The 288,358-nt window shown below is 36.4% G+C and overlaps 2 protein-coding genes across 6 annotated transcripts; one reads left to right on the top strand and one right to left on the bottom strand.

Annotated features, from left to right (window-relative positions):
* Positions 1–8,351: 8,351 nt before the first annotated feature.
* PHF14 (PHD finger protein 14) lies at positions 8,352–176,892 on the bottom strand. Of its 5 annotated transcripts, XM_049799246.1 has the most exons (19): positions 176,760–176,892; positions 176,064–176,174; positions 165,061–165,710; positions 160,169–160,313; positions 148,764–148,923; positions 140,787–140,898; positions 138,545–138,682; positions 136,497–136,643; positions 132,619–132,889; positions 131,943–132,049; positions 130,340–130,435; positions 128,662–128,765; positions 127,072–127,203; positions 119,408–119,576; positions 106,417–106,467; positions 106,147–106,268; positions 65,190–65,307; positions 43,323–43,436; positions 8,352–9,050 (listed from the first exon to the last, which is right to left on the bottom strand). In XM_049799246.1, coding segments are annotated over exons 1-19 (2,823 nt in total). In that variant the 5' UTR covers positions 176,761–176,892; the 3' UTR covers positions 8,352–8,975. The 5 variants fall into 5 exon arrangements, with proteins under 5 accessions (XP_049655203.1, XP_049655205.1, XP_049655207.1 ...); XM_049799248.1 differs by lacking the exon at positions 43,323–43,436 and having other exon boundaries at positions 8,353–9,050; XM_049799250.1 differs by lacking the exons at positions 8,352–9,050; positions 43,323–43,436 and adding an exon at positions 59,141–59,196.
* Positions 176,893–200,177: 23,285 nt separating this feature from the next.
* Positions 200,178–203,751, top strand: NDUFA4 (NDUFA4 mitochondrial complex associated). The gene is made up of 4 exons (XM_049799254.1): positions 200,178–200,347; positions 201,013–201,101; positions 201,437–201,497; positions 203,532–203,751. Exons 1-4 carry the CDS (start codon positions 200,306–200,308, stop codon positions 203,586–203,588), a joined length of 249 nt encoding a protein of 82 aa, XP_049655211.1. The 5' UTR covers positions 200,178–200,305; the 3' UTR covers positions 203,589–203,751.
* The last annotated feature ends 84,607 nt before the right edge of the window (positions 203,752–288,358 follow it).

Here is a 288,358-nt window from a genome sequence, read left to right on the forward strand (position 1 = left end):
TTGGTGTTTTTTTTTTCCTTCCACATTTTAGCTATGTTTTAAGATTATTAGACATCAAAATTTTAAATAACATGTCAAACATTGACATGGTTAATGGTAAACCTTGGTATTAGAATTTGATATGCCACTTGATCTTGTGCTAACAGTTAAAATACTAAAAATAAGATACTAAAACTAAAAATTACATGTCTTAGCTTGATCAGTTCTCTAAGGTAAATGGTCACTGTTGTCACTGTTTTATTAAAATCCTGTAGGGTTTGTGCAATCCTCGCAGGTTTGTAATTGCCTTTGCACAACCCTTTTAGAGCTAATTATGAACGTTTCTAATGCTTTGAAAGGTACTTCCACCAAACAATGAAATCTAACCATACCACCAGAAAAAAACCCATAGTCTAGAGCCAAACCCTTGCTAGGTGCATTTAAGTTTTAACTCAGCATAGAATGGAGACTGATTTATTCTCATTCATTTTTACTGTTCCTAAAAATTTGGGCTCCAGGTCAATGATGAGGTGTTACCATAATTAATTAAAAACCCCACAATAAACACAAATAGGTATAATTAATAGGTCTCACTCGTGAATGAAGCAGTAAAGAGAATAGGCTATGAACTTGCATGCAAGTCAGCAACTAGGCACTTTGTTTGTGTGTAATAAATATTTAGTTTAAAAATAATTTTAAAACTTCTACCCAAGACTAACTGCTCAAACAAGAATACAAGGTGATCGATTACACTGGAAAAATTACTTAGTAATTAATCATTCCAATAAACTAGTTCTTTTCATTGTTTTAAGGGTTATATCTTCAGCCTTCTCTCAAAGCTTAATGAAAATGCATTTTGCCCTATTGCAAAACTCTGCTGCTCTCTGAAGGTTAACAAGCATTGAACAGTAAGAAGGTGGGAAATTAATTCAGCCTTGGTGTCCTCTCAGAAAACACCTGGAACTGCTGTCTTTTGTGGTAAAGGATCCTAAATCAAGGAAGCCTGCATGACTTCAGTGTTGACAGCATGCCCAGGCAAGAGGAAATCTGAAAAAAGGACAGTCCCAGGCTACAGGGCAGAAGCAGGGTAGTCGGTCATAAATTTGTATTTAAATTGACACCAGAGACCAACAAGTAGGCCAAGGATCAGAGCTTTGTGTATTTTTCCTTCTTTAGTGAGACACTACCTTTACTTGAGACTCCAACCAGTTTTGTGGACTAATGTTACACAGAATTCCAGCCTTGAGGAAAAGCGGAAAGCCAACAATGGGCCTGATGTCTATGTCAACCAAGCTGTAACTTACTAACCAGGTGTGGATGGCAAAATTTGACCAGATTGAGAATGGAATGATGAGATGACTAGAAAATGTGGGTCTGAAGACCCAGTTGTCAGTTATAGCTATTAATGGAAAAACTTATTGTTCAGTCTAAAAGACTACTTTACTTATGCTAACGACTCAGCTGATGACCCCAAACTTTCATCATCATCTAAGTCTTGTCTCGGTATAGCCAATTCACTCTTGTTCATGCTGTGACCTTGGCCAAACTCTGGCTGAAGGACTAAGCTAATATGCTGATCAGCAGGCTGCATTACAGCTGCCCCATAGCAACCATTCTGCCCCCCCTATACTCACTATTTTGGGAGAACAAAGTTGCAGACCCGACAGTCACATCATGGCGTGCTGCTCTTGGCAGATCCTTAGGAAGAGGAGTTACTGCCCACAACAAGTCAGTGAGATGCTCCTGGGGCTGCGAGCAGTAAAGTGACTGAAGACCAGCCTCCTCCACTCCTCGGAAACCACTTGCAAGACAACAGTGCCTGCATATAAGTGCGTGCTGCATATAAGTGGTGCTGAAGTTACTTAATAGGCCTGGTTTGCCTCTGAAAGTCTCTGCATTCTGAATAACTGGGTGGGGACAACCTATGAAAAACTACAGGAGTGTTCTAAGAATCCTTTCTTCACATCTACATGGCTTTTTAAAAGGCAATAAGTGTGCATCAATTACTGTGTGTAGTGACAAGCAGAGCAATGTCTGCAAGCTTTCTCCTGGGGGATGAGCTGGTAAGAAGAAATTGTGTAACTGTTTGGACCCACGGATGATATTCGCTGAAATTAGGTCTGCCATTTTTGCTCCAGCGTGGCCTACTCTGGGCCAGAAAATACAGCAGACTATGTAGGGATGTGCTAAAAAATGTGATCCAAGCTATACCTCTTCTTCAGTCTGGGTTTCCAGGCTGTTGGCATCTGTAATGGAAATGAAGCTTTAGGGAATGGGAGTCTTTTCTCTGTCCTCCCGTCCCTCTGCTGGCAGCTGCCTCACCCTCCTGGGTCCCATTGCGCTGACATCTCTGAAAGGTGACAATTCTCTTGGCTGGTCTAAAAAGGTTTTATCCACAAGGAAGAAAGGGTAGTCTTGGTTTTGTTTCAACTCCAAATCCTAAAAATGTGAATCAACAGTGTGACTTCACAGCAAAAGAAAATTCTTAAAATACATACCAAGATTTAGATAAGCAAGCTGGTTAGCAATTAAAGACAATTCCATAATATGAACAATGCAGGTTAAAGGGTGGGTTTAGCAAGGTCATGTATTATCACTATGCTTTAAATATGCCATCACTATGTATTATCACATGTATTATGCACTATGCTTGGATTTGAAATGGGGCAGGAAACTTTTAGGGAACAAGTAAGGGCCAAAAGAGGCATTATCCGCCTAAGCGCTTGGCTTGACATTTGTGATTAAGAATGAACATTGCATTTCTTTTCAGGGACAAAACATCTCATAATAGTGCAGCTGATGCAATATTTGAAAGAGAAGTTGATGTCTGAAGATATAAAGACATAAAAAATTAAGCTGATTATTAAAATATTTAAGAAAAAAGGTTATTTCATAACACATCTTTCATAGCAAGATGTTAAAAATAAAATGCCCAGTGTTGAGTCAAAAAAATTTCAGATATTGGTGATTGAAACAATGATCCTTAAATTAAATACTAAGCAATTGTATTTCAACAATTAAATCAAAAACATCCTGAAGTCTTTCTTCTGGGTAACACTACTGTTATGTTCTTCTATAAATCCCATCTCCTAGCTGCTAATTAGTGTTTCTTATTCACAAGGGGTTTAAGCACTTGCTGAATATTGTCTCACATAGCCTTTAAAACCTTCACAGCTTACTGCTGATTAAAGATTGAAGTTGTCTCTGTATTTTTTTTTGTTTCCATATCACTGGAATTGGCTGGGTTTGACTCAATTTATGTCACAGCCCCGACCTGCAGACTATCTCTAGCCAGAACTCCTACAGGTATCACCTACCATCTATAGAAATGAAAGCTCTGATATTGATCTGGGAAAAACTTTTCAGATCACAGTAATAAGTAATTTGCCTATAAGCCATGAGTTACTAGACTTGCTTATACTGGTGCTTCTCCCACCTTTTTCTTTCCATTATGAGAATGAGGATGTTTCTCCCAAACTCTATCCACCTGTTCAGTCACATGGCAGAATAAAAACTGTTTTCTTTTAGTATCTCTCTCTGCAAATTTCATTTGGTACAATGGTAAGATATCCACTGTAAAATCTGACTCTATGCTGTAAAGGGATGTACTTTTTTTCCCAACAGAAACTAGCAGAAGTACGTAGCAGTGACACGAATTGCTTTCAGCTGTAATTCCTTCTTTGCTTGACTTCTAATTGCTGGTGCCTTGCTAGAATGCTACAGGCTGCCCGGCTTTACCTGAAAGACTATAGGCAATGAGGTGCTATGGGCTTGTTCTGATACGCTTCTCCTCTACCATAAGATGGCAGACAGAGTACATAAACTTTCAATAATACACTAAAAATTACAATTATTAGATCAATATGTATATAATGTTCACTACTGTCCTTACTGCATGATCCAGAAAAAAATGGTCTCCCTGTACCATTATCTGCATTCATGGTATGCTATTAGTTCATCATTGCAGCTCTTTCAAAACAACATGACTTGGCAAGAAAAAAATTAATAAAAATTTGATCAGGCATAAAATGACTGTATTTTTGGGTAAAGTGCAGAACAATAGCACAATATAGGTATGGTATAGCTTTTGTTTTTATTCAGCTGTTTAGTATGCTGTAGGTATAAATGAGACACTTAAACCAAGCATCAAAACCGAACCTTTCAGACGTTAATGTGATGATAGCTGTGTTATTATGAGCCTAATGATATCTAGTGCACACAAGAATACATAGGTGTCATGCTGGGAAACCAATGATCTGGCTCTCATTCTGACTGCAGGCAAAGAATATCTCATCAAAGCTATAAATTTCATGAGTCTGTTCCCAAATTTAAAACCCTTAAGGAAATGGCTTTCATGGTTCAACAGTTTTAAAGGGTTGCTCTTACTTGGCTTTGTAACAAGGAAATTAATAGTTCTTCCAAAACAAATCAGAATTATGCCATAGCTGCATGCATTTGCATGCTGTTGCCTTCAGCATTTTACTTCCTTCTCCAGATAACATCGCTGTAGAATCCACATTGAATTCACTGTGGGGAAACCTTTATTACCTGCTACGATTTTGCACTATAGCCTTAGATAGGTGATAGAAGTCGTTTACTCATTGCTATGTAAAAATTGTTTTCTTTAGGTCATGTGAAATAGACCCAGTTTCTAATCAACCTTCACTTTTCACAGAGCAAAACCTATCCAGCCTAATGCCAGGGAGAGTTAGTTTCTGTAGCATAATGCAGAGCAACCAACCAAGAGGTAGACAGCTTATGGGAGTGCAATAATAAAGCACTGAAGGGATATGCTTCTCTGTCAGTATGTTTTTTTCCCTTTAAAAATTCTGACTGTGCAAATATTGAAGCTCCTGAGAAGGAATAATCATGTTTAAATAATTTTCTTAATTTCAAAGTATACAAATGCTTTCTAATGAGCAGAAAATGAATATTGTGTTAGGATTAGCTGTTGTATGTCACATTTCATGCATATAATGCACTACAACTAGTGCTGTTCAGGAGAAAAACCATAAATGAGTACCAAATATCCAGTGTAGTAATACATTTCAATATATCATTAACAAAATAACAAAATACTATGGATTCTCATTTAACCAGTAAGACTTTACCATTATACTGGGATTAAAATACCGAGATATATTGCTTTTGTGCAGAATCCTTATGACTGCACAACATTTTAGATCTAACTGTTTCAGTGCCTGTGGAGCTACAAAAAGGAGATTAACAGCATCTGTGTCAAAAGTAGCTTTGCTTTTTTAGCTCATGCCAATCATTTGGAGTCCTATCTCTAATGCAAGAATGTAGCATTCAGAATAAGAATCCTTGCATGACAACAACAATTAGGTAATATACTAAGGAAATTCATCTAATAGCAAACTACTGCACATATATCTATGATATATCTATGATACAACAGAAACCATACTCTCATGAATCAGAAAAGTTACTCTGTGGGTGATTGACGAGAACTTCCACACCTTAAATTGCTGACCCCCGTATGAGGGAGTGGAAAGGTTAGACATTGTTTTCTAAGAACAAAAATTATAGTAATAGACAAATTTGCTCTTCTCTGAGGGTGAAGTGATTGTCTGTAATAGAAAACACAGTGTTGGAGTCCACAAAATTCTCAACAGCCCACTGTTCCACAGGGGAAAAGAGCAAACATGAAGGACTGAACAAAACCCAACAGTAATCCATCATAAACTGCACAAAAAGCAGTAAATTTGGTTTAATATGAGGAAAATGACAGTTTCTCCACAAGCATGGAAAACATTATTGTCCCCTAAGCCACCCTAAAATAGAGCTATCACTGGTGCAAACCAGAAAACTGCAATTCCCAACTGGGGAGCACCACGACTGCCATGAGTGAAAGGGATGGGGTGGGAAACAAATAGTTCTCCATCTAGACTTTCAGAGCAGCATGTGACTCTTGCTATCAAATAGCTGCATAGAGGGAGAAAGAATAAAATAAAACAGACATTATAACTGGCTGCTCAGGCACACGTACATAGAGGTGTCTGTTTATATTTACATACAAGGAATATACTGCTCTGTAAAAATGTCTGTAATTAGATGAATTAAAGCTGTCTAAACTTTTGCTCATCCCATCTCTAAGTTAGCCTTTGAGCATCTTCAGATATGGTTTGAGCTTCACCCTACAGGAGCTAGGCTGCTTTCAGTATCCAAGCTGGCTTGTGTTTGACTGCAGCATGGACGTACCTTTAATAAAAGCCACAGTATTCTGCATCACGTTTTCAACTTAGTTCTGACAAAGAGTAACATTCAGAAGCGTCATGTCATAGTCATGTAGGACTGTTGCAGCCATCTGCTTTAACCAGTGTGTTGTACCCAAAAAACCTCCAGACACTGAGAAAAAAAAAAAATGATGAAAATGAAATTCATAATAGTAGTCTGAAAACTCAAGAATATATAAAAAATCAATCAAATTGTAATTAGATCAATATCAAGAGAAAGGAAATAAAGTCACCTATTTTGTATCATCTTTATTTGATCTTTATCAGTTAAAAATCTTTCTATTTAGTAAAAATGTCTACATACAAGTCATTAAATAGGTCTCCTCAATTTTTCTGGAAGGAATGAAGTTAGGACTGCATTTTGATTCAGTCACATTTGTCAGACTTCATCTAAACCCCAGCTGATTATGATACAGTGCTGATTATTATTATTATTTTGCAGTGAAAATCTCTAAATTCCATTGTTTGAATTTTGAATTAAATAAGTTAACCAGGGGACTTGTTTCTATTTATCAACCCTGACTGTAGACTTCTGATGACATATGTTGGATTCCTGAAAAAGGAGTTACCTAAAAGTATGATTTATGTAATTGTACTTTCACATTAAATTTTTAAGAATTTAGGAAACATACAGAAATACTCCTTTTAAGCTCATCAGCATGATGTATCAAGTGGAAGCTTCTGTGTCTTTCAACATCGGTACCATTTTTCTCACTCAGGAGTTTGAGAGCCAAGTAATATGTTTTCATACAAAACCTGAACACCGAATAATCACCTTTCTCATCTTACGCACCCGTACAGTCCTTGGCTGTCACAGAGCTGAGACTCACATCAAAAGGACAAACCTGCTGCCATGGACTGAATGGAAATAGATTATTTTGCACAAACGAGAGCCTATCTGCTAATTTCAGACAGGATACTTTGGGTGGATAAACCCAAACATCAAGTGCACTGGGGGTGTGGGCGGGCAGAGAGGCCAAGACATAGCCATAATCCATCCCAGCCAGTAACTCCCTCTGCCACTACCCTACCTTTGTGTAAGCCCTGTGTAAAAACTCATTCTCTCACCCTTGCTTAGAAGTTACTTGTTCTGTCCTTCAAAATTCAGAGGCTTTTCAGCCCTTTCCAGTGGCAACCCTGCCCCTTCTTCAGATCCTGGTAAGTACCAAGCTTTGAGAACTGACCATGGCTTTCTGGGTTAGCCTGAAAAAGAGGAAAAATATTCACTTCATTCTCGTCTACCCTGTGATCCTACACACCACTGCACAGAGAATGGTCCACAAGGTCTTGTGTGGTAAATCTGTGCTTCTGGCTTTCCTAAATCTGTCTCTTCCACTGCAGTGAAGTAAAAATCATATTCCCCTTTTTTTCTGAGATGGCTACAGTGGTTGATCTGCACCAAACAGACCAATACTGAATTTATTTTATATGCTCATTTACATGATAGCTGCATTCGTTAAAATGAGATCTAGTGTTATTAAACTCCTGTAGAGTAATTGTGATTGAAATTTGTCCACGAGCTACATGCATTTGAACCTCATGAACCAGAAAAGAATTTATAAAACATATTGCTTAAGCACAGGCATGTTGTTTTTAAAATATCTAAACTATAATTTATACAGACAGGATAAAATTGAGGATGAATACTATTTACAATCTGATGTAACACTCAATATACAGAATAACAGTAAAAATATAGAAAAGTGGGAAAAGAGGTGAACTTTTTCAATTGAAGACGATTCATTTCTCCTAGAGCAAGACGAACTTCACTCAAGGGACTTCAGTGAGTGTTGCTCTAATCCTAAAACATAGTCCGTAAGATTTTTGGTTTCTTCATTGCAATCTGTGAAACTATGTGGCTATAAATCTACACCTGAGTTTCTTGTATTAACCTTCCCATTCACTGACCTGCATAGGCTAAAAAGCACAGGTAATTTGATTTCCAATTTACATTGGAAATCAAAATGTTGACTATAGGAAGGAAAGTTTTTTATTTTAGATTTTCACTACTCACTTAAAGGTCTAATGACACAGCAAGGAGTTATTTTATTCTGTTAGAATGGAAAGACTGGTATGAAGGAATTAGACCTGGGTAAAGATGGCTTAATCAAGACAAAAGCTTGATATTTATTAAAAGACAATGATCACGTGAACATGGAAAAGATTTACATGGAAGAAAATGATAATGCAACATGAAACCAATTAAAAATCACATTATATACAAACATGTAAAACTAATTACTTATGAAAACATACTGTACATACCAAAAAATCCTTGCCTCTACCCAGTCCTCAGCAACATTCCTGTTAATCACTGATCAGAAGAAATTTCAGAACTCATTTAGTAGAACATATTTATCTAACTTTTAAGAATCAAAGCTCTTGCTCATAAATACCAAAATATGACTGAGTTACAACTATTCTTTAATATTGCTTTGCAGAGTAAAAAAAAAAAAATCACCTGTTTGCTTAAGTAAATGCTATTAGTGATGAATAACCCATCAGCTTTCTATACCGTGTTCAAAAAGCTTTTAGAATTTTATTGGTATAGTGCTCAGTTCTGATAATTCAGCTTTTAATGCAATCAAGACTATCACCAGGAGCTACTTAATTAATTCCCCAGTGCAGCATGAATTTAATTTTCAATGACTTTATTGAGAACTTTTTTTTAATTTTACAATGAGAAACTATAATCACTGTTACACAACTTGCAAATATTTCAAACAAGACAGCAATCTCCTATTTTTTTGATTTTTTCTGTTCCAAATTCAGATCCTGAGATGGATTTTCTGCCTCAGCTTCATTTTCATCTTCCTGTAAAAGAAAATGAAAACCTGAACATTAATCAACTTACTGAAGAAGTACACTTTTTGTACTTGTTTGCACTTTTTGTACACTTATGCATATGTATAGAATTCTGCACAGACTTTTGCCATCTTTTGCCTGACCAATAAGCATAAAAATAAGCCAAAAATGTCATTTATTCAAGCATTTGATTTTGCTCGAGTAGAAATAAAAATGATAAGAAATTTAAACAAGTCTAATCACCTGCATTTATAGTAAAAGAATAATTTAATGAGTTAATATTTCACTAACCAATTTACTGGATGGTTACATAAAGAAATTACTAAACCATACACGGATGACAAGATATTCAAATGTCTGCAGCAGACAGCATTACACACCTTTCCTTTGTTCTTGACCAGAGGTTTCCACTAAATTACTTTTGAATGCAAGAACTTTCATCATTGTTCTAAAAATTACTTTTGAAAAGCATCTGCCATTGAAAAATATTTCATTTTTTTGAGACCAGATACGTTTACTTCACCATTTGATAAAAGACAATAAATTTAACTTCAGAGACACTTTATGTGCTGCAGCATCATATTTTTGTCCCATCTAGCATATTTTCTTGACAGGTCTGCCAATTTTCCAATTACTTGTACCACCATATGTTATCTGAAGATCAGTCAGGTCTAAAATAGGAAACATGAGCATGTCAGGCAGCAGCATGCTTACAATATTCTACAGCTTCAGCTCCAAGAGTAGGGATCATAATTCACTACGGGTTCCTCTGGATCTTACTGAAAAAATGAAGTGACATCATAATGCCCGTTTCCATAGGAATGGATACTATTTTATGTCCAGTACAAAATCGTGACCTCCAAAGTATAAATTATGGAAGACTGAGAAAACTGTTTTATGAGGCAACTTGCAACCCATCGCATCTTGAATGGTCCTTATCACACATTCAAAGTATGGCCAGTTTTCCTGCCTGCATTTTAATTCAATATACAGCAAATCCTCCTCATTCCAAAAACACTAAGGAGAAGAAATGAATAGACGTTGGGGAATGAAGAAGTGTCCTGGCTGCTGTAACACCACTCATCACAAGTCAAGAGTTGAGAGAAAGGAAATGTCAGGGACGTTAGGTGGGACCCAGGAACCCGGGTGCAGTTTCCTGCTTTAAAATAGCACCTTCATTCTTCTAGGAAAATATCTCTTTGCATCCTAGTCCTCCTTTCAGCACCAAAGGGTGTTTTGTAAGAATAATTATAATAATGATTTAGAGGTACAAAATATATAGGAAGATCACATGGGCAGCACAAAATAGAACAGCAATGGAAAATCTCATTTAAAAAATGTGGTCTTGTATTACATTACACAACACTAAAATAAAATTGAAAAGCTAGTTGTTCTATTAAAGAAACATAGACTCCGAACCATTCTGCTTCTAAATCCTCCCCCCTTCTGGGGATAGGCTAGGCACTGAGAAATATTTACATGACTGACCACCAAAGCCTAAAAGCTTTTTTTTCTTATCTTTCTGGACTGTCATCTCTCCAATTACCTTTAAAACACACAGTGAGCCCTGTGGCTCTTCTCGTTCAGGTGAGGAAATATGTCTGCATGCGTGTGAAATCAAAGATTGTTGATTCTTTGAAATTACAAATGTAGCATATATTCAAGAGAGTGTAATGTATAGTACACATACAAAGGTCAAACTTCTAAAGAAAATAAAGGCAAGGCAGAATGGGAAACAAAGTCGCAGTGCGTAACTAAGCTTAGATGTACTGCTTACAGGTGACAAAGAATATTGCTGAATAAAAAAGACACCCACAGGCTGCTGTAGAAAAAAAGCCAGGTTCTTTAATGAAGGACTTGTTAATAAAAGAACAGCAAATCTGCATGTTTCTGAAGGTCCTGACCTACCGAAGTTGTATCCCTACTGACCTCAGTGCCAACTAATCCACCTCCCTAGCACAGAACCTGCCATTATTCCAACACCCTGACTTGTACTCCCTCATATGGGGAATATAAACCCTACACAATCATTCTCTTCCCAGCACACTTGACATATTGCTTAGAGATTCCTATCCTAATAGAGGGAGCATGCAGAAATTTCAGAGACGACAGGGCCATACCTTCACTGAGGACTACAAGAAGGTGAAGGGATATTAGGCTCAATAGGGAACATCAGCTTCCTGAGTCTTTTTTTGTGGATGAAAAGATTTTATTCAGTGAAAGAGGTTTTGTAACAGAATCTTCTGGCTTTGTGTAGACATGAAATGTTTTAATTCTGTGCTTATAAGGTCATGTTTGCTCTCCGGCAGATTTCCGAGGTTACAGCAGCAGCTGCAGTGATCAGTGCTTTCCGAGATGAAGAAATGATGGCTCAGTGGCTATGACAAGTCCAGGATTTGCTCTGTGTGCATACTCAAGATGGAAGCATCTGCTTTGGGATATTTTGCAGTACCCTTACTCTTTCCTTTATTCATCTCCTGTTGCTTCAACTAGGTAAAACATATTCAAACAGGTAAAATCTACCAGCAGAGTATAAATTGGACTTACGCAGGCAGATTCCCACATACAAGTCATCCGGGCCCCTGACTGATATTTGGTTATTTTGATATTTTTAGGCACAAAAGGTTTTTGAATAGTATTGTATTAAACCATGCTCCACAGAGGACATCTTAATTTTGTAGAGGTGCTTTTACTCCATCTGTTTTCCAACAACAGAAACTCACATGTCATTTTGAAACAGAAATCTAAGTTTAGTATCTCTGAACATGGGTGACCGCTGTGCAAAACGCAGAGTAATGATGGCTGATCTTTCTCATAGTATGAATTATCAAGGGAAGAAAACTTTTTGTCAGCTATGTCTTCAGCCAGATCAGTTCCCAGACCTGTGCACTGCCACATGAACAACAGTGCCAGCACAAAAGAGATGGCAGAAATGGTTGGTGGGAAACACTGGAAAGTATGAACCACTAGTTCTGGTACTCATGCAGCTTTCTGTCAGAAAAGAAGTGACAGCAGTGGCCTGAGAATGGCAAACTTACTAATGACTGAAAATTATGAGAAAATTTTGAGATGTGAACTCTTACAAGAAGTGCAATATCACTGCCAGTACACTTGGGAAAGATTTGAACTGGCAATTTAGAGCACACATATCAATGATACTCCAAGATGTGAAGACTCACTATTCTTTCAGTTTGCTGGCAATGCAAAATTTCTATGAAAAGTTTTATCTTTGTTTTTTTTTAATAGCCCAAGAGGCATCCTGATCATGGCACGTAGAATACTGAACTGGTTGGAGATTCTAATGTCATTAATGTTTGAATTTTCAGCTAAATAGACCATATAGCCTAATTATCAAGAAATTATGCCAAACACTGTAGATTAAACATATTTATTTGTTTTACTAATTACCACCTATCATTATCATCTTTATAATCCTTTTAGTTCTGATGATAGCAAAGGAAAAACCTTTTATTTTTGTGTCTGTGGTAGCAGTGTGTAAAGTTGCTATTACCAGTGGCTACTCAGCAGATGAAATACTGAATTCCAGTTTCTGTTTCACAGAAATTCAGTTCACATTATTCCTATTAATGAGTCACATCTCTACTTTCTGTTATTATTTATTTTGCTTCCAGCCACCTATGACTCTACTGTCTAGTGCTTTGTGTCCTAAAAATCCTGAAACAGAGAACAGGCATTTTGGTGTTAAGTTGTTCAACGATCAAAGTAGTTTTTCCTAGCAGATGTCACAAATCAAACTTCTCTCAGTATCTTTTCTGACTACAGACAACCACAGACTTGAATATCATACAGTGAATTTGAACACACTCACGTAAAGGTTGCCTCAGCTCTGATCTGGTGACTTGTAAGAGTAGCAAAGGGAAGTGAATCCCTCAAGACTATATTACTACTCTTACTGAAAAAGTGCATTTAACAGCCCAAAGATTATTTTCACATTGAAATGAATGAATTGTCATTCTTTCAGATTTACAAACCCAGCAGTGATAAGGAAAGGCACAAAGGGCTTTATGAAGTGCTGTTAAAGCCAACAGCCTGAATAGAAATGTCAGCTCAGGAGCTCCTTAAGCCGCTGATGACTGGACACCTCATCACTGTCCTGATGATGCTGATGGACTGATGGACCTTTCACATCAGCTTTTTTCCTACATCCTTTCCCCAGGCAACCCTCCTTTTCCCTGATGGAAACAAGGTATTGGGTTAAAGGGTCCTTTGGATGCTCTACAGATGTCTTCAAATGTCCTATGGACATTTCTTCCTTCCAACTACTTAGTCTACACTTCATAGATGAGCATTTATGGGTCACAGCAACAGAACAGGGCCAAGAATTTAAAACTGAGACCCTACAATCTCCCACCTAAATAAGTGTTGTGAATAATTATTAAACTATTGAGCATTCAATAGCTTTCCTGAAGTTAATGGGAATACTTCAATATCTAGATGTCTTTAGGTGCCTTAAGGTCAGAAGCTAACTTTTAAGATCCTGTTTCTGAAAATTTTGATCTGACAGTTGAGAGACACTGTCATACAACTTCATCCCCTTTGAAAGAATGTTTAAGGTCAACTACAAATGGTGCTCCAAGCAGAGAATAACAGGTCTGATGTAGAAAGTTAATTTTGTAGAAATTATTCCACAATATTCCCCTGTAGACAAATTCTGGCATGGGGGAAAAAAGAAAAAAAAAGCCACCTAGAAATAGGGTTTTGGGTGTCCCTTTCTCCCCCCCCCCCCCCCCCCCCCCCCAATCCAACTTCATTCAAAATGTCTGAGAATTTCTTTTTATTCCATTAGTTAATGAAATGAAATCTGAAAGATGACAGTGAATTAGAAAAGTCTTAACTCTACAGGGAATTTGACACTAGTCTGTATGTAGAACAGATTACACCTCAATTAACTGTGCTAGGAAATGCACCCATTCACAGATTTGTGCATTAGACCACACCTGTAATTTCTAAAGGTGCATTACAAAGGTATACTTAATAAAATAAACTTGCTGTTGTGTGCTTTGCAAACTGTAACCCATATTCTAAACTTAATAAACAGCTATATATTACAGTATGATGTAAATGAACATCTGAATAATAAGAAATTATGCAAAACATAAAAATATCTTAGTGTAATAGGGAATGACAAAAGGGTTCTCTATACTATCACATAATCTAGAAATACCATCTCAAAACCACTCAGGACCAAATTCAGATACTATTACTTTTCATAGTAACTTAACCCAAAAGAGCTGTAATATAACTAATATACTAAGCTCCAGTGAGGGTGTCCAGATGGTATTTCATCTCCTGCCTCACAGATTCTAGCCAGCAAAACACCAGTTGGAAGGAGGTAGAAATACTTCTAATACTTTTCAAAAATATATCAGGAAAAAGGGACTTTAGAAACTACGAGAGCTTTTGTTTGTGTATGTTAAAGTCTAGCTTTCCAATGTCATAGGCCAAATTTGGAGGAAAATGAGTTTCAGGCAAAAATTGGGAGTTAAATCAGTATGTTAAATTGGCAAAAGGTGAGCAACCAGCACTAAAACTCAGATGTTATTTTTCTTCCAAAGTCTATGCTACCTTCTTCAGATGCATTACTGACAACCATTATAATGAAGAGTGGTGCAAAAAGACAGAGTACAACTGGAACAGTTCTTTACCAGTGGATATTAGAAGCAAATATAAATTTCTTGTGATAGATGACAGTTTTCTGTCACTGTAGCTCTGCAGTGATAAGGCAGCTGTTTGTTTCCCAAGAAAAGGAGACCCTTGCTACATGGATCATTTTCACCATGACAGCCTTGACAAGTTTGACATTTGCTTCATGAAGTATTCTGAAGCAGCCATCAAGAAAATGTCCCCTCTGGGACCACTGGCAAGCTGACAGTTATACCTTTTAATGCGTGTCTCCATTAATTCTTACTGTCAAAGCCCACCAAATTCCTGCAATGAAATCTCTGCTGATCTGGTACATTAAAAAATGGAGGCTATGAATGAACTAACCATTATAATGTAAGTAAACATGACATCAATTAACTGGAAGCAGCTCTCCACCCCATTTTGTTCAGTAAAAAGCAACGTTTAAGTGTTGGGTTTCCTTCACCGATGCAGTACATGGCATCGTGCTCTAGGTGGCAATGCAAGACTAGGAGAACTAATTTTATACTAAAGCACCTCTTAAGAAGCTACAAGCAGCTGCATGTTTATCACAAACTCTTTCGTTTAACTCGCACTGGTACAAGAACTTTAAGTCTTTTTGAAATGTTTGTCAGTGTTCTGTATTTTCTATTTCCTTGTTTCTAATTCTGATTATACAGATAAATGTACCATCGCAAGAGCCCTTACAGTCAAATTTCATTTAACGCTTAGTACAAAAGTGGAACTTCATGCCAGATTTCAAATCTTCCATCTGTTTCTCTCCTTTTTAGGAGGCAACCATTCCACTGAGTGGCCCTTTTGGCTGACTGCCACTACAGTTGGGATGCTCTTCAGGGCAGGTGGTGCTTGAAACCCAACCATTGTTTCAGAAGTTCAGCTGGTTCTCCTTGAAGAAAGTAGAGGAAAATGTTTCCTCTTTAACAATTTGAGCCTTTAAAGGCTTAGGTTTATGAACTTTAGTCTCTATCTATAAATGCTCAGATATCACTAACCTGAAACATCAACTAAGAAACAGATGAAAAGCAACTTTAATGGGATTGCACTGTGCCTGTCTGGGACGGGCCTCCTTAATTTCCACCCTGGTCGCAGCGTGCACACTTGCATTAGTTTTCAAGACTTCAAGTCTGACACTGTCCTGATTAAGATCCTTTCTAAGGTAAATTTATCACTCAATTATAATACTCACAACTGTGTATATATAAACATATATATGGAAACCACAATAGCATTTTCTACTTATGTGGCAATATAATAATTATTTTTATGAATTATAAATTACAACAGAAAGTTCCACTTTATATATAATTATAATACTACTACAGAATAATATTCCATAGCCTAGAAATGCATATTCTAATCAAATCAAGATGATTTTGAATATTCATGGTTATATTCCTACCATATTTACACTATACATTTACTAAATTATAAGAAGCAAAACTTCATGTTTGTATGCTTGATACTAAGAAATAAAATGGCTTCTTCTTACAATAGCTACATGAGAACAAAAGGTGCTCGGGCCAACAATAAGGAATTAATAGCTCCTTTAAACAATTTTATTTCTAAGCGCTCTTTAATAAACAGAAACAATTAAGAGGCTAATTTTTAACCACTCAATTGTCAGGCTGTACACGTATCTTGGTAGCTTACTAAATGATAGCTCAAGATTTTTTTTCATGCTTTGACTGTTTTCACAAATAAGTTTGGCTATAGACAGCCTTTTATCAAGAGGTCTGAACATTCTTTGTTTCCAAAATGATTAACAACATTAAATAGAAAAGTAGGCACAACTGAGTTAAAGAAAAATGCTTCTGTAAGCTACAATCAAGACATGCTGCCTACAGTTGAAGGCAGCTGAAAGACATCACTCTAAACATCACTGAAGTACACATTTTTAACAGAAAAAGATAGCACTACCATATGAAAGGAATAAATTTATCTCAATAACAGAACATCTATACCCTAATGAAAATGTTTTAGGAAAAATGAGTGCATTGCATGCTTCTGACCAAAATTAATTAGAGTTTTAATGTTTTACATTTCCACCATAATTCTTTAAATGGTGCATTTATTTCATAGTAATAAACACTCGGTTCATTAAGTAAAGTTCAAAATCTGTGTTACTCGCTACATTTAACAACCTTTGGCCCTGTTCTTCGGTATTTCTTGATTCAGGTTTCCAAAGCATTGAATAAGCAATTGAGGAGCACAATTAAATTTCATGACTCTGCATATTTAGGATTCTCTTTTCATCTAAGACAAAGGGCAATTAATCTACCATTCTATACTGAATTCCAACTTTAGTGAGCCATGATAGATACTGAAATGAACTTACAGGAAATGCTTAATTAAATTACTGTAAAAAGCATAACCAAAGTTTTTTCTTTCCTTATGACAAAAGAAAATGCACATTTAATTAGAAAAAGTCTACTGCAGTATATTATAAATGTAATAACTTGGGAATTCATGAAAATATTGCTACAATGTGACAGCTAACAATTCAGAAGGCTTTTTCTCCTTTCTTTTATATTCCATCGGAACATTTCACCTGAGTACAGCCATGAAATTCTGCTCAGGCTTGAGGCATAAAAGATGGATCTTTCATTGTAGTTAATATGATAACATAAGTCTGAACAACACAGCAAAGGCCTTTATCTTAGTCACCTATTTTCCAAAATGTGATACAAGTAAATGCTGTAAAAATGGCTTTATATTTGTTATAATACTGAATGCCCATATTTAGTCACAATCCATGAATTTGCAAACAAAACTGATAGAAACGAAGGAAGCTCTAGAAGTAGATGGAGGATAGACTATGACAGCAAATAGAACCTGTGCTACTGATGAAGAAATCAGAGATGGAAGAGACTTTTGCTTTTTTTAAAAAACCACAATTCCTTTCAGTAGGCCCCCCAAAACACATACTGACATTTAAATTCAGAATCCAACAACTATAACTAGACAGATGGTTCAATGATTTCAACATAGATTAAATAAAATCCCTAAAAGAGCATTCTAGGCTAGGACGAGATCCACATCTTCATGCTAACAAACCCCGTACAATCTCTCATGGAAGACCTACACCTTCCCTACTGTTATCATTCATTTAATCTAAATTAACACTAGCACTGCAGACCTACCCAGAAGTCAAAATCATTCCTTTACAAGCTGTATAAATGTACTTTTAATTTGACAATATAACCAAAACATTTGGCTATGGACCTGAAATGAAACAAGACAAGAAACCTATGGCTTTAGAAGTTCGAATTCTGTTGGTTTGATGGCAAAGGAAGGCTTGTAGATTTGTTTTTATATTTTTACTTTATTTCTGTATTTGAAGATAGCACTTACTGTTCTGATCCTGTCACGATGCCTGAACAGTCCGAACAGTCCTGTTTCATATAATAGATCAGCTCAGCTGTATTTGAAGGATCAAGGGCATATTGGTAATAAACACATAGTCAATTTTGAGTCAAAATTCTAACTTTTAACATACCAAGATTTCATTAGTTTCAAGCTGATCAGCTTGTAAATTAAAAAATAAACGTATTAGGTTTAACAGTAGAATGAATTCTCTTCAACCTCCACTCATCTGCATTTCCAAGTGAGGTTCTAAAGCCAAATGTTATTTAATTCAGTGGATATACTGAGGGATGTTTTGGTAATTTGTCATGATACTGATGTTGCTTCACTGTAATTTTTTGAAGTCAGAATCTGATGAAACCCTTTCAACTGGAAATAATGCAATGTCCAACCATTTAAGGTAATACTATCATCAAAAGGAACTTTACAAAAACCTGCCCTGTAAAGCAGCATCTACCTCCAAACACACTCTGATATCCTCCCAAAACTTCTTCTCTAACAATATTTATACAGTTTGTAAAAAAAAAAAAAAAAAAAGATTAGTCACCTTTCAGAAACTTGGAATCAAATTAACTGACAGACCTCACCTCCGTGCAGGCAGTCACCACAAACAGGGTTCCTTACAGGTTCATGATGCATTTCCTTCTAGTAAATTTAGAAGTTAGTTTCACTGTACTACATCTACATCAAAGTCATCTTCTGGTTTGTCAACAGCTTGCTTCCCATCTCTGCCCGCCCTCCAACAAATCACACATAACTTTGTTAGAAGAGTGGGAGAAAAAATACTTTGATGTGATTTGATTACTGAAAAGCTATATTCTGAAAGATTCCCAAAGCTAGGGAAATTTGGCTATAACTAATTAGTGTTTTGCATATTTGTGGTAGAAGAGCTCATTACAGACCTCACATTATAAATCATTATTTATCTACTTTTTCCTTAAAACACTGAAGCCACTTAGTATCATTCTTTGAAACTCCTTTTGAAGCTCACTAAACTCCATTCCTCAGAAGACTACTCACTCAGAAGGCTTTTTGTCTCCCATTACATTATATCACAGTGCTTCCAAGACATAATGTTTTTCAAAACCATTAAGGGCCACAACTTGCAAACACCTATATGTACATTGTTACATTCGACTCATCTGATCACTGCAGTGAAAAGTACTATTTACTGGGATTATGTATGAAATAAATACACTGTAGAGCAAGGCTTCTCTGGAATGGAATACTGAATTTAAGCAGCCCCTGGATCAAGCATGGCATTTAAATTATGGGTATTTAAGAGGAAGTTGAGGCTATTTTCAGAGGGCTATTTTTTCCTGAAATCCTAGTGCTGCCAGTCAGCTGCTTCTAAAGAGTTTCTGCCCAGCACCTTATGTAGGGTCAGCAATGGCTTCACAGCGACGTTTGGTAGTTGCTGCTCTCTGCTCTTGTACAACAGCTGCTCTCATCACTATGTTACCTAACAATATCAAGCAAAAAGCTTACATATTCATTCATTTTACTTAGTTGCAATCTATTTGCCTGTTTTTATTCATTGGCTTTTCTCTTTCTGCACATACAGGAGCTCCAGGAATTGGATGTCACGATTCTAAGAGTTAACAGCCAGTAACTATTCCATTATTTTCTGTTTACTAACGATTTAAGATAATCACTGCATGTCTCCTTTACTCACAAACCAGAACAGGTAGTAAAAAAAGGAAAAAAAAAGGTTAGGTATTAACAACATGCTCATGTTCTCCTGTGGAAAATACTACTTAGTGTTTGATACAACTCTTTTTGCCTGCTTCCTCTCATCTAGTGTACCTTAGACAATGCAACACATTAAGAACTACAGAAGCCTGTAGCACTGCCATTTAAATCAGCTTTTAAATTTAGAAACAAAGATCTAACTATACTATTTCATCTGCCAATGTATGATTATTAAGAATACAAAGACTATGAAGAAAATACAACAAATGCTGTCTATTTTGATAGACAAGAAATCAAGGATCTTACTCTTCCTATATTAATTAATACCTCCCTTCGTCTGTCAGTAGTCTCCTTAACATCAGTGACAGTTACTGGCATTAATCATTTGTGACTTGGACTGAAGTATTTTCAGTTTATTTAAATTCAAGGAAACCTTTCAGGACGTGAGTTCTCAAAAAAGCAAAACCTGACAATTTTCTTAGCTGTTGCTTCCCCTGTCCATTCAAAACCCCCAAAATGATGCCTTTTAAGACCTAGATACAGAAAAGTCTCTAGGTCCTTTAAAGATTTTGCTGTTCGATTTGATAAATGGTAATATATCGATATAATATTTATTTAACTATAATACTAATTAATAATCTGAATCTTGGCCAAGTCATATCATGCCACATACTGTACAGACACATCTGGAGAGTCTGATCTGGTAAAGTCTAAAACCAGTCACAAAAAAAAAAGGAAGAGAAGGACAAGTAGTAAACCATCATAAAAGCTAAGTGGGTCAGGATAATGGGCATGTATCTCAATCACATTTTTGTGCCAAGTATGGCTAATTAATGAAGAATGATTAAAAAGTGATTATCATCAAAAGGTATATAAAACTATTTCATATAGAAATAGTTTCTATTTCTTTATAAAATAAATAGACTGACTATATGGGACAGACATAAAAAAATCAGACAGTTATTGCGGATATTTTATCAAAACAGTACTGGGCCTTGAGGAGTCAGTCTGTTGAGGTGCGCTTGTGTGGGGGAAACAGAGTTGAGGTCAAGGTGAGAACTCCCCATATGAAGCATGGTGTGTGGAGAAAGCTGAGAAAACCTCTGGATAGTGAGCTGGAAAATGTCACTGGAAAAGAGGAAGAAATAGAGGAGTGGTACGTAATAGGATTTATAATCTAGAGGAGGGTCACTAACAGAAACCAGGATAAAGCTAATGCATGTGTCCATAGTAATGCAGGGTCTGAGACTCAGATGAGGAACTTCTCAGCTAAAACCTCTTACATTTGTCACCCTACTATAATATGTATTTGGCCTGAAGGGGGTGGACATTGAACTTGCTGATACATTAAAGAACCTATCCATAAAATGTGAATATTTTCAGTGTCAGGATGGAGCTCTATGCATGTAAAGATTTATATAAGAGCTAAGTGCTATCATGGTTATTATATTCAGAAAGTACAAAAGGCTTTAAAATCATTAACTTTTCTAGTGCAGGACATCACCTGTTCTTTCTGAAATCAGCAAAGAAGACATAAAATGAGTGCAGTTATTGCAAGAAATTGTCTGGTTTTAACTTCTGATGCATATTTTTTGTCTCTAGGAAAAGTAAACAACCATTAATAGGAGGAATTTTATGATACATGATATGGTATAATATGCAGCAAGCTATAAAGCATATGAAAAACAGTTCTACTTCATATAAACTTGTTTCTCATCAGGAAATTATTTAATTGGAAAGATGCTTTGAGAACAATCAGAAGGCAATGCATAAAAAGGTGTCTGGTTTCAAATGATGAAAAGAGAATGGAGTCAATTTTTAAAACATAATGAAATAAGGAAGTAACTACCAAGTCAGCGCAAGTACATCAGCCAGCAGAATCAAATGAAATTGATGTGTCTATTCCTCTTTTTCAGAAGGACAAGTAGCTGCTCTCCAAGGAAGACCACATCCTAATAGCATTTAAGTGGTAGTAAATATCCTCTCTGTGAAAGCTACAGTGGTCAGCTTGAGTTAGATCAGTTTTTTCGATGTGAATATACTTTCATATTTAGGCTGTCTTGCATCGTGTGATGGTAATTGTTAAGGTTGTGGACCAGAATTACACCTTTGGGGGCACAAACTTACAGATATTTAGTTTCTGATTTTGGATTTTTAAAATGTATTGTTTATGTCCTGTCTTTTGCTTACAATTCAAACTTTGCTGTTTACTCAATGGACAGTGGAATTTCACATAAAACATTTCCTTCATCCAAGAACAGTAATAATTCATTTGTCCTAGTAACGCAACATTGTCAGATACAGTGAGCATTGCCTTTATGTATAACCAATTTTTCCACTTGAAAATCTTTATTTCATTGAGAAAAATAAAAGGCAGGATTTTCTTTCATATATTTAAAACTTTAATTAAAAGGAGGACAGCTATTGGTACTGCCCGACAGGTTAAAATACTTGCTCTGAACAGAGCTGTCACTAACACAGTATTTACTTACGAAGTGACTTCTGCATGAATGGGATTGTTCCAGGCTGAAAACAACATCTCTAATACCATAAACAAACAAGAGATCAATGCACAAAATGAACTGTTTAACAGGGGTTTATGTACCCCCTGTTCATTGTATTTGGAAATGAAGTCCTTACACTCAGAGGCAGAGGGATTCTCCATGGATTAGAAGAGAGACCCGCAGTCCTTTCAGCAGCATCCTTTTATACAAAATTTGGCACTAACGCTCTGTTTGCTTCGGCAAATGACTTCACGCTTTGTCCTTTTAATCCAATTTCCACCTTAATATAGACTAAAGTGTAGTGAAAATACTGAAAGAGAATGCCTGGAAATTAATTGCGTTAGAAATCTAATCCAGGCAGTAATCCAATCCCACACAGTCAGCTCCTCATTAACTGAGAAGTTTAACCCACAGATAACTTCATACAAACCAGCATTCAGCACCAGCTGTGACCAGATATAATTATCACACATCAAGATATGACTCAACAAGGCAGATAAGACTCTGACAAAAAGAAGAGGAACAGGCACTCTACTGAAAGCCACAATAATTGATTGTAACACTTATCCCAATTTAAATAGCTCAGATTTGTAGGTTATTACAGCATTAGGTACTTTGCTGGTGCAGCCCAATAAGTGTATAAGCTACCCTATTCAGCAAGAGCTTCCTCATTAGCAGGTATTATCTCCTCTTTTCCATAGGCCAAAGTACCCGTGCATACCTTACACAGCTGCCCCACAGGAGATAGGCCCCCTTACTCATATTTTACTGCCACAGAAAAGAATAATTTCACAGTCAATGAACATTGCTAATTTTTTTTTTCTTTCTTGGCCTAGTTAAGCAGAGGAAGCAACTTGGACAACATCCTGAAAATAACAGACACTTGTGGATGCCAGTGGCTTGCCATCTATGTGTCCTGGCAAAGAAGGGCCAGAAAACCAGAAAACCAGCATCGCTGTGTCTCCCTTGCAGAAGCTCTGGCTCCATCGATGACTCGAAGGCAACACAACATTGCTGCTCATTGCTTGTGGATATGATGTCAGACTTTCTGGCAGCACAGTGAGATTCACCAGGTATTTAAATAAAAAACAAAACCCCAACAATCTTTAAGCATCTTGAACATGATGAAAGCATACCACTAAGGTATTCCCATCAAAATATTCAGTGCCACATACCTTTTTATCCTAGCCAAAGTAGTATCTATTCATAGAAGTCTCTGTCTTTAACTCATGCCCTGAGCAGGAGAAAGAAAACAATACCTACCCAAATTAAAAGCAGATTTCAGTAAGCTAATGGATTACAATCCTACAACTCGGAATCTGCAGAAAGCACAAAGCAAGTTAATCAAGTGCCAGAGCTCACTGGCAGCTCACTCTAACAACCTTCAGTACCTAACCATAGCTCTCCTACTTTCCTTCACAGTGGGAAAACATGACAAATATAAGCCAAGGGTAGGTAACTCAAGTTAATTCTGTAGTCTGGGGACCCATGCTAAATTCTCGATTGGCTACTGCTGGAAAAAAGGAAATGGTATTTTCTACCATTTGTGAAGCAAACGTTTTCTTAATGTAGTTTCTTTTACATAGCCAAACTTGTCAGTTTTACACACTTCTCCACAGAAAGGTAAATTGTTCCTTAATACTTTCTACAATTTCTCACAAGATATAAGGATTTTGTTTATACAGGAGATTTCAAAGTTAAGCTGATAGAAGCTCAAAAGTGTGCAGGAAGGAGAAAGAAGACCCAAGAAAATGGAAAATAAATTTCCTGGCAATATTCTTTCTAAGGTGATCTGAACTGCACTTTGCCTGCACTGGCTCGCAGCAATAAGCTAGTATTCCTGCTTAATGAAAAGGATTTGCATTCCTGACCTATGTAAAAATACAGGCTGTATCTGTGATTCTCTTCCTCCTGTTGGTTCTCTGAGTGACTGAGGTGAGAGCTAAGATTTTTACGTTGTCTGAACAGTTTCATTAAATGCAAAAGACCCCTCCCCTACTCCTTGGGTAAAGTCCCAGATGTATTTTTTCATTTTCAAGGTCTTATCCATGCCCATTTGGTTGTTTTCAGTTGATAGCTTTAGACAAAAGCAGGTGAAAATAACATGTCTCAAGGCCGTATCATCTTCCTCATACAACCTATTTCCTTTTGCTGCCTTCTCAGCATGTGTGGAACTTCACCCTTTTGTGGATGTTTCACCATCTTCAGGCTTATTTTCTTCTAGCTTTCACAGTCTACATTACAAAATTCTCATCTTTTTAATCAGGAAAGTTCCTGAAGATCCTTGGGATAACTCTTAAAATCTTCTTGGTATCCCTTCCTTTTGACACAAGCTTTTCTTTCTTTGTTGCTGTTCTCTGTCTACTTCCTTAAAAGAACATCTTCTCTTGGTTCAAGGGTAAGGTAGAAATAACAGCTTATCACTTATAATATGTTCAAGGTGCGGGGACTGAGGAGATTTTCCTAGAAAGGAAATATCTGGCAGTTGGTTTGCTTTTTTTAAATTCTGAATCATAATTTTTCCTCTAATCTGACTTTAAGGGAATCCAAAGGAAAAACTGAAACAGGCCCCAGTCTCTATATCTAAAATATTAGAAACACATTTGGGGACTACAGCAATGTGTTACAGCCAGAAAACCACCACCTATGGTGTCCATTTTTTCATGGTTGACATAGGCACTGAATATTTTGCCAATAAATGTAATTTTCAACTCATTCATCTGTCATAAAGACCTATTGAGGCAGGAGTCCTCTTTTCTGATAGGGAATATATCAAGCGATATTTAACCTCAGGTTTATTCTGTTGAGCAATATATTTTATCCACCTCATCAGGAATGACTGGGAGTCTAAAACCTAAACATTTCAGAGGAAAGGATAAAACATAGAAATCAATTTTCCAACTGACTGTGTGTTCAGCTTGTTTGTTTGTTTGTTTGTTTGAAATGACAGTCTACCTGTCTATTCCATAGCCAATAACAGCAGTTGCCAGACTTCAGTCCTTACTCTCTCCTTTGGGAAGAGAACTAGTACATGACTAAATCACTAATCCTTGCTTAGCAGCATCCAGTCACTACTCATTCCAGTATTTTTATTTTCTTTTTCTCCTGCACCTGGAAAATCAAGCTTCCGGTCCTTTCATGCAAAAGGAACTGTCAAAAACTGAAAAATTTTAGTTTGGTTCGGATGGAGTGGAGCAGAGAACTTAAGTCACGTTGTACTGGTCTGTTTGCTGGTAAGCTGTTACATCAGCCGTTGCCCCTAAATCCTTTGTGGACACAGCGACAGATTTCTATCATCACCTTCATAACCCAAACTTTCTAGTATTGTAGAACTCCCATCACATTAATGATTCATTACTCTGAAAAAAGACTTAGATTCTAACAGTGATAATAGCAGCCTTTGTCTCAGGTGTTACAGATTTTCTGAGGAATACAGCAGGTTGTGATCATATTTATATGAACTGAGATAATTTTTGTAACTATTATAGATAAAACCATCCTGCTTTCACCGCACCAGATGCATATTCCCCACTAATCCAAAAATATTAAATGCATAATTGAATTTCCTTTCCTCAGGGCATATGATTTCATAACCCACAGCAGGAAAGGATAAGAAGAGTCAACTGACAAAAACGTATCATGCCTGTCCAAACATATGAAAGGCCAGATCTCCTCAATAGCTTGTGTATACTTCTGCTTTCTACATTAACGTTTATGAACCAGTGATCTATCAAGCCCTGCAAAATCAAGCAGTAGATACTCTGCAGTTAACAATTTTTTTCATACTCTCCAAGACTCACGCTCAAGCATATGTGGTCTAAGAAATCAGCACTTCAGAAAGCCCTAGGTATATTCCTCCTGAATGTCTCCACTGAAATAACCACTTTCAAACGCAAGATCAGCTGATCAGCTGAAATTTCTAAGCCACGCACTTACAGCTAGCTGGAACGCAATTACGAAAAAAGCGATATGACTTTACTTCTGACCAACGGTAGGCTTCCTTAATGAAGTTTTTTGATGCTGGAGGATGTGAAGCAAGCTCCTCACAGAGCATTGTGAAGATGTGAATTCTCATGCTGAAATTCATAAGCCACCACCAGTCAATCGAAGCCTACCAGACTATATGATCCTGGAGTTTGCTTGCCTCAGAAGTATTGCTGTATATCTGAAAGTATGAAAGTATGAAGGAAGCAGCAGTCAGTGTGCCTGCTCAATCTGCCATGAAGGCATCATACTTGTTCTGCCATGCAGGCAGGCTCCCGTGGTTCAGCAAGGGATGGAGACAACCGAGTGTTTCTCAGTACTCCCATTTCAAAGCAGAAAAAGCTGACTTGTAATGAAGTCAATTCATCTAATGTATCCACTTTCTTGGAACAGAAGATACCGAGGCTTTTCGAGAGCAAGAAAAGCCTCTGCTATATGCAACTGTAAGTATTTGTAGTCTAATACAGTTTTTGTCTGTTGAGCTTGTCCCACAGTATATCAGAAGCCAATTCTTTGAAAGACGCTGTGAATGCTAAGTTGCTAGCATGCCTCTTCATAGCCAAAAGCCAAACGCATATGCCAACCTAACGTAAGTGCCTGACTTCCAACAGGTATGACCTCATATACACATATCCTCATGTAGTATCTCTCCTATACTGAAACAGCAATAGATATTTTAAAGGAAAGAACAATGGGCTGTTGTGAACTCTTAAGTTCTTATCATGCATTTGATTGTATGCAAGCAACTGAAAGCTCTAGACAGATAGTTCTGCAGAAGCAGACCCATACAGATGCAGATAGATTGATTTGTTGGAATGAAATGCTGAGTTTTACTGATTCTGAATTGCGTGTTGTCCACCTAATCAAGGTTTAGTTTCAACACCAAATTTTGAGTAAGATAACACTGAGAGAAAAGCTTTTAGCCTGAAAAAGTTTACAATCTCATTTAGAGTAGTTGGTGGAAAACAGCACGGTTCAGTTGACTTCCTGCCTTTATTACTATTAATTTACTCTGATTCTTCATAAGGTAAGAGGACGCAGTGAATCTGCAGGACAAGACCAAATCTAAATGGTTGTCTACTGTCTAGAAAATAACAATCTTTCCAATATGATGCTGCTTATAAATTGAGTGTGTAGAATTTATAGATACAAATGCAATTGATGCCATTGCTTCTCCCTAATAAGCAGCGGAACCTATCAATTAAAGGAGGTTCTCATCCCGCGTGCAGGCAGCTGTTTGGGTTGAAGTACTGTATTATTTTGAGGCCTCTTGAGGTGGCTGACCAAAATTCAGCATAAACAGCATGATCTTAAAAGAGATGCCTAAGAACCTGAATGAAATATGATCAAAGCTAATCAAATAATTTCTATGTGGTTTGATACAGAACTGCTGTTAATTTCAACGACCATGACTCAGATTCATCTTTCCTGTGTTTGAGCTCACTGAAAGTTAGATAATTTGCTTACACAAGATGCACTCAGTGGACAGTAGAAAGAATGCCCAGAACATAACTCATCACCCTTATCTTCCACATTGATTTTAGGATGGGATAGTGCAACAGTTCCCTAATACATTTGCTAAAAACATTCTGGCAAGGACAGATGGCAAGCAAATGGAGACACCCTTAACACTTTGTTCCTACAGAGTGCCCCTGCAAGAGTAAATTCCACTCTGTCTGTAAATAATCACAAAAGGTAAAGATTCAGAGTCTGTAGGAACTGGAAATATTTACAGAAGGAATTAAAATTGAAATTGCAAGTTTCTTTCAACCTACTGATCATGCAGTATTAAATAAGTTTTATTGCCTTATCATAGTAATTAATTTTTGTTTCACATTAATGACATTCTTATCATGCCTAAGATTCTAATGCAATTTGACAACAGCAAATACCACTTGCAAAGATCACTTGGCTTATTCATGTCACTAGCAGGGACAAATGCATAGCTTTACATTAATGACCTTCCTAACATACTAATTGCTTCCAAAATGAAGGACCACTTCTGTGTTTTTGTCATGGAAAGGAAGGATTCATTCTCACATTGTCTTTTAATATGTGTTTAAGAAAACAATTATCAAGTTTCTAGGCAGCAGTTCTAAACCAAAACGTTGGGTATACCGCATAAAATTATGTTTTCACACAGTTCCAATTAAATACATGACCTTACTAAGTCTTCCAACTTGCTTCAACATCGTTGTGAGGTGATACTAATGAGTGATTAAAGTTAAATTTATTGCAGCAAAAGAACACTTGGAGTTCAAAGTAAAATGCTCATATACGTCAGAAACACTTTGCTTCAGCTTTCGACTTATTTGCAAAAAGCTGTTGCAGCCTGTGATGGATGCTTTGGGTCTTCTGTGGATGGGACTGGCTGCAGAAAAGAAATGTCTCTTCTGACCTAGTGTCTTGGAGAGCGCCTCTCTCAGAAGATGTGCAGCTGCAGCTGGAATTATGGAGCAAGTGGCTGTAAATGTGGGAGGTGCTGCTGCAGCCTAGGGCTTGGGGAAGGAGCACTCGCAAAGAAAGCACAAAACTTAACCACTCACCCTTGAATGTGAAGCAGGTACATTTCTCCCCTGGTTAGATAAAGACAGTATATGACCCTTTAAAGTACTCCAAATCAAACGATTTTAAAAAATAATAGAGGGACAGCTACCAATTCTGCAAAACAGGTGCAGGGTTTCATCACATACAACTTTTCCCTTGTGCTATTACTTCATTACAAATAGCACCAACATTTTCCTGCATTTTCTTGTTAAAGAAACTGGAAGCATAGCTGAAAATGTGTTAAGATGCTGAACCAGAGTATTTGTGTATAAAATGCTTCATTACAAACATATTTTGAATTCTTATTATATTCTTATTAACCCAATTACTTTGGTATGTATACATTTAAACATAATTAGATAATGTGATATGCACCTCTTCTCTATTATGTTTACCGCTAAGGCTAATTTTAACTAAATTAAGAGTTCATTCAAATACACTAAGTACACACATAGTTTGTGGGGTTTTTTGCAAACTATATTACTATTGTACAAAATAGCAAAGTAAGCTTTCTGTAACAATAAATTTTGTGCCTTTAGATTGATAATAAATACGCGTTATAATTTGTTCTGAAAAAATATTTGCAGAATTAGTATGAAGTTTAACACAAGCATGTTTTAACTTTCACTTGACCTTCACCTTTTTTTTTAGAAAAAAGGTTTTTGTATTCATACATACATTCCTGTTGAAGATGGGGTTAAACTTGTCAGAAGCATTTTAATAAAATACTGAAGACCTCCTTTAATTTATGGCAGATATATTTTCAAGAAGGAAAATGTTGATATTATCTTGGTTATAAGCTCGCTGCTGAAATGATTTAGATATTCTTTTCCTTTCACACAGTATCAGTATAAAGCTTTTCTTTGCAGGCAATGAATTATAGTTGACACTTCAAACCTATTCTATCAGTATCTTCTAGTTCAGAAAAATGAGAAAACATAAATATTTATTCTATATATACAGAAGAGACACAGGACTCTGATAAAAATGATCCATTATGAGATGATGAATAATTGTTACATGTGTCACGCTTAGAACAGCAAAGGGCAAAAAAATTTGCCACTTTTTAATATGAGGATTTGAGGTTATTGTGTAAATAAAAAGGCAGTCATTTTATCATATTGAGCTGATAAGTGTTTAAGCCCAGTGATTTCTGATGACATTCACTTCATGACTACATGGATGATGAAGCTGCTTGATACAGATCCTTGGTCTGATTTGATAAAGTCTATTAATGATGTGCTTTAACAGTGGAAAAATATTTGTGCAAACAGCCTTCCATTTTCCCAGTTTATATGTGCAATACTTCTCTAGCCTAAGTTTACCAATTAATAAGACCAGGAATCCATTTGTTTCATTATGTGATCTGTTCACTGTCTTTAATCTTGTTTCTATTACTACATTATTATTTCTATTTCTACATTATGCAGAGAAGTAGAGGCTATTATAAACCTGCTGAATAATAAACTCTGTAGGAAAAAACCAGTGGAATTTCCAAATACTTGAAACAATATTATCAGTCTTATTATCAGTCTTTCCTTTTAAAAAAAGAAAACCTCTCCTATTAAGTGCAAACGCTAGCCAAAATGTAGTAAACAGAACTAATACAACTTGATTTTGTAAAAATGTTTTATCTACAATGTCTGGTTTTATACTAGAAATGGAAGCTCTTTGAGGTAAGGATCATTTTTTTTTTGATTCAGTGCTTTTAACCAAATAGCTCTGACTGCAAAATTGAAATGTATTCACAATACAAATTATGGAGTTAAAAATAAATACTCAAAATGACAAGCTCTTGGGGTAAGATTGCCATGAGAAAAGTATAATATATAATTGCACAGAATTATTGGCTCATTTGTGTTATGAGAGCTTCACAGACTGTAACATAAAGACCCCTTGCTTACTAAATTCAAATTAAAATGCATATTGATTTAAATGAAAAAAAAACCCCTAGCATTAATTCAGTAAATAAAAATTGGGAAGTTGTAAAGTTATAATACTCTGGAAAAACTGGCTAAGCCATCTTCTCATTGTGCTCCATTTGTATTAAACAGTGAACTATAAAACAGAATTCATAGATGCTAACTTAGCAGGAAAAAAACCCCAACTGTAACCACACCACGTATGTAATACTGCCTCTGAAAAGTTTTAGTTTTTGACACTATTTGTGGGCTTCATCACTCCACCTGGCCACTGGCAGATTACCTTTTGGCATAAAGAAATAAGGAGCTGCATTGGGTAACAACAAATGTTTACCCAGCCCAGTTTCTTGTCGCCTTCAATGGCCACAGGCAGATGCCCAGGGAAGACTGCAAGAGGAGGGAAAGAACAAATCAAATTTATCCCTAACAGTTTCTCAAATTAAATGTTATTACTAAATACAACAACCTTTGAGATAAAGAAATTTCACCTGAAATACTTAGTATCATTGGAGGAATTGAGAAAATGTAGACTTTAGGGACAGTAAGATTATTTTAAAGAACACTATAAATTTTTCCACATGTTGATCTCAGATAAAATAATGCAAATATAAGTTTATTTTCAAATTTTCTCTAAGTGTTCAGTGTTTCTACATGAGATCTTGAGGTAGGGATGGAGGGATCAAATGTATTTCCCTCCATGGTGAAGATGGAGAGATCTTGCACAGGGTCACACTTGTGGTGAAGAAGGAAGTTTCCTCTACTCAATCTTTCTTACAGGAAGAGGGGTTGGGTTTGGTTTTTTTTGTAAGTTTTTAATGTGCTTCCCCTTTTTTGCATAACTTGGTGCCTCTGCAGACAGCATGACTTCAAAACTGGGTTATTTTTACTCTGCTGCTTATCAGGGTAAAATACGAAAAATTGTGACTTTTGGATTATCTACAAGCTCTGAATGACACCACACCATTTTTGCCTCTATCCCCATTTCAAATACCACCCTTGAAACTATAAAGAGGATGTTAAAACAAGCAACATTTTGCAGAAACAAACATCTAAAATTGTGCACAGCATGCACACACATACTCAAATTATATTCGATGGGTGACTCCATTTTTAAATGCTGACTTACCAAGATCTTTTTACCAGAGCTAACTATATAAAAAAAGACTGACAGAAAATGAGAATAAAAATAAGCATCTAAAATGCAAAAAAAAAAAAAAAAAAAAAAAAAAAAAATCTCTGCTCCTTTCTTTATGTTCTCTTTCTTCATGCTTCCTACTTTTTCATGTCTTGTCTTCCATTTTGAGTGTCATACCTCCCAGACTCAGAGCTACATTAGAAGAAATATGCCCTTATTCTTGACTTTGTGTTTAATTTTCTACAGTTCTCTAAGAAGCTATTTTCTAAACGTATGCCTTTATCCTCCTAAACTATGAATATTTATCTTCGTAATAGCCATCCTGTGTGACCAATATTGGATTAACTGAGTTTACCTATAGTGAATGCCTACATGCAAAAGGTCTGTTGAAAATTTGGGGAAAAATGGGGTCAAGTACAATCAAAAGTTCGGAGAACATATGTTAAAGTGGAAGACTAGTAGTTCACAGGCCACAAAGGCTTATACAGGCAAAAGAAAATGCAAAACAAATGAGCCCCTGATCTAGCTGACAAAGACAGAAGCTGAACTAAGACAAATCCAGACTAGAAATCAAACTAATATTTAATGCCAGAGGTCATTAGCACATGAAGCAAATTATTATTCACGGGCTTGGGTTCACTCCATATCATTCGAAATGTTTTTCATGAAGATGGATACCTTTTTCGCAAAAGTATGCTTTTATCGACATGAAATTTAGAAGAGAAATACTATGGCATATACTACATAATAAATTAGACTATCTGATAATAACGTCTTCTGGCCTTCTAATCTATGAATCATAGAGAACAAAACCTGGCTACTGATGAATAAAACTGAAGTTATCACTAATATTTAACACAATAAAGAACCACAACAACTAACCAAGGATACAGGGAACACTTCTATTGTCGTTCACTTGCACAGATTTAAGGCAAGTTCCTACACCGACTACTCATTTTGGAATTTCGGTTGTAAAACTATTCCAAATTAGAACCTACTACTTAAACTTACTCTACTTTTGGAGATAGGATGCTCAGATTAGAGTCCTAGATTTAAACATGGTTCCCTATACCCTGTTGAATCCAAACCAACAGTGACAGGTTTCCAACAAGCAAGGTGTGGGTATGCCTCTGTGCACTAATACTCTGAAAATATTTCTTCTGATAAAGATCACAAAGAAAAAGTCACAAGGATACAAGCACACATATACCACTTTCTGTGCATTCCAATGCCTGAGGTTCTTGATTCCAAATCACAGTCTAAATTTTGTGTAACGAATCACCTGTCTGAAAATCTTACAAGTAGTAATTGATCCTAATTTGCAGAAAGAAGAGCAGGATTTTCATTAGTTACAACATTAAGCAGTATCTCTTAATTTTAGTCAATCTCCTGAACAACCCAAATACGCCAAGCCTACTCTACTGGGCTAAACTGAGAGGAGACCTGTAAAATGAGGGAAAAGTGCTCCTTTTGAACGGATAAATACAGAAGAACTGGCCAGTACACTAAAGCCAGAAGCGCTAATGGGTATTTTGAGGGTTATTTTAATTTAATTTCTCTAGAGCACCAAAATCAAAATGCAGTCTCAACTGTCAGTTCTGGAGCATTTAACTGCAGGCTGCCGCTGAAGAGGGAGGTCACGGTCCACAGCTATGCATCCCCTCCGCCCCCGTGGATGTCACCCCATGGTCTGTCCGATCAGCCCACCGACCCAGCTTGCTCATCTTCTGGTCCAACAAGAGCAGCAGGCGGGCTGAGGGAACAGACGGCTCTTTCAGCAGCAGTGTGGGCTTGGGCTGCTGTAAACCGGCTGAGGACTTGCTCTACTGGCCACTGAATTGCAGAGCATCTCCAGACCCCTGTCTTAGCCAGCGGTGAAACACATTCCCCTAGGTTAAACCCTACCCTGGGTGCCCTGAAAAGCCCTCCGCAAGCATCTTTTTCACTGAACACCGGCACAATCTGTGGAGGTTTAGACCAGTACGTTTAGCCAGCTAAATTGTGCAGTAGGCTTATCTGCACCTCTTTTGTGTTTATCAAGAATACAAAATAATACCAATGCAGTCCTTATGAGAGGACGCAAAAGTATCTTTATTGACAGAAGGTGTGTGCTAATTTCCTGTGCTGACTTCAATCAATTTAAACAAGAATCTTACCGGAGTAAACCACACCAGGGCCAGATAATAGAGAAACAACTTCCCAAAGATACCACTCCTCATCACAGCCTAAGTCTCTCCAAATTTAATTGTATTTTCAGTAACATTTTCACAGTTTCTAAATAAAACAAAGCCCATAACTATAGCATAAAATATGTAGTTCTGAGTATTCCAGGTAATCTAGAGGGTTTGGAAGACTAAGATGGCTGAGCAGCCACTTTTAAAAAATACAAAATTAATTACAGGAGAACTGTTCACTTAAGAAAGAAGGATTTAGCAGGTCAATGAGGGCTATGAAAGAGAATGGTGTGTGTTAATCTACTTCAGAGATTTCAGAAAATACATACTTGGCATTAACATAAATTTAGTTTTAATTTACTGTTAATTAGGGTAGATTAATCTATATATGACTATCACAAAAATACACATTAATAGCAAAAAGAGCTATTCTAATAAAAAACCAAATCACTGATCCTACTGTTCTAAAAAATTTAGGTATTGCGAACACTTCAACATCTAAATATTCTGCTTAACCATGAAAGAAATTTACAGAAACAATACTTTGATGAAGCAGGATTGCGACACTATTGGGATAGCACTGCAGTTCAGAGATAACCCTGAAACAACTGGGTAAGGAAAAATCTATATAACCTACGTTATTAATGACTACTGACCGACCTCTGCTTATCTTCACTACCTTAAAGATGACATTGAAATTTTCAACTCTGCTCAAGTTTCATTATCTGAAATCTAGACCATAATAACTTAAAAGGGTTCTGATGATATTTTCAACCTGTCATATTAAAATAAAACAGAAAATTTCTGACGTTATATATCACCTAGAAAAAGGGTCACTGCTTTGTTCACGTAGTGCAATGTGAAGTCTAATATTTACACTGCATACAATGACCAGAGAATGTATTTGCTTAATTTTTCATTCTAGTATTACAGATAAGAGAGAAGATAACAAATCCCTCAGAAAAGAAAGAAAAAAGAACACTAAGAGTGTGTACATAACATATTGAGGAAAGGAGTTACGTTTACTTTCCTCCAGGAAAGAATTTCCATTGTGTATCATACGTGCCACACAGCAAAAGATGACAGTAGCTTACATGACATCATACCATGCCACGGCATGAATACCTCAGAACAATCCAGTCATAGCTGACCAGATAGTGCAGACAGGTAGGCTGAAGTCCACTGACATAAGTACAGCTATCAAAATATACAGCAGGTGGGAAACAGTCTTCAACTTGTAAAACTTGCTGCTATTTTCCTACCCAAATCTTGCTTAATTCTAATTTTTCATTCCATTTTCCTCAAGCCAAGGGAAAAAAAAAAAAGTTATGATCTAAAGCAAGTCGTTTAAGCTAAAATCAAAGCTCTTCTTTCTTCTTAGAATATATCCAGTTGTTTAACGCTATCTAACACCTTAAAGTGACCAAATATAACAACGTGTTAATTTCAAATTGAATTTACAAAAGTTAAAACTGATTATTTTTTTTGTGGGCAAGGTGTTAAAGAAAAACAATATGTCTTTTTAAATATACAGTAGCTGTAATCTAACTGTTTCTTCTGAGTCTATCCATTTTAAAGAATGTTTCAGATTTTTTTTTTCAAAGAAAAAAGAACCTAATATCATTCAAGGAAAGGTACTGTTTTTTCTCTTTGAAGGAACGAAATTCCAACTTATCTGTATTCAGAATATGAATACAAATTTGTACACAAGTGATTCGAAATGCCACTGGCTTCTCGTTTTCAACGCTGCTATTTTTCCAGAGAATGTATCCACAGATCAATGACCCTTTCATGTGATTTGGAAATGCCAAAGAACAATACCTCAGGGAAAATACTGTTCTCACTTGAGTTAAAATACTCATTTTTACAACAGAAGCATAGCATGAAATCCTAAAATCACTGAGGATGCTATCCAGAAAATCTCTATATCTGGGGGGAAAAAAAAAAAAAAAAAAAGTAGAGAGCTAATAATTGTTCAGACAAATTCATTTCAAACTAAAGCCATGGTAAAATTAATGAATCTCACAGATTACTAAACTGCTCATTTGGCAGCATTTACTGTGGCACATTTGTGCATGTTTCACCATTTTTCTCTTTTTATTAATTATGGCTACTTGGAATTGATGATCTCCAGGGTACACATCAGTGCATATGAAGATTGATGACCGTGCCCCAGATGTTGGAGTCACGCAGAGGGTCCGTCCCTGCACAGGATCTGTGCTGTAACCCTGAATGTTTTCCTGCAGTGAACTTGCAGGCACTCCTGACAGAAGAAATGCAGCTGATGGAGGAAATTCCAGAAGCGTCTCTCCTTTCCCCTCCATCACTGCATGAGAAAGACATTCCTACACTGATGTGCGAGTATGTGCTTTTCATGGGGTACTGCTTGCTGCCCCGTGCTGTCTTTCAATCCTTTCCCCTTTTCTCTCCCCCAAAGGAGAGTGTGATGTCAGATTATAACACTCAGCTAACTTTTATAGTCTGCTTTTCTCTGTAGTCCATGTGTAGCCAGTGGTGTCAATTTCTGAATGAAGTTATTTGGGTATTGGGAAAAACACCCACAACAGTTATTTTCTGAATTTCTAGCATGTGTTTTTATTGCTTTTAGAAATATGGCTGAATGTCTGGCAATAAGAGAGAATACTGCAGGGATTCTTAGCTTTTGACATTTTTAATTGCCTCTGCTTTGGTTATTACACAATAGATATTTGTGTCATCTAAATATAATGTATCTTTGTAAAATCCTTTAAAATATGATTTCAAACCAATGAATGCCATTTTCTATTTGCCTTTAATTTCCTCTCAATAGTAAGTTCATCAGAGTGTAACAATTAATTAACTTAATTAAGCTAACTTGATTATGTTCTTTCATAGGTCAATATGTAGAGCTACTCAGATTAATAGCAGAGCTTGTAAAGTTAATCTTCTTGTATAATGCAAATGATGCCAAGTCATGTATTAAATACCTTCCTGAGTAACAGATGATACAGGACTGAATGTACTTTAAAGAAGGGCAGAGACTGTGAAAAGGTTAAATAAAGAAAAATGTCTTGGATTTGTGGAAATTTTCAACAGACCGAATTCATTTTTTAAATTAATAATGTTCTTCTAACAGGAGCCCTCATTCCATAAGGCCATTTACAGCTTAAATATACAGAAATAAATTTTGACTTCAAAAGCAGAACTGCATGACAGCATTTTCCAGCAATTTTACAACCTTTATGTTTTGTTATTAAGAAGATTACATAAAACAGTCATGTGAAGAGATTAGATGGAAAATACAGATTCCTAACTCCAGAGCATTTCCATGTTTACTGTATTTCCCAGTTTATTTTACAGAGGAATCACTTCAGTAGTCATAGGTATTATGTTCTCTTCTCTGTTAATTATTCATTCACTTTTAACACAGACTCTAAGGCTTTTTAGGCATGTGGTTTAGCACTTTTGTTACAAAATATTAATGGGAACTACAGTAATCATAATTACTTGTAGAAGCATAAAAAGTAAATCAAACAAATCTCCTGAGTGCCAGATGATTTGAATAGGTAACTCAACTACTCTGCTTTAAAGAATGAGTCTGATGGTTGGAACCCACAGTCTGACACGAGGAGTTGGATTATGGGCCAAATCACCAAATTTCAGCCAAGTAGCCAAATTTCAGTCTTCTCCACAATGAACCTGACTTAGGTCCAGAAAATATTCTAAATGCATAGCAGTTCCAGATCTGTAATCTGTTGAAACTCTTCGTTGCCACTCAAAGAAAACAAAGAGGAGGGGTGCAATAAATATTCTGTCAGGTGCTTTGAACAGGAGTGTAAAGGAAAAGGCTTTAAACATGTGAAAACCGTCATTGCTCAGAAGATTTAAATCAGAATAAAGTACTAACAAATACAGCAGAGGGATCAATCCTATGTCTGTTAAGGGATGGATGACACAGATGACCTCTCTTTGTTAAAGTATGCCATGTAGTGTTTGTGGTGTTGCACGAAATTAACATCCTGAACTCAGCGTAGCAGCAGGCTCAGAGTACAAACCAACCTCTGTTCCAAAGTCACAGTCCTACCTCCCCTGATACTAAGGGGGTTTATTTATCTATGATATAGAATAACTAGTAATTATCACTTATGATTTTTCATCAGAAAACAGTCTGCCAGGTCCATACAACATGGAAATTTCCAATGACTTTTCTGAGCAGGAAAGTTCTTCAGAAGTTATAAAAAAATTGTAGTGTTCAAGAGTAAATATGGAGTCCAACCCACTCTATGTGGGTAACTGTATTTTTTTTCCAATTAACAGTGTGTCAGGACGAATAACATATTGATAGCAACAACAGTCTGACACAATTCTTCTGTTAAATGAGTTCAAGCCAGCAGCTACACAGAACAGAGGAAAAATATTGTTATGCCTATGAAGTTTAGAAAAGAACACACAGCCTTTACACAAGCACAAGTATAAAAGCTTTGCATTTATACATATAGATAGATATACAAATGTATATTTTCTCCAACATTTTCTTGTGTTCTCTAAGAGTGCAAATGAACTTTCTGTTTCTTGCCAATGCTTATTCTACATGATGATTGAGTTATATTCTCAAATGAATGATGTCGGTGATGGAAATCCAGCTATTTATCAGTCTTCTAATAATAGCAGATGGAGAAAATATCACATGAGCATTATTACAAGCTTTGCCATGGAATTACCTTTTATTCCATTTTTTCAGAACATGTAACATCATCCTTTGTTTAAAAAGCAAACACCTCTGTAATAAAATAGCATAAGAATGGATTGGATGCTCTGCTGATGAAGTTTATAGCTTCGTTTTTTTTAAAAAAACTCTTTTCCTACTAACTTGAAGAGGCAATGGGACTTGCTGCGAAAGGTTTTATCCAGAGATCAAGGAAGTCAAGAAACAAAAAATAGCATGAGCTGCCAATTATGTTCATAAAAATTAAGAATGCAGATGGCTCCCCCAGATTTTCCAAGAATAAAGCAATGATTTTAACACTGAATTCTATAATCCTTTTAAGCTGCTTGTACCATACTTATGACTAATAGCAGATGACTTAAGTGTGGGACACATCTTTTCCTATAAAAGAAAACACTATACCTCAGCTGTGCATTACTAATGGAAAAAAGTCTGTGCTCTATCCAGATAAACTGCGAGCAGTGAACGTCTAGTACAGAAACAGATTAATGGCCACTATCTTAATCTTTCTTTAGTTGAGAATCACAATGCTTTGCACAGCTTTTTAGTTTTAATACAGCACTCAGAAAGCACCACACATATATAAGCTACTCATGTTCATATGCTACCGTCACGTGATTCATATTTTACCCTAAAATGCTCCAGAACATATATACATGCTTTTTTGCATTGGAAAGTAGGGGGTTGGTTGGTTGTTTAACTCATTGTTTTATCCCAGAGAGAGAATGGCACAGCATTTCATCGGTATCTGTGCTGCTCTGGCAACACAGCCATTCAGACAGAACAGCTCTGTTAGCCTCTAGGCTTGCACTATTACAACATGACTAATTGATTTGCCACAGGATCGGCAAAGGAAATTAATACACAGAACTCATGTATTTCTATTTTACTCCTAATTAAAGAAGAGGATATGCCTCTTATGAGACTCACGTTTAAGGGAACTGTCAAAACTAGTCTCTTCTTAACTCAGACAACCAACCACCGCCACCATCACTCCCTGTGGATTTAAGTGCTGCTTACGAGAAAAGGTATCAAGGTACAGCCCACCTGTCTGGCTCTTCAGCTGCTACATGAAAAAGGGAAAGCAAAACTACTTTAACAACAAACCTTCACTTTCTTCAATGTCACTGTATATTCATCTAAAAATCTACATCAGTATATTTACTAAATATACCGCAACTGCCAGATGCATAATGAAAGTGACCACAGAAAAGAGTAAAGGTCGTGAAATCTAACTCATCAGCCTTTCAATTTTATTGAATGACTACAGTGTTATTCAAACAAGTATATTTGTACATTTAAAACATTTTAAAAGCTCTGAATCTTAAGTAATCAACATGTCCAGAGAATTTTCTTTCATCATTTCTTGGTAAAGAATGTGCGATATCAGAGATAAAATGTAACGTATTGACTCAGGGCATACCAACAATAGTGCAGTTCTGAATTTTGAAAGGGTTGTGGGAACAAAATTCATGTTTTAAGCATTACTATTAGAGGGAAACTGTCAAAACTATATGACTTAGCATAACATCCTACGAAAAGCAGTGTTATCCTACAGTTTCCTAAGAAACTGCAAAGAAGGTCTAAAGAAATGACACTGAAATTAGGATGGCACAGATCTGTCCTGTCCCCTTTCACATGCATTGAATTTTTCTTTCAAATCCACTGTTCAGTTCCAATTCTTAAAAAAAGACAATAAATATATATAATATTAGCTCATCAATCACACAGGTAACTCTCTCAATTTAGTATGGATACTAATTAAAATCATTCAAGCATTCAAATCTATACAACTTAAATGTTATTGAGGTTTGCACAGCTTTTGAAAACACAGAATAAAGTTAGAATCTTTCTAACTTTAAACACAGTTTGGTTATTTTACAACCCAAAGTGTTTCGGCATCTGAAATACACTGATGAACACACACACTTTCCTGAATCCCTCACAGGTACAAAAATTTCACAGGTATCTAAATTTCAACACCCAACACGCTAATTATTTCTGCAGTGGCTTTTGTCATATGCCACATAGCTGGACACTGTCCCTATCCTACACAGAGTTAAATCTGATTTTAGAGCATGAAAAAAGGCTGTGAAGAAGGGAGGCAGTAAGAGGAGTGGATGCCATCCTGCCCTCCTGTTGAGTAGAACTCAAAACTGAATCATCCTTTCTACTAGGAGGAACAACTGGACAAGCAAAACAAAGCCTCATCTGAGTGATCAAATTACCCACAAAGTTAAAACTGATGACACAAGTAACTAGGTGTTAGATTCAGACTGGCCTAAGAGGAAAACAAATTGTAGGCAGGAAAAAAACTATGCTTTGTACAAATTAATCTGACAAATCATGGGATTTTCCTTACTTTCTCCTACTAGAAGTTGTTTCTCCTCACATTTGCAAGTCCGAGACTTTTTTTGAACATCACTTTCCACATCCTCCTCAATTCTCCTCCACCTTCCTGAAATCTTCAGTCTGTTACACATTTTGCCTTCTTTAAACTTTTCTCCTATTTCTCTTTTTCATGGCTGCATTTGAGCTTCTTCTCCACAACTGCCTTTGCACGGATACCAATGGTTGAATTCAGAGACAAATTATTATACAAATAATGCACCAGTTCGCAGCTGTACTTAATTCCAAATATTAACTCATTAAGCAGATGTTGAAAGAATTTAAGGGAGTGATGTACCAGGAGACTTCAAATAAAATGAGAAATAAAAAAGGCATTAGTTGAAGTAAAGCTCTGCAAACGCTTTTTTTGACCTGTTTTTTTAGGGTGTAATTCACAAATGTTTGGTTACCATGCTGACTTACCCATGTGTAACTTAGATGGGTTGTTTCATGGTGGGTTCTGAATTTGGAAATTCAGTGTACTGGTGCTCCCCTCTCAAGGTTCCCTGCAAATTGAACCACAAAACTCTTTCTGACTCACCTCTCTCTTTTTTTATATAAACTGTAGTAAATATGATTGGAGAACGTCTCATTCCCTTACAAAACACAGATAATGCTTTATGACCCCACATTCAGTAAAACAGTTTCAACATAAACTATTACTGAGATATTTAGTAAAATTCAAAAGGTATATCTTCGTCTTTCAATTCTCTGAAGTTTCCTCTCCTCTCCCCCCCAGTTTAGCTGTTTTTTATTTCACAGAGGCAAAAACTGTATACTCATCTTCCTCTCGGTTGCCTTTTACTAACTAACCATATTTTGTTCCCCTTCCTGCAGCACTTTTCCTCTGTATTTATTTTTAAAGATCATCTGTGCTCTCAATTTTAATTCCTCCAGTGGAGTGAGATAAGCTGACAAAGCTGAGACTTAAGAGGGAGAACCCATGGCCCTCCGTAGACTAGAAGTCCCTTTGCTACTCAAGAATATAAACAAAAATATTACTAAAAGCTTATATTACTCTATACTCAGGACTGCTTAGATGTGATAACCTGACTTTCTATCTTACAATATGTGGTCATACTCCAAATTAAGTGAAGTACCTATTTGGTCTTAATCCAGAAGACACTCTTAAGAATTCTCCTGGCCCTGTACTGCAGACTTCCCTCTTCTCCAGACAAAGTGACAAGACTATTGGGAAAGGAGAAATTCAAGAAGGTATTTGATAATTAACTAAAGGCTGCACTAAAGAACTAATAAATGCCACTGTATTTCCTATGGCTAGTATTTCATACTCGACTGGGAAGTTTATAGTCAAAAGAAATCTGAGAAAAAAGCAGGAAAGACTAGTCTTTATATTACTGGGTACTTGGAATATCTTTATAATAATAACTAAACTGTTTGAGGAAGCCAAGATTAATAATGATAAGGCTACTCCACATGAAGGACTTCCTTCTCACAGCAAGGGTTAAGTTAAGGGTAATAATGGTTCTCTGAAAGGATGATTGCCACCGTAAAATGAAGTTGTGAATTTGAATTCTGCAGATAACCTCTTCTCCAGCTATGGTGTACTGTGACAAGTATGCATTGCAGGGACAGAAAAAAACCCAAGTCGTTGGCTATTTTATGGAACTACCTTACAAGCCGGCACCTTTTCTTATAACAACAGGGAGGATGGACTTATGATCATGCTACATCATTAGCATCTTGTATCATTTTTTGGAAAACAAGGGCACAAAAAGAGGCACATACTAGTGAGGGTCTTTCCTTTGCACAACACATCAGTTAGCTGTATTTAAATTTAGAGAAGGATGGCAAAAGCTTTACATCTACCTATACACCTAGATACAGATATTACTTCTGACTCTTTAGTGTCATAAAGTTTAATTTGCCAGAATCTAACAAGAATCCTGTTACTGTCATGGAGTGACAGACAGGAACAAGCAAAAATATTTTCCCAATCACTGAAAATAAGGAACAGTATTAAAAATATAGCAGATGGAATATACTTGGCTTACAGGTACCATTAATCATGGTCCTGAGATTTACCTTGGTCTTGCATGTTGTTGGTATGGGAGGATAAGATTGAGCATTAGCTTTAAAAAGTCTCTGCTATGAGTAAAACAACACTAAGCATGAAAACCAGAGGCAAACGTGTATCCCCCAACAGTCAATCGTGGAAAAGAATAGACACAGAATGTCCTACCTCTTCTGGAAGTTTCTGTGCCACCGATACCAGCTCTTCAGAGCTACTTCTTGAGGTAGAGGGTACCACATTACCTGGGGCCTCTGAGACCACCTCATTTGACGGCTCGGAGTCCTGAGGGCAACAGAGACAAATAGACCCCTCAGCAGCGTGTTGACGTGGCACGCCAAGAAAATGAGACTTTTCAGAGGAACTGTGCTCTAAGCACAGAGAAATGAAAAATATTTGAGGTCTAAAACTCTATTCTTTTTACTCTGGGCAACTTCTTTTACCCCAGAGGCAAAAACATCTGTCTTACATTTTCTCTTAAAATGGTAGTATCTTCTGCACAAGATCATTGTTAAGACTTACTAAATAGCTATATAGCATTTCAGAATTGCAAAGTTCTGAATAAGCATGCTTGTTTTGCCCATATCTACCCCTGCTCCTGAACTGCAAGGAAGGGACTATTACATTTCATCCCCTTATTTAAGATAGAGGTTTCTGCAAAAAAGCTGGGACCATGCTAGAACAACCCCTCCCAAATGTATTTTATCAATCACCGCAAATCGATATAGCACACAACCCCGTGAAGTTAGCAAAGTTAGTAGAGTTGGCTGTCTATTAGCAAGTTTAACAGCACAGTAAAATAAACAAAATAAAAATTCTTAATTAGTTTACATTCTACTTTCCAAATTACCTTGACTTTGCAATGCAACGTGACTAGATCAGTCAAAACAAAAACCACTTTAATACCTTCACTGCTTTACACAGTGGTTTTGATAACTGCGTAGATTAAGATATTTTACTACAGAGAAAAAAATCCATTAATCAGTACTATCTTTACTGTGCTTATTGTAATGCTCATTACAGAAGATACTTCAGATGTCATTGTTTAGAAAGCAGAATATGTGCTTTTGATATATCACTTTCTCTCTACAGTCGTTAACTGCAAGGGAATCAAGATTATACTTTTGGAAACTGCAAGCTGCAAAGCTCATTATTCAGTTTTTCAACATAACAACCTCTAAAGAGTAAATTAAACTTTTGTAATGATAATATTCAGCATTTGCAGCTTAGCCCAATGTATGTTTGGACTGTTGGAAGGTAAAAAGTGAACACTGTGGTCAAACACCTGTCACTGAATCACATGGACAATGACAGGTAAGACCAGATATTGTAAAAGAATTAATACATGGAGGGGGTTTCTGGAGGCTAGAAAGTTGGAAAAATCTCTTTGGGCCCGGAGGGGGAATACTCTAGTATCTCTACTTCATGTGCCTTTTCAAGTGAATCCCTTTAAAATAGTTTCTGAGCTTAAAAATTTCAAATACAGCTTTTTATGCCTTTCTCATTGCACCACCTCTCCGTGACTTAGAAAAAGGATATTCTGGCCCATTCTTTGGCTTATCACCTTAAGTTTAAGGTTCAGTATGAGGAAGACATTTTAGGAAAAATCAGCTTTCAGCAAAGACTAAAGAATGCTACCGATTAAAATGTTAACAATGAAGTCCAAATGCCATTGCACTATACTGTTTTATATGTGTAAGCACTGGATCTGTGGAACAAAAGGAAAACCGAGATACCTTGATAGAGCTACCATCCCAAATAAGTCTATGATAGGAATAATAAAACACTGTTTCTCAGCTTTCTCAGCTCCTCAAAAGAATATCAACACCATGGCTAAACACAGTGAACTACAAGGAGAAACATCTCTAGCATTCTGGTAATAAAAGTCTGATTTTCCTCTACAGACTGTACAAAAGTCCCATGCTCGATGTCATAAAAATAAACTTTGCATCATGTTCATCCTGACAGCTCGCTCGTTCCCTAGCAGATCTGGACTTGCACAAGCAAACGTCCTCTCTCTCAAAGGTCTCCTCAGTTTGGTTCCTAGTAAACTATGACGATGAGACTATCTCTTCTTGTTGACCCAACTGGCATGAACTGAGTCTGAGTACTGAACAGTACTGTTTTGGTTTCTCCTTGAGAACTGGAACATTAAATCATCGCCATGCAATTTATCAGCTCAATATGTTTCCAGAAGATCTTTTGTGCTACTTACAAAACCAAAAGTAACAACCACATCTGCTGGAAGAAAATGATGTATATGTCTGACTTCTTTGGTTCAGTGATTTCTCTCCTTGAATTCTACCTGTCTTTTGTGTCTGAACAAACTTGTATTATGTTGCTATTACCCGTGGCCGGATAATGGTAGCAACATTTTTTTCTTGCTTATGATCTTTGAAAGTAATAAATGACGGTTTTCAAAAATGGTTGGAACAACTGCAATGTAGTAAACATATATTCCTGTTCCATTCCTCTTGCCTCAACAGGACCAGCACGTCACAGATTCTCTTCCCCCATCAAGTCTCAAATATCTTCTTTCCAAGCAGCTTGGCCATCCTTCTCTATAGTTGTCTTAAGAATGAGCTAGCTAATATAATACTTCCATTTTTTAAGGAGATGGACGGAAAACAAATTTACTTTACTATTCAGAAAACAAGCTGAAAAAATGCATCTCCCTTTCCAATTACACTGGTTTTATTATATCTGTCCTGGTTTCAGCTGGGATAGACTTAATTGTCTTCCTAGTAGCTGGTACGGTGCTATGTTTTGAGTTCAGTATGAGAAGAATGTTGCTAACACACTGATGTTTTCAGTTGTTGCCAAATAGCGTTTAGACTAAGTCAAGGATTTTTCAGCTTTTCATGCCCAGCCAGCGAGAAGGCTGGAGGGGCACAAGAAGCTGGGAGGGGACACAGCCAGGGCAGCTGACCCAAACTGGCCAAAGGGATATTCCATACCATAGGATGTCAAATCTAATATATAAACTGGAGGGAGTTGGCCTCGTGGGGGGGAATCACTGCTCGGGGACTGACTGGGTGTCAGTCAGTGGGTGGTGAGCAATTGCACTGTGCACCACTTGTATATTCTAAACCTTTTATTATTATTATTAATGTCATTTTATTATTGTTATTATTATGATTATTAGTTTATTATTTTCTGTTCTATTAAACTGTTCTTATCTCAACCCACAGGTTTTACTTTTTTTCCAATTCTCTCCTCCATCCCACTGGATGCGGGGGGAGCGAGTGAGTGGCTGCGTGGTGCTTAGTTGCTGGCTGAGGTTAAACCACGACAATATCTTTTCACACTGCTGTCACTTCTTAGGGAAACTGTATAGAGCCTGGACATATGTAAGAAAGGTAATCTATTTTACTCTGAATGAGTTTGGCAACATGTGAAGTACAGCTTTCAGAAATAAACATATTCAGTAAGTGGAATGAGATCCTTTCATGTAAGGTACAACGATAAAAATGCTGTGAGGTGCAAGTGAGAACTTTCATAAAGCTTTTTCTCAGTCTGTTCTGAGTACGTGGCAAAGTGAGCAACAGTTCTGGTAACAAATCCTGTTACCTTGACTTGTACTTAGCAAATAAAACAACCTGAAAAAGTATTAACATTGTTTACTTCTGTAAAGAAAAGCAAAAAATCTGTATCTGTGACTTGAAACAACATTTTTACTGAGAAGTGTTAAAAGATGTATTTAAAAAAGAATTAAAATTAGTTTCTTGTCCTTCCTAATTTTTATTTTTATCATACTGGAGTGACTTTGCAAAAAGTCACTTCTTGCTTTTTTCACGGCCTTGTATGATGAAAAACATGTCAATGGCACTTCTCTCTGATCTGTGAGCCCCAACTGTAGCAGTGATGCACACGACTGTACATAGACATGTAACCTACACAATAAGTAATTTGGTACACATCTTTGCTAGTGCTTAAGCCCTTCTCATTTCATTAAAATATTATTATATTTTCCAACCTACTTATAAAAGCTCAGATATCTGCATTTTCAAGTTGGACAGATCAAGACATGGCTTTCTAATGGATCACAAAATTTAATTATATTAATTAATAAATTATGGGGAAACCCCACTACTAAGTGGTACTGCCAGTTTCCTGAAAATAGAGAAATTCTTTATCAAAATATAAGTGCATCATAAACAAATACATTCAGAATGCTCAGGAATCACATTTTTCCTGCAAAATGCTGATTTTGATCAAAGCTCCTCAGAACATGATTCTTCTTGGACTTACAAAATCTTGAAGAGGAAACATGACATGTGTAGACATTCTGCTATGTTTATGCAAGAAAGACAGCCCTGCTTTGAACTACATGTCTTTTCATATGACCTAAATGTTCACATGGTTTAAGGCACCACAACAACATTGGCTTGAATCAATCAATCACAGTTGTGCAAAAAAAGTAGTATTTGAATTAAATGTTGACACAAACACATAACAAATTAGATATTCTAGTCCTGGGACAGAACTTGCTTGCTAGTCTTGACACCAGTTAGAACCTTCTTGGCAGCAGACACAAAAGTGTAGCTGGCTGGTTAAATTCTGAGTCTTGGACCTTCAGCATTTTCTTTTTTTTTTTTTTAATTCAGGTCAGCAGAGATCAAAGGTGACAATGACTGGCAGGAAGTGAGAAATCAAAGGTGTATCCAACTGTAGCACCTCCCTCAAAACATTCAGTTCTTTTCTCTCCTTCATCCCATTTGTCATACTTGCTATTTGCATCTACTGTAATAGAAGCAAACAATGTGCTTTTAGTTTTGTCCTTTTCTGCACAGAAGTATCATTGATACAGTACGCTGAAAAATCAATAGTGCATACAGAACAGATGAGGATTTCATTTGTGAGGTACATAAAAGTGATAGATTTCAGAGGAAAATATTTACATTTCATGCTACGCTGATGTTGTGGCTTAATTTGAGGACTTGACTATTTTTACTTTTTGTTTGTTAAAACCCTGACCATTAAATACAAGATCAGTACGCATAGAAAGATAGGTACTGTATGTAATTGTAAATATGAGACAAATACGTATATACAGACATGCATCTTGATAGGGAATGTTCACAGTGAACATCATGGTAAGAAAATACTCTAATTATTTACCAATCACAGAACCATAGAATCCATGTTACTGTCAGCACAGATGGTGAGTCATACGAAATAGAAACTCTACACAGCTTCTGATTTTGAAGGAAATGGAGAACTGATATATATATATATATAAAAGTATGCATAAAATAATTTGCTAGAAAGCATAAAAAGTTTCATTTGAAACAAGATGATGGAAAAATAGTGTCTTATAGTGGTATTTATACCAGCAAAGCATCTGCTATTTCTTCTGCCATTGCTACTTTAAAACAAAAGAAAGCTAAAAAAGAATTGAAACAAATCAGCCCCCCAAAATCAGCCCACATACCCACACGCCCTTTACAGATTATTTCAACATGACAAGTTTGAATACATTACGTTAACTCTGCATCCGTTTTCATGTATCATCCTTTACCTTAGACCAGTTGAAAATTACACAGTAATAAATTAGCTTTAAACAAGTTTTGAATCAGCCTGGAACTAGTTTTCAAATTAAAGAGCCGTCAGTATATTACATGGTACTGTCATTTTATTACCCCAATCAATTCCGTGTGGCCTGAGGTAGAAAGAAAATGGATGCTGTCTTCATTTGCAAAGGGTTTATCTCTCACACCAGGCTCTGAAAACATGACTGCAGTAATGAATTAGAAGCCAAAGTTACTAACAAAGACTTTTAACAGTAGCGAAGTAGAAATATTTGTCCCCCTTTAGACTTACAAAAGCAAAAAAAAAAAAAACCAAAAAAAACCCCACAACCCCAGTGCCCTTTCTGAAACATGAAGCCAACTTCTGAAGGCTGAACAACTGTGGGCAGAAATTAGCACATTTCTATTGAAGTGCTAAAGTGCTTGTAGCCTCACGGAGTATCATTTGCAGTGCTGCACATGGAAAGCCTTCCTGGGTCAGACCAAAGGTGCCTCGCCAGCCCCGACCGCAGAGCGTCCCTCCATCAGTGAACCGGCCGCTCCCACCCCTCCTTGTTCCCTCTTATACCCCAGGGGCATACTTGGAAAGTATTCACATCATCTTAGCTGGAATTTGTTAAAATCTAGTGAAGACCAGATATCTGTAGTTCTCCACAGTTCACAAGTGGCCAAAGTAAATCCCCAGGAGAAGTGCAGAGTTCATCTCAAGCTACTTACACATGAGATTAATCACTTGCCATTCCTAGGATTTTACCCTGCATTAGTTAGTGAGGTAAGAACATGGGCTTTAAACTTTTAAGCCACGCTCCACAGCTGTAAAACTTCCCTTCCTCTTTCTATTCTGCCTTTGTCACTCTCCTCATGCTGATTTTATTTAACATCTGCCAATCTCGTCTCTTCCTCTGCCCTCTCCAAAGACAGGAAATTACAAACGCAACCTTTAACGCACATGTGCTAACCTCCTACGCTGCCAGTCACAGAGGCAATGCCGTTGTTCTGTCCTTGGCTATTTTTTCTCTCTCTCGAGAAGGGGACAATGACTTCTATGTTTATACACTGTTAACGCAAGAGGGTCTCATTCTCAGCTGACTCTGAAACTACCTCAGTTCAGGCAATAAACCTAAACCTAGCTTTAAAATCTCTGCCACCTTTTAAAGACAGAAACAAAAGAAACACCTGTTATAATTCTGTTTTCCAGATATAAAAACTTAATTACATTCTTTAGCCTTACGCTATTTTTTTTTCTTCAAGCACACTGTGCAATATGTAGGAACTAATAAAGTTTCAAGAAGTTTCCAATAAATACCCATCTGTTTCAATTTATTATCCCTCTATCTTTCAATAAACTACAGCACTGACAAAGCAAGCTTGCATCTTTGAAATATGCCTACATTTCCAAGTGTCAAACTGTGAATTCCCACTTTTATGGTTGTTTTAAAATAAGTATGCTACTATTGCTAATATTTTACTAGAAGCGTTTGAACAAAGTATGAAAGGAAACGGGGTCATGCGTTTTCTCTGGATGGCTTCTTCAAATGAAAAAAAAAAAAAATTTACATATATTTAAAGCTAGAAGGAGCACTCTCAAAATAATATTTTTCACATTTATTCTTCCAGCTTTATCACATGCAAATAGAAACAGCAAACAGGAGAACATTTTACCATTTGAAGGTATTATCATTCACTGACCTCTGGAACCTGAATTAGTTTCCCCTTCTTAATTCACATATTTTCTACATTTCCATTACTCTGTGTACTAATCCTACCTCTCTTTGGACTGAAATCTCCACCTTTCAAATCAAACTCTCCTAGATTATTGTACTTCCCTTTTACTTTCTCATCACCCATTATTTTCCAATGTTCAAAAGCTGTTCTTTTAGCTACCCTTTCAATAGCTGCTTTTTCTGACCCCGGAATTCTCTGAACTGTATTCAGAATCAACTCTTAAAACACCGTAATTAGTGAAACCACATTAGAATACAAAAACTGGAATTAAACTTCAAAATACAGATTCACCACACTAATCTCATCTCATATATATAATGAAAAGGAATACAAGTTTCCTGTTACTGTCATGGATTAAAGCCATTGATCACAGGTACAATATGGCTCAAAGTATTGGCAAAAATTTCTGTACAAACTTGAACATCATTACCAGAAATTTTTAGAACTTCTTCAATAAAGGGCAAAAGCCAGTATCTATCCTTTTTGTGCTAAATCTCCTATGTCTTGCATAATTTGGTAATTATCTGGTGCACCAGAGCAACAGATTTTATATTAATATCCTTTTGCAGGATGCTAATATACTGGCAAGACTGCTGTACAATGCCATTATCACTGCATATAAGAGTAACTCAATATTTTTACCTTTTTTTTGCCCACACCACTTTCTTCCTATATATTGTCCTGCTATTTTTTCTTATTATGAATTAGGTTACAGGCATATATCATAGCCTAGAAAGTTATTTTTTGTCTTCATTTTGTATTTTGCAAAGTTTTATAAGTTATTTTATGGAGTTCTAAAAGCTTTTTAAGACAATACACACATAATTTACTATTGCTGGATCAGGAAATTTCATCTTCCCTGTGCCTGTTTTGTACAGCTCTGATCTCTCCAATCCCTTTCCCTGCCCTGTCTAAAAAAAAAAAATACAAACCCAAAGTTGCAAAACAAATTCTCAAACATATCAAAAGCATCTATGGCCACAGTAAGTGTGGCACTTACTGTGTAGCTGTATGTCTGTTGCATATAACTGCAATTGTTGACTTCAATGTATTTACAGAATGATATGGGCACCTCACACCTAACATTTAAAACAAGGTTTTCTAAACAACAAATGTACAAGGACATCTGCTATTACTTGTGGAATGCAGTGCTGCAGCTACAAAGGCTCCATTAGTGAGGTAACATTTGCGTTTGCCGTTGTCTGCTTCCTTAGGCAACTTCTTTTTTTCTTCAGAAATGATCAGGGGCAGACCACAGCAATCCATTCATACAGTCTCTCTAAAACATAGTTTTACTCATCCATACTTCTTTTCAAATCACGTTTAAATTGCCCCAAACTTTCCATGCTCTTGGATTGCTTGAGGCAGTGACAACTTGGGAGTAAGGTACAGCGGCAAACTTACTTCCACCTCTCAGGGTCAAGCTGCACATTTGCACAATTTATGGTTGAAGTAGTTTGCTTTACTTCACTTCAGCAGCTTGGTAGAGAGCATACACAAGATTCGCTCACAATACTTGGCTAATACTTAACTTGAACTAGAAGACTGAGCACTTTAGAAGATCTCTGCTCCAAAAGGCAGCTGCTTTATTCTAACAAAAATAGAATGTAGCTCAGAAAAGGCTTTCTTTCAAGCACACAATCTTCAGATATTATGCATCAGCATGCAGACTGTGGCTGTCAGATGTTGGAACAAAGCTTTAAATTGTACCATCTAACTTAATTCTCGAGACAGGGTCAGCACATTCATAGGGTTGGGGTTTTTTTCCCCTTTGAGAAGTCCTTTAAGTAATATTTATTTAGCTCCTTACATCTTCATCAGCAGTGATTCTTGCTCTTCAACTCCTTGAAGTTCAGATTTTTCCAATGTAATGCAAAACAGAGTGATATTAAAATGCGTGATCACCAAAAGCATCACAAAATCATCAAAGGCTATTTACTAAATCAAGATTGGTTTTCATCTCTCCCCACTTCCAGAATTTTTTTTCCAGTAACAAGATGAAATAAAGGGATTGCACAGTACATAATTTTTTTGCAGTCTAAGGTTATTATGCAAGTTTCATAGCTCCCTAAACTTTCCTTAGATGGCACCCACTTATCTGCCTGGGCTTCAAACTTTTTCTATTAACACTCTACCCTGCTCTGAGGGAAGGCTGTCTGCGTGCCCTCCATATCCTTCTTTCCACTCTGCCATGGCCCTATTTCTTAATTCACCCCATTCTCCCCGTAAGGGTTTCTGTGTATTTCTTCAAGTGGAGTTTTCCAATTCTTACAAATGCGTGTGTGCTCACATTTCACCACCTATGCCAAGGGCACTTTTTGCAGTCCCGCTATTTTTTCCTGTCCTGCTTTTCTCTCTCTCCCTCTCTTCGTCTCCCTCTCTCTCTTAAAAACTACCATCATTTCTTTTCAACTGATAAAACAGAAAAAGAAAACATTAAAAATATTTTTATGGCCTTGAATTAAAGAATCAATCTATCTGTAGAAAAGCTTTCTATAAAAATGTTTCTTATATCCTCCTTTTCAGATCTCTCTAACACATCTGAATGTGCCAAATTAAAAAATCTCTTGGACATCCTTTAAGAAGCTTCAAACAAAAGTTGGGACACTATTTTGTGGTGCCCCTGACTTACCATTCGTGCTAGTCACTAGAGTAATTAAAGAAAATTTCCATATAACTTCATACTACTAAATAGAGCTACATACTCTTATTAAAGTAGCCAGCTAAAACACAATGATATTTTATGCTGTCAAACTGAGCTACGTTGACAACAGGCTGTTTACTAAAAAGGGAATGAAGAGCCCAGTTGACACAGTTTAAGATGTGACATTAATCAGCCGCCTTTTGCTGAGCCCACAGGAACGGAAAGGTCACAACTAGTGCTGTTTTAAAGCATCCTCAGAAAGGCCTGGAAATTCCTCATTCTTCCCTAATTAAGAACACTGTAAATGATACATGGAATGAGGCGGCTAAATTCACTTGAAATGTCAACTTTACTGCCTTGTTGTAAGAGGCATGAATATTATCCCTATGTGCTTTGGGGTTTTTTTAAGATTACATCTACCAGACAAAAATTCCTTGTGTTTCTGATCTGTAGTAGAAAACACCCACCAAGTCCCTTACTCTTAGATACAGTTGCTTAATAACATTGCAGACCAAATCTTTTTTTTTCAGTTAAAAGCATATGCATACAGTGCTTATAAAAAGAGACAAATGATAAAATTTAATACCCTAGCAGTATACATCAATGTATTAATTTTTAGGCTTTTGACATTGAGACTACCGATATGTGAATTCCACAAATTCTCTTATCAAAACAGGAATGAAATAACTTTTGTAGTCAATGAAACGAAAACACAAATATACCTTTGATACAGAAAATATAGGAGTGCTTTTAATAGTCACTTCATACCAGCAACTACTGTGGTGTGGCAGGAACAGCTCTGTAGAGCAAAGCAGTTGGCGTTGAGGATCAGCCAGATGTGCTATACACGTTTCAAAGGTACGACTGGTTTGGACACAGAGATGGCATGCCCATTAGCAGTCAGAATACATCCTCAGCTTTAGTGTCCCTTGACAGGAATCCTGTTTGCACACTCTTGAGACCACTCCTTAACGTGAACCAAAGCGTAGCAACTGGTGGCAACTGGGTGATTCCTTTCAAAAACGCATTGCTGATCTTAATCAAAATGCTAAGATAAATACACTAAGATACCTCAGATCAAGATCCATGCAAATGAGCACACTGGAATGTAGAACCATTTAAGCTAATCAATAGGAAATGTTCAAAATAACAGGGTATTTTAGATACCAGCTTTATTCAGAATTCAGTAGGTTACCCTAGATTATCAACAGTTCCCTTCCTCCTCAGATTCCTTACACTGAAAGCTCTCTGGGGTCTAACAGTCTCCCCCCGCCACCTTTTTTTTCTTCAAATTAAAAAAAAAAAAAAAAAAAAAGAAAAGAGAAACAGACACACTTAATGCCTTACTTTTAGATGATGGTTTGATTGCTGCACTAAATTAACTGGAGAACACATTCAATCATCATAGGATAGATCCTGGTTCACTTCCCTCTTCTTAAGAGGGTTCAAAATTGTATTTCCCAAGGGCTTGCTTAAGCTGTCTTACTATTCTTTAGCTGAAGCAGGTCTCTTTGCATGGAAGAATGAGTGAGTGGGTAAAATGATTCATTTTATGTTAACCAAGGTACCTGAGAAAGGGTACAAATTATCTTCTGAATATTGCACTATTTTACATCTTGGTCTATGCTGAACCGAGAAAGCAAATAAACAACAGGTCTGTAGGTCATTGCAGTGAGACAATTAATAAGAGATTAATAAATCACAGCTCCCAAATCTCAAAAGTTGTGTATATTCTCATAATTACCTTTTAAATGTAAGATTCTTGAAGCTATCCTTATATGAATACAGACATCTTGTAATTACCTTCAAAAAGTTCCTTACCACCAGCAATCAAAAAAAAAAAATTATCATTTTGCTCTGAAGTTCCTCTGCCTTCTGCAATACTTTCAACCTAAACAAGCAGTGAAGATATTATGCACTAAAAGAAAATGGTAGGACAAATTGCATATTCATTTAATACACAATATACTTGCAAATATTAGTAGCTGGTATGTATCCTTACTTATTGCACAAGACTGGTTACACATTTAATATTCATTATGTCAATGACTGTATCAATCTGCTGACACCTTTCTATTGCCAAAAATAAATATGTGATGTGATTAACCCACTCTAAGTACACTTCTGTGTACCTTCCATAAATACCGAGTTATCTTGCTATTTCCTTTTTGATACTTCTTTTCTTTGGCTATTTATACCATATCTGAAAGGATACCATCTGCCCTTCAGTCTTCATGAGATTAGTACCTGGAAGAAATCTTGATATCTACAGATTCCAAGGTTTTCCACATATTGAATCTTTTTGTACTGTTTGATGCAGCTGAAATATACTTAAGACTTTTCAAACGTGCCCAAAGGTGTTTCAAACCACTGAACCAGATAATAATTTAACTGTTACCAGAGACACATTTACTAAAAAAAACTAAGATAAACTTAATTGCTACCAGAATTTAACAATGCACTATACATTTTAAAGGTTTTGTGAAAATCTTTTCAAAAGCCATCTTAAAATTCCACATAATATTTGTGCTTTTTATTGGTAGACCTGATTGTAATGCTTTTACAGTTATATTCCCACACAAGCTATTTGCTGAACCCATTTTAAGAAGAGGGAACTTTTCTGCTACAGAATGCTAAAATCCAAGCAATGAGACACTCCTTTGCGCAGAAAGTGGCTGACACAGCACAAATTGGCAATGCCCAGCTGTCTTCTGCAAAATGTGATTAAATGTGGCCTGGCACTAAGAGAATCTCTATTTGAGAATGGCAACTAAACCTCACTACCGCTATCTAACACGACAACAAAAAACAAGTCTTGACTCTGCTAAAATTCATTATTTGCTTAGCATTTCATAAAATGGCACTTTTTTGCTCCCCCCACCCCACCCCTACCCCCCTTTCTCTCTCCTGGTTCAATATGATTAGATTTTGCCCAGGCAGCATTAGTAATTTATACTGATGAGTGACACATTACTTAAAGTGACATATATGGCTGCATTTCTTTGAAAGACTTTAAAATAAGATCAACCTTGAGAGTAAGCATGAGCAGGTGATCAGGCAACTATGATAATGTGTTCAGATCTTATCCAGAGAATAACAATTAAAGATCATATTCTTCTTCCATCATATAGAATATAATTACAGGTGATGTGCTAAGTTAATTTGCAGGGTAATAAAGTCAGACTAGTGAGGAATTAAGAGAAATAATTCATCTTTAATTACATACCTTCTAGTTCTATACAAAACATACGGCAAGAAATAGATTTCTAGGTAAAGAAATTTATCTCAGGAATTTGGTAGGAACAGAACACTACTTTGCAAAATTAGAGTGAACCAGGATGCCATCAGACTCCAGATATACCTTTGCACCTCTCAGGATTCCCTTTGTTTATGTCACTGCAAAGCACACACCTTTTGCTATTTTCTGTTGAGTCTTCAATTCTTCATGAATATTCAAATTAGAAAATATTACACACAATGGAAATGTTTTTTAATACTGACCTCCTGGCAGATTATATCATCTAAACCAAGAATTTAATCAAGGCTCGAAAGGTTAAAAAATTCAAACTCAGTTACAAGCTTTTCATTCACACTTTTTTCAGATGCCTTCAAAATCAACATGTGTTCTACTAATTAAGTAAATAAGAATCAAAATTGCCACTAGGGTTGTTAATAGAAAGTAGTAAATGGTCAATTACAATTTATTGGTAAATTTGCTTACGGCTCCACTGTCAGCATGAAGCCCCTAATTATCAATACTCAAAAGGCTCATTATTTCAGGAACTCGAGAAGCAGGAAGACAACTGGATTGATGAAGTAGATCTGAATGTATATCAGTGGTGTAAGCTATGATGCTTTGGCAGCTACAATTGGTGACTTTCACACACTTACATCTTCCTTTTGCAACTTCACTTAAAAAGGAATGTAAACCTGAGAAAACCTGGGTTAAAACTACTATCTCCATGTCGTTTACATTTTAATAGAGCATCTTCAATATGTGAAATTCACTGTCACAATACTGCTCAATATTGTAAATATCTAGAAATTGATTTTCTAAAAGCAAGAAAGAGGAAGCCTCCAGTTCTTTAAGGAGCAAGCATTCCCCCGTCCTTCCTAGACACTACTCCTCTATCAGCCTTCTCACATCCTTTGAGAGTACATGTACAATCTTCCTGTTGCAGGGTGCTGCTCAGGGCTGAAAAAGTGCTCTCGTTTTTTATTCTCTCACACCGTGTTAGCACAAAACCAGGTTTAGTGGCTTTACTTCAAACACAATGCTAGCCACTTTTTGGATTTTTCCCAATTGCAGATAGGTCCCAGCAGAGATTCCTTGCCGCTCAGCCCTACAGTAGCGGGTAACGTAGGCTGTAAGTTAATTTTGTCGTGGCTTAGGAAGTGTAAGTCGTAATTCAGTAAAGAGCTATATCCCAGATAAACCGTAATTGTAAGCAGACGTTGTTAGAAACATAACCTAAAGAAGGTAAGGAGTAGCAGCGGTGTTTCTAACAGCTGCGCACAAAGACATTTTGCTTCCTTGACCACTACCTTAGAGTAGGTAATGGTTATTCTATCTAAACCAAACCACATCTAAACTAGAGGTTTAGATATTTAAATACTAGATTGTGAATACTCAGATTAGATGCATTAAAAATGCATAATCACTGTGCTGTGTTTGTGATTTAAATTTTTAAGTCTAGTACTTTACTAATCAGATACCTCTTAAATGTTCCAATGGAAATTAGACATGGGTGTGTATTTTAACCAAAGTGATAATTAATGACCAAGCTTGTTTCTAATTTCAGCCATCCTTTTTGTTTTAACTTCAGTAACATATTTTTAGTCACAAAGACAAAACTGTCAAGACAACTTATGAAAAGCAGGACTACCTCAGTAATAATCTGATTCATGAGACACTCACAAAACCTCTTGAAAAAAATAATTTGCTTCATTTTAAAGGTAGTATAAGGTGTGTGTGCGCGTAAAATGACATCAGAATGAATCACGGTTTTCAGCAGTGTTCGAAACATTTTTTTCCACCTGCTTTTTTCACAGAATATTCAGCATTATGGAAGGCATTAAATGATACTACTGCTCTCCTATTAAGACAAAGAACTTATAACAGTGTGCAAAGTTTCAGCTTTGGAAAAAATTCTGCATTGTTGGGTTGATTATGAAAAAGAGTGAATGAAGTTAAGCAGCAAGTGATTTCTTCAGTCTCCTGGATAAGAAAAACTACAGGGAAGAAGAAAATGCATCTTGGCAACCAAACAATTTTTGGACCAAATACCATTAAATTGGGCTTTTTTTGACAAAAATACTCACTTAAAACTGCTGTGCCTATTTTAAATCTTAATTTTCTAAGAATATACCGCTGTTTTTTGACAAAGTTTAATGCAAGAAAAAATTATGTATTTCACTGTGCACCCCTATCTGGTACTTTACTTTTAAAACATTTTAATTAATACTCTTTCATATATCTCAGTGTTATCCTTCAAAATCAGAAAACTGGTTTTGCATTTGGAACAACAATATCTCATTAAGAAAAAGATCCCTGTATTCTAATTTCTTTAAACTTCTGGCTGGTATTTGATGTACTATCATCTGTCTAACCAGTCAAAAAGAGACTCGTTCAGACAACATTATGGGAAAGACAATGTTGTCCGGTATTGTCCATTTTTTACTATACTTTTTTGATACAGTTAAGCTGTACCTACAAAGAAGTACAAGCACTAGAAGTCCACGATGAGGATCTGGCAGCCAGTAACACGGGGTATTGGAACTCATAGCATTAATTTTGATGTGGAGAAAAATTAAAATATTTAAAATAAACATTCTGTTCCAGAAATACTTTACAGTGCTTAACCTTATTTTTCATTAAAACCTAAGGTTCCCACCTACACTATGGGAATCTTTTTCTGCCAACTAAGTGTATCTGATTATTTGGATTAATTTGAGGATTTAATACCAACCAACTTTATGCTGAGTTTATCCGCTATTCATAAATCAAGTCCCATCTTAAGTTAATTTCAAGGCTGATTATTTTTGGAACATTTTATCATATAAATTATTCATTACATAGATGTATTATACCTGTGTGCCAGAAAATAACAGAGGCTATGCCAACTCATTTTTTTCAATATGGTACCTGGGGAGTAAATATTAAAACAAAGTTGGCAATATTTCAGGCAACTGAGAAGAATTACTGTACACTGCAATTTCACACTTTTTTTTTTACCATCTTGATAGTGAAATTTTTTTCTGTGCCAAGGTTTGGCATTATTGAAGTTCTTAGAACAGGGCATAAGCGGTGTAAGGACTTGTGTTAAATCTTCACACAGCCTTACAGATTCGGATAATTTTCTCGTGTTTAATTTTAAAGAAATCATTCCAGTGCCGATGTTTGACTGCTCATCACAAACCTAGGAAGACAACAATGATTTCAAAATAACCACGTATTTTCCATTTGCTATATAAAATACATCTTTTGTTCCATGACAGGCAAGAAACCAAAGTCCTAATCTGATTTACATAGCATAAATCAACTCTCCTTAACCAGCTTTAAAATATATGAATATACACAAAAATGTTTAACTTTATCATTCTTGATGACGATATAATAAAATAGATCATACCATCCACACCTAGTAGAAGTGAAAACAGGTTCTACGTTTACAAATGCGTTCACTGAATTACACTATACACTATACCATGTTATTCTGTAAACCACTTTGAAATACTCCTAAGTTCTGGCTGAAAAATGTTGCATAAAAAAATGAACTTTTTTGCATTATATTATGTTTTGCTTGTATCGGCAAGCAGATTTATTAGCAGTATTCTTTTACCATTTTTCAGTTGCAATGCTGTTTGCCATGGTGGCAGTACATTTGCTTGTACGTTGTGTCCTCAAAAGAGGGTTCTCTGATGCAAGTCTCTGATGTAAGCTGACTTAATTAGGGTCACAGTTTCTTTACAATTGCAGTCACCCTTTGTCAGAATATGCAGCTGAAACAACTTTGAATTAATATAAAAGACCTTGAAGGATTTTTTTTATTTTCTGAAAGACGTATTTTAAATATAACTACTTAAAATCACATTGTATGGAATGATAAGAAAATACCATATATAAAGCATATTTAAGACATGATTAAGCATGCATATATACTACCACTATATTATATTCAAATAGGGTTTTCTTGTATATATTAAATGTTAAAGATTTTGGCTATATTGAAAATGTTTTGTTCTGAACGTTTAGTAAATGCTCAGATAAAGTCTGTCCATGCAACGCTGCTTCAATCATCTTCTGTGTGTACTCAAGCAAGGAGAATCCCACCTAAACTATAATCCTCGCTAATCTAAACTAGCTGTCTCGGCTCCCTCCTATAGTCAGTGGACAGGAAAAGGCAGCTCCAGAGAACAAAATGTCTAAAATACAGGAGCAGTATGGATGTTTTGCAAAATGGAAGCCAAGACACAGAGAGTAAGAATTAAAATTTCTATTAAATTAGTTACTCAATTTGCAATAGCCCAGACCACATCATCATGGAGACTCAGTACTTTCAAAACACAGCTTACATTATCACCCACTGCAGCTCAGAGAATTCAGCATTTTTGCATGTTGGGCCAAGGGATCCAAGCTGGGCAACAGCAAACAAGGAGAAAAAAATTACTAAAAGTTTGAAAATTTTAATTTGTCTAGATTTCACACAACCTCTGGGGTAAGACAAAGGTAAAATTCAATTTTCTGGTCACAACTCAACTACTTCAAAAGTAAGGTCAAGCTTCCTTTTTTTTTTTTTTTTTTTTTCTGTTCCTGAAATCGTAGCTTCAGTTTTCATGCCTTGTAAAACCTAAAGACAGGATCTTCTCCTAATACTCAATCCAAATTAATCCCTTTTAGTCACCCCCAACAGCTACATCAGGGAAGGCAGGGGTCCTATAGAAAAAAACACAGTATCACAGCATGAAGTGATTAAAGGCTGCAAACTCAGGCATAGCCACAAAAGGACTTAAAGTACTGCATGCCACCTTAATTTTGATATTTCCTAAATTTTGAGAGCTTGATGTCAGGGTTTTTTTTTGGTTTCATTCTTTATTTTTTTAAAGGCACTTGTGTGAAAATGCTCCCTGAGTTTGAAGAAAAGGCATAATGAAAAAGATTAAATTCCATAAACCATAATGAGATCGTCACCTGCACAACTCATAAGTAGATCAGAAACTTCTACACTCCTCACGGGCCTTCTTAAGGACCAACATTATTTCTTACTGGAATAAAATTCCATGGACTACAGGAATTAAATTGAATTCCTCACTTTTTTTATCTGACCAAATTAAGAGGTTTGAAATAAATTTTACATTTTAAAAATTATTTTTAATTTAAAATATTATTTCAAACATTATACTCCATGTTTTAATATTACAGTGTCCAATTACATTTGCTTATTCACTATGTGAAAGCGAGATACACCCAAAGAAATGCTTCTACTTGGCTAATAAGCAGTCATCCATGACGGCTTTCCAACACAAAAGGTGTACAAAAATATATTACTTGCTAGGGTTAGTGTGTCATGTATTTGTAGTTCCAGAAAATATTTCCTGAGGGGTTTAGATGAGAATTCTATGCATATATACTGACAATTTATTTCCACTGAAAAAAACGCAATACAGTAAAAAGCTGAAATAAAAGCAAACTAAACAGAAGTCTAGAGACAAGGCAGCTGATCTTGCAGCATGCAAATAATGACCTGACATGTACACTCTACAGCATTTTGCAAAATAGATTGTACGCAAAGATGAGCAGATAGAAACCTAACTAGCACGGTCATTGTAACCACCATGATATATGTTTAAACTCTTTGCTGACTTGGTCTTTTGCACAATTTTAAAATAGGAGGAGATACTTTAAACGGTACTTTTTAAATGGAAGGCAATAGAAAGAAATCCATATCTAATAACAGTGAGACCTTATAATGAGACCCTTATCACCTGTAATGAAAAAGTGGTCAGGCCACATGTATTCCTACTAAGTATTACCACATTGTAATATTGAATAATTTGGTTTATATTTTATTTATTTTATTTTTATTAAAGTCAGCTAAAACAAGATTCTATATTCATTCTGAGTATCATTATTTCAAACTACCAGGAAATTTATGATTTAGAGTGCTGTTTGGCAATCCTGAAAGTGCACCGTAATCCTTCCACAGGGTAGATGGATAATGTTATAGAAATGGAGAGCTTATAGGTTTACTTCAGCTTTCATGTGATGTAACAAAATCTACAATGTTTTTGAGATGAGAGAGCTTGTCAGACCTTAGTAGTGAGCATCACCCATTCCATAAAAGTGACAGTGAGTATTACCAGCAGAGAAGCTGTTGCCCTCATGCCCTACAGCAAAGTCCCTGTCTGTCTGTTACTTGACAGGCAGGGTAATATGGGGATATGTTACACTGGTGGAAAAACTGACACAATTGCTGAAGAGTCCTGTGACTAGTACGAGCAAAATGGAAGCAGCATGTCCAACATTTGTGATAGATAACAATTTAAAGCCTATGTTTATTACCGCTAAATTACATCCCTTGTACTGCTGACACCTGCAAGTGCTTAGCAAGATCTGAAAATAAAACCACATTATTCGTGTCAGCAGTATGCAACTTTGCCTGAACATCTAAAATTGAATTTCATAATTAGAAATAAAAACTAACTGAACCACTATATGCTACGCGTTATAATCTCTGTCATCACTGCAACAATGTAATCTACCTACCGATTTTTTTGAAGGTCCAATACTGCTACAGAAGATACTGTTGGGGAATTTTAAAATGTATACCATAACAGTGATTTCAATTGGATCAAAACAGATTTACAAAGTTGAAGGAATGAAAACAAAACAATAGTCTCCTTGGCCAAAGCTGGAAATTCAATCCCATTTTGCTGCAATAATCCGTACAAGAAACTTCACTGTGACACTCCAAAAATTGGATTTAGTGAGTGACTGAGAGATTGAAATTGCTGGTAGCTCCGGCTTGTAATTCATCCACAGGTCAGGCAGAGTGCAGCAAACAACACAACTTTCTCTACGGTTTTCCTCTTCTGATCTCCAAGTACACATTGGAGAGACTACTCCCTCTAGTGAGGGGTAGAAAAAGCCTTTATTGTACCAGTTCCTCCCGGCTGTGAAAAGCTGTGCAAAATCGCAGATATATAATACACAATCCTAAAGCCATACAAAATACTGAATTTGAAAATGAGTAAGTACATAAACAAAGCCCTAATCCTTTAAAAAACACATTCACATTGAGGCTGCAGGGAGTTTAACTCAACACCACGTTGTTTGAATTTGTTATGCAGTATAGAATAAAGCAAACAAAAAAAGCTACAAAAAAGACTTTTTAAAACACAGAGAGCAATGTAGCTTTTTCAGAGAAACTCCTCTGCACAGCTCTGTGGAAAAGCTACAGGAAAGTGACTAAACAAAACCACAAGGAGTCCCCATAAGACAATTTTTCAGTATCTGTCATATTCATTACATATTCACTCAAATACAAATCAAATTGCCTGTGCTTGAAAGTGCAAAATACTTTATTTAAATTTACTCATTGAAAATCTTTATGAATGAAAATTAGACACAATAGCAAGGATTTTTTAAATTTGTAATAATCACTAAGATAACAAAATATATCATCATTCTAACAATAAACTTGTTTACTCTTCTGAACATTGTATTTTTCAACACGCACCTTAAAACTAATTCACGCCCTCCACTAAGTGAAGTCACTCATACTTAATTTACATGATAAAGTATTTTTAAAATTTTATCTGGTACATACTGTGCTAATCTCCTGGAAAATGCATTTAGAAATTACATACCCTGGGTTTTTTTGTTTACTCAGAAGAAGCCAATAAAACAGGAGACGGAAGATTTTAACTAACGTTATCTCAAGAACCCCTTTTAGTTTAAGCGGGTGACAGGAATTCAATAACAATTTTAATTCACTCTTGGGACGTCCATTGCATCTAAGTAGTATTCGAGAAAGATTGCTTGATGTCCAAACTATAGTGGACAGCTAATTTCCGATGTCTGTCTTCATATCTCCTTACAGAAGAACAATTTGATTAACCCCCTGGGGTGAAACTGAATACCATGTTTGTCCAGTTGGAAAGAGACACTAGAAAGCCAAAAAATTATACCTCTCTCTGAACATTTTTCATCTTCCATTCTTAAGAGTAACATCACGAAAGAGTTTTAAGTATCCAAGTATGCTAACAGGTAACTTCTGACACCATCTCTGCATAGCTGTGTCCCTGTGTGTCCAAATATTGAGTTGCTTCCTTACTAGTTAAAAAAATTCTGCGAAATACAAAGAAAGTGGCAAAATAGCTTGTAAAATTTTAAAGACTTTTAGAATGCTCTTTTATTTTAACATTGAGGTATCAGATGCATTTTATAGATCCAATTTTGAAAATGAATTGGAAAGTGTCTCTTCAGAGGTTATGGTGATGATAGAAAAGAATGCCAGTATTAAAGACGCTTCTGTGCAGACAAACAAAGAATCAAAATCTTTATTTTTTGACAACTTGGTTCTACAGAAGCATACTATTACTGTCAATATTATTAAAGAGAGTCAATCCACATCAAAAATTTAGTTCTAGTTTTACAATGTTATATTTGATCAAGGCATACCAATCAATATAAAGTGTTAACAACCTTCATATGATTTTCCAGTGAAAAAAACAGGTTTAGTAATTCAAATCATCTTCATTTATTTAGAAAAACATGCATTTTCTATCTCTGTCCTTAGAGGTTTGTTTTCTCTACTACTCCTGAAATACTTTCAGTTCTCAATAATATTACCAGTCCTGATAGAGCATCCATACTCATTCCTTTCTCAGAGAGAACATAATGTGAAAAGAGAGCATTTAACTGGAATAATAAAATTCTCTTTATTGATTAAGAATATTTCCATTTTGCATACATTCTGGTTTTTTACCTGTTTTACAGAGAATCTGAAATCATTATTTTACTCTACTGTTTTTCAGAGCAGACCTATGTATAGCATTTCAACAAAAATTTCAGACGCCAAGTAAGACTGCTAAAACCAGAATACTTCAACTATTTCACAGGATGAATTAACTTACTTTGGAGGATGTAGAGTCACATTCCTGACAAATCCATCCATAGCCAGTCTGTTTAGGAGACTTTTTCAAGGGAGGGTCTAGACAGCCAAAATGGTAGCAAAGCCTGCATTCATCACACCTGCAACAGAAAAACAAAATATACACTTATATAAAAATGGTAGTCCTATACTATTTTAGATTCAGCTTCCCCGCAATTGTCAGCACAAGATTTCCTGATCCATTATCATGATACAGAAACCCCATTTTCTATAAGGGGTATTTTCAAACACAATCACTTCAATTAGGTTCTGCCGAATTTGGAATATTCTGATGCAGATAACTCATCACCTTTGTCATGATCTTATATAAATGACATTATTTCAGAGACTTGCAAATTAAAGAAAAAAAAAATGTATAACCAGCTCAATTTTTTAGATACTTCAGTGTCATTCATTGCCATTTATTTTCAGAAATTTGTGATTTTTTTTTTAGACAGCGACAATATTGATTTTTCGTAGTTTTAAGACACCATTTTACACATCTACTTTCTCAAGGTAAACTCTGAAATGTCTTGTCACATAACCAACAAATCAAGTATAATTTACAGCTATTAATTATATTTTTTACACCAGGACTATGTGATTGATAAATGAATGCACAAAATAGTTTCTGATTTGCTTTGAATTTCCTGGAAAGGGGCATTAATTTAAAAGGATTTCACTGTGATCTTTCACTTGTAAAACTGCCCTGTGTACACACAACAATTTTATGTTCTTTTTAAATAAACCTCTTACTAGTGTTTTGCAGTGTGCATGGTCCACACAATAAGCTCAAAACACATAGCATAGCTATTGTTCACCTATTCTTAATGTATCAGCACTGAATAAACACTACAGTATAACAAGTGCTTCATGAAAGGATTTTTAAATCAGTACAATAATATGCTCAAAATGAGAAAGAGATTTTTAAAAACAAGTAATAGAGATTTTCACATATCCTACTGACCTTCAGTTTATTTGCATATCCCCCTATATTTTTTTGTATGAAAAAGAAAGCTTTTTTCTGATTTACTTTGCAATATTCTCCTCATTAAAAGCCCTTAAACTCTGATTTAAAGCCAATATAAATGATCTAAAAATAGGAAATAGAGTAAATGTTTTAAAATAAAAATTTTCTAAGAAACCTACACTTTCTTTCTCTGCTTCCCTGGCCACTCATTTTCTTCTCTACAAAACATGCCAACACAAAAATCTCCAAAAATTGCAATAACAGCATGGAACAGGCATCATCAAAGACAGAGGGATATAATTTGTCAGCAGAACACAGGGTGCATCACAGAAAGAGGATTCAACCAACAGAACATGCTGCTGTATTAACAGAAGAAAAAGTTAGTGTGACTTTTCTCCAAGGATTAGTCTCCAAATAAAAAGAAGTAACCATTTTCTGATTATGATTCTTTAACTTAAGTAAATACTTTTGTCCTTGCTGCCAAGGCTGTGCTTGCCAGGGAAGCCTTCTTGTTTTAGCAGTTATATGTCAGATGTAAGCACTGCTACGAGTATTGCATGTACTATCTTCCACTAAGCAGACATTAAAAGCAATAATCTACCTATCCACAGTATGCAACACTGGACTGACATGGTTTTGGTATTTTAAAAAAATGGGATATACCATATTACACTCAATATCCTTAGGATCGTTTAGTAAGAACTCAATGTAATTTCAGGATAAAGAAAACATTTAAAAAAGGAAACCTTCTCAGTTTTTAAAGAAAAAAGAGTTCTAATATAGAAATATATTACTTACATCAGGAATATATGCAGTTTTATTTCTTGTGATAGGCATATTAAAATAATAAAAAGGTTAGGGGTGGGAGATGAGATAGGTTACAGTCCTACATCCCAACAGCGTATGTGACCTTCAGCAAAAGATTAAGCCTCCTTCGAGCCTCAATGTTCTCATCTGTAAAGGAATACATTTTTACTAACCTATTTCTGTATCTAGAATCATATTCACATAAGTGCTTGCATTTGAGCACTGCTTATCAGAACCCCCTTCTTGTAAACTGTTTGGGATCCTCTAAGTAACACAAATAAAGCATCACACTATTTCTGACTGATTTAGTGTCTTTTCAGAGCTTAATCCTAAAATCTACATCTGACTTCAAACAGTAGTAATTTAGATTTTTTTCTGAAGTGATGGTCTATAAACACAAGTGCTTATACATGCAAAAGAAAATGTTTCCCCTTTAAAATTACACTTTGCCATCTCTTACATCTTTTCCATTCTGAATCTAGAATGTGGTATTTCCTGACTGCACCTTCAGCCACATTGCAGAAGTACGCTGAGGGAGTTAGCAAGGCTGGGTTGAAATAACCAGAACATTATGAAATTAAATACAGATCTGGAGGCACCATTCTAAAGCTAAACTTTTTTAATATTTATTGTCATTAATTTTTATCACTTCAAAGCTGTTTAGTTTGGCAGAAGAAAAATTGCATTTTCCTGGAATGAGTTAAAAATATCTATATGAAAGTTTTCAGATATTAATGGCTTTTATCTGCATCTGCACAGCTGAGAAAATGCAAATAACAAAAGTGTATTTTTATGTACCAGAACATAAAAAGCTGCATGGTGATAAAAATGTAACTATACCAAGTATTTTCAAACACTTCCTTCATACTGCTTTTTATTGGAATACAAGTTCTGTATTGTGGAACACAAATTCACCGATTCTGAAGTTCCCAGAGCACGCTGCTGGGAAAATGGATGAATACACACTGTACCTTGGTTAAAGATGATGCCCTAGCTGTCTGGCAGGTCTCTTGTCTGCTGAGACTGACTTGGGACAAAACGTGAAGCTTACGTGTATCACAGTACAGAAAACAAAATTGGCAGTCTTAGTTCCTAATTCTGAAAGAAAACCTCATACCTAGGTTAAAATAGCACTAGTAAAATGAAATAAAGCCCTCAAGTGTATACTATTTTGTGTTCTTCTGTCTAGCAACATAAAATGACAAAAAATCCACTGTCAGATTCAGAAAATAAGAAAGCGATAGAAAACAAGGAATACTTTCAACTTAATTAAAGAAAGAAATTGTTGGGTCACAAAAGGTGTCATGCTGACAATCTCGCAGCCTTTCAGCAAATGCACTCAGATCAATCACAGTACAGACATTTACAGAGCAAGGAGCCACACGACACTGTCATTTACAAATATCATCCACTTCCATCCTGAAGATGGCTTAACAGCACAAGTTAAACTGTTGGGCTAGAGGGGAAAAGAGGGAAAGAAACCACTTCCTCCATTTTAAAGGTGCAGTTAAAATTTTTACCCTTGTGGCTTCAAGGTCACGCCTTCAAAACAGTCCTTAAATTAGCAAATATTTTATCTTCCTATCACTTGTGGATAAATTTTTTTGTGGTTAAGTACATAACTTACAAATGAAACTAAGTGCACAGCCATCTTCAGTGGCCTGGCTAGCAGTTCCACTGTAAACTTTGTGAAAATAAAAACAAAGCTCCACACAAAGACAAGCTAACCTAACCTCCTAATTTACCTCTAACTGACAGGTAATTGCTTACTATCAGTGTTTTTAACAAGCCTGAAATTACTTTATGCATCAAAATCAGAAATCACTGTGTTCCTTATTCCAGCAATTAATGAGAATAGATATATGCCCATTATATACCGAGAAAATGGGATGTGAAGAAGAAAGGTGAATTCTGAAGGAGTTAAGTTAATAAATTAAAAAAATAATAAACCAAAACATTTGCACTTATGAAAGTATAGAATGCAGGTCAGCTACATCTTCACAGCAAGAAAGCTTAATTAGGCATTTCCATACCTGATCTATGTCTGCTTTGCTCTTTAATAAAGTGATCTCCATCTGCTCATGCCCTTGGATTGTTTTTATTAGGTTTCTTAGCAGTACAGCTGGCTGTGCTCAAGCCCTACATAACTCTGCATTCTCCTGTTCATAATTAACTAATTATGCTCTAATCAATAGTGTAGATACTGATTTTACAATGTAAATGAGATAAATGAGATAATGGCTGGGGTCAATCTCATTTTATTTACAAAGCCCAGCACACACATCCAATTTCATTACATTGCATCTACCTGCACAGGAGGGAGTCTTATCAGTTGGCCTGCAGAAGTCTTCCTGCAAGCACCAGGGAAAAAGACATGTGCTTTTACAGAGGAACAGTGAATGCAAAACCTGCCCGTCACTGGCGCATTTGTAAGTCACTGGTTAATATCATCGAAAACCACAAAGAGCTGATTCAGCCGGAGTGAAGAAACTTATTTTGCATTCACAAGACAGCATCACCCATCTATAGCTGTAAAAGTAATTACCTACATGTCCCTGAAACACAACATTAATAAGCTAAGCTTTAAATACAACTTTCCAAATATGCTTCAGAGACTACAGAAAATCTCTCACTTATGTACACATCATTGCACATCGTCTGCAGCGTCATGCCAAAAGGTACCCCACTGAAGAAAATACAAAATTACAAAACATATATACTACTCCCTATTCAACACAACAGCTTAGAAAGATTTACTTTAATGGAAAAAAGATATAAAGCTTTGATACATATTGACAGACCATCATCACCATTAAAATTAGAGAACCTGTCATATAAGCTTTACTCTGGCAAACTTAGAATTAATTAGAATAAAATTAGAAGTAATCTAATCCAGGATTTTTAAACTCTCAGACAACTGTAGTGGGATGGGCGTACATGCACTCACCCATTAGCTGGAGGGATGCAACACAATGGCTGTTCCAGCACCTGGGCGGATTAAACTATTCATACGCATCTTTCCTTGTTGGCTTGTTCTGGACCCCATTTCTGACTAAAGGCTTTTAACACCTGAGGAACAGTTGTTTCTTCTCAGGCACTGATCTCTCTCTCCCCTTTAATCCACCAGTGTCCAAATGCTGGGCCACTCTGAAACTGCAAACAGCTGGAGACATACACAGGGGTTCATTTTAAGTGGCGGCACTTTCTTGGGTTCAGATGAACAACTTAAAACCAGCTATGACAGTTTAAGGTGCAGTCGTCATTTTGTTTCTTGTTAGTGGCTGTACAACAGATCCAATGTAAAGGAGCATGTAAGCATTCCTAAAAAACCCAGAATAAACTGATATAGCTCACGTGAATTCAAACCATAGAACCAAGATGACTGACTTTGGACTGGAGCAGGTGAAGAGTGCTCCTATGAAACCTTAATTGCAACCAGACCACGGAGGTGATAAATTCTGGGCGATAGGAATGAATACTACAGATGGGTTATATCAGCAACTCCTACATGTAATGTCAAAGGTGGCACTTTCCTGTGCCCTTATTTAAAGAATAAAATTAATTAAAGATCTAATGGTGAAATAACTGCATAATTGTATGCTGTCCAAAAAGTACATTTATTCTACTTACTGAAGGAGGAGCCCAAAACAGTAGTACTTTTTAATTACAGAATATGTGGAAAACATTCCTCTTTTTAGCTTTCTCTTCTGACATCTCTTGAAACAAAGTGAAGATATGTCTTTGTATCTTACCCTGCCACTCTACACCAAAACTCTTCAATTCAGCCCCACAGATTCCAACAGAAATTGCTTTCATTTGTTGTGACGTCATAGGCCAAGCACAAACCAGAAGTGATGCAGTGCTGTATTTAGACTCTTATTTAAAATGTAAGCTCCAGATCCTTAGGAACTCTTTTTAGGCAGAATATTGTCAAAAGAGAAAAACATATTAAGTATAAAATGGAAAAGCTGGTTTTCCTCTTCCCGATTTCTACACTTTTTTCCCTTGTCTGTAAGTGGCACAACTACTAAAAATGGATGGTCAAGTCATCTTGCAGATTCTGTTCTACAGAACAGTTTGAAGAAACTATTAGGACCAGGATAATTTAAAAGTATTTTCACATAGGCCAGACAAGCTTTAGGTGACTTCACCATCAGAAGTGTGACAGATTCCAGCACTAAAATTCTTACATGACTGCACATGCATACAATATTGAATATAAATGAGCATATTGCCCAATTATATAGCCTCTTCAAACACAGGTACTGGTTATCCTGAAAGGCTCTCTATCTCCAAAGATGCTCAAAATTCAACCACATATAACTCTATGGAACCTGATCTAATTTCAAGGTTAGATCTAACTTTGCAGTCAGTCCTGCTTTGAGTGGGTGGCTGGAACAGATGTCCTCCAGAGACTCCTTCTAACCTACATCTTTCTGGATTCTAATATTTTCATAACTTTAAGTAAATGAAATACTCTTTCTGGGAAGGATAACGCTTATAGTATTACACAAAGTAATTAAAAGCTACATTCAAATTTCTATTATGCTAGGTACAACGCAAGCATACAAAAGGAAGTCCCTGACTTCCATAGTTTATAATGTTAGACGAGACAATACACCATTATTCTTTTCTGTTATGCCTGGAAGAGAGAGGGGCATGGCTATTGCTGAAAGGTGAGAGAATATACCAGATGCAGGATGATTATTACACTCTGGTTTTGTATCTACCTACTACTGATGAAGATGGTGTATTGGCAAGATGGACATATGGCCTGACAGAGCAGGGTAAGCTTACTGATCTTCAGCTAACAGTAGTTTCAAGATAAAGTACCTATATGGTTTTGGATGTGGGAAACTGTATAATCTCTAACTTACTCAAATTTCTGTCAAAACTCAAGGGTGTTAATAAAATGACTATTTTTTCTCTTTAGTGTACAATAATCCCATGGAAAAGCCTTCATTCACCCAGAGGATGGATCTACGCTACACTTTTCAGCATCTGCTACATGAAGTAAGTTTTTAAAAAATCCTGTATTTAGCACTAGTTATACTACATAGCAGCATGAATTTCTTATGGCTTTGACCTCTAGGAAGTTCTACTTTAAAGCAAAAAAGGTAAACAAAACATTCTACCTATAAATTCAAAAGGAAAAACCCCAACATTTTATGTAGCTCCTACTCCCCACTGCCCCCACTCATCATCACATAACCCAGACACTGAATACTTCATTTTAACAGAACTGACAAATAGTGCCGATCAATTATATTACAAATGAGCAAAAGAAAATAAGCATTAATCTGGCAGACATTTAATCTGGCAGACATTTGTGTAGCTAAATTTATTATGGTAAACCCAAAACTGCCACCTCTCCTACTTGATTTAATTCATGCTTTTAAATACGAGAGAGAGAGAGAGAGAGAGAGAGAGAGAGAGAGTGCACACGCTAAACTAATACCTGATGTTAAAAGGAAGTGTCAAGGAAGGAACAAACAAAATCCTACAAAGCAGCTGTACTGGGGAACAAACAAACAAAATGCAGCAGTATATCAAGCATGGCCAGGGGAGACTCAACAATGCTCAAAACAGTTTTAACACACATTAGTCTGTCCCTAAAATCTTCCAATTGCAGAGATTACTCAACTTTCCTAGCAAACTTCTCTAGCGCAATTATTGTTAGCAAAATCTTTCTGTTGCCTAACCCAATCATCTTGCTACAATTTAACTTATTTTTGGTCTGACCAGAGTTGAAGAACTTCTTTTTTCCCTTCTTTGCAGCAACTTCATCTTTGTATTAATTTAGGCTGTTTGAAGACATTCCCCAGTCTTCTCTAAATTAAAGAAATCTAATTATTTTAAGTCTTTTTATTAATTTATCTCTCCTGTTGTCTTATCATGCAATTCAGTTGGCTTTGGACTTTCTCTACATATTTCTTGACAAAATGGACAGAATATGGTAGCTGAGGCTTTTCCAAGGGTGGGATACCAGTCTTCTGAATATTCAAGAGGAATACTTTCATGTGTTAAATGTAACATCTCTCTTTGTACATCTCAGGTATGATCAGTTCGATTAACAATCAGTTTGTGATCCAGAGTCCCCCATACCTTCTTTTTTGAAGGCTTATCTCCTAACTACTCTTTGTATCATAATCATGCACTAAACAGTGATGTGCCTTTTCCTCTTACTGCACTGCATGCTTTTTCTGGATGCTTTCTTAAAATTTCATTTTTAATTCTAACACTATAGTCTCCCACATCATACTGGCATCACCTGCAAATGTAACCAAACACTTTATTCCAGCACCTAATACACTAAAGCAAAATATAACAAAAATATAACAAAACTGAATCCAGGACAGTCCCCAGTGGAACCCAGTGAGTGGACAGTTGAGTCCATGGTAGCTAGTCTACTTTTCTAATCAGCTACACATTTTATTGCAGCTTAATTAACAGAATATTTCTCTAGCTTATTCAGCAGAATATCACACACAGAACTGTATTAAAAGTCTTACTAAAGCCAAGATATGCTACATTTATCATTCTCTCCTACTCGCAATACCTAGACTGTGTTAGTTTAATAACTGATCATAAATCACAGTAAACATTACTTTTCTTTTTTTTTTTCCTAAACTCAGCATGATGTATGGGCAAACACCTTCCCCCCTCACCCCCCCACCCCCCCCCCCACCTCATTAGCACAGCATTTGGATATAACTTTTTACTTCCAGAATTCTGGACAAGTGGTCACTAAACTTGGTCTTTAACAGATTCATGGATTCTTAAAGATCAAATTCCTGCATTAACATCAATTTCCTAGTGCAAACTTCTTTATTTTTAAGGTGTCTTTGTGTGCCTTGCCAAAACAGAATGGTAAGCATTGCTGATAGTTCAGACAAAAATCTTACCCTGATATCATCCCAACCCCTTTTTAAAACAAAACGACGTGTTAGACATCAGGTTAATTTTATTTAATATAATATCCAAACATGAAATGCCCTGGTAAGATATGACTTGTAGGTAAGTATACACAAATTTGTATATTTCTCCTATTACTTATTACAGCATTTAATTTCTTTCTTAAATTTAAAAAATATTTTCAAATGTAAATGTGCCTTGATAGATGACAAAAAACACCGTATCTCAAGAAATTCAAAGATTATATGGCATAAAGTTACAAGTGTGATTGCATTTGAGTAGAATTTTTCCGAGCAAGTTCAAGATGTAAACGATGAAGATGTCAATACACTGCTACTGTAGATTTAAGAACTGGATCGGTACCATTTGTAGATCAAAATGCTATGTCTGCATCTACCAGGATATATATATGGACGAAGACGAAGATCTCAGCTGTCATGCTGTGTGATCAGTTCTTCATTCCTTCCCCAACTTACATAACAATTTCATATTTGTATTGTGAGGAGATAAGCTTGTCCTGAACAATGCCAGAGAAGTAAGCCAAATAAAACAAATGTCTGCATATACTCAAATTTTTCTTTTTCTTAAAAATTTTTCAGAAAGCAATATAGGTATAGTTCTATTCACTTGAGTATCTCAAGTCAGAAACAATTAGTTCATCTTAATAAGCATAAAATCATTTTTTCCGTGGCAAATCTATTCCTTTAGAATAGTAAGTCTCAAGTGTTTTAAGTGTTTTACAGGTCTCATTATCACTGAACATTTTTTTTTTTTTTTTTTTAAGGAAACAATCCTTTTTACAGAAAGGTCTATGTACAACACGGTGTTCTATATAGAAATGTTCTTATTAAACTGCATATAAGTAGAGTGGCAGGCGGATGGCAAACCGTTGCTTATTTCATTCAGTATCACCATAGAGGAACGCACAATATTTAAGTCCCACAGGCTTCTTTCACTCTTCAGTGAATCCAAGCATTGTATAACATCATTTGCCAACGAAGCACAGGGGGAAAAAGACATTACTTAATAGGACAATTCTGACAAGACATTTATCTGGGATTTTCCAACAATGCACATACGAAATGTTCCTGATTAGTGCAAAAAAATGCAGGCAAATTAACTACCTTGTCAGTCCAAATAACAAACCAATCAATTACATTCTATCCAAGCCTGACAAGCAAACTCAACTCTTTGTCATAATAAGCTTATAGTAGAGACAAGGTAGCTGTTCTCCTTTACTTTGGGTGCTCTATTGAGAGCTTTATCCACATTTAAAAATCATATTATAAAAGGTTTCCACGATTGCCTCCGAGGATGAGTTGTGGCAGAGTTGTGTCTCATGAAGGGTATCTACACAGTAAAGTGATAAGAAAAAAATATTAACATTGAAAGATCATAGTAGCTCTGCTCTGTCTTATGAAACATTTTAACATCACACTAAATTCAAGCAATGTGTATGCTCAGATCCAAATAGTTTAAGACACTCTTACCAAACTTCCAAGAGTCTCTAAGTGTCAAAACATTAAACGGAGTTAAGTATAGCATCCTTTTAACTTTTTTCTCAGTACAGCTCAAAGAACAAAGGTGGTCCACCGTAAGACAGAGAAGATAATTTTCTTTTTTTTAATCATAAAAGCAACAATTTAATATGAGTAGACTTGACTGTGAAGCTAGCATTTTCCTCAGATTTGAAACCCACACAAATGTAGCTATGAGATTGACTGCATGACAAGCACAAACAACAGGGGTACTGTGTTACAACCTTAAAAAAATGCTTGTTTTGTAGAACAGCATTTGAAAGAAAGTAAGTCCTAGGGTTTAGGAAGCATTAAGTAAGGGAGGGTTTCTTTCATAAAGCAATGTAATAATTCAGTACACAGAAAGCTTTAGTCACTTCTGAAACAATGTCTTTGAGGCAATAATTCAAAAGCCTTCACAGTTGTTGGTTTTTTCCTACTTGCACTTCCTGTCTTTTGACACTCTCGTGACATACGTACTTTTCAAGGATGCGCATTTGTTTTTTTTTAATAATTACAATTTTAAAGTGCTGATGTCTACATTTAAAATCTTTAAAACTACTTGCAATACAGCAAATTAATGTAACAGATAGCATTATGAGATTTTAAGTAGAAAAAAATCCATGCTGTCTTTAAGCTGTGCTGGCATAACAAATACACATCAGTTTTCAAAGACAGACCTATATAAAGTCTCCACTGCATTTGTTTTGTTTTCTACTTTGAAACACATTAAAGTAGAATTGTAAATAAAAAGGAATTCTAAAGTGCTATCATACTTTCATAAAATAAAAAAATAACAATCTGATGAACAGGACCCATAGTGTCACTGCATGATCCTACAACAGTTCTTTGCAAACTAATTTTAATTTGGAGTGTAAGGATTTTAAGTCTAAGAATTGGAGGGACAGCAAGGAAGTGGTACATGTAAATCCATTTCAATTCTCACTTCATCTCTTACTTGGGACATGATAAGAATTTTAAATCAGGTGTCCTGAACTGCAATACTACAGCCCAATTTTGAACTTTTTAAGAAAACTGAAAAGATGAGATATAAAATAGAACTACTTTTAATATTCATCTTAGTACAATCCCCTCCCCTTAGCAAGTGCAACTGGTTTTGTTCTGATCACCTCAAGGTGGATGAGGTTGACATGGGTGTACATTCAAGTACTGAAACATGAAGGGTAGCATCAGCAAACAATGTGAGATAAGCCCAAGGTCTTTGTGCCACCTCCAGCCTCTCAGCAACAGTACGAGTAGCTGCAACTCTAACATCAGAGTCAGGTCATCAAAGTGTGATGGTCTATGCCCTATCTGGGCTAGCAAGGTTTGGACATGAATCTAGTTACCCATACTTTTAATACAGATTTTTATTTCTGTTTCTCAAAATGAGTGTGTGTGTTTATATATATATATACACACACACATATGTGTGTATATGTACTCATAGATATATGTATAGGTACTTATAATTGTACTTTATATATAAATTTTTACATAAAATTATATTTATGTAAACGCATGCTTTTTTATATGAAACTTCATAGTTGAACTAATAAAATAAGTTTATTTAAAAACGTACATAATTAGTTTATAAACTAAGAAAATAATAAGTTTATTTAAAAATCATTTATTTTACATGATTTAGGGTTATCTTCACCCCTCTCCTCGCCAAAGTATTATTTAGTTAAGGAATCATTACTGACTTTGCTTAAACACAGTTCTAACCAGCAACAGATTGGCAAAAGACAAAGGAATATGAATGGATAGATACAATAGCTTTTTTTAAGCTTGTAACCCACCAACTCATCTGATAACTGACTACTGGTTTTGGAGAACTACTTACTAAAAATTTTTCCTGGGTTCTCGCATATTGATGACGTTTCTCCTGTTCTATTCTCTGCTTTTGCTTTCTTCCCACCCCCACATACCATTTCCCAACCTTCCCTCATCCAAAGAACTGCTCTCATTCTATAAATCCACTCTAATTTCTACTGACTGCAGCACCCAGAGCTGCCTGCAATATCTGAACTTGCATTTTCAGCCTTAGTGGGAAAAGGATTTACTGAACACAAAAATCTGAAATAAGGACAGTGAGCAAAACTGAACAGCTTTCCTTTCTTACCAGTAGATGAAAAAATATCAGACAGAAGAAAGCATCACAGGTAATGCCATAATAGATGCTTTCTACAAGGAGGTTCTCAACTGTGTATTTGGTCCTTCAGAAGAGTTTTTTCTCTTCCAGATCTCCTTCATTCCAGGACAAAAATAACTAGGAAAGCACTTTCCGTCAAGTTTTGGTACAAAGGGAGAGAAACACATCAACCTCTCACTCTCTTGCCTAACCACACAGGGCTGTAATCTGCTTCCCCAGTTAAGTAAATATTAAGTAATGGGAGTGGGGTGGGGTGGAGGGGTGGGGTGTCTATGAATACATGCAAACTTCCTTTTCAAAGGAATTTACAGCACAAGAAACCCCACAAATTATTTCAATACTTTCTACTGCAATTGCCAAAGGCCCTCTTCATTTGTGTAACAGTTACTGAAAAGTGCAAATTGCAGACAAGTGTAATGCTTATGGTAGTTGTTTTGATCCTTGTTCTTATTTAGCCATTTTAAGACTTGCTTTCATCAGATTAAATACCTCTTGTGAGAACAATGTTTTTGGCTGCTAACCAGGCACAAGTAACATACATTTGCAACCATAATGTAAGCTCAGTTTATCTTCAAAGGTCTGAAGGTAGGAAGCTGCTTCAGCATACCTTACCAATTCTGCAACATTAGGACTCTCCCACCAGGTAAAGTCTGTCAAGCCTCAAGAGGTATTTGGGGTATTTGAGAAAGACTTTAATGGGTAAGATGGTAATGAACAAGAGGGAAAATGGAGCTATTTAATTATAAAGGAAGTGCTGACAAAGACCAATTTTAGAAGGCAAGGAACCATATCTGCAGTAAACACCAAACCATCTGAAGGTGATAGAAGTAATACGCATTTTTAAAATTCCGGCTGCTCAAGGTACACCTCTTGATCCCAGGAATTAATGTGTACCCACAGCTCCATTAAGTAGATGAGAGTTACAGAGATCTTCAGTGGAAAAAAAACCCAAGAGACCCCAAAACAATGATGAGCAATGTGTTTTCTAGACACTGTTAATTACTTCAATTCTTCTCAGTATTGATCAAATTACAAATATTAATAAATGCTTCCTGAACGGTTACAGATTTCTATTTGCTAATATACACACTGATTAGACTAAAAAAGTTATCTGCAGGACAAAACATCACAGCACCTGAGGTACCACTAGAATAGAAAAGTTCTGCTTCATTTTAATAACTGGCACACTGGAGCATACATAGTGACATTTAGAGCTGGTCACTGCACAAACATGTTGACTGAGGTAAACGTGTAAGACTAACAGTAGTCTTGATTTACAGAATTCTGGTCTCCAAGTACTACTATGTCCACTTCAAAACAAGAACACATTTTCAAACTATTTCAAAGCCTAGAAGAAATGACATATCCTATACAAAAGAATACATAAAATATTGATATCACATATGTGAAATGGTTTCATTTGGTAATAAAAGTGTCATTTTCCTTCATTCTGCACTGTCTTTGTGAATACAGGCTTCTGAGAACCCATGAAAAAAATTTCAGTCAATACACTCAATACTCTACATGAAACCCAGCTTTCTCTTTTAAGAGACTGCATTTACAGACCTTGTCACAACAAGGTCCTTGATGTTATCGAAGCAATTTCAAGATACTTTAATCATTGGCAAAACCCAGTAACTTGACAAGAGAAATTTGGGCCAGGAAGATTTCAGTAACTTGAAAGGAAGGTTATTGACTCATGTAATTTCATTTGGAAGTGGCTGAATCCAATTGATCTGGTTTTTGCAATGCATATCTTCCCTCTGCAGCTGTCTCTATCTGATTCAGCATGCAAGTGCAAGCGCAAGGACTGACTATCCCTTTCCACTTAAAGTGAAACTCTTCCTTCCTCCTGCTATTATTTTGAGTGAGCACACAAGGAGAGCATTTTCAAGTTTAATCTCTGTACTCACTGTAAGAAAAAATATACTCAACTGAATGCCAACCCATGAATTCAACCAAATCTTGTGACTGCTAGTATATTCATTATGTAGTTAGAAAAAAAGATCGTAGAATATAATATTTTATTATTAACAGAAAAGCTGAGTTAGGGCTTGTATAACACAAGGTCATGTGACAGTACAAAACTGATTCTCAATCCCAACTGCACAATATCATGTAATCTACATTGTAACAGGTTGTACGTATTTTCAGTTGAGTACTTAGATGCGTTCAAAAGAAAAAAAACCTGCTTGGTACGCAATGAGCATAATAACTTATAAACATGGTCATGATATGTATGAAATCATATCTTGCCATACAAGTTTGGTTTACAACAGTTTTAACAGAAAAGAGGTGTACCCATAGGAACTTCACAATTAAAGTAAATTTTAAGCAGCATAAATCTTAAAAGAAAAAAAAATTGTGGCATAGATGAGGACATAACAAAGCCTTGAGGGGAAATGAGTGGGCAGTATCCACGGATCCTGTTCATGTAGGTTGCTGCACTGCTAAACATCAGACACCTTGTTTACATTTCATCAGAATTAAGGGGAACACTGACACTGATGTGCACGTCAGACTGCAAGTGATTTACAGGTATCAGTGTATTCTTTAGCAAAGATATTTTTATCCAAAATTCAGTACAACTTTTTCAACTTGAGTCATTTTGTCTCTCATTCAGGAAGTGATCTTTTTCAGATACTTGAATAATTGATTAATAATGTAATCATCATTATATGACAATGAAACTATAGCTGAATCAGGATGTGTCAGTGGATGTCCCCAGCAATATGAAGCTGGCAGGTCAACTTTTTTAAGATTACAAAACAGAATTTCATGAAAGGTCTCTCAGATTAATGAATGAATGACTAGTTAACTGGATATAAATTCTAAATGTTTGGCCTAACTGCTGCCTGAAAAAAGGTGTTGCTTCAAAAAGAAGCCTTTCATAAAGATTCAAAAGAGAAATGGAGCCTTCAGTTTTAATATAAAACCATTTTGTATTTAAGAAATATTTTAATGTACTAAACTGCTTTTCACTCTCCTGTTTAAACGACTAAGAGTCATCTTCCTTAACACACTGCAATGCAGGGCAAATTTATCAATGAAACATTAGTACAAATAAGCCGAAAGCAACCATGTGATAAAGTCAGTAAGATAAAATACAACTAAAATTGACCTGAAACAGTGCAGCTCAGCAGCTTAATGCACCATCTCCAATGTAATGCCTTTAGTACATGCTTAGTTTTTCTCGGTATGCTGTTTTGGTTTTAAAAGCAAACAGATGGGAAGTCTTATTAAATGCCTATCTATCCTGACAATGAAGTTACACATTATGTTCAATTATTTCACCCAACAAAATAGATTTAACATGCAAAAATGTCAAAGCTACAAAAGAAAATGGGAAAGGCAATATAAGCACAAAATTAAAAAAGCTATTTAATCTACAGAAATACACATCAATTTCAGGACAGAATGTTTTAATTTTGAATTATGTGAAAGCTGGTCTTTTAAAGCAAAACCGTGCTTCTTAAACAACTGAAATGTCATTTTCAAAATACTTCTGATCCCCTACATAAGCATACATATGATTTGAGAAGTAAAACTTTGCCTTACAAGAAAGCCATTTGGTATTTCCTCACATAGACTGGGGTTTATTTTCCCCTTGTTTTTATTTCATGAAGGGGGAATGAAGTGAAACAAAAAATTAGGAAAACTTTGTCAGTGCAGAACTAAGTTGGCCTTTACTCCCCCTGACTTAGTCTTAGGCTGTCTGTGCACACAAAACATGCTTGACCAACTAAACATGACTAGCTGGCTTAAAGACAAAACTGTGAGATTTCCTCTTATAAGCTAACTAGCAATGAAAATGCAGCTAAAAATCAACTGCCAGTCCATCACTGCCTTCCCAACTTTTTGTACCACAGAAGATGATAGGACTTCTGCTGTAATTGAGTTTTTTATGTCTAATCTATTACTTCAAAGTTTAAGAGTTTTTGAGGTATCTATAGTGGCAGGAACAATCAGGCTGCTCTGAAGCAGCATGCACCTAGACATGCCCATAGAAACATTTGCGGAGAAACCACAACCCAACCCTCACCATCAAACACTTTGCCTGCCTGATCCCAAAGCAGGCTAAAAGGGCTTTGGATTCTGTTGACAGTAATAGTTACAGAATATCTTCTCAGTAAAATTCTCTCTTGCATAAACTGTGTGTAATTAAGACTTAATCTATCAGTAAAGTAAGTCAACAGCAAAAACTCAATAAAAATATTTACATTTTCTGTATTACACAATTTCTTTTTATTTTAAGTGCTGTCACTCACTGTAACTGTTTTTGTTACACTGAGAACTGTGTACTCCTTCTTAAGTACTATATAAATATACTAAAATACCACTAATTTTTCAGATCAAATCTTTTATTGGCAATAAAAATCTAAACTGTTTTCAAATACAGAACTGGCTTTGCTTATTATTGTTACTATTATTAGGATGTACTGTGAGAAATATTTTAATTAGCAGGTTATATAATACAGTAAATTAGATTGTGAGATTGATATAAAAAAACTGAATAGAAGAGTCTTTTTTAAGCAAAAAAAGGTGGGAAGTATATTTTTTCCATTTCAGTATATTAAATAAAGTCTAAACGTGTTTGGTTTTATTATTATTACTACTATTATTTTGTTTATTTTTTACAGAAAAGTAGATGAAGTCACTTTTGTGGTTTGACTCTTTATCACTGGGGATAGATGAGCTCTGACAGGAAAATCTGAATTTCACTCCAATGTCTAAGTTTTAACACTTGACAGTCACCACAAGGGTCTAAAGGAGTTGCAAAGTCACTGGACTGCATGGTTTTCATGCTGCTGTTAATGAAAATGCAGGCCTAAGCCACTAAGGCATCAGTTATTGATGGTTTATTGAGATCCATGAAGCATTCAGAACCTCCTGTGTGATTTCAATATGTTAAAATCTAAGCATGACTATCAGAGCACCACAAAACAAGCTAAAGTAGGAATTCTGGTTTCCTGCTCAGCTGTTCTATCAAGCACATGTCTAATAATAAGTCCTGCTGTAGGTAACAGGCTTTATGTGACTGTATTAGTCTGCTCAGTCTAAAACATTGATTCAGGGCTAACAGATGGGCATTTTTTTTCTTCCTTTTTAAAGTAATTTCTTCTTCAAGACATTTATAGGGCTTTTTTTCTCCCCTATCTCCCACTCCCAGAAACCTTAAAACTGTAACAGTTCCACTGTGAGCCATTCAAGACTGCAGCATCACATGCAACCTCTTTACCAAGCTGCTGTGTACCATAGTCCCCGTCAAAATCTGTGATGCACTTGCTGCTACAACTGAGAAACAAAGATATCAATTCAGATCAGGTTTTATTTAAAGTTTAGATTGAGAAGATTAATGGCAGTACTGAAACTTTATTGCTTATTGGAACATTGTGTCCAGAGAACAAAGGGAGGTGTAAGTATAGCCTCTTACCACTGTTACAGTTTAAAAATTAAAGAAGAATTTACTACTTCTTCATAACAAAGACTATAAAAAGCTGTATCATGGCTTTGGAAGAGAAAACGTTGGCTTGTCAAAGGAACTGCTAGGCAGAATCCTGCAAATGGCTGCCATGAAAGGGAAGGTTATCAGGTGAGAGAGGGATGATTTTTAAAAGAAAATTTACTCAGAGCTCAGAGAAACACATCATCCCACACTACAGAAGATGAGGAAATCCAGCAGGTGTGTTTGGTTAAGCAAGAAGCTTCTTACTGAACTAAATATGCAAAATGTGTGTTGGTAAAATTCAGAAGGCAAAGCACCAGATGGATCCAATGAGAAACAGAAAGTAGTTCTTCAAGAATGTTAGCAGTGAAAGGAAGTTCCAATACGGATTGGATTTCAACTGGCTCCACAGAAGGGGCTGAGGTACTTTATGCCTTTGCCTCAATGCCTCAGCCTGCACAGTGGAAACTTGCTCTCAGACTTTCATGCCTACCAGCGTGACATAGGAAAGAGGACAGCCAACAGCAAGAAAGCAACAAGCCAGGGTCTAATCCATTTGAATATATTCCAGTCGATGGGGATTATCCAATGGTTCTGAAAGGGATGCTTGTTAAATCTGTTGGGCTCCTGTGTAAGATCTAAGAAACATTATGACAACCAAGGCAGGTCACTGACAACTGAAAAATGCTAAGACAAGCCCACCTTAAAGAGTTAAGACATGCCCATTAAAAAAAGGTAGTAAGTAGGACCTAGAAAATCACAGGCTGGTCAGCCTCACCCCTGCCCCGGGAAAGATCAACAAGCATGTCCTCTCAGAATCCATTTTCAAACACATGAAGGACAAGAAAGTAACCCAGAGCACTCAGTAAAGATTTAACAAGGGTAGACAAGTAGGTCATGTTTGAAATGACCATGACGAAATGACTAGCTATGTGAAAGAGGAAAGAGCAGTGCTGGTAACATACCAAAGTGTATTCAGCATAAGGCTTTTCAAACAGTCCCATACAGCATTTGCCTTACCAAGTGCAAGACTGGATGAATGGCTTGATAGCCAGCTGGACTCAAAGAGCAGCAGACAATAGCTTGAGATCGAGATGCTGTCCAATAACAGACAAAGTACCACAGGGGGTGATTCTGGAGCTAATAGAGTTCATAAAAAAAAATCACCATAATGAGACAAGATTCACCCTCTGTAACTTTCAGAACAACACTAAGTTAGGCAGAGTGGCTGCCACATTGAACAGTAAAGCTCTGATCCAAAATCTGCTTGAGAAACTTGAGGACTAGATGAGCAGATAACCATGAAGTTCATCACGAAGTAAAAGGAAATCTTGCATGCATCAGTACAGACTGAGAAGCAACTGGCCAAGTTGCTCTCGGCCCTGCTAAAAGGACCTGGGGATTAAAGTGAACGTCAAGCTCTGTATGACTGAATGAAAGCAGGACCAGCAATTCAAGGGAGGTTATTGTTGCTCCCTACTCACAGCTAATAACACTGTGCTTAAAATACCACAACCTGTTTCAGGCCACCCAATTCAAGAGAGATGAGAAAACAAGAGTCTACGTAACAGCTACCAAGATGGTAGGGGGCCTGCAGCATATAACCTATGAGAAGAGGCTGAGGGAGCTGGCCCTATTTAGTCTGGGAAAGAGGACACTAAGGGGCGAGGCAGGGAGATCGAGCTGCAACCCACAACCACCTGAAGGGCAGTTACACAGCACAGCCAAACTCTCCTCACTCGTGACTGACGACATCACGTGGGCTCACAGCCACAACCTGCAGCTTGGGAGGTTCAGAGTGGGCATTAGCAGATGCTTTTTCATTACAAGGAGTAGTGCAGCAAGCTCAGGGGTACTCAGGAGTCAGCTGCATGGGAACAGTCAAGTAAGAAGTTATGATAATTTTTTCTTGATATTCTAAAAGCTTTCATTTCAGGTGTTCGAAATCCCTACATCGACCATAATTCTTAAGTATTGCTGATTCCTATGATCAGGATGGGAAGCAGCTATGTTGAAAAAACCCCCTGCGATGTCCAGTGCCTGGGTCACTAGTGGATTTCTGCCAGCTACAAGGAGTAAGAAATTTGCTTCCCAACCCTCTCAGAGGCAGTATCTGACTGTCCACATGCCAATACTAAATTTCTAAGTTGTGTCCAATACTGATTTATTGTTGTGCACAAATAGTGAAATACTGTGCCCCTGATGCCATCCTAAAATGCAACGGTATTTGTCACAATAAAGGGCCTTTTCTTTGATTGAAAGGTGATTTTTTTATTCTACCAAAACATAGATACTATAAACATTTCACTAAGTAAAAGCCAGGAAAGGTTACATGGGTATGTTCTATAACTGTGAGCATATCTAAAGCATATTTGTAGCCATCAAAATAATAAAAAAAAAAAAAACAAAAACAGAAAACTAGCATTATTCATGTATATTTACAACTCCACAATAAAAACAACTTTAACCATGAAATGGCCTAAGTAAAAATTTCCCAGATGTGTTTACGAACAAAATATAAAGTTAGCCAGAAAAGTACGGAAAATGCAATGCATTCACTTGCACAGTACATACACGTCCTTGTATTTTAAAATACACATCTTAACACTGGGCCATTTTTTTTAAAGGCCAGTAAGTTTTTCAAACCGATAGATACAAAAAAGCTGGAAAGATGTGTTTCAAAATATATTTGCTTAACTTACAAGGCAAACATTTCATATATGCCATTAGAATTTCATCATTCATTTTCAGTCTTCATTTTTAAAACTTTCTAAAACAAAAGTGACAGCTCTCTAAGTGGAAATGGACTAAGAATAGAATAAATCTGAAATACACAAAAACAGGAATTATGGTTTTCTTTCAAATTACTTCTGGAGCATGCAATACTTAGTTTTTTCAAAGGAAGCCAGAAGTTAACCAGTATGTATAAACAACAGATACATTTACATTTATGTCATAATCAAGCTGTAGACAAAAAGCATCACACAGCACTTCTCAAAATAACTATTTAGACTATTTAGAACAACAATTGTTATAACGTTGTTCTCTGCCGACGTACATGCAAAACATACATGCAAATAAATTTCAGATATAATACATAAATCTTAATAGCAATGACAAAGCCTTGTTGTATTATATAAAAAAATCTGTTAATTAATAGCATTTAAGACAATGCCAGAAGTTTGATAAAAGTATATTAAGAAGATGCTCTATTTGTGGAACTCTGTGCTAAGTATTATATAAATAATTTCCAAGAGAACTAAAAAAAAAAATCAAAAAAAAAAAAAATCAGTGAAATAATACCATGATGTACATTGTAACATGTTTACTTAAGGTTTTTCTCAAATAATATAAAAAAGGCCCCTCAACAAACTTATTTCATTATGACAATAATGGAAGTCAATAAGAGTTTTTGAAGATTTTTCACAATGTCACTACCGCATAACTGTATTCTTGAATATTACTTTCAGCAGGGACATCAACAACATAGTGTAGATGAAGCATGAAGCGCGGTTTGTTTCAACTGAATCAAAAGATGCAGCAATTTTTTTAGATATGAAAATAATATTTTATTTGTAATACATATTCTCATTATAGTACATCTTGGCAGTAAAATCTATATGAAACAAACCTAAAGCAAAACAAACCAGTATAGTGAACTCATGCCTCACCCTATGCCATGCTAGGTGTAAGGTGAATCAAATTAATTTTCAATTTTACCAGTTTCCTAAACTTTTGTTACTGCTGTTGTTGGGCACAGCCAGACCTGTTCCACAGTACAGTTCCTTCTGCAACACATCAACAAACTCAGCATTTAGTGCAGGCAGAAATTAAACAGCTTTTAAAAGCAATTAAGTAACAGGCTTAAATGCATTTCAAACACTGCAACTATATAAATTTCTGTCTTCAGAACATGAATTTGGGGAGAAAACCATGAAATAAGAGACAACTGTATGTCATTCTGCATGACTTTGGAACTACAGAGAGAGATTTGGCCTTTTGACTGATTAATGGTCATAGTCATTCTGAAATGCCCTTGTACCCCTGCTATTCCTTTTCACTGCTTTTTTTCCTCTCAAGAAGAAAGCAACACAGAATGTGTATTTATCAACCCGTTGCAATGACAGACATGCAAAAGGTAATAAAGATGGATACAAAGAAGTTAAAGAATTTGATTTCAAGAAAACTGCAAAATGCGTGAATCTGTGACTGTGATTAACTGATTTCTGAAATCTGTCCTTTCCTACTTATTTTTTGAGAACAAAGGAAAATGAAAATATTCCAAATGAGGCCTTGACTATTTTATCTATTTTTTAATGAACTGCTCAAGATAGGTGAAAGATAGCATGTAACATCAAAGAAAATATATAAAGTCTTACAACAAGGAATTTCAGCCAAAAAAATTTGTTTATGGAGAATTATTAATCAATTATTTATTTGAATTAGTTAAGTTATATACCCAATATTTTTCTCCATTTAGAATGAAGTTTTTCTAAGTATGCATAATAAATACATTGTAACTGTAATAACATAAGCAATACTAATTATGGTTTAGCACTGTTTTTTCTTTGATGTTTGCTGTTCGTACTGATTATTTTTTTAAATAAATACTTTCTTGTTCAGTTAGGAGCTTTACTCATATTCTGATTAAATGGTAAAAAAATTTCAGCAGAATCAGTCTTCATCTATTTGGTGTACTTGTATTAGAGATTTCTGTGTATCAGAGTGATGTATAATGAACGTAAAGAAACACGTTAAAGGCCACTCTGTCTAGCTTGTATTCTGTGCCTCTCAACTTGTAAACAATTTCGACAGGAGCTGTTTTAAAGAACAGTTTATCTCCTATGACAGTGCACATCCTGATGCTCAAATGTACCACCAGGAGGCTAACAGGAAGGGAAAAAACCCCACAGCAAAACACCTTGAGGAATGACTGAGGATGACAAAGGTCTTCTATCCATGCACCTTCAGTAGTTTCAAATAACTTATCAGTATCAAAGTGAGATTTTATGATCATAATAAATAAATATCCTCTGCCACCTATACCAATAAAGTAGCTGGAAATGTACCAAGATGTCGTTTTCCAGTCACCCACTCCCCATCTCAGCTTCAATGACTTACTTGTCTTGACCACAGCAAACCTCTCCTTTCCACACAGGCTTCCTATCCGCAACTCCTTCTCCCCAGCTCTTTAAACAGTTTCATTCTCTCCCCTCCTCCAACTACCATCCACATGATTTTCTTGTTCCAGTGTCATTCTCTAATTAGCCCAACTTCCTTCTTTCAAGTCCTAGAGCTTGAAAAGTCCGAATTTTACTGCCTCTCCACACAAGTTTACCACTGTCTCTCAATTCTTTTTCTGCACATTTACCATCCAAACTCAGGTCCTTCTCCAGCCCACCAGTCTCAATCCCACCATGATCTCCATACTTGGCTGTGAGTACCAGTCTTTTTGCCCAGACAACCACAGCTCAGGGGTTTGTCTGTCTGTAACCAAAGGCCCTGTTTCACACAGCACATGTGCATGACTTTGGCTTAACTTTACTGAGCAAACAAGTTAAGCTGTAATATAGTACAAAGCCAAACTCTGCTGGGTGAGTAAAAAAATTTCATTGCATCTGTTGATTTGAAATGATATAGAGTAGTGACTCACGAAAACAAAACAAAAAACCACGAACTTTAAAAACCCTGAGAATAGAGTGGAGAGTGAAGATGGCAATTCAGCAAGATCAGGACCAGCCTGGTCTAAGGAACAACAGAGGCTGAAACATCTTCACCTTATCAATGACTGCCTGACTAGCAAAGATTCATCAGACATCTGCACTGGGTATGAAACTCATACTAAAGCTTAGCCTAGCAACATGATAGTCCTCACCATAAGTGAGTATGTAGCTGATGTACATCCTACTTACATCTCTGTGATTGACCCAGATGGAGTTACACACCTCCCCACATTCACTGCACCCATTTTATTTTTCTCATCTAGTGTAAGACTTGTTGACTCCACATATGAATCAGACTTTGAATTACCAGTCACTGATATCATTGTTGAGCTCTTTGTTCTCAATTCACATTTCTTTTCTTTGCAAGTCCTGTAGCAACTTAGTGCTCCAACTGCAGCGATAAGCTTGCTCAGCTGGCCCACAGCACTCTCGAAGCACAGATGACAGAAGATCTAAAAACTGCTGTACCACAACTCTGGTAGTTACAAGGAAACTATTCCTTCCCCAATATTCTAAAAGGCTTCAAATTTTCAAAATTTCATCAAACTGACATGGATATATTTCTTCTCTGTCCTTGGGAAGGAAAGGGAAGTCTTTGCCAAGATTCAATTTACTGATCAAAGACTTCAATTCACTTTTCTTCTTAAAGGCCTATGTGCGTATGTGTTGGGGTGGGGGGGGAACCTGGGCAAGACAATACACTTGCCCAAATCTCCGATCAAGAATTTTGCCTGAAAACACCCAGCCTAACAAAGATATACAAGAGATGTGGAGAATTTTGAGTCCAAGTGATTAAAGTTTTACAAGTAATAAAAAACTGAAAATGGGGTCTGATACTGCAATTATTACCACTGCCCAGCACATCTAACTTTCATCTATACCAATGCCAGTTAAAAACATTCAGAGAGTAAGCTTTGCTAAGTTTCAGTTCTGGACATTTTGTTTGATCATTTCACCATTTCTCCTTTCACTGCCTGTAAGTCAGCATTTCATAATACAATCACTGTACAGAATGTGCATCATTCATGACTCCTGATGAAATGGAGTGGTTAGCTTTCACCATTTCAGAAACAAAAATAATAATATGAATTTGAAATAAATGAATTGAAACTAACATTCTAAAAGAAGAACCAAACTTTCATAAGAAAATTCTTCTGGGGCAAAAAAAAATTAATTAATCAAACATTAGTTATTAGCTCATTCAGCAATGACTTCCAGAAAATCTTTTTCCCTTGTTGACAACAACAGAGCCACAGAAAGCCTCTAGTACAATGACCAATGGAAGCTGAAGCACTATTTTTCCCAAAGCTCTGGTGTCCAAGACAGAAGGAATTCTTTTGCCTGTTTGAACAATGAAAATGTTACGTATGTCTTACTAAATAGCAAAATTAGAAATAACACTCTAAAAACATTACCACTTCTGGGGCTGGCAGAGAACATTAAATACACTCAAGCTACTGAAAAAGGCAACTGCAGCAGTATTTAACCAGAAACACAGTTCTTCCTTTTCTTCAAGTTAGATATATGCATTAAGCTCATTATCTACTGATAAATTTTGCTTAAGGTGACAAGAGTTACATTTTGAACCTTATCACTTTAACTTATAAAGCCCACCAGTTTCACATAAACATTTCTACATAGTCAGTGAAAATGTACTTCAAAAATTTATAATATGGATTAATCTATACTGAAAATACTGTGCTGCTTAATTTCAGAATTTTATCAATCTTCATTACCAATAAAGTTAATTATCACCTCATACACACAGCTTAATATAAAATTTAAATGTAAAAATGAAGGGAGTATGGGAATTTTTCTGAAGCATCCCACAGAACAGTGAAACTAGTTTTGAATGAAATATTAAGGTGTTTTCATAATTGGAATGAGAATATATTTAAGTAGAACTAAGTACATACACTATTAACTTAAGTTTCAAAATAAAACTCTGTCTTTTAAAAACATACTCTTACGTGTTTTCTATGGTAAGCAGGACCAAGTGGAAAAAGGAAAATACTTAGGTACCAAGTATTATATACTGTAAACTTAATCCATGTTTCCTTTCCCACAAGATGCAAAACATACACTGTTATAAACACCCAGCAATCGAATGGGCTAGAACAGGCTAACGAATTTATTATATTTTTTTAAAGTGTCATTTTCTTTCAGAGAAGAATCTGGAGGAAATGACAGCAAACAGGAACATCAGACATGCCTAACACTGTTTGCTATCACTTAGGTTGACCACTCCAAATAGACACACACTTGTGCATACAGATATCCTTATCAACAGTCTATACACACATATGAGCTACTACCTACAAGGTGAAAAAGAAGCCACAATGGTTTTGGTATAGCTTAGAAATTAATGGCTAACTTGCACAAACTGTTCAGATCAAGTCTTCAAGGAACTAGGATCTGTATTAGAAAAAAAACTTACCAGTAGTACTCTTCTGTCACTCCACTGAAAGCCAGGTCATGTATTCCTACTTTTGTTTGGAATGAAAGGGGAGATCTTAACTCTTAACATTTGTAAAAAGTGCACTCACTACCCTACTTTGTGGGGTACCCCCACTACCCACCAGAGGGGATGTAAAGGATAACTTACAAGGTGACAATCCTCCTGCCCTCACCTTCTCCATCCCTCAGAAAAGGGACATTATCCCCCTACTATACCACCACGAGACTTTCTCTCCCAGCACTTCTAACTCCTCCTTCATAGCTAAGAAAAAGTGTGGAGTTTTAGCTATGATGTTATTTATTATTTTCTGGGGTTGAAAGGAATTAGCAAACAGACCTTCACAGTTTTGGGAGTTTTCATCTCTCTCAGTCCACTGCTAGGTTAGAAGATGATACAGCTCTTTTAATGCAATTTGACAGGAACCCACTGAAAGCTATCATTAGAAGAGATGACACTCTAATACACTGAACTTGGAAATGCATTTGGAAAAGGCACTTTTCAAAGAGAGCAGAGGAAGGAGCTGGAACTGTGGATGTCTTACCTTAATTTACATAGTGGAACCCTGCACTAAGAAATAAAACTTTCCATGGAAAACTGCAAGCATGAGCACTGGTAGTTCTCCAGTATGTTGCTCAATGAAGTAACCTTTTAAACTACAACTATGACATGATTTTCCCAAGGCATGGATTTCATAAGCAAAATAACTGAAATACTTTCTCATCCTTAAGTAGTGTCCTTAATGACTCACTATATTGACTACAGGAAGATGTTTCTTTTATAACAAACCAAATTTTGCCTGTTATACACAATAGAAGAATTTTATATTTTTTTTAATGGTTTACTTTTATGGCCTATAAAAATGCTTTTTCCCTCCACTCAGCACTGGTGAAACCACATCTGGAGCACTGAGTCCAATTCTGCGCTCCCCAGTACAAAAAAGACAATGGAGTTACTGGAGCAGGTCCAGCAAAGGGACCATAACGATGATTAATGGTCTGGAGTATCTGCCATACAAGGAGAGGCTGACAGGGCTGGGATTATTTACTCTGGAGAAGAGAAGGCTCAGTGGGAATCTTCTCAGTGTGTATAAACACCTGATGAGGGAGAAAACAGAGCCAGACTTCTTAGTGGTGTCCAGTGAAAGGACAAGAACAGGTAAGTGGCAAAAACTAAAATAAATTTTTTCTAAACCTAAAACCAATTTTTTATCGTGAGGAGGCAAACAAGCTGCCCAGAGAGGTTGCAAAGACTCCATCCTTGGAGATACTCAAAACCCACCTAGACACTGCTCTGAGTAACATGCTCTATCTAACCTTGTTTTGAGTCAGGGGGCGGGGGATTAGACCAGCTCTAGAGGTCTCTTCCAATCTCAACTATTCTGTGATTCTGCTTTTAATAAAAGCAGAAATGGTTTAGACAAGCCTTTCAGAATTAAAAGGAAATTAAAGTCCTGCAGTTTACTTATTGTTCTTTAATGTGAAAAACGAAGATTACCACTGGAGTTTTAAAAGCCTGCTGGTTTTCTTATCTCTTTTTCACAGCAAGTGTTATTAAAAGAACTGTCAGTAGGTACTAGCAGACGACAGGCTGTTTTTATGTAAATTTAAACAATTTTTGCTAAGACTGGTTACAAAGTAACACTTTTTTTCTTCTTTTCGTCTGCTCTGCATTTTACGATATTAAACTGCTGCGTTCCCACTTTTTACATACCAGTACTTGCACAATCTTTCCAAAATGTAGAAAAACTTCAATTAAAAATTACTGGATTGATTCGCATCACACAAATGGACTACTAAAAGTAGCACTATTGATTTTACTCATGCAAACCTAAAATCTTAACAGATATTGCATTCAATTTCAAAAAAGGACATTTTGAGTACTTTTTCCTCAAGTGCTTTTCTTAAAATTCCTCCACAGACTCATACATTGGCAGTTACAAATAGTCTTCATCAATCCAGAAAAAAAAAAAGTCTAAAAGTTGCTCTCTTTTCCTGTCATTTATTACAAAATGGTCTTCAATAATGAAGCAAACAGCTTTATAAATTAGGTTATCCCTGCAACAATTTCTCATGTTGTTACTGAATCCCATTTGTTATTCTTCCTGAACATCTTCCAAATTCACCTATTCCTTTTCAGTGCTGATTTTTTGGTCACATTTTGTACCATCCTCAAATAACTTCATCTTTCCTCTTCTCAATTTCTGCATCATCAAATGGTAATGCAAAATGTACACAGTCAGGAACTTATGTCCCCAACAGTTTCTAGCCTCCATGTGAAATTTCAGGTGTTTGTCCACTACTTCGAGATGTACAGAATTTGAAAGCTGACTTCTCCTCTGTTCATTACTCATTTACACTTCTCTCTGCCTATTACCCCCCTCTTTTGTCTCATTTTCTTTTCTCACTTTCCCAGAAGCTCCCTCTTGAGCAGCATTTCCATATTTTCACCTTTTTCTCAAAATACTTTAAAAAAACTAATTAATTTAAATAGAAATGTAATTGAAATATCCTGTATGTCTCAAAAACAGTTGATGTTCTCAATTAAAAATTGCTCTGGACTTGCACAGATTCTTGCTGATTAAACCAGCTATGTATTCCGTTGCACCTACTTAATGTCTAGTTCAATAAGCTTTTATAATAAAACACACTTCACTTCCAGAAAATTCTTCCACACACCTCCTCATGTAGTCATGAGTTTCTATACTCAAGTTAAAGGACAGCCAATTCAGAAATGCATCGACTCCATTACCTCAAAAATGACCATACAAAGGAAATGACAGTCAAATTCAAAATTTCAATAGACTTCACAATTTCATAAAGACAGAGTTTAAAGATTAATTTTTTTTTTATTATAATTGCCTTTCACCAGGCATAAACCATAAGTCTGTGCTCCCACTTGGTTATGCTAATCAGCATGCTCTCTGTTAGATGCAAAAATGCAGGCAGCAGTCTCATCCATTCTCTTTTATGTTTTATTCGCCTGGATCGCTGAGCGGAGATGGGAATACTTAAATAAGCAGTCCATATCACAGGGTCCAAAGAGACTTCCATTTTGAGGCCTGGGAAGGCTTAATACAGGCATACTTAGAGAATAGAAGATTTAACTTCTCTCCTATTTCCCTAGGTAGCAACATCAGCACCAGGCATAATTTGTCTTTGACTTTTAGTAACAAGAACACTTCAGAAAACTCTTCAAATTTATGAGATTTTTAAACCCAAGGATAAACCTTGGCTGCAGTTTACACTGAAGTGTGCACTTTTATTCATACAATATTTTCTTACCAAATTATAATCAACTTTCTGCTATGCAATTTTGGTGCTGCTATTGCTAGCTTTTATTGCTGTATTAAATTGTTAGCAAACAGCTAAAGGCTGCCAAAACAATTTCATCACATCTATTTCATTTTTAATAGCCTTTTGTAAGAAACAGCTCTGAAATTATTGTTTACATATTATGGTCAAATAAATGTCAACAAATTGTATCGTTTAGATTACTGCCATTAGGATTTTTACAATTATTTTAGCCTTTATTAGGACATTATTTTTTAGAATTTACTAAGTTAGCTATCAGTGCACTACTATCACTGAATTATACTTGCATTTACTTCTATCTTCTCAAGCTAAAACTGACCAATGAACGAGTATCAGTACCATATACAACTTTGGCTATCACCACCATTTCAGCTTCCTCTCAAAAACACGCACAAGTCATCAAAACTGTTTTAGCATATGTGGGAGGCTGAAGCTTTCATAAAATCCTGAAGATGCTATCAGATGCCACACGGTTTTCCTAAGACACATCCTACCCTTAAATCCAGTTGTATACATTAGCTTTCAGGAAAAGTAGGGAGTTAGTTGTCTGTGTTCAGTTTTAGCTACAAGTATTTAAATTACATATGTGATTTTGGTTTTAGATTTCAACTGAACAAACTGAAGTTCTCTTCCCAGCACTTACGATTATTTTGAATCTGTCAAAGCCAGCATGCTTTTCTGGCCAACCGATAAATAATGTGACAGCAAACAGGTTCCAACATACATATTTTTTCTCTCAAGTAAGTTACTGTACAACTGAAATTCTATGTTTAATTCCAGTGACACCAAACTAAAATATTTTATTCATATTTAGATGCCCCCTCAGGGAAACAGAACGACTTCTAATGACAGCAACCATCATCCAACACATTAAAACTGGATGGGAAAAGGATAAAATAAATGAGATGCCAAGAAAAATTCAGACAACCTTAAGAAAACAAAAGCAAAAGCTGTGTTTTTCAAAGATAAAATTGTATACCGTGCAAGAAACAAGCAAGGCTTTCCATCAGTTCTGAAACAGGAAATCGAAAGCTGCCAAAGGATGCACGAGCCACACTTTTAGACAAGTAATTTTTCTGTCCAAGCATTCTTACATGTATTACTTTAGATGCAGACAAGCTCCTGTACAACATCAATGGGTAGCAGCTTTCTGTTTTCTCACTCCATAAAAATTTATCCTTTCCCAAGTGACAAGTGCTGACCTTTCAGTGTACTGTGTCTGCTCATGCTATGCTCCCTTCTACAATTGTTTCTAGTAATATACATCAAAAATGACAAGCAGAAATAAGCGTACTGTGTGTGCTGTGCTGTATAGCTGATGTGTAAGGTCTCTGTGATTGCTAATTAGAAAGGATGCTTTACTGAATTACATACTTCATATGCAATTACTGCAAAGCAACAACATAAATTAACCTTACAGAACAAGGTATTCAACATTGATGCTGGAGATATGTACGTTTCCCTTCCCCCCAAACCAGTAAAATCCAGTGTCAGAAACAATGTGTAACTAGAATGGCTTTGGTATTGACTTGAAAAGAGAATAGAGATTTCTGTATTAGAATTCAAATGCTTGGCCACCTTTCCTCTACTTTCCTAACCTAACTTTTGTTTCTTTTTAATAAGAAAAGGGAAAGTCAGCAAAACAAAATGTCACCATTAAATCATTTCACAGCATTTTGTGTCAGAAATGTAATGGAAAATGTGCACATCATGGGAAAGGTTACTGTTCTTCCAGAACATCTTTTCACTTGGTTCAGGGCTCATCCCTCTACATAACTGTGCAGGCACTACTGATGGTTGTTCTCCCTGGGCTTAATTTGGCAGTTGAAGGATTGTGGCATTTTCAGGAAACCACAGTGCAGTGATTTTAGTGGTTATCCAGCTGAAAGTGATGCTATGATTTAGAATAATTACTCTGTTTATGTGCAATGGTAAAAGTCAGTTACTACACCATATTCCAATGTCAGCTTATACTTTACTGCATATTTCCTTAATATGACATCACATCAGATCTCAAAGTCAGAATTACAGGTATTTATTGTTCCTGTTCCTCAACAGTAAGTACACATGCAATACAATAGCATTACTATACTTAGCTTAACTGACAATTTGGGATGGGGGAAATCAGTTAAGCCAGTTAATCAAAGAACTGCAAATTAATTTATGCTTGACCTTTGCTTATTACAACCAGTGATATGAAAAAGGGAACAGACCCATATTAGTCTCTGCTAAAAGCTTTTAGATATTCTTGAAAAACATAAGCATTTTTTCTTCTTGCACATTCTCTCCACAGCCTTTCTTCTCAAAACTATGTGAAGTTACTAGGCCTTCCTCAAGATGAAGTCAGAGATAGGCTTAAAAATTTAGCTGTAACCTTATTCAAGAGAGCATGGCAAAATTCTTAAATTACGCGTTTCTCACATGCACAAGACAACAATATCCAAAGACCATTTGTTCAAATGACAAGATTTAAAAATAAAACCACAACACTTTAAAGCAAAGAGCAAGTATTAAAAAATCCATTCAAGGGTAAATGTTTAGAAAAAAAATCTGAAGAATGAGGTTGTTACAAGGTAATGAAGTGCTACCTGAAACATTCAGTGATACCGAATTCCTGCCTTAATACGGAATTTTGTCTTTGGCATTTTAAACGCCCTGAAGCAAATCAGATACAAAAAATTGGATTTCATTGATATGAGAATGTAAAGGAATTACACGAAGTATAAGTAATAACAACAATCTCAACTGTTGTAAAGGAGAATCCAGTTTTTTTAATTGTAAGGCAAAGCAAAATCTGAGTCTAGCCTTGGATACGGTACTGTTGATGAACATTTAAAAACAAAAATAAACAAAAGTAAAATAAAAACAAACAAAAATTTTAAAATAATGTAAAATAACAAAATTAATAAGGCAGAAAAATAAATTAAAAACCTGTAATTCTAGTTATCCTAAATCCTAAAATTTGCTTACAGAAAAAAATTACTTTAGTCTAGATCATTCAATCTGTGATTTCAATGGCCACACCAATAGGGAACTGAAGTAAGACAAGTGAGAGTAGACAAAATGAAAAATCGAGTGGACGTCAAAATTATGCTGAAGTACAGGAACAACAAATAAAACCTACAACTCGATTCCTTTCCCCAAAACCCAAAGGCATTCTATAAAAAGATTAATATTAACTTTCACCATTCTCAAATTATCTATTTAGATGTTATTAAATGCAAATTATTTCAGCTACCTCAAAATAAAGTACAATAATAAAATTGAATTTCTCCTGTAACATACGCTGCAAAAAAAAGCAATCTTTATCAAATATATCATAACACCAAAGAGGCATTTTGACAAGAGCTTTTTTTTTTTTCATTTTTCATTGTTTATGTTTTTAAAAGTATGTTCTCCAGTAAGTATCTCTGAAATATCTTAGGCTATAGAACTATTAAGCTAAAAAGAACAATAATATTCCATATATACACATATTATCTACAGCCTCTCAGGTAATAATACCATATGTAAAATTCTTGGTTTAGACCCAAATTAGCAACTAACTGCATGCAACTTTGCTGCATTGATTTATTAATGAAAACTTGTGCTATATGCCATTTTAATCATGTGAAAAATAGCACTGGTCAATGCTGAGAAAAGCGACTCAAATTCCTTAAGCTCCCTGTACCTCTAACTGCTTTTCAAGTATGGGCTTCTTTGCAATGTAAAACACACTCTCACGTTACTACAAGATAAATTTTGTTTTGAATTGTGGAGATGAAGTTTTGCACCCAAACCTCAGGCGTACTACTATCAAAACCCCACACAGACTAACTACAGATCAAAGACTTGTAAAAGTATTGGGCAGCAGTAACAAAAGTGAGAAAAAAATATGTGTGTAACAGTAAAGAATCACTATTTTGCATATTGGGATTTCTTACTCAAATAGTCTATAATTTACGTAACAATTATGTGGACAGACATTTAATTCAGAAAACTGCACAGATGCTCACTTGACACTAATTGAGAAAAGTCAAAACTGATGCTGCAACACAGCATTTAAATGGTTATTGTCTCCTGCTGTGGTCTTCTACCACTTTATTTTAATACCTGAATACTAACATTCTCAGGTTATAAATTTCATAAGCATAAATTTCAGTTTCATGGCTTCTGTGGCAATGGCTCAGCTTAACGATGCAAAACAACTGAACTGATAAAGAATGTGACATTTGTTTTCTGAGCATCCTATACTATGAAATGCTCTGATGTGATAACCTTGCTGCACTGAAAGTGACTGAAGCAGTTTGGCCAGAATGACAGAGTATCTGACACATTCAAATGCCAACTGAATTGAATCATTTGATGCAATTTTGATGCTGTACGAAAAAATTCTTAAGAATGCCTACAAAAATAAGAAGATACTGACTCCATCAAGATAGATATTTTTGCAGCCATAACCTATTACTGGTAACCAGACTGGGAAATAATTTGATATGTCATCAGCCTCCCCTCTTCCATCACAGGTAACATGATTTCATATTCTCTGCATATTGTTTCATTAAAGTAATTTTAATCTTCTGAAGAGGCACCTCACTCAATGACTGCTTTATCTAAAGAACTCACTCATTACTTATAGCAAAGCTAATTAGGACATCCTCAGCATTATATTTTTTTATTTTATAAATTCTTCTGAATTGTAGGAGTTACAGGAGACAAAAAGGTGCAAAGGTCTCTGATGCATGTATTTCCTAAGGCAACCAGAAAAATAATATATAAATCCTGAAATACATAGCTGTTCTGGGAACAGATGACAACTGCCAAATATAGTTTCAAGCTGTAATGTACAAATCCACAATTGCAGCACAGACTTGATCAAGCAGCTGTAACGAAGGAGAGAAAAGGATAACTACATTTTTAAAAATTCACTGATGAAAAAAAAAAAAGGTAAAATACTAATTGTTAGTAGAAAACAAAGTAACCCTGCAGAAAGATTGCTTGAAACTCTTATTTACAAGTGGTTGTATTGTTACATACATCTAAAGTTTGACACTGGTACACAAGCTTTTCAGATCAGCAGAGTTTAAATATCAATACTACGAACATCTGACAGTTAAACACCTGAACCAAACTTGTACCTGAAGAGTTCATAAACTTCTCCTATTCACAAGTGTTCTACAGATTAAAGCCCAGTATACGAGAGCTTGGGTGTCATTGGTTTGCAACCATAAAAAGATCTATGTTAAACTTCAAGGAGGTTTGACTGACAGATCATTAAACAGTCCAAGAAATAATGTAAAGAAAAACATTTGGGGGTTGTACACACCACATACCTGGTAAGAGGAACACTAATAAATCTTGCCAAATCTCACAGTAATACTCCAACAGGGTTTTAGAACTTTCATAACACTGAAGAGAGACAAACATGCATTTTTTCCTCTATTCTACATACTTTAAAAAACTACACTTCTTCACTACGTTTTAACAGGAAATGCCACTAAATACCAAAAAAAAAAAAAAAAAAAATTCACAGAAGTCCTACCTTTTTCCTGGGGTGGGGGTGGTGGGGGGTGGGGCTGGGAATCATCCTTTGCTGTGTCTGCACTTTGATCAGAAAGCGCAGGTAGGCAGAATAACTTTTCATGCAGTTTTGCTCTCTTTTTCAAAATGAGGGCTCAATGCTAAGCTTTACACAAAAATAACATTGGATGGTCCTGTGTGTATTTCCCAACCCGGCTTTCCCAATTCTGATAATGCAGAATTGAATGGAAACAAGTCTTTTAATCATGGCAATAGCTCCAAAATTTCAGTTTTGGGTCACTCCTACACAGACTACCTCTAAGATAGGTCCTTCAAGATCACACAGTATCAAGAATCAAACCAGAGATGGACCACAAAATCAGTATCCAAAGACCTGAGCTTCTATTCTTTAGATAGCTTAAATTTCTGTAAGAATTAACCAGCAAAACAATCAGGGGAAAACCAATAATCTGGGCTTCAATTCAGATTCTGCTGTCTCAGTTCAGGAAAATAACAAACAAATGTACTAAAGAAATCCTTTAAGTACCAGGTAAATAGACTGGTTCCTAATTAACAGAAAATTCAAGAGTCTGCCATGGACTTTTTGCAGTACAACTTCAAATGTTCCAGACGCATGCAGCTTTAAGTAGCTGGGTAGCCCAAATGCAAATTGCCTAGCACTCTGCTTCTAGAGAAGCCCTTAATGACAGCAGTATGACTTTTAGTATCAGACCTATGCCTGACTTTTGGGTACTTCAAAAGAGAGCTTCGCAACGCCTATAGCTTTTTTTTTGACTGCCCTAGCACATGAATTTACTAAAAATGAAAAATCTGTGGTATTTTACAGTAAAAGGCAATGCAGCATAGGCAATTCAGTTTGAATAAAGTCCGTAATGAACAAAAATGTGCATCTGTCATAATATGTATTATCCTGATATCTAGCATAAAAAGAATCAACTTTTAGAAGGCAATAAGATGAGGTAAATGACAGAAAAGATGATCTAACTAGTAACTTAAGGAATTAGAAAAGTTAATACACAGAATTAATCCCCGTAAATTATACAGCAGAAATAAACTACACAACTGAATGTTAAGTTTCCTTTCATTCAGGTAGTTCATTCCAATAAAATAATGCATTTGTAATCCTCTGTAAAACATAAGATTGTTGCAAATTGTGGCTGAATTAACTAACATTTCCCTTGTGATTAATCTCTGCATTAGCAGCCTTAAACTTCTAAAATTACTGTAAATCATAGGCTTTCAATTACCATGATGGATTGTTAATTTTGTTGCTGTGCATTTAAAGCAATTAATAAATAATGTGTTTGTTCTGGAATAAACTTCAGCTCATGCGGAGCATCAAAACTAGCAGCTAACAGATAAGGAAGAAATCCTTAACTTGACGGCTGGCATGCCCTTCTGCATGGAAATGTAAGAAAATAAAAACACAAAGATGAACCTATAAAAGACAAATGCAATTAAGGAAATATGGTGAGTAACAGTTTCGGAGAAAAATTTTCCAGGTGATTCAGAAGAGCCTGTCTAGACCACACTTTCTGTCAAAACCAGAATTAAAATAAATCACACTGTGCAGCTAAGGAATCAATTCTTTATACACTATAAATTAGTATCCTAAATTTGATAAATGTATTTGTACCACCAGAATTACAAAAGTTGCATACTTTTTAAAGATTTTCAGTTATAGTATGATTTGATGACTCGAAGCTATGCCAAACCTTATAGTCAATTTTACTCAAGAGGTTTTTTTCTTTAGTAAATATGACACTGCCTATGTTTTTGTCTTTCTCCCTTCCTAGTCCTCACCTTCCCCTTTCAGGCCTGCCTTGATACAGTTAACTGCACATGCAGAACATTACACTTGCTTGAAACGTGAGACTTAGTATACTGGGGAAAAATAAACACTTTCACATTTAGCTTATTTCCTAGTAAAAATTTGCATTAAAAATAAATACTACATACATGCTTAATAATTTGCTTTGCAGCTTTATGGTTTTTGATTACTTTATAACCAGCGCTCAAATCGTGTTTTCAAAAATTCTATTCTGTATTTTTTCAAATACATAAGCTTAGTCTATTTTACCCTTTCTATAATGCTGAAGTAATAATTTTGCCTCAGTTGCTGTAAATAAAACAAAACGGTAAATTCTTACTTAACTGACAATAAAGCATAAAAATCCAATACACAAAACAATAAAAGTATGTCTTACTACATGCTTGCTCAAAATTGTGGGATGAAGAAATACAACGCTTTTTCAATGATTTCTTTAACCTGATCAAATATGATTTTGCCCCATACGTAAATGATATTTTAATTTTACTCTGCTTTTCTCAAATCTAGCATTGAGATATCAATTTTATCTAATGCAATTAGATATTACCCAAACACATTTTAAAATCAACAACTGAAGCTATAATATTATATTTTTAATAGCAGCAGTTGAAAGCTGGATAATTTTTTGAAAATAGGCCACTTCTTTAGAAGTAAAGTCATTTAGAAGTCTTCCCTTGGAAGATTTTAAACTAGATAAGCCCGTGGATTCTTGTCTAAGAAAGTGTTCTACATATTAAAATAAAAATACACAATTCATCTTCATTTTTTCTTTTACCAAAACAGAATAGACAGTAATACTGTGCTAGAAGGACTTTTTGCGTACAATGGTACAACGTCTTCCTTACTCTGGAGTGTGGTGTAAGATGGAGGGCAAGCTTTACCTATTACATATTGAGCCACCCGAAATACACTTCCTTATCCGTCTTTCTGCTAAATATGGTTAAGTTGTAAAGGGGTATATTAGGGAGCTATTTTTAAAGATTTCCAATACTGAATTATGGCCTCACCAAAAAAAAAAAAAGAAAAAAAAAAGGAGATACTTATGAATCATTCCTTTGCAAGATCTATCATGCTGAGTGATTCATGCAAGACTATTGTAATAAAGTACTCAGGAAACCTATTAAAAGTCTAAACTATATATAACTTTAAAAGATTCACAAAATGAAACAAAAGAAAAGCATCAGTACATAAATGTTTTCTAAACCAAACAGTAGAGGTCACCTCTAAAAACAAACATATCCTTTAAAAATACTTTCTGAGGTTGTTAGAAAATTTATCTTTCACTTCACGCTTTAGAAACTGCTGTATTTCAAACTGTCTTCAGTTTCAATCAAATATTTTCAATATTTGATTACTGCTTGAGATTGAGAAGTATATTGTTATAGGCACCCTCTGGTTTCACAACACGTTAGTTTCAAGCGCACACTATAACTCCTTTCACTGAGTTCTTTTTAAAAGTTCTGTGTCTCCATGCCTTACATCAAACCTATCTGTGTCAAATCTAAAATATTAAAACCCTCCATATTTTACTACTATTCCTCTAAGAACTCAATTACAGTTCATTTGAGTAAAACTAAAAATCCACACTTTTCTCTAATTACAGATATAGCTTTCTTACTGTCATTTATAATGTTACAGATCAGTTTGTCTCATTTGAGTAAATGTTTTCAATTAACTTTTCACTGTTTGACTAATTTATAAATCTTGACTGTACCACTCACTGATCTTGTAAAAGGTAAAATTTGCAGAATTATTTAGTTTAATAAAACTTAAACAGATGTATTTAAAAGAATTTATAAAATAAATTTGCTGTAAATTATGGAGGAAAAAAAAAAGTGTAATCACAAAAGGATCACAAGACTGATCTTTTTTTGTGGACAAAACCACAAAACCTAAACTTTCAGTTCTAGTGCATAGTACCATACTGAAATTACAAAACATTTGTTGAGTGAAGAGCATCTTGATGACAAAGATCACTAGTTTTCTGAGACAAATTTGGCTTTAATGACAGACAGTGCCAAACAAAATGGGGATCGAAAAAATACTTTGTTTTCCCTCCTAAATATCTGTGGCTTACAAGGAGCTCTACCAGCTTGCATTTAAAATAACACTCTATTTCTACTACCACAAAGGCGTCCTGCATGACGGTAGAGGCAGGAGAAAGAAGCAGTGCAGGCAGAAGGTTGCTTCTCTTAAATTTATGACAATGTAAGAGCAAAAAGGATTCTGAAAACTTTCTCTGACACTGCAACACTCTGTGGATCACACCCCTACACAGTTTTGGCTGCATAGGTTTTCTGCTATCTGGCAGTTAGCATCTTATTACAGTCCCTGAATTTTCTCTCATCAAAAGAAATACAGCTTTAAAAACAAAAAAATAGTACTAAAAAAATTCAAATTTACTAAATACTTTACTATCACTTAGTAATCATCAAAAATAAGCCTCCACAGCACTTTAGAAGCAGTGGTCATCTAACTTGGATACAACTGAAGCTATTTATAGGAATTATCTGAAGAAAATCAGGTTTTAAATTCATAATATCTTTTAAAAACTAATACAGAAAATAAAACAGAAGATTTAAGAAAATATTTTTCAGAAAATTATGAACAAAGACTTAGAATATAAGAAACTCCTTCTCTCCTCCCACGCAGGACTACTCTTCTGTTTCCATGCCTAACTATGAGGATTTTTTATGAGAGAATTTGTTGGGTTTTGGCATGTAGTATGCTTATTTTTGGCCCATCTCAATTACTACTACAATATTTTCATGTAGTAAACAATACATATCACTAATTTTCTACCATATTTTTTAATTGCAACTTAAATATACAGTTCTTCGTGGCATTTTCTCATCTTATCCTTTATGTCCTCAACATATTTAACACTTCTAGAAAAAAGCCTGAAGAAGAAAACTAATTCATTGCCTTTTGTGCAGTAAAGTACAGTACATGTTGTTCCCAGGATTCCTTCCCACAACAAAATGGTCTTCCTGTATCTTTTATTTCTTGCAAACAGTAGGGCTGAAGAAAGCCCTTTATCTTGTCATGGGCAGTTAAAAACTGTTGCCATTAGTTCTCATCTAACTGTATCAGCAATCACTGTAACATCCTGCCTCTCTTTCAGAGTCTGGTACTGAGCAGGATCTAGGAGTACCTAGCAGTAGCAGCTTGTCTATGTACGAGAGTCACAGTTACTGATGAGCTCGTACAGGCACCCTGCCTCCAATTTGGAGATAAAAATATAACCTGGCACACAACCCTTGTAATTTTATCAACTTCTACAATAAATTGTATGCTGTAATTGATACTAAAATCAGCTATTCTGATACATCTGTACCTGGGACACATCCTGATTCTAAAGCTATGTATTGCTTGCATAAATCATTGATTCTGACTTTTCTCATAACTCTGATTCTTTGAAATAAATTAAAAGATGTATTTTGGAATAATCCTTCCAACTAAAAACAATTATATCTGAGCTAAAGAGGAGATCTTGTCCAGAAAAAACTAGTTGAAGCATACAGAACCTAAATACAGCACTGTTTTTTATCTGAACTTATAAGATCATTCTAATGAAAGCTCAGTAGATTCAATTAAAATCCACTTTCTGGTTGCTAAGCTCCATTATTATTCTTTCAAGAACTGTGAACAGTTTCTACAGCTTTGCAAAGAGGCCACAATGCCATCTATAAAGTCAAAATCATCAGAAGTTGTGGTCAACGGTAGCTATTCAATGGCAGCTATTCTACACTTTAATTAGATTTCTGCACCTACTAAAAAACCATTCAACAGATAATTTTTTTTCCCACTTCTGTTTCAGATAAAAACATGATTATCAAACCCTTTCATGATCTGCATTAATGGAGGTAGCATTAATACAGTTTTAAAAACATAAATTCCTCATAATCCACATTTTAGCTCATAAAATAGTTAATGATGCTAATTTAATTACTTTTAGGATGCTCCTCTAGCTTTAATATCATTAAATTGCTGGTTTGTTTATCTTTCTGACCTACTCTAAAACACTGATTGACAATTCACCCTGACATGAGAAAATTAATTCTCTTGTGTTGGAAAAACAGATTATCTTGGTTATTTACATCTTAATCCACAGTGTAAATGTGTTTGGCAGGTCAATCAGTAAATCAATGTTTCTACTGTAATATTTCCCTATATAAGTTTTTGTTTGTTTTCTTTTAAAAAGCACATTTTCTTTGTTATAATCATGATGACAAAGTGATGAAGATGAAACTTTAGTTCCTCATAAGGCCAGAGTATCAAACCTACCTGACTAGATTTTCATTGTCTCCAGTCCCTTTGCAGGTAGCACATTCAGTCCTTAAATCCTCTGACTTGGGCTTCTTTTGTAGAACAGACTGTCGTTGTCTTCTTTCTCTGGGAATCCGTTCCTGCCACAGCAGAAAGCAAGAGAAAGGAATGGGGGGGAAAGGAAAGCAAATATTTTCAATTATAGCACTGAAAGTAACACTTCAGCCCAAAGTTTAATTTTTTTGTGAAACTGTTAAAAAAACAAAAACAAAACACTATATATCCAACCTCAGGTTTTTCTTCTTCAGGCACAAAGCTTCGTTTTCGTCCTCTAGTTCTCTAGAAGAAAATATATTTAAAATTCAATATTAGGTAACAGAATGTTTTTGCTATTTATCTATTATTCATAACAACAACAAAAACATATTGCAGGAAATAATTTAAAGCATTAACTACAGAACCACTGCAAGACAACTATAATAACCAATGTTAGAACAGCTTCAAATTCTGCATGTAAGTCTACAGAACTAGTCAAAAAGTAAATATAAATACGTTTGTTGACTTGAGCATGTGAAGCCTTATTCTAAAAATGACTGCCGCCAGAATTACAAAACTCTTAAGAGACTTTGCATAAACTTCCCAAGACTAAAATGCATAATTTGAAAATTGATATGAACAGTATATTAAAGTAAATTCCTTGAGCACTTAGAAGTGCTCTGTTTGTAAGACAAAAAATATCAAAATTAAAAAACTTCATCAAAACAGAAATACAAAATAATTCCCACAGCTTTTGAGGAGTAAGCAAGAATTAAAGCTTTCAAACTGAAGCTTAATATAATGGGTATATGGCAGATGCTCATAAAGCTGTAGCATATACCAACATATCACTGGTACCTAACAGATGGAATGGGTAATACAAAAAGTGGCAATTATTTCAGTATTGCAGTTGGCCAAAAAATCTAAATACCAACAGTGTGGAGGAAAACACCATAGGTTTACAAGCAGCTCCAAGTAACTACACGCAACTCACACGAGTCCAGTTTCAGTCACTGTGTTTTTATCTCTGAAATAGCAGCATTATAAACTGTATACGTTAAGAAACTGCCACAAGCTGACAATATCACACTCTCTCTTCCTTGTTTAACAAGAAAAGAAAATTAGAAGGGATGCGGAAGGAAATGAAAAACATCAGAGACTATTCCACTAACCCACAATGTCTGATACATTGACACTAATAAAACAAACAAACAAACAAACAAACTTTAAAATGCTTGTTTTTCAGGGAGGAAATCATCACCTTTGGAAATCATTTGTCATATGATAAGAAAATCACTTCCTACTTTATGATTTCTTAAAACTTTTTTTGAAGCAGCTAGTGTTCATCTCAGAAAAAGTAAAAGCCAGTTGATCAAAAAAATCTTAAGCCAGTTCAGAATCACAAACAGCCATAAATCCAATTCCGAACAAGCTAGTAATATCATGTTTCTCCTGTTTGGGGTCCTCTTTGAAACAGATATATACTAGTTTCAAATTAATGTTCACTATTTTAAGCTGTTTTTCACATTTAAATATAGTTATACTGTAAATAAACCTGCCACTTCAACACATCTATACTTTTCTACCTATGCAGATTTTGATCTGTGCATGTTAGTAACATACTGTTTGGGAAGGTTTTTTTTGTTTTGGCAAGAGTTATCTCTGTAGTAGAATGGAATGTAGTAGAATGGAAAACACTAGTCTATTTTGTGCCTCTTTAGAATACTTTAATTACCATTCAGAATTCTCTTTCACATTTCCCTAAAGAAAATTTATAAAAAATTGTAAACCCATATCTATTTAATACATACCAATATTTACCATACATTTAATAATACAGTCATAACTGAGGTGTTCTACCTTCCACGAGCCACACAGTAGATACCTAAGTGTCCAAATCTGGAAGAATCGATTTATTACAGGTAACTGAATTTAGCAGTGTAGTATTAGAAGTATTAATGTAACATGGGCTACATGTCAATTGCATGTTACACAACTCAAGCTCACTGTAAGTTAAAACTAGACAAAAAAAAAGTTTGATCAGACATCAGCACATTGCTGCCAATTTTACTGCTTTCAACCTCTGGCATTAGTCCTAAGAACACTTACAAACTTTGACAATTTTAAGCCATGTAGGCTCTGCTGAACGCAGGTGCGTAAAGATTAAAAAGAAGTAGGTGTAAAGGTGCATGCCAATATATGCAGTGTTACGGTCCTCATTCTCCATGTTTAAGCAGCAAGAGACAATAATGCATGCTTTGTACAGTCAGAGTAATGCCAACTTGAAAACTGATATATAATTTGGAAATATAGGTAGTAATGAAATTATTTTTTATCCTAAGTGGAAAAGATTACAAGTTAATAACTATATTTTAAGAAGTGATGAATCATATTTAAACTTCAGCAAAATGGAAATACAAGATTTATAAATAATTTAGTCACCTTTGTCAAGAAAATGTTGGGTTTCATCTGTCTGCTATATAATGTGTGATGTATATGACAAGGAATGTCACATTAAATTATAATCGCATTACGCTTCCATTAGATTTCTAAACCTTCAAACATACTTGAAGCTGTTTGACAATCACCAGAAAACAAACATTACAATAAACACCTCTGACATACACATTTGTAGGATATTTTACATGCCTTTAAAGTAACAGAATTTTACATTAATGTTTTGCCAAACTGATTTCCACACTTAAACATATTTGCAATGCTAACTTCTGCTCAGAATCATTATACTATTTCCAGTATTCACAATGGAAAATAACATCAAATTCACAACTGAAAATTGAATATTCTGTGATTTTCAACAATATTCCAATAATTAGGCATTTGTAATTTAACATACATTTTCACTAAAGTTACCTTACAGGTTCACAGAAAAGAATCAGATAAACCTGGATTATTTTGTCCAGTGTTTTTAATTGCTATTTGCCTTGAAGTACTGTATTTGCATTTAAAATGCTTTGAATAATTTCTGTTATTAGTGGGCTTAGAATCAGAACATCGGAGATTATAAACATCAAATATTAGAGCTGCACATACTTGCCATAAACACTTTGAAATTTAAGATTTCTTGTAAAAGAAAAGCTTAAAGGAACATTATTATTATATATGTCCAATGGTGAATACTACAACTGAGATAAACTTGTTCATATTCAGAACTTACTTGGAATCAGAGACATTAATCCAGTATCAGATTCATATGAAGTCAGTGATTTTTTTAATCAAAACATTTGGCAATTCAATACTATAGAGATACCTTCAATTCAGGACTTCCCTATATCATAAAATGGAGCAAGCCAGTTTTGTGAAATTTGTTCCTGCATTTCCAAAGTGCTTAAACAATACAAAAATCCATGTTATCAGCACCCAAGCAAAATTGCCATTAATGCCATGCTATCCCAGCCAGTTTTTTGTTATACTCCAAAGGTAGATATGCTCCAAAATATCTACCATCTGGAATGGACTACTCAGTCCAGAACAAAACACAGCTAGATCTGGATTAGACAGATGCAACCCATACATGGCAACTGCCACAAGATGACACTTTAGGACAGGAATAAAAAAAGTACTGAACAATGGAATGTGGTTCAAAATAAATCTGAACAGAAATGAAAGCAGAAAATAAAATGTCTTATTTCATTAGCAATACATCCCAAAATAATCTGAGCAGACCAAGAAAGATCAATGAATTAAAATTAAGATGCAAGCATAAAATGAAGTATTTTATTTATTTATTTAAACAAGGGGGGTGTGTGTGTGTGTGTCAAAAACTTAAAAATAATAAAAGATTAAAATAGATTAAATTCTTCCTATGAGTCATTTTTAGCATAACATTTTGAAGGGAAAAACCCCACCTCTATATGTCAGCAAAACAGCTTCCAATTAAACTCTTTAAAATCCCATAAGATGTTGTTCCTCAGGTAAAGAGACTGAGCCATTTGATTCAATGAAATCATCAAGGTGAAAGCAAGCCATCTTTTCCAAGAATATCTTACTAAGGTTTAGCTGTCACATCAATCTTAATGCCCTCCCTCAGAAAAGAGTAATGCTCTGGGTAAATGAAACCTAAAGATTAACAACGCCCCTTTCGGTCTTTTACTTCAAAGCTTATCATCTGTGGAAGTTGGAGAACCATCCCACAGTATTAAAGCATACACCATTCCTCTGAGTTATTTCATTAACTTCTGACTTCACATTCAAAATTTGGAAAAAAAACCCCTGCCTCTTGCCTTTCCCAACATTTTAAAAATTCACACAAAATATTACAAGACTACCTACAGAGAAGCAGTGACAGACACAACATACAAACAGCTATCAAACCTGAAAAGAGAGAGAAGTAGAAAAAGCCCCAACATTTGTTTCCCCTGTCTAATCTAATTTGTAATGATCTAAGCTGACAGTTACTAAAATATTCCATAAAATACATAGTATTTTATAATATATAATGTAAGTAATAAAACACAGTTAAGAAAGAATGTTAGAGAATGCCTCTAAAAAATTAAAAAAATAAAATAAAAAAAAAAGAAAAGAAGGAATTAGGAGAACTAGGGCATACACTTTCACAGCCACAGGAAAGATAAATAAAAAATGGGTTTCATTCAGCCTTCCTGTTCTGTGTCACAAAAGTATCCATCTGTGCTGTGCAGTATTCTACTGTTACAGTGTGGAAGCTTGTGAACCAGCTTAGGGAATTAAAAGAATCGGGACATAAACGGCTAAAAAACAGAATACTGATGTAAGAAATGAATAATGAATGATGAAGCAATAAATGATACAACGTGATGTGGATCAAATGCATGAGTGATTTGGGGTGACATTTTTAGAAGATAAATGGACAAGAAATCAGCAGAGGTGTGGGGATAACATGATTCCAACCCATGGAAGTAGTGTGCTCAAGACACTTTAAAAAAAAAAATCAGTTAAAAAAAACCTGTCGAAATGGAATGAAAAATATTGAGGGAAAATATGATCAACAATGGGATCAAACTGTCAACCCAAAAGTGGGCAAAGAAGAAAAACTTCAGTGGGAGTCTCCACTCTAGACTTGGAAATAAGCAACTCAGTAACAAACAGACAACAATATGAAACACATAAAATGAAAAAGATTAAATAATGCATTGACTGTAAGATTTTTAATATTCTCAGAAAAATAAATTCCATATACAGGACACATGGAAGACATCTGTAAGGGACAAATAAAGCCTAGGATGAATTCTACACTCTTTGAAAGGAAACAGACTGCAAAACAGCAAAGGAAACAAAGCAGCAAAGCCAAGCCACATAGGAAACAGTCTGTTTGCCACCACTTCCAGATGCAACTAGTTGATATATTAGTTTCCAAGCATGAAAGCAGAACAGTGAACATGACAAAATGGGTGCCCACATAAGCCAAAACCACCATGGCTGTCACCAAACCACACTGTTATGCCTCTGGAAGACACATGCTTTAAACCAGTTCATCCAAAGACAGCAATAGAAGACAGAACATTCTTTTGGAGCAGTTTTGCTTTGTCAGCTGGAAGAAAAGGAAAACCAACACAATCCAGAACTCATCAACTAACTGAAAGGGGGGAGGCAATTCTCAAGAGTCACAAATATACGCTCCTGTTAAATATGAGCATTTACTGAAGTGCTCCTGGAGGATAAATATTTATACTGTCACCTATTTAATTTCTTCTTCTACATGAGAAGAGTTATACAGGAGTTATCAGTATTGCAAAGAAATGGAAAAGAATATGAAATACTGAAAGCATCTGTTGTCAGTGGCTTCAAGTCAACTCCACAAAGTGGGCAAACATGGTTCTGGATCTGATCAGCTCAGTCACTGTTTTTCAGAAAATCAATGGGGATTTCTGCATGGCAATTTCAAGAAGTTATTTGAGAAAGCGAATTTAAACCCAAGAGGGGTTAGAGCACAATGGTATTTAACAGAACTTAACAGATTTCCAGTCATTTGAAAAAGCCATATTAATTCTGTCAACTATTTCAAACATCACAGTAGAAAGCACTGCTCCCAGTTTCTCCTTTGCTTAATATGCTAACCGGTTAGAATTCCTTTTAATTGTTTGCACACGCACACAAAGGCAGCAAAGAGGCCCAGCACACCCTGCTGATGCTGTTGTATCTGTGTAAATTCAGGGGTTTCACTACATTAGCATGTACTGCTTCTGCTAATAAACAGGAAAGATGATCCACATTATGCTGGTGTTTCTATACCTCTTGGATGCCAGGGAAACAATACTGTCACATACATAGGGCTTTTCTTTTTGGCACTGAGTTTCTGATACTGCTAATAGTGCTGGCACCTTGAAGTAAGTATTACTCTTCTTTGTAAACGTGAGCACAGGAAATTCAGTCAGTACTCCAAGGGCTCCTGAAAGTTTGGGGGGACATGGTATCATTAGGAATATCATGCTATCATGCATTTTCGTTTGAGAATTCCATATAAATAATTCAAAACTAGTCACAGATTTCACATTAAAAGATTGATTAAATTACTAATGACACACCTGACAGAACTATCGGTACTATGATGATTTCTTTATTGCGTAAAAAGTCTGTAGATGTTGTTTTGTGTTGTAATTATCAGAGGGCCAAACGTGAAGAACTTAAGATGCTTTGATTTTTGTGGATCTGTACATATCACATTTCTTCTCTGAAATAGCACATATTTTTGTTTCCCTGACTGACCTGTAGCTACGGTGAGTGCTCTACAAAGACATGTAGCTACATGAACTACGCAGCAAAGAGGGCCAGTTTAAGATTAAAACCATGTTTTAATTCTGTTTCCCACCTAAATTCTTCAGGCATTTTAATTTTTATGTCACCTTATAGCTGACACTCTAATATTAATGATATACTTCCACAGTTTAACCTTTATCAAACTATCGTTCATTGATACATATCGCATATCAAAAACTTTCTAACCCTAACCCTCTCACTCATGCAGCCTTTAACATATACTTGTTAATGAGAATCTTAAGACAAAAAAAATAAAAGAAACCAGTAAATATTAGGATGCTATGGAATCACTCCAAACAAAGAAGTCATGGCAAGGAGTCATTTCATTACTACAAAACAGAAGACGACTCTGATAGGAAACATAAGCAGACCATAACACTCTCAGAAAACAGAATTGGGAAAACTTCCACTACTACCAAAAAAATAACCTAATGAAATCACTGCACCAACTATCAAGAGCATGCATAAAGCAAACTATAGATTTTCAAAAGCCTGAGGGAAAAAAAAACCCACCACACAGGTTGAAACTGCACAGATAATATGATCTCTCTCCTGTTAAACACAAACCATGACCATTTTGGTAAGATAGCAATTTTTAATCCATGATGTCACCCAATCCTTGTTAAGAGTTCAATGTTATAAACACCCCTTTCCAATGAAAAAGTTATAAATCAAGCCACTTGCAGAAAAATCCCTTTGACTTTTTTTGCTTTGTTAAAAGGCAGGAAAAAAAAAAATTCTATTAATGGCCCCACACAGGCATAAAATTATTTTCAGTAAAGGCAAGGAGAGCTATATAGACACCAGATGGCACACTCGCTCAATACAGATCAAAGTGAATGCCCTAAATGGTACGTATCACTACTTTTCCTAATATATCTCTGAAATAATTATTAATTTTCCAGAAAGCTGGCAATAATGAAAAGGGAACTGCCAAACAAAGAGAAGTACATCAAAATATGATTATAAAGAGAAACAAGTTCACCATGAAGCTTAATTACACAGAATTACAATTTTACCACATTTTTATTTAGTCTCCATTCTCTTGAGAACTTTTATTTTCTAGAAAAGCAAAAATTTTGCGACATTCCTGTTATCAAGCTATACAGTACCACTGAATCTGGCAATTAAGACTGAAATATAACAGAATTTGAGAACTAGCAGGATTGCTTTCTATCCTTTTTAACACTAATTTCCTACAAAGCATGTTTGGAGAACTGAAACAGAAGTGGGACAGTGAAAAGACCAGAAAAAGTCAGTTTGCAGATGTTGCTAAAACAAGTGATTCATTCTGGAAAAACAAACTTAAAGCACTTACTTGCAGAAGTGATACATATGCTAGTTACCTTTACTTACAGAGATATCGATATTTACACCATTGGAATACCACTTGGAATATGTCCATCTCTTCATGCCTTTGCTACATTAAAAAGAAGTGATCTTTCATCTATGGGGTTTTCTCCCCTGCTCTCTTCAACCAACCAACCAAGACAAACCCTATACTATCATGTATCCATCTATTTGGGAAGCTGATTGACCTAGTTTTTATGTTTGTATTGACATGTCATAGACTCAGCTGAGTTTTTACATTCAGTGGTGAAGAAAAAAAAATACTTTACAATGTTCTTTATAAAGAAAACCTTAAGTTTCAGAAAGCTGAATAGCTCCTGATTATTTTTTTCCAGAGCATTAATGTTCAGTTGACAGCAATTTCTCTTGAGTATGTCAAAAACACTACTGTTAGATAGTTGCTTTAAAAGGTCTTCCAGGCACTTATTTAGAAGTGATATTTAAATGAGTTGACCAATCATTGTCAATGTTAATTAAAATGATGACTAATAAGTATAGGTGTTTTAAAATTATTTGCTCTTTTTATGAAGCACTGATACTTACACTCAAATTGGAATTAATGTTCTGTTTTCCTCCTGTAGCCATCTTTTATTCAAAACTTGTATCTATGACATCACATAATTAAGTTACACAATAGCTATTTGGAAACCACTTCGGTGGAAATGTTTCACTTAAATAAAAGACAACAATCCTGTTTATCTTTTAATATACTTGGTAAGAAAAAAAATAATCACTCCTCTGCTATCTTTTCCTATTTGAAACAAAAGCAAGAAATAACATTCTATTCCAAATAACAGTATTTATTTGTAAAACAAAAGCAGTATACACAACTCCCTGTGCTGAAAACAGTTTGTAGGTGCTTTGTCAGTATTTTTTTATTATTGTTATTAATTTTTAAAACTAATCTACTTAGACTACACCCGCTCAGGCACAGATTTGTTTTCTTCCATGTTCCGAGGAACAAAGATCATAGTGTTGGCTAATAATTCTTTCCTCAAAACACAGACTTTTTACTGCTAAACAGAAAAAAATCACTGTCTGTTCATTTGGATTTTATACAATGTAATTACAGAAAAAAAGCTATCAGATTTTCAGAGTTTAGATAACAAAAATAAGTTTGGTATCAGAAGATCAGAAGGTTTTATTTTAATCCCTCAACAAGCTATTCAGTTCCCAAAATGCCTTTACAAAAAGTTTTTTTCACCTTTATAACAGTGAATAGATACTTCCTTTTAAATAAAAAAAGAACCAAAAATGGAATTTCCACACAAAAAAAAAACCATACCACCCTCTAATATGCTCATTAAGAGTACAAGGATCTGACAGCATTTGTTGGAGGATGGAATAGTCAACAACACAAACAATACTTAACCTTAAAGGATACACTAGAATTACAGGAAAAAGCATCCCTTACCACCTCTTACAGCACACAGCTAGCCCCAGCTGTGCAATATTGCTTTAGAAGATGTGCATGTACGTGAGATTTCTTACAGAAACTCCGTTACACCTCCTATTGATAGCACATACAGTAGGTAAAGCACATGTCATGAAATTTTGAAGAAACTCACTGAAATGTAGTTAAGAGAATTTTTTTCAAGGGACAGGAGGAGAACATTTATTTTGCAAAAATATGACACCAGACTAACAAAATTATTTTAGCAATGACATCTTAGATAAACAATAACAGGCGTGTTCTTTTTTATTCGAGGATAGCAAATGAAGTCGGCAATTTGTTAAAAGCTGTTTTTTGTAAATATAGATCATCTCATAAAGGCTCTGAGAAACTGAACATACATAGTTGAGTAGATGAAAAGCATTAATCTCAACTTACTGCTGTAAAGCACTATCCTTACCTCTTTGAAGATTTTTTCCAAATAAACAAACTACTGTACACTTTCAACATTTATAGTAAAAATATCTAATATGAAGAAATTGTAGTTCTGAAAGCAAATGTTAAAAAACATCTTTATATTTTAAGAAATATAAAAAAATATTTATAGACATCTGGTTTATGCAGATTAGCTATTGATATCTATTAGCTATTAGTTAATTATTAGCTGTTAATTTCTCTGAAATTAACCAGCAGCAGAAATGATTTGTGACGCTTATACAATTATGAGATTGGAATTATAAGATTACAGATTTTAAACAAAGCTAGTTTAAAGAATTACGCACTGAAATTCAGAAAATTGTTTAAAAGATCATTATGCATGGCTTGAAATGTATAAGCATAACAATGAATTAAATTCTGTCCACAAATACAGCCCTTATAGAACAGATTAAAGTATAAAGGCCTGATACCCACTTACGTTCCTTTGTAATTTGTACAGACCCTGACTAAGAGCAGAATTCTGATATGTTTAAATTTACCCTTGTGAATTTAAGTGTATTCTCTTACATGGTCTTTCTCAGGAAGTTTAATATCAGAATGGTCTTCTTGTAAACTTTAGTTAGATTTTAATGTACAATATAATAGGTGCTCTCTCCAAAACAATGCAGTCCAAATGGCTGTACTTTCTCTCTGTCCTCCCATCTTCTTTGAAACAGCTGCTCTTCTTGCTATAAACACCCTCCGAAGTATTTGAAAGCTAAGAAATGGAAATACTAGCAAGCACTCACAGGGTTGTTTTTAAAAGCTTATACAGCATTAGGATGCAAAATACTGCCCTGACCCACAATTAACAGAGAACTGTACAACGGAGAAGAACTGTCCTGACTCTGAATAACCTGCTTCAGTCCTACTTCTCTCACACTTCCAAATTATAGAAGAAAACTGAGTCTTGGATACCACGCAGAAGCTGTGAACACTAGTGTAGTCCAGCTGCCACAGGTCTCTGGCCATCACTGTTCTGATGTAAGAGTAGATTGAATTAAGATTTGAACAATGTAGTAGTCCCTAGGAGAAAACCTGAGTTTTCATTAAACAGTCTCACCTTCCACTCAATGAGTTGGAAAATTAATATTCTTTACAGCTCTTCCCAGCCAGTAATTAGTTATGAGTCAAGCTTTTTGCAAAAGCAGACTGAAGATATGAAGAAAAGGCACCTCATTCAAAATAATGCAGAGCATCTCACTCTAAATCTCTGCTTAAGAGTATCCTGACACAGATGTAAGGCTAAGTACTTAAGACACTTAAGATGAGAAAAACCTGAAAAGAACTATTATGTTCATATAGGAAAAGAAGGAGTAGAAATAGCACAGGTTGCAGGAGTTAAAATTAGATGTCCTTATTATTTCTTGCAATAACGCAAACCAAAAGGAAATTGTAAGGTTACACTGAAAATGGAATCTCCCTCCCCACACTATTTTCTTTAAAAAACAATTTATCCCTGGAAAAGAAAATCCACAACATCAATGAATTCAGGTGCTTTGAAGGATAACAAAAAGAAATTTAAGAAAAACAAACTGCAGCACTTAAGCACACATCCATAATTACATTGGATGAGAAACAACAGTAAAATTATGAGTACTTCTAAAAGGGTGGTTTACTCTTCATAGTATACCCTGAGCAGACAGAAATTAGAAAAAAAATTATTATGAAGAAGGAAAAAAACAATTTTTCATGAAAGGGGGTATCCTTTATCATCTCTGAAATCAGTGTTATAAATAGGAGCTGCAGGATAAGCTGATCGCAAAATATCAATTCTGAATGTACAATTTAACATGAAATATGTTTTTTTCATATATTCAGCATATAGGCTTAATTAATCATACGCATTTGTACAAAAAGTCTTACAGATACCAGCTACTGTTGTCAGTAACACCTAATGCAACTTTATCAAAATGAAATATTAGGGCTTACCCACAATTTCTGTCAACAAAGTAATGAAGAGTTAACTATGATAAACTTCTACAATGAAATCCAAACATGTAAGATGCGTTCTGTTCTCTTAGGTATGTGGCAAAAAAACTTCTTTCAATTATATCAATTCAAGATAAATTTATGCAAAACAAATGGAAATTCCCTTAAGAGCAATAGATACACAATTCAACAGTCTTATAACTGCACTTGTTGATTTTAACTGTAAGCAAGGCTGATTACACACTGTTAGCTAAGCAGGCTTGCCAATTCCTTCCAAAAGAAAATGAGATTGACTAAAACATGCCTAGAGATACAAAGTACACTGAGAAGTGAGGACTGTGAAGTAAGTATATTTTCCAATTGTTGATTTTTTTCTTCTTTATTTTAATTTTAAACTATTTTAAAGGATTTGAGCAGTGACAACACAAAGGACAGAACAAGTATCTGGTCATCATTGTCGAAATGCACCACATGGGTGTTCTCTGTGTAGTCAGACTCAACTTCTCATATGAAATTGTTCAAAGATCAGGTTTTTTTTCTCCTCAAATACAGTCACAGACCTAATGAATTAAAAAGTATTCTCTTCCTAAAAAAAAAAAAAAACCAAAACAACAACAAAAAACCAACCTGACCAAACAAAAAAAAACCACAAAAAAACAAAACCAAAAAAACCCCAAAACTAAACAAACAAGCAACAAAAACTAACACCAGCTTTCCTGTGTTCATAGCAGAGGTGAGTAGGAAACCCATACTGCCAGGAAGTATCTGTTAAGGAAGCAAAAGCTTTTGCTTCTCTTCTCTAAAAACTATCCACCAGGGAAGTTTGAGAAAACATACAGTGACTATTAAGACTAAGAAGCTAAACAAACTGAAATAACAGTATCTTGTGATAGTCACAAAATGTGTACTCAGTCAGTAGGTTGCCCGTACGTATGGAAATAACTGATTACTTTACAGCTGTAATTGGCAATTTGATATATTTAAATCTTGGAATACAAGAGCAAAATGTGCTTATTACTAAGGTGAAGAACAGATGTAAAGGCTAAGTTTAAGTGCAAAGTGAATTTTCCCTTTTCCTGAAATTAACAGAGGAATTTGTGACCCAGGTAAAAGGAAAAGCTTGTACAGCTCTTCAGTTCAGTAGTCTTTCCCAGCTTTTTACTTTAGCAAAACTATGTATTTAACACAAGTAAGAAAGCATAAAACAGAAGAAAGGGAATTTATAACAAAAACAGAACATCAATCAAGTTGAAATCTCACAATTCAAAATGTCCAAAACGTAAGTAATCTTAAAGTTATTATGAATATGAGCTGCATAACAACTCAACCATCATTTACCGTGTTTCTGATTGGAATTTTCTTCGGTTCTGGTGGCACATCCTGAGGAACAAATTTCACTGGTTCCTTAATCTGTCTCCTTGATCTTTTGGTCCCATCTGGTAAGGTTTCCATGGCGATATCAGCCTCCATGTCACTGCTACCTGCCTGGTCACACTCTGAGCATTGCCTGCAAAGTGGAAGATTTTCTATTTAAAACTGCAGTCACAAAATCAGAAAAAGAAACCTATTGAAGTGTTTGGGTTTAAAATAAATTAAAAAGTCAAGAAACCCAATGGACAGCTAAAAAAGTCCCTCAAATATATGATATTTTAAGCAACTAACCAAAAAATGAGCAAGACGTCCTTATAGGTGGGTTTTTTTTCTGACAGTATTTAAACTCTGAAAACCAAAACTTTGAAGTAGGATTTAATCTTCAAGAAAGATGCACCCTACTTCACCATTTGCATCTGTCGTCATTTAACCCCAGCCAACTCTCCAATGAAGTAACAGGAGAAAGAAGCTTTAGAGATAACAGCATTCCCTCCAAATTTTGTGTGTCTGCTTAGGTAAAGGTTACTTTGTGTTCTTTACTTTTATATGATGTATTGTCTTCAAGTTGCCCAACTCAAAACTCTAAGGAGATTTTCTGTTTGGTAAGCATCAGAGAGCACAGCCCTCCGTAATACTGCAGCATCAGTCATGTCATTAATTTATGTAATGGAAAGCACAACTGAAAGTACTTACTATGATCTGCTTATGCAGATGTAAGCAATAGCTATGAAAGTGTTCAAAAACAGTGCGATGAACAATTCTTACAAAAATTTTATTTTCTCAATTATTATGGTAAAAATATGTACTATGTATAAATTTAAAAATAAACATTCTACAACTACACAGCTGCATTAAAAAAATTGAAGTTTTTATAAGACAAAAAAATAGCAGTATGATTTTACAGCAATATTTGGAGTTGGGAACCGAGTCTCTTGGATCTACCACCCTGCACCTATGATTTAAATCATTCCTGTTCTTTTGCTCTGCACTATTATAAGGGAAACACACTGTTTTTCTGTGACATAAGTTCAGACAGTTACAAAGAAAATAGCTATGCAGATCAGTAAAGTACTTCAGTTTCATTAGGGCCCTATTTAACTATAAAGAAAGTATATTATCTTTGATGTTAGTGAGGAAGACAAGAAACATCTCCGCCAACAGATGAGGTACTGCATGCAAGTTCCTGAAATTCTATTTTTATGACCGAGCTTGCTCTGAAACAGGTGGTCCAAGTGTCAGAGCAATCAAAATTAGAAAAAAGCTGGATCTACAACAAAGCTGCAAAATCATAGTATGATGGAGGGCATGGGGTGTGTGAATCACAGAACAAAACTTCACAAATACACCAAAGGTGAGGGAAAAAAGGAAAGTTATAAACATGAACTTACAAGCAACCTCTTGATTTACTGGAACAGCCTCTACTATTACAGGTAAGCACATCAACCCTCTTATAAAGCAGTCAAGCTTCAATGATAAAGTAGTTTGGTTGTTAGCTCCCATAGGGTCCACAGAAAAGCTATTGCAGACACACACTCCTCTGACTTGGAAACAATCTCCTAACTCTCAGCTCCTATTATGGTTTATTTCAACATGGTTCTTGAATTTAAAGAAGTCTTTTCCCATTCTGCTGTTTAATCCCAATAGATTCATAGAAAGCAGCCATATGACTCCCCTTCCTTTTGGCTACACTAAAGTCATGCTCATTTAATTTCACCTCTTCATGGACAATCAGTGAACAACAGAGAACCTACCACAACAGGTCACCTTTCCAACTACTCCAACAATCTTTGACTATCTCTAAATTAGCAAGATTGCCATGCAGCACAAGCAAATTAACAGGAGAAATAGCGCCAAAGATTCAACTTCTGCACACAGGTTTTGTTTTGCTTTTAGTCTGGACTTGCCTAATCTAGATTCACAGAAAAAATCAATAGTAGGCAATAATATGCCTACTACTAGTAAAATGCGCCTATTACTAAAAATTACTGGAAATGTTTGATCCATCAAGAAATCTCAGTGATGATTTGAAGCCTTTTAATCATACAGAAGGTCTTTAATTAAGCGCTAACAACCTACAGAATAAGTTGCATGGTTTTGTTGTGTTTTCAACTTGACTTGGTACATGAACCAGAAGTACCAGAGATAACTTCCTATCTCACTAAGCTAATGGATCTTCTCTACTCACTAGCAAAAGACAAGAACAGCAAGTGAAAAGGAACATACATTATTAATTTTCAAAAATTATTAATGGTCCAGGCTAACACTGGATCAGTGTTTTTGTGTAGCTGTATGATGCAAATGTTTCTATATTGCCTGGTAGTGAATAGATTTTTGAGCGTGGGCAGCTCCAACAAACATGTGAACCTATAATGAGGCTTTATTTCGGGGCTTTAATAAGCACTTGAAGATCAAAGAGTGCTTTCTGTTTATGAAGTTTTAGAAACTGACAGCATGAGACCTTAAACCTAGAAATTTACAAAGCGAAAAAGTGAACACCTACATCACTGAGAAAACAAGGATGGGAGGGATAGATTGGAGATGGGGTGTTTTTTTGGCAAAGTGGCAATGAAAACAGTGGAGAGAGAACCCTGTTACTTCCCAAAAAAGTTTAGTGTAAACAATGACATTATGATGCTTCCTTACGCTGCAGCTTTACACATCAAAAAAATGCACTTTAACTGATGGGCCTGGCACACGGGTATTTTTGAAATGATGATGAGAAAAGCTGAAGAAACACTAACACTGTTCCTTTATAAATGAAAGGTCACAAAGTTGAAGATCTCACAAACAGGGCTCAAAGCCACATACTGGTAAACTTAACACAAATCTGTTTTTATTTTTCAAATTTTAATAACAAAGCAAACTTCTTCGCTATATGAGACAGAAAACCAGCTAAAAACATAAGAAAATAGTTTACTGAAAAGGTAACACTACAAAAAAATTAGGAAAAAAATTGAGGGTTTGTTCAATTATCACATTATAGACAAATTAGACTGCCTTAACTGTTTTATGGTACATAACTTCAGAGTGGCTTGTGTGATGAAAATACAAAGGACTCAGTCTGAACAAGACAGTCATTCTTATAATCAGAACTGGGCATTAGGCCGGAAGAGGATTTGGAAGAAACCAGCATCCTCTGCACACAGTGCTTACTGTGAAGAGAGTAAATTTACATCTTCTGTGCTGAGTAAACACTACTACAGTGCTTCCAGAAAACAGTTCTGCCCTCAGTGTTTAAAAAGAAAGACTGTACAGTTATTAATTAGAGTTTGGCTTGGTTTTAATTAGGAGGAAACAGTTCTTATAGACACACTATGTAATAAATCACTTCTTGCAATGTTAGCAAAAAATTAAACCACTTAAAACTTGAGAAACATGGACCATAGCTTTAAGATGACACCTATGCTCTGGTAATTTGAATAAACCACACATGTTGAATGATGTACTGGCAGTCGAAAAAAGGAAGACTACTCTTATTCTGGATAAAAAGGCAGTATATGTAAACCAAAAATAGTTTGTCAAAAAGCATCTTTCAGACAGTAAAGGTACTGAAAATTTGCCATTTGCAGTGACCCAAACATTCCTTCAATTAGAACAAGTGACAAATACGTAAAAATGTATATGTTATATGCAATATTATACTGCACTCACAGTTATATAAATTAATAATTTTATATCACCAGCCAATGACTCAGGATGAAAAACAATCAGTATGTGCTGGATCAGTACTGAATGAGTAGGGTCAGGAATATGAATGAATGTCCAGATACTGAATGAGTGTTCATGGGACTACTGGTCAGCAACTCCACAGCTCATTCTGTCCTGTGTCTAATACTCCTCTCAGCAGTTACCACTAAAATTACTTGGCCTTCCAGAACAAAAATAAAAACTACCAAGCCTAATATGATCATTAGTCCTTGTTTGTTCATCTCAGTGACCAGTATTTCATTTGCTACCAGAAGTTATCACAGTTTTTCAGCAATCTCATTTCAATAGAAAGAGCTAGTCCCTGTTGATAGCTGCCGAGTATTTTCTTAATGAAAGTGTCAATATTTTACAATCAGATTTTGATTCATTGTATTGTCTGTCAACACTTGTGCATTGCTTTTGTATCAGTTCAAATCATTCTCTACCAGGAAAATACACAGTTCCCAGTCCACCCAGAATGGGCAGGAGCATAAAAGCACATAAGTTGTCAGACAGAATGACAAGACTTAATTTTATGATAACATCTGAACCAAAAGAATATTCTAGTGTTTAATCAACAGGATTTCTGAGAAACTCAAAATTTCCAAATTTTTAAATAAAAGTATGCCACAGCATTTTACTCTATGATTAGAACTACAGGTCTACTTTGAAAGCACCACATCAAAACAGATAGAAATTAATGCTTTCATGCTTTATTATATAAAATAGTTGTTATCCTTTTCTTCTCAAAATAAATCCATTTGAAATGAGGACAGGCTTTGAACTTACTATGTTACGAACAATTTCTTACTAAAATATTCAAGATGTTTAAGTGTTACCTTGGAGAAAACTGTAAGGCCTCTGAACGGGGAAATTCTTTGTGTTAAGCGCTTGAAACCAGTTGCTAATAAGCCGTGAGACACTGGTCCTCACCAGGTCTAAACTCTTACTACGATTTCACTAAGACTAAAACCATTACCTCCTTTTAATGCTTAGAAACACCGAGATAACTAATTATAATTTGTGCTTTCTTTAACAAATTAGCTCTTAAATATAAAAAAAGATTTAACTTTTTCTTACCATTACATGTAATAGTGGATTTAGTTAAACAATTTCAAAATCCTTTTTTGTACACTATACTTTAGATTTCTACTAAATGCTAAGCATGAAATGGACAAAAAGTATAACCATTAGCTAATCTACACAGCATCACACACGTAAGCTGAGTCATTTGGCATCCTCAAACACAGTCTAAAATATGAAGCATATGGAATAAACTCATGCTAAACTACTCAATGTTTAAATAGATATGTATTGATAAAGAATATGACTCTAATCATCAAACCTTTTCCAAAGGCTCAAGCTAGCAATTATGAATAAATGATTAGCAGTGATAATGGAATAGAAAGTAAAAATTAAGAAACAATTATTTTTAACTGTTTCCTGCTTACTCTTTTACAAGAGGAATAAAGTCAACATCTTTACCACTTCATTTAAAGTCTTTCAACCTGCCTAATGTTTCAAGGAATTTACCACTATACCGATTTTCTTACTTCATCTTTTTGCATAAGTTCCCATTATATCCTATACAAATATCTGAAAAGTACATGGCTTCCGTATTAAGAGAAAAAAAAAAAAATCACTTTTCTTCATCGCTTTATCAGAAGATTAGAATTGTATTCAAAACAGCAGGGGGGAAAAACCTGCTGAACTCAAGCTTAGATTAAGGGTCCATTCTATAAGCTCTCTACTGATCCTGGAAAGAATACATAAAGGCATGTTCAATGATGAAAAGAACGCAATCAGTATAGCTCAATTTGTCTGCTATAATCTCACACTCCAGAATATGCCTTAGCTAATTAGAAGTAAAAGCTAAGTTTGCAATGTGAGATATAATTGAAGCATGACATTCACAACAAAGATAAGTTATAGCTTTGAAATAAAAGCGTTTTACTACCTAACCTGACCTATTCTGCCTTTAACACCTACTGAGAATTGTAGTCTTACATCTTTTGGACTGATGGCTTTTAGTGAGCCTTTTCAACTTGGTTAAAAAGCAGAACAAAAATCAAGAACCTCCTGTGCAAATGCAGAAGCTACCAAAAAAAAATTTAAAAAATGCTTCCGTGTAAGATAACTACTTGGTAAATTTGACCAAAGAGCTCAGAATGCCCTTGAAATAATGAAAAGGCCAAAATCACACACTACATTAAGTGATAGTGAAAACTTTTCTGAGATTTTCAGCTTTTTAACGGAAATCTCTATTAATTTACTAACTAAATTTACTGGGGTAGATCCAAGTTTTGTCAATTTAAAATATAAAAAACCAGAGACCTCCCATTTCACGTACCGGCCATCTTGCTCTGCACACAATCATCAAAACTACCAAAAGAATGACTGTCCTGGTTTCAGCTGGGATAGTTAATTGTCTTCGTAGTAGCTGGTACAGTGCTATGTTTTGAGTTCAGTATGCAAAGGATGTTGATAACACTAATGTTTTCAGTTGTTGCTAGTAGTGTTTAGACTAAAGTCAAGGATTTTTCAGCTTCTCATGCCCAGCCAGCAAGAAGGCTGGAGGGGCACAAGAAGTTGGCACAGGACACAGCCAGGGCAGCTGACCCAAACTGGCCAACGGTGTATTCCATACCATGGGACGTCCCATCTAGTATAGGAACTGGGAAGGGGGCTCGGGGACTGGCTGGGTGTTGGTCGGTGGGTGGTGAGCAATTGCCCTGCGCATCATTTGTACATTCCAAATCCTTTTATTATTGCTGTTGTCATTTTATTAGTGTTATCATTATTAGTTTCTTCTTTTCTGTTCTATTAAACTGTTCTTATCTCAACCCACGAGTTTTACTTCTCCTGATTTTCTCCCCCATCCCACTGCGGGGGGGGGACGGGGGGGGGGGAACGGGACGGGGACGGGGGGGGCAGGTGGCAGTGAGTGAGCTGCTGTGTGGTGCTTGGTTGCTGAGTGGGGTTAAACCACGACAATGACTTAAGTAAATGTTTTATGGAAGTTTTTAAAAAATAAAAATAGAAAAAATTAAGAGACATATAAAGAAAAATAGAAATCAAGTTTTCTTGATTAAAACAGTTTTACTGTATTTTTAGAAGGAATTCTTATACTACTGTATTTTTAGAAGGAATTCTTATAATATTGTGATTCGGTATCTTAACGCTCAAAGTGATGATGATTCCTAGAGATGCTGTACACTAACTTCTTGCAAGATAAAAATTGCTTCTGTGTAACTGCTTCTAACACATTTCAGAGCAGTTTAGAAGCATGCAGAATACTAACACAACACAGCACCACAATAATTTTATGACAGGTTGGAAATCAGCACCTTTACTACATTATCAGTTCTCCATTGTACCACTTAGCTTTTGTTCTGCTACCCTGCCACGAAAAGAATTTTAATTCATGGAAATGTAACTGCAGTAAGTATGGTTACGCACATGCTTCTGCCACTGCAGATTTGAATCGTAAGACAGGAAGTAAACCCAACTGATTTCCCATATCTCAATAAACTGATCTACTACTAACAAGTTTATTTTAAGTATTTACAAGTATTTTCCTAAAGATCTGGACAGAGAGTTGCATATCTGGGTCCTAAGGGAAACAGAAGACCAAGCCTTTCATCTCCTAAAGGCAGCCTATAGTTTCCTATCATTATTACATAGCAGCATTAATAAACACAAATGAACCCCAAAGCTAAGAAAATTAAAGCTATAATCTATTTCTACACAGTGGCTAATAATAAGAAAATCTTTACAATTTTTTTATCTTGAAATATCATTGCTAATAACCTGAAAGTAAAATAACTCAGTTCAGACTGCATTACAGCAATGTCCAAAACAGTTAGAATTTGCAAGTCTACTCACGTTTATGTCCTAGTTAAGTACAGAGATAGCACAAGACAACACATCAAAGGCATTCTTACCAATAACTGTTCTTGGTCTTCCTTGGCATCCTTGTAAGAGGTGGATCCAGGCAACCAAGATGATAATGGAGTTTACAAGTATCACACAGTAGCAGTAGATGTTGATCATGGTTCTTCTTGCAAATTCCACAACTTTTAATATAGGTAGCAGAAAAGCATTGTAATTACATTTGAAATCATAAACTATACATCCCAGCACATTCCCCAGTTTCAATACAAACACGTGGCAACTTCAATTTGAATGCTTCATTTAAGTGTTTTTTAAGGAGCTTCTGCCTATATACAGTAAAGCATAAAAGGCACCTAATACAGTTAACAACAAAATGGCTTTCAATCTATATTTTTGAGGACTTCTAAGCAGTAATTACTTTATACTTCAACAAAATGTACCACTGGCAAATGGAAGAAATACTACCTGTGCCATCCAAACACTTAAATAGAAAATTATACTGCTATTATCAGTCTTAACAATCATATGCTTATTTTAATAATGCAAGCCTCCTGAAATAGGTCAGTGCTGCTATTATGTTGGGCAATGTATCAACTCATAAGAAATTACATTTCCTTTTTATTATTATTATTATTATTTTACTGGAATTGAAATTTTAGTTATTTCAAAAAGATGAGGCACTCATTGATTCCGTTAGATAATAGGAGGGACTAAATGACTGGATTTGAATGAAAAAGAACTAGCAAAGCATGACGCATATTATTTGTTTGTGTATATGTCTAAATTGCCAAATCCTCAGCCTACTACCATGTTCTCAAGATTTCCACTTCTCACAGCGCTAGAATTAACTTTTGATTACGTGACCCATCTTCCTCATTTAGCCTGCTAGCTGGGCAAGATGCTACCCACTTGCTGTGGCTAAGGCCTGGCTGCTGCTCTCTAGGTAAGTGACAGACTGTGCTGCTTCTCAGCTGGTGGCAAGAGAAGATGATCTAAGACGATATGTGTATTTTGCACAGTCATGCTCTGGGATCCTAGTGTATGTTCTACTGTTAGGCTTAGTTAAAACCCAGTCAGTAGCTTCACAACTTACAGAAGAGGGGAAAAGGTGGAACAACGGCAGAGTAAGTGAATACATTCTATTTCTATGAATTTCCCAGAAAACAGAAGTAGGGAAATTTAAAACACAAGATATCCCAAAGCATTTGACAACCCATGAGCAAAAAGTAAAAATTCTTGTATAACAAGTGTTTTATGCACCCAGCCACTGGGACTAAACAGCAGCAGAACTGTTCACAAAATCATCAACAATGACGACTCCATTCAAAAGACAAGATGACCAGTTAAAAATTTTCACATCACAGAGACAAAGGACCCTTCTACTTCAGCTGTAAAGAGTTGCCTTTGTCCTTAAAGCACTGCTGCCAAATTAGCAAAAAAACCCCAAAACCTTACTGATGTGCGCTAGGGTGAAGAATTAACTACTATTCAACTTAGCCTTCAGAAGTAAGTAAAACGTACAGACAACTCTGAAGCATTTTGTTTGCTTTGGTTTTGATTAACAATTTTATCTTAAGCCCTTTTGCAAAACTCTAACTTACTAGATATTGTATCTATTCTGTCAAGACTTCATTACTTGCCTATAAAGTACAGCCGGAAGTGCAGATGTCTTTTGTGTTCCTCCTTCCTTTTTACTTGGTTTCCTTTCCTTAGGAGCACGTAGAATTGCTGGTATGTTCAGTTTCTATTGGATTTGAACAAATGCAGTACACGTGAGTTTTGAGACTTTACCACTCCAATCTCAATGCATGAAGAACAAGACTCAACTTATGAGTGGGAAATTGCTTACCTAGCTATTTTACAGACAACAGCCACTACAGATGTTTATCCCAGTATGATTTCATAATATAAAGTAGTAATATACTAATTTTTTCAATTCAATAAATAAAAACCATATTGAAATACTAGCTTTTAAATTTTTTCTCCAAGCTTCAAATAGAGGGATGGACAAGGATGCATTTGTCTAGGCAGCTGAAACAATCAAAAGCAAATTCACGAATACGCAAGAATACTGAGGCAGTTTACCTTCCCCAACATCCCTGCTACATTGGTGCTCGATAGGTTAATTAGAAAAATTATCTTATTGGACCAAGCCCTCCACAAAGCAGACAAGATTCTCTTCGGGTTTCTACTAATCTGCAGTATGCTAGCTTCTCGGACAGCAACCATCTATCAAAGTCATTTCTCAGCAGCCCCATGGGTCTGCATCTGTTCAACCAACTGGAAAAAAAATGTCATGCAAGCTGTGCAAATGAATTCTACTCAACCTTTCTTCTTTCTTTTTTTTTTTTAATTTATTAACATTTGCACCAGGAAATGTATTTGTGAATATTTACTCAAAGCCATCTTAAAAAGGAGGGTAAAAAATAATCTTGATTCAAGAGATATGTTATATGAGAAACCTTCTTCATAAGTAGAAAAGATTGGCAGACAAATAGAACTAGAAAAAGCTAGCATACCTTAAGAACTACTACTGCATAAAGAAAGGGCAAGCTTCATTTTCTGAACAGCAGCACAAACTCAGCAGTACCAAAGGGCATGACAAAATTGTGACCTAATTGTATGTCTGCATTTTCACAATGAAAAGTTTCTTCAATCTTCCTTAAAATCATAATTGGAAATCATTTCCATCTATCTCCAATATCTAAAATGCCCATCGCCATTTAATACCTTTGACATAAAACATATATCAAAACACTGCAAGAATCTACACTTCTCTCTTTTCCCTGTATCAATGAGAACAAAGATAACTGCTGGCAACAGGAAGTAATCCAAATCTTCTCTTCTCCTAGATATTTATATTCATGTGACCAAAATATTCTGCTCCGTCCAGTTAAAAACCATCACATACATGATGCAGTTTTAAAGATTTATACCTTATAAAAGCCATAAGAGTTACCATATCATTTGAAGCCTGCAGTAACCAAAGACAACGTAGAGACAAAAATGGTAGAATTAACTCATGCTTCACGTTAAGCTTCGTCACAAATGACAGGTCAATCAGTTATACCAAATGAAAGAATTTTGCAAACAAGTTCGCTATTACAACAACAAAATTAAGGTACAGGTTCCCAGTAGGTGGTTTGCAAAAGTCTAGGTATTTCAATCGGGAAACGTTATCCCTGGAGTAAAGCCTGGGTCTGATCAAATTAACTTATTCAGCCATAGAAGTGGCAGACAGAAACAAAAAGGCCTATTCTTGGAAAACCAGGTCTGCCTATGATCTATAAAAGAGGGGGGAGAAAAAATACAACTAACCTGCCCAATGATTCTACCCAGCAGAGCCCAAATGCCTTGCCCTTCATTTCGCAGTTTTCCATTCATATTTTGTAGCTCTTCCAAGGACTCACACAGCTGAAAAGTTAAAGAAAAAGAATCAACAAGAATGAAAATCCATTAAGAGTTATTTAATAAAATTTATTCAACCTCTTACCTATCAAGAGTGCATTAGTTTATTGTAGAATTAAAAAAAAGAACGCATGTCAATATAGCTGAGACCAGTGCAATCATTCAGCAATTTAACAGAACTAAGATGAAAACCTAGGCAGCCACTCGTTTTGTAAAGAAGATCTTAAACGTTTCAGCATGAAAATAAGGTTTCATAAAGTCAATTAGAAAGCAAACTAAAATACAGCAACATCTTTAGGTGTTGTCCATACTACTTAAGCAGCAAGATTGTAACAAGCAAGCATATAAATAAATTAAAGCTCTGTATTGCCATACTAAAGAACACTCACTCTCATAAAAAGAGATATAATTTATTAAATGATGCAAGCAGAAAAAAAGGTTTTTTTTCTTCTGGAAGTAACTGTTAGCTACCACGCAGCATACACAACCTATTACCTTGGTTAAAAGCCCCACATACAATCTCCTTCCTCTTTACCATCTTTGGGCAGTTCACAAGGACCTGTTGCTTCATTTCCATATGTTCTCATTTAAAACACACACCCAACAGTCTAAGACTTAATAGCAACACTATTTTTTGTTATCAATAACCATCACTTGATAGGTTGCTGAATTCAGCAAGAATCTCAGCATATCATCTGTCACAAAAGATGCAGTACTTCTATGTTCCATGTAAAAATATTTAAAAATTAAAATAAAGAAAGAATTATTTTGTAAAAATGCAATAAAACACAAAATGCTTTTTTAACCGTGATGATGAGTTAATAAAAAATTACATTAGCAACATTTTGGTGGAGCAATGCCATCATTTACAGGCCCCAAATTTCCTGTACTCAAACAAAACATGCAGAGGACACAGTGGGAATATTGATTATTTCAGCCTGAAAAATTAGCTAAGTCATTAAACCTGTGAAGAACACAACTAGAGTTGGAGTTGACATAAATAAATAAATAAATAACACTGTGACAATCCTGGCTTCCCAAGTATCAGATAGAGTTCCAAGCAGAGAACCAGGCAGGTTCAAAAAGAACCTAGAACAACACAGAAGCAAAACAAAACAAAAACAAAACACTGAAAGAGAGAATTGTCTGTTGTCTCAAGGTCCCAAATGAAATGCATACAAAGAACGCAAAAAAAGGACCTTAAGACACAGTTCACTCATGAGAGGGACCTGTCTGTCCATGTCCAATTTGTTACTGGAGCAATAAGTGGGGTCAGTTAAAGAACTCCTGCCCAGCCATCACAGGACATTTTAAAAGTTGGTTCTACTTGTACTAGGAGGATGGACCACAGAATATTTTTACAATAAGGAATATATTTTTAGATATTACTTTTAAAGAAAGAATAGTATGTATCTTTCTTTCTAAGTCGTTTTGCTTGGAAAGCAGAATGCTATTAAAGTTAACAGTAGCAGTACTAAAACAGTACAACAGTTTATTATCCCTTTTTCTTCACCTTATTATACTCCACATGAAGCTTTTCTTGCTCATTTTCTAGTTTATCCTTGATATTCTTCTGTTCAGCCATATTCTCCTGGATTTGAATCATCCGCATATTTCTCTCTATTTAAAAGAAAATTGGTTTATTTCCTATCCTTGGATATATTTTCAAGTTTTATGCACTGAAAAAAGTGAAACAATGGAAAGCATAAAACCATAACAATGCGAAAACACAAAACTATAGCCTATAGGTTTATTACACAGACCGAGTAGAATGAACAGTCATAACATTTACATTTTGCTGCATAAATAATATAGTTATTTAAATGGTGAGCTTTGATCAGCCATCTAGCAAATAGTCCCAAAGTCATGCTATTACGCATAGAAATGGAGGAAAATGTCAAGAAAAAAAATGATACCAAAAGGTACCTAGGCTTCTACTCCCTTCTTAGCGAAGACAGTTTAGCCTCCTGTTTATATTTGAAAGATTTTCTTCTTTTCTGAAATGTCTTTTTTAAAAAATAACTTTCAGTGTAAATAAAGATACCAAGCAATAATATACCTGACCTAAAATGAAGTCATAATTCATATTTATCTATTAATAACAATGAAATACAAGTAAAATAAAAAAGCCAATGAGTTAGCAAAGTGATAATTTTACATTAAGAAAAATATGTAATTTTCATCCTTACCAAGGTAATAATTCACAAAATCAGCAGTGAGAGCTGGTTGTTTATGTTTTCTTCTTCCATCAACACTGGAACTAGTATCTGAAGTATCCACTGGAAAAATGTCTGTACTAATTCCCATTAATTCGGCTTTGCGCATAAGCTTACGTATGGCTGAAGCACTGCTAGTAAGTGGTCGTGGTAGCTTCTCTCTGGGAACCCAGGCCTGAGGCCTAGTGGTGCGGGCCAGCTCCGCCTTGGCACGATACTGTTGTAGCCTGGCATTGATTCGAGCCTGCAATAAAGAATTCCATAGATTAAAAACATAAGAGAACAATTAAAAATTGATTTTGAGTTGTATCTTTTTGGAACACATGGGCATTTTATTTTCATTTTGAAAGCCACATGGTCTAATCAATGCCATTTTCATTCTGGAACTCTGCAACTTAAGAAACAGCCACTGATACAGGCATTTGGTTTTACTTCAAAACGTATACACAGATAACATTATCCTTTCACTAGGTTTTGGAGCTATGCACAGGTTTCTTGATGAGACTTCCCCACCAACAAAAGTAACACAAATGATTGCTGGCTTTCAGACAATCCCATCTAATAATGATAATTTGATGGGACTGTGAAAAGCCTTGGCTGACCTATCAAAAATACATTTAAATACACTTTAAATTGATAGGTCTGTGAGCAATAAAAGTTGATGAAGAGTATTTTTGCTGTATTTTGACATCCTTTTGTAGGAACTCCTTCCTCAATGCCATATCTCTTTATAAATTTTAAACTAGCTGATTATAATGTGCCAAACCCACAAATCAAACAGAAGTGAAGTAGGCAAGAGAAGCTCACAATATATATTGCTGATGACATCTGTGTATTTGTGACCATCTGGGAGATCTACCCCAGAAGATCAAGTTGTTACTGACAGTTGGAAAACACTGTCTTGCGGGAACACTATGCAGTGGCAATTCTGGCAGAAAATGACATCAACATACAAACCTTCAGAGGCAAAACTCCAGCTGACTATCAGTTAGAAGTTGTTTACTTGCCTGCAGAAAAAAGAAACTAAACTAATCCAACTGCCCCACCATATGGTATGATACTTCTGAGACAAAAGCCAAAAAGCATGCTATGGTTAAGGAACATCTCTGATTATAAATAGAATTGTTAAAGGTAATATTACAGACAGTTTAACACATGTTACCTGACTAGGTCTTGAACATCAATGACCAAGAAACATGGCAAATGTGGCTTGCAGGCCAGCTCTGACCCCAAGGGCTTTTTTCTTGGACCCACAGCAGCAAGGAACAGATCCACCTACAGCCACCGCCTCGTTTTATTCTCCACCAGAAGGACCAAGGACGGTTTATAGCTTCCTCAGCTAAGACACTTCTTTACTGATTACATGCTCAGTTCTGAAACCCTTGGGATCATTTAAGATGTCATACAACTGTATACCCAGAGCCTTATTCCAGAAATAGATGACAGATTAAAATGGCTAATGTCTAAATGGAATCCTGAACTCAAGTTACTTGGATTTAAGCAATTTTCAAGTATACGCATTACTCAAGGAATGTACATTTACTTTATTGCTATCAAAAGAACTACTGCAATGTAGAACATCTTCCAACAATCAATAACAGTTGTAGACAGCTTTGTATATTACATTCTTTAGAGAGATTTGCTTTCGTGGGCCACATGACTTGCCAGATCATTGGCTCAGTTATTCCCGCCTGGGCTACAAAGCACCAAATATCCATTTTCCCCCTTCAAAAGTATGCCTCAAAAATCCACTTTTACAATACCAGATAAACTATTTGTACAACTGCATACTTATTTACGTTAGCTCAATGTCTGCAAACCTTACTTAAGCCTACGAAATCCCTTGGAAGTGAGCTTTTGTATGTACATACATATATACACTCTCTCTATATATTTACTACTTAATCTTTTTTCCCAGACTAAGCTGTCTCAAGATTCTCATTACTCAGACAAAATCCTAATTTAACAAGGATGGCTGAATTTACTGGTGGAATTTTAACTTCCTCATGCAGACAACATATGGTAAGGTAAGGGGTGAATTTATACATACTTTGTGTGAACTCCCCAGTCAGACATTTCTAGTATGTATTAAGCACCCTTACAGTTCTGCATTTTTAAAAAGGCACAGAAACCACTCAAAGACAAACAATTACTTCATAAAATCCCAATACATACAACTGGACATGGAAATGTATTTTTCAAGCATCCAATCTGTTTCCATCCATGTAAACTCAGGCACACACAATACTAATGCAAACTCATACAACACCAGAGCCATCAATAGTGAAATCAAGTGGTTTTACAAAATGTATGCAAATTATCAAATTTGTACCAAGGTGCCTATGACACCATGTCAAGTAACTCCACCTGCAGTTTTCAGCATTCATTGTTTCAGTTTCCAAACATTTAATCCAAACAATTTAGATTAAAACATCTGCAGGGTTGTGGTTCGGGGAAAAGAGGACGAAGAGAGGGATATGCTGGGAATTTATCAGCATTATCAGCTCTTCATAACAAATGCCTGAAAACAGAGCTAATAAGCCCTGTTGGACGAAAACTGATTTTGCAAAACCAGCACTTACCATTATGTTGCGTAGTATTCATATTGTTGTGATTTCTCCACCACATAGGTGCATTTCACATAATTGAGAGCTGAGTGTATTCAGCAAGAATTATGTAACCAGTTAAATCAAGCTACATGAAGCTCAATACCCCAGAGAAATACTTTATTCAAAATTCTTCTACAACAGAGTTCGCTCATATTCATTCTCAACTGCACAGCTTATTTGAAATTAATATTCTCTTCTATTTAAAGATCTTTGAAGAACAAGAAAGGTATGATTTTTTTAAATAAAAAGTCTGATGATACGAAGATTTATTTTCTGATCATTACACTACAGTCCTCCCTTCACAAAAAAAAAAAAGACATTATTTCTCTCCCATAACTACCTTCCACTATTTACAGCATCTGCTACTTTCTACAACAAATTAGGCAGGATTCATTCAGATAACAAGCTGCTTTTCTACACAGGTATGATTGTTCCACAGAATGCAGTTTAGCCTCAGTAGTGAAAGCAAAGTACGCCATAAATTCCTCAGAATCAGAAAAAAAATAAAGTACACATGTTAAAACATACCAAACTACACAGATTCCATCAGAAGGCTTGAAAGCTTTACATCAACAGGACATTTATCAGTTAGGCTTATGCAGTAACATTTTTACATGGACCTGCCACTAGATAGAGATGCAGACGTTTCCTAAATTTTTCAGACAACTCTCACTCAGCAGCACACACTCAGTCTCTTTACCTACATTTTTTTTTTCTAGGAAATCTTCACTATGAAAAAACCCAGCACATAGGATCCTACTTGGGCCTACAAAAAATGAAAAGGGGTGTAACAAGAAAATACTTTAGGCAAGCTGAACTTTTCTGCCAAGTTCAAGATATTACTAAGGGAAAAAAGTGGATTTTTACTGAACTCGGATGTAGAGACATGCCTAATTTCTTGTCTAGCTGTCTTTTTTTGTTAAGAATCTTGAAGAAAATGTTAAACAAAATCTATGAATTACAATCAAAATGTAAATAACAACTTTTTGCCACAAAACCAAACAAAGTAAGATTTTTCAATTCAGACAAGCACAGATATCCCTATTTGATAATTAGTTCATTGAGAATTGTTCTTAGAGACCAAAACCTACAAATAATTCACTGCTTTGTTAAATGACTATGCACTATCAATATATTTCACATTTCATTTCCTACTACAATAACAATTTCCCATCCTCTTAATTTCTTTCCTGTTTAACACGGATGATTAATACAGACACATTTGTGTCATGAATACAATACCTGAGCTTCTGGCGAGAGCTGTTTTTCTCTTTCCTGCAAGGACATTTTACAGTAAGATTGTAATGCCAAGTAGTTCTTGCGCTTCCATTTTCTGTCTAACCTGTCCGCATGCTGTTTACAATAAGCAAAAAAAGGGTCAGCTATATCCTGTTTCAGAGAAAACAAAGGGGAAGGAAGAAAAACAAAGTAAGACATAGAAGGCCAAAAGGCTCTGAACAGCACAAACATTCTGGCTATCAGTTCACATGTTCAAATAGATATGTTTTTAAAAACGACTAATATGTATGTTTCTAAATCAATTTTGTCATGTTGATGTGTTGAAGTGTTTTTCCATTGTTTTCATTGCATGACCCTAAACATTTTTAAATGCACTAACTACTTAACTCTCTGCTGTTCAATCTCTGTACTATTTTCTCATTTCCAGAAAAAACAGCAGAATAAATTTCTAAGTACAAATCCCTTTAACATACAACAGGTATTGTTAACTTTGTGTTGTTTCACTGTGTCTTTTGCATTATATCCTACAAGGGATTAACAACTCTGAACAATACTGAGGGCAATATATTTGGCATTCTCAAACAATTTTCCAAATGGTTTTGGTGGCTATACTCCCACGTGATTTATGATCTCTCAGATTATTTTTTTTTTCCATTTTTTCATTTTTCATTCCATCAGATCTGCACATTATCATGGCTGTAAGTTTACAGCAAATTCTAGCACTTGCAAACCTTGGAAGCAGACTACAAATATCTGAGCCATGAGGAGATACGGTTTGAGAAGTATATTTCATTGCCAGTATATTTTCAGAAGCATAGAAACGTCATCATAAATCTACAGACTAACGAGAAAAACTTAAAGCAGTCTTCCTTCATAAATTAATAAAAATATTAATAAATAATTTGTCTATCAAATTTTCCTTCACTCCACCTATAAAACACAGACCAATAAAATCTACGCAGGCTTTCCTTACAAACGTATTTTACTTTGACTTAGATTTTCAGAGTGTGTGAGAACTTCAAGAAATTAGCAGCAGCCTAAAATTAGATTGTGTGATGCCTTGATTAAAAATATTTTGGTTACAGAAAACACGTAACAATATTTTAAGGTGGAAAGGCAGGTAAATGCGTATGTCTAGAAGAAATTCACATAGAGTGTTTGAAGAATCAACATTACATATAATTTATTAGGGACAACAACAAGGTAACTCTGGTATCTTCCTATTTATCAATCTCACAGAAGAAAGTATTTTGTGATTCCTTCAAGAATCACTTAGTGGTCCACTGTTTTCAGAAATAAAGGTGTCAACGTCAATAGTGCAAGTACTGCTTGTTTCTGTGTTACCTGTGGTACTTCCTAAGGCAATAAGTTAAATTGTGCAGCTATGAACATGACAGGCTTAATCCAAATGATACATATCAGGATGAAATTTGGCAACGTAAAAGTACTAATACCATAAAAATGAATTCTGAAGTAGTAGCTTCAAATCTAAATTGCTTTAATCATATTACAGGGAGAAAACTGGTAAGAACAGATATTTAAAAGTTATCAGTAGGTTAGAAATGTTTGCTTATCACTCTGATTCCTAAGATTAATGTTACCACAAGGAAAGTCATATACCTGTAGTGCAATTTGAAGAAAATACTGGAAAACACGCATGAAAAATGGCATTAGAAATGTAGTTAATTTCTCAAGACAGTCCTATTTGGTATGAAACAGATTACCATACCACATAAACAGCTAGGTAAGTATGTCAAGCTAGGTGAAGTTCAAGAATTAGAGTTAGAATTCATGTCTGTATTGACTGATAGTCTATTAAGCCAACTTCTGTGTTAACCTTCTCTATCCCTTTTTCCAGGCCATTTCAAAAGTGCTCAGTTGGACAATTTGGTGAACAAAGAGCCGTCCCTAGACAGTCCCTTTACTTGGCCTATGACTTGCTACTGATATACAGAAACTTTGCTCAGTGTTATGAGCAAAAAAGGCACAATTTCAGGCCATCTTCACAAACTTTCCATACAACTCTTTTATTCTATCCTTTCCATAACTACCTCTTCTGCTGCTGCTTCTGAGAGGAGGCCTTCCTTCTGAGCGCAGGTCACATGGAAATAAGCTCTGCACATCCCAGCATCACAACTAATGCATACACCAGTTCTGGCAAAACGAGGATCTTCGCAAAAACTGCATTCCTTTATAAAGAAGTGTGGAAAATGCCACAGTAAATATTTCAGGTGCGTTTTGCCTAATATTTGATAAATTACATCTTACATATAAAAACCAAACAGGTAGGTTTACTCCTGTGTTGTACAGAAACCAAGCATGCTGCTGACAGTTGACACTACTTAAAACTTCACCCCTTCCCAACCCCCACTACTGATTTCATTTTCAACAAGCAATGGAAAAGTACATTACTGCTCAGCAAATATTCAATTGCTCAACAAGTTCAGAGGACAAAGAGCAGTGCTCTGCATGACTGAAAATCACAGGTAATTACATAGATGTTCTTTGGTAAGCAACAACCGAAGAGTAAATGTATGACAATAAAGAAAGAAATACACAAGAATCATAAATATCAGTAAAGAAGGTTGTGATGCACTTAATTACTGCACTATGGCTTCAGCTACACGCATTCTAGGCACAGCCGTTTGCTACAAAGCAAACTGATATCCCCTAATGTGACCTGGAAAAAAACCCCAAACTTATTTTTCAGCCAGATCAATTCCTCAGTGTTTCATCACAAAAATCATACAAAACAGCTGTGCCAGCAAACTACAGTGATGAGCACGTAAGCAGGAACAAGCAAATGAGAACATGGGCTGTGTAAGCAGTGCTGCTATCCAGTGCATAAAGATGATGTGAAATTATACAGGTGTGCTTTTCTTAATCTCTCACGCTGAAGACAGAACAAAGCTGTGTATCACCTACAGAAAATATCTCCATGCAGAAAGTTAAACAACAACAGAAAAGAATGGCAAAGAAAACTCAGCGATTGAAGAATCTCAAAGCACCCCATACACTACACTGGAAGAGCACCCTTTAACTGTGTGACAGCAACACGTAACAAATAAAAAAACAAAGTGAAAAAGAATATTATATTCATCTGCTTTTGTAGGGGAAAATTTAGCTAAGCAAACTGTAACTTCCACACTTGATACAGAGAACAGTGTTTGTTTACGGCTCCGCAAGAGTAATGAGTCCTCATCTGTGCAGTTCACTTTCACCTTATAGTAAGAAAATATGTCCAAATTCTTAGCCCTGCTCCTATACACCACTCATGTTAATAAAATAAAAATAAAATGCATGATTCATTGCAACAACAGTTTGTAGGTTTTTGGGAGCTTGCTCCTACTTTTTTTTATACAGACATTTCTGAACAATGCTAAATGCCTCAGCAGGCCCGTGCTGAACATGCTCCTGGTACAGGTATGTTGTACATAGGCAGACCAAACTGTTTTAATTTATTTTATATATTGCGTGTATTTTTAAAAATGCACTATATATTTTCAGTTAGTATTCAACTTGACAAATTGACATTCCAGAAAATGAAACTGACTACACACAAATGAAGCATTAGAGCAGCAGGAGTACAACCACCTTCCCTCACATCAGCCTGATAGATACAGCTTCTCCACACTGCCTCCATCAGCTATAGAAACAGCACTTGGCACATTACTGAGTGGTGTCCTCTGTACATTGCAATGGTTTTCTGTATGGTTTGTGCATGATCACTTTTGATCTGGATTGAAAATATTTACATGTAAAGCCATTTTCATTTTAAAGCCATTTTTCTGTTAAAGTTGAGGGCCCCATGTTTTTCTAGATTTTTTTAAATACTGCTTTGCAGCAACCTTTTTGTATGCATTCTAGCTTATAATTATATAGAGCCTAAAGTAATTCTTACTGAATGTACATCTGTCACTTTCTCAGTCAACCTAACCTTCCATTTCTCCATTTCGCACCCCATAAATCCTCTTCACTCTCCATCCACATTTTGGCAATCTGCCACTAACTGACTTTAAAATAAACTAGTTAGCACCTGTGTAAAAATTAAGGGAAATTAGGGAGGAAAACAAGGATGGAAATTAGGGAGAACAGTGGTAAGGAAAACAGAAAGAGGGAGGGAAGAGCAATGGTATAACAACCATGAACAAACTTAATCTCATTTTTAGCTCTGAACCACACTGCAACTGCTATAAACAAGAAAAATAAAGTTGGGAAGACATATGTTATTCTATTATACGTAAAAATATAAAATAAAGCTACTTGTTGGCAGTACCTCTCTTCTAAACTTACCTTGGCACCATACTTTGAATAATTCATTTCTGTAAGTGTTACTGGCCGCAGTTTGTCAATATCTCCAAATGCCACTCCTGGAACATAGAGGGCACAAACAATATGGACCCACCTAAAACAGCACATAAAATTAGGTTATTGTTATCAACATTTTGATCCTGTATTATACTCACCATTTGCAGATTTCAAAGTGCATTGTAAATGTTACAGACACTAGAAGAAATGTGTTTGAAGGAAAGTACAAGAGAAGCAGGGAGAGAATGCATATTTGGAATTCAGCAGCTCACACACTGAACCATAAAGCAAGGCTTTTCAAAGCCATTGGGGTTGCTCTGCCTGTCTGGATCAAGGGCTGGGCTGCCATCACCTTTCTGTACTGATGGCTCTCACGTGGGTCTCCACACAGCTTTTCATGTAACATGAAACATATGTGAAGATTTTGATATTACTTATAAAGCTAAAGCAGACAGATACTTTCATGATGGGGCACAGGGTGGGAAGGGGAGGAACAAAATTATACAGGTAGTCACAGCAACACTGAGCTCTAGGCACATAGCTATGAAGTATCTACAACCCAGCATCCATCAGACTTTGCACTGTTACACTTCTTAGCATCACGGCAACTAACTAATTTTAAGCAACACAGGTAGGAGCTGCATTCAATTATAAACACACCTGAACTGTATTACAGAAATATCTATCTGAAAGTCAGATGAACAGTTACTTAGCTGTACTCTTCTTCACTGGGCATAAACAAACTGGAGGGTAATAGGTCTAAATCTTCAGCCCTGAGGGGCATAAAATGAGACAGCATGAATCTGGACCTCAGTGTCTAGTAATTAAATACAACACAATGGTACAGGCTTCAGCCTCATGTCTGCCTTTGATAGACATCTTCATAATCTCCTGGAACTCTCAGTTACCAAAAGACTCCTGGAACTCTGTTACCAAAAGACAGCCTTGCAGCAGAAGACACATTTTCTTCTTCTTACGTAATGAACGCTTTCCAAAAGATCCATCTCTCATTGTCACAAACCATCAGTTAGTGACAAACGCAAAATCTGTTCTACACAGCATACACGACTCAAGTCAACTGAAAAACTACTCCAAAAAATGAAGTGTTCCTCTCCAAAATAAACTTTCTGTTTTATTGAAATTCCAGACACTATTTGCTACCCCTTCCTAAGTCACTAGGTGGGAGCAAACTGTCATAGACAGGTCAAGATTGCTACTTTCTGTTATCTTAAAATATTCAAGAAAACAGCCTTACAATTGCAGAGGTGTGTAGCTACCATTTTGAACCTACGAGCTCTGAGATGATATGGGATACAACCAGAGACTTCGGACATAACTGAGCTGAAATATCCTGTGTTTGATCCTTAGCAAGCAGATTAATTCAGTTAATTCCCAGTCATTAATGTTAATAGTAAATATATCACTAGTGAAGATTAAAACTTCTGTTCTAACAGAATCATAGAATCTACTCCCTGTATTCAAGAAGACTCATGATGATGCCAGAAACACTTCTTCCCTTAGCTCTTTCATTACTCACACAAGGCAATTTTCCAATCTCCTTCAATACCAGGGGTTCAGCACTGACCTGTTACTACCTACTTAAATCTGCATCTACACTGCTGTGCTCTTTTTTTCCAATCTTCTACCACTGTTTAGTCTATCTCTTTCCCCTCCTCTTTTGTTTTGTGCATCAACTGGGGAAAAAAAAAAAAAAAAAAAAAAAAAAATCAACTGGGGGACTGGGACCAGACCAGTAAGATCCTGGGTTTAGCTGCACTTGAACAGCATGTTTATTAACCTGCTATTAACTGGCTCTCTACAGACAAGAGAAATCCTGAAGATGATGATTATACTAGTCAGGAGCTACATGTAACCCTCATTTCCCATATTTCCCCAAATCAGCACATTTCTCAGTGGTCCTTAGACCCACATTGCTGGAATTTATCACATTCAGAATTATCAAGTTTAAAGTTAATTATATATGACTCATATGTCCAGCCAGAAATTCAAAAAAAGCAAGATATTAAAGGTTCAGTAGCAAGCTCAAAAACAGATATACGTTTAAGTCTTTACAAAAGAAAACAATGATCTTGCGATGTACGAAATTGGTGGACAGACTGTTTGTTTAGCATTTTCCCTCAAAATAGTCCATGATAGTAACTGGATAACAGAAAAATCCCAGTAACAGTAAGAAACTACTTAGAAGCCGTTAACTCACTTCACTCTGTAAGAAATTTCTCAGTTAATCTAACATAAACCACAACACTAACTGATCCACAGTGTCATATCTGACAAGACTCTTTTCACCTGTGTATTTGAAAACAAGTTTTTACCCTATTGTTAAATCACTCAGGTTTGAGATGCTAAGTCATAAATTCCCTTTAAAACACAAAAAATTAAAACAATGAGAATAATGTATATCCCAAATACACATTTACATGGAAAAACTGCATTGCTTTGTCTTTACAGATTTTACTAGGGTTGTCCACATCCACAAAACAGTTTGGTCACACACTGTAACTACTGGAAGACTCAAAGAAAATTTAAAGTTTAAAGATGAGTTACAACCTTGCCTTTAAATAACATGGTACATATTACAGCAAGCTAGCTGCCAGAGAACAAGCTGTGATACTCAAGTGTTCTGCCAAACTTCTTGCTGCTCAGATAAGGAGTAAAGCTCATCGCTGTTTTTATTACAGTATAAGCACTTCAGTATGCCAGCACAACTCCCTAACTTAATATAATGTTATATACAAAAAATAAGATTCTTCTCATTAGTATATGAAAACTGCATCTTCTGTCTGCCTCCCCACAAAAGCAATGGAGGCACAAGATACTCCTTCAGTGGAGCAATGGAACACCTTGTACCATCTCTGCCCTTCCACACTGCATCCAGAGCTAGCAATAGTTTGGCCTAGATCACTACAATACCTTTATGAAATATTCTTCTACAAAAAAACATATGTGTGTGCATAAGTGTGTATTTTGGTAAAAATTATGCATTTACTAAAATAAATACCTCATTTAAATGAGCATATTGTACTCATTTTCAAAAGGAATCAAAATAACTTTTTTTTTTAAAAGCAAAATACCACACACAGAATACCCGTAACCCTAGATAGAGAGAGTGCTTGTTTGTAAATAAAAACCGTCAGAATTCTGTAGGGCTTCTTTTCTATACTCTTCCACTGATTTAAGATGTGTTATACAGAAAAAATTTGTATAAACAGAAGTTACACATCTCCACAATTACTATTCTTCACAAAAATCCCAGGTTCTGGTTGGAGATTTTTGATAGTAAGTTTTAATACAGCCTCCTAAATGTACCCTCCAAAGTTCAATATAAAGATATACATCTTCTACAAGCAGCTGCTTCTCAATTCAATTTGCACAGTTTTTTCATGCTCCACTGGTGTATTAAATGCTGCTGCACTCTGTAGAAGTTTATCTATGATAAACCCAACAGCTGGCTGCTTGCTTCATACTGACCTTCTCAAAATGTTTTAGTACATGTCACCCAAGTATTACAGTATCACAGATTTAAACTGCCATTTCAGTGTGATTGGCACACAAATGCCTCATTTCTTTAACCACCTATATGCGAACTCAGACCTGAATCTTTATTAAAAAACATACACAAGTCAGTCAAGTTCACAGCTGAAGCAATTTCAGCTGCTTTTAATACCAGTTCTAAATATTTTCCTGCTCATTTATTTAGCTGCACATGTTTTAGAACCTTGTAATTAAGACAAATTGGGTAATCAAAGAAGAATAATCTTCCTTGTTACTTTACCATCTATTTAGCTTGGAGCAATGATGACAGATGTTGATTAGGGAAGAAGAAAAACTCCATACCGAAATAAGGGCAGAATTCATATTCTCTGATAACAGCATTTTGAGAAATAAAATTTCATAAATTCACATTTATGCTTGTGAAACTGAGAGGTTAATGTGAAAAGGCTTCTGCTGAGAAACTAAGCACCTTATTATTTTAATAATTCACTTTCACGTAGGAACAGAGAAATTACTCCAACTTGATCATGAAGAGAAACTGGATAAGTTTGGTTTGTGTAATTTCCAGCACCGATGCATATGGAGAATTTATTTCAAAAAGGTTGTAAGGGGATGGACAGCAATGGTAAGTTAAAGGATTCTGTTATTCAGCAATTCCACTCTGCTAGTATTTCAAGAAAAGAACCAAATGGGGTTGCAGTTTACTGAGTACAATGAAAACATGATGGACATTGCCTGCTACAAGACCCCACCCTTAGCCTGTAGTGCCCTATTACCCTTGAGAATTCAAATTTGTAAATAAATGATAGAAAGAGAGCGAGCACAGAATTTTCACATGGTAGTATTTGTTTTTTCTATTACAGAGGCTCTATTCATCTGGGAGAATAAACTTACACTTATTCACAATAGCCATATCACATTACCCAACAGGTAAAAATACATTAATAACTATAATAAATTATTGTGCTAATGCCCACAAACACCAAAGCAGGTATGTATTTCTGCACAGAGAACCAGTGTTACAGAGAAAACACTTCCACATCAACCAAAAGCATACCACTATTTTACAAGAAGAAATTTAAGCAATTTTTTAAATGTTGACTGTAGTCTCTATTATGGTTAAATGGGAAATTACATATATAGTGCTTAAACCGCCTTAAAGAACACAGGTATAAAAAGGTTGTAATGGAATTTTCCAGGTGATATTGATTCTCACATTTCCTAACTGTTAGACAATTGACTTCAGTCTTTAAAAACATTTTTTCTATATAGCATTATTATTAAAATAGAACAGAGAACTGAAAAGTACAATTTAATTGTGTAACAGCTTTATAGGGGAGATGCACAGACACCGTTGAAGCTAAGACTGACCAGAAACTGAGGATCTGAACCCCAAAAGTATTTAAAAAGAAGCACAACTGCTTCTATGGGGTCAAAATTATTCACTACAAATACTGACTTACTTGTGTAACTTTTTTTTTTAAATAGCATAGTATTTTCTTCTACTTTCAGCGTTTCCCCTTTATAAGATGCATTTAGAAGACATGAAGTGAAAAAAGATTTCTTTCACATGCTGAATGTATATCTTTAAAATGCATCTCAGCTACAAATTGAGAAGTTGAGCTCAACGTATATTGAGTGGAGAAAGGTAGATGCCTCCAAAGATTACTGCTAGCATCTGCATTGAACAGAGTTCAGTGTTACAAATACCCTAGTTATCTCTTTATTCCCAACACAAACTCAAATTGTTTTTGCTATCAGAAAAAAATACAAACTAAGGGAGACATAAAAGAGCATGTACAATTTAATCCACAAAACCTGAAACAACTTATGACATTTTAATACCGTATTTACCTTCCTGAAGACAGACAACACAGTATGTGAAAAAAAGCTTTCCAAACCATCATCCTGAGCTCTGCTGAGCTTTTAGTGATGGCAGGACCAGATCATTACAGTATTAGCCAACAGTAAAGCCTGTGTAAAACTGGAAAGTAGGGAAAAAATAAAAACCCAAACAAATACAAAACCCAAAAAACAGCAAACACCAAAGAACTGGGAAAAACGGGGGGGGGACGGGGGGGGACGGGACGGGACGACAGGGGGAACGGGGGGGGGGGGGGGGGCAACCAGGTATGGGTATGTTTATGCATACATTACAAGACAGCTGTATACTTCAATGATAACAGATACAAGAGCTTACTAATACAGATGGCAAGGTTAAATTTTTACTTAATTTTAACTCACTTCCTAGCTTTTGTGCAAGTATAACTATGGAACTCTTCACAATGAGTAGGAAAAACCATGAAGACTACTACAAACCAGTGGGTGAAGAAGGAGCAAGGACATGGTTATATTTTGTGATTTACTAGTACAAAAAATGTTGTTCTACAATATACAGCTAAGTGTAAATAGTAATGTGTCTATGAATTCATATTAAAAAACACAAAAGGTTTTACAGTAACACATGCTGACTTTTCTAAATTTTAAAGTACTTGAAGTATATGTACTAATACTGAATATTTAACTGGATTCTTTCCGACTTATCAATCATCATCAGTAAGATAGAAAAATAAGCATCTGCAGAGACCTATCTCAAACAGATACGTTCAAACAGGACTAAGGGACTAAGAAAGCTGCTCTTTCCTCTGAACAGCCTTACCAACTAATTATTGCATTTCCATGTTAACATGATCAATGAAAAGCACAGGAGTAGCATCTGAAAACTTTGTATATTACGACACACCTGCAATTTATATAACTGTAAAATGTATGGAAAAAGAACTTAATTGCCATGGTCTTAAAAACAGCAACAACAAAAAAAAACCAAAACACCCCACCACCCACCAAAAAACAGTAATACTAGCCATAAATTGAACCCTTAATATGTACATCTTAATTTATTGTCCAAATGTGACAGGAATGGAAGACATTACATGAGAATTAATCCACTTATTCTCAAATTAGACCTGAACTCCATTCTAAAAAGCTCATCTCTGGCTGGAAATTATCAGAAGTGAAGCATACTCTCAAAAATCAAGAATATAATTTTCATCATTCCAAATAATCATAATATAGTAGGTCTGTCTGCATACCTTTAGCACAACTTCAGTAATTTTATTACTTTTTTCCATTTTTTCCACTTTTTTCTACTGCCATTAGTGACATCCAGTCCTAAGCTATCCTAAAAAGAAGCATGGAGTTCTCCTCCCACTTCCATCATACTTGAAAGTCACCAGACTTGAGCAGAATCTGTACAAGGTTGCAGTGGTGTTACCTTGCACAAAGCACAATACTACAGAGAGGATGAAGTCTACTCTTCCTTCCTTGAAATGGAGCACATGCTTTGATTTTCCCAATGGCCACTTACTTCTCCCAATCTAATATGACAAGAAGTCTGGAAGATGTTTTCCCCCTCTGCTGCAGACTTCATTCTTTTTTGTGGTGTTATTAACTAAAGAGCACTTCAGTGTTTTGCTACTCTTCAGGATTAACCATGAAAGAAGCACAATACTAGAAAGGCACAAAATGCAGGTTTCTGGCAGCTGATTAAATTGAACTAGCAGAACACATGCTCAGATTCTACAGTGACTGACGGCAGATACCAAACACTACAAGCTCAGTCACCATCAGAGAACCACTATGACCAGCCACATCAACTGTCCTTGGTAGAACACAATACTACTATTCAGCAGTGAGGCTTTAGGGACTCAAACACTGCTCTTCTCACTGCAACCTCCAAGCTTGAGCAAACCCAAAACAACTACACAATTTTTCTCTAAGTTTCTGATCCCCAGTCTCTGCTGTCAATAGTTCAAGCCATTAGTTAACTGAGAAATGTCTTTCATGCCATTATCATTGCAGATGTGTGAATACTGAGTAAGAGTTTACAGGACATTAACTTCCTCTACACAGGAAACCTTTTTGTTTAAATGTAAATTGCATTTCTGATGCAAACAAACAAACAAAAGTTTCTTTTTAAAGACTCCCATCACCTTCACTAATATGTTTTTGTGTTAAAAAAGATGCATCGCACAAGTAGTTCAAGGGAACAAAGAAAGGTCTTCTAGTATATCCAGTAGAAAATCTATATACGTATCACAATACATGGTGACTTCATACTGAAGAACAGGATTTGTCAGTCCCTGAAGTAAATGGTGATCTTTGTTTCACCTAGGTACATCTTTTGCTCATAGGTCCATAAATTTTCGTTCTAATTCATGTTAAGACAACACTTTCCTAATATTATAGTGGGCATGAAGAATATTAGGAGCACACAAAAAAATTAGGTGATTGACTATCCAAAGAGCACCCAACTCAAAAATGAGGAGAGGATATCAACAACAAAGTTTAATTTATGACACTGTCTCCTGTAGGAACAGACTAGGGCAAAACCCAACCTTTTTAACGTAAGATGACATCAAATTCGAAACATCACTTCTTCAGTCTTACCTGCCTGCATCAGTCTCCTTGAAGATCCCATCCTGGTTAGGACACAATTCACAACTAGGTGTGACACCACATTTGCATGCATCACAAAACCAAGGTTCCGTGGAATTTTCTGAAGCTGAGCTCATGATAGAGTCACTCTCTCCATCAACACCATAGCAACCTACACACATGAAAAATGGAAGACCCATATAAGACAAGACAATTGTAGTAGTAGACAGTTGTCAGTTATGATTTCAGCAGGAAACATACATACATAAACATTCAGAGGAATGATACTGAGAGTCCCAAGAAAGCTTAAGATATTTTTGCAATTATCCTCAGTGCAAAATTTACATTTTAAGGAGATATTAATTCTACGAAGTGATCTATTTTATGTGACTGTATTAGATTACAACTGAAAAAAAAACAAGAAAAAAATGGCTGGTTTACTTTATTCTTTTAACAACACTTGGTATTCTTCCGGACTATCCATAAGAAGGGAAGTAAGAAAACAAGACTTAAAGCAACCAACGAGACTGAGAAGAACTCAAAGCATTTTTTCAAATAGAGAAATATTTTCAAGTTAAAAGCAACAAGCTAAGGAATTTGTGAGCATCTGCAGGCTTCTGTTGGATATTCCTATCTCTCTCCTTCTCCCTACTCTGAAAATGAACATTATTTTGGGGGGTGAGGAGGGTTTAGAGGTTGATTATGCCAGTAGTATCCAGTCAACAAATATGCACTCCACTTTGCATACAGCATCCAAATCAACTAAGAGAATATACACATGAAATAAAAAAAACTATTTACGTACTTTAGGGGTTGTAGGACTGATCCTAAAAGACCTTCTATAACTTCAAAACCAAAGTACAATTTTGCAGAGCAGTTTTGAGACACCACATTGGTGACTGATGAAGTATATTAATTTTTTTTTAAGCATTCTCATTTTTACCTGGTTTTAAATTATGACTAGATTCAATCATTCAGTTTCTCCATTCTTCTTTGGTATATCCACTGTATTCTTTATAACTGTTAAGGTGTCTATGCATGCTTAATCACCACAAATTTAGGAAAACAGTATTTTCAAAGTGATTTAGAAGCTTGCTATTTAAATTTTGCACAAGACTAAGACTAGTAGTAGTAGTATTAGTACAAATGACAAAAAGGAAAATCTTAAACCTTATCACCACAAAGCTGTATTTCTGTATATGCCACATTTTGAATATTTACGTTATTGAATAAGAGAAAAATATGATGTCATTGTCAATACAACACACAGTAGAGGCTTTAATAAAAGATTAAATTCAGCTATTTGTCAAATACAGTGATTAAGTCAACATTTGTGCTTGCAAAACAGTTAAATTATTGAATTCTGCAATTAAATAGCAACATAATTTTTACTTTGGTTCATTATCCACTGACTGTAATAAAATAGCAACAGTGCTGTAACTCCCCTTGTGACAGAAACAGAGGTTTGCATAAAAGACTAAAACTACATTCAGGAAATAAGCAACAATACTGTAGGAACCATTTAAGAAAAATAGTCTTCTATTACAGAATGAGGTTCATCAACAAGAATTAAAATAAGAAGCCAGAATGTTTCTTCTCATTATAAAAGTATTCCAGAATCAAAGGACAAGTAAAGTGCAGAAGTGCATTCCTAGATGACTTTCATTAGGTATATATAAAAGATCATATAGGTCACACATAAGGTAACTCCATTTTCTTTATAATGTGGTATCAGGTTTAAGTAGTATTCCGGAAAGTCATTTTTTAAGTTCTAATAACAAAGTCTTCAATACACGCCAGTAAAGCCGCTTTTAAGCAATTACGTTAATGTACAAACACACAGCCCGTTATCATAGAGTTGATGAATCATTAAGCTTTTTATAATTCCTTCAGACTTAACATATTAACGTTTTCCTAAATATACTTATTAAAAATTACCTAACACTATAGAAGCAGTAATACTGTCATCAATCCATATGGCAAAATAAAATCAGTTTCTTTCAAACACTGGTGCTTTTTCACCAATTGAAAGTAATTAGATTTGCTTTTCTAACCTAAGTGCTATCAGTCTGCTAAAATTAGAATGGTGACCTCCCTCCATTCTCACATAGTTGCCTTACTGTACTTATCAGTCATTTATACCCAATTTTTTTAACCTTCTTCCTAGAAAATGACACGTGTGCTGAAATTATTTCCATCCTTACCATATGTGTTGACATTAGACATTGTTTCTATAACAATACATATCTAGGTCCTTTTTTCAAGTAAATAAAAAAAATTGTCTGGATTTTTAACCAAAATTTTTTGTCCCAATTTGTACATAAGTCTTAGTGACAGCTTTAAAGAGTTTAAGATCTCTAACAGATAAGGAGGCATTTACTCTTTTCCCTAACTGCCATTTAGCAAAAGCTAAACACCATCCTGTTACAACTAGCAAAAGAGGTGGTCATTAGCTGGAGAAAATAGACTAGATTACCATTAATCATTGCTTATAAATACACTGAAACAATCTTTTCCACAACAGAGCTGAAGAAAAGGAAATCCAGCCCATAAGACGGTCATTGACTTGCTATACACTGCCAAATAAAGCTACAGAATCAAAACTGCAATACAAAACCTTGTTTGCTAAGAAAGCACATAAGCAACAAAAACGCTGCACTCAGTGGTAGCTTTTTATACCCACATACATCAGATCTTTACCTTTAACCACGAAGGAAAAAAACTTCAGTGCAAGGTTTCAGAAAAGGTATTTTGTAATTGTTCCTGAGTAGTGGCATGGACCAATTCCAGTATGCTCCAAAGTCTGAACTCTACATAATGTGTCTGGAGAGTTTACTTTCTAGGAGGAGTTAGGACTAATGTATACAAATAGTGAAACAAAACTCAGTGTTATCAGCAATACTTAAATAGGAAATTAGGTAATGCATCATAAATAATTTGTACTCAAGTCTTAGGACCCAACAGATGAAGTTTAAATTCTATCTAATAGTACTTAACAAAATGAAGACCTGAGTCCCAAAATTAATTAGAAATCACTTGTTAAACTGTATTTTTTGTTAAGGATAAGCAAGTATTTTAACCCAGAATTTTTCTTATGTTTGCTATAAAGGGTCATTTGCTGCTTTGGGGTTGTTAAGCGCTAACAAAAACCAAAGGAGAGATCATATTTCATCAATGTAATATCCATACGGATAATACAAATCTTGAACAGCTGTATTCATGAAATGTCTGTAAATCTCAAATTATAAGTAAGATGACAAATCTTACATGTGGTTCTGACACCAAAAATCAATATGTATATGAAGAGAATTGAATGACTTTAAAAAAACAGTAGTGAAAGTTCCTTGCAGGCCAAAAATACATAGTGAAGCAAAAAATTACTAGTAGCTCGATTTTTAAATAATATAACTTTCATGATTCAAAACCAGCAAAATAACTCAGAATAAAAAATAATAAATCACAAAATACATTTGACCTGATTTGAGGAAGATAATGATGTCATTTGACATTAAGATGCCAGATGTGTACAGAAGCAGATGTTATGTTTGTTTTTCAAATGTACAAGGAAAAAAGCCTCACTTTATTTCACTTCAATTGAGATAGCAAGGCAAAAGCAGTTTCAGAACAAAACTCTATTGTAGAAATATATCAATTTTGCTAAAACTTTGAATTTCAGCCCAAGTAAGTATTTCTGGAACAACAAAAAGCTAAGATCATTATAGCATTCACCTGGGATGGGAAAGAGTCTGAAGTCTCTGCCCACTCCAAACCAGAGCAAGGATATTAGTCTATTCTCCCCAAACCAGTGCTCTGATAACATGTGGTAGTTATTCCCAAATAAATACCTCAGTCTCTTCTGTAAGTTGCTCAACTTTTTACATATAAACATTACTGTATTTATTGTACAAGATGTTTACTAATTCTGCAGCCTAACTGCAGCAAAATTGTTCCAACATACTGAGAAACAAAAAAAACTTCAATTCCTTACAGTTTTTCAGTAAATGGAAATCTACTTTCTGATTATTAACTAGCAACCATAATGAACACCCTGGCAAAGCTGAGGAATGCTGCTCACCTAGTAAGTGTCTATAGTGTCAAAATTTTTTAAAAAAAATAAAATTCAAAATTTCTCAATATACTGACTCTATTTCATCTCTTGTTATCACAAGTTGCAATACTAACTGCCAACAGAAAAATTAATTTGGTCAGATTAACATCAAGTTTTTAAACAACAGAATGCTATACGTACCTTGTCAAAATTTAGAATCATGGATAAACAGATAACCAAAGATATTCAAGCAAGCAGATGTAACTAATTTACACTAATGAAAAAGATGAACTTGCAGTTCTAGACCACACTTTCAGCAGCCTCCACTTTCCAATTTCAAGTAACATAACAGTCATGCTAAGGGATTGATATTTCCCTTAGTAAGTTGAAACTGGGAGGGGGGGGGGGCAGGGAAAGTGTTTTCTACTGCATGGTGTAATTGAGTTTTTGTGTATTAAATTAGACCTACAGTACAAAATGCACTTGATAAAAAAATCTAAATGCACTTCTGTCCAAAGCAGTCTGAAAAGTTACAATATATAGATCAAGAGTTCAAAGTTTTTAAAAACAGCTGTATTTTTATATTTTTACCGCAGTAATATTCTTTTATCTGTAACAGACAATTACCTCTTTAAATATATCATTTTAGGATCCTTAAAACTGCCAAGTACAACAAAGGTTCAACTTCTTACTGTTTGCCGCCTTCTCCTATACTGAAAGAATTATTTTTGTCCTATTAACAAAAATTTTAAAAAGCATTATTTTTATGATTCCTTAAAATGCATAGACATGCAGATATGAAGTTGGTGCTTGATAAATTATTCCATTCTAGTATTAAACAGTTAAGCTGATCATCAATAAAAAGTTGTCCAATCCAACTTTCCTGTATGAATTGTTGGGAATTGCTGGCGTTGGAACAGAAAGCAATGTTAAGGGCTCGCTACAAGTAAATCTCCCAAGCAACATCAGGAGGCAATCTTTAGGTTCTTTCTAAAAGCACTGCAGTTTTGTGAATGTGTGACTAAAGGATTGAAAGGACAACAGAGGAAAGGATACACATCTTGTAAACAACGTGTTTGGTTTCAGTTATTATCACTGCACCTGTGACCTATCCAGCATTAAGTCAACCATCCAACCCTTTCACTGGAAAATATATGAAGAAAACAAAACAACTTTTAAACACTTTGCTTAAAATACATGTTGCCTTCCCTTAATGTTCACAAAGATTCTGAATTTTGGATCTTTAGAATTCGCCCAAGAGCCCATTTTCAACTAAATTTCATTAAATCCTCACATTCGTATATTCTTAGATTACTGTATCACAACTCCATGTCTGCCAACTCCTTGAATACCTCTTACACTAAACAATAAAACGGGTTTAGTATAATATTAACATATGAATTTAAACACATTAAAGTCAAGAAGTTTAAACTCTCACAAGATTTACTGTTCCATAAATGGCATCTATGTATTATGATTACAGCCAAGCTGTCTATTGAATGTATGTCATTTTATACAGAAAACAAACATTTTATTCCCTGATTTTAAAAGTCATTGTACTCTGTCAATAGCTTATTTTTTATGTGATTGTCATTAAAATGGAATTGCAAACACTTTAAAATACTACCACTAAAACAATTGTTCTGAAGTTTATACCACTGAGTGAAATGGGAAAAGACACCTAATTCTTGCCTTGGCTGCATCTGTTTCTCCATTTCTCTAGCAGGGTAATTTTTTGCCAGTCAGACAGAATATATGCATATGCTGTCTACACCTACATATACTCTGAAACATGATCTTATTATAAAGATCATGAAAACATGAACTTTAAGGTAAACTGTAAGTTTGCAAAATTAAATGCTGTGAGATCACAGTATTCAGAATACGTTACGTTCAATCCTTAATTGGACCAACAGTTTAGAATAAAGACATTAATCAGTTCACGCATCATAAATTCAGAACAGTATTTTTATTTAGTAAATGGAGAGTACTAAAGTACATCATTTTGCAAAATGAATTTTTATACCAGACAGCAGCAGACCAGGGTAAGCAGCAAAATTAAAATGCAAAAACGTTTTACTACACTGTAAAGCATATGGTGACTACACTATTGCTTTTAGCAAGAGAAATTTTATTTCCTGCCACACAAATCACAGTAAAGTAAGAAACAAATAGAGGAGATGGAAAAAACAGCTGGAGAAATGTAGAACTTCTCCTGTTTCATTCACAGCAACTAACCCAAGGGCAATAACTGGCAAGTGTACTACCTACAGTTATGGCACATGCTATACTAGGCACCAGACATTTTCTTCAGACACGCTGCTATCAATATGTCAAAAAAACTGACACCACAGTTGGTGGTGTCCTGCTATTACAAGATCTTACCACAAAAGCATTTATCCAAAATGACAGATTAGTGCCTAAAGAAGATTATTAGAAAAAGAAATGAGAGTTATCTCCACACAGAAGTAAACACTCCAAAAAGCAACTGTACTACTACACATTCTCTACAGAAGATTTTTTCCCCTAGTATGTAAATGTAAACTTTTTTTTTTTTTTTTTGGGAGGGAGGGGGGAATTGGTTGATATGTGCAATGAGAACAAATTTTTAAATGATGGACTTGCAAATTAATTACAGGCTATTTGGACATATAAGATGAATACAAAGTATAAAAGTGGGTATTAAATTAGCATTATATGTATGCTACTTACACAGTTTTAGAGGCAGTTACAGATTTCTGTCATTTCAAACCAGTTATTTGTTCCACAAAGTTTATAGATTTTTTGTACATATGTCTGCAGAACAAAGATAGCTTTTGGACAATTGATGCAGGCCACGCAGGAGATATGAACATCACACAGCAAATAGTTGCATCGGAAAAGAAACTGAATTTCTAACAATCTCAAAACTTGTCAGTAAGGCAAGCAGAAGTGTTTATTAAGGGTCCACGACTCTAGGTCTGAAACAGAATCCCCCTCTAACTTGGCTATGTTGCTGTGTTCCACATGAGCACTGGTAGAGTTGCTCTCACGTGAGTTATCGCTACTCTTTTCCCATGGAAGACCTCACGTAATAGTTGATTAACACAAGTGAGCAAACCAAACTGAACACAAATCATGACGAAACAGGCAGCCACTGCACCAGGTACTCAAAAGGAAAAGGTGCTAGTACCAAGTACCCAGGTACACACGTATTGAAGCAGTATGCACAGCAATAAGCTACCTTGTGCTAGAAAAGCCAAAACTTACCGGAGCAAGGGAGAATGGAGTTCTAGATCCTGCCTGACTTAAAATACAAGACAGCATTAGCATACCCTCTGAAAGAGGGTAACAGATTCTTGCCAACAACTATGCTAGCATGCAGCCACTTAGGGATTGCAACCTGAAGGCTCGCCTTCAGGTGAAGGGGCCACACTATCGCATGGAACCTGCCCATTGACCAGTAGCTACAAGTAGAGCAAGAGCTTCCCCCAGGGAAGGAAGGGAGCCCTAGCATCCAGAAGAAGTAGGCTCGACTCAAGGGCAGCATTTTCACAGCTAGTGAATAACTTCATATTAAATACAGAGGCAGCCACCATAGTAAAACCTTTTCCAGTCACCTGAAAGGTTCTGTGGTAGACAAACTTCCACTTCAGCAGAGCACAAAGGCACAAGCCAAGGGTATAAGACCCCTCCCTGTGAAGTAAAATAGTTTCTGTAATAGTCAACAAGGAGAGAGAAAATAAGGTCTTCAGGAAAAGAACAATCAAATCACCAATATCATCATTATGTGGGTCCCTGGATAGGACACCAGTAAAGTGTGAAAGGAGTGCACTTCCATCCAAATAAATATCTACAGTGCTATAGAAAAGCAAAGAAAACATATCAATTTATAATACAACTTGAAATTGCATACAAAAACTATGAAGAAAAACCCTGAGCTATTCCAGCAGCTTTGTCTGGGCATTTCAGGATAACAGGCATCTTGGGTTTGAGACTCTAGGGAAAAGACAAGTGCTAAGTATCAAAATTAGTTCACAAGAAATGGATGTATTATTCTTCCCAACTGCAGGCAAACGCAGGTAAAAATCACTGTATCGATTTCTATCCAATTCATAAATAGGAGCCTCTTTGTTCAATACTGTGCTAGAAACTGCATTTTCTGAAAAACTCAAAAGCTCATTAGAACAAATTTCAGGACACAGCATGGTATCTGTAGCCACAGCAATCTACCTACAAAAGGAAACCTGCAAAAATAAAACAACTTATTGGATTCCTATGTGTTTACAAAACAGACTCACTTATTACTAGGACACATTTTTTAGACTACAAAGCAGCTGTGTATAAGAGTACAAAGGACTTCTTATAATACAGCCTATGTCAGTGATCTGGGCACACAGTTATGAGGTACAGATCCAAGCCAATGGTATTAAGAGTAAACCTTGCCTCTATTAACATTTAAAAAAATAATTCTCAAGGTTGCAAGCAACGTTGATATGATTAGACAGTAATTATTTCTTCAACTACTTCGCAATTTATTTTTGGAAATCACATGAGTTGAATGATTAAGACGACAGGAACAAAAAGTAATTGCTGCATTGCATTTTGGTTTTCACTGCAACTCCTTTATTATAGTCTGTGTCTTCATTTATTACTCATGCATTCAGAAGTAATACAATGAATCAATGACCACTGGGCAGGAGCGCAGAAATCTCCAAGTTATTGAACATGTGTATACATAGGATCACTGAATCAAACTAAAGCTTCAAAGGTTCCAAATTTTTTTACAAAATTTTGATGTGCTGCAATTATTTAAACAAATTACTGAAGAAAGCTCCAATTTAAAATAGTACCTGCTCTTACTTACCATTATAAAATATCAAAGTACAAAAAAATACACTGAAATAAATGTTCATTTCTACTTAAAATTATATTAATGTATTTACAAATTGATATACATATCTAGCAATGAAACATACACATAAAACGTCAAGTAAACTTCCAAATTGCATTTACCATAGCTTTGAAGTTCAGCTTGTTACTGGGGAAATTTACATTTTTACCACAGTCAACAATTACTTTCACCTACACAGCTTTTTTTTTTTCCCTAAGACTTCACCTATTCAAACAGAACTTCACAACTGCTTTACATATGCTTTTAAGTATTTATTATTAAAATAAATTGTAAGAACTAAACATTTAACCATAAGTGTGAAAAATTAACTAACATTCATACTCAGTTGGCTTGTATGGACTGTAGAACTTACCAGAACAAACCAGCAATTTAAATCTTCTGAATTCATCTTTTACTTTGTTCTAATAACAACAAAAGAAACATATACACATTGTACTCTTTATATCACGGGACTATAGGGAATCTTTGCCTATAACACTTTAAAAAGAAGAATGGCAGCAATTACTTCTAGGCTGATTTGGAACTATTAAAATTCAAGTGACTTTTGAACTATGGAACTATTTTCCTGTGGAGGAAAGCCAGCTATAATCTTACCTTTTGTAGGGACAAAGGTTTAGTAAACTAAAGAAAATGAGGAAGTAATCTTTTGGAGATTTTTAAGGCACTCCTCTGGAATAAAAAAGAAATTTGCCATCATTTTATTCTAAAAAGGCAGGAGATCATTTTTCTATCACAATCATTCTGCACTTTAACATGACTAAATGTACAATCCTTAAATAAATTTTACAGAAGAATTTTCAGGGAGCTCCACAGCTTTAGGGTTTAGATGTATTGACTGTATGTAATGTTTGGGGAATTCTGAAACAGGCATTCATAACTATCAGCAAAAGACACTTTCATTCCATTTTTCTTTTCTCATAAGTTAATAGTAGGCTGTACTGGGGGGGAAGAAAAAAATCTATCAAGATTCTATAAAACTAACTTTTAGTACCCTACTATATCTCAAATCAAATATATTCTCCACATTACTTTCCAAAAACTTCATGGACTCAGAGGAAGGAATTCTGCAAACATACCAAGACACTTAAATTTAGGAGTCTAACACTTGTTACAGTCAATGAAGACCCAACTAATGCCCTCAAAGGCACCTAGAGCATGATTCAGCTCATCATAGATTAGGTCAATTAAATCGCTCTCTAAGCTCCATTGACTGTACTGATTAGCTCTTCAAAGGACCACAACAGGAGTTCAGGAGTTAAGAGTATATGTTAACACTTAACGTAAGGCATCTGAACCTGAGGACAGAGATTCCATCCTCAGTTTCCTAATTAATGTTTGATGCATGAAAAATACTGTTTTGAAAAAATTTTCAATCCAGTATGAGAAAACAAAAGGGGAGCAGGGGATTCATAAAAAGCACTTCCTACCTGAAAAGGCATCCTAAGCAGCTCCAAAAAATTTTAAACCGAAAGGGAGTCACATAAATTAAATAAATGCCTTTTATGCTTTTGAATAATGAAAGTCTACGTTCTTTTCATTTCAAGGATTGAAGTAGCCTATCTCATTTTCCTGGGAAACCTTAAAAAAAAAAAAGTGAAGCCCTAAAAAGGTACAGGATATCAGAAATGCTAAAAAACCCAAACAAACAAAAAAAACCCCAAACCACAAACCTGATTAATGAAGAAAAAACAGGTTTTGTTTTTCAACAAAATAGGTATTCCTCTCTGTGTCAGTATCTACCCTACCTTCCATACTCAAGAGCAGTAACACACAATACAGCCTCACCTTCCATGTAAGGCTGTTAAAATTCCATACGCTCACCTCAGAATTACTGCAGAAGTGTTTCTTTAAAACCAGACCTCCTACATTTATAACACACATACAGACTAAATTTTGAAGGTATTAGAAAACAATGATTTGAGTATGTTTTAACTTTAAAATATCCCCATCTCAAATTGTCAGTGAAAATTATGAGAAAGTTCAAGGCTAGTTGTTTTCACTTATAACTAAATGCCATGGACAATTCCTTTCTCTCCTCCTCCCCATCTCTCTGCCTTTTCGGTATAGCAAAAATACATGTAAAAACCCTTTCCTTTTAGAGGACCTCCTATTCTCATGATCTCGTATCTCAGTTATGGAATCAAATTCATATACTGAAATAGGTAAGACAAAAATACATTCAATATAATATCCTAAAGCCCTGAAAATACAAGTTATAGTTCCAATATTTGCAGACTATGATTCATTATATAGGTATCTGTAGACCATGTCCTGTCCCGTAGTTGCTTATATTTGCTTTGCTAAAGTTAGATAGATGTGTCACCACTAAAAAAGATCCATGTAGCATTACAAAAAATTATCTGCCAGAGGTTAAAGGCTTCTTTTTCTTTTTTTTTTTGATGAAAGCAAGTCAAAATTTTATTAAAAGCAAAGCATGTGCTTTTCTCCCGCAATGAGAATGAAGGGTTGTATTACCTTCATGCACTGTTATTCCACAGTTGTCACACTGGATTATTTCATCAGCATCTTCACTGTTATCTCCAAGACAAACGCAACAAATCAAAATATGGTCCATTTTCTGGGAACTCCAATTCTGCGACTTCTCAAGGATCAATGAGTCCTAATATTAAAAAATGAAGACACATGGATTATGGCAGGAATTTAAATTTTATTTAAAACAAAGAAAAGATCTGTTATTTGCTCAGTTTTTGAACAACAAACAAAAAAAGATGGAAAATTATTTTCATGAGACTAAAAGCTTCTTTGTTGTCAAAACACACAAACACTTCATCCACACATACAGGAGCTGGGAGAAAGGATGGATACAATCCAATCTCAATATACCGACAGATCTGGTAAGAACCAAAGGCCAGGAAAGGGTCTTGTTTCCTCAGACAGAAACATGTATGTCTTTAAAACATTTATGTTCTACAAAAGGAATACACACACCTAAGAAACCATTTAAAAGCAAAAAAACCCAAAAAACAACCAACTCAAACCCAAAACAAAACCCCACCGAGGCCAAAGGTGACCTTCAAATGTCCCAATATTCAGAAAAGTTGTTTCATTTTGTTGTAACTTGCACCTTCCAAAAAAAGTCACATGGATCTGAAAAATCTGAAAATAAACAGCTAAAACAAGCCTGCCAAGTTTTCACTTATGTAAAATATAACTAATTATCAACTCAGTTCTATTTTGTTGTAATGCAAATTTATATGTCTCTATGCAAAACCATATGATTTATTAAAACTGTAACAACTTATTTTCTTCTGATTATATACAGGAGTAAGGATTTGCAGAACAAGTACATTGCTGTGTTTTGGCAACCTTCAATGTGAACTACAGATAAAAAGAATGTGGCTTTTAACAGGGAATTTCTCTAAGGACAGAGAGACAAACCAAATAAAAGCTGTATGTAAATTTAATTTTTTTCATAAACACCATCTAGGCTTCTTAGTACTTTCATTGTGAGATACAGCTACTGTCTCTTCTGCAAGGTTTCATGGCTTCCATACATTTTCTTTTTTTTTTTATACTAAAAGCAAACATTGAGCTTAACTACCTTCATTGGTGATATGAAGGCATATAGGGAGGTATGAAATTAGGCACACTAGTCAAAAACAATCATTGCAGTATAAAGAAATAGTAATAGTTTCAGAGCAGAGGCTGACAGTTCTAGCCTAAATGGCATCCATTCAAAATATCAGAGATCTGAGAATATTCCAAAACTGCTGTGGTATCCTACCAGGAAAAAAAAAAAAAAAAAAAAAAAAAAAAAAAAAAAAATTAAGGTGGAAGATGCCCTCTGAAACACCTTTTTCTCATTCTAACCTCCCATTTATGACATAAAACACAGCACCAATACTATGCCTGTGTAGCCTAAGCAGATAAAAAGTATCATGAATGCTACCTGAAGTAGGTATTCTTCCTCAAGGATGTTAAATTGTCACACTAATCTATGGAATTATTTCATGATAGCCTCTCAATCTGCTACAGTAAGTATCCACACAAAATTTTCAGTGAATTGTTAATATAAGTGTCTTTGTACTTTAGGTTTATCCGGACAGGTATTTGGAGGATAAGCGGGCGGAAACTTTGCTTGACTTTAAAGCAAGATAAAGGGGTAGAATAACCTTACTACCTAAAGCTGGGCTCAAATAGTTTACCTCAAGTAATAGAGGTGGCTTGTTACAATGTTTTTGACCTAGGAAAGGTCAAACACATACTTCTAGCAGTTAGGAAAGGCTTCTGGATCTCCCATCCATTTTCTTTAAACAATGAAAGGAAACATGACCTGTAAGAAAAAAACACCCAACCCTCATCTAGAAGTAAAAATGAAAGATTATACAACCATTCACACAGTCACGTTTGCTTACAGGAAGGCAACTAATCTTGAAAAATACAAGATTCTCTGCTACAGAGTTCAGACTTAGCAGAGCATTTCTTCCAACATCCTACTTTTAGATCAAAGTTGCAAGGTATTTTGAGGAAAGCAAGAAACTTGCACATTTTTTTCAAAAATACTGTGGCCCATCATTACTCAAAATACCCACATTCAGCTCACCATTCACCCTACAGATAGGAAAATAGCAGTAGATACTCCCTAACTTTGGCACATTAATTGTGCAATGGCACAGGCTTCTCAGATGCATCTTGCAACTCTACAGAAATTAGCTTTTTCTGACATTACCTTCGACTTATTTGGCTTCACTAACAGAAGTTTAAAAGAAATTTGCAATCTCTACTGCTACAGAAGCCCAAGGTAATTAAAGAAGAAAAAAACCCCAAACTCTTACTTTACATTAAACAGAATTGCACTGTAGAAACAACATTGAAGTAACACTATAGGCAGTTATAACATATGTAAACATGGGCAAAAAAAAAAGAAACAAGCAATGATGGAAGGGCATCAAATTTGGATCTAGTCTTAGTATCCCCATTCATTATGGTTTACCTTACATGAAGACAGCCAACAGGTCAAACAGAGCAGCAGAATAACTTAATTTTCTATGCAGACATGGAAAGGGAGGAGCGGTCTGGAACGTATGCTGCTTTCCTCTGCTTAGTCCATGTAAGTACCTGAAAGGCCTCATCCCAGAAGCTGACCCTACTTGCCTAAAGCATGGGAACTTTTACATAGGGATGGTAACTGCTGCCAACTCCTGAACAAGTCCTGTTCCCTACCCTAGCAATAGAAAGTATTTCAGCTGAATCACTAAGTAATTTCCATTTCTGTGGTGTTAATGAAGAAAGTGAGCATTTCAAGCTATATGCCTATATACTTCTCACTTTAAAGGAATAAAAAAAATTAAAAAATAAAATAACCACCTCACTGAGAAGAGAAGAAACCCATAAAGTGGTAGCAATTATAAAAACAGAAGAGCACCATTTATCTACTAATGATGCTTGAGGCTAAAAAAGAAACCTCAAAATATTTTTGTAAAATGTAGAAAAATAAAATAAAAATCACAGAGAAACAAAAACCAACCAACCCCCTTCCCCCCCCCAGCACTCCCCCCCCCAACATCCACCCCCAAAAAGTCAGTAAAGGAAAGACAGAATGCATATTAAGGACACTACAACATGTTCAGAGTTAATTACCTGAACATTCTTTCATAAATTAATTATGTGTCCAGACATCTGGTTTTCTAAGAACTTGGCTTCTGCAGTGTAATGAGACTTGTCTGCTAGACAGGATTTTTTTACTTTTTTTTTTTTTTTTTTTAATATTTTAAAATATTGTAGTAGTGGAGAGTATACTGTTATAAAGCAGTTGAGTATCAATCTAAAAATTACAGTCCATAATCCAGTCTACAGATACTTACTGTTGCAAGACTGCTGTTAAAAGACCTATTCTTAAATAGTACTTTGCTCTACATGAAGTAAAGATAAATTATCAGTTACAAAATTATAATTTGAACTTCAAATTTTCGAATTTTGATTTCATCTTTTGATCAATGTCCTAAATCCAAGGCAAGAACAGAATCTGAGGTCCATGCATATTCAGAAGCTTCACAAAACATACATCAGAAACAGCTCTGGGTTTCTGAAACAGGCCTAATTTTTCAAGTCAATGGAAATTATGGACATATTCAAGAATATATCCCTAAGAATGTAGACTCACATGTCCATTCTGATATGGGAAACAACTCTGAAAGAAAATTGCCTATCTCTATTTGAAGTTCTGATCATCAGTATTGGTGGAGCACTTTCAGCTCCTGAGCCAAGAGAATACAGGTACAGCACTAGAATTACAGAGCCAGACAATGGAAGAAGATGCCTATACAAAAAGTAAAAAAAAAAAAAAACAAAAAAAAAAACCAGAATTATGCCTTTTTTTTTTTCCCCAATCACAATTACTAGTAATTAAAACAGCACAGCTCACTTGCAATCATCTGTATATAATACATAACAAAGTATCTGAAAAGGAGACAACTGATTCTTCCAAATACTGTTTGTATTTTACACGTTAAAATAAAGATTAAATGGAACAGCAGAACTTTAAATAGTGTTATACCCCTATCATTTATCAAATGTTATGTTGACATTGCAATTATTTCCTGACAATTGAATGCAGATTTTACAGCAATGCTTTTTTTTTAACTTTGTTCAAAATTTTGCTACTGCAGGACATGAAGTCAACCACCCTGACAACCTAATATTTTAATTTTTCCACAAGCACAACCTTCAAGGCAACTGTAATTGTGCATAGGAAAAAAAGTTGCATTATTACACACTTACATCATTTTCACATTCTGCAGTCAAAAGATACTTAATATAATAATAGTTCCCAAATGCTTTTTAGTACTGCAAGAAATTAGTTCACTTGTGAGCATTATAAGAAAACCCAACATAAATTATCATGATTATCTTATTTGATTTTAAACCCAGTGTGCATATTTCTTTACTTAGACTTCTTCTATCTCTGAACTTAAAGTGTTCAGACTTCGATGTTTGTCACAAAGAAAGGCTAGTATAAACAATAACCTATCATTTAGCTATTTTATGAATATGTCACAGATTCTTTTAACTTTTAGAACATTACAGATATGCAACATTTAGGTTAAAACAGAACTAGAAGTCTCGCTAATACATACTGATTTGCATACTGGACCTCCTACTTGCTATCCAACCCCCACTAAAGTCAAGAGAAGTCTCTCTATTGACTTTAGTGGCATTAGATTGGCCAAATTGTCCAAGCAAGGCTATTTAATATGCAGTGCGTATTTAGCACAATTTTGCTGCTTCGCTTATTCCTGTTAACACAATTCCAGCCAATCAGTTTAACGTTTCAAATTAACAGAATAGCTACTGGGGAGTAGTTTCCATCTGTCAACAGATATATTATAGAAAGTTGGTTGCACTACCTCATTACTCTTGCTTTGTGAAAGAGCCAGGCTATCATTTGTCAATTCCTCATCATCTGCATTACTCCTGTTAAGAACTTTACTCTTCTTCTTCTTGGATCCTCCATCACTAGCCGTGCTGCTATTATCTTCTTCATTGCCTTCCTCATCATTGTCATCCTCGTCACTTCCACTCCCATCGTCTTCATCATCCTCATTATCTCCATCACTCCCCTCTTTTCGCAGGGCATTTTTTCCTTTCCTTTTCTCAGCAGTAGGCCGCCAGTCATTGTCATCTTCACTATCATAGTCATCCATATCATTTAGTTCTTCCATCGATACAAAATCCAACAAGGGTCGGTTCCTGCGTAAATTCCATTTTTTTGGTTCACTTGTTTGCTCATCAGCCACAGCATCAGGTTCAGCTGCTTTCTCCTTCTCTTTCTTCTTTTTTGGCTTTTCTTCTTCTTCATCTTGCTCTTTCTTTTCTGTTTTAATTACCTCTTTGTCTGCTGTTGGCACCTCTTCTTCAGTGGAGGTTTTTGGCTGCTGGTCTTCTACTTTCTTTTCTGTCGGTTCCTCCTCCAAGATATTTTCTTCTGATTCAGTACAGGAACCTTCACCACTGTCCTTTGATGCATCTTCACTCCCATGACCACTTCCTTCAGAATCTGTTGAGCATATGAAAATTTAAAAAAAGTTCCGACACAAATGTACCCCCAAAAATAAAATCTGTTGAAGCAAGTTGTTAAACAAAAGAATGATGCATGTTCCTCCCTCATAAGGTATTCCACCTATTTTTTCAGCTGGTGTCCAAATACTGCTATTTCAAGTGGTATGTTGAGAATCTGTTAAACATGAGTGCATTTTAAGATGACAAAAAAAAGATGGCAGAATTTATTAAATGAACGTTAAATGTTCCTTTGAACTGCAGCTTATATTAACAATAAGCAGTAGCACAGAATAATTTCCATGTGAAGTCACATCTTAAAGAAAGAGCATTCCAGTTTTTAATTGCTGGAGGTATTTTCTAAATCTTCAAAATAAAATAGCTATCCAATAGAAGAGGTTTAAAATTACAAAATGAAGAGTTTACGTAACAAGTACTAACATTAGTATGAATAATCCCACACCTTCATTTTTAGTACACATTTGTTTTTCTGGGTTTGCGGGCTCTTAATTTCCAATGTTATTTCACTTATTAATCCTACATAAGCTACGCCTCATTCAGTGTTGCAGCTGCACAACAATACATATATTCTAACCTTATACCACTCATACAGTATTGTTCTGTGTGTTGTCACTATTTCCATTAATTAACACAGGCCAATCTGTGTAACAGAAAAGAACAGAAGAGGATTTGTATGGAAAAAAAAAAATTAAAAAATTCACAAAAATAAGCCACTTGTGCTATAAAGTATATTTAAAAAATACTGAAAAAGATGACAAATGAACTTGTTTAAATTTTATAAACATCATCCACCTTGACTATCTCTCATCTTACATCCACCTACTACTTTTCACTTATATTTTTAGTTTTAATGAATAAAAACTCAGAAAATATTTCCTAAAATTAACAAGAAAATACAAAGTTGCTTGATCCAACATGGGGATCAATTAGGCAACGGCTACATTTTTCAGTTTGTTCAGAGCCATCACCAAGTTCTTGATGCACTGTCACATAGATGCAAAGAAGAAACATATTGATGCTTGCAAATTAAAATAACCCTTAATCGCTTTAGTTATCACACAAAAAAACACCTCTCAGTATCACCTTACAGAGAATTTTTGTGCACATCCATCTCTGTATAAACCAAATAAACAAAAATAAATTCACGTGGCATTTATTTCCACCCCACAGAACACTGTCTATCCAGTAACTCAGTTGTTACTTCAATATAATAGTCAGTGTTGTCTTTTTCTGCATATACCTGTATGTGCATGTATTTGATGAGGAGATTCTGTAATTACCAACAAAAAAAATCCATCAGTGCCACTACTACTGATCAGAACATTAATGTTATCAGTCCTCTTAGAAGCTAATAGAAAGTAAAAGTTTCCTGCAAACATTCTAACCTTTTAGAGGGCCAGAAAAACAATGAGAATGCAGTAACACAAGTTATTGTACAGTCTTTTGAGAAAAGAGTAATTCAGTCATTTCCCTACACCTACCAGCCTTAATGGTAGTAATGGAAGTACAACATAATTAACAGAAGTTTTGAAATAGTAGAACACTCTTCAGGCATGCCTAAGAAATAAAAACCAGTATTAACTAATATGCAATCTAAAAAACTATTTTTAAATTACAATAGCTTTGTTTGGATACACATTCATGGACCTGTTAGAGTGGGTCCAGAGAAGAGCCATGAAAACAGCCAGAGGGCTGAAACACTTGTCCTATCAAGAAAGGCTGAGAGAGTTGGGGTTGTTTAGCCTGGAGAAGAGAAAGCTCTGGTGAGACCTTATTGCAGCCTTTTGATATATAAAGGGGGCTTGTAAGAAAGAGAGACTTTTTACCAAGGCTTGTAGCAACAGGAAAAGGGGGGCTGGTTTTAAACTGAAAGAGGCTAAGGTTTAGATTGGACATGAGGAAGAAACTTTTTATGAGCATGGTGAGACCCTGCAACAGGTTGCCTAGAGAAGCTGTGGATGCCCCATCCCTGGAAATGTTCATGGTCAGGTTGGATGGGGCTTTGAACAACCTGATCTAGTGAAAGCTGTTCCTGCCCATGGCAGGGAGTTCACCTAGACGATCTTTAAATGTCCCTTCCAACCCAACCCGTTCTATGATATCTACCAGCTCTCACAAACACTTTACAAGTAACTTCTAACCTAGACTCCCATACTAGATGTTGATATTATAGATTAAATGCCATATGTATGTTTAAAAGCAAAATGTATTTTTTTATCTCATTTCACAGGTTCTGAGTGCTAGTGTGCACTACTCGTCTCACTCTAAATAAGGCAGAAGAGGGTTTTGCCATGTTAAAGTTAATTCAACTGCATTTTTAAGTTACTTTGTATTATTTTGTTTTACTTCCCTGCCATAACTCCATGACAGTAATTTGTTTGGATGCTTTAATTGTGCTGTTCCATTTCTAAATATGCTTAGACTCCTTGCGAATTTAAGCTTTGACTTTGTTTTTGGGGAGAATCTTAGTCTAGATATAGTTTGATCTTTAACAGCACTCTAAATTACCAACAGTAATTCTTGTATATCAATACTGCAGCACTGAGAATACCCTCTAACTGCTTTATGCTATGCAAACAACATAAAGCAGAGAACAAATAAATATTAGTTTCATTCACTTCCCTCCTTCAAATTCTCTTTGCCTTCTGCCTGTACATTATGCTTTGTACTCTCCTTTCTGCATGCATGTAGACACCAGAGATACCTATAGTAAGGGACATCCTTCTGTCTGAATGCATCCACCATGATAGGAGCTTTCTCTAGAAAGAGCCATTCTGTGATAACAGCTATTTTTGCCGGTGTTCTTCTGTCAGATGCACCTTCAGTTAGGAAGAGGCTGTAGCATACAGTTTTCTCCTTGAAAGAAATTCTTAAAGAATGGCTCTTTCAAACTGGCAATCATATCATGTCATTCCCTGTGGGACAGAAGTCAAGCTACTCTTAGTGAAAGACGGGGCCAGATACACCATCAAATAGTGAAAAATACAGAGTTCCACTGAGAATAAATACAAGAGATAACGGTTGTGAGAAAGGTGTCATGTATTTCTGTACACCTTCTATCTTTAGCTCTACTGAGCACAACAGCAGGTGGCAGTCAAATCCAAAGAGGATAATTCTGAGAGGAATTCACTGGGACAGAACATTATGCTCCAGAATTAACATATGAAAAATTGTAATGAAGATTAAAAAAAGTAACTACTAATCTCCACATCAGCTGTTGAGTCTTGTATAATACGTACTATGCACAAGACTTCAGGGGAAAGCTACTGAAATCACTACAGCAGTGAAAAGAAACCTCCCAGGGTTTTGCAGGACCATTTTAGCAGCAACTTTACGCATGGTACCCTGTGATTCTTTTTTATTTTTTTTTTTTTACATTCTAAGAAAATCCATGTATACAGACAGCTAAGTGCTACACTATGTAATACATGGCCACCCACTCACAGAAGACAGGCTGATTCTTCAATGCAGTATTTCGCTTAACAAGCAGCTCTGTAAAAAGCAGCTTTATTGCTTAACTGAAGTCTGAAGGATAAGCTAGTTAAAGGAAATCACAGACTCAATTTTGGGCTTGCCTTTTCCATTAACAAAGCCTAACCAACTCCAGATAGCAGAAGAGAAGCATCTGGAATCATTTTGGAAAGTTCTTTTTTTCCTGTCTGGTTGTCTTACCCAGGTGCCCAAAGCTGCATACAAATAATATAATCCAGGATCCTGGAACACTGAAAAGGAGTCAAAAATCTGAAAAACTGAGCATGCAATACAGAAAACAACTCCTATGTCTGAAGTTATTCCTACTAAATAATATTGTTCAATAATGATCTACAGGCACCATGTGAGAAGTCATCCGGCCCACAGTGTGCTTCACAATACCCTCTTTTTGAGGGCAGAAACAAACTAAAAAAAAAGCTACAGGTGAACCTAATTCTTTTGGAGGTTAAAGCCACTCTATCACCACCATCCTGTCTAGCTGTCCCTTAGCCTCTTTCTCCCAATCACAAGGCAGGCAACAAATCTTTGACATGATGACGTGAAATTACCTGGGTGGCTCTGCTAAAACACCGTATTACACACCATGAACAATCCCTCACCCAGGTTGCCTGCATCCTGACAGATGGGGAAAGTGGAAAGCACTGAAAAAAGCGTTTGTGGACAACTGCCTCTGCACATAAACTTCCTTACAAGAACCGCTCAAGAGTCACAAAAACTCTTTTGCACATGTGCCACACCATACATGTAAAAGCAGCTGTACTTCCTATATACCTAATCTAGAAATTGCAAATAATTTTAAGACTCAAAAAACCCTTAAGGAAATGATTAAACTAACTAGAAAGCTCTGATATTAATAACTGGATGTAAAAATAAGGCAGGGAACCTAGATCATACATGGAAAATACGAGCTGTTAAATTGCCAAAGGCAGAGTTGTGAAATGGGTAAAATCCTGATCACATTTGTCTATTAGACTAAAGCCGCAGAGTTCCATTACGCTAAGACCAATATAACTATACTGAAAGCAAGAACTGAAAAGCCTTAATACTTCACTTTCAACATAAATTCAAAAAAGAGAGTCTAGTATCAGTTAGATATACACCACCGGTTTTCTATGCTATTTTGCTGAGTATGATGATTAAACATTGATAGACTATTGGCAATTCAGCACTAGTAATGCTGGCAGTTAAAAATATGGAACTGTCCAAAGTAACGTGATTAAGAACATACAAAACAAAACCAACACAGATTAAGATATTACTGCTCTAAGGAGAGAAATTCACTTCTCAAATAATGTTTTGGAAAAAGTATCTAATCTGTATTAACTGCAGATGTAGACTGGGCAGAATAGGAAATGAAACTCATCACTGATCCATGATTACACTTTTTTCAGAAGACAAGTATTTAGTTTAATAGAAAAGAGGATGGAAGAGGAACATAAATGGAAGTCGTTTAGTAAGCAGTTTCCTCACTTCTACACTAGTAGTAATTACATCACACAGCATTTCAGTAGATGTCTATTCAAGTCATAAAAGCACTCAAAACTAAAGGCTGCCAACTTTGACTTAAGTCATTGGGAACTGCCTGATTTACAATGTTCTAACACTCATGGAATTGGTTACCCTACCTCCTGAATTTGCTTGACATTTCCCAGTTTCCCTGGTTTTACCATTATCAAACTTTACTTGTTTGGGATAAAGTACTGCATACCCCGTGACTTCCCTGCAAAGTTGCAGTCCTAAACAATCCATAAAGTTGGATTCCAATACAAATTATTGAATAGTGAGCTAGAATATGTATTTTTCCAAGAAACAAGAGTTTCACATCTTATACAAGGGAAGTGACATCTGGGAGACAGCTAAACATGTGTTGGGGACATGCTAAGTCTAAGTCTCTGAGGCACTGTAACAAGTATATGCTCAAGAAACACTTGAAACGTCCCATCGTCACAGGGCACGTCTAGACTCTGAAGCGTGGCCGGGCTGCAAACAGACCATCCCACCAAGCTGGAGTTAATAAAGCACAGAAGGACCTTCTCCATATGGCAGGAAATACACAAGAGATGGACATACATACAAAAAAAAGAGGTGATGCAAGAGAAAGTAAAGTAGTAGTACAGCAGGAGACCATGAAAACCCTGTTCAAGACTGACTGAACAAGCAGAATGATGCTGAACCAATGAGCAAGGGTTCCATAAGGGACAGACAGACTGGAAAGATGAGGCACAAACAGTCACAGTAGGGGGAAAACAAAGAAAAATAACATCATCCCATCACTAAATCCACCCTGCCCAGTCACTGGAATGAAAGCCTAGATTTGTTACATTACTTCTCTGCTGTCAGTAAACACACAGAACAACAGAAATCTCAGTGTTTCCAAAGAGAATCCAAGTTCAAAATGCAGACATCTGTACGGATAAAAGATCTCACCTGCAGTGGAGATAACCCAAGAGAACCTAATGTCCATCTTTTCTATTTTCTCAATGGGAAAAAGCCCTTGGGAACTCCACTCTGAAGGACTACACATTACAGTTGCAAAGGCAAGCCTTGAAATGATCGTACAATTAAAATTGTGCAATTACACTATAATTAACTAATGATTAGCTATTCAGTATTTCCTCTTACCTTCACTGTCTACTGAAACACCCTACAACTTTTCTTTTGCATATCATTTAAGTTTACTCTCAAAAACAAACATTCGTTTCTTCATCAATATTTCAGTAGTGTTTATCACTACAGTGTTTTGGTGTTTCGCAAACATTTCTTTATATTACAATATACTGTACAGGAAAGCAAAAGTGGAATCTCGGTTGTGCTAAGAGGAAATGAATTACAGAAAGATAAAAATATTTGCAACTTTTTATTTCTAGATCAAGCCACAGGTTTTTCAGAATACCTAATATAGCATTTATATAGATCATTACATGTTTTAAACAGACCTCCTACTGACCTCAATTGCAGTAATAGTACGTAATATTTATGCAAGTCAGGCTCCACACTCAACACCAAAAACCCAAACATTTACAAATGTGTCTAAAAATTTGAGTCTATGAAACTTGTAGCAGATGTAGTGACAGAATCCAGTTCTTCAAGGCAGCATTCAAGGCAGCTATGCTCTTCTTGGCTACACTGAGATAGAGAGCCAGTCCTTAAATTCACACATCATTCTTGTTCAGGGACCACACTATATTTCTCTGCATCATTTCAATTTCAGTATATGACCTGCCAAAACTGACCGACTTCACCAATGACAGACAAAAAGTGGTAAATCCTTGCTTTGGAATTATGCTGGGAATTACTCCACAACTATACACTGATTTCTGACATCAGTATATCTTCAGCTGCTCTCACTAAAGCAAAAAAAAAAAAAAAAAAACCAAAGTATGCTTTAATTAACTTAAAAGCAAAACTTCAATTAACTGATCTGTATTGTGAAGCATATTAAAAAACTTCAGTTGAGTATATTACTGTACCATCATTTCAAGTCACATATTTGTATGCTCTGTCTCCAAAGGGACAGGTTTTTTGATCCCACACTAAGATTACATATGTCGTTCTTACTTAAGGAACAAATTTTTCAAGATGTTTATAAAAACCAGAAAAATGCAGTACTTTATAACATGGCATTACTACTTTCTATTACATAAAAACAGAGAAGCCATTAAAAAATTACTTCATTCAATATTAACATAATGAAAAGCCCACTGGCCTGAAAACTATTTACATTAAGTAAATTTACAAGACTATAACAATTCTAAAATCAGTTTCCCAAAAGAGATGTCAGAATGATGAGACCTTTAAAGTGGAAAAGGTAGTAATTGCCTGTTGGTGTGACCTAACTCCAAAAGAAAAGAAATTAACTACACTGTAAGTAAAGGCCATATCTCCTATGGATTTTTTTTGGTGGAAATAGAGGTTCGGTGTTTAGAAATATTTTCTGTAATGAAAAAAATTTACCAAAGCTTCAGGACTCTGAATATAAAAATTCAGAAATGCCGATTACTTCCTAAAAGTACTTAATACCAACTTCTCAAATCCTTACTGCATCTTGTATTCCCACAAATCTGATAGAACAATGACCATGTGTAAAAGCTTAAATGTTCAGGGCTCAGTCCTTCTAGACTTGCGTAATATCTTCTACTAGCAGATAACACTTAACATCCTAAAGCTCATACATACGGATGCAACATAATCAACATGGACTAAACAACTTCATAATTCTTTTAAATCAGTATTTAAATAGTCCTTTAACTTTCAAATTTATTTTTTTTTTTAAATACCTATACATGCATTTGTGAATCAAACAAACATACATTGCAGAGCCATGGAATTACCATACTCACGAGATTTTTCTGAGTGCAGGAGCAGAATTTATGGTCATTTTCAATGTACAAAGATTGCTTCTTCCTTCTGTCACTTATTTCCCTTTGTAAGCAAACTATGCAATGAAATTCTGATTCAAACAAATAATAAATACTGATTTGCAATGGGCTGCACATGGAGAGACCTCTACGGTCATTGAAAGAAGAAAAAGAGCAACAGCCCTGACTGTATTGGAGAAATAAACATTATGCTTTGAAGGCTGAACCCACAGTTAAAAAAGAAAACCTGTTTTCTATTCTCAACAATCCAGAATTTGTCTACAAGTGTTGCTTGTGTGTGTACACACATATACTTTATACATACATAACTTTGAAATTATTGATTTTATTTGTCTGTGTCTGTAAAAAAGTTATTTTATTTCAGCATTTCTTCCATCCGAATCTAAATGGACTAGGTACAACCAAATCTAAGGCTATACCAGCTTCATTTTAAATCAGCACAGATGTTCTGTTTCAAATATGCTACAACTATTCACTTAACTTGCATTACACATAAGAAATATTTCTTTTTTTCTTTCAACTTAAGAGGTTATATGTTTACTAACTTTCTACTCCGCAACTTCTCCAAACGCTCACAACTTTCTCCTTTCACATTCAAAATCTTTGAATAAAGTGTAAAAAGTCAAACTCTGCTGCTGTTTCAAAGTGTTTTCATTAGACTTTAAATTTCATTAAACAGAACACATTTCTACTACAAGTGATAGATATAGGTTCTGAATGTTAAAACAACACTATACGAGACATATGAACGCACGACAGTAATTAGAAAAACATTTTATAAGTAGAACTTGAGTTTTTCTCATACGCTTGTTTCAATCCAGTGTTGCTTTTTTAAGGGAAAACCCATCCATCTTTCTGAAAATGAAACTGAGGTTGAAATACTCTCAAGGCTAGACACGGACACCACCAGCACCACCCCCTCCCACCATGTGTACATACGATATCTTAAAAGTGAAAGAGGATATCAATTACAAATGGATCCTCTACATTTAGACATAGTTGAGTTAGGAAGCTTTATTCATTATTTTTAATTAATTAATGATTGTCTTTTAATCAGATAATATATTGCTGTGAATTATGTGTCCATCTCCCATACTCCAATTCTGCTTTTCCCTTGAATCCTGCCTACACTACTGTTCCAGAATAGGGAGGTTTTCTTTGGGAACTAAAAATCATTTCCTTTTATGGAAAACTGTCTTTACAAAAGGCAGTGCCCTTATTCAAAAGAAAGGATCAAAAGTCCCCAAAACAAGATTTTAAAAGTAAGTGAAACAAGCCTTCCAAAATCTTAGCATTAAATTGGTAAGACGACATCGGTTTTACTCTCTTAAGTCATTGCAGCCTGCTACTTCTACCAGACCAGCTAAGGGAAGTACGCCTAAGCTTGGGGGAAAAAAAAAACAAAAACAAAAAACAAGGAGCATTAGGGCATACCTTAAAACTGGCATTGGAAAAAATATTATTAAGCATTTTTAAGTTCATTAATAAAGAGGAGCTTGGCAGACGTAAAAACAAAAAGCCTTTAAATGGAGATGGGGAATATTTTTGCACGATACATGCACATGAAAACATAGATCAGCGTGCCCAGTGCAGAAATAACAAAGTGAAGTTATTTGACAAGCTGTCATAATGCTTCCCTTACACACCCTGCATCTCTTTCCTTATTTCCCTGAGCATATGCCACAGATCATCCAATGTGAAGTTTATTCACAAATGTGGTCCTGCCCCTTCTTTCCCTTCCCTCCAATATACTTGAATTTATTCATTTTATTTTGGCATCTTGTTTACTTTCAGTTTCTGCGTATCTTCACTGCAGATACAGGAATCTGCACACAGAGAAAAGACTGCAGAACAAAAACACTCTGAGGCAAGGACTTCCTTCTGGTATGAAATGCATATACCCTTCTGCATAGCTATCTGAATGGACACCTTAAGTTTTTGTAAAAAAACCAAAAAGAACCTGAACAGATTATCCTTCTGCTTAAAGTTTTCATTCACCGAGTGGAATTAACCTTGACAAATAGGCAAGTTCTTAAGTCCACAAAAAACTATTATCCATACTGTTCAAAACCAAAATGGTTTTAGAATATTCTTATTTCGATACTAAATGCAGTGAGTGTTCCAAAAATTATCTCTACATTGAAGAAATAAAAAGCAATCGATCTAGCTAAGGCAGTCAGCACAGAAGCTACTCAAACGCTTCTGCCAAAACCTGCTTGATAATCATGAGTTTTCTGCTGAGAAAAAATTAATTGCAATTGAAGTACTGTGCGGATGTTTTGTTTAATCAGTTGTTTCTTATCCGCAGCATAAGAATTTCCAGTTATCCAACTGAGTGACTGAACTTCAAGTGGCTCCAACAGTTCACTAATAGCATTCTGTCTCCCATGTGATATTAAATGAGCAACCATAAACCAAAAATGAGATAATTCTGAGCTGAGGAGATGAGGAAGCATATTTACCTGAAGCATCTCCAACTTTAAAATCACTGTCATCAGAGCTATCATAATCTAAAGCTTCCAGCAGCGAAGCTGCCAAAGGCTTCACTTGTCTCCTCTTCGAACTGCGGTCCACTGCAGGGGGAAAAAAAAAGCACAGTATTGTTACTAGGTGGCATAATGAAAACTCAGCCTCGTTAAAGATGGTTAAATTAAAAGGAAAGGCAGACTAGCAGCGACAGGCAGGGGCAGTCTCCGCCACAGCGCCCGAAAACCAGCCGCAAGACGCAGACGGTCCCGGGCTCCCACTGGCGAGGGAGGGGAGCGGCGGCACGCACACCGCCAAGGGTCTACCCACAGCCAACGGCCAGGAGCTGCCCGCCCGGCGGAGCGGCGGTGCTCCCTTCAGGCGCCGGGAAACAACGCGGCACCGACCGGCCGCGGCTCGCGGGCTACCGACAGGAACCGCGGGGGGGGGGGGGGGCGGGGGCGCGCAGTGGGGTCGCCTGCGGCCCCCGGAGCCACCAGCACCTCCAGACGTAGCGCCCGGGCGTGATCCAACAGCGCCAGCGACGAGAGGCACGGGGAAAGGCCAGCCGGGGCCGCGGGGCGCCTGAGGGACGGCGACGCGCCCTCCCGGGGGAGGGGACGGGAGCGCTCCGCGGGCACCCCGGCATCTCCCTGGGACAGGGGCGGGAAGAGCCGCCGAGGATCACTTACTAAAGCCTGCGCAGGTGAGCGGCGGACGGGCAGGGGCCCTCGGGTGCAGCGCCGCCGAGCCCCGGGCCCCTTCCCCAGACAATGGGCACGGCGGCGACCCGGATGCAGACCCGCGCCCGCCCGCGGCGGCCGGTCCCGCTGTCGCGGCTGCGCAGCTGCCCGCCGCCCGCCCCGCGGCGCATGCGCCCTGCGAGCGCGCCTGCGCGTAGGGAGGTGAAGCCGAGGAGGGGGGCAGTGCCCGTCCTCTGCCCGGCGCTTCCCGCCTGTCCCGGGGCCGCGGCGGGGGGAGACGGCACGGAGCGTCCCGGCCAGCGCTGGGATCTCCCGTGGGGAGAGATACCGGTGGTCCCAGGGGCGAGGAGCACGTAACACAAAGTCTCAGTGCGGACCCATTCATTCCCGGGGAGCGGGGAGGGGGGCGGTGTGTGGAGTTCAGGATCTCGTGTATTAGGAAAACCAGCTCACAAACCAGTTCGGCGCTTCTTCTGTTCCCCCGTCTCGAAACGAAGCGTTATAAAACTTTTTTTGCTTAACCCCCGTTTTAAGAGCTGAGTGCCTCGTGGACTTTGTTGCATTGTTAAGCTCATTCTTGCACTCTTGACAAATCGTAAGCCGCTGCATTTGGGAAAAAAAACAACAACAAAAAACACCCAGGGATTTTTGTTTGACCGCATCACGCGAGTCCAGCAGCTAAGCAAGCACAAAACCTAACGGTGAGAGAGGGATGGCGAAGGTGAGCAATGCAGGGCCGTTGCCTTTTGCAACAGTCCCAATGCCTTCCCAGCCGCCAGAGCCAGCCCGGCCCCTCTGCTCGCGCGGTATTCAGTCCCGTACCCCTATCTCTGCACACACGGTGTTGCCAGGCCCCCACGCTAAATGAGCCAGCTGCACAAAACCTTTATGAGGTGTTTAAACAAACTGAGGGAAGAGTCTGTTTTTTGGCTTTTTCCTCAAACTTGTTTTTGTAATCAGAAGATCAGGGACATCTTAAAGAATTGATGCTCTGGCATACTGGTATGGCTCCGCGACCTCTCCAAGAGGACCAAGAATAGTGCTAAACATGAAAACTTATGACAGAATTGTAAGAGCCCTACTGGAAGATGTGTGTTTCACGACGGATAAATGCAAGTAGGGTCGAACTAGTTCTATGATGAAGCATGGAGGGAACATGAAGTTTGGCAAGTATATGGCCCGTGACAAGAGTCTGCGCTACATTTAGCACAGCTCTACATGTATCACCCACGCAAGCCTTTCCAGAGCCAAAACTTATCCTTGTATTGCAATGACAGATAGTGTGTTATGGGTATGTTATTATTCTTTTTTTAAATAGAGCATGGAAATGGCCAGTTGATCTATGATGTAATTATGCATCTGAAATACTTTCAATAATAATTTTCCGTGTTTCAGACTTTGAGTATTTTGGAAGGGCAGAAAATTCCAAAGAAAAATGTGAATGCTATGTTCATTCTGTGCTTGAATTTCCTAGTTTTTTTGTAGCACATTATCACATCCATAGTCGATGTGTTCACACTGGCACGTCCTGTTTCCTCCACCAATTCGTTAGCTTGACTGCACAGTGAACTCCTTTCCTGAATCTGTTTTTGCCAGCCCTGACCAAATATGCTGTCAGCCCTGGCCAAATATGCTGTCAGCCCATGCAGTCCAGTCTCTCCTTCAAAACTCTGATCAGCTTCCCTGTTCCAATAGGACTTGCATAGGTCTTAGCTTTTTACTCCTTAAGGTGGGTTTTTTTCCCTTTAACTGGCTTCTCCATCCTACTTTCTCTTCACACACAATTTCAGTCTTAATAGCACAAGTAGCAGGGCTCAGATCCCTTTGTTTAGTCTCTGCAGATCCATGCTGACATGCAGCAACAAGTTCTGCAGAAAACCTCTGCCTGCCAATGGACAAGCCCCTGATCTTGTCCGATACATGATGATTGACAGGACAACTCAAATCACATGTAAGAGGAAGGAAAAGTAAACATAACTGACCCCAAATTTGGCTTTATGTACAAGAGCCGATTGAGGGACACAGACAGCTTCAAAGAATAAGGGCTTTCAGCACATAACACAGACAAGGGGAGGGGAGCACCCTGTAAAGCAGTAGAGGATTTTATGATTCCTTTAAATGTGAACGTCCAAGCAGATGTATGGACTGTCTGGCTTTCAGTTCAGCCCTCTGGGGCAGCCTGCAGTGCTAGGATTATTCTAGTTTCTACCTACACAGTTATGGTAAGAATAAGTGATCAAGCAGAAGTTAATTAATGGCTGCCTGCCTCTATCTGCTGCTCATCAGCACCTCACATTGCCCAACTGCTCCTTCCTCCTTCCCTCTTTATACTCTGTCCCATGACTCAAGCCCTCTCAGCCCTTCTGTCCTACTCTTTTGTGTCCCAGATCTTTTTTTTTATTCTTACTCTCCTTTTTTCCCTCTCCAGAGGAATATTCACACTTACTTTTATTTCTGAAAGTAGCATGCACACATTCTTTATCTTCTGTAGTCAGCTTGCATACTTTGCCCTCATTCCTGAAGAGAAAAAAAACACATCAATGAAATGAAAAGAACTGTGAAGTACCAAAAATTTATTCACTATTTCACTAAACTTCTGGGCACTACAAACATAGGGCTTACCAGCAAATGCTCCAAATTTACTAATTAGAAGTAAATAAAATGTACAGCATAGAAATTAACTAGAACTATCAGTTTATCTTTTGATCATCATTCTTTGGAAGTTTCTGGCTATTAAAACATCTAATAAAAGATAAGTCCCTCTTAGTAGATGCTAACCTCCTTTAGCAGAGTCAGACTATTTCAAATACAGGAAAAAGAAGGGAGAATTCATGCTCCAAATGAGAGAAGCCTTCGGAGAGAATGTCTGATTCCCTTATTTCTGCAAGGCCTTTGCCAATCTCAGCAGATAATCAAGGATGTTGAAATGTTCAGTTGCCTTTTTGGTTGAAAAAATGAGGTATTACTGGCACACTGCTGGGAGCTGGGCACAGTACTGATGTTGCTATACCCATTAAATAGATTGTAAGTGTTGTTAGTTTAGCACCTTTAAGTACTACCCTCATACACAAAATTATCTTAAAAGGTCATTTTTAGAGTAAAATTATGAAGAGCTGAAATAGTACATCTAGTATGAAAATGTCATCGCAGCTCCATCACTAACATAATACCTAAAAGAATGCCTAGAAATATTTCAGGATATCAGGTCATGTCAAGCACATCAGGTCTTCCAATTATCTCAGCATTCCAGTGGTTCTCTTCAGGTCGAGCCTTCAGTACACAGCCTGTTGCAAGAGTAGGTGTCTGAATCTCCATTTCAGTGCTGCGCTTCAACTGCTGGAAAAAGAGAAAAAATAATATCTTCTGACTGTACTTTTGCCCTAAGAAAAAAAGAATCTTTGTTGTGGTTCTGTAAAGACCATTTTAGGAGTTACACAATAGCAAGTCAGCAGAGAATACAGTCACACTCACATAAATTACCTTAAAAATATCAGTTTAATGAAAGTGTTACATTTTCAAAGAAAGAAATACAATAATACAACATTTCCTCACCTAGGGAATAAACTCAAGAGTAAGTATGTTTTTAATTTATCCATCAACTGTGAATGAAGAAATAATAATATGAAAACTTGTATCTGGGTTTTTTTTTTTCCTGTCAGTGAGCAGACAGTTAAAGCCATGACCTACCTGTCTGAATCCAAACAGCAAACTTTTTTTGTCCATCAAAACATCGCCATCTGTAGTAGGGAGACCGACCTCTTCAAATGTCTTTCCAAAGAGAATTGTTCCAGCTTTCACTCTTTAACTGTGCCATTACAGCAAGCATATCTCTCAGTGATCTCTGCTCTTTTGTCTAGAATTATATGGTAAAATATAAAGAGAAAAAGACTGAATCAGATGTCCTTGCTGTTTTAAATTACAAAGGGAGGGAATTCAGTATCTATAGTCTCTGAACAATAAGACTTTGAAATAATAAACTACAGACTGCTATAAGGTCTGCTGCAGTCAAATGCTGCCAGGGAATGTTCCCATCAGATATTAGAGATATTTCTTGCACTCCTTAGGCCATGCTCAGCCTCAGTCCATTAATTATGGTGGGTTTTTGATTACACGGTACACGTGTTGTAAAAGAGGCCAGGAAAAGTAAAAACCAACAGTATATATCTTCAATAGAAGAGCTTTCTGAATTAAACAAAAACATATATATTAAGATTGCAAAGGTTAAGAAATATTAGAATTAGGGCTACCCGTATCTTTAGTTCTGCGTGAATTGTCATGCTAAGTAATGTGTGTCTTTTTTTAGGATTAGGTAGAGATGGGCCCTACTCCCTCTTTTACTTGCTGATACAGGATGCAGGTGTTAAACCCAGGGATTAGGAAAGATGGATCTATGTATTTCTGTTGCAGTCAGGTCCCATGTAAGGTAGCTGTGCTCATATAGATACTCATAGGCGGCAGACTCCTGCCTTCCATACCCTCTCTTCCCCACTGTCTGTCAAGTTCCAGCCCTGCAACCCCTTAATCAAACAGCTATTTTAACTTAAGAAAAAAATGTCATTTTTTAGATTTTTGTCAGCTAAAGCTTGACATAGCTAAAAGAGAGATCTTCCCACCTTTACCCTGGCTCTATATGCCTACCTCCTTTTCAGCCACTATGAGACCCCTCCCTGTCACTCATGCCCATACAAAGGACATCATCCTCAACTCAGACCTTGCTGCAGATCCTGCCACTGAAGTTACATCCGAAAGATACAATGCAAAACATACCTCACATGCAGCTTTCTTATCTGCCCATTCAGCTGTAATTCTTGTCTAGGCTCATCTCCCTTCTCATTTACATCAATATTCCTTCCTCTGGTTTTCAAAAATGCAGTTCTGATGTTGCCATATCTATTGTAAAGATTCTCAGCTTCTACCATGTTCCTTTTCCATTTTTATCCCTCCAGTGAATTCACGTCTGCTGCATCAGTCATAAATTTCTTGGGTTTGATTTCAGTACACTTCACAGATTACTCTTTCATCTGCCATTTCTTTATGGCAGATGACATTTGCCATACAAATTTGTTTAACACTATGTATTGGCCTTCTGTTCTCTGTTAATTTTTCAGACAAGTTTCTGGTGGGGTTTTTTTTCAGCCATCCTTCATACTTAAAATATGTTCCATGTAAATACCTGCAAACTTAATTCATTTTTCCTTTGAAAATACACTTCTACCACCATGCTCCCCCAAAAAGTTTTAAGGTGCAATGGATACTGTCTCTCACATTGTCTCACAGTTCACTTGTGCTTCCCTGCTATAGCTGTCTGTTTCTGTTTCTTGTTCTATGCTTGTATTTCCAATCCATTTGGGGCAGACTTAGTATTTCCATTTTTGTATTGGGTTTTGGTCTATGATTTATTTCAGGTGTAGCAGAATTTTGAGTCATGATTAAAGCTCCTAGACATAAAAGCTATAGAAAGAACATTAATAATTTTTATCATGTGACTTTCAGATAGCAAGCTCATCAAGTAAGCCATCTTCTTTTTGCTTGTAAAGTACATATAATTTGGGCCACTGTATAAAAAAATAAGAATACTTAATACAGAATTATGAAATTATTAGACTACAGAGGTGTTGTACTGGTTCATATTAAGGGTCTATCTAGACTAAGTGGACAGCCAGAGAAAAGCAGGAACAGAGCAAGTATTTATGATACTATCTACTAATTTCCAAACTTCCCATTATTTTCAGCTTTGGAAATTACTTGATCCTGATTTCATTTGTCCATTGAGTGGCTTGTAATGACTTTCTTCCAAGAATCTTTCTTCTAAGAACTTGTCCATTCTCCCTTGTAACTCATGTAGAGTTATTTATTACTGCAACATTATTTGGCACAGAATTCCACAGATCTGCTACCTTAGGTATGAAAACAACCTTGTTTTGTTTGTTTTGAACCTGGCTCCTGTCATCTTCTGCTATACCTCCCAAGTCATCTCTTTCCCAGGCTGAAGGATCCCAGCCAACACAGTCAATTCTGATAGTGTGACTGATATAGACTTCCATTTCTCCAATGACCCTTGTTTTCCTTCTATGAATCTTTTCCAATCTTTATATATAGCCTTTCTGTAATGAGAGCACAGCACTGAAATTCAGGCAAATAGTGCATTTATTCAGTTGAATAATAATGTGTTCTCTATTCCTTTCCAGTAATTTTTAATTTTTATTTTTTTTTTTCTTGGGACATGGAGTGAACATTGACTGCACTGAACTGACACTTCCATGAAACAATTGTAATCCTCAGGTCTTGTTCCTAAGTGGAAACAGTCAACTCAGAGTCCATCATTTTATTTGTGAAGCTAGGATTGCTCTTCCTCAGAAGCACTGATTTCTTTACATTTATCTACACTGCATTTCACTTCCTTTGCATTTATCTAGACTGAATTTCATCTGCTATTTTATTTACTGCCCAGCTGAATAAGAGTTTACACCATTAGTAGTTGAACTGTTTCATATATGAGTTCTTTCAGAGTTTTTGTGATAGTAGTGGTTTCCTAGTATTTTATCAGAGCATTTTATCTTTTTTTTTTTTTTTTTAATATTTTATCTCTGGCTGCTTCCACAATAACTTCAAATTCAGACAGGTTGTCTGCTGAGCCCTTTTCCCCCAGAGAACAGCACTCCAGCATGGGAGTATCTTCATTTCTTTTTCACAGAAAATACTGATGGAAAGAATTCATCTCCTAAGTACATGTTTCATACAAATCATCCGCTGGCCCAATAGACGCTGACATGATTTTTGCTGTGTTTGAAATATGACTTAGTACTAACTTTGATTCTTTTATCTTGTTGATTCTCAAATTCTTCTTCCATTCTGCATAATTGATCATATGTTTACATTTAATCTATTAGAGTTTATGATAGTTTTTATTTTCTTGTTTTAAATACAATTTGAAGGATTCCTTCCTGTTTACAGTAGTCTCCTTGACTTTCCTGGAAAGTGATTTCAGCTTCCTTTTACATTTTCTCTGCCATTTCCATAGGCGATAAACACTAATGCTGTGATTCCAGTATAGTGTTCTCCAGTAACTTACATGCCTATGAGAATTTAATTCCATGGACTATCCCTTTCAGATACCTTTTTAAGAAGCTTCCTCATTTTGTAGATGTCCCTTTTGAGGTAGAGCACAAGAAGTGTAGGGTTTTTGAGATTTGCTGCCTTTGTAGGAATGCTGAGTAAGTGCATAGTCACTGCTAGAGAAGAGCAATTCAGCAGTTAGATTTTTATTAGATCCTGCTAGTTATTCAGTACAAAGTCAAGGTTTGTATTTTTCAATGTGGGCTCACTAACCACTTATTCCATGAAAGTCATTCATAATAGCTAACATTTTCATTTCTGCTTATATCTCAGTATCATGTTCATCCAGTCTGAAGGGGGGATAACTGAAGTCCCTCAGTACAACTGCTACCTTCTCAATTTTTCTCAGAATATTGCAGTCTGCTTTGCCATCCTTTATGGGTGATTACTAGGAGAGACCCAGTACTACCTCTGTCCAATTCACATCTGGAATGTCAATCCATACAAATTCAGTGGGGTGGTTTATTAGTTGATTTCATTTGATTCTTAGCCCTGGGCACACTTTATTCTATCATCTCCTGTATATTTTCTGTCTTGATATTACAGTGTGCCACTGATTGTCTTCTTCCCACCAAGTTTCCAATGTCTGCTATGTCACTTCTTTAAGTAAGGGAGGACATTCCTGTTCCTCCATCTTATTTCTTAAACTTCTAGCATTTGCCTGCGAGTACCTCTGTTTTGTTCCTGTCTTGGGAACTCATTTAAATAACACTCAGTTTCCCATTTCCTGCCTGAGATTTACATCCTTTGGCCAATCCTCTACTGGAAGATACAGAACTTCCAAGTTTTTCTTTTCAGCAGCATCACCATTTCAGAGCCATGTGTCCTGGTGTGTTTGTAAGCTCTTCCACAGCCTCCAGTTTAAATGCTCAGTTATGACTTTCTAGGTTTTAAGTCTCAAAATCACACAATGTCACTCTTTGTTAGGGACCTGCACCTACAGGCTCTTCACACTCCTAGGGAAGTTTGGCTGCCAGTGCTCGAGATGAGCAGTGATGTGATGCAGCCTTGTGACCTTGGATCACACTCTGGAGAAAGAGCTGTGTGAGAAAGAGCCACGAGAAGGCTTGCTGGGGGAGCTCTGCAGCTGCATTTAAGCTCAGTTCTTAGCCGTGGTTCCTGCCTGAACAACACTGTATTGCCTTGCGCAATCTTACCAGGATCTTGCCTGATCCTGCCTTGACCGTAGACTTGCCTCATTGCTATGCACCCGGCTAGCAGTCATCAAAACACTGGCTGACCCTGGTTACCATCACCAGACCTGCTCTGCTCTTTTTAGTTTGGGCCCTGTGCCCTCTCTGCTTTGCTGTCAGCACCAGCTCCTTGTTCACCTTCCCGTACAGAGCAACTCCCACTTGCAGCTCCCTGGCACCTCATTCAGATGAATTTCAGATAAAGTCCTCCTTTTATTGTGAAACTGTTCTCCATTCATGATGAATGTGCATTCCTCCTACTTACATTATCCAATCAAGGTAGTAAAAAATCTGCCTTTCCACCTCTTCCCATGGTCCCAAGGAGGCCAGGAAGCATTTTACAAAACACTATCATAGAAACCATAGTCTTTAGCTTCCATGTTTGCTTAAATGTTCTTCCCTTTGTCAATAGTACTGGTACATCACAACCAGTTACCCCTTCCCGGCATTTCTTAGGAGCCTATCCAGACTCCCCAAGGGGGTTTGCCACCTGGTATTCACTGTGCAAGCCTGCAAGCCTCATGGGATCACAAACCCAGCCATCTATATGTGCAAGGACAGATTCTTCCATCAATACAACCTTTCTCTTCCCCATAGTTGGAGAAAGAAATTATGTGCAAGACAAGTAAAGAATAACATTCCAATCCTCTTTAATAATCAAGACATACTTTCCCCTTAACAAGATATGAAAAATGTGAACGTAACCCAGTGATTCCCACTGATTTCAGTGGGCTCTGGCTCAGGCTTTTAATGACACTGACTGATAACACTTTTTCCAGATGCAATCTTTCATCCATCAAACCACTCTGTTGTTCTGAAAAAATCTGGGATGTAAAGAACATCTGCCACAACGAACATAAAAAGCAGAGACCTGCTGTTACTAATGGGAAGTATTCTAAGGGCTCGGATTTAAAAAAAAGTTAATTAATTTTACAAGAATAATTACTTTGAATGTGAGTGCCAATGACCCTTCTCACATAAAGCTTTTCCAATACAATCTTGTTTTGGTCTCACCGAGGACAAAAGATGCTTCAGCTATACTGACAAAAACCATTGTGAATTGCTATAAAATAAATTCTACTGAAGGGGTTTCTATAGCTTCCTTTTAAATTCCATGTAGTTATTATCTGTAAACAAAAGAAGCTGAGCTGGCCTGGTTTGGATTTGTATGAAAAATTATAATGAAATAATAAAACCAGTAAGCAATAAAGGAAATAACTGCTTTTAATGTTCTCTGTTAAATGTAATTGTGACATTTAGGAATCAATTTGCTTCCTTTTTCTAATATCCATTATTTCACTGATTACCACAATGTGTAGCAAAGACACAGAAGATGTCTTTTATCATCACAGATTTTATAGAAACTAATCTGGTTTTAATATGGTTTTGCCAAATTATGCAGGTTTTTCTTGAAAAATTTTATTTTAAGAATTTGCGCTGATTTAAGATCCAATTTATTGCAAACCAAAAGGCATTCAGTTATGTTAGAGCTCCACTTCATCAAGAAATATATACACAGTTTTCTCTCTTTTTTAAAAAACAATCACCAAGACACATCTTTGTTCAGATACCCTGCTGGCGGCATATGGCAGAGATACTGGCACCTTGCCTGGAAAGTGCAGCAAGAACTGATAGATCTGATCTCATTCTGTGGCTGGGGAGAAAACAGACAACAGCGAAGGCCAGTCTTATGGCCTGCGACCATCAATAGCTTGGCAAGAAGCACAAGTTCCTGAAAACAGATGCAGGGAGGTGAACTGATTTTGCAAGTCAGGGAGAGATTTTTATCTTCCTAAGTGATGGTAGAGCCCCCAGAACAGTCCCTGTTAGAGCTTGACCTTCAGAAGTCTCTGTGTAATTGTGTTTTATATGCTACTGTGAAAAAAATATTTCAAGGTATAAATGTTTCAGAAATAATAATGCTAATTTAATAATTAACAGGTCAGTCTCGATTTCAAGTATTTCTTGAGAACTGGGATGAAATCCTGGAAGCTGTGGGACTTCTGAAAAAGAAGCACATTTTCTTCCATACTGTCATATTACTGAGCCAGACATTCAGAGTGATGACCTATTCCATGTGAAAAAAAAAAAACACTGACTTTTTTTTTAATTTATTTATACATTATTCAAAACCTAGCTTGGCAGTACTCAGTTTTGGAGGGTTTAGTGGTAGTGAGCGGAGAGGGAATCTACTGTAATTGTGATGGTTCATAAACCAGAGATCCTCAAGAGACCCAAACATGGGCAAGACTTCTCGCTAGAAGATTCCATTCCATCTTCCATGGAGATATTTGTATACTAAATATCATCCTATAGCGGTGATAATTTTTATGCTTGTATAGATTAAGTACGTGTATTACACTATGACAATTATAGGGCAAAATAGCAGAAACCCCCTATTTAAAATATTTAACAGAAAATAGCCTAGTTTTAGAAAATAATAGAGGAGTTTTCAGAAGCTTGTTTGTTACAGTCTCTGAAATTTAGCAGGAAAACATTCTGATGTTGAAGATGGACATTCCTTTGTCCTCTTAAATGTTGCCAAAGCTTTTTTTTTTTTCTCTCTAATTAATTGTAAAAGTATTACTATCCCCTTCCTCATTCCCTTCCTCTTCCCATTCCCAGATGAAAAGGGGACAAATAAGAGACCTTGGATTAAACTCTGTCCCTTCAATACTTCTACTGGAAAGGGAAAGAAAACACAAATAAAACACATGAGGCCATTGGGATTTTTCTCATCAAATACAGAATGGAATCAATTTCCAGATTGCTTTAAATGTTTGTCAAATGCGGGAAATGCTGTAAAAATTAAAATAGAAAAGTTCTTTTCAATTACACTGATATAACTACTTTTTTTTTTTTTTTTTAAATGAGAATGTCCAACCATAATGATGTTTCCCTAGTCACAGTGATGGTAGGGTGCAGTTTCACATGAAATCTTCTGTTCTCAATACCTGCATCATATTTTGCAATTATCCAACCATGCAGTGAGCCAGATTCTGATCTGTCAGAAATCCACCCTAGCAAGAAGCCCTGTGGCTCCAAGACCAATTGATCCAGTGCAAGCCAGGGGCAGGGACACAGGGACAGAAACACATGGGAAGAGAGGAAAGCAGGCACGACTCCCCAGCTCACCAGCAGTCCATGTTAGATCAGCTGTGACACACACAGCCCGTGGTGGCTACGTGATCGGATCAGTCAGGCCTGTAGTGAGAGGGCACGATCCCATCGCCCCCCTCCCATTTGCTTCTCCCAGGTGCTTTTTGCAATCACATCCTTTATGCTAGCATTAGCAATGAGCTGGAATTGATCCAGATAAAAACATTTTATTTCATCTCTTTTGCACAGCCTTATGTGAACTGATGCTAGTGCATGAGTAGCCAAGGGCAAAGGACGGATAAAACTGTCTCGAGTAACACTTTGGACCTACCGTGAATTAAAATGACTGTGTAACCTTGGCCTTAGTGATTCACTACATCCTTTACTGGTCCATGTAATAAAACGATACCTGTCTGTGTTCTCACTACTATTTATTTGTATTCTATGACTCAAGGTGGCTCTAAAGAAAGAAGATTCAGGGAATCCACAGTACACAGTCCTTTCTGTTCCCTCAAATGACTCTTCTCTCTCTTCCAGACTCCACGGTCATGAAACAGTATACCAGCAAGTTGATTTAGAAGAACTACGACTTTGAAAATCATGCTTCATTCCTTCCCAGATCAAACGGGGTAGTGGACAGGGAGAGACAGGGAGGAAAAATTCCCACTGTCCTGATTTGTCTCTTTAGAAGATGCAGTATGCATTACTTCTTTTAAAACACTGGAATTTTCTGATTTTAAATCACATGAGTCATTTCACTTTGGCCAAGTTTTAATCAAAGCTCATTTTATCGTACAAACAAATACAACGAATCCAAGTTTGATGAGACAGATTGCTCTTTTAAAGACTTGTTTTACTTTTTAAAAAATTAGGTCTTCTCTAGACTGGCCTTTTTTTTTTTTTTTTTTTTTTTTTTAATTAGCAATGATTCTGGTGTGGAGATGTTGTGTAAAATGTGTCTCCTATGAGACATATTTTTGTCATGGGTATTGCTTTTCAGAACTCCAGCATTTTATATTATGCTTGCAGAAGATATCAGTTTTAAAATTTACTCATTTCATCCACATCTGTTCTGCATTCCATGGAGAAAAGACAAGAGTACTGGGTGCCTGAACACTTTAGGAGTACTACATGTATTTGTTAAGACAGCTCTTTCACACAAGTGTTAGTGTTCTGCTTATGTCTTTGTAAATAGGGATGGCAGCCTGAAGGAGGTGTTTCTTAAGGGCAAGTCCCAAAGAGGAAAAACAGATGGGCAGAGACAGCATCAATGGAGTAACATCTCAAAGTATACAAGCTTGTAAGTTAGGCAAATAGGTTAGTGAAAGACAGGAGTCAACTTTTTTGGACCAAGGATGTTCTGAAACAAGCAAGTAAACAAACAACATTCTGTTGTCTTTAATCTGATTTCTTGTGTGATGTGAGATGAAAACAGCTTTTCATAGAAAAAAAAATGAAAGTACTTTACGAAACTCCTTTTTAATTAAATTTGCTTTTATGTTCTGCTTGTTCTGAAAGAAAATTTTTGATGTCTTAGTACATATAAGAAAAAACATCAAGATATGCTGTAGTTTTCCTCTTCGCATCATTTTCACTTCAGTCTAGACTCTGCTGTTCAAATAAAATAAGAAAAGCCTGCACAGAAGTCTTATTACAGCTCTGTATTTCATGAAATCAGACAATGTGAAATCTTACAGATATGCTGTATATATCCTTCAAAGGAAGAGGATGGGCTCAGTCACACATCAAAACATGTTATTATCCTTCTCCCATAAATATAATAATACAATTCCCTATATTTAAATGAAACTGTATTTAAAGAAAAGATAATATGGGAATACTACTTCTTGCTAAGTAGCACATCACACAATTTTTAACAGAGTAGAAGTTTCCAAAAAACCACAGGTAAAACTCAAGAGCAAGCCAAAGCAATTACTTTCATCCCCTTTCTGATAGAGATTTTGTGATTTAATAAAGAGAGATCATGGGATACTTTGTATTCTTAGAAACAACGCCGAGCTTTGTACTCATCTAGATAAATGCATATACAGACAAAAAATGTCATTTCTCAAAATTTGTGGCAGATGAGTTAGAGTACAATGCAGCACTTCAATCTGCATCCAGGCTGAAACATGGCCTATCTCCTTTCTCCCAAGTACAGTGAGTATAGTATATTTATTTAGTGGCTAATACCTAGAAAGGAGGCAAGCTGGGACTGGATTTCATATTCCACTACACTAGAAATTATCTGCACAAAGTACTATGGTTCAAGTGTGTTGTGGTTTAACCCCAGCCAGCAACTAAGCACCATGCAGCTGCTCACTCACTCCCCCCCCCCCCCCCACCCAGTGGGATGGGGGAGAAAATCGGGAAAAAAAGTAAAACTCCTGGGTTGAGATAAGAACAGTTTAATAGAACAGAAAAGAAGAAACTAATAATGATAATGATAACACTAACAAAATGACAACAGCAGTAATAAAAGGATTGGAATGTACCAATGATGCGCAGGGCAATTGCTCACCACCCGCCCACCGACACCCAGCCAGTCCCCGAGCGGTGATTCCCTGCCCCCACTTCCCAGTTCCTATACTAGATGGGACGTCCCATGGTATGGAATACACCGTTGGCCAATTTGGGTCAGGTGCCCTGGCTGTGTCCTGTGCCAACTTCTTGTGCCCCTCCAGCCTTCTCGCTGGCTGGGCATGAAAAGCTGAAAAATCCTTGACTTTAGTCTAAACTCTACTTAGCAACAACTGAAAACATCAGTGTTATCAACATTCTTCACATACTGAACTCAAAACATAGCGCTGTACCAGCTACTAGGAAGACAGTTAACTCTATCCCAGCTGAAACCAGGACAAAGTGAATGTGATAATTGCAGATACTGTAATTGTAAAAGGGTGATGGCTTGGAGATCCACTACTTGCTTCTTTACAAGAACCTGGCACTATGCCATTCCATGCAGATTTTGTTTATGTCTAAATTGTACTTCAGGTGGCAAAGCCAGGAAAAGGTTTAAACCACTGCCAAGATATCAATAGTTTATCCTCAGTTACAAATGCCTCTGTCTGCAAAACCAAGCTGCTTACAAAACTCATCAGTCCTTGCAGTGTCCAACATCATATCCCTTGTAGGCGGAACCCCAAGACTAATGTTTTTGCACGGTGTGAACCATGTGAGAGTACCAAGAAACAGATACTAGCTGTTCTGCAGAAGCTGTCCAGGTCTTACCAGGTTCATACCAGGATACTGCAGGTACCTTGGTTTTGCTCTGGAAGGTAATGAAAGCATGAGGTTTGTCCAGTAACATCTTCTAAAATGCAGCAGGAGTCTATCCCTGTGCATCAGCTTGTATCTCCAGTGATTCTGGCAAGGGCCAGGGATGACATCCTGAAAGAGTGATTTATTCTAGCTCTACTTTAGATTGCCTCTGGGAGCCGCCTGTATCTTTCTACTGATTTCAGAAGGGAGACTTGCTTAAAAAGAACCCCTAACTTTTGCATTTCTAAAGTTTTGTGAAACGTATTGCCCCCACAGCACTGTCATTCACTGAAACACAAGCAAAACACGCTCCACATTCATGCTTTTCAGATGGCTCTGTATTACCCAACAGTGTCAGGATCTGCAACATAATTCAAAGACTCCCCAAGTAATCAATAATAGTTCTGTCATCTGTTATTAGCAGCTGGATTGACATGTCTCTTCTTGCTGCAATGCATAAAACATATGGGATTTCTAAACTACCTGCAAAACATTCTTTTGCAATGTCTATTCAGTAAACCTTTCTACTTTGCAAACATTAACCTTCCTCTAAAAACTACAGCAGAAAAGAGAAGCGAATAACATTTTCTCTGGAAAGTACATGAATAACATTCTTACTTCCAAAATAGCAGTATCATAAATCGCAAGAATCCCTCTTTACCCTTTCCATAAAGGAAACAAAAGCATATGACTCATGTTAGTAGAAGACAGATGAGATTTTCTCCAGCCTAGGTTTGTGGAAAATAGCTTGATCAGAATTATGTCTCATCCTGTCCTCTAAAGGCTCTATCACTGTCTTAAATGAGAATTAGTTTTGGCTTATTGAAAGTGTTAGATTTGGGAACCTTATTCTTTCCATAAATTGTGTTTCCATTAAAATACTGACATTATCAATTAAAGAAAAAAATACAGAAAAATAAATTAGAATACAAAATCTATTTATACTTTTCTAACTGTGTAATCCTTTGTTGGCACAGCTTGGGCAGATAATGCCACAGCAATAAGACTATATTTTGCAAACATGCTGGTTTCATGTTTCTTTGTTCTCTTTAATGTTTAGAATACATAGTGAACATGAGGTCTCATATATCATTCCTTACAGCTGCTTCACAATCAATTATACTTTTTTAAATATATATATTTTTACATTTCAGAAGCTGCTTATAAGCAGCTTGCTCTATTCCCAGACTGTCTGCTTGAGTAACTCCTGTGGCAGCTGCATCAGTTTCTCCTAAGCAGCAGTATGTCCTGAAAAGGGCTGTCAATACCAAATTATTCTTTTCTGGTAAAGAACAACAGCTTTGTTCAGAAAGCAGACTCCAAAAAGATTTTTATAAATAATTAGCCAATAGCTGATGAAATATAATAGTTCTTGGTAGTGTGAACCTGACTGTCAGGCCAGCCCTGGAAATCCATAACTTGTCTCAGTCAGCGTAGATTCCCAGTGTAAAAAAAAAAAATCAGCTAAGATTTGAGTAAACTTTGGTAAAACTATAAGCAAACAAAAGATTAATTAAAGGCTAACTTAAATTTTGAACATCAGAGCAGAGGACTTGTAATGACTACCTATTTCTTTCCCAGCGTATGTAAAAGAAACAGCACAGAATGGTCCTGAAAGCATTATTCAGGTGTGCTTCTCCTTACTCCACAGCAGAAACTAAAAAGCAACCTTTAACCTCCTGTATTAAGAGGAAAGATCAAAAACCTTATGACAATTATAGGCATTAGAAACAGAAGCAGTTTTGTCTCTAACAAGTTGTTAAATAGTTGAGGCAGCACCTAGTTAAAAACAGTTCCAGGTACCAGTCTTGTTTACATTTTCTACATCTCTGCATTTTCTTTGACTTTCTATTGAGCCATTAAGCTTATCTTTTATTTATAGAGTTCAGATGGTTTTTCAAATCGAACACAAGAGCAGCTTACAGGGAAATACCATCTATGGATGCAATTGCAGGAGAGATATTATCTCTAAAAGGGCACTGAATCAGTATAGTTTTTAGGGGGGGGGGTCATTCCAATAATTTCTTGAGGTCTTCCAGTCAGGTTCAAGCCTTCCAGTGGGGTGCAAGCTGCATGGGGTCTGTACTTCTGCATTGCAACTTTTGGCAAATTATATAATTTAAAACAAAATCTATTTTAAATATAAAGACCAGCTGTTTCATTTGCTCTCTTGAACCTAGAGTAAGCAGTGACCACAATTTAGTTCCTTTTAAGTATTTGATTCTCAGCTGTTCTGCTTTTGCCATGTCATTCTCTTTCTTGCTTTCTGTTCCTAATAGTCACAGAATTATACTGCATTTAAAAAACCCCAAACATACATTTTATAAATGTTGGTATTTAAAACCTGAATATTTTAATCCATTTTGGAATGTCTTATTACTCTTACACATCTCTATTTCTGTTTTTCTCCCATAAATACTGAAGTCTTTAAACTGAAATGTTTTATTTTCAATAGGCTAAGAAGTCCTGCTGGTGACAGGTGCTTTAACCTGTTTGGTCCTGCGGGATCTGTTACCTGAGGTGCTTCCCACTGTTTCAGCCCCTGCTGCTCCAAACTCTCTAGAGAGATTGAGACAGATTTCAGTCTGTTGACTGACAGGTAATAAACCTCAATATTCCATATGAACAACCCATATAGCCACGTGGTTCCCTGTGAAATATACAGTTTAATAGGTTTTCTATGCAAGGAATGGTTAAGAGCATTTTTATGCTAAGAAATGTCCCGCTCAGTGATTCTTTTTATATTCTGCATGGACAAACAACAAATTTCCCTCTAGATTTTTTATGCAGTTTCACCACTAACAATTTATGAAAACTAAGGAACTGGGATTTTAAAAAATTATGTTCAAGGACAAAATTTTAAATACATGTAAATACATCCACATTTTGCCAGAAGATGCTTAAGTTCAGGAAAGAAAGATTAAGGAAATCCTTTCTTCATTTTATTACTGGTAATTTCACTTTTGCTAAATAGCACATATGTACATATTCACTCTCTTTGTGTAAAGAGTGTATTTATTTTAACTTTAAAATAAAAGCCTTTATTTTAAAGTAAGGATTTACTTCCTTTAAAGTAATTATAATTACTTTAATGCTACAGCAGTCTATATAGCTGTACACTAAAAGTGTAATATTACAGAAGTTCTGTCCATTAGGGCTAACATCTTTAAGTTTACAAATAGCACTGTAAAAATCCAGGACACAATTTGTATTTGTAATATAAATGAATAAGCATAAGTTATATACATAAATGCAAGTGAGCTAAAAAAAAAGTTTTTCTGTCTTAATAGAATATTATTCGACTTGCTGAGCAGATTATAAACTCTAGAAAACTGTTCTTCCCTTAATAACAGAACATACAACCACTGTCGCCAAGTTTTTTCTTTTCCAGATCTCTAGCACGCCTATTTAACAGAATTTTTGCTTATATGGTTGCTAGCAGGTTATGCTGTATAACATGCCTTTATATAAACTCATTCCAACTGAAGCTGGGATTTTTTAAATGAAATAATTATTTATAATGCTAAGATTATTGTTTACTTTTAATGGATGTATGGAGACAAGAAGCTTTATCAACCCATACTTTTGACAGATACAAATGAGAGAAGTAGTAGAATATTCCTGTACCATGTATTTCAGTACCATTTGTTATTCATTTCTTCTTCATTATAGCCCTTGTGTTATTTTGTTAGTATTTAAGACTTCAGTAGCTGTTTTCCTTTCACCATAGTTCTCTTAAATGCTACACATACTTTTGTGGCAGTTTTTAAAAAATAGCTGGTCTATATCTGTATTTTTTTCTTTTGAATTTTTTTCTTTGTAAACATAACATTTGACTTAACTAACTGTAACATATTGAAATTCTTCAACTTTTTTTGGAGACCTGTTATGATATTTACAATGTTTACACTTAATGGAAGATTTTATCACAAGATGGAAGGTTTTATCACAAGATGCTATATTGCAATGTTACTGCCCCTATGCATGCACCTCAGTCCCCTAAATTCCCTTACTGCCCTTAGACCAGGGATGCAAAAATAGAATATGCAGCCACTCCATTTCACAGTGTTAACCAAATGTTAGTCACGACTTTAAGGAAGATGTAAACAGACTACTCCCAAATGGGTTTGGCAGAGGTGTGCATACATACGTCCTATTCTGCTGTTGCCCCCCACTAAGTACAGAGAAAAGAATAGAAGGACTTGCAACAGAGGTAACAGACATACAGATGGGAACAAGAAGACATTAAAAAAAAAAAAAATCACAAACCACAAAAAAATCACAAAAATCCCTGTGTATTTGTTGCATGTATGCCAGTGTTTACATTTCTATTTTTACTTTTTTTTCCCCAAAGTTTCTAAATACATTTTGCTCTCCTAGAATTCCTTTTCTCTGCTAAGAATTTGTCCTGGTTTCAGCTGGGATGGAGTTAACTGTCTTCCTAGTAGCTGGTACAGTGCTATGTTTTGAGTTCAGTATGTGAAGAATGTTGATAACACTGATGTTTTCAGTTGTTGCTCAGTAGTGTTTAGACTAAAGTCAAGGATTTTTCAGCTTCTCGTGCCCAGCCAGGGCACAAGAAGTTGGCACAGGACACAACCAAGGCACCGGACCCAAACTGGCCAACAGTGTATTCCATACCATGGGACATCCCATCTAGTATAGGAACTGGGAAGTGGGGGCAGGGAATCACCGCTCGGGGACTGGCTGGGTGTCGGTGGGTGGGTGGTGAGCAATTGCCCTGCGCATCATTTGTACATTCCAATCCTTTTATTACTGCTGTTGTCATTTTGTTAGTGTTATCATTATCATTATTAGTTTCTTCTTTTCTGTTCTATTAAACCGTTCTTACCTCAACCCACGGGTTTTGCTTCTTTTCCCGATTTTCTCCCCCATCCCACTGGATGCGGGGGGAGTGAGTGAGCGGCTGCGTGGTGCTTGGTTGCTGGCTGGGGTTAAACCACAACAGAATTATTTTTAAAAGTCTATGCCTTTTTACCAAAACTGCTATGTCCTATTGAAAATCCTCAGTTTATACATTGTTCTGATTAACAGAGAAGTGTCCTGATGATATAGGACAATACACAATGAATTTAGTTTCTTGATCTGTGACCAACTGGAACATCTCCAAATTTAGTACTCTTTCCTTCCTGTGTTCCTCCAATTAAAATATGTAACTTCAAAGTGACTATAATTATGTCTCTCGGTTTTTGTTTGTTTTTTTTTTAATCAACTCATTCTGTCAAACCTTAAGAGTGCAATTCTTCAAACAACCTGTGATTGTATTATGACTTCATGTTCCTGTTCTTCAGGAGATCAGACACAATTATACCTGTGGCTAAACCTGATTGCTTTCTGTATAAAAAAAAATGAAGCACACCGTAACTGATGTTAAATAGAGTAGAAATCTGTGGATATATGATTCATAATAACAAGTAAGGTTTAGGGAAGAAAGGCTTTAGAAATAGGAAGACCACCAAATATGAAAACAAAGCATCTGGAATAGAAGAAAAGTTTCTGAAACCAAAAGCTCAAATGAGCCTAAGGATAGGAACAAGATCTGATAGCAATCAAAGAAGGACAAATAAGAGACAGAAGGCATGAGGTGAGGCTGTACAGGAGGAAAAAAAAAAAAGAGGAAAAAATAATGATAAAGTACTGGAATAACCCGAGGACTTGATTTTCAGCAGTGCTGAGCACTACTGCAAATCTAGCCCTTTAGTTCTTAATGGACCGGTTCATCACAAAACCTTGCCAAAATACCTGAAGGATTTATGGATTCACTTATTTAAAAAGCAGAAACCTACACAAAAATAACTTTACTCAGAATAAAAGAAGTGACTAGTCTAACTAAAGCATCATAAATTTAATTGTCAGGTCTGAACACAAAGACACCAAACTTTAAGAGGAAATAAATGTGTTTACTTTCAGCTTGAGGAGCTAAGCGACAGATAAAAGAGTGGTAAAATTCTTTATCTAGTGTTCACTCTCTTTAAGGGAATGGATGGATTCTTGATGAGTAATAGAAAATTGTTAGTCTTCAAGTATGGCCAATATATTGACAACATTACTATAAATTAACACATACAATTTATAGAACTATAGCATAGTTCAAGCACACAAGCATGGCCGCTAAGTAGGTATTTCTAGGAACCACAGATCCACCATCAAGATGCCATGAGGTGGCTTGAGTTTATACTCAGTATTTCACCAAGCCAAGCACCTGAGAGATTGCATTTTTAGTGATGCCTGCACTGGGTGTACTTTAAGAATATTAACTCACAATTTCTGAAATTATAATGAAAGAATCTGTTTTCTGCTTGTTTTCACACTTCAACTTTTTTGCCTGTAAAATTCATTAACATACATAAAGTCCCAGTAACATTAATAGTAAGACATGTATATGAACAATGAACCAGCTGAGCCATACAGGCCCAGGCAATAAAAGCTGATGTACACAATGGTTAAAATTTATGAAAGCCCATAAAATGCATGACAAATTTTGCAAACTGATCAGTACTATGCCTCTGTTTAAATTCATAAAAGCACAAGAAGCCAGGAAAAAAATAAATCATTTGCAAAAAAAATAAAAATATACTGAGAAGCATATAAAACTCATGATGTATTTCCTAAATATAGGTGCCCGAGAGATGCCTAGTGGAAGTAATGTATCCCTGATGGGTCTTCCCGTAGTAGCGTAGAAACAAGCTACTCAAAGTCTCTGAATTTCTGCCACTTAGACTTATGTCAGCTGTGCAGAAGAAAGCAGACTTTTTCAGTCTGAGGTGAGTTTTGCTGAGCAGCCCCACTTGGCTACTGGCTACCCTTTGGTCTCTCCCTGGTTACCCTGCAGCTGCTTTGGCAACTGCTATTTCCTGTGATCCAAATATATGGTGAAAAGCTCAACTACTGTACTAGAGGGTAAGCAGTGTAACCTTCCAAGTTACTCTTGGAGTATTCAGGTATTTCTCTCTCATAGAAGAAATAGTAGTGATGCAATTATTTTCAATACTTTTAACTGCATGGGCAAATTGCTCTTTTCATTTGGAAAAAATGGAAAAATACTGTCCCCACCACATAATCTATACTGAAACAGTTAACAGACTCTTGGACCACACTAACGATGCTCCTTTCTGTTTATCAACTCTGCAACAAATGAGGGAGGCAAGTAATAGGATTGCATTGCTCCATTGTTCTAATTTTTCTGGTGTCATCCAATGACTTGTCATATATATCTGTACAAGTCACTGAATATGGCCAACTGCCAGCATTCTTGTCTTGTGCATGGCTATCCATTAGCCCGATTAAACTGGCTCTGGCAAACCGAAAAAGGTTGGATTATGGAATGATAATCACGGAATATGATTTATTTTTTTTTTTTTAGAATTTATTGTGACAGGGACAGTTTGAGACAATTCTTGAAAATAAGCAGAAGCCAGTCTGTGGAACCAGTAAGTGAAATAAAAGACATCTATCTACTTAAATACATTTATTCTCTGCTATTTCATTATTTTTTACTTAAAAATTTTACTGTGATACACATCCACACAAACCATTAGCATTCATGTAAAGTTATTTTGCTTCTAACCTAGAAAAGGGACTGTTTTTGTCTTACGGTAGTAGCATGCTGGTATCCCCTCTACCTAAAGATTAATTTCTTAATGACTGGGTGCAAACTTACCTTTTGGGTTACCTTTTGTGAAAGAAATCACTTATCAAAGTGGCTAACGATCCTACCCAAAGATAGGCATTAGGTTCCCAATTCTGTATGAAATTATGATATACAGCAATGGAGACCAAACCAGGGCAGCACTTGGACACACTTAGTATTATACAGTAAGCAGCCCTGTTGCTCATTTAGAATAATCTAACGATAATGAAATCCAACCCAACCTTGGCCAAAATAGGAAACATGTAATGATAAGCCTGCAGAAGATAACCTTTTCAATGAGTATCACGTGTACACTAAACTTGAAAACCGAAGCTCTCCCTCAACGCTGTGTAGGCACCCGCCTTTTGCCACCCTGCCCGTGGCAGAATAATTAACTTGCCAGTTTTACGATGAATTTCACGGTTTTTCATGTCAGTGAAACCCCAACTCTCTTGCCTCACCTTCAAACCACCCCCTCAACCCGGGCGGCGGTAAAGACAGACCTCCACACCGAGGTTTGCCTCACAGAGGAGAAGGCGAAGGCGGGTGTTCGCCTGTGCACCCGCACGCCGCCGCACACCTTCAAAGCGGTCCCGCTACCGCGGAGGAGAGGGCCGGCGCCTATCGGGCAGGCTGCGGCGGCTCCTGGCCCCCGTCTGCGTGGCAGAGGCTCGAAGGCGGTGTGAGGGGAAAGCGCCCAGGAAGGAGAGGCGGGCGGCCCTGGGGAGGCGGGCGGCCCGGAGGAGCCGGCCGTCGGAGGCCCCTCGCGCCCTGCCGGCGCCCACCCGCGGCCCTGGGCGCACACGCTGCCCACAGCGCTCTCGGCGGCGGGCGGGGCTAGGCGAGGCGAGGCGGCGTTGGCGCCTGCTCGGCTCCCCGCCGCGGAGCGGGCCCGGGGTGCCCCGGCAGGTGCCTGCTCCCCGAGCGGCGCGGCCGGCCGGGCGGCCGGGGGCTGCGCTAACGCAGGAGTTGCGAAGCCCGGGGCGCTCGGCGGTGTCGGCGCGGGGCGCCGGCCGGGGGGGGGGGGCTGGCGGGCGGGCGGGCCGCGGCGGAGGGCGAACAGGCGAACGCCGGAGCTGCTACATCCGGGCTGCGGCGGCGGGCACCTGCCGCGCCGGGGGCCTCGGGTGACATTGGGCCTCGGCAGCTGAAGGGGGAGGACGGGCTCCGCAGCCTGGTAGAGAGCGAGACCTTCGTCTGCGCCCGCTGCCGCCATGTTTCGCGTTATGGTCAGCCACGCCAGGAAGCACCCCAGCGTGAGTACCCGGCGGCAGTGCCCCGGCGGCGCGGGGGCCCCGGCGCCTCGGCCCCGGCGGGCCGCCCCCCCCCTCTCTGCGCCCTCCCCTGCTGGCGGTCGGTGCCCCCGGCCCCGCCGCTCGCCCCCCTCCTCTCTCCTCTGTCTCCTTTCGCCCGGGATGCCTGGCCTCTCGGGTGCGCCGCGGCTGATCGGCGAGACTCGGCCAGGTCCCCTTTTCCCTTTGGTATGTGTGGGCCTTTCTGCTGCTGCAGCAGCAAGGCTCAAGGTGGTTCATCCGTTCTTCCTGCGCATCTTTTTTCCTCCACCCCCCGCCCCCGTTTTCTTACTTTATCATCCGGGGTGCAGACGGTAGGGGCTGTTTGGGGCAGCGGAGGGACTAACGTTGGTTCTTCAGAAACGTGCTGTTACGGGACGTTTGGTTGTTCTGCGTGTAGCAGTATTTTTTTTCATGTCTGCCTCTTCATAGCTGCTAGTTCCTCTCTGCCCCCAGGGATGCCCTGCACACAGGGAGCTTATGTCAGGGTTTTAGAGGGCGTGCATTATGGCTTCAAGTGTGTGAACTTGTTCTTTGGTTTGTCATTGCCGTAGTCAGAAATGATATGTAATAATGTTATTTTGTTATATTATGGTGTGACATTTATTTTTTTCTTTTGTCTGTTCTAGTTGATCCCTCTGTTTTTGATCATTGGATCTGGAGGTGTTGGCGCAGCCCTGTATCTCATGCGTTTGGCAGTGTTCAACCCTGATGTCTGGTATGTATAAAATAATTCGCAGCGCCCAGTTCTCTTCCGGTATGTACCAAAGTCAGCATCACTGCCTTGGTATTTATGTTTCTGGAGGCCTTAATGTCTTACTGCATTATCACTGGCACTAAGTGTCCGTAGATTTCCTTGATTTGGAGATTTGTTTATATACCATATGATATTTAGAGACTGCTGACAAAGGACCGTGTCTCTTTCTTTGGAAACTTATTTGGATGGGTGACTCTCCATGGTCTAATAGCTACAGTACACCCACAGATTTTATTTATTTTGAAGGTGGTATGATTCTCTTAGCGTGTTCTCATATCTTGCATTTCTGTCAATAGCTGGGACAAGAAAAATAATCCAGAACCTTGGAACAAACTGTCTCCCAGTGACCAGTACAAGGTAAAATGAAAAATACAGATTTTTAAGAAACGTGATATCAAAGGTGTAGTCTATTGCTTTAGGATGTGTGAGTGTATTGGAGAGCAGCTGAATGAGTGTTCTATTTTTTCTGCTGTGCAACATTTGTTTGTCTCTAGAACTCAGAGCAGAGAGAGACAAGTTTGAGGTCTAAAGCTTTCCTAGAGTTGGTTGATAATGGGGTGAAAGGAATCTATACAGAAGCAGTCATATATATTCCTCTGTAAGAAAAAGAGGAATTCTATGCAAAAGGAAGAGTATTCTAGCTCATAATACTCAGAAATAAACCACAGGGAGAAGGACAAAACGTCGTAAGTTCTGAACTAAAGCTTTCTAAGCTCTAAACTATTGGCCTTTATTCATGAGAAGCAAAGCAGGAAAATGGCAGTGTTTAACATAAACACTATCTCAGTTCTACAGTTGATTGTTTGAAAACAAAAACAGTTGTCTGAAACTGGATGCAATAGAAATGTTCTTTAAGTAATATTCAAGTTACTTCATTGAATTAATGAGGAAGCATGCAAAGATGTGTAAAAGATTTGGCAGTTTACAGAAATAATGTTTTTATCACATTTTACTAAAGTGGTATTTTAGTAGATTCCTGTTAAGAATATTTTAAGATTATTCTCAAACTACTAAACAAGCAAACCTACTATGTTTTAAAAGCTGGTGTCTGTTCAGTACCATACCTTACTATTCCAGTCATTAAGTGAGAAACCCCACACGCTCCAAAATAAAATATGTTGCAGTTCCCTTAAAGTTCCAGGAAGAACATAATCCTTTTTTTTCATTGCTGCTTCGGGAACGTTGCTGTTTCTTAAGTATCTAAAAGAGGCAAATTCAACTTAGTGCACAGCACAAATTCTTTTGAAGAGTGCATGCCTTGTGTAGCATTCCCCTTCTGTCTTAGCATGCAAACACAACCTCAGGGTTTACCATATTTGGGTGTGTGTATCATTGGGAATTTTTTTTTCCAAATCTGCACTGTGGGAAATGGCAAGGCTGATACAAGGCTGATACTCTAAATTGAGAATGACTGTTTAGTAAAAAACTCCGATACAACAAGTTTTCGCTTTTGATGAAACCATTTTTCTTTTATATAACTTCTCTTTGTCATGTCAACTTTCTCAGTCTTCCCAAAGAAAGGACTTGAAGACCAGATTGTTACTGTAGGAGTTGCACAGGAAGCTGTAATTTGAATGTGCTGTAGGCTGTTTTGTTTTCTCTGAGGAAGTTAAAAAAAAAATAAAAATTGAATTTGGGCATAACTAAAAATAATCAAGCTAATAGATAGGTTTTTCTTTTTTCTTTTTTTTTTTTTCTTTTTAAGAAAAAAAAACAACCTATAGCATCACATGCTTGATGTCAAGTCAGGCTGGAATGCCAAAATATGCTTTTAGACTGTAAATTTATTGTCCTCAGTGACTGGGCTGTTTTGAATTGCTAGTAATGGGATCCAGCTTTATTAATACAAACTGGGAGTGTGAAAGGGCCTGGTCTTACTTCCCTTCCTCCTTGTCATACCATGCAGTTCTAGATGCAGCTACTTAAACCAAATTTGGCTTTTGCAGCACTGCTCTAAATGTTCCCTCATGACACTATCTGTTCACATACTCCATGCTTTATGCTACTTTGCAAGCTAGGTATTGCCTTCGGTATACAGGAGCGCATAGATTTGGGGAAAAAAGGATAAACTTGGAAGTACTGTAAGAACTTTGTGTGAATGGACTTTTAATTCTGGGCATTAAAGAAGAGAGATTGTGGGATTTTCTCTAGTTGTAGACACGAGCATTGTCTCATTTTAAATGCAGAGCTTCTAATACTGTATGCAGAATGAAGATAATATAAAAAAGTTACTGCTGTTCAAAGTATTTATTTATTTTTGTCTAGTGTACAGACTCAACCTATGATTTCAGTTTCCTGACATGAGTTCAAATGATGCCTGTTTTTTAGTGAATACTATGGCAAATGGATAGTTGAGCTTCTTACTCATTTTTCCCCCCCTCTCTTTCCTAGTTCTACTCGGTTAATGTAGACTACAGTAGACTGAAAAAGGACCGTCCTGACTTCTGAACAACACACTCATCTCCCTAAGCTGCACAGAAAGGTCTTCCGGAAGCCGTCCGCACAATTGTCATGCTTAATCATCCAGGAAATAATCAAACATGCCTCACGCTGCACTTGCTCATGTGTTTGAAAGTGTCTTGATGAGGCTTAATAAATGTCTGAAACTTGACGTGTCTACTCTTTACTCCAATTTTGCAAAACGAGAATATCCTCCTATTAACAGTTTGTTCTATGATCAGTCAAATAGTAAGCAAAAGCCTGAATTCATGTTTCCTCAACAAGAGAGCAAAGTTGACTTGATGGGCTTTACGCTCAGTCTGTTGACTTCAGAGAAATAATTACATGTTCATGCAGTATAACAAATGGCAAGAACTTGAAAGCCAGTATTTATACGTGTGTGTATATATATATTTTTTTTTAATTGCACCTAAATTGTTCTACTTGCCACTTTAAGAAGTTTTGGTAGCAGACAAGTCAATGCTAACAAGTCATTGTCCAGCAGAGAGGCAACAGATGTTGCCATATGTTGCTGGAGGGAAGGAAAAAAAAAAAAAGCCAAGCTGTCTGCAAAAGGTTTCGTTTCTTTTCTTTATTTCTCTCTTTTTTTTTCTTTTTAAGTCATAAGCAGTTTGTTAATAAAAAAGGATGATCTTAAATATTTAAAAAATAAAATTCTAGGAATATATTCAAGATTTCCTGTGGACCACACTTTTGAGGAAGGAAAGCACACAGTAAGCAGAACAGGGTACAGGATTTGAGAAATAATTAGGTTTCCATGCAAGAACAAAAATATCTTTCAGGAAGGGCAATTTCTCATACTTCAGTACTTGGCTGAGTCTTGCTATGGGAAAACAAAAATGTCTTTGCAAGTCTGTAACTTATGGTAGGTTCTTCTTTGTGCTTTTCTGTGAACATCTGGTATTTCCTTGGGTACAGGATTTAATACTGGACTACCTGACAGAGTACAGCTGTTCCTGTCTTGATAGATTTCAGTCCACTTAAAGTGGACTCAGGATGTAGGTAACCATAGCTGCTGTTATAAATAATAAGGATAGATTCAAAGAAACTGAGTAGCAAGAACTTTTACTGGAGAAAAACTTCTGTGGTCATTGACTTCAAAATAACATATTTGCAAAGACTTCATATTTTATATGGAAAATTCTTACAGGTCAATTGGATGGGGTTTACTTGGTAGTTCAGATTACCTTCCTTTTTGTTATATACCAAAATGGTGGATTTACTTCCAGTTTTCACGTGCTGGTTTGAGAGGCTCTCATGGAGTCTGAAGAAGAAAATGAGTGTTATGACAGAGATGATGTTTACAGTGGTGGGCAAAGTCTGTAAGCATCCTTGGGGACTGTGGTTGCTATCTGAATCCAAATATTTTTAGGAAGTAGAACATTCTGTTGCAACACTTTTCATTTTCAAAAGTAGGTCGTGTAAAAATGGAAAGTTTTATAACTTGCTAGTTGGTAGTCCTTTTGGATTTTACTGATGTTATCGTGATCTTCAAATGCAGATCATTTCTCCGGACATTAAGAAAGACCGATATCCAGGATGTAAACCTGATTCTTGGTAAGGTGAGACAAGGTTGCTTTTGGTCACAGCTGAAGAGGGTATAGGCTTATGTCTTCCTCAATAAAGGCACTTAACATAAAAAAAATAGTCTGCCCTTGATGTATTTCAAAATATATTTAGCAAGTATTTAAGCTATTTAAAGCTTTAACTATGGCTTGACTAGAAAACAAAAAGGCAATTAATTCAATGCTACTTCCTCTTTCCTCATAGCAGCATACTTGCTGAAAATAAGTCTTGAGGGGAGACTTGCTCCTTTTTCTTTTGGCGATGTTTCTGTCCTATTTTAAATGGTAGCAGGCTGTAGTCACTGTTACCTGACAAAACTAATAAATGTCATAAGAATTTTGTTTCTTTTTCAATCTTTAATGCTTGAGATATTCAGTAATTAAAAAATATTACATGATTTCCAAAAAGAAACAAGTCAAATGAAGAATGCTGTGTATTTTGTGTGAACTTGCAGTTCAACCAGTAACATATTATTTTCATACAAACATAGTAAGCTATTTTCTGGTTCCATGGGACTAATTTCTCACTGCAGCTGTTTTTCTTACTGTTGAACCCTCACACCTATAGAGACCTTAGGCCACACTACTTACTTACTGTAAGTGCGGTCTTAAATTATTGTGTGGGCAGAAGTTAAGCACTTGCTTAAATCTTCAGCTTTGGGACATAGAAACATTGAAATTCATCAACTCTATTGGTAGTATGACAGTGTGTGTTCTTAATATCCCTGAAAAAGAAGTTTGACAATTTTTGATATTTTATAATTAACTTATGGGTTGATCTATCCTAGTAACTCAGTTCTGTGATCTGTTACTATTTCCTCAGTAGTTTGGAGGGGTTTTTTATGTTGGTTTGTTTGGTTTGGTTTGGTTTGGTTTTTTTAAACATACAAATGCACTTTGTTAGTCCCCACTTCCTTTTTTTGTTTTTTCATACATTGTTTTTACTCCTAAAATTCCAGTCCTGCAAGGCCTTAAATTCTGCTTACCTTTTTCCACTGTGAGATTTCATTAGGGACAGAGGAACCATTTATTCCATGTAAAACCAAAGCATGTGCTTGGTCCTAGTTTATAACAGCTTGGTAGTGGTCTATCAGTATCCAGTACATTTCTTTGCATTTTTGTAGTGTACTGTTTCTGAAAGAGAGCTGTTTTCACAGCTTGGCAATGTTGTATCTGTATTAAAATATTCAGCCATAATCTTTATAGCTTCTCCTTTAAAGCCATCTTCTACCTCTTTCTTCTTCGTGAAGTCAAAGACGGTATTCCCTGAAGACAGCATGAAGAAATGATTGCAGTCTGGATTTTCAGGATTCTAGCTTCTAATGTTCATCTTTGGCCATTAACTTTTATGAAACAACTAAATCCCATCATTAATAGGAAAACTAAGGTCCTTCATTAACACCATGCATGTAATTTTGCTTGAACAGATGTTGTGTTATCTGAAAGAGACTGATGTTTTGCTGTCTTATGTTTTGACTAAGATGGTCTTTTGACTAAGCTGCTACGTTTCAGTTTGTGGCAGATTTTTTTGAAATGATCAGCGTAGGCCTGGCCTGTATGTCTTGTTAATGAGCCACGTACAGAAGATTTGTCTGTTATTTTTACAATACAGCATTGTGCCTGCCACTGTCAGATTTCTGTTAACGCAGTTATTCTGTGCCTCCTTATCAGTGATCCTGATACGCAGCAGGGTGATCAAATCTGAAATTAATTCTGCCCAGCTAGGATAGAAAGAATTACAGGTTTCCATGACACATGAATTTAACATGACACATGTATTTTCTTTGGTTGTATTTTTAGTATAGCTAGTAAGTAGGATTTATGTTATTTGCCTGCAGTAAGGAAAATTCCTTGTAAGTATAAAGTATCTACATGCCTCTAAGAAATTAGAAGGCTGTGCCTGATATTAAAAGAATAATTTAAATTTTGCATAGGATTTCTAGCCAAATCTCATCTGAGGAAATGTATTTCAGATCTGTTTTCAAGCTCTGCTTTACCTTTAATGATAGTTTGGTGTGTGACTATTGAATGACCTTTAAAACTAAGCACATGTGTGTTTCATGCTGATTGGACTGTAGTCCTTTGTCAGAAAGAAAGGTTGAAAAGTTATTACAGGAATTTTAAAAAGGTATTTAGAACAGAAAATGAGTTATTGAAAAATTAGATAGGTTTAAGCGCACACAGTTACTGTTTCTACTCACTGGCCAGCCTTACTATGAAAGCAACTGTATAAGCTAGAAAACCCTTTGTCTAGGACCAAGTGAAGCGCAGCAGGTCTATGAGAACTCAAAAAAAATAGATGTTCACTTGCATCATTGCCACAGTAGGTTTTTTTACATTACTTCATAGAAAAGCTTACTCTTCAGTCCCCTCTTTTGAAATCTGGAAGTTGGTTGACTTCATGATTTCATGATCGATCGACTTTTCCTCAGAAGTGGTCTTGGCATCAGTATTTAGTCATAAGAAATCTCTGTGAAGCTCAAATCATTTCATCTCCTCCTCTGATCTGTAAGCTTCTTAAGAGTGTCTCTGGATACCACTATGATGGCGTGCTTCCCAAATGTGTGCTAATTCTGGTACCATCCGGCTTGGATGAACTTTTGGGATCTTTTAATCGTTTCAAAATATTATTATCTATGGTTGGTAAGGCTTAACACTTTCTTGGTAAGAATGACATGAGCCACTACAATGCAAGAAAATACATACCCCTTCCGTTCTTGAGAAGCAAATCTATTTCTAGCATCCAGAGTAACATTTATCTAAACCAGAAAGGTATTCTACATTTTTTCTTTTTCTTTTTTTGAAGTTTCATGTAAATGAAACTAAAAATTAATTTTTAGACTTTCTAAGCTAATGTTATTCTCACAGTTACAAGCTGAAGAACCTACGAGATCACCACACTTGGACTTGCTCTTTTTTTCTGTTTCCTTTTTAGTCAGAATCAGTATTACTTTAGGTAATGTGAAGTAAGAACTTAAGTATGCAAGTCAAGACAAGAACAATGCGTTCAAACTTTTGATAGTTTGCTATCAGCATTTACCTGACATTCATTTGCTACTAGAACTGATACAAGACTGGCATGTGGAACTCCTGCAAGAGACAGCAATTCCTGAAGATGATCAGAAAATAATTTATTAACACATGGCAATGCATACATTACAAAAGAGAATAGAAATTCTGCTAGTAATATTCATGACTATTGGCAATGCTTTATAACTTAGACACCTCAAATACTATTTCTAGGGTCATTAATTTGAATTACTTTGGACAAAATAATGCACTATGCCATTTACAGTTCATCACTATAATGTAAAGACAACTTTTTTAGTAGAACTGCACAAGGCATAATCCAATAAACAAATTTATAGACTTGTTTTTTCACATTGGAAGCAAACTAACTATGAACATGAAATGTTTTCTAATTTTAGTTTGCCTACTGCAGGGAAATGAAACAAACTGCTGAGAAGGTAATGAAAACAGATTACTTAATGGTGAAAAATCTGAGTGCCATTCTTTCTCTACCAGTGGTGCCGCTGCTGGAATTTAATGGGGTGGCACCAGTGTGTCTGAATGAAGATTTTGGTCCAAACTGTTTTAAAATAGGGTTGAATCTAATAAGATTTCCTCAGTACTGATAACATTTTTTCTTTTTTTCTTTTTGCTAGACTGAGAGCAGGAAAATAGCATAACTCATTATCAACATGAAGAAAACAGAATTTCATCCCAATTTCAGAATTCCTACTCTAGCACCACTTATATCTCATGATAGTTTATGGGATTTTGATAGAGTGTTAAGGGGATAATTTGCTTCAGATGTTGTTCTTATCTTCATGATGTGTCAAACATTTAAATTCCTCATATTTTCAAAGCTTAGGGGAAGAAATTCATCCCTGCAACAGAGACAATGTGCTTAAAATGACCAGGGATCATTGAAGTGGTTTTCTGCATGTGGAAATCATATCTCTCCCTCCCCTTTGTAAAAGCCCAGGTAAATTCAGGAATTATTCCAGAAAAAAGGAGTAATATATGTGTGACAGAATAGGCAGATGGAGCTGCATCAGTTTTTACATCAATGACAGCAAGTTCTTGGTTTTAGTGCAGGAGCTTTCTCTGTTTATGTCCATCAATTTCTACATGTATTTGCAAATGCAGAAGTTGCTCATTACACATACCGTGACTGCTTGGCCTATTAGGATGCAGTGAGAATTAGAATGCTAAGAGTAAAAACAACAGCATGACATTCCAATGGGTTTAATTTATTACTTAAAATAAAAAAGCAGTAGCAGAATAACTGCAGAACAAGGTCTGGTGCACCCTGTTCTGAATTTAGACTACTAATGACAAGTTTGTAGTAGTGCAATAGTGTTAAATAAAACCAAAACCAAGCTTATGGTTAATTTTGAAAATAGCACTCTTTCTTTCTACATAGCCTCATAATGTCATTCTTTAAAGATTAACTTACTTTGAAAACATTCAAATAATGTAAAATGTATATATGAATCATGTCTGAACTCTATGTATTTTAATTTGATATGCTTTCTCTTAATGATTTCAGTGTCAGAAACTGTTTATATTGGTTTAAGATCATAGTATTTTATATCTCACCCTACATTATTGTACCTGAACAAAACTTGCCTCTCACCTTCAAACAGGAAAAGGGTTTCAGAAGATCTTCCATCTTAAATCTAATTTTATTTTTATGTATGAAAATTAAATTCCTGCATCACCGGAAGCTGTTGTTCAGCAAATTGTTATTCAGCATCGGAGAAGGTACCCCATCCCTTTTCCTGTAATGCAGCGTAACAAAGTAAGTGGTTGAATATATCTCTCCCTAAAACAAGGGGAGACAAATTTTCCAGGAACTGTTTTATGCTGGTGGCACAACATCTAAATACAAAAGAACTTTTTTGCGTGGATGGATGGACAGGAAGTGAAGAACCGCCACCCGAGCTGCTCTTTATCCAGGGCCCTGGCAATTGTTTGCTTTCATCAGTCCCTGGAAGAGGGGAATAAGTTCAGGAGTTGACTAATGGCCCAGGCTACAAGAGCTGTGTGTTTAAAGGTGATCTAGACTGCCATGCAGTATTTACATGGTGAGGATAAAGAAGATGACTCAAACCTTACCTGTTCCCCATATCAAATCAAATCTTTCACAGCTGGCCTGGTAGCTGGAGTAAAGATTAGTCGAGTTTTTAGAAATTCTACAACTTAATAATGGGAGCTTGAGCTGATAATGAATAGAGGACAATGCACAAAATTAAAATGGGATCCAAATTCAGAGAATCTTGCCAAAGAAATATTTCCACCACAGAGCATAGCATGCAGGGGTCAGGCAGGTAGATACGATTTATATTGTACATTGCGATAGACCTCCTAATCCTGAAGCCTAGGTGCTTGCCCCAGCAGTCAAATGAGTCATGTAGCTGCATTCACCGGCTCATGGAGCTTAAACAGCATGCTTCAGAAACAGTGGAGCTCTTCCGGATGAAGCTTAATATTCCATTATCTACCTGTGTGCACATCAAACGCAAAATAAACAGTCCAGTAGTGTATATGAAATTCTACTTGGATGTATTTTGCTGTGTTTCTCAGTCATTACAGAGAGCTTTTATGGGAAAGAATAATGAGCTTTTTGAGACCCCAGAAAGAGAGATTTGTTACATCCAAAGCAAGGAGAATGGAGAGACAGAAACAAGTGGCCTACTCACTCAGGCATAGGAAAGCAGAGGATGTAAAATGTGCAGTGGACGTGTAATGAATTCCTCCATTACAAATTATTGTCACAGGGAAATGTTTTTGTACATGAATTTTGACATAGAAAAGTGAATGGAGTTTTTGTTTGTTTGTATGTTGCATTTATTGAAAATGAAAAAGCTCAGTGACAGCAGTATATAAATGTGTATAGATATGTTGCCTAGGGTCTCCATTTTTCTTGTCTTTAGTCTTTATTCTCTCATCCTTTCCTCAGCTAGATAGCCAGGGTTTCTGCTTACTAGCCTGAGAAATCCTCTTCACTCATAGATCTTCTACTTGTCAGGAGCTTTCCTTCTGTTAGGCTATGCTATTTTCTGACATGCTAGAATCACTGGCTACTTTTGTGTTAAAAAGAAACAGCACCTTTTCCCATCAACATCTCATTACAGCTGTGACACCAGCTTTCTGAGTAAGCAGGAAAGTTAAGTGATCCAAGTAAAACTTTGTAGAATTTGCAAGAGGAAACTGCCTTGATAGAAAAATGTCTACCAACAAACTGAGGATCGTTGGTGGAAGCCTGACCTCTCTGAAAAAGAAGTGGTATCACATCCTGGCCACAGCAATATCTGAAAATGGGAATTCACTGTACTTTAAATAGCTAGAAGATTATTAGCTGTTTGAAGATTGTGTGAGTGATTTGGTGATTTGGTGATTTGGTACCTTAGAGCCAAAAACAGTTAGTGCCACATTCACAAAGAATATAATAAAATATATATTTGACTTAAAAGTGCATCTGTAAAGGACTCAAAGGTAGTTGTATTTTGTAATGTTTTGTTTTTACTGAAAGACTGCTAATAGCAAGAAGAGATCTTTGTAGATTCAGAAGTGAGGTTGTCCTGGTTCCATCTGGGATAGAGTTAACTGTCTTCCTAGTAGCTGGTACAGTGCTATGTTTTGAGTTCGGTATGTGAGGAATGTTGATAACACTGATGTTTTCAGTTGTTGCTCAGTAGTGTTTAGACTAAAGTCAAGGATTTTTCAGCTTCTGATGCCCAGCCAGCGAGAAAGCTGGAGGGGCACAAGAAGTTGGCACAGGACACAGCCAGGGCAGCTGACCCAAACTGGCCAACGGTGTATTCCATACCATGGGACGTCCCATTTTAGTATAGGAACTGGGGGGAGTGGCACCGGGGGATCGCCGCTCGGGGACTGGCTGGGTGTCGGTCGGCGGGTGGTGAGCAATCGCCCTGCGCATCATTTGTATATTCCAATACTTTTATTATTGCTGCTGTCATTTTATTAGTGTTATCGTTATTAGTTTCTTCTTTTCTGTTCTATTAAACCGTTCTTATCTCAGCCCATGAGTTTTACTTCTTTTCCTGCTTTTCTACCCCATCCCACTGGGTTGGGGGGGAGTGAGTGAGCGGCTGCGGGGTCAAACCACGACAGAGGTATACAACGTTACTTGCTTACTTGCTTCTAACCAACCTTGTGCAATATTATACAAGAACTGATGCAAAACTTGTTGAAATTAAAAGAGAGTTCCTCATCAGCTACAGCAGGCTTTGTACTAAGAGCCTATTGACTATTTTGGGGTCAGGGAGGAATGTAGGAGGATCCAGGGTGATGTTTTCATGTCACCGTAGTCAAATGGAGTTTTGTGATTGCTTTGAATGAGACTAACATTTCCCTTTAGGATGGGATATTCAGTTGGGTAGACATAGTTCACAAAAGTTGCTTTACCAATCCAAGGTGCCAGAGATGACTTTTAGAGCTAATTTGTATATTTACTATTTTGTATATGCATACAAACACATTTAACTTCAGCAAGGTCAGTTTTCACATGATTTTTTGACTCAACGACATTTATTCTGTAGAATGCATACTATTTTGGATTTTATCTCTGTTTCTTAAGCCAAATAAACTGCTTTTTTTTAAAGCAATCTTGACTATATTAATTTTCTTAGGACCAATTAGTGCATACAACTTCCAACAGAGAAGAAAAATTAACTTCCGATTTCTGGTGGGAGGTATGCTTGGATGTTCTGGCTAACACCACCAGCTAAGGGGCCATACGGTTTGCTTTCAAGTATGCCCTAAGCCTCAAGGAAACCTATCCAGCAAAATGCCGTACTCTGCAGCAGTACGACTCTGGGCAAACAAGCCTGGTTTTGCACACTAGTAGCAGTCTAGCCACATGAGCATAGCACACTGCATCCACTCAGGCTAACAGAGCTACCTAATGCTACGGTAAGGCCATGGCTGCCCGTCTCCAGGCCAGCTCTCTCTCGAGCTCTCTCGATTATTGCTGTGCAGCACTGCCCTCTGCCTTGTGGATTTATGCAGTCTAGAACATACTTAATGATTTTAAAGGGCGAGACTGAAGGGTTTAGATGGTTTCTATGACATTTTTTTTGATTGGAAGCAAAAAGAGCCATGGGAATTGTTTTCGCTTTTTGCATTTGCACAGTACAAAATACAAACAGAATGAAGAATGTACATTATAAATTACAAGTGATTTTTGTACAGCTGTGAGTATAAAACACTTTCTGTTAAAGTGGGCACATATGCACACATAATACATGCCTTATATAGGTACAGTATACACACATGAAATGATGTTTTTAGTATTTGCACTTCAGGTGATATGTTACATATTAATATGGTGACACGCATGCAGCCTCTACAGAGCACTCATCTCCCATGGCATTTAAATGGCATATGCTCTTCTCTCCTTCACGAGCATGGTGTGTCCTTTTGCAGCTGAATCTGTATGGGGACATCAGTTCTTAAAAGAGAGGCAGTCACGCTGGGCAAGCAGCAGGCAGGATTTCTAGGGCTGAGCTCTGTGTCGCCAGGGCTGGAAGCAGGCCACTGAACGGTGCGCTGCGCCAGCCGTCCAAGCCCGTCCAGCTGCACGTACATCTGTGCATCATTAGAGCAGCCGCGGCTACTGCAGTCACCCAGTGGCTGGCTGTGAACAGCTCTCTTACTATTTTATTGCCTGGAAAGGAAATTTTCTCTTTATCTTCTCTCCACTGGGTTCCCAGGTGTGTGAGGTGCTATGGTAGCTCATAGTGCATATCAGGCCATAAGCCTATTTCTTAGCATGTGCCACGTTGGTATCCCAACATGCTTGCAAAGCAAACCTTGCTGGTGTTCATATTTATTTCTCTGTTATTCCACAAAGATTATGGTTTTCTAAGTAAAGGAGGACTCTTCATCAACACTCTTTTAAACACAGCATCGCTGTCCTGTGGACGTATCTTTCGCCTTGCTATAAAGGGTCCTTTCTTGAGGACTTGTCTATTTCACACAAAATTTTGGTGTGTGATGATGTTATGTTACAAATGGCAGAGCTTTATTATGAAATCTTGGCTTCTTGCAGTTAATATTTACTATGAACCCCTAATGCAGGCATAAGCTTGATTTAACCTATCCAAATATTAAGTAGATTTTGCTTAATAGTAAAAAGGCATTTATTTGGGTAATTAAAAGTTTAACAAGTGTAATAAAAATGGGCATCATCATATTCAGTGCACTTGTATGAGTTATTGTTGCCCTCATTTAAAACTGAAAGGGTTTGTACTGTGGCTAAAAATTAGAGGTAAAATCTTGGACATACTGAATGCGATGAGAATTTACTGTTGATTTAAATAGAGCCAAGATTTCTTTTGGAGTTATTTAAAAATCATTAGTGGAAGCTTTTGCAAACTGAACTAGTGTTTGCTTAATCCTTCTGTTTTCAGTGGAGAAACATATTTATGAAACATGCATGAGATGTCTGGTTCTTGGCAGGCAGCGTCCTGGCTGCTTTTTCTGCAAAGCATCTCAGCCTTGGCAAAATAGCAGTAACAAGCTTTAAACAGATTAATAGTTTATCTGATTCATTGATTATCTTGCTTTAGGATAGAGTTAAAACCATCAGAATCCTTTTCTTGATCTTACTTGGAAAGCATTCTCTGAGAAGTGAGGAAGCTGCATTTAGTGCAGATGTGCTATCACTGAAATTAATGCTTTTTGATGTTACTGTGATTTACTTTTTGTGTGTTATTCTAGGGTAGGTAGCTAGCCCTATTTTTGCTAATAAGTTTATGTAGAATATATACATGACGATTTGTCTTGTGATATCTTTTGAATATAATAAAATATTCCAAAGAAGGATTTTGAAATATTGCTTATAATTTTCAGGGTTTTTTTGGTTGATTGGTTGGTTTCTTTTTTTTTTATATTCAGGGATATTGGCTGTTTAAGAAACAGTAACGCATGCAGTCTAGAGGGAAATGACCAGTTGTGAGAATTTTTATTTTTTATATATATATTTTTTTTTTTATTTGGCAAGGTTTCTCTGAATATTCTTGAGGTCCCTGAGATCAAAGAGTTAGAGGATACACCTCCTTTGTCAGCTGCTAAATTCTCCTGAAATTCCCTCCTTATTATGTAGTGTACTATGCAGTTTTAGAAATTCCACACTCCACCAGCAGCTATAAATCTTCATCCCTGTGTTTAATCTAATATGATTATTCAAAGACTTGATTTTAAACATTTGCACTATGATAGCTCCAGGATCCAGTGCATACTCCTAATACTAGACTGGCCTTTCCCAAAGAATATGCAGTCTGAATAAATAAGATAGAAAGGAATTGGAGAAAGGGTACATGTTAATCTATAAATACAAAAATAAAAGTAAGTATTTTGTACAACAGCACATAACCGTGCCTTTATTGAATGGATTGCTTCATTTTCATTTACTTTCATTTATTGGGCCTGCCATATGGCCACACTTTTTCTTCACAGCTGGTGATATTATCTGCTTTTCTGTGCCAGTGTCCTAGCCCTTGAGGTTGTTTATCCCTGAAAAAAAGAGAAGATCAAACTTGTAATCCACTGCAGCAATAGTCTTCCAGACTCAATCAGATTTCTCGTTAATCTCCTCGACAAGCATGAGTGTAGCTTCCTCTGCCTGAAGAAAAGCTTAGAGTTCACCAAATCTCTGGTTCCCAGCATAGCTGGTTATAATTCTCACTTTTGAACCCTGAAAGCTGAAAACACCAAGTTGGTCCAATTTATTTTTAACACTGGAACTGATAAACATTTGTAAAATTACCTCAACCCTAAACTCGGCAATGTGGCCACACTGGGGATAAAAAGAGAGGAAAGGTACATTCAATCAATTTATATACAGACCAGCATGGTGAAGGGAAGAAAAAAAAAAAAAAAAAGGGAAGAAACCAGTAAGATTTTATTGTTTTGTACTTGATTTTAAGCAGTTTCAGAATTACCAGACAACCAAAATCCAACAGACAGCACAGAGGTTGAACAAGGTTTCTAGACTAGTGGAGGAAAAAAAAGGGATGCTATTTAAGAAACTGGGACAGTGCAGACCACTTTCACATGAAGGCTAGGCTCCCCACAAACCCTATCCAGTGCTAAGTCCTGTCTGATGTGTGTCATATACACCACGCCCTGTACACACGTATCTCCATAAGACCCACATGTCCTATAGGTTAGTCCTGATGCACAGTAAGTGCAGATGTGCCTAGAATCATTCAGACATGACCCCTATACCTTTTTTTCTGATTCTGTGAAGCATAATCAAGTTTGAGACAAGGATGGCTCATTGAATTTCTTTATGAATCCATTAACACTCAAAATGGCCGGTCCTCTGAAAGTGCTGAAGAGAATGGAAGAAAACATGGACATCTCTGTCAAGATGTCACTGTCTGTCAAACTGAAACCTAACAACATAATTCAAGAGAAAGGTTTGCATGTAGCTAGAATTCTTGTCTCCCTGTCTCATTAAGTGGGATTAACTACTGGTAGTGGAACTAATGAGGGAACCCGAAGTTGAATACTTTGTAAAATAAATCTAAAGAATTGACCTAATAAGATGGAAGGTCAAATGAGGGCAAAGATTTTGTTAGCCAGATGTATGCGACCATAGGGCCATCATCCCATATCAGGGACTACATTAACATATACCCCCAAAATTCTTACAGACTCACTTCTCCTGTGCTGCATTATCTTCTATCCTGAGCAAGTCCTTCTGTGAGGAAAAAAAACCCTATTATAAGTAGTTCAGCACAAAATGTTCAGTCGGTAACGGGAACTTCATTTTCCTTCTGAGCATTGTTACATTACAGAGCAATGTGATTACTATTGCAGAAAAATTAAAAAACATGGTCCTTGAATATGAAGTTGTATACAAGTCCTCTGGCTAAGAAAAAGATTCAAAACATTTCTTGTAGCTTCTGTACCATCTACTGGGTATAAACTGGAGTAGCTAATAAATTGTGGGAAAAGCTGAGACTCATTTGTCAAGGGTCCAACAGAAATAGGAAGTTGATTATTTTTCCATTAGCCTTATGTACCTTAACCAAGGTACATAAAAACAAAGTCACTGTAAGAAATCCCAAAACTTGGTAATTGCATGCAGATAGTCTTTGCCCTCACCCACTGCTAGAAGGGGGAACTAAGAAGAAAACAGCAGGATAAGAAGTGCTTTTGGATACCTGGCCAGGCTCAAGGGCTTGCTTTCCATCTCCTGTGGCTGCTAAGGTGGGGAAGAAAAAAATGCGATAAATTTTTTTTCAATGACTCTTTCTCTTTGTGAGAGAAATGGAAAAACTGAAAGCTGCTTGGTGAGTTTTTAGACCTTTAAGTGAAACCCCAAGGAATCATATACTTAATTTTAATTAAGCAGTGCTTTTAGGTATACTTCTTCCTGATAAACTTAAGAACACTGGTTTAAAGGAATATAAAACTTAAACATTTGAGAATTTCTTTTGGTATTTTAAAGCATTCCTTTTTATGTCATGCACAAGACAAAACAGGAACTAAGATAACCTTAGCACACAAGCTTATAAAATTGTCAGCAATGTGTTGTTTTAAATGTGATTCAACACAAAATAGTTAGATACTAAAAGTAATTGTGTTTTTTTTAAAATAGTACCTGCACTAAAATGTAACCAATGATTATAAGTCATTAACGCAATGATTTTGGTTCTTTTTGGTTCCCAGCACTTATTGATATTTATTACTTGACTATGAGTATACTGTGACCATTATCTGCCTGGGTCAGTTTTTGTGTGTATACATTAGCACCGTTCAGTTCACTATAAGCTCATGTAGTTCTGTGTGGCTCAATAAAATATTACTTGGCTTAAAATAATAAAACTTGCTGATCTACTAAGTACCTCCAAGGTCAGTGGAATCAGTGAAAGGAATTATCTTTATTAATTTCTGTTTTGATATTAGGAATAGCATTTATGAAAATGGCAAATGTGTTCTGTTAACTATCAATTTAGAATGCTATCATGATAGAAAACGTATATAGATATATTGCTATTAATTAATATAGTGTGTATATAACATTTGAGATCCTGGTCATGTGCAGGTAGCTGAGGTTCAGATAAGCCTCTGTTCTAGAAATGGATGGAGCTACTAGCATATTGTCTAAAGGGGGAGCACGCCCTTAAATGAAACAAGTTGTTACCTATTTAATATGAAAAGTTATTCTCTTTTTCTAACTTAGGTACTTGGATTAACACATTAAGACATTAGTTCTGCCTTGGTACAATTTCTTTTCGCTGCCAACTACAGCAAATGCTTACGCTGCCCAGATACTCTCAGAGTTTCCTTTTGTTAAGCCTAACTCGGATCCAGAGGAAACAGTGTTCTGTTAAGGGTCAGCGTAAAAGGTTCAGAGATGCTGTAAAGCCCTAAAAGGCTCCTGTATCACAGCTTATTACCAAGCGGGAGGAGGCACGTCCTTCCAGCATGAAGTGTGGCAGAGAAGGACTGAGAATGTGCAGCCTAAAAATGGGGTGATGAGTGACCTAAGGAGCCCAGTGAACTCCACCAACTTAGGTGCACTTACGCTATCAAAAGGATTGCAATCTTTATTCATTTAAAAGGATTTGATTAACTCAAATTAGCTAACTTGCACTGAAACATTGGGAATTTTCACTTAGAGATCAGAGCATGCGTTAAAATCTATAGTGAAGCTACTGTTTCCACTTACATTTCTGACCAAATTAAAGCACGGCTGCTTTGTCTTCAGTGCAATTTCACCTGGGCTACTACTGTAGGTTTGAATTGTCCTCGGAATATTTTGAATAACCACCTAATTAGGCCAAGATGGCCAACTTTGAACTTAAAATATAAACTTATTTTTTATAAAATAAAACATTTCTCTTACTGTGAGCTAAATGCTTAGAAATTACTTTAAGAACTGACCAGGGCAGACTAGAAATAGAGCAAATTTAGCTGCCTATCAGGAAAAAGAAAGAAGCATTTCACAGTGTTTGAACCCACTTTAACACAGAAAATTATATGTTTTCAGGTTGTCACATTCTGAGGCATGTAATTCTGTGCTAACACATTTTACTGCATTTAATATATAAACTGAGCAAAACTACTTTGGTAGTAGTGCTGAACTATAAGGAATGATGGAAAAAACAAGGTGATTTGGGAAATAATTTAATCAGTGAGAAACAAAATGAGAACAAATGGAAATAAGTGTCAGAAAGAAACTAACTCAGAAGGAAACACTATAGTTCATATATAGACTCCTCTTTTTAGTGACAGCTGTGGAGCTAAACTGAGTTTTGTAGCTATCCATCTGCACCAATTAGAGCATCCTCCTACCAAAGCTCTTACCAAATTACATCAGCACTTTTGATAGAAGACTGTTGAGGAACTTTTAACTAATTTGTAAAAACTTTGTCTCAAGATGACAAATTGCAGAAAATTTAAGTCCCAAAGCAATACTTTCTGTTTGTTAGGGTTTTTATTTATTTAAATGACAAATACAGAAGAGGAGGAGGGAAGTCAGCTACTTTAAAATTAGGTGAATAACAAAAATATATGTGGAGAGCTTTATTGCCTAAAGTGACATTTTTTTTCTCCTTCTATAACCAGGAGGATTATTTAAGAATTATAAATATATTGCATGAAGAGAGAAATAACTGAGATAACAATGTGATCCAACTTAAGATATGTAAGACTGAATGCACAGCTTCATTTATACAACTAGCCTCTCTGAAACCAAAACGTTCACCCTTATATCAATAGGCAAGTCTTTTGCTTTGGTATGTTTTCACAGGATCAACCCTCTAAGTCTAGCTACTGTGTAGCTAGTTCCAGCTACAAATTTAATGTGACTTTGACAAAAAAAATGTCTTTTGCTATGAAGCTTGATGTAGCCCATGAATCCTATCACTCACTCTATAAATCCCAGTGGCAAATCAGCAGCACCCCAAGTATTTGCAGAAGTTTGTGGTGAATTACAGGTTAGGGAACATTATTATTGAGTATGGAAACATTGAAATGGTGTGGAACTCACTCTTGCTATTTACCTAAATTTGTCTTCTCTAACTGCCTATCATTTTACCCTCCAGAAGACATGGACTTTAAACATTTTGTGTCTCATGCTATGGCTATTTTAAAAGTTGGTGTTAATAAGATGCATTCCTAGGAAAGCTCAGAAAACAAAGGATACAGGATTTATTTGGGTGATGATGCATTGTGCAGTTTTTTCTGCTTCTAGATGCCTGGGCAGTTGACCAAGAAAAGTTACGTCGACTGCACTCTCTCCCCGCTACTTCACATGTGAAATTCACAGTTCTGTCATTCAGTGGCACATGAAGCTGTGCTTGCTCGGCGTCTCAGACAAGTCAGTCCTGTTCTGTGCAAAGTTTTCTGGAGTAGCAACACTTTGGAGCTTGTGATACTTTCAGCAGAGAGCAGAGACCTGAGCAAACACCAGCACAGCAGTCATGGTCTTCTTCCATAGTTGGGGTTTCTTCAATGCCATATGCATCCCTCTTCCACGGAGAAATCACAGCAGCCTTCCTGTTCTCCAATTCTGAAGGCTTCCAGCAGATAGCTACAGGTTTCTTGGGAAGTATCTGCAGTTGGGCTATTAGAGAGAGATATTAGCGACAAGAGCAGGCAGAGATGAGGAGAAAAGAACATGGACACTTGCTAGCTCTGTGTGTTGGGGTCCACATTACTCCCTTCCATGATGCAGTCAAATGTGTGCATCTTGCTGCAGAATTCACGTTCCCCTGCATACAAAATTTCTGATTCCAGACTTCCTAGGGGCTATGGTCCTTTCCTCCCTTAGCATAGTAAAGGCTGCTGTTTATTTGTTAATTTTTATATACTGTGCAAATCACCCCTGATTTGTTCTATTTGTTATTATTTCCTTTTTTCAAGCCACACTGAAAATTAGTACTTTTTCTCCACCACATTTTCCATTCCCATCACTAAAATGCATTGGAACATTAAGATAAATACTGTATTTTCAGAACTAGTTCACCAATTTTCATTTTTCTTTTGTTATTTTTCTATCTCCTCAAAGTTCAAGGTGTATGTGTGTGTGTTTGTGTATACATATATATATAAATACATTTGAGAACTGACTATAAGACCACAATGGCAAATACTTAAGCAATAGCTTATAAGAGCTCTAAAATACTTCTAATTATCTATAAACAACAGAAAACAAAAAAGAGCTTAACCAGTTCTACAGCACCAGTACAGTAAACAGCACTACTGTGGGAATTATTTGTCATGGCTGACAGGAGACATCAAAGGAATATTTGAAGGAAGGACAAAATAAAATTCCTTGATGAATTATTCTTTATTTTATGAGAAACTATCATAAAATTCTGGTGAGGCAAGATGGTATTATTAGTTCAATTGTTTTAATTTATTTGAGTCTAACCATTGTAGTCATTAATGTTTAATGGTTCCACCTAAATTTTCAAAGCTTAGCATGCAGTAGAGTCTCACTAATCTTGTTAAAGTCAATGAAAGCAGTGTTTCTAAATCCCAAGCAACTACTTGGAAGTTTAGCAGTTATGTCAGAAATCCTCAGTTTTTGGTAATGAGGATGATTATACTGGAGCACATTAGGGAGACAGTGGTAGCTTCATAGCAATTTCAGCACTTTGGAAGGAGGAAAGGAAATAAGTCAGAATTGCAACATACAGAAGAAATCCAGGGTTCTATATAAGCTGATAGACATTCCATATGTATTGACATTAAAGCCACATAAGAAATGGTATAATAATTTGAAAAAAACATTTAATATGCAAAGCTGTATATTTTCTCAGTCCTTCTCCAGCTATTCCATTTCCTTAGAAATTATTATATTATTTATTTAGCTCTTAAATAGCATGAAGCAGCTATAAGAGTAATAGTAGTAGTAATAATAATAATAATAAGCAAACAAATTTGCTACACAAAAGATTTCTCCTTTTTCTCTCAAATGTAGTATTTTTCTCAAAAGATTTGCATGTCAAACAATAGGACCAGCTGGACTCTCTCTCTGTTAAGATTGTTGCAAGGAACTAGGGAGAAGGAGGTGTGGGAAAGATGGCAGTCAGAAGCTCTGCAGTGAGGCAAGGAGATGGAGAATTAGTCTCTGTGAAAATAACATCTTCCTTTCTCTAATACAATTCTCAGGTCACTGTTAGAAATTACTTTTTCTGTGATTCTAAAAGTAGCCCATTAAAGTCTACTTATTCCAGGAGCAATTTGTTTGTTTGCTATATGTTAGTAATAAATATTCATATTTAAATAAAAAACTCCCTAACATTTTTGTACTATCAAGTACATGAATAACCAAAATAAAAGCAAGTTATTTTGTGAGTAGTAGAATTATTAATGCCTCATTGCCTACAGATTTTAATGTTGTCCCCTAACTCTTCCAGGAAAGTAAGCCCAGGTTTTCCATCATCTCATGACACCCACCAGAACCATGTGCTGTTGCTAGCCAGGGTGCTAGACACATGCTTGCATGGGCATTTGGCTGATTCCAACCACAGTCAATAACTGAATTTCTGTCTCCCTTTACACCAGAGATGCATATTTGGGTCTTTTCCTTCCAGTTGCCAGTTTTCACGAAGCTTGTAGTAACCTAATCAATGTAGAAACTTAAACCACTGTCTTCTGGCGTGCAAAAGTGGATCAACAGATTTACACGTTGATAGGGAAGAAGAGATGGGCAGATATAGAAATAGAGTCTTAATTTGTTTTGCATAAGAAACCTTAATGTCCTTTCAAAAGCTGATTAGTAAAGAAAGCACAATCAATTACCAGATAGATTTCATTTATTTTGGCATAGTTTAATCAATCATAATGGTACTTCTTAGGCATTGTAAACATATCAAAATATTTCTTAGCAGTGGGGAGAGACTACTAGATATGGATTATAAAGCGGGAATAGTATTAGAAGTCTATTGCTGTGTGAAATTGGCTTTACTGGAGGATAACTCAATGTTTCACAGAGTTCTCCACCCCAATGAACATTTACCTGGAACTGTGTGTGTCATTCATTCAGCTTTCAGGATTAGGTATAGCATTATACTGCTCATAATCTATTAGCTATTTTCCTGGAGACCCCTGATTCTAATTGCTGCCATATATGAGGCATCAGACCAATGAATTTGGAAGAGTTATGTCAGAGAAAAATAGTTCCTACATGAGCAAAATGCTCTTTATTGGTTTCTCATGGCTCAGTACTACTGAGTGCTCTATTCCATGTCAAAGTAGTACTGACATAATTATTCTCTTAATAATTTTAATTCCTTTACCAAAATATCAATGTTTAGGCTGTGCCCAAACTACAAATAGAGTTTTGTTGTTGTTTTTTTTTAGGGAATTTCTTTTTTTTTTTTTTTTTTTTTTTTTGTATAAAGGTCTCCCCTTTCAATACATCATAAAAAAATACCTGTTGTGTAGTCTTGCAGGATGAAGAATTGCAAAATCTCATTCTCATGGCAGCACAGAGCTTTTAATGCTCCTAACCTCCTCCTTCTTTCAAGAAATACTGAAAAACATTGGGAAAAACTGTAATTTAGATCTGTAGTATTTTGGATTAATTATAAGGACCATGTGAAAATTTCTTCCTAGCCACTAAATTAGGATAAAATAAAACAAAGATGACTCTATCAGTACTTCTACTACAACCAGGCTTCCAGATAGAGCACTGGGAACTCAGCACACAGAATAAGAAGAAAACAGTGTAGACTCAGGAAGCTTGGCAAAATCAAGTCAAAGAACTTGATAATGTTATGGTCTGAATAGACTAATTAATCTAGATTAATTTATTAGCATTCACTGTCTTTAGTTCTTTATATTATAGTTTTCTTTTTTGCTGGTTTTCCACCAGTGCATTGCAGCCTTTGCCGTCTTTGAATTCCATATCCTGAGAACAACAGATGCTTCCTCTTCTCTGTAAAAGAATGTTGACAAAACCTGTCCAAAGGTGGACCAAAACCCAATGAAATCTTTCTCTTCATTTCATTATTATCTAGATAAAACCTTGCACTGAGGGTAGGGACTCCATATGGAACACCTAAGGAAACAGGCTGAAAAAGAAGCAGCTTTGGTTGGCTGAGTTGCTCTGAGTTGCAAACAATAAGCCTCAAGTATTGCAGTTTGTCGATCAAATCAGACACTGTTTATTTGCTTTTTCTGTAGCAATTGTTGTTGAGTATGAAAGTAATAAGAAGTATGGAAATTACAGAAACAAAAGCATTAAGTGCTAAATGAAATAAACATTTTCCATCAAGCCTGAGAGTCTCTAGACAAAGGTCTGACAGGCTTCTAATAAGTCCATTTCCAGATGTAGGAGCCTTCAGCTAAAGTAGTAGTTGAAGTTAGCCAAGGAATGCCAAAATTTCATAGAATCATAGAATCTTTTATGTTGGAAAAGACCTTTAAGATCATTGAGTCCAGCTGTAAACCTAATACTGCCAAGTCCCACTAAACCATGTCCTTAAGTGCCACATCAATATGTCTTTTAAATACCTCCAGGGATGGTGACTCAACCACTTCCCTGGGCAGCCTGTTCCAACGCCTGACAACCCCTTCAGTAAAGAAATTTTTCCTAATATCCAATCTAAACCTCCCCTGGTGCAACTTGAGGCCATTTCCTCTTGTCCTATGGCTTGTGACTTGGGATAAGAGACCAACGCCCACCTCACTACAGCCTCCTTTCAGGTAGTTATAGAGAGCAATAAGGTCTCCCCTCAGCCTCCTTTTCTCCAAACTAAACTCCAAACAGATAGCTGTTGTGTAGATGTATTACAAATTAATGCCACTTAAGTGATGGTCATATCAGTGCTGCTTGACAGAGGCCTACAAATCAAATTTCAAAATACCCTGCTCATTCCAGTGAGAAGTTTCTGTGCGACCGAGGTGTAGGTGGTCACTGTGAGGTATTCATTGGACAGACATCATCTCCCAAGTGGCCACACACCATGTAAGTATTGATGGTGTGAATCCAGGTTTTGCCATAGGTCTAATGGAGTACAACTACAATCATTGTGATATCCTCAGGGTATAGTGCATATTTTTTGTAATAATTTGTATTTCTGTGTTTTGTTAAAATTCTTATAGCTGTTTTAATCTAGCTTCTTTGCTTTGTAAGGCACTTGGAAAGGTTTCTGAGAGCTGTATCTAGGATTCATCTTTGTACTGTAGGAGGAAGATGAGAAGATGGACTCATACAGGGTATAGCATACACAAACCCAGATGTAGAAAAGCAGTTCCACAGTATTAACCTCAGGGCCTTTTGGAGAGTGGTGAATGAACTCATTAATCAGCCTTTCAATTTTCTTCTGTAAGGTCTTGCAGTGGATTGATTGTGGTCAACAGTACAGCTTGAATAGATTTTCATAGATAACACTTATTTGTGACTAATAAATTATTAGTCATAAATATCTGTAATCATTGGAGTCTTTTATGAAGTTACAAACTTAGATTAAGAGAAACAACAGAAATGTGTGTAATAAAAATATAGCTGAAGGGGGACCTTGTGACTGCCTTTCTATGCTCCTGCCAAGTTCAAGAGGAAATAACAGCTGGTGAGATTGTTCATATCTGAGAAAGGCTTATTTAGCAAAAATTTCTCCTTGTTTATGTGGGACTGGCAGCTTATCTTCTTGAGAAACGTTAGTATCAATCTCATCAATAAGCTCATGTTTCTCCACTAGTTTTAGTCAGTCATGAAGGATAGGGCTTCACAAACTTGGGTCATGATACCACAATCAGATTGTTTTTAACTCCCTAAGCATACTCATCAACTTAGTGACACTGAGTGAAATCCAAAGCCAAACTGAAGTTCAAATGGTGTACTTACCTTCTGCTCCAACACCGTAAGTGAGAACATCACCTACAGTTAATCATCACAGATCTGATAAATTCACCAGATGAAGATCTTCTTTTTATTTTTTCTGAAACTGGAACACAGTTCATAAACTTCTTTGCACTTCATTCTCTAGGGAAATCAAATTGTATTAATGATCATTTGAAACAGAATCATTGTATTCTTCTATGCTTTTTGTCAAGTATAGAGATACTGCCTGTGCAATATAAATGTGAAGTCTACTTAAAATCAAATGATAGAGAAACACTTGTTTGTATTGAAGCTTGTAGGAAGAAATAGTACTTTTTTTATTAGACCGTAATAAGTTGGAAAGAAACAGATATTTTCAAGCAAGTGCAAAGTTCAATAGCAGCTAAATATGCTGAAATACCTCAAGGCCATCATCTTTTAATAAACAATTTTCAGCACAGAATCTGGCAACCTATGTTGATAACAATGTGTGTGCATGAGGCCTCCAGATTAACATACATACCATCACAAAACTAGCAGCCATCAAGGTATACTCAAAAACTGTGATGTGCAGGCCACATCCACACCACCATCTTTACTGTTCCCCTTTCCCTACCTTTATCCAAAACATGTAGCTACAACTATTCATCCTTTTTCAGATAGAGGAAGGGTTCATGCTCAGAAGATTTATAATCTATGTAAAATACATATGAAGGACAAGAAATGTCATTTAACGGGGACACTAACTCATCTTATTGCTCACGTGTTTATTGATAGCTAATATGAATGTTATTGCTTTTTGATACTCATTTGATAGGTAGGCTGGTGTTTATTGGTCTTCTAGAAGGAATAAGTCCACATATGGTGGCAAGGAAGGTATTTCACAAATGTAGAGAAACACACGGGGCAGCTGTGAGACAAATTAACTTGGGAAGCATATAAGCATTAAAGGCAGGAAAACGTCGTATAAAATAAAAACGAAGATGAAAGTAAGAATGCAAAGTTTTACACAGAGACTCTCACAGATCTTGTAAGTGTTAATTGGTGTGAATAGATGTATGAATTGTTTCCCTTATTCTGAGTTCTTGTCCATATGATATTAAACTTTTGGGCTTTAGTAGAAAATTATGGCTGCAATCACAATCATCAAAAGTAACTCTGGCAGGGGCAAACCTTGGGGCTGCATCCAGCCTGTGTTTGGAGTATTAAAGGAACAAATATCTTCAATTAATGTTTATGGTCCTTTCACCAAAATTCCATGCCCAAACAGTAGCCAGTGGCTTGATGCAGTATAAACTCCTTTCTTTGGCAGGCTGAAAGCAACATCCTTGCTTTTTTTAAAAACTCACAAAGATCCTCCATCCTCCATGTCAATGAATCAATGCTAAATGGCTGTAGCATAGTCAAAATTTTCTATTTGTAGTGTATCCCTTTATTCTTTTCCAAGGTTATGATAGGGCACATCCTATAAGCCATAAGGATATGCAAGATAAGTAATAAGTTGTATGGGCCAACAAAGGCAAGACTTGGCCTTGCCTTTGACAGAGGTTGTAAATTTGACAACATTGACCTAGACACAGGGGCATAGCTATTATTTAATTTAAGTACATCTCCTGAAAGCTCTACAGGAGACCACTAGCTAAAGCTGTTCTTTTCTGGCAAAGTCTTTGAAACAGGGCAGCACTGCAATTACTCTTTTAAAGGTAGTGTAAGGTGCAGCCAGACTGAAATTCACACTGAAGATTGCAGTTTTGCAGAAACAAACCCAGAGACTTCATTTTAACATTATGATTGAGTTTATTCTGCACCAGTGAATACCATTACTCTAAGTATGCTTCCAAAATCCTGTTTATAGGCAAAACCATGGGGTGTTTTCAGCTGAAAAGCTCTAACGGAGGAAAAGGAGCTGCAGCAGTCAAATAATGAAAAACCCAAATAGATATCTTGTTTATTCTTGTTATAATTGGTCCCCTGTAGTGTTGCTAATAAAATAAATGGCAGCCAGAAAGCAAGTGAAATAACAGAACATCCACTCTTTTCTTTGCAGCTGCTTTCAGGAAGCCCTAGGCTTGAATGATGAATTGTTGCTAAGTGAGAAAAGAGTTTTCCTTTAAAACTCCAAGCCTTCCTTTAAGCTTTTATCTGATATTCAGGCAGAAACATTATATGCAAGTTGTAAAGTAAAAAAGTCATGTAAAGCACTAATACGTTTGTAGATCAGCAGAAAAATTGGACAAATATGTAAATACCCTACCACTTATAACATGGAACAATTTACTTCCCTGTCATGTTTCAGGGCTGCTACTATGTGACAGGACTTAATTTAATTAATACAATGAATCAAATAGTGGGGATACCAGTAGAATTTCCTTATACATGAGAAATATAATGTGCTTTTATCAAGTTTTCTTCTATATATATATTTTTATAAAGCTATTGAATAAAGAAATAAATAGAAATAAATCTGAATAAGGTGCAGATTTTCACCTTATATTCCTGGAGGAAACATAAGAATGGTTAGGAGTCTTGGATTACTTCTGATGTCTTAGAAATCTGGTGGTTACCTTGTTACTCTTTTTAAAAAACTTACTGAAATAAGGCTTCATGCAAAAAAAAGTGTTTTTTAGAAAACTTGTTATGAGCTTAAAGAATTGTTTGGCAAAATGAAAAATTAGTTGCTCAGACCATACATCCAGCAGACATTGACAAGTCTAATCTTTCTTATTATCTCTTCAATAAATCTTAATTTTAGAAGAAACCTGCCATTTCAAAGTCTTCTTTTTAGCTAGCAGAACAATAAAGAGGATGATGGAATTCCTGTTTCATAAATCACACTGCAGAAGATGTATCCAGCTCAAAAAGAATGTCTTCAGAAATATTTTTCCAAACCTGTTTCAAATGGATGAATCCTTTAGAGATATTTTTGTATCGTGTGATAATCTAATGGTTTGCCTATCTGTTCAATATTTCCTATCAGTAATGATAACTCTCAGACCAAGCCTTTTTCACTTGAACCTTTGTGAAATATTGTATTTACTATTCCTAAAAAAACCCAGTGCTCTTAATAATCTGATACATACCGTAAGACATGCCTGGAAACCAGTAGGTGAGACTCTTGCTGTGCCTTAACTGCCTTTATTACTGCTTTTCTGAAACTTTCAGCCTAAGATCCAAGTCCAGTGTAACCACACTGCCAGAGTGATACCACCCTTATTTGCCTCATTTTCAGGGCATCTGCCGATGTCATTCCTTCAGCTTCTCACATACCACAGTAATGGGACAACCTCTTATTTTCTTTCTGTGTTAAAAACCACTGAAAAAAACAACAACAAAAAACCCACAACATGACAAATTCATGGAATAGTTTACACAAAAATACAAGCCTTGCAGTACTAGGAATTTTTCACTGTGAATAGGTTCTGATTGTTTACCCAGTCTGAGTCCTTATCTTAGTTGCATCATGTATTTGGGCATTAGCAGGTAGAAATGTATGACTTGAATATCTTTTAAGGAGTTGTATCTTGTGAGCATTTGGTGAATAAAAAATGAAGAGAATCACGGCATCTTCATGGCACTTAAAGGGGCACCATTACCAGATCTGGCTACCAAAATGTCAGCTGATGACTTGGCTCAAAAGAATGCATTTTCTTTCTTCTGTTCCCTGCAATTCTTTCAATGCGAATATTCTGCCATACATTAAACTAACTTACTGATAAATATTGCCTTGATATCAAGATTGCTTATATTCTTCCCTTGGTTTTGTGATATCTAACGGACATTAATCTTACATGGGATTTTATGAATACGCTGGGGGAACTGACCCTTTGATTTGGGAGTGATGATCTAAAAACTATGTTTGTAGCTGAACTGTACTTTTAGGTTACTCTTATTTTTGCCTGAAACTGCTCTCTGTGAGCTATTCTATTATAAGGTTTAAGACTAGAAAAGAAAATTTCTTAGTCATTAGTAGAAATATGGAAATTAGCTTTGGATTACATTCAACATTAAAAGCTAAAGAGAAAAAAAAGAATTCTTGACTCAGTTAATGCTAAATGATATAGCACCTTTTACACCCTGGTTTTATACTGTGCCTTGGGAGATATTAATATGAAATATTATGTAGGGTTATTTTGTACTGTCATCTTTAAAATACACTGGTTTACGACATATTCTGTCCATGGAAAACTATAATAGGCATGAGTCAGAGAATTATTTAAGGACATAGTTCACTTCTGATGGCACACAATTTCAATGTCACTATTTCGGATGTAAAAATTATTTTTTTATTTAAAATTAGGCATTTGCATTTTATAACAAATAAATGCAAGAAACATTTATATTTAGGTTCAATTGTAAACTGAAGAGTCAAAGGCAGTCTTTTTTTTATAAGCAATTCAATACTGCATTCATCCCAGTAGCTGATGTATAACGTAAGAAACCCTTAATAGTGGAAATGAAAATAAATAAAGGTCCAGCTCGCGTGCTTAGGAGAGGAGGTTGATAAATCTCAGTGCAAATGCACTGAACTTGGTACAGAGCTATACTTTTGAGACCGTACCATTGAGAAGATATATGCAATATTTCATACTGGTCATATTGCAGTTCTTTAAAAGTGCAAATCAGAAGAGAATTTTTAAGTCTTCTGATAGTTTGAAAGTTCTTCTTCAATTTCTTTTAATTGAGCTTATCTTCATTTTCACATTAGGTTTCCTGAATATTTTTTTCTCTGTAACATTTGATTATATGCTGTTTGTTTAATCTATTTATTTGCTTTATAAACCTAAGAAAAGAATACACCCTTCTCATTTCCTATTTTTATCTTCTCTAACACTCAGCTCGCTCTATATTTTTTTGCAGTATGGTACCTATGCATACAATCTGTAACCGTCTTTTTTCTATACAAACAACTCATGATTAATATAAATGAGCTCAGATTACTTCAGATACAATAGGGGCTGAAGAGTGATGGCTGATGCAAACAGGAAAGGTGATTAGTATTGTTCTTGCTGCATGATGAATTACACTACATCATGCATTAAAACAATGAATTGTCCTTCAGGATATCAAAGACATTAGCAAACAACATGATGGCAAATATATAGTTTTTTATCTGATGGGGGACAGTATACCTCACAGAGGATGGTAAGGCTGGAGGAGCATCAGCATGATCGTCAACAGTATTTTTGGAAGCTGGCTGTGCAGAGCAGAGCAGCTGCTTGGTTTATGAAACATACTGCCCAAAGCAAACCTTTCACAGTGAGCTGTCTTGCTGCCTCTTTTTGAACAGTTGCGTTTTAATCATCATCATCAGCAGCAGTAGCAGCTTCACCACCTTTCTTACATGAGTGAAGGTCCAATTGAGTCAATCAAAGGTGGAGGCTGGAAAAAAGCCATAATTGTCTGGTTGCAGTCTCACAGATGAAGCAGCAGAGATCTTTCAGAGCAGTGACCCACACCTTAAAGTCAGTCTCTAAAAAGCCAGAATCTCCCATTTGACAATCCTGATGCTCCTGTTCTCCATCCTCCAAGCCTGATGTGCTTCAGAGTTAAACATTTCTGAAGACACAGCACGCAACCCCTCTTTCTTACAGTAATACTTATGGGACAACGTGCTTCAGAGGCCACTGTATCACTAACCATTGAATTTTTCAGCAATACATTCATGATAGATAGCAAAACATGTCTGTAAATGAAACAGACCATGAACACCTCTCTGACTTCAGGCCAGCTATCAGGTTATGGGTCACATCCTTACAGCTAAACTAATGTTTCAGAATAGGCTGGCTGCATCTACGCTACCTGGTGGGACTGTTCCCTGGCCTGAGTTAAATCCAGTACCATATCTAGACATGGCCTGGGAGGGTGCTGTACCAAAGCTGCCCCTCGGACCTCACTGGCAATGTGACAGCACTAATGTACTAGTCCGTAAGCTCTCACCCCGCTTGGTTTGTAGATGTAGTTTTCTACTGCTATGTCTGCTGTCTTGTCTTTAATAATTATTTCTTCATATGCAAGACTGCTTTTTTTCAGCATTAAGCAAAATGGGCTATGCTACTGCTGCAGCTAATAATTCTTTTTATATTAGCCTGTAATGCAAGTATTTCTTTGGCATTATTTTAGTAAAATTCCTTTATATGAATATATCACACTGCTTGAATATCTCAAATTACATTTGTACTTACGAATAGCTTGTGGGCCAGTTTAATTGGCAAAAACCACCTCTAGCACAAATACAAGCAAAGAATAGAGTAAACAAAGTCTTTCACCTTTAACTACTCTTTCCAGTGATCTGGTGGGCTGATGACTGAAAAAATACTTGTGTTGTTACCACAAAGACAATCAGACACCTCCTGGGTGTTAATCAGCAGCTCTAATTGTTTCTTTCTTAGCTTTATGAAGAGTTCAAGCACCTTCACTTTTATTTATAGATGCTATGATGGACTTGTTCACCGGTAGGTGTTCAGAACTATGCCACAAATTTAAGTTCACATGCAAATGTAGGGAAATAAGACTTCAGATAATGAGGAACATAAAACATGGTTATAAGTGCACAATTTTCACTTTGCATAAAAATAATGCCCAACACCCGACAACAATTTTCAAGCTCTCCATTATTCCATCTGAACAGATAATTTACTTTGGTGTTAGGCTATTTTTTGCCCAATCAAAACTAATCATCCCGATCAACTCTAATGACATAATGTTTGAAATAGGATTATTTTGCTTGATGTGCTGCAGGGCCTTAAAAATTATATTTCCTTCCAGCCTAGACTACATTAGTTCTTGTTCACTTGCTTAATTTCAAGGGAAATTTTAAGGAAACAGGCACTAATTCTCATTTAATTGGAATGCCAATACTTTCAACTCTGAAATACTTCAACATTTCAGCTTTCAGCAGTAATTTCAAACTTTTCATAAGGACTTTTTGTGTTTAAGACAGATAATTTTTTTTTTTTTTCATATAATTGTTGTGTCTTTAACAGAGGTTTTTTTTGTGGAAAAAAATACTGTCTGAAATTTTTGGAATGTCACTGAATGATACTTTCAAAAATTTCTAAATTGTCTCTAAAAAATCTGAGTTGTCATATGCATACCAAGAACACGAAGAATGACAAAAATTACAGTATTGAATCCCAGTAATGCACCATCTACTCCAATACTTGTCCAGAAGCTGCCAGATGTGGAGAAGTGTTTAAAAGCTTACATTTAGTATTCAACCCCTTTTCTACATTATGGACACCCATTAAGACTGAGGAATTCAGGGTTGGTCCTGACTTTCCTCCTCTGCTTTGAAGTCATTTACTTTTATCTGTCTTGCCTGAGACAGCTGTTTCATTTCACTGATAGATGTTATGTCACCTTACAGCTATCTTGAGCTTCTTTCACTTTATGAGGGCTGTTTTCCTCTACACATTTTCATTTCAACTCTTGTCTTCTTATATAAATGATGAGCTCTTTAAAAACATACTACTGTAATCTATTGGCACAGATCAAGAAGTGTCTGCAGTCCACAAATGAAACTGGTGTGTGGGTTGTGGTTATCTCAACTCTATTCTGTTCTAGACACCAGAATCATAAACTTCGACATTTCACAGAGGAAATGAAATGGTCTTATATTTTATCTGGCATAACTATACCCTCATTTGTTTCAATTGCCTCAAATTACATTGGCAATATATACTGTTAGTAACAAGACCAGTTATATCAAAGATAATAATAAAAATATGTTTGCTTCAGACTGAACTGAATTTTCAATTTGGTTGCTTTCCAAAACAGCAGTAGTAGAGGAAGTATATTAATCTGCACAATTTAAGCTTTAATGGGCTAGGAAACATGCTTTTACATTAATATGATTTAAACCTAAAGTACTGCAGTTCTATTAAAAATAAATCAGCTTCTGCATGCACGTCTGAATAACCAGGGTTTTTACAACTTGTACTGCTTTTTCTTTTCTCTAAAAGGAGGAGGCAATCCTGAAGGGATTGACATGGGGACTGCAAGCTGCAGCAAATAGTGAAAAACATACCTAACAGGAAAGGTGTAAAGCAAGTGGTCTGAGTATCTTCAACATGCTTCTGCTCTCAAAAAGTATACAAGCGAACTACATTAACTTGTAGGATTTGTTACTTTTTCCACCCACTGTGGTGGTGGATAATGCCTTATTCAAGCACAGCCTCCAGGATCAGTGTAGGAGTCAGCGCACCTCAGCCACGCTTAGTGTACACACGTTTCCTGGGCTGTTTCTCTGTGAGTGCTTTGGTACACGGCCTTACTCATCTTGTAGGTTGCTCTTTCCTTGCTCAAGATCCCGTATGAGCCAGCTGGTTTGCTCTGCCTGCTGTAGTTAGAGGCCCTTTCCTTTAAGCAGGAGGATGAAAGCTTTTCCAAGGGCTGTGGCACAAAACTGGATAGGGGACATCATATTGGCCAGGTTGCCAAAGTCGTTGGTGATAGCGAAGAGTGTAAAGGAGAATAGCAGGAGGGAGGAGAACAAATATGAACTTGGACAGGGGAGTCTCATTTTGGAAACACTGTAAATTTCCACGATGTTTTTTTCTGATACGGCTTTTGTGAAGATACAAATAGGAAAATTCCTAGTATGGTGAATAGTGCAAAGCAGCAAAAGAAAACAGTGAGGCTTGACTTCCAGGAATCCATGAAAAAAAACAGCTGGAAACTTATCTTAATTTGGCACTGATTGTTAACTGCATGTATCAGAGAAACTAAAAAAATGTTGAACTTCACTGTCTGAACACAAATCCGGTCTTTATTAACTTCACTGTGTAGGAGATTGCACCCATGGATTTTACAACAGTAAAATCTGATGCTGGTGGTATAGTAGTAGATTTCTGACTTCTTATTGGAGGGTTATTTTTCTACTTGAGTATTAAATAATTTTATGATATAATTTATTTTATGTATTAATATGAAGCTCATAAGTATAGATACATGTTTTATTAAAACAGCTTTTATTAAGTTATAAATTATTATTTTTTTAAAAAAAATTTCACATGGACTTCATAAAAGTTGCAGTTGTGTAATGCTTTGCCTTTACTGAATCTTTAGTACTTGTCTTCCACTTCTAGAGTGGGATGAATATAGCTTCATTGTTGCCTGAAGTATACTTAAGTAGACTCTAAGTGGATATGACAAGCTCTAAATATTCAGTAAGTATCTTCATCATAAAACTCTACAGAAATAAAGATGTTAAGACAACAATGCTAAGGTTATAAAGCCAAGTGTTTGAAAGCAGAGACACTCCAGTGTGCAGCAGAATTTATCACCCCTTCTGCTGTTAGTCATATATTAAGCAATTGAGTAGGCCCCTTTTCTAACAAGAGCTGTGCTTCTGTGAGCAGTGATGTTGTGACCTATTGCTTGAGAGGTCTCTGGAAATAAAAATAATTAGTATTTAGTAATTAGTAATAAACTGAACACAATTCACTGTTAATATTCATTCCTGAAGTTTAGCTGATCCTTCAACTGATGTGATAGTGCTTTTGCACTTGAATTAGGTACTATTTTAAACAGGAGAAGAAAGAAAACAGGTTCAGGTAATGAGTATTCAGTAATTACGAGACTAGCCTAGTTCATGAATGACGAGGCTTTGTACCAAGAGCAGGCAAACACCCTGGAGAAGAAATTGTTCACAAAGCGTTCACTACTGGTGACTAGTAAAAGATAAATGTTATGTTCAGGACATTTAAAATCTTCAAAAATTCTTATTAACATTGGTTTTGTAATATTTAATCTCCAAGTCTAACTGTTAGATAACCTTTTCATCTTCAGAAACACTAAATCAGTAGGAGCTCCATTGCCTAGGACCTGGCAACAAAATTGTTCAGAAAGAGCAAATACTGCAGTAACTGTAACTATAACTACATGAATAAAACACCTTCGGTGAATGAGAAGATAGGATTTCTGAGTCACCTTCTGGCCACTCAGATACTCTGAGCACCTTGAGGAGATAAAAGCACGTATAACCCCAGCCGTTTGGTCTCCAGCACAGTTGGGCTAAACACTGGGGAAGGAGTCTAGCTGGGTCATATTTCTGATTAGGTCATTTAATAGGAAATGTTAGAGGTGGCCTAAAATTGTGTTTATCATCCTCAAAATCCTGTTTCTTCACTCCATACATGGGTTACATCTTGACCGTACTGGAAGAGTTGAGACTTCTTTTTTTCTGCTACTTTGCCAATACATTTATCATGTTTTATTTATATGACTTATGTCCCTACCCTGGAAACTCTTGCTTCTAAGACAAAGAAGATATGGCCTAGTAACCAATTTCTTCTTAATGACTCTGTATGGTAAATGCCATCTATTTTAAGTATTACATGTAAGCTAATGTGGAGAAATAAGTAAGCAGATTTAGGACTTTCATAGGTAAAAACATGGAAAGGGCTTACTCAGAAAACTAAACTGTATTTTATAACAAAAATAAAAATAATTTTATAATAAAAATAAAAATAAACTGTATTATAAAAATAAAATTGTATTTTATTTTGTAATAAATGTGAATACAGAAATTATTTAGACTGAGAGGGTGGTTTCTAATGAAACCTCATTAACAGTGTATTATATAGCCATATTGAGGATCCAGTCCTACAAGAGACTGAGCGCTTTGACAGTGATAATTATTCTGCATTTTCTCTGGCTCAGGCCAACTGTTTTCTTAGGCAGGAATTAATGAAAGGTCTATTTAGGAATCACAAGCTTTTAATATAACAATGAGTAAGTATTCCACCTTAGGGTGTAGCACAGATGCCTAAAAGTAATTTGCTTTAACAGATAGCACCTAGTCTGAATTAAGAACATTTCAAACAGAGTTACATTTTAGCCTATGCTTCTGGAGTACTGGTTACACTTCAGTAGACTGCCAAACAAGTACAATGTCTCCTACTGACATCAATGAGTTTTGGATTAGGAGTATTTGATTAGCAGTTATACACTTTATCTCAGTTTGGAGCATGAAATGATGGTTCAACATAGCACAGCAATTTAATTTCTTAAAAGCTCAGCACATAGTTAGCATTAGTCATGTAAAATTTACATGGAAAGATTTGTTTGTATGTTTGTGGCAGGGAAATTTTCCACAGCCTAGATTTCTTTGTCTCTTGGAATATACTAATGTTATCCAGTTAATTTTTGTCATTAAAACCTGAAGCATTTACTAAAAGGAAAAATTATAATTCTATTCCTTACACAGAATTGAAAATTTGCTAACCTAAGATTAGGTAGAACACATTAGCCTGTGCACAAGTCCTTAATTACATTAGTGATGCAAATGTTTTGCAAGATTATGGTTTTGTAAACAAAACGATCTTGTTATTATAGAGAATTTGTGATAACTGCAATATGAACGAGGCTCAGAGGCTGTGAGAAATGAGGCACACTACCATGTTTAGTGCCTAAAACAAGGGTTTCTTTAAAATTCATTGAATCCCCAAAACAGTCCTAAAAAAAAAAAAAATCAAAAAAAAATCACTGTTTAATTTTACATGGTAGATTCTGTAAAAAATCCATTCTGATTTTATTCTTGTTCTGTATGGATTACTTTAACTTTAGTATAATATGACTGGAGCAATTTTTTCCTAGCTAAGCTTCTGGATGCTCTAAATCCCCAGCAATTGAAAACACGTGTGAGTACAGAACTAATTTCACACCTCCAATGCTAAAACTTGGGATATCTATTCATACATTTAATTTACAAAATATTAGAAAATATATTATGTGGCATGAAATATACTGCAATGAATAGCTAGGATTCCTAGGAAACAGGGGATCATTTCACATTTACACCTGGCAGATGGTAGTCTGCATCTTGAAAATTGGTGCTTATGTATCTAAAATATTATATTAATATTATTTTCTATCCATCTGAAGCTGTTGACTAAGTTTCTTACATTTGTATTTTAACATCGAAATGTTCATTATCATTTGCTATTGATAACACTTCTTTTTGCTTTCTTTTTTGGGGGCCATATTTCTTGAACATCATATTTTTGCTGAATTCTGTGGGAATCTTAGGTGAACAAAGACAACAGATTTGACTGTAAAATACTTTTGTTGCTTAAATACAAAGTATTCTTGCTTGATTAGCAAATAAGAGAATCTGAACATAATTCTTCTTTGATGACCTTCATAAGTCAGCATGGTTTTTGCCAGGGGCAGCCATCCCAGTCTTACAGCAATCAATACCTTTCTGTCAGGGCACAGCAAGGGACAGGGAGCTAGAAGCGTCATGATGCAAGAGGCATTTACGTTGTGGAACATGTAAGAGTAGGAGAAAAAAAAAAAAAGAATATTATTTAGGTGTCAAAATCATGTTCACAGAAATCAGCATGCACTGAGATGCATAGTTGCTTGTGTAAGCCTCTTTCTCCTTCCCTGTGTGAGCAGGTTGTGTGCTGAAGAAAAAGTATTATGTAAAAATGGTGTATAATCGGTTAAGCCATCAGAAGATTTTTACATAAAGAAGCGGAAAGTGCATATTTATAGAATCATAGAATACCAGGTTGGAAGGGACCTCAAGGCTCATCTAATCCAGCCTTTCTTGGCAAAAGCACAGTCTAGACAAGATGGCCCAGCACCTTGTCCAGCTGAACCTTAAAAGTGTCCAGTGTTGGGGAAAACATTGTTAGCACTTAAACATGAAACTGTGCTTTTGAAAACTAACCCCCATTGTGTACAGCAGAACTCAATGTGTTGTTTCTTAGTTTTCTAAAAGGAAAGACTTCATAGAACTCCACAATCCTATTTTTCCTCATTTGGCTTTGAGTTTCAAATCTGTGACCCATTTGTGCTGAGTTTCAGCATTTTAACCACGTGCCAAGGGAAAGTTGGTATTTCACTGTATTTTGTAAGGAATATGTTAGGATAGCCATAACCTTAATAGGTGCCTTTTATCACTTTACATCTAAATAAAATTATTTTTTTCTGAAAGCATAACAAGCCTGGGCTTGTGTCCCAGTGCACAGAAACACTGTACAACCTCCAGTGGTTTCTGGTATCTCTGGTATAGCATTATTATGAGGGGACCAGTTCTGGAACATTTGTTGGGAAGATGGCCAAAACTTTTCTGAGGAATCCAGATACTGCAGGACAAACCATGATTTTAACCATGTTTAATAAATAAATAAATAAATAAATAAAACCCCAGCTAAACATCAATGTAATTTCAAAGCCATTTCTTTTATTCCATGGATTTTCTCTCTGCTTTCTTGATTTTTGCCTGTTACATCAATGAAGGTAGAAGACATAAAAAGGGCATAGAAGATTTTATAATGGAAAAAGAAAACCTTAAACTGTTCTCACTCCAAGTTTCCTTATGATATATGTTGGCATCTGTAGATACAGATGCATACATCTATATATGTACACACATACATTCATACATACACACATGCACGCATGCAGTGCCAGATCCTCAGCTGATGGAAACAACAGTTATTATTTATATCAACTTGATTCGTCACAGGATGAATACATGTCTGGTAAGGGCATATACAATGTCACAAGAATAAATAATAGAAGTGAAATAATACTATCCTATTTCTGTATTAAAATCTAAATCTAAATACGTGTATATATATACATGCAGACATATATAAATATATATACATACAAAGATGCAAGAGACTGGTTTGCAGCTGTCTGTCTATCTGTTCATTTATCTATGTAATTTCAAACAATTTCTGTAATACCATGATGCTTTACTGCCATGAAACTCATTTCATATTCCATCAGTCCCTTTGAAAATGATGAAGTGAGATCATTTACCCTGTTCTTGTTAATGGGCTGGGCTTTTTATTCTTACTACAACAAAATGAGAGAATAGCTTGGCAAATTCATATCCATTACTACAACAGATGTACTGCAGTGATAGTCAGATCATGTTTAATATTTGTGCTAATAAAGAAAAATATTCTGTCATTTGACAAAGTCTGAAATGAGAAAAGTTGGTGTATTTTCTTTCTGTTCTGCAAAAGCTCATGTTCTGACTGAAAGTATGCTTGACCTCCAAATTTCACATCTTTTTGTGAAAACTCCTGCAAAGTTCAAGAATGCTTAGGCGCATACGCCTTTGTTTGGGACTTGTATAAGTCTGAAGATATCTACTTTTAGCATGAGGCTGTAATTAATAATACTTTGCAGGCATCCAAATGTCTCTAAGCCTTCTGCGAAATTTAATTAATACTTATAACAACCTGGAGAGGTAGTCATGGGAGATATAGGAATTCTTTCACATGAATTGAAATGCAGCTGTCCTTGGACTGGCATGTAACAGCTGTTTAACAGAAGGTGGAAGCACAGTTTAAGGCTGGAGATGAGCTAAAAGGGAGAAGAAATTTCAGTTGCAAAGGTATAGCATCCAAGGTGGTCGAAGGGTCGACGTTATGGCGAATGCTCTGTTGACTATATCCTGATTCTATATGCCTGGCTTATGATAACTGTAATTTGTTGTAGATTGATTAGAGAAGTAGACACTTTACTAATGGATGCCTTCTATGTACCTAGATGGACAGATAATTAATTAAATGAATCAGATGCAAACAAAATTATATTTTGATAAAAATGATGCACCAGACAGTACTTCTGATTTCCCCGATGTGAGCAAAGCACCACAAATCAGAGCAAATTTACTCTATCAGTGTTGGAACAGTCTCTTGAGGATATGTGGAGGAGCAGAAGTAATATTTATTTAAAATAAAGCTGTCATTTTAGTTCTTAAATATTAAGATTTCAAGATAAAATCAAATAAGATAATTTCTTATTGTAAGATCACTATTGATAGAGATATCTTAAGCATTTTGGAGGCCTTGTTTGCAGTAGTGACTGGAGATCTTTGGGCAGGTAAATGTGTTCACAGAGCGATTTTCCATCATATGCACTTTGGAAGTGATGAACATGTACGTTGGAATTAGCAGAGTCATTTCTGTATATAGAATAGTCCCTTTCCAGAGCTTCTGGCAGTGAAAGGTTTCAAGAAAAGTGGCTTGTCATTATGAAGAGACAGTCAACAACCGCACAGTTTTATCATGATTAGAGGCTCTGCCTGTACAATGTGGGGGACTATCCTCCCATAGCGCTTGCTGGGGAACCTTTGGAGATTTATGACAGGCCCAGGCCCATAGCCTTCACCTTGGGATGTCTCTGGCTGTTGATGTGGCTTTATTAAAGCATCCATTGTAGTTCACTATCATTAGTGCCATATTAAAGGCTTAGAAGCCAATACAACTCTCTATTTTCTGCTGTTGCAGTTCATACAATATTAATATATTAAATATCATTACTTTCAAATGACTTGTGATAAAGGGAGTCAGCAATATTCCCCAGGGTTAGTTCCTTCATTTAAAGAGACATGCTTCTACTGCAGAGCGGTACTGGCAATAGTATTTTGACAAACAGCTATAAAACAAGAAAAAGTCCTACTTTCCAGTATTAATCCATCAGGAAGCTTTTAGGGATTCATCTTGTCTGAAATATTCATAGGCAGCAAAATGTCCTGAATGCCCTACAGAATTTGTGCAGAGTCAGGCAGGTGATTGATAGTGAAGTTCTGTTCTGAGTCACCCACAGTATGTAATTCTATTTGTCTTGCCAAACACTAAAGAGCAAGCAACTCATAAAATGTAAAGGTAACGGGGCTCATATTTTCCCCCATTTAAGAAAGAACCTGGTGTCTCCACTTCACTGTACTTCACTGAATGTAACAAATTTCCATTAAATCAAAGGAGAAAGGCACAGTGTTCCTAGTGGAGCACTTAGAAGCTGTATTAGGGAGGTGTCATTTATTGTATCATATATATTTGTGTATATGATTTCAAAAAACTTCTCTGCAATTTTACATTGTAAACATCCGAGATAAATCAACAGATAGCTCTCTCACTTCATTTATAATGACATTGACAATATATTGAAGATCCTACTCTTCAGTCCTTAAGCAAAAAATCCAGCAATCCCAATGCTAAAATACAGTTAAGTCAGTTAAATACTATCTTAATTTACCTGGTTATACTATGACAAAGGAGGTAATAAAATACATACATCAGGTTTGGTTACCTAGTATTGTTAAAATGCCATGCAGGTTTTTTTTGGTTTTGGTTTTGTTTTTTTTTTTCAATAAAATGCTGCTCCTATTTGCATGCCCTATCATTAATTTATTTCCATTCCTCTACTGTTCTGCAGACTTCTAGGGAGACACACGTTGACTGGTACAAAAATATAATTTAAAGATGAAGCGACAGCTTAAACTCTGCCTTTCATTGTTTTCTCATTTTAAGCTAAGCTATCAAAACAGTGGGACATTTTATATAGAGTTTATTTTCTGTTTTGGCCAGTGTCTATGTTGCTGCTTTCCCAGTGGGCCTCAACTGATAATATGCAACCATCTTTCTTTCTGCCGAGTTCTGCTGCATCTCTGTGAAAACCTGTTTTGACAGAACTTGTACAATGTCCTACTGCCAGGATGCTGCTGGGAATATAACCCGGCCGTACCCAAAGTTGATGTATGTGTTCTCTAGTTTCAGAGCTGGACACACTCAGCACCACGCTGATTGGGAAGAAACCTATTCATGAAATAATGTAAGTGTCCCATGTGACATCCTTTGCAGCCACCAAAGGTATTAAAGCTGAATTGTCTCCCTTTTGCCACATTCCACCAAATCAGGAAATTAATTAAATACTAGTGGAGGTCCTAGACTTCCCCAGGAATTCACAGCATTCCTTAAGAAAGTGGACTAGGTAACTTGTTGCTTTCCCTACCACTTCAGCACTAATAAGGTACCCAGTGACAGACAGCTGGTTTGTGCTGGATATTATATGTACAACTTGAACACCAGCTGAGGAAGACTGAAAACCCTACTCCAGACATCAGCAGGGAAAAAATACTTCCTGATCCTGGCTGGCAATCTGCATGTCATGGATGCAATCTGGGAGACCCAGAGATCAACCTGATGGAAACATATTGACGTTGTTAGTGGCGACATTACATATCACTGCATTAGAAATGTGTCCTGTGTTTTCTAAGCATGGGTGCTGTCGGATTTGGGAAGGGAAATATGCATGCTCAGAGGCCTTTTTTTTATACTGACTCAGTAAATTCAGCTGCTTCACCTCTTCTGAGGGCAACTGACTCTGTGAAAGAGTGGGATTTCCTAAGTTGCTCTTAGGACTTCTCGTGTTTGGTTTCCTTCTACTTCACACAGTCGCCATGTAGTGCAACTGGAACCGCATTTGTTCGAGACTGAAAATACCTCTATACTGATACAAAGTAGGCATTTAAAAATGTACTTACAATTGAGACCTGACCATGTAATAAAGATAAATCCAGCTGTAGTTGGAACAAAAGGAAAAGCAGAGAAAAAGGCGAAGAAGAAAGAAAAAGCAATGAGGGGCTTATCCACCCCATATAGAGGGAAAGTCAGATTAGAGGGAGGAAGGAAAAAGGGGGAAAATTAAGAACAGAGGAGTGCAGAACAACACAGAAAACAACTCTGTCTCTGTAAAACAATTATTTTCTATTCAGCAGCATCTTTCTGTTGCCCTACAATATTTGTGCTTGGACAATGTTAATCTGTTAGCTTGTTTATTGAATAATACCATTTTTTCAGAAAACATTGTTTCACTTGCATTTTTTTCCACTGTTTGACTACTTTTGTCTGTTAAATCAGACAAGTGGAGGAGAGCATGAGGTTCTCTACTTTTATATAGAGCAATTTTATCTGCTGGTAAAATTACGCATGGCACAAAATGGCTCATAGAATTGCCCCAAATTATGCACCAATTCACCCTCCCAAATGTGGTGTAGATGAACCAACAAATATACTATAAATTCAGAAGCGTCTCCACATGCAAGCCTGGTTTTTTTCATTCTTACTCCTCTAAGCCTCATTGAAATCAGTAATGCAAGCATCCTCTTTCAATCAGCAGCAAAGACAATTGAAAAAATTACAAGAAACAATAAGCTGTAAAAGTAGGATTAGTGCCTTCCGGCAAGATATTAATGGTACTGATTATGCTTATCTCTCAGTAAAGAATCAATGGGCCAGATCGTCAGCTGATATAAAGTGATGTCGGCAGAACTGTGTTGTTTTAATATTCCAGGTAAAGATCATGTTCTATTTAGGGAAAGCCATGTTGCATCCTTGCTTCCAGAATCTAATTACCTGGAAACGCTGGGGAAGACCAGAAAAGTGTGTCACTTCATAGGTCTATGTCTGAGCAGATGAAGGGCTTATTGCCTGCCATTAGTACTCTAGAGTGCATTGTAGTTAAACAGAAGGATACCTGTGAAAGGTATAGCTGGCCAAAAATAAGTCAGCTGCTTCTCTGTTTAAAATGGGAAAATAGAAAGAGGGATAAAACTCAGGCTCAGTATTGCCTGGATTTTGGGTCCCATCAGGAAGCCCATGTAAGTTCTACTCTGTGATCAGGCTGATGGTTGAAACTCTGGTTAACTCCCGTGTGGCTGGTACCATTGTCAACAGACTCAGGCTGTGATTTCCATGCTCTGGGCAAGTGTAAAGGAAGGTAGAGTAAATGCCTTTTGAAGCCATTTTTGTGGGCAAGACTGAATGGTAGAAAGGTTAATTATTTACATTGTCTGCCAGCAGTGTAAGAACAGCATGTGTTCAGAATGGGGCTCAGACTCCTGCTGAGCAATATGATCAAGATAAAACAAATGCCAAGAGACTGATAAAACAATGCAAGTGACAATACTTGCTGAACTTGGTAGAGTGGATGGAACAGGATAGAAGCACTAATAAGGTGAGGTCATTCTATGAGGGTGTCACTGTATGGAGGCAAGAATATTAACAACAACAAAGCTCAATAAAGGACAAAAATGGAATTATCACATGAATAGAATACACATTTACACAGAATGCAGCTATAGATATGCGGTGAGATATTTTGATGAGTGCTTTAATGAAGAGCTCAGTAAGGGTGATCATCCATTTGTTGCGCTCACTCTCGAGGAACCGAATTTTGGCAAGTTCCAAGTGGCATCAGGAATGTTCAAATAACAAAGCTTCTGGTATCAACCCACTGAAGTATTAAACACATGAAGGGAGAAGTCAAACAAACTTTCTATATATTAATTTCATTTGTTTGGAAGTTCAAAAAGAAAACCAGAGTTCTGAGAGACTTCTCAGAAAGAAGTGGCTATATACCCAGTTCTGAAAAAGGGAGCTAAAATGGAAGAAGTGTGAAGCTATTCTGTTCCTGTTTGTGCCCTATAACAGCCTCTCTCTGAGGTCCTTTTACATTGACTAATTCATCCTAGAAAGGCAATATAAGTCAGATCATTATAGAATCAATATGGATTCCAGCAGAACATGTTCAGCTACTACTTGAGAAAATTAAGAAATATAAAGAGAATATACACATATTATTATATTATTTTAAAAAACAGGTAATAAAGTTCCATGTAATGACTTGTGAGATACAGAAAAATAATTTAGAAGCTCTTAATAAAGTGATTACATTGCCTTGGTTGTGTATCTTTGGCTCAAAAAACCTGCAAAAGCAAGGAATAGCATTTCTGTTTTATGTGATGGCTGGTTGTCAGATTTTGGACAAGCCTAAATAGACAGTCATAACCCCCAATTTCAGTACTGAGACAGTTTCTATCTAGGACCATTAATCATTAATGAAAATTGGTGAGGGAGGAACTTTAGCCATGGACAAAAAGCTCAAATTGTCTTCTCTGCCTATGGAGAATTATAGCTCTATTTAGCTACTAAGAAAGACCCTGTTTTAATTGTACCAGGCCAGGTGTTCCATACGAACATGAACTTGGTCACTTTGCTAAGGAAGAAAAATACAGACAAATATATGAAAAAAGGGGACTTGATTTTTTGCATCCCCTAGGGCAATATGGGGAGACAAAGTTCTAGTAAGAAGTGATAGGAAGTCTATGCAAATCCACACATAGGCAAAAAAAGCAGAACCCAGCTCTGCTGGAATAATGAAGAGACATGAGATAGGTGCTTTTAGGAAGGCTTTTATGATGGTATTTAATCCCCTGTCCATTGAAGAGAAGGATGGAGGGCAGGGCAATATCTAAAAGCAGCAAATATGAATGACCAACAATAAGAAAAATACCCCAATATATTCCAGAAGAAGATAGGGTCAGTCTGTGAAAGAGATCATGTAGGGCCTATAGAGCCAGGTCCCCAGTGAGATGTGAGTTTCAGCAGGCCTCAGGAATGGTAAATAAATTTTCTCTATGTGTGCCTCAAACACTAGGAACTGAAGGTCAGGCTCATGAGGGGGCTGCAACAAATGCCCTGACTCATATGGGAAGTCTTCTCTGGTAAGGGAACTTCCTTGAGACAGAAAACAAATGTGAGTGCAGCAGCTAAACACAGAAGAGCTGATCTTAGCAAAAATCTAGCTATTGACTGAAATTTTGCTAACTGCTTAGTGAAATATCTATGATTTTTTTTTTCCTCAGAATTTGTTTGGAACTATGTTTCAGTACTGCCTAATCAACTGACACTTATATGCATACCCTTGTGCAATATTTCTGCCTTTGTTCTATTACCATAACCATCATCACCTCCATCTCCTACCTCTGTTACAATACTTTTTCATTGGAGATCTACATATTGCACATATACTTTTTTAGGATTTATTATCCCTTATATTTAAAAAGAAAACATAGTCTCTCATTTCTCTTTTTGAACAGCCGCTTTTCTTCTCTGACAATAGCCGATACAGAACAAAGATCCCCTTCTCACAGAGCTTTTTTTGCTTACCACATTATCCACAGCTTCCCTGTTTTTCACCATCAGTATTTTAAAAGGCAGAAACTGAACTTGGTTTGATGCATTTTATTTCGTCTGAGAAATAAAGGAAATACAGAGTTGAAAGCATATAGATGGACAAAGGGTTATTGGAATCTATGACTCCTCTTGCAGCTTTGTCTTCTGTAAGGCTTTCCTCTTAATATTAAAAGCTGATCATTCAGTAAAAAGTATAGCAGAGAAAAAATACTCAGAAGTCACTTTTGCTATATTCAATAAATATTATAACTCTACGATGTGCTATCATTTTATAAACCTATGTGGAGGACTACTTTGATATATACAATTTGACAAATAGATATGTTTATGTCTCTGTGTATACAAAATGGATTACAGAGTACAATTTATAAAAAAGAAATACACTCACTTGCCAGATACAGGGGCTTTTTCTCCTACTTAAAAGTTACTGGTTTTTTTTAACCCTGTGGAGCTATTTACTTTGAAATTGTAACAAATAGAAATACAACTTTTTCTGATCCTGATAACTTGCACTTTGTGTTTGGTATCTGACAAGTCCCTTTCTGATAGTTTTTCTTGATGTTATTCTGCCTCCAAATACAGAGAATGTTACAATTTTAGTCTGACTTACAAGAGTTTAGAAATGCGGTTTCACTTCCTTCCCAGGGGGCATTGTTATCCTTTAGCAACTCTATTGTCTGGTGTAGCAGAAGAAATCTTACCACTTTGATGTGGACTCCTTTCAAAGCAGCGCAGAGTGTTAAGCTAGTGATCCAGAGTTGCAGAGAGTCAAAACCAAATAGTGCCATTTCAGAAAGCATTCATGAATTCAACTTCAGGAAAAAAAAAAAATGGCCAAAGGATAGAATAATAACATTAAATTTTATCTTTTGATGGGTTGCTTAAAAATTAGTGATACGAATTGCAGCATAACTGAGAGCATATTATCCTTATAATTAAACCATGATTCACCTGGTAAAAAAAAAAAAAAAGAAAAAAAATTTAAAATTCACACAAATTATCTACTTCAGTTTAAATTTGAAAGAGAAAGATGACAAGTTAATGAGAGCTACAGTAACACTTTGGTTGAGACTTAATTAGTGGGAGCCATCAGACCTTTCATTTTGCATGTTATTAATCTTTTTCTACTGAAAATGTTTTAGCAAATCAGATTCACAATTTTCTGCTTGTGTTTGGCAGCTAAATCCAAATTCTCTGGGATGAAATTGGTTGCTCCGGTTTACTCTCATGTGTGGATGAAAAGTTAAATCACACCCAGTTACTACCTACTCTGGCACAATTGTATATGAACAGGAATACCAGAATTAGCGTAACTACCGACTAAGAATGAAATGAATTATTTCTAGAAGGATACATCTTGGCACCATCATGTTGTTCTGCAATGCTTGGACTCGGTAGTAAAGCTTAACTCCTGGGGATGCATATACTGCAGCCAGAAAAAAAAAAGAACTATATAGATCTCTACGTGTAGTGTAGAAACCTGCTTCTGAAGACCATCATTGGTATTACGCAAGTGTTAGACATGAAACCTGGCTGAATGGTCAGGCCCAGGGAGGCCAGTCACTAGTGGTGTGGCACAGGGATTGATGCCGGGACCAATGCTGTCTGACATCATTAATGATCTGGAGGATGGGACAGAGTGCACGCTCAGGAGGTTAGCAGATGATACCAAACTGGGAGGAGTGGCTGATGCAGCAGAGGGTTGTGCTGCCATCCAGAGGGACCTGAGCAGGTTGGAGAACGGGGCTGACAGGAACCTCTTGAAGTTCAACAAAGAGCAATGCGAATGCCTGCATCTAGGGAGGAATGTGTACCACTGTCTGCTGGGGCCACCCAGCCGGAAAGCTGCTCTGCAGAGAAGGACCTTGGGGTCGTGGTGGACAAGCAGCTGCCTGTGAGCCAGCAGCTCACCTGCATGGCAAAGAAGACCAACAGCATCCGGGGCTGCATTAGCAGAGGCGTTGCCAGCGGGTCAAGGGGGGTGATCCTTCTCCTCTCCTCAGGACGGGTGAGGCCACACCTGGAGTGCTGTATACAGTTCTGGGCTATGTCCAGTGCAAGAGGGATGTGAACATACTGGAGAGAGGCTGGTGAAGGGCCACAAAGATGATGAAGGGACTGGAGAACCTCTCCCATGAGAAAAGGCTGAGAGAGCTGGGTCTATTTAGCCTAGAGAAGAGAAGGCTCAAGGGGGATCATATCAATGTCCAAAATAACTGATGGGGACAAGGAAGAAGAGGGAGCCAGACTGCTCAGTAGTGCTCAGTGATAGGACAAGAAGCAACGGACGCAAACTGAGAAACATGAAATTCCAGCTGAACACAAGAAAGACTTTTTACTGTGAGAGAGGTCAAACACTGCAACAATTTACCCAGACACACAAGCTGGAGAATCCATCTGTGGAAATAGTCAACAGCTGTCTGGATGTGGTCCTGGGCTACCTTCTCTAGCTGACTGTGCTTAAGCAGGGGTGTTGCACTAGGTGATCTCAAGAGGTCCCTTCCGTTCTAAATGGATTTGTGTGTTCTCTGCAATTTGATGGTATATTAAGGATTTTGCATTACACCATTCGTTCAGTGCTATTGGTCAGTAATAACACTTGCTTCAAAACTTAATTTTATCTTGTTTATACTTCCAGACACCTTCCTCACCGTCTCAGTTTACATACTGTGGGTTTTACCAGCCAATTCAATGGAAGACATTGGTAGAGAGTCAAAGACAAAGACTCCTCTGTAGACAGCTAATCCTAAATCTCTGAAACCATGTCTCATGCCAGGGACAACAGACATTAGTTTTCTAAATGAATATACCTCAGAGCTGAACTAGTAATGGCGTATCCCCTTAGCCACAGGCATAAGCACCAGGAACAAGATGCAGCTGTGACATTCCTGGCTGGGAAAGCAATGACTGAAATGCACATCAGATATCGTATTCCATCTCTTGGCTCCTTAAACTCATGCCCATCTGTCAGTATGGCACTATGCTGGTTAACAGTGCTATATGCCAGTTTTTCAGGTCTTGGGATAAACTGGAGATACACTTAGGGGAGCAGCTTGAGCATGACACCAAATACAATCTGTTCTTCAGGAGTCACTGCTTGGATGATGGTATGAAGATGTCAATGCCTGCCTCTTTCTGTGATTTTTGCTTACTGACATAAATGCTAAAGATGTGATAGACAAGGAGAGAAAACTAAGAAAGACTTTGGGAGCAGTAGCTGCCAGAAGGACAATTTTCATTTTGTGGACAGTGTGAAAGACACTTTAGGATTGCAAGCAATGTAAAACACAAGCTTTGAGGTCCAGGAGCATACAGAATATTTTCTTCAGAAGCTGAATGCAGAGGATATACTTTTATGAAAGGAATTCAGGACATGATTTCCGCTACAAATATTCCAGACTAGCTCTCAATGCCATTTTGTGCAGCTGAGAACTTAAGCTGCACTGCAACGAGTAGTATCAAGCTGCGATTGTTAAAAAATTATTTTTTTAGTTTGCTTTTTTTGTTATCTATTTATACAGATAAATTTCAGCCTGCTCATGAACGGTTTGCTTGCTATCAATAGCTTTTCAGTAGTGTGAAGTGTCCTTTAACAGAGAGAGTTTTGCTTTTGCTTCTTGGTATCAGCTCTGTTACAGTAAGGAAATTACGTTCCTAACAAGTTTTACTAGAGATGAATTTAAAGTTTGGCATGAGCTTAAGTGCTTTGTTGAACTGAACACTGTAAGTATAATCTTCATAAATTGCTTGCATTAATCAAAATGTGCTAATTAGTAAAGAAGCTTCATGTTGGAAAAGGCTGCATTCATTTGTTAAGTTAAATAAAAAACCTCTTCCCTCTGAGTGGCCCATATAAAGAGGATCACAGATCACAGCCCAAATATTGAGGGGAGCTAAGAGCTCCCTATTAAATATTTCCAACAAGTAGATCTCACCGGGAGGAGGTGGAGTTGCCTAACGCTCCATTATGTGTTGGGTGCTGGATATCTGTGGAGAAGTAGGGCAAAACAGGATTTTAGCCAGCACCATAGCTGTTGAAGTTCATGGAACATTTGTTTCTTCTGTAGTTTTTCTTTTTTTTACACTATGGGCCTATAGCCAAGAGCCTTAGACCTTGTCCATCATGACTAAATGCATCATATCCATTTGAGCCCATGGTCAAAACCTGTTGCCTGGGACCACTGAAAAGAACATACTTTATTTTGCTTGATTCTGCAGGCATGCAAGCTCCATGGAAGCAGCTATCGTCATGTACTGCAAGGCTGAGACAATAGTCTATGTGTCCACTGATCTTCCATATGTAAACCAGCCCTGCTTATGTGGAGCTTGAGAAAATGTAAGGAGAAAGCACCAGAGGTGCTTCCAGTGTTTGAATGGTTTTGCATCAAAAGGCTGAAGGTACAAGACTGACAGTGAACTGTAACCATGGAGATGCCTACCGGTTTTTAAGTTTGTAAAAATAAAAGAAGAAAAGAAAAAAAACCTATTTCCCTTTCAGGAAAATTGCTGGAGTGACGATATCAGTCTGCTGGAGTTAATCCACATTTCACCCCTGTGTGTGTGTGTGTGTTCTCCAGACAGAGCACAGGAGCAGCTTGCATATACAGTCTCTGAGCCGTTGTATAGTTGAGCCGCTGCCAGTGTGGCCAACTTTCAGGTGTGTTCCTGAAGAACAGGAGCAGAGTTGGCTCTATATGTGAATGGTGACATGGTATAGTTGTGCCAGCGACGTAGGATTTCAGCTGGGGAGTGAGTGGGTTTAGTCCTACTTCTTCATTAATCCCAGACTCCCCATCCCCTGTTTACATAGAGCCAACAGATTGCAGCTTCGCTCTGATTGATTAAATTTGGCAGGTGGGTTCTCGGAATTGGAGAGGAGTTGCAGTACAGTAGTAAGGATTTAGGTATTGTCAAGACTGCAGTAGGAGTGACAGACAGGAGTTAATGAGCAGGACAGACACCTTCAGCCCACCCCAGGGAAACTGTGTCTGAAGAATAATGAAATATTATGTTAATTTTCATTGCAATAGGAGGTGCCTGTCTGCTTGTCCATCTGCTCTTACATTGCTCTGGTGAATGGTGAGAGGTATGCTTCCTATGTTCAATACATGAATTCTCACATCCATCCTACCTATCCCCCAGTGCAGAAATACTCGTGTTCCCATTTTATAGATATGATAGCTGTGCTTTACACTGAAAAGTGAGACACTTGCAAAATTTGCAGCAAGAAATTTATTTTTGAACAAATTAAGCTCTGCAGGGAATCCAGTATTTATGATCTAAGCTGAGCAGTCCACTCAAATAAGTAGTGATTTCCCAGAAATACTTGCAATGAAATGAGTGGAGAGAGAAACAGGATTTCTGTCTGAATTGTTCATGATATTGCCACTCAAACTATTATTGAACTGTTCAACTTGAGACTTACCAATGTATTTGTCAGGAAATTCTCTCCCGGAAATTTTATGAGATCTTCATTCTTCCTGCCAGAATGTGAATATTAAGTACATAAAAGTAAGCTTCAGCCAGTAGTTTTAAATAACTTTTACATTTCTTTTTTGTCTTTTATAACTCTTTGAGATGCAAATTTACTTCCTATGATCAAACTTCTATTCTCATTGATGGTTGTTTTCCCCCCAAAATCTATATTTCCCTGCTGACCTTAACCAACACAAATTTTCATTAGAAGGAGTTGATCATTTGTTTTAATATAAAAAAAAAAATCTAAGCTGGATTTCTCCCTCAGTGTTTGAAAGTATGACATCTGAAACAGTTTTATAAATAGTAAACAGATTCACTTGAAAAGAAAAAAAATGGTATTTCAATACCAATGATGATGATGATAACAGAGATACAGTTTTAATAACGAGATTAGAAGTTTTTTGCTTTATTTATGCTGTTTTAAGATCATATAGTTCAGTTAAAACATTCTAAACAGTGATATAGCAATAACTTAAGAATGCAAATGTGTTGTTTTAATTTTTTTTATGTTGAAAAGAAAAGACTGATTTTTCTTTTACAGCAGGGACTGATCATTTTATGTTTTATTTAGTGCAGTTTTCTGCTTAGTGTTTTTAGAAGATGGTTTAAAAATAATGTAAAATATAAGTGAGACTAGGTAAACCTTCAACTGTTGTATATGTCAACCCCCCCGCCAAAAAAAAAAAAAAAAAAAATCAAACCACATTTCCAAAGGAACACCAGAGAGCTTTCTGTGGCAGTTGGCAGATGCATAAAGGCATTATTTTGCAGATATTATTGTTGATAGGTTTGATATACAGCATGGTTTGTCTGAGCCAATGGGATATTGTCCTCTTAACAAATCTCATCATGCCAGCAGTGTTGCTTCTATAGGATGGCTTATCAGCTCCAACCAGAGTCTGCTACACTTGCACTTGCCTTCATAGCCTGAGAGGAAAATAAATTGTTCCCAAGCAGTTAATAAGAAAGAATTATTGTGAGTGAGATGCATGACATTATGAGAAAGCATGGTGTTTTACTGACTAAATGTTTCTTTGCAACCATCCCCATCTTTGCTCACTTGGCAACATTCCCTCTTCTCTCCCCCTCACTCCTGCAAAAAAAACCCACCTCAGGTTCAGTGTAAATGAAATGAACATTTCATTTCTGGAACAGAGTCTCCTTAAACACTGTTACTGATGTGCTATTCTATTTCAAGAACTGTACTTATGACATTTCTCCTCTGCATTTTAATACAGACATTGGAGCAGCCTGGAGAAGCATTCCAATACTGTCTGTGTTATGACAACATGCATCTTCATTTTTGCTATCTATGCAGTTATAAATGAGCATATACAAATATATTACATGGTATGTGAATATTAGTTCTGAATACAACTCTCCTTTTTCTGTGGGTTAGTGGAGCCACTCCTGGAAAATTAGGGAGTTATAGTACTGAAGGTATGCAATTTATGGGCCAAATGCTTCTTACCTTACATATGTAAGTGGGTCCATTTAAATTAATGGAGCCACACAGGTAATAACTGTGAGTGGCTTTTGGTCTTTTAGTCAATTCCTCACAACCATTGTCTGGGAATCAAAAACAATGGGGTCTTTGATAAACTGTAGGCTCATACGATGGCTAATAAATAGAAAGGGAAATGTAGGCATGTCGTCATACAGGTTGTCATGGTTTAACCCCAGCCAGCAACTAGCAACACAGAGTCGCTCGCTCACTCATCCCCCTGCCCTATGGTGAGATGGGGAGGAGAATTGAAAACAAGTCAGTTTAATAATTGAAATAAAAATTAAAATATAATAATAATAGTAATAGCAATAGTAATAGTAATAGTAATAATAGTAATGAAAAGGAAGATAACAAAAAGAAAGTGAAATAAAACCCAAGAAAGACAAATTATGCACAATGCAACTGCTCACCACTCACTGACCAATGCTCAGCCAGTCCTCGAGCAGTGATCCGCCCCTCCCAGCCAACTCCCCCCAGTTTATATACATGCTGAGCATGACGTTCTATGGTATGGAGTATCTCTTTGGCTAGTTCGGGTCAGCTGTCCTGGCTGTGCTCCCTCCCAGCTTCTTGTACACCTCTGAGCTGGCAGAGCATGGGAAACTGAAAAATCCTTAACTCAGGATAAGCGCTACTTAGCAACAACTAAAACATCAGTGTGTTATCAATACTAATCTCGCACTAAATCCAAACCACAGTGTACCAGCTACTATGAAGAAAATTGACCCTGTCCCAGCGGAAAGCAGGACACAGCTTTACTGTCTTTTATGATGGTATATAGATAGGGTCTTGATTAGCCAAGAAATTAAGCATCCCTTTAGCTTTACACCCCGGTCAAATCACATTTTGGGTAAGGAGAAAAGCAAACTGTTTGCTTAACTGTGACTTTATGTGGAGCAAATAGGGAAATCAGATATCATATTTTTAATTGTATTTATACAACTGATTCTTGTAATTCAGAGATATGCCCATTTGTTATCCCAGTGCTGTTATGCAGGGTGTCTCAGAAAGAACTGAGAATTCTTATGCAGAAACCACATCTGAGGGAATTGTTCAGTATTTTATTGCTTTGAAATGGAAAGTGACTGTGAAGATCAAAGTACACGAGAAAAACATTGATAAATACAACACTATTACAACTCCTAAATGTTCTTAGGTATCTTCCTTAGTATCTGTAATCTGAGGATCTCAAAAAATTTTCAAATATTATTTAAACCTTTTAACATCTTTGTAGACATAGTTATTCAGGTTTATAGGTAAATATTACAAGCAGAAATGATCACCTAGTCTATGAGAGGCACTAAATGACACAGCTGCTTGTGGTAGCAAGGGACTGACTGAGAAAGTTCCATATAGTTCTGCATATTTTTGAGACCACACAGTTTCTAACATACCTGGAAACTGAACTTGTACCTTTCTTGTCAGTATTCCACTTCCTTTACCCTGTCTTTTGTCATGGTTAGATTTATAACTTGTCAAACTCATGATAAAAATTTCAAAGATCGTGAATTCAAATTGATTTCATTGTTTTAAAGCAATTTTATTTTTTTCAATCAATATTGGGTTTGTTAAGCCAATATGAAAAATTGCAGTCTTCTTAGGACATGTATCATTTCACTACAAAATTTTGATAACCCATAGGTAAGTTTTGAAATCTCTCTCAAATTCACCTCAACCAAAAATTTCCCTGACATCAGTTTAATGGTACAAGAAGTTTGAGGTCCCTTTTCCAGTGAAGCAGCTCACTATATGTATACAGATGTGTATGTATAATATTAAAGCATTGCACCAAATGTGCTTAAGTTCACATACTTTTCTTAGGAGTCTAGTTGAATCTTAACTGTTCTCACTATATTTAAGAAAAGAAATGACTAGGTGTCTGAGATTTGCAGAAACATTAATAACACAGTGCATCAAATCTGCATGTGTTGGCAAAAGTAGTCACAACAAAATGTATTATGCAGAACAACGAGTCAATTTGATTAATTCCTATTCAAAATAGAAAAAGAGTAGGAAGATTTATTTCTTTTTATTATTCTGCACTACTAAAGCAAGTAAGAAGAGAAGGGGATAAGGGATAAATTGAATTCAAATAAAGATTGAGACAAGAAACATTCATAAATTCATATCCATGCTGTTCTCCCAGAGCTTCACAACTAATTGCTTTGAATTTTTCTCTTGTTCTTATCTAGGCCATCCTCAATATGGCTCCACATGCCTGAGTTTTTTTCACCTTGAATTAGTTCTTTGTGTTTTCTCTCCACCTACCCATAGCCTTTCTTAAAAGTCATATCTGAGAACCTCAGACTTCTCTTCCTGCTATTAATAAAATATTGTCTCCATTAAAACACTTTCTAAATAAATTTGTGGTTAAAATGCATGCTTGGTCGTTTTGCAGCAATTTGCAGTCCAAGTCAGTAGACATCAGCATATCTCTAATGAATTCTGCTCCATGCTGATTCTTGAGTATTACCATGTCCAGTTCAGAACTTTGAAACAAAATGCACAGAGTAACTAGGAAATCAGCAACCTCCTGAGACTATTTTCATGCAAAGAAACATCTGGTGCCCTAAAATAGCATCACAGGCTTAAAACCAGGTAGAAAACAATATATACTTCTTAACCATGTTAGGACAGAGGACCATTAAAAAAATGGATAAAACCTAACTCCCCATAGGAAGTTTTGAAAAAGAAACAAAAGTAATTTCCTGAAATGGCTGAGACGCAACCAACCTCTCAAACAGATAGAGATTTGCAAGTGGGAAAGAAGGAAGGTAAGAGGAAAGATAGTGTTGTAAGAGGGTTTCAGCTCCAGCCAGCAAAAGGAGGTGAGGAAGCACTGTGGAGTAGCATAATGACTCTCCATTCCTACATTCTTGTTGGTATTATGAAGGGTGTGTGTATGTGTGCCTCTGCGTGTGTGTGAGTGTGTGTGTTTCTGTGTGCGCAGATACTCATGGGAATGCAGTCCTTCTGCTCACTGATCAAACTGTGATAGTTGTACATAAGGCAAATGGAAGGGAAAACACCTTACGAAGTGCTGGATACAGTTCAGTTAGACATTTTTTAAGGCAAAGGGCTAGCTCCTGGCTAAGCTAAATGACAATCCCTTGTCCTGGACAAATAATTGCCTTTAGCAGACCCTACTAACAGTATAGCTGGTAGAACCAGCAGTACTAGTAGGGAGGTTTTTTCTTTATATGTCACTCTTAGGAGTGGAACAATGTGACAATGTTACTTTGATGTTCATAAAAATATAGTTTTCATCTAATTGAGGTAATATGAACTTCTCTGTGGAGGAAAGATGCAGTGTACCACGCACAGGACATGGCATTCAAATCTTCATTTGAATGCTGAAGAGCCAAATCCAGATGAAAAGAAAACACTGTTTAAGTCCCTTGCAGCTTTAGAGTTGTTGGGTTATAGTCTAAGCCCAATTGTCTTACCTGTATTTAGTGCCAGTGAAATTTAAATTTAAAATTAAATGTATCCAAAATTATTTGGGCACATTAAACAGGGGACACATTATACAGGTGCAGCTGATGAAAGCATATTCCAGTGGAGTGAATCTGCATTGCAAGGCTGTACAGCCTTCCAGCAAGAGGCTGAACTGCAAGATGTATCCAAAATAGAATAAGGACATGTCTGGCTTCCATTCCCTAGTGGAAGAGGGGATACTGTGAGAGTGAGTCTCAGAAGTGATTGTAGCTCCCTGGAGATCATCAGTCTCCACCACCCCATAGACCAATGCATTAACGCATACAATTAGGTAAATACCAAGAACAGTTTCACATTAAAAGCTGTTTAAGAAAAAAAAGTTTACCAGGGTCTGTCTTGAATAAAGGTGCTAGCCTAGGTAAGGGCTTAGATCCACTATATATTTAACAGTACACAACCCTAAGGTGATAGTTGATATTCTCCATTAATGAGAAACTCTGGTTATGAAAATTTTTACACTATGATTTAGAGCTTCATGTCCCAAATCAACCTATTTAACAGAAAACCAACCCAAACTCTACCAAGAACAAAAGCAATGCTATGAATATTGAAAAAAAAGTGTACAAAATTTAGTATATCTTTTCTATTAAAGCAACATTAAAACCAAATTAAGAGATGTTTCAGAAACTTCCTTCCAAGTTCTTGCAAGTGGGGAGAGCAGTATAAACTATTATTGCCACTCAGCAGGTGATAGGCACCTCCCTGAAAAGCCACAGGAATGAAACACAGGGAATTTGCCATGTATCCTTTTAGTGCAAAGTTGGCCTAACCCACTGATGAAGGTGGCTCAGGCTAACCTCGCTGATTCTAGTATGATAGCAGTTTTTGCCCTGTTTAACTAATACATAACATCTTCAAAATGTATCAGAAGAAATCTTGTCGGCAGCCAGCTCTGGCATTCACTTTGTCAGTGTAAAGTAGGTATTGAACTATTGTGAGTTTCTAGTTGCACAACTACTATACTTGCTTGTTCTGGACCTTTAAATCTCAAAGCACCAGCTGATCTGCTGGCTTTGGCACAAGGTTTAGCTTACATTTTCTTCTTCCCACTGCACAACTCTGGCTCATGTCCAGGTAAGTGCCCATCTTATGTGCTGAATAAGGCTTACGTCCCATGGAAAAATAGTATGTAGTTACCTAATTTAAGACTATGTGAAACAGCACATGTTCTCTGCTGCCTCTATAGGAAAATGAAGTCCTTTTGTCTTGGAGAAACACTTGGGGAAAGTATAGCTGTCAAGGAAAAGCTTTATTTAGTGGAGAAGAGGGATCTGACAAGACTAAATACTTGTTACCTAAATGGTTATTAGATGGATGATCAGGGATCTTTTGCCATGGTCCAAGCAAATACTAGCCTCTTAGATTGTATGAGGATTTTTTATCACGTCCCCTTCACATCACTCCCATAAGTCCCCAAAGGTGTTAATTAGCTCAGTCTTCCAAGCTTTCTTTCCAGTAATTCTTATCTATCTGCTGAACTTTGTTAAATGCACTAATATGTGACAAATGTGCCCGTTACAAGCTGCAGCAATCAAAATTGAAACCAAACAAAAGGAAAAAAAGTTTATTATTAATTTCCTTATTTTCTCTCTGCCAGATGTAAAATGCCATCTATGCTACTTTTCAAATTAGGGCACATATAATTTTCCTGCACACCTTTTCAGCCTGCTAAGTGTCCTCCAGCTGAGTTAGGCACTGACACGGATCAGGCTAAGCTTTAGTCCCACAGCACGTGTGGGCTGAATTAACAGGGAAACAGTTTTGGCATGTCTTGATTTCTGAATTTTCAGTCAGAATATTCTCTTATGTTTCTTTTTTTTTGGGGGGGTGGGGAGATTTAACATTTTTTTAATAATTTCCTTTCACCTGAATGGCCTAATCTACAGCTGTTATTGCATCTACTTAGTTGCCCTTGATAACAATACCTTGTACCCATGTGTGTAGTTGCACAGTGGTCTGATCACCTTACTGTTGCTAGTTTACAGCAGCTGAGAGTCTGGCATACTACTGCCAACTAGGAATGGAGTAATTTATTTGCTCTGGCCTGCATTCTTTGCTTTATATTACCCCTGGTTCATAATACTAATGTACCATCTCAAAACCTGCTGAAGCAAAAAAGTTTAATCAAAACCACTTTTACTCACTGGTGACATGTATCTGTAACCTTCTCCACAGGTTGTTCAATGTGATGCCTATAGTATGTGAATAAAATTATTTTAAACTTTTCTCTGCAGAAAATAATTATATACTGTATTTGCTTAGAAACCTTGCTTATCTTAAGGGATGCTAATCAAAACCAAGTCGTGAAATAGTAAAGGATGAAGAAAATAATAATAAGGATGGAAAACAAAATAAATGGTAAAGAAAAGAAGAGGACTTAGAGGAGCTTGGTCTTACCAAGAGCAAGGTGAAAAAAAGACAAAAAGAAGAGAGGAATGAAGAAAAAATAATTACTCATTGTGCTATTGAGTTTCTTGCATGAAGGAACAATATTTAAAGCTCAAGAGTGAATATGTTTTAAAGATTATGAAATTAATGTCAGAATGGAAATTTATGTATTTAGTACAATGTTCTCTTACCCTGGGATTTGGAAATGTAGAGTGATTATTAGCTAGGTTTCTGTTTTTGTTGAGCAGGTATCTTTTCTATTATTACTCTGTTCCACTATATGATCCTATTTCTTTGCATAATTTAGATCTGATATATGCAAGTGCCTCCATTTTGAAGAGACCATATGGAGAGCTCCATGAGTGCCCAGGGAACCAGAAGTATGCAATGATTAACCATGGTTTCTGTTATTTGTTGAGCAGATGAAAAGAGCTGTGAAATAAAAGGCATTTCATGATGGATTCTATGTCCTTGTACTGTCCTTTGTTTGGTTGTACTGCACTAAGAGGAAAAAAAAAGGGTAGTTTTAATATAGCAAAGCAAATTGCATAGCCATTCACAACATCCAAAGTCAGAACAAAGGGAAAGGCGGCACTGGAAGAAAAGGCACTGATCTATATAATAGGTCAGTGATGATGAACTAAAGGAGAAAATTATAGATATACATGTGTATATATTTTCTGGATCTACATTTTACTGGATCTAAATTATGAATAAACAGATAAAGGGAGAAAAAAGAGACAGGAGGAAAGATTCAGAAGACATGTAACTGTTTCAGAATCTAATGTGAAAAAACTATTAAACTATTTCTAAGACTATCTTTAATACCTCTGAAATTTGTTAATCTCTGTTTAGTTAAAGCCTTAAATAAATGACTTTTATTTATTTTCTCTTTCAAAAGAGAGAAATACAGCATGATAAGGTTTTTATTTCACATAATATCATTTCATTTAACATAAGCTAATAAGTCTAAGTTGAAATATTAATGTGGCAAAAGAAAGTCTAGCATCGGATCATTTCCAGAGAATTTATGGGTCATCTTTGGCTTTCATAATGCAGCACAAAAGATGAACACCATAGGCTTTACTTTGGGAGTAGCTTGGGACCAAAAACTGGCTAGCCCCACAGCTACAGGCATGTTATATAGGCAGATACTAAGGACTGTTGACCCAAATTATTGAAGCCATAGTCAGTGTCCCTGTCAGTGATGCATTGTGTCCAAACCACTTACTGCAGCAGTCCAGATGCAGAGCTAATACCATGATGATACATCCTTATGCATTTAGAACTCCAACAAATATATCTGATGCAGAATAGATTAATTTTCTCTCTTGGATGTAGTTAGTGCATTGTATTATGTCACCTACATAAGACCTATGTAGCTTGTTGCTGTTACTCCTATACAGATGGAGGCTTTGGTTGATGGTCTCAAAATGGGAGATATTAATCTCTTGTAAAGAGTAGAAAATAGAGAAATTAGTAGAAAATATAATCAGATGGTCAAAGAAAGTGAGTGAGGTAAATTAAGTATTCAGGTTAATTTAGAAATTGGAGAGAAAAGACTGATAAAACTGAAAAGACCCTGTGTAGACATTCATTATGTTTGATGACATGAGATAAAAGGAGAATTTATTCTAATTTTGTTGACAGACAGGAAAGAACAAGAATAAGGATAAATGGTCATTCTTAGCAGAATGAGAAATTAAGTGTCTGTTGTCTTAGAGGTTAGTCCTTGGACTGAGGTTCAATACGATATTTTAATAATATTCAATAAAGTGTTGAATACTGCAATAATGGAGACAATAGTATTTAGGTTCATTAAGACTTCAGAGTCTTGAAGGAAAGAATTGGGCCTGATGCTGTTCATGAGGGTTAACCTGAAATAAACTTGTATTTCAGATTTCATAGGGAAAAAAATTTCCAACAACGCAATAGGTTATGAAACAGTTGCTGCTGTCAGCCACTGTTGTCCCTAGAAGGGGTGGGTTTGTTGGTTTGTTTGTTTATTATATGTCGTTGTCAAACCCTTGTTGTGTTCACTGGTTTCTGAGTAATTTATGAATCTGCTGAACAGCACAGGGCTCTTCATAAATCCATTGATAATGCCTGCTAATATAAAACCTGTCCATTTATTCTTACTCTCCTTGTTGTGTGTATTTTAATGAGAACTTAACTACTAGTATATTTTGGCATAGGTCTTACCCACTATACTCTAGGTGTCCCTTGAATATTTCTAAGGGCTTGAAATCTCTAAATACTTTGCTGCCATTCTGTGCAGCTTCCACCTTTGGCTTTTTGAAAGGATCTAGGCGCCCACACTAGAACAATTTGAAACAAGTGCAAAAGCAGAATCACACTCTCCAGAGAACTTTCTAATCTAACCAGTTGCTTAGTGAGTTTTGGGGACCATTTTAGATGGAGAGGTGTTAAACAAAGGTTTTAGAAACATAATTTTGGGACATGGTGCAAGAAGTGCCTCTTACGACTGTTTTCAGTGTCAAAGTCTTCTTTTTAGATCAGTCATTTCATCAGTTATCAAAATTTCATTTAGCATCTCTGCTATTCTGGACCTTATAGACTTGGTTGTCCAGCTTTAGATATTTAAGCATGATGACGAAATGAAGAATGAAACAGCAAGAGGAAAGAGATTTTATGTTTGACAACTACACTAGACTTGTTTGGTATAGTTTCTGCAGAAATCTTTATGACTGCTTTTTCTTTCTGTATGTGAGATCATTGTGCATCATGTTCTATTTGGTCTAAATAAACGGCATGTATCAAAAAGAATGGAAAATGCTTCTCTCAGAAACTGATTACAGATCTTGAGAATTTTAACTGAAAAAGAGACAACAGAAGAAAGAAGAGATCCATAAATGCTGACAGAGAAAGGAACAATGGTGCAATTAATCTCGTTTGACATAAAAGCTAGCCTTAATTTGTCACTCCTAGTGCAGAAATCTAAATTTCCTCCCTAAGCCCAACACTTACCTTCTATAAAGACAATACTATATGTAGAACCTGTGACATTTTGGCAACTGCTCAACGGTCTGTTCTGAAAACTTGTTTTTTTGAGAGATTTTATGTTAAGAATCATATGTTAAGGAGTGAATCTGACAATGAAGTTGTGTAATACCACTTATAATCATGTGGCTTTGAATAGGTATTTCTTATGTGGATTTTTGACTGAAACTATGTTTTGTTTGTCCATTCAGAATAATCAATGGAAATGAAATTTATTTCCCAACCAAAATCTTCATAGCTGGCTTAAGTAAAAATGATGGAAGCATGTCTATGGTACCTATACAGATAAGAATTTCGTGGTACTATTATTATCCTGCTTATCCAAACCCCCAGTTTTCAGACTTATATATGGACAGATGATCACAACTGATTCTTCTGGGTTTTTTTTAGATGGCTATTTTAGGAGTCTCTTAAATAGAAAAGCCTACATTTGGTGTGTTGAACCCTGCCTATACTCTAAAAACCAAGTGGCTAAGAGACAATAAAAAACATGGTTATTTTTTCTAAGAACAGATCTTTTTCCCTAACTGAAAGACCTGCCCAGTATCCAGATCCTGAGACCATAAGAAAAATTACTTTTCCATATAGTCACATTTTAGAAAGTAAGAGGGAAAAATTGTTTGAAAGAATATAAAAATAATCCTTACCATTAAGCCATGACACCTGAGATGTTCTTCAGACTAAGAAATGCAACAATGCTTAAAGTATGTTATTAAAGCTTTATGTAGTTGTACTAACGAGCTCCCTTTTTCTCCTCCTCCTTGAGAAAAAAACCCCTTTTTAAACACTAATAAAGCATTTGAAAATATCCTTTAAAAATATTTGACAAAGAATCTCAGGCCTTCATTCTTCCAATGTCTGATGAACATTCATGTTACTTCTGAAGTAGAAACTTGCTTTCAGGAGAGAGAAAACACACAAATCTAACCTTAAATTCTAAAGGCAATGCACCACAGAGTATAAAGCTCCATCAAAGAGTATTTGGGGGGCATATTCACAACATTTTGTGTTTAAATGGAAGTGTCATAATAATTTAAAAAATTAAAATCTTAACTTTAAATGGATTGTGAGCCTTTCCCCTGAGAGAGTCCAAAGCAATAATAATACTGCTGTATATGCAGAAACTGACGACGAATTCAAGCACCAAAAGTGCTGGTTCTGAGACCATCTCATAAAAGTATTGAGGCACTAAAGGTGATAATCCTGTCAAGCCTCTGAATGAGTCTTGTTTCTTCAATTCTATCAAGAATACTACAAAGAGATACTTATCTTTCCTCTGAACTGAAATTCACCTATTATTACTCCTGTTATTGCTGCATTCTCACTCTTACTCTCATTAACTGTCACTCTTGTGCATTTTATTCATTTCAGCTCCACAGGAAACAGGAAAACAATACCTGCAACAAGACAATGAAGAAGAGAGAAAAAAATCACAACACAATTTCAAGAAGCAGAAAAATGCCTACCATGATGTGATGGTAAAAGCAAATTTTGCGGTTTTTTTTTTTTTTTTTTTTTTTTTTTTTTTTTTTCAAAAGGGTCGCCAAGACATTTATTATTTTTCTTCTGCAGGAATTTTAAGAACATGTTGAAGTACTACTATCATTGCAAGCGCTAACTGCTTTTCCTCTTGAACTGTTATAAACGAGGATTCATGGAGAGATGTTAGCTGACTATGGTAAGCAGAGTGAAAATGTGCAGACCGGTATCTGGGACTCTCCATTCCATGGAGCATCTCACAGATGCTGGAATATAAGGCCACATTTGTATACTTTCTTCCTCAAAGTCCCTAAAGAAAGAAGCATGCAGCTGTTTTAAAACTTAATTTTCCATTCTTAAGTATGCAGCATTTGATGTTGTTCCTTTGTGCAAATAATATGATAATGTCTCTACCTTTGGGACACAAGATTCTAATAGCTGAAGGGAAATACAGTCTCTCAAAGGAACTGATCAAAATCAGTTTGGGTGTAAATAGATGCAACCAATTGTTTTCAATGGAGTTGTATCAATTTGGAGCTAAATTAGGTCTATGATTTGTCCAATACTATAATCTTCAGTCAAAATTCCCATTATTATAATCAGTTTGTAGGATGTAACTAAAAAAAAGATAACTCAGAGAGCTGCATGTCCCATTTGTCTTTCAAAGGGAAATTGCCAGTGTTTTTCCCTTTGATCACAAGGTCAAAAGTATTTTTGCCACTTGACACAATATGTAAATACAAATAATGAGCCAAATCTGTAATTGGTATAAGTAAATACTTACACCACTTTTGAGTTTAGCCTCCTCATCTTTTGACTGGAATTACATTATTAATGATGACATAATTCTTTTTTTTTTTTCCACCCCTAGCAATAATGTGCAAAGAAAACACATATAAAACAAAATAACCAGTCCTGTTAGATATAGCTTCAGGGTTTGTATATATCATATTTTATCCCTGTTATTTAACTATTAAGGGCAGCAATATATATGGTCTTTTTGTCTACGGAAGGAATTGTATTGTTCTGTTCTAATAGACTGCTCTGTCTTTTCAAGTTAAGAACCTTTCTGTATCAGCGTTGTTAATTCTCATTTTATTCCAGCTCTCATGATTTTTCTTATCTTTTTTTTTTTTCTGAAAGCTCTAGCTTCCAGAGACGTGTGACTATGTAAAAATCACATTTTTTTTTTTTACTTTCAAAGTAAAATTATTGTTCTCTTGGTTATAATAAAATATGACCTGAATGAACTTCAAAATAAATAAAAAGAGCTAAAATTTAAAATCTATTTAAAATTACATTTTTTTAAAAGGTAATTTATTTGTTATTAAAAGCGGACCTGAGATTTTTTGAAGACTTGTTATTGGCAAACTTCTATCTCCCTACAGCTGCCAGCTTGGAAATCTTTTCTTACCCATGACTGGCAGATATTGAGAGAACAGAAAATGAGTATGCAGTCTCCCAGTTGGCTTTCTGTGAATTATTTATAGATGACAGAAGCATTAGAGAAGTCCAGGCAGCTGGACTATGTGTAAGACTTTCAGTGAATGATTTCATTTAGAATGTTGTTTAAGGGAGATAATGTAATTAATGTAGTTGGGAGATGAGAAATCTCACACATTGCATCTGGAAGTTTCTCCTCAGGAAATCGTTGTAGCTTGCTGTTCCTGTCAAGCAGGGTAATGTGCCTCTAAACCGCCTTTGACAGAAAACATATCACTGTGTCAGCAGAACCAGAAAAATGACAAAACATACACAATGTGGAAGAGTGAATGCCAATGTCTTTGCACTAAGAAAACACACTCATATAAAAAAAAGAAACCTAGATCAGCTGGAAACTTGTAAAGTGCATCAAAGAAACAGCCTGAGCCAAGAAGATGTTCCATTGGTTCTTTTAATAGGTAAATAAAACACTTTGAATAAGCGAGAAATATCAGTATTAGGCACAGAAAGCCACTACGGCAGGTAATAGGTTTTGGGTTGGTTTGTTTTGGTTTTTTTTTCTTTCCATTGTATCTGTCAGTCTGCAGTGAAAAAGAAAAGAAATCTGACAACAAATATATACATTTCCAGATTGATTATAATCTTAAATATATAAACCTGGATACTCAAAAGTCTCCAGAAAAAATAATCTGGTTTTAACTCTTATTTGGCTGTTGACTGTCCTGCCTTTCAAGTCACATTTTCAAGCTTTTACTATTAGCCATGAATCCAGAAACTTAAACAAACTTAATTGCAAAGAAACATTCAAGATTTGAAAAAAAAAATTAAAATAAGAATACTCTGCTCAAGGGTCAATGGCTCACTTCCTTCAAAATGAAACAACCCCATCCAGTTCTAAGTTCTACTAAAGCTAAACAAATGCTCTATGCATACAGTTTTTAATCTGTGGAAATTATATTAAAGAGGAGTAACTATATGATAGTCACTTGTGCAGACATGTCTCTGAGAGGATGGAACTTGGGTATACCATTAATTCAAATTAATTATGCACAGAAAGAAAAATATTTTGCATCTTTATATGGAAAGAAAAAGGTAGAAATAGCCTACTGGAAATCTCCCTCAAAAGGATGTTATTTCTGTATTAATTACTATTAACAAATGTAATTAGTATTGGTTACCATAAAAATAGCTGGAAATGGCTGCCTACTGCTCTGCTATGGGACTATGGAAATATAGTATCTCTAAAACATAACAACGAAACATATGTCATATCTTAAAGAGAGATTCTTGTTTTTAAAGACTTGAAAACAATTTCAAATCATTACCTAAGTAAAATTAGTCCTACTTATGATACAGTTACTACAACATTATCTTTCAATCTGCTGTTTTTAATAGAGGGACTTGCAGAAATCATTAACTAATGTAATTTCTTATGTTCTTTAAATGCTGTTTTAACTTCCTCTGCAACAAGAGGACAAGAAATCATTGCTCTGTTTAACCAGATCTTTGAAAGAGCAAAGGTTTAAAAAATAAATAAAATTAGTCTAAAGGAAATGACACATTATTTTAAGTAGCAATCTTACATTTCAGAGTGAGTCTTTAATAAAAAATTTAGTCATTTTAGTAACAATGGTAATTGTATTTAATAATACTTAGCTTACATTTTATGATTTCAGACTGTATTCATCCTGCTTAAACATATTCAGAGCTCTCTTGTAACAATCCTCATTTGTTATAACCAAAAGATGGCAGCACTCCATGCAGTATACATAGCTTTCCACTGTTATTTCTATTCACAGATCTCTTTGCAAATTCCATTTTATAGTGCTGTATTTTAAGTTATCCTAGACAGAGAACTATTTAGGAAGCTTTCAAATGAGAACATATGCTTATTAATTTGGGAATGTTAACATGGGTTTGGAAAGCTTAAAAATAAATTCCTTTAAGTTTAGTTTCTTTAGTATAGTTCCAGACTATTAACCATTGGTATTAGATAAACAGAACTGACAAGCTCCAACCTGAAGCATATTTTAGAGAAACTCATTGTCCTTTTCTGGGGACTTAAACACCAGATAGTTTGTCCCATATAGGTCTCCTGACTCTTTTCACCATTTTTTTCCTTCTTTTTTTTTTTTTCATATCTTATTTTTGCTGTTCTCCTTTTCCTCCTTGCCCTGTCTCATTCTTTACTGTTCCCTGGTCTCCTGTTGGCCAGACCTCAGCATTTGTGCCCAACACCAGCTTCCTGATGTAAACACCTCCTTTATTGTATATCACTATCCCTCCTGTGGCCAGAGTTGCTATATGTTATCTAATGTCTACCCACTATTGTACCCGCAGTGGTCTGAATCCACTTTCCTCTGTAAGATTGAACATAGAACGAGGCAGCTCTTACCCAGTGATAACAGAGTTTGATGGAGGTAGATGTTCAGTGACTGTGTGGCTGTGACTGTGTCATGTAATACAGAAGCATGAATGAGGAGGCTGATGACTTCAAAACATACTCTTTGCTATTTGGAATTAAGTCAAGAGAAGTCAAAGGGACATATAGAAAGGTCACTAAGAAAGCAGGATTTTTAGTTTGGTTTAAAAGGTGAAATTAAGAACTGAACTGTTATGCAGAACAAATCAAGAGGGAAAAAGGGATGTAGGAAAAGAAACCAAGACTTTACTGTTCAAAAGGAGGAAAAATGTGAAAGGGCTGAGAAATGAACAGCACAAATTCTGCACAGTCACCATAAAAAGTGCCAAAGACTTCATGATTGCTGTGGTCCTAAACAAGAGGATAAAACAATGAAATACTTCCTTATATTTCCTTTGGCAGAAAAATAGAACCATTAGGCAGATGGATGTAAGAGCCATGGCCCATATGCAAAATTTTGAAAATATACAAAAACTTAATAATAAATGATTACCTATGCCCTACCTTATTCCCATGCAGATACCTCCAAATAAATGAGAGAAATCCTTCCAAATGGCACAGGCTGCTAAGCTGTAAAAGGAACAGGTGAAAGTGACCGAGAAGCCTAAGTGTCGTGTAGAACAAGCTCATCCAAGAGAATCCCAGAGGCAAGGCAGAGATAGGTCAATCCAAAACATAATTCATTGTACATACACTGTAAAGCTGCATGGGGGAGTAAGAAAAATGTATGGAAAATGAGCTTCAGTGCAAGGAGTATGAGAAGTAGAGTGGCTTCAAAACTGAATTTGCAGCTATGTAATATATGAAAAAGAATCAAAATAATGTTGATGTGAGAGACGCCAATATGTGTAAGGAGCCACATTGTTGGGTTTGGGGTTTTTTTTGCTTGTTGTTTTGTCATCTACATTTTCCTACTGACTCTAATTAGAGTCAAGCCTAATTCTATTAGTTTCTGATACTTATGCTTACCTGTACTTGTGGTTGCTGATGATTTTCAGAACTGTGTTACCATGTGCATTAAGTTAGGATACTGGGATCTGTCACGTGTAATTCTTCCTTTCTGTCTTCTCTTCCACTCTGGAGTTCTGACTTTACAAGTTCTGACTTTATAAGGAATTTTTTTAAGAGGCCATGCTGAAGAAGGGTGATTTGCAGGCATTTCCACTTTGAAGCTGGTTCCGTTTAATAAGCTAACAAGTTTTTTGACCTTAAAAACTGTTGCATGGCTGACCTGAAATCCAAGGCCTTGGGAAAGGGGAAGTAGAAAGAGGGCTAACCATTAATATTCTGGGACCTTAGGGTATTTTAATGTAATCTATTTGGAGTAGTTCCTTCGCTATCTGGAAACTGCTGTGTTTCATGACATGATTTCTAGTGATAAAGAGCCTCACAGGAAAGCAATAAAAGGACCTAATAGTAGCTTTCCTTTTTTATATAGAAATAAATATTAACAACTAATCAATATCAATTAACAGCTTCGTTTTCCATAGAATATATAAAAAGCTAGCAACAATGTGAAGTAGAAAATTCAAAATGGTGAAATGCTAATTATGTTTAGTAAGAGGATTCTGTAGATAGGAAGGAGATACCACACTATGAAAAAATGTAGTGATCCAAAAATCAAAGGTACATGAAATTTCTCGCTGGCTGGAAGCTGCTTTATGTAACAAGATGGTACAGGCAGTAGATCTGGTGATAATGTTTAAGAATAGTTTAGGAAAATTGGGACAAGGAAAGAACTTAAGCCATATTCCAGATAATGCAATCAACTTTTCCAGAACAGAAGGATGTAATAGAGCAAGATGCCTCTGGAGTTAGATCTTTGCATGTGTCATGGGTGAAAATACTAACTGAGTGCTATACTTACCTATACTTGCTGTATCTTGTGTAACTGTGATCACACTCTGAAATGTTAAGAATTAATCTGAGGACAAAAAAATTGAGGTCTTCCTAAGTAGCAAATAAAATTATTGCTAGCATTAAGGATGAATTCATGTGAAGTCCAACACTGGAAATTTTCATGTGCTGAGATGCAATGCATTTCTATGCAATACAAATATATTTCTATCATATATTTCTATGAAATTTATGGAATAAGATATACTTTCATTGTATTTCTATACGAGTATAGCAGGTGACCTCCTGACTGTACAGGAAGAGAATATCAGAGAACCAAATGAAGCAGAAGAATGTTGCAGTCATGCTCCATGTAATAGTGGCCATTAGCCCTGGGAGCAATTAGCTCTTCTAATCCTTAACATTTAAATTCTCAGAAAATGCCCAGCATTTAAGAATATCAGCACGTGAAAAGAAACCAGAGAGCAGGCTGTGATGAGAGAAATAGGAAAGTCAGTTCAATTTATGCAGCATCGCTTTACCATTATGTTGAATAAAGTGCATTTTAATTTTTAATCAACTTTGAGTCCACTCTCTATTGTAACTCAGCACAAGATAAATGAAACAAGTATTGTATTGCAAAGTGACCCTTTCTTGAAAAGACAATTGTGCTATAAATCCTGAAGTACATGCTGTGTAAACCTACTTTTATTCCTGAATTTTATTCCTGAAGCCCTTTCAATACTTGCTGTATGTAATATAACTTTCACCAATTTACCCACATCAGTAGTTGTGGTAGTAGTAATCAGTAAAGACAATTCCTTGTGGAGGTATTTAGATAGAAGATAATAAGAGAGGGTTTAGCAAACATTCATTAACATAGGGACCTTCAATACCTTTACATAATCTCTGTAAGATTGTCCACCTTCTGCTACACTTCCTTTCGGTTTCCATACATAGTATTACAAAATAAATCTGTGTGCCATGGTCTGTACATTGATTTTCCCCAAATTGCCCTCACGTGTTTCAAATGTAGATGTCAGCCGTGCAAAGCTCACTGAAATTTTTAATCTCAACAAAAATAAAGCTCTCTGTTAATATGATCTCTTTCTTTCCTATCTGCCTTCTCTAATAGAGAAACAAAAAGTGGAAAGCACTTTGTTTTAGTTTTGGGGTGAATGAGGATAAATACTTCAGATTTTAAAATTAAATAAAATCTTGGGAAATGTTACTGAGCTTTCCTCTACAAGCTTTTCTAAATTTCCCTTTTTAAGCTTGGGGATCAACAGTTTATTATTGACTCTTTATTTCACTGCATAGGTATCTGTAAGTATTTTTTATGTAAAATACCTATCCCCAGAAATTTTAGTTTCAACAGACAGTTATTAGTTTATTTTTTTCAAGTGAAAATTACCCAAACTGTAAAGATTGCCTAATGAATAAGTTACTGGTTTGTGATTTAGGAGATTCAGATTTAGGGTCAGACTACGGCTTTCTGTGAAGTTCTGTGAAAACCTGAACAAGTCCATTGAACTGTCAATAAGAAACTTAGGAACAATAGGAACTGAATAAGAAACTTCTGTTTCCTGTTTGTACCTTTTGGGTAGTAATTGCAGTTTTTGCTATGCTGACACATTAACAACATAGCCAAATGCCAAGCTTTAAAAAAAAATATCACAGGGATATGTAAAAATCATTATGAAAATCCATACTTTTTGTTAGTACTTGTGGTCTGTTTTTTGAATCTTTAAGTTGTGAAATTCTCCCCCATAGACACAAAGAGTGGAAAAGTAATTTTAGATTATTTGTTTCTGAAAGACAATAAAATCTAGAACCTTCACACAACTTCAGACACTAGGGCTATAAAAACCCACTATCTGTGACTACACTTATGAAGTATTTGCACTTGATGACAGCGATATCTGTTCATAGTGTGGCACACATGGTCTGGCCTGTATCATCCTTGGCACCTGTGGGAACAATTACCATAGGGAAAATGTGGTCGTGAAAGTATGCTGTGCCAAACTGTATGTGGCCACAGAGCCAATGAGTTTAGTCTTTGAGTGACTGAGCAAGCCCTGAGCACGTTTGTAATTTCTTCCTTTTGGTTTAGTTAGCAAAAATAGCAATTTGGGTTTTTTGTGGGGGAAAAAACCCCAAACCCCTCAACATTGTTTAGAAACAGACTCCTCTCATGGAAAACAATGTATCAGTTGTAGTAGAAAAGTAGTATTTTACCCCAACTGGCCAGTTTTAAAAAACCCACCTTGACTTTTTTTTTTATGTTGTGCTTAACCTCACAACAGCAATATGTGCCCTTGTGATCAAAAGGCATGTTTACTGTAATTCTCTAATAGCTTATGCAAGCTTTTTCTTGCTCCCTGCAGCTTCTTGGAATGCAGAAACGTGTTTGTTTATTTGTCTGAGCAACTCTGATACCACAACCTCCTGCCAGCATTCTCTAAGTTGGCTGCCCATAACAGTAGAATAATTTCAAGATGGCACTGTTAGTTTTTAAAGACTTAAAAAAATTGTTATAAGGTAGGTCTGTTTGAGGTTTCCCTCCTCTAGCTATGCTAATCTTCTTAGGCATTTTGGTGTTACCTCTTAAGTTAGGCAAGTGAGAGTATACTTTAGGTTTAGTAAGCATGGAATTGAAAACATATTTCTCTCTGGCACTTTTCAGGTCCTGCTTGCCCTTTCTTAACAACATCTGGTCAATTGGTCACTTGGAGGGTGTTAAGAAACAACTACTTTAGCTGGGTTGTTTTTTACAAACAGACTCTTCAAATCTCATGTGTTGTCCTTTCTTTCATGAGCTATGATTGATATTCTTCTCACTATACACATAAAATTTATTGACCACATTTAGGTTTTTTCCCTGGTTCTGCTTTGCATGAATATACTGAAATGAAAAGGTTTGTTTCCAGATCAAATGACTGGAGTACTGCAGTGCAACTTTTCATATGGAGTATCCTCAGACAGTTTCAATGTTGTCATTCCAGAGTTGAAGAATCTCAGAATCATAGAATCATAGAATCATTTAGGTTGGAAAAGACCTTTAAGATCATTGAGTCCAATTGTCAACCCAATGCCACCAGAAGGAAAAAGAGAACAAATAGTAATGAAAAAAACATGAGCTACAGAATTCCTATTAAAGAGGGCAGCTTTTTGCCCAGCTGCCATCAAGTAGGTACACAGTGTGTAAGAAATATAAGCAGAAGTGTTACACCAGAGGCAGCTCTAATGCAGCTTGTTTAAGCATAGAAAATGAATCCATGGCAGCTCAGCTTCACTGCAAGTTTTGCAATGCAGAATTGGGACTCTGAGTACTCAGGACGTTCAGCTTCGATCCCAGCATATCCATAGGCAAGATTACAGCTAAATCACTTACACTGACCTGTACTGGAATCAAAACTCCTTTTGCTGAGCTGCTAAACCAGAGGTACTGGAAGGAAAAGTAAATGCACCAGCCCGTGGAGCTGCTTGATGAATACAAGGAGCAGGCCAATGCTAGATGGGCAGACAAAGTGGAAAATAAAACTAGAACAAACTGAATTTTAAACTCTGGTCCACCGAGGTAGTGGCAGAAAGGGCAATACTTCACCTGAATTCTGCAACGTAGGTACATAGCATCATGGATGTCAGCAGAAATCTCACACATTTGGTCATTGTAACACAGCCTTACAGCATGAAGAAATAGTTTTACAGGCAATTCATTTTTACTTGCTAATACCTTTTTAGGCATAACCACTTCCATCTCTGCTACTACAGGATTCATGTGATACACTCTGATCTTAGTGCTTTGCTCTATTTATGGAAGTTGATCATAAACACCAAAATAAAGAATTATGTCTTTGTTGGAATGCATCATTACTTTCCATTCCATTATGAAAGCAGAAAAACTGTATCCCCTCTGCATAAAGAAACTGGGATTGGTTGTGTTTTTTAAAAATATTAAACTAAGTAGTAGATAGTACTTTTGCCTAATGTGAATTTGCACTTAAAGTATAGAAATATCTTGTTTATTACTGAAAACCTACCCTGATATTATATACATCTTATATACACTACATATGTATTATATATACCTTACTAATACTTGTCAAGAAAGGTTTGATATCTGTACATCCAATAATTGAAGTTCATTTTAATTATTAGCAGTGATATGAGCATGTAAACATCTAATCAACAGTCTCTGAAATGACATTCATCTGAAAGCCTGAAATATCCTTCATGCTACCCTCATAAACATCAGCCTTAGCAATTATTAATGTGTGGGACATGAGACAATTTAATCCCCAGTTGAACCCAGCACTTGATGCAAAAGAACAACAGTAATATCTATTATGCCTCTTTGCATCAATTGTTAATGATCCATTTTACTAAATGAAGAGCACACTTACTGCATGTACTTGTCCTGAAAATGGAAAATCTACCACCACATATAGGCTTAACAACTGAATTCAATCAGCAAGTATAAAATGAATGAAACAGACCAAATTTTTCCCTTCACTTGGCAGAAGCCATTGAGTTCTACCTGTGTAAAGAAAAGCAACATCTTCTCTATGTTATTGGTGCTTATACTTCTGCTCTCTCAAAAGTGAGGATTTAGTCACCAAGCTGCATTTAAGGTTAACCCTGCTGAAAACATTGACAGCTGATACTTACAATATATTTTCTCTTATTATTATATCAAACTGAAAGTAAGTAGAAAGATTGAAACACTTGAGAGCTAAAGAAGGAATAAAAGTATTTTTATAAGGCTGGGGGATTAAATATACAAATTCTACCTTGTATAGAGCAGTACATGGAATAAATATGCTGTGCCCCTTCAGATCTCAAGATAGCTGACCCTTATGTATAGAAGTGTTGAAAGAAAACACTTGTGCTATTCTGTCAGACTGAGGTCTGGCCTAGCCTCTGCTACAGCCATGAAAAGGCACACTTACTCAATGATTTTCTGTAGGAAATTGCTGCTTATAAGACTAATGCTAAGACTGACATAAAACCAGAGCTAAGGAAAATCTTAACATCTGAAAGAACACGCCAGTCAAAATCCCAAAGATAAGGCTTCTGCTGGACTAATTAAATTGGAGGCTATTTGGCACAGCCTTTAGGGAAACCACCCTTAGTGGGATCATTTGGAAGCTTTAAGAGGCAAGGTAAGAGAGGAAATCTGGTTCTTTAAAATGAGAAGTGGCTGCAGTAGCAGAGCATGCTGGAAGGAAATTAAGTGGAGCAGAATAAATGTGAAAAAGTGAAGAATAAAACGTATAAGAATGTAGTTCTGAGGGAAAAGATGTAAGGGAGAAACATGAGTAAAGGACTTGACTAGTGTGAATTTGCACAATCATGGGAGAAGAAAGTTTTAAAAAGTGCTGGCGAGTCACTTTGCAGACTCACCGGCACATTAGGATTTCGGGATTCAATGAGGCTTGGTGATGTGCACTGTGGCTGTGACAAAGTGAAAGTGGTTCTGCACACATGCACTGGAGTACATTACATCTAGTCTGTGTGTTTGTGCTTTTAGGTACGTCAGAAAACCTCTTGTACCTTTATTTTGTGCTGTGATTAGTTCAAGGCTTATTGGAAACCTATCTGATCTCAATTTTTGTTTACTTTTGTATTTTGTCTTTATGACACTTCTAATTATATGCTCTTGAGTTCTTTTTCTGCTTGTTTTCTGTTCTGCAAAACACAATATTAGCTCTTCAAAAATCCATTTATTTCTACTAGCTAGCACTAAACCACTTATTGGTTGTGTCACAAATAAGTAGACTCTCATTAGCCCATCCTTTAATTGTTCAGATTCCTGAAACTTATTTAGACTACTGCTGCATTGTCAATGGTCAGTGACTCCATCTGAGAGCAGACTTTGTGTGAGAAAATCAGCCTTGCCCAAGTGGTGTAGAAGACTTATACAGGGTGAATAGTCAGACAAGACTACTACCTTGCACTTGCACAGTTTCCGTGTCTCACTTCCTCCATCTGCCAAATGCTACCAGAACAGCTGAGTCTGGCACAAGCAGTTACAGGGTGACAGAGGCCATGGTGCCATGCAGAGTGTGTTCAAAGTAATCGGAAAGCATGTTCTGTGGCCAAGGCCCCAAGACCTTATAACCGTCACTGGTGATCCAAGGCACAGGACATTTCCATGGTGAGAAGAAAAGTGGTTGAAAAGTATGCCTTTTCCAGAATCCTGATTTTTTTAAGTAATAGAAATGGCTGAAAGTTTGCAATCTGCATCATGTTTCTGCTGAAAAATTGACAATTGCAAAAAAAGAATTGTTTCCTTCTGTTGTGGAGACCAGGACTTAACACCCTCTTATTTTTCACCAGTAGTACTTCTACCAGAACAAGCATGGAATTACCATGACTGTTTCCTTCAGTTTCCTTTCAGAGCAAAGGAGCAAATGTCTTAAATTTATCCACTTTTGACAGGTAACTGGACTATAACTATTCAACATGATCAGACATATAAATGGTTAGTTAGTGGATTGCCATATGAAGCAATCTAAAATGTGATGAGTTTATGTGAAGTAAGTCAGGAAAATAAAGATGCCACAGATGGGCTGACCATGGTTTAGCTGGTGCAAGCTCTCCAGAATTTATATTGTTGTTTAGCACTGATAGCTACACTGTTTCCCTTTAGCTTCTCCAGGTATATACTTTATAATATATGCAAAAGGTGGTTTACCTGTCTTAAAATATCTGAGTATTTATGCTGCATATAACGGCATTAGGTTTACAGTCTATCTCTTTGTTGTTCAGCCTGGTCTTCTCTCACTTGCTATGGATCTCATGTTAGGTCTTCAATTACAGATTTCAGGGAATTGGGGTTTATCTTTGAATGTGACTCAGCAATTCATGAATACATAACCTTGTCAGAACAGCTGAAGCGTGTCTCTTACCTGCTCTGTGGGATGTGCTAAAGACTTTTTTCATAAAATGAGAATTTGTTAAAGTGTGACTCCAATACAGTAAAAACCACCATATAGAACTGACCTTGGAAGTGGTATTGTTTTACAAATTGTTAAGTGGTTAATGCTATATTTTGTTTTGGATGCCTTTAGAAAAGACCTGGTCATCTGAAGTCAACCAGAACTTTAACTTAATTCTTTTCAATTTTGTAACATTTTATTTAATACAAAGTTAAGAATAGCTGAATTGAGAACATTTCACAAGGAAATGTTCTAATTTTTCATGAGTTGTTTTGACACTGTTTGACAGTGTTTTTCCCTTCACCAGTGAAACTTCAGCAGAGTTGACACAAGAGGCTGCTTGTACTTACCCAGCAGCTGAATCCTGAATTGCCATGGCTTAAAGCTAAGCTTGAATGGTTTCACTGCCACTCATACCTGAGCTTGCTGTAGTTAAGTCCACACTTTTTCATTTGTACAAGAGATTTAATGGTGTTGCTGGCAACTAAGAGAAAGATCTCTTAATAAGGCATTTCTAGCATTTCCTGTAACCTACTATAGGTTTCAAAAATGAACTTGTACTGAATTGTGAATCTCTTTCAGTCATACTCTCATGGTGCCACAGAAATGTCTCTGAGTGTAGATGAAGGCAGGTCAAGAATTTACTAGAAGAAACTCTGTCCTGCTGAAAACTTGTCTTTTGCATAGTTTTGTAGCTTTTCTTTTCCCTCCTGTGAGAACATTTGTTCTCATGGGTGGTGGTTTACTACCAATAATGAATGCCACAGAAGGTTGCATATGTCAGATTTCAATTTGGTCAAGATAACTTACATAACTGCTACTATCATCTCTCTGCAAAAAGGAGATAAAGTAACTTCTGCCTTCCATCACTACCAATGTCACTAATATTGGTATTAGCATTATCATCACTGTAGCTTTTTGCAAGGTCAGGATCAAATTTAAGTTCTTTCCTAAAGCAGTAATGCAAATTGGACCAATCTCTCTGGAAAAGCCTGGGAATGCAGGATATCTAGCCTTAGTAGGCTGTGCCTATGCTTTTGTGGCTTCAGAGTCTGTATATAAGCCAAGAACACTTTCTCTGGTGGGAGAGGGCATGGTAAGCACAGTAAAGACAAACCGACAATATAGAAATAATTTAAAGAAAGTTGTACTAATCATCAAAACCCAATAATGGATGAAAAAAAATCAGTCCACACATGATATTTTTTAAACCTAGCAATTTTTAAGCCAAGTCTTATATGATCTGTGAAGGTTTGGGCTAGCAATGCTATTAGTATTTTCAGAAGCCCATGCTAACTTTCTAGTTAAGGGTGGAAATGCACCTAAGAAAATTGTTTTAGGTGAATTAACAGCTTGCAATAAATATGAGGGGAGACAAAGATATGGCTGCTAGACATTGACTCCAGGAAACGTTTCCATCCATAGCTCAATTGGAAAACCTAAACACAGTTTAAATTTTGTGTTCCTAATTTTTAGCAGCAATTCTTTGCAGTTCATTCTCTGCTGTGTTTTATTTTTTTATTATGTGATTGTGAATCTGTGAGTGCGAATAAGGAGTAATAAAGTAGAAAGTTCAACTTTATATCAGCTCTTAATTGGAAGCAATGGAGTCATCTGCAAAAGTCTCCACCAGACTGGGACAGAGATAATACAGTAAAAAAATATTGTCCACTTTGGTGCTAAGGGTGAATATACGAAGATATAGTCGGGAGTAATTTCACTGAGCAAAGTTTAAAAATTCTGTACATTTTACCAGGTATTGATCTCATACCTAGATCTCATTTGTTTGGATCTTCAGCAAAGAAATGCTATGTTATTAACTATTTTTTTATATGCTATATTATTAACTATTTTTTTTTTAATATTTCAGAATGGAAAACCTATTCAAGTACTTTTTATTTATATGCTTTTTTTTTAATAAAACAAAGGCTTAGTTCTGATATCAGAGTACATCAAGTAATGTCTCTGATGCCACTAAATCACATATTTTAATGTAATTGCAAGGTAGACCAAGAGAAGCAGAGGGCATACATTAGTAGAAGTAGCTATTGGAAGCAGCCAAAATGATACAACACCTTAAAGGTAATTGCAAGGGAAATGAATCCATGTTAGAAGTAAAATACTTAAAACATTCCCTGGTGTGAGAGTCCTGTTTAATTCTAATGGTACTAGCAAGTGCTCCTGTAGTACTTTCTTATATTGTATATTTTCTACCGTCAGATAAGATAAATGGAAATGTCTTTTTGTTCATTGACAATATTATCCCTTCTGACCGAAACATTTTATTCAAGCCTGAAATTCTAACCCTGCTGACATGAAATCATAGTTTTCTATCATCATGTCAGTGACCCACATTAAAGTTATAAAAGTGTTGTAGAACAGCAGCACCTGAGTTCTTGTTTTTGTAAAATAAACCTTTGTGGAAATTGGGCCAATAACATAAATTTAGTACAGACCTTACTGCTAATGCTATATCTGAAAAATGCTTATCTTGAAAGCATACTGCATGCCACAGACGAGCCATGCAATACCTGGAAGGATTCATTTTTTTGGCAACCCACTTCCAGTATAGCAGTATGATGCAAAAGGATGCTCTGGTGAAATTTATCTATATTTTAAAATAATTAATCCTTAACAATTTAAGTTACACTCTTTATGGAGTTGTATTATATTTAGTCATAAAGAAAATTATCCAGGGCCTCATATACTTGGCAAATTACGAAGATGGTTTTGCTTCCTTTGGTCATGTGTAGTAGATCTTACACAAGTAAACGTTTTAATGAAGCCCAGAGCTGTTACTCAGAGTCAGATACTTTGAATGTAGGCGAGATTGGAAAGATCATAAAGACCTAATTTTATATTTTTCTTCAAGCACAGACCGTTAAGGTTCAAATTCTGAATTTCTGTTCCCTGTTCCTCTGTGTCTTGTAGCAAACAATACTTTAGCTTCTGCACACTGAAGTGCATTTTTGTAGCAATTAACAACGGTAGTGATATTTTTAAAATCCCACATGAAGAAAGAGTTTATTATGTGTTCCTTATTCATGTCTGTATTATTATGAACCAGTTCCCTTGCACAGAAATGTGTTTTGTATTTGGTTTCCTCCTTTACTGTTTGTCAAAAAGTCTTCTCTACTGCTGAAACAATTACCTTATTATAGGTTCATTTGCAATTCAGGTGACATTCTTGCAGAATGCTGCATTTCTACATTGCCTGGTATATGTATTTAACAGATTATTGATAGTGAAGTTCTGACAAGAATTAAATAAGTATGAAAAACAAATATCCTGTTTTTATAATGTTCTCAGTTTGCCTTCTTACTCCAAGTATAATGTTTCCTCATGACAAGAGTCAGCAATAGACATATGTGGAATGAATCTACTGATAATTGCAAATGTGTTCACATTCACAGCAACAGAGGAACGGCAAAATGATAACTCCCCTATATATTTTCTGTTTTAAATTCTGAATTTTGTTAGCCTGTGTCCGGAGTAACCCTAAGCTCCTACTGAATTGGAGACCTTTACTACTTTACCTGTTGCTGCTGCTTGGAGAAATCATCCCAAAGCTGGAATTGGGCCTGTGAGTTTTCCTAATGGTGCAAACCACATGCACCCCTCTCCATTTTTCTGCACCAGTCATTATTCTATCAGCAGCTAACTTTATTCAGTCTTTAAAGGGCTGGACAAAATTTGCCTAAATAGTCTATACCCTGAGAGAAAAATAATGAGAATCTTAGGGTGAAAGGGGTGGGAAAACCAGAACAATCTTTGGTTGGTGTAAATTTGTGGAGCTCTACTTCTGTCCAGGTAAAATAAATGGAATAGTTCCTCTGCTTTGCCCACCTGGACATCTGGTCCAAGATTTTGTTTTATAAGAGAAGTAACTGGCTAATGATGCTTCTTTTATTACCATTTATGTTTTCTTGGTCATTTTTGAAACAAGGTTAGGCTGAAATAATGATAGTAACTGCTTTTAGAAGTCACTCGGTACAAATAAGTCCACTTTGCATTAGAATTATTTAAATTACAAACAAATAACAAACAAGCAAACAAACAAAAATTCTACATAGTCCTACCCTCTCTGTGTATGTAATTTTACAAATTTGTTTCTCTCTGTATGCAGGGTGGGATAACCAAGAATGAGTTAACAGCAGCCCTGTGAGGGACTGGGCCAACAAGCAAAGGACCTGGAGTGAAGTGAACACAAAATCAATGAGATGGAGCTTAAGCGGGGCCACCTCTTGCATTTCCCTGATAACAAGGAAGTGCTTTTTTTGGGGCCCCTCCCCACCCCTCCCCCCAGGAAATCAGCATGCTGGGGTGCTTCTCTGAAGTGTCTGTACACTAATGCACACAGCACAGGGAATAAACATGAGGAGATCTGTGTGCCTTTGTAGGGCTACTATCCTGTTGGGATCATGGAGGTTTAGAGGGATGGCTCCCGTGACTGGAGTGTTGCAATGGAGGGATACAGGCTTTTCAGGAGGAACAGGCCAGGAAGATGAGGGGAATCTGGCCTTTAAGTGAGAGAACTGGTAGAATGCATGGAGCTCTGCCTCAGGAATGATGATGAAATGACTGAAAACTTATGGGTAAGGATTAAAGAGCAGATCAATATGGGTGACACTGTAGTGTCTGCTAAAGGCCACCTGATCAGGAAGAGTAAGTGGACAAGGCATTCTACAGACACCTATAAGTAGGCTCATATTCAGTGGCCCTGGTCCTCATGGGGGACTTCAGCTACCCTGGTATCTGCTGGACGAACAACACATAAGCAATCAACAAAGTTCCTAGACAGAATCGATGACAACTTCCTGACCCAGGTGATAGAGAAGCCAATGAGGAGAGGTGCTGTGCTGGATGTCATACTCACAAACAAGGAAGGGCACATTGGAGATGCAAATGTTGAAGGCAGCCTTGGCTGCAGTGACCATGAGATGGTGGAGTTCAGGATTCTGAGAGGAGGCAGTAGGGCAAAAAGCAAGATCACTACACTAATCTTCAGAGACCCGACGATGTTGGCCTCTTTAAGTATCTGCCTGGAAGAGTCCCATGGGATAAGGCCCTGGAGGGAACAGGGGCCGAAGAAATATGGTTAATATTCAAAGCTAACCTCCTCCATGTACTGTCAGTGACTGAGCACTGGAACGGGTTGCCCTGAGACACTGAATATCTCCATTCTTGGAAATATTCAAAAGCCATCTAGATGCGGTCTAGGTGCCACTACTTAAACAGTGGGGTTACATAAGATGACCTCCAGACGTCCCTTCCAACCTCAGCCATATTGTGATTCTGCAATTCTGAGATTCTGTGAACTATACATAAAGATTAAGAAACAGTTTACTTGACCTACATTTTAAAATATATTTAAAATGGGGTACAGGATAATAAATTTACTAAGACAAATATTAGTCTTTAAAGTGACCGCACTATTCCCTTCCAACCTATCCTATAATCCTGTATTTAATATTTGGGTAGTTTTAGGCTAAGAATTAGTAGCTATTTCAAAAACCAGAAATGTATCCATAATGTGTAGCATCTAGACAAAGCGATCTGTTCTGTTATTAACATATGTTACCCTCCAAATGAAATTGAAGGAAGGAGATAATCAGAAGGTAGAACTACAGCTGTGTTTGGTATATGGCTAATCAAAGAAAGAAACTGTTTGCTTTGATTCTCATCCTATTGTCCTGCAAAGAATTAACCCAAGCAGCTGACAGTCTAAGCATTTACCTTGTGAATATGGAAATCAAAGGAAAAGAAAAATGCAAAAATCACCATAGCACAATTACAACAGCCCTGAAAAAGGAAGTAACCTAAATAACAATTTATTTCCTCAATGTAGGTTTCAAGGTTAAAAAAAAAAATAAAAAATTTACAGCTTGGCATATTTATCAGTGCCCTTTGTTATCAGCTCATGGTTAAGATTTATCACATGTGTAAAAATTCACCTTTAAATTATATAAAGCTTCTTTTCCTGGTGAAAGTAATTCCAGAAACTTGACACTAGGAGCAATGAATACCTGTGTCCCACTTCTACACAGTGGACGTATGAATAGATACTGATAAAACCAGTCTGAACTCTTCTGCTAATCCTTCCTGAGGCATTATGTTTTTATTATTCAAACTGGAACTGTGCAGTCTCCTAGCTACAAGGCTGTATTTTTCTGTGCATATATAAGTGTTTGTATACGTATATAAATACATGAGTAAAACATAGAAGAAACTAAGACTAACTGTTCCAAGGACTAACTGTTCCAAAACTCCTTGGCAGTCAGTAGACAAGGATCTATGTGCAGTTTTTTTATTTATTCTTTTTTTTTTTTTAAAGAAATGAGATGTTTAAAATGAAACAATTTCACTGACCAGAGAATATGATCCTATTTCAAAGGTGTGGCAGAGAAATGCAGAGATGTCTGTAAAACCTATTTCTGGGCACTCAGGCACTGACGTACAATCTCTATATACCAGTCATGCTCTGAAAGGTATAGAACTATACACCCAGAAGGAAATTAGGGCCCTGATGCAGACAGACTAGCAAGATTTTGAGCGGATGCAGCTCCATAATATCTTGCATTCTGTTCTATAAACTATGCTGGTTTTGCATTTTTCTCATCAAATACATATCTGAATTTTTTCCAGTAGGGCAATAGATGATTAAGCCAGTATCTGCCAAGAAAGAAGACAATATCTAACAATATACTCAGTATTGAGAGTTGTAATAGAGGAATTCATCCAGCCTGAACTCCTGGCCACAATACCTGTCAGAGTCCTGACAGCACTACTAGGCCTTACTGTCCCTGACCAGTACACACTACTGCAAACAAAATTTGCAGGTTTTTGGGTGACTACAAAGAAAGTTCTGGCTCCTTAACTGTTCCATAACTGTTTTGGTGAGCCAGAGACCATCCATAACAGGGAGAGAAGAAACTGGGGTCTGACAGGGAAGTGAATGACTGCAGATTTGGGCTCTGTCTGTGGTCTGAGATTGAAAAGAAGGTAAGAGCAAGGCCTAAGGATGTCATCGATGTGCTCTCTGTTCATAGTGCAGACTGTGCCCATGGCTGGGCTCAAAGTGCTGTGCACATCATCAGTATAGGCTCCTGATTTATGTGACATTAAAATGTTATACTCCCACAACCCCAAAGGCCTTAGTTTCTGCACCTGAGTGGTCAGCTTCTTATGCTGGGGCAGTCACTCCCAGCTCAGCTGCTGCTCCCCCAGTAGCTGGGGCAGCTGGGGCCCAGCTGCAACGTGGCCAGGGCAGCTCCTCTAGCTGCTGCCTGCTGCTCTGGGGCAGGGCCTTAGAGCAAGCACTGGCCCATCTCTTCCCAGTTACCTTCCCACATAAGAATAGCCCTTGTGGGTCCCCTCAGACCCTACTTCCCACCTTTGTGCAGAGCGGCACAAGGTACTCCTCAACTGGCGGAGGTTTTGGTGGGCAACGGGGCACTCACACTGGTGAGCCAGAGCCAGCTGGGCAGTTCATGGCCTTCCCCTACATGGGGCACCCCACAGCCCCCCACTACCGCAGCCCAGTGGATGTGCGCAGCGGTGTGAGAGGGCAGTCTGCATTGGGGTGGTTCAGGAGCAGCTCATGAAGGCCCAGCTGCAAGTTGCCCTGGAGAGGAACCACTCGCTATCTACCAGTGATGCGTGTGAGTTAAGTTTAATTTAGGCACCCAAGCTGAGCTGATGCTGTATGTAAGCCATATGGACAGGTTGGCCAGGACTAAACAGTGGGTTTCGACCCATGTTTCGAATATGTATGTAAAAATCAGCAGCCTGTGGAAGGTCTGTGGAGCAGGATGGGCTCTGGTCAAGATGACTGTGGCACACTGCCCTAGACTTGAACATTTTCATACTCACGTGCAAGTTGAGCTGCTTTAGGACGTAAATGGGGAATTGCTCTTTCCTTCATTTATGGGCAGAAGAACTAATGACCAATGGAACTGTGCTTTTATTTTTTGCTAGAAGACCTACTGAACTTTCTGAGTAGGCCAAGAGGAGTTCTGGAGGGCAGCTTCTAAGAATATTTCCTGAAGGGCCCAAACCATTTCTCTTTTGGCAGTGTGATTAGTTGCTTATCATGCTGTGAAACCTCTAAGGGGCTTAATACACAATAGACAGACAAAAGTCCTGCTATAATAATATCAGTTTTCATGCTTTTCGCAAGAATGCAGAGAAATGCTAAACATTGCAGATATCTCTGAGCTAACTATCTGTTCGTCAGGGATGAAATTGCAACTTTTCAGTACCTCCACCTCCATTAATATGCTTCCAAGAGAAGCAGAGCTTGAAAAATGTGTTAAACATTTTTTGCTGCACCATAAAATGTCTTAGCTCCCATTTAATTTTACCCATGATTATTTACAATAAAATGACTTTCATCTGCCTATAAATCCTTACCTGGTACATTCTTTTTCCAAATTGCTTTATTAATCCTTAGTTATTATTAATTAGAAATGGCACAAACAGCACAATCATTTCCTTAACTCTGGCCGACAGCTGGGCTTTAATAGACTACAAAGCATGACTTTGGTTTCTGGAATTTATTTTCCTCCTGCATTAACAATGTCACATGGTTGAAGAAGGTGAAAAAAGAGAAGAAATATTTCTGAGTGTCATTTTTAACTGTACAGAGACAATGTTTTATTATAACTATAATGGATTGAAACTCGTGGTACATTCTTAAATAATGTAGACAGGCAAAGCAGCTAGCAGCTTTGTATTCAGAATTATTCATATTTTTAAAAATTTGTCATAACCCCTCCCTTAAGTATCAGTTTACTCATCTGTTAACAGTAACATTGGTCCCTCTCTGCCATGTTTGTGGGACCCACAGATTGTACCATGTGTGAAACAAATCACATAACTTCCCTGCAGTGACAATTGATCAGGCAGAATGTTTACATTTAACAGTGCAAGATCTTGGTAATCGCTTGGCCCAGGAAAAGCATGATTTTTCCGTGGATTGGTTCATCCTCCTCATGCACTTGCTGACCATGCTTCTCTGACTTCTTTTAGCCAACTGCAGGAAGCCCTGATGATATAAAAGGCATGTGAATAACATTGAGTACGAGGGATGGAGGAGCTTTGAGCTTCTACATCTGAATAGTGAGCGGAAGAGTGGAGAAATTCTGATAACACTAAAAATGTTTGAAATCTTTGCATTTTACCCATATCACCCAATGAATTTTTTTCTGAACAAGTTTGTTATTACTTTTAATGATATGCTCCATCTAATCTGTTAGCCCAAGGGGTAAAAGTGCAACTGGTTTCCTAGCTGATATTACCCTACTCTCATCTGTGCCATAGATCCTGCTCCAAATCACAGAAGAATTAAAGAATTCCAATCTCTTCTCTGTCCCAGCTTTTACGGAGACTGCTTTGGAAATTTGAGAACACTACCTATTTCTGAATTAAAGAAATGCTTTATAATTGGATCGGGAGTTTTGTTAATATAATCAGGACAAAGGATATAAAAATGTACAGAATGGAAAACCTGTCATTTACAGAGATATGAATTTACAATGCAAATGTAAGAAATATGGCCCAAGGACTATGAAGATGTTCTGATGAAAGAATTATCGTGGAATCTTTTATAAAGGGGTTTGTGTTATTGACATCTTCTTAAACATTTACATAAATGTCCAAGAAAAGGAAAATGAGGACCAGGCCAGAAGTTAATAGTAGAAAAGATCTGATACATAGCATTCAGAAAAACTGAGAAAACACAGTAGAAAAAGGAACATATGATTGAAATGAAGTATGATGAATGACCAAGACATAGGAACTTGCTATCAAAAATTGTATTTCCTTTAGACAAATAAACTTAATTTTTTAGAAGTTATTAATAACTTTTCTATTTCATTAATTCTTAACTAAGCTAATAATTTCTATAATATATGTTCAAGAAGCAGGGCTTCATATTTAAGGCTAGAAAAAAAAGTCTAACTTTGCCCCCAACTTCTTGTGTGACCTTGAACACTTTGCTTTTCTCTGGATTTAAGCTTTTGATTTGTAACATGTAAAGAAGCACATCCTTATCTCAGTGAAATGGTAAAGATGTTATTGTTGGTGATTTGTTGAAATGCTATAATCACAGGATACCTGTGCCAATACAGCTCACTCTGTGGATGGATAAATACTATTTATGTATATTGAAAGTTAACTTATGTGGTGTTCTTTTTCTTCCTACTCTTTCATCAGCTTTGGTTTTAGTCTTGGAAAATTAATCCCTATTAAAAAAAACCAGCTTCTCTGTTCTACCTACAAGTCCTTATGCAGACTACCATTTGCAGAAGTCAATGGTATAGTTGGAGTACTCAAATATTTCATCCTCCCAACACTCCTCATTCTATTTTGTATGTTTCGAATTGTATTTTTGTATGTTTGAAATGAATGCTGCAGATTGAGAATTCTTGAGAACAGAGACTAGTTTCCTAGCTTCAAAACCTACTATAAGGACCTAGCCTTTGAGCAAGGCATAGACACTCGTGCACTAAAGATTAGTTAGTTAATATAAAAGTATTTCATCATAACACATATTTATATGTATTCTGTACTTTTTGGCTCCATTTTTGGCTCTTTAAAATGGGTCTAAAAAGATTTACTTGCACCTTGGATGAGGTTCTTGAGATTAAATTGGTCATGGTAGTTTTTGAATCTGGAAAGCACCAAGTGTTATGAGAAGAGGGAAGAATCAGGGGGACTACAGCTACACATAAAATTCCTTCTCAGTACATGCAATTCCTTTCTTTACAAACTAGGAATGAGCTTGGCACTTTCAAACAATTACTGCTGAGACAAAAAATGGGAAAAGTTTTTTTTCCAGTTTTATTAAATCAACCCAAGCTATATAGAAGAAAGAATCTTCTTTCTACATACAGCATTATGCTGCACACTGTAAACTGTCAGAAACACTTAGCTTCATGCTGAAAATGTTTTATATCTACTCTGTCTCTCTCTTGATATTTGCTATTGTGAAACAGAAAGGACAAGTAAGGCAGTTGAAGGTTACCCTCACACCATACAAAAAAAAAGGAAAGAAAAGAAAAGAAGAATCTTTTCAATTATAAATAGTGAATTCTATGAAACAGCTGCAACACTTTTCCGAATTCTTTGTTTCTGACTGCTTTCCCTTCATGCCTTGAGCAACCAAAAGGATTAATTCTGGGTAGTTATTTAAATATAGTTACTTGCTAAAAATCCTCTGCCAAGATCAGAGAAAAGGGATTAGGATTAAACTGTTCTAATCAAAATAGTGTGGGTTGATTTTTTTTTTTTTTTCTCTGATAGGAACTCTTCTGCTTCAAGAAACAAGTATTAACGCTGTAGGGACTGCAGCATTGTATAGTGCATATGTCTCAGTGCCAATAAATATCTTCCTTACTAAATACAGAGAAAGGTTTTTATTTGTCACTTTTGTCGATAGATGTCCAGTGGATATATTAAGGGATATTAAGGATAATATTAAAATACCATGTTTTAAAATAACATCAACACTATTTGTGTTTCTTTTTTGGTCAGTTTGTAGAATGGCTTTGGCTTGT

Source organism: Accipiter gentilis, chromosome 4 (genome assembly GCF_929443795.1).
Source record: "Accipiter gentilis chromosome 4, bAccGen1.1, whole genome shotgun sequence".
NCBI classification, from domain to species: Eukaryota; Metazoa; Chordata; class Aves; order Accipitriformes; family Accipitridae; genus Astur; species Astur gentilis.

Bases quoted from the DNA above. Each gene is read 5' to 3' on its own strand.
- PHF14 (XM_049799246.1), bottom strand. The intron at 136,644-138,544 runs GTAGTTATGGAA...TCTCTGAAACAG, and splicing joins CAGAAGCAGCAGCAGAAGAG to GATATAGCTGACCCTTTTTT. The intron at 9,051-43,322 runs GTAGGACATTCT...TTTCTTTTACAG, and splicing joins CACAGAAACTTCCAGAAGAG to GAAGATGAAAATGAAGCTGA.
- NDUFA4 (XM_049799254.1), top strand. From the start codon at position 200,306: ATGTTTCGCGTTATGGTCAGCCACGCCAGGAAGCACCCCAGC. The intron at 201,102-201,436 runs GTATGTATAAAA...TTCTGTCAATAG, and splicing joins GTGTTCAACCCTGATGTCTG to CTGGGACAAGAAAAATAATC. The intron at 201,498-203,531 runs GTAAAATGAAAA...TCTCTTTCCTAG, and splicing joins CTCCCAGTGACCAGTACAAG to TTCTACTCGGTTAATGTAGA.